Source organism: Sus scrofa, chromosome 11 (genome assembly GCF_054392235.1).
Source record: "Sus scrofa isolate SSC_HxYL_T2T_F1_AM1 chromosome 11, Sscrofa_HxYL_maternal_Yorkshire_Landrace_v2.0, whole genome shotgun sequence".
NCBI lineage: Eukaryota > Metazoa > Chordata > Mammalia > Artiodactyla > Suidae > Sus > Sus scrofa.
The window spans coordinates 5,209,582-5,494,523 of record NC_139393.1 but is presented as its reverse complement, the minus strand read 5'-3'; the positions used below and the strand labels follow the sequence as shown (position 1 = coordinate 5,494,523).

At 49.9% G+C, this 284,942-nt stretch overlaps 3 protein-coding genes, 2 long non-coding RNA genes and 2 other non-coding genes across 14 annotated transcripts; 2 read left to right on the top strand and 5 right to left on the bottom strand.

Moving 5' to 3' along the window:
- Positions 1–107,422: 107,422 nt before the first annotated feature.
- RASL11A (RAS like family 11 member A) lies at positions 107,423–109,848 on the bottom strand. Its single transcript, XM_003482868.5, has 4 exons — positions 109,674–109,848; positions 109,241–109,297; positions 109,062–109,141; positions 107,423–108,131 (listed from the first exon to the last, which is right to left on the bottom strand). The coding sequence occupies exons 1-4, from the start codon at positions 109,795–109,797 to the stop codon at positions 107,664–107,666; spliced, it is 729 nt and encodes a 242-aa protein (XP_003482916.2). The 5' UTR covers positions 109,798–109,848; the 3' UTR covers positions 107,423–107,663.
- Positions 109,849–120,137: 10,289 nt separating this feature from the next.
- On the bottom strand, positions 120,138–124,570 carry RPL21 (ribosomal protein L21). 3 transcript variants are annotated; one of them, NM_001444603.1, is made up of 6 exons: positions 124,304–124,570; positions 122,160–122,238; positions 121,950–122,011; positions 121,468–121,580; positions 120,383–120,533; positions 120,138–120,268 (listed from the first exon to the last, which is right to left on the bottom strand). In NM_001444603.1, exons 2-6 carry the CDS (start codon positions 122,224–122,226, stop codon positions 120,179–120,181), a joined length of 483 nt encoding a protein of 160 aa, NP_001431532.1. In that variant the 5' UTR covers positions 122,227–122,238; positions 124,304–124,570; the 3' UTR covers positions 120,138–120,178. The 3 variants fall into 3 exon arrangements, with proteins under 3 accessions (NP_001431532.1, XP_020921175.1, XP_003482913.1); XM_021065516.2 differs by having other exon boundaries at positions 120,142–120,268; positions 124,039–124,331; XM_003482865.5 differs by having other exon boundaries at positions 120,142–120,268; positions 124,177–124,331.
- Positions 121,294–121,421, bottom strand: LOC146398490 (small nucleolar RNA SNORA27). Its single transcript, XR_014820156.1, has one exon. It is a non-coding gene; the product is annotated as a small nucleolar RNA SNORA27 (small nucleolar RNA).
- On the bottom strand, positions 121,682–121,752 carry LOC146398489 (small nucleolar RNA SNORD102). The gene has a single exon (XR_014820152.1). It is a non-coding gene; the product is annotated as a small nucleolar RNA SNORD102 (small nucleolar RNA).
- Positions 124,571–124,628: 58 nt separating the features above from the next.
- Positions 124,629–161,291, top strand: LOC102162556 (uncharacterized). Of its 6 annotated transcripts, XR_014819034.1 has the most exons (5): positions 124,629–124,816; positions 124,924–125,097; positions 130,134–130,299; positions 136,480–136,648; positions 138,216–140,054. It is a non-coding gene; the product is annotated as an uncharacterized LOC102162556 (long non-coding RNA). The 6 variants fall into 6 exon arrangements; XR_014819031.1 differs by lacking the exons at positions 124,924–125,097; positions 136,480–136,648 and adding an exon at positions 160,854–161,291 and having other exon boundaries at positions 124,629–124,812; positions 138,216–138,351; XR_014819029.1 differs by lacking the exons at positions 124,924–125,097; positions 136,480–136,648 and adding an exon at positions 160,854–161,291 and having other exon boundaries at positions 138,216–138,351.
- Positions 160,931–165,754, bottom strand: LOC146398488 (uncharacterized). The gene is made up of 3 exons (XR_014819035.1): positions 165,646–165,754; positions 161,731–161,800; positions 160,931–161,039 (listed from the first exon to the last, which is right to left on the bottom strand). It is a non-coding gene; the product is annotated as an uncharacterized LOC146398488 (long non-coding RNA).
- Positions 165,755–166,175: 421 nt separating this feature from the next.
- Positions 166,176–242,880, top strand: USP12 (ubiquitin specific peptidase 12). Its single transcript, XM_021065513.2, has 9 exons — positions 166,176–166,470; positions 203,425–203,505; positions 215,775–215,988; positions 225,058–225,287; positions 227,194–227,270; positions 227,388–227,471; positions 234,209–234,406; positions 238,652–238,730; positions 239,745–242,880. The coding sequence occupies exons 1-9, from the start codon at positions 166,423–166,425 to the stop codon at positions 239,844–239,846; spliced, it is 1,113 nt and encodes a 370-aa protein (XP_020921172.1). The 5' UTR covers positions 166,176–166,422; the 3' UTR covers positions 239,847–242,880.
- Positions 242,881–284,942: the final 42,062 nt, after the last annotated feature.

Here is a 284,942-nt window from a genome sequence, read left to right as displayed (position 1 = left end):
CCATGAGGTTGCAGGTTCGATCCCTGGCCTTGCTCAGTGGGTTAAGGATCCGGCATTGCCGTGAGCTGTGGTGTAGGTCACAGACATGGCTCAGATCCCGCGTTGCTGTGGCTCTGGCATAGGCTGGTGGCTACAGCTCTGATTCGACCCCTAGCCTGGGAACCTCCATATACCGCCGGAGCAGCTCAAGAAAAGGCAAAAGGACAAAAAAAAAAAAAGAAAAAAGAAAGAAAGAAAGAAAGAAAGAAAAGAAAATATGCATAAAGCATCTTTGCCAACCGTGAAGCTCTACCCATCTGCAAACTGTTGCTGACAATAGGTTCTCGAATGTTGGCTCTGACAAAAAGTGAACGCATGGATGAGCACTCATGTCAGCCAAGGTCAGCCCAAGGTTGGCCAAGGAAGGATTAAGCAAGAGCGATTCCACCCCTCGGCCACATTCTCAATACAGCCTGTCTCCCCATCTCTCAGGGAGCCTCTGGGGCTGCTAATGATCTAACCAGTCAGGAAAGAGCCCCCCGGCGGCAGCTGCACCCTCGTCCTTGCTCCCGGCTGTCCTCTGTCAGCAGAGTCCTCGCCCTCTCAGACCTGTTCTTGGACCGCCCTCCACGACTTCCACTGGAACCAGCCTGGACAGGGCTGAGGCCCGGGACCATCCCCTTCTTGGTTGTCTGTTCACCACGCAGTTCCCGCCTGGCTTCTCTGATGAGCCCTCCTCTCGCTTCAGTCAGATCACTGCATTTTCCTGCAGCTGTAATTGCCCGGCCAGGGTACTGCCACGGGCCTGGGCTTAATCACTCCCAGCTACTTCAAATCCATCGGAGCCGGGAGCAGCCAGATTGCATCTAGTGAGCGAGGCCTAATTGCTCCCTGATGACCCACGGGATCAGGTGCTTGAGTGCGCACAGCTTCCATCCACAGCCTGCACGAGATGGTCGTGTCTGATAATTTCCAAAGCCAGCTTTTTTCACTGAGCCCCCGGCAGAGCTGAGCAACAGTCCTCGCCCCGGAGTCCTCTGTGGTTTGCCTTCGGGGTGGCAACCATCCACCTCCCTTCTCCCCCACTGCCTCCACCTCTGTCCAGTCGGCCCAGGTCTCACCTGACCTCCGGGTGCTTCCTGCAGCCAGGCTCGCCCTCTCCAGTCCTTTCTCCACCTTCGAAAACACCAGGGCTTTCCGTGGTGTCCCAGAGCCCTTCGAGTCAAGCCCTGCCTCTTGCTATGCCCCAGCCTGCCTCACTCCCCACTCCCGCTCGGTCCAAGCCCGCTGAGCACCCTCATCACTCCCGCTGCCCGTGTCCCACCCGCCATCTCCCACCCCTGCACACTCTTCTCTTGGGCTGTATCATGCTCTCCTCCTTGCTCCCTGCTGTCCCTCAAAACCAGCAAATCCCACTCGTCTGTCAGGGAGAAGCCTGGGGAAGTGCCTCCTAAGAGCTGGCCAGGTGGCCGCTCCAACCCCAAGTTCCCGGCCCCTCCCCTCAGAGCACCCAGCGGGCTTGGCAGAGATTCCCTGGCTCATCTTTCTTGGCAGCGACAGCTCTGCAGGGCAGGTCTGTGCCTCTGGTTCTCTTTGTGTCCCAGCACCTAGCACGGAGCTGGGCACACGGGAGGCACCAACAGAAACGTCTTGTCTGAGCCAGTGGCTTTCCTCACACTGCTAAGAGGCAGCAGGAACAACAGTGGACGTTTCTATGGCATTTCCCCTGCTCAAACGCTTACTGGTCAGGATAGCATTTCATGTAAACATTAATTTTTTCCTTGAACCAGTGACTGCTTTCTAGCATGGCCATGATTCTTCCCCTGCCCTCCCCTTCCCAGGGCTGCACCTGCAGCATATGGAGGTTTCCAGGCTAGGGGTGGAATCAGAGCTACAGCTGCCAGCCCACGCCACAGCCACAGCAATGCTGGATCCTTAACCCACTGAGCGAGGCCAGAGATCAAACCTGCATCCTCATGGGTACTCACTGGGTTCTGAACTTACTAAGCCACAATGGAAAATCCTTCATGATTCTTTTTTAAAAATGTCCTTGTGCCTCACAAGTTCCCTGTAGTCCATGAATTGGCTCTGAAATACTAGCCCCCTTTTCTTCCTAATAATTGTAAGTCAGTTGGGGCCAATTTCTTTTCTCTCTCTTTTTTTTTTTTTTTTTGTCTTTTTAGGGCTGCACCTGCAGCATATGGAGGTTCCCAGGCTACGGGTCTAATCAGAGCTACAGCTGCCAGCCTACACCATAGCCACAGCCACGCCAGATCTGAGGTGAATCTTAGAACTACACCACAGCTCACGGCAACGCCGGATCCTTAACCCACTGAGCGAGGCCAGGGATGGAACCTGCATCCTCATGGATGCTGGTCAGACTCATTTCCGCTGAACCACAAGGGGAACTCCCAAGGCCGATTTCTATATCTGCCTTTCATCTCCCTTAACCTTCCCCCTAAGACTGTGAGGCAGACCTTACTCTCCTGACTCACAGGTGAGGAGGCCTGAGGAGTCGTGTATAATGGACTGTGTGATGGCCACACGGCCGCCCACCCAAGCTTTCACAAATGCCACTGCTTCTCTGCCCAGGGCCACACACCTGTGACAGCCTCTCTTCTCCCTTTTCTGTCTTTCTTTGGGAATCACAGATTGGAAAAGGGAGATTCTGTAATGCAGCTGCTAAAAATGCCAAGCAGGGCCTGTTACACAGCCCTTTCTAGTAGCTGTGAAGTCACTGCGTGAATGGAGGAGGGGCGGGGGTGGGGGAGGTAGATGGACGGAGCCAGCCGGTGAGATGCACGTGCCTTCCCTGGAAGCCCTCAATCAGAAAGCCCCAACTGTTCAACACGGTATCTCCAGAGTTCCCTCGGGAGCAGAGAGATGCTGTGACATGGATGTCTTTTCACATCAGTCCCCCTAGAGAGGACAGGGACGCCTGGGCTCCAGCCCTTCCCCCCAGGGGGGCAGGTGGCTCCAGCCCTGAAGGTGCTCTCACACTATTGGGTCTTATTCCAAAACCCGTGTTCTGGGGCTCCCCGGCCTCCCTGTGGCTCTGATCAGCAGTGCAGAACAAAGGGAGATGATGAAAGCACTGGGGTGCCCCGGCCCAGTTTTTTCCTGCTGGTCCCCGGGGCCAGCTTCAGAAACAGCAACCATCTCTCTCCCCATCGAGGGTTGTGTGGAGAGAGGATGGGGAGGGAACAGGCCTCCTGGCTCCTGGGGATGTCGGGGGCCGTGTTCCAGAACTTGCAGAATGTATCCTAGAAAACCACTGTTCTGATGTCTGTGATGATACAAACCGGCCCCAGAATCTTAAGAGGACCTCTATCAATGTTCACTTACGTGTAGAGAAAACAGCCCGTCTCAAGTAAGAATTCTCCAGCAAGAGCATGTGAGCCGAGGCAGGCGGAGCGGCTGCCTCGCCCGTGTCGGCCTCTGCCCTGTAGGAACAGAGAAGACGTCTTCGTCTCTGTGCAGCCGGAGCGGAGTGAGATGGTTCTGTCCACGTTTCTCTTCCCCAGGGCTTCTGCCATGCTGTTGCCCCATGGACAGAAGGTCTGAGAAACTGGTTTTCACGGGATTTCCTCCACCAAAAGCAGGAAAGGTGGACACTCCGGTGCACACCCAAAGCTCTTCCTCTGTCACTGGTACAGCCCCCCTTCACAACGGGGGAGGGGGCCACGCCCAGAAAGGACCCACACACATCGCAGCACACGACTGCGTAGAGCCAGGTTAAGAATTCCTGCCCCAGAGGGTGAGTGGCACAAAGATTTCTCAAAAGTAACACTTAGGGCAGCTGAGACAAACTGGAGCCGGCACCTTGATTGCAATGTTACACCTTTGGGTTGGTTTCTGTGGTCACGATTCTGTCCTGGGGTTCGTGACTGTTCCCCGTGGGGCTGGTCTCCTGCTCAGTGGCTCCTCCAGCGTCCCCAGGGGTGCGCAGCCCCAGAGAGGTGGCACTGATCCCTCGAGGGAGTGCGTGCTCCCGTGGGGTGATGTGTGACAACCAACCTCGCTCACACACAAGTGGCTGACTTCCCGCCTCCCACACAGACGTAACATTCATGATGCCCGGTGACTGCAGAAAGCAACAAGGGCGTGGACCCGCCTGCTATGGGTTAAGGCTGGTTCTTTCAGGGATTTATGGGGGGGTCTCTGCATGGGATGCTGTGCCAGCACCCCATTCTGCTCCGGGTGGCACCCCAGAGCTTCCAAGCTAACACCTCGAGGTCGCTGGGGCCAGCGCTGTTTTAGCAGTTAAAAGTGTGAGAAAAGCACCATCGCCCCTTGCTTACAGCAAGGTTGGTGAAGAAAGATTTCATGTGTTTTCATCAGGACATCACACACACACTCTTTATGAAGCTTCTATTGAGCAATAAATGAAAGTATGTAAATCTGGGAGAAAATGAAAAAAGCTGCTTTGTCTTTCAGAGTTTTTTGGAGCAATAATCTTTTGTGGCTCGGATTCCCGTCGTAGCGCAGCGGAAACGAATCCCACTGGGAACCATGAGGTTTCGGGTTCGATCCCAGCCTCGATCAGTGGGTTAAGGATCCAGAGTTGCCATGACCTGTGGTGTGGGTCGCAGATGTGGCTCGGATGTGGCGTTGCTGTGGCTGTGCTGTAGGCTGGCAGCTGTAGCTCCAATTCAACCCCTAGCCTGGGAACCTCCATATGCTGCTGGTGCAGCCCTAAAAAGACAAAAGATAAAAAAAAAACTTTTGTTGCTGGTTGTATGTGCAAAAAAGTGCTGTTTGAAGAGTATACTTGTATTGAAATTTGTACTAAAATTGTACTAAAGGTGTTAAGCGCTATTGTTTTTATTTAAATTGCATGGGGGAGGGCAATAAATTATGAGTACAATTCCTGAGCAGCAGTCACCCAGCATTAGGCCCCACGCGGAAGGAGGTTCTAGCGGCTCAGGAAAGAAGCTGGTCCTTTACTTCAGGCTTGAAAGCTCGCACTGAGGTTTTCGGGTACCTGAGAGGAAGGCAGGTGTGAAGCCTCCGGGAGACCTGAGCCCCCGGGGGTTGTGGGGGGAAGAGCTGGTTTTATTGCTCCTCTCCCTGCTGGGAGAGTCTGGCTGGAAATGCAAATTTAAAAATTTTGAACTAGATTTTTAGGATCTTTATCGATTTAAAGGCCACCTCCCAGGTGTTTGACATTTCTGAGGCCTAGCACCAGCCTCGGGGCAGGTGCCAGCGCCCAGCACTCTCCCAGGGCGCACCCTGGGGCTCAGGGCCCCCACCTGTGGCCTGTGGCCTCAGCCAGGGGGGCAGGAGAGGCAGCCCCGCAACCTGCCTGTAGGGGTCCCCACCCTCTGTCCCCCACTAGTTCCACATGGAGCACTTCCTTCAGAAATCCCGCCCGCAAATCCTGTCTCAGGGTCTGCCCTGGCGAACCAAGATCATTTTATATGGTTTATCCCAAAAAACAATATGCCTCTGCCCCCCTCAGGCCCCACCCCCACGCCCCGGACTCGCTCCAATCGCTAGTTCTCCAGAAGCAACAATCTGACTTCATCTCAGCTTTTTTTTTTGGGGGGGGGGGTAGTTTCCTTTATGTCCCTGAATAGCATTTTCATAGTGGTGCTTCCTGATTTTTCAGTTTTAGGCATTTCCCTTTGTTTTTCCCTAGGGGATGTGAAGATTGAGGCAGACACACCCTTTCTCCACTCTCCTAGATGGTTCTGAATCGACGGCACTACTGGGTTCTCTCATATAGAATTTAACCCCATTCTACTGTGCAGCAGGGGCACCCAGTCACACACACACGTGTAGATTCTTTTTTCTCCCATTATCATGGCCCATCCTAAGTGACCAGACAGTTCCCAGTGCCGCACAGCAGGCTCTCACTGGAGAAAACGGACAGAACACTGTAAACCTGCTAGAATGGAAAAAATAAAACTCATTACGAGAAAAAAAAAGAATGTAACCACATTCCAGACGTCGTTCTAGGCATTTCACACGTGTTAATTCATTCACGACTCCCCCAGACCCTACGCAACGCCTCGGTTACGATCCTCGTTTTACAGATGAGGAAACTGAGTCAGCATGACTGGACGGCCCACACACGCAGCTGGTAAGCGGGTTATCAGGACTGGGTGCGGATTTGAACCTGGGCCGCCGGCCTCAGGACCTGCGCACTCCATCCTGCCGTGTGGCTGGGATTACGCCACAGCTTCGCTTAGACCAGCCTTCAGTGCTTCTCCTAATGGGATGATATCAGTGCTATCAATAGCTGAGCCAGTGGCAAACTCTCGTTTCTCTTTCGCTCTTGCTAAACTTTTGAATTTACTGAGTTTAAAAGCGGTCAGTGTTTCTGTTTACCTGGTCTTTTGTGTTTGGGTACTTACCCTAGCTGAACCCAACCCCCAGCGCCTGGCCGTCCCCATCTGCCAATATGCTCCGGCGCAGCAGGGGCCACAGAGGTCTACCTTCCTGGAGAAGTTTCTCCCGGAGCCCTTCTGACCTGTTCCAGTCTGGACAGGCTGCCCCCAGGCCTGCTGTGACTCTGCGGTCCTAAGCTCCCCAGAGAGCACAGTGCTGCTTCTTGGCGGGGCCCCTTTCCGCCACTGGGCTGGGAGCAGAGTGGACACTTGTCCTCTGGCACACACCATGTCCCGCATCCCTGGAGCCTTCTTTGAGCGACTTCTTAAGCGAGGCCCTCATCCGCTAAGGGTCTCCTCTGTTCATTTCTATTTTCTTTTTTGCTCTGTTTTTTTGTTTTGTTTTCTTTTTTGTCTTTTTGCCTTTTCTAGGGCTGCACCTGTGGCATGTGAAGGTTCCCAGGCTAGGGGTCCAATCAGAGCTGTAGCCGCCAGCCCATACCACAGCCACAGCAACACAGGATCCAAGCCGTGTCTGCAACCTACACCACAGCTCACGGCAACGCCGGATCCTTAACCCACTGAGCAAGGCCAGGGATCAAACCTGCAGCCTCATCGGATTCATTGACCACTGAGCCACGAGGGGAACTCCATCTTTTTGCTCTGTTTACTCTAAGATTTCTCCCAGCTTTATCTTTTAAACCTTTCTATGGAATTTAAAAAATACATACTTTGTACTATATTTTATGTTTTTATATTTTCTGCTATTACGTTTGATTTTTAAAAATTTGGTCTCTTTCTCTTTACATGTTTTTTGTTTTTTTGTGTTTTTTTGCTTTTTAGGGCCACACCCATGGCAATATAGAGATTCCCAGGATAGGGGTCGAATCCGAGCTACAGCCGCCAGCCTGCTCCACAGCCACAGCAACTTGGGAATCTGAGCCAAGCCTGCAGCCTACACCACAGCTCACGGCAACACCGGATCCTTAACCCACTGAGCAAGGCCAGGGATCGAACCTGCATGGTTTCTGGTTGGATTTGTTTCCAATGCGCCACGACGGGAGCTCCTGTTTGTTTTTTATTTATCAGTTTTCTATCTGTCTTTCATTGTATCCTATGCTCTGGCTCCTGCCCTTAGCATTCTCCTGAATCACTTGCCCGTGTTTATTATGGAAGGACAGTTGATTTATCAACACAGTGATTCACAATTTTGAAAGATTCTACTCCATTTATAGTTACTCTAAAGTGTTGGCTGTGTTCCTTAGGTGAACAGTACATGGTCACAGTCTGTTTTATATACAGGACTCTGTGCCTCTTAATCCCTCCCCGTCTGGTCCCTGCTCTTTTCCTCTCCCCACTGCTCACCACTAGTTTGTTCTCTGTATGTCTGCGAGTATTTCTTGTTACATTCACTAGTTTGTTGCACTTTTTAGATTCCACATATAAGTGATATCATATAGTACTTGCCCCACTAATTTCACTAAGCATAATATTCTCTAGGTCCATCCATGTTGCTCCGAATGGCAGTATTCATTCTTTTTTGTGGCCGAGTAGCCATCCATCGTGTATATACACCACATCTTTATCCACTCACCTGTTGATGGGCACTTGTGCTGCTTCCCTGTCTTGGCTACTGTAAATGACGCAGCTAAGAGCGGTAGGGGGCCACATATTTTTCAAAATAGTGTTCTTGGTTTCTTGGATACATGCCCAAGAGTGGAATTGCTGGATCCCTAATTATTGGAGAAGTGCAAGTCAAAATCATAGTGAGGTACTGCCTCCTACCTGTCAGAATGCCCAGCATCAAAAAATCCACAGATAATAGGAGCTCCCTTGTGGCTCAGCAGGTTGAGGATCTGGCATTGTCACTGTAGCCACCTGGGGTCAGAGTTGTGGCACAGATTCAATCCTCCTGGGAACTTCCATATGCCATAGACACAACCCAAAAAAATCAAACCAAGGACCAAGGAGTTCCCGTTGTGGTCACAGTAGAAGTGAATCCAACTAGGAACCTTGAGGCTGCGGGTTCAATCCCTGGTCTTGCTCAGTGGGTTAAGGATCTGGCGTTGCCAGGAGCTGTGGTGGAGGGTGCAGATGCAGCTCAGATCTGACGTTGCTGTGGCTCTGGCTTAGGCTGGCAGCTGTAGCTTCAATTAGAGCCCTATCTTGGGAACCTCCATATGCTGCGAGTGCAGCCCTAAAAAGTATAAAAAACAAAAACAAAAACACACCAAAAAAACAAAAAGCCTATAAACAACAAATGTTGGCGAGTAGAGAAGAGGGACCCTGCTGCACTGTTGGTGGGAATGTAAATTGAAGCAGCCACCACAGAAGGCAGTACAGAGGCTCCTTAAAGAACTGGCCCTCTAGTTTTAAGGATACCATCGCCCAGGGCTTGCAGCTGCTTCGCAAACATGCATTTGCCCTAGAGCTGATATTTCTTCCTAGAAGAAACCATGCAGAGCCACCTTGTGGTGGAAAAAAGACACACAGCTTTCAGCCTACAACTTGCATCAGATTTCATATGACGTCAGGTGGTGTTGGTGCGTCTGCACACCCTGGTACCCTCGAGTCCTCCCATACAGCTGGGCAGCATTTTTAAATGGTCGGCAAATGTTTACAGCAATCTACACTTGTCCTGCTAACACATTTACCACAGGTAATTAACTTAACTACCTGATAAAAATGTTATTGGCGCTGTAAGGCTCGCTGTTGTCTGAAGAGACTTGCACAGTTATTCTCACTGGGTCCTTGGTTATCTTTATAGACACATAATCAAATCCAGATTTGGTCATTAGTGTGTGATTTGATCAAAGTAAACAGCCACACCGGCTTATGAGGATCCCCGGAGATTTATCATTTGCCTCACTGATGTGGTTTGGATTTTTATACTGTGAAAAATAATAATTAGATGACTCTCCAAGGCTGTTTAAAGCCGTGCAGCCACACTCCCTGAGTCCAATTCGTCAGAGATGAGACAAGGTGTAGAGCATCCACTTGCAGGGGTCAGGGATTCCTGCTACTGGAAGCATCCGTCATTTCCTGGGAACCTTTCATCAGGGCAAACACCAGCACACGCTGTGGCCTCGAGACCCAGGGAGCAAACCCCCCGGGGCTGGGGGACAACTTTCAGAATGTTGCCTGAGCTCGGGCTGTCTGCTCCTCTAAGCCCCTGTGTCACCGGCGTCTACAGGACTGTCCTAAGCAGCTTGGCCAATCCACATCAGCTGGGACTGGAGACGCATCTGTGCTTTTCTGCACTAAACCCTCAGCCCTCAAATAAGCCAACACCTCAGAGGTATTCCCCTCTTCAACACTCATTATAAGAGAACTTTTTCTTTTCAGGGCTGAACCCAATGCATATGGAGGTTCCCAGGCTAGGGGTCGAATCAGAGCTTCAGCTGCCAGCCTACACCACAGCCACAGCAATGCCAGCTCCTTAACCCACCGACGAGGCCAGGGATCGAACCCGAGTCCTCACAGATACCAGTCGGGTTCATTACCGCTGAGCCAAGATGGGAACTGCCAAGAGACGTTTTCTTAAGCATGTGGTGACTGACGTGGATTAGCCCGCTGCGCAGAGCATGATGGTCCTGCAGACGCCTCCACTGACGCGGGCCCCTTCTCAGCAGCCGCCCCATGATGGGAGAGGAGGCCTCCTGGGCTGTATTTAGGAAAGCCAAGCCTCAGGACCACAGACCACGGCACCTGCAGAGCCTCAGGAAGGGGTGGACACTTCCAGGCACCCAGGAGCATCCCAAGCCTGGAGTGGGAGAGACTCTGTTACAGGCAGCCACGCTCTTGAAGTCAGCCAAGACAGAAGGCAGTTCAGATTTTTAAAACAAGCTGTTTCCCTGTGTTCTGAGGCTGACCTGGGCTGTGCTTCCTGCTCCTCTACGCTCATCCAGTCCCCACCCGGGCCAGCCTGATCTTTGCCCGGCAGACGTGGAGGCGTCTGCCCGGCCTCAGCCCTTGGCCCACGAGGGCCTCTGAGCCTGCTGACTTCCTTCTGAGGCCACCTGGCTGTGCACAGGGGTCAGCTCCTGCTCTGCTCGTCTCATCCTGCTGTCTCCTTGTATCTCAGGTAACAGCCACTTCCCCAGGGAGATGGTAGGTGGCACGGAGGCAGTGAGCAGCCAGGGTTACAGGGCTCACCTGCTGATTTAACAGGTGCTGTCCCCCACCCCCGCACCCCCCCCCCCCGACAAGCGGCTGCTAAGTGCCAGGCACTGCTCTAAGCACGGGGGACATCAATGAAATATATCACTTTCTAGATGTCGACTCCAAAGCTGGTCCAAGGTCACCCAGGAGCCAGGGGGCCAGAGACAAGAATAAAACAGTTTTCCACAATAGAAGGCAGACTCCTCAGGTTTCAATCTTTCTTTCTTTCTCTTTCTCTTTTGTCTTTTCAGGGCCACACCTGTGGCATATGGAGGTTCCCAGGCTAGGGGTCCAGTCGGAGCTACAGCTGCCAGCCTACACCACAGCCACAGCAATGTGGGATCCCTAACCCACTGAGCAAGGCCAGGGATGGAACCCGCGTCCTCATGGATGCTAGTCAGGTTCGCTAACGGCTGAGCCGCAAGGGGAACTCCCCCAGGTTCCAATTTCCTGGGCACCACATTCACAAGTGAAGTACCAGCTCCTAGGGTCCAAGGTCCTCCAGCCTCCAATCCAACGGCTCTCAAAAATACCAGGGAGGGGACTTGGTTAGGAGCGGGTCTTGGGCACGACAAGGCCGTTTCCGGGTGCCCGACAGCGCCTGGCAGGGCTCACCTGCCACAGCGGCGCAGAGGCGGCAGGAAATCAGGAAGGTCGTTTGCGCTGCGATTTCAATTACCCTTAGCAAACATGGTTCGCTTCACAGAGCAAACAGGATCACCCAGTCAACTCACGGGGCGAAAGAGAGAAATTTACCTGTCATTAATGTTTGACTACCTTTCTCAAAAAGTGCAACCTTTAACCCCCAAATCAACTCTCAACCGACGCTGAGGAGGTCTGCCTGCCGGGTCAGTTCCGGGTGCCGGGTCTGTCAGTGGGCCAGAGCTGTTTCGATCGGGAGAAATAAATAAACAGAAAGATAAGCTCTTGAAGGCACACCACGAAGCCGGCCCAGACTTTCCCAGGCAGAGATAACCGGCCACTCGGGCCTGATGCGGATGACCGCGGGCCGTCTGGCCAAGCGCCCCCTTGCCTGGGGCGCAGCTGGGCCTTCGCAGTGACCAGAGGCCGGGGAAGGCCTTCCGCCCGGAACAGAGTGTGGCCAGGTGCCCCCTGCAGACACGCTGCGACCGCCTTGGCCCCAGAGGCGCGGCGGTGCCCGGGAGAAGGTCCATGGAGAAAGGAGTTGGCAGAGCCGGCCCGGCTGAGCCAGGAGGACTCCAAGGCTGAGCCCCATCTGCAGGAGGGCGCGTTTAGTGTGAGAAGTCCAGGGTCCATAGAGCGTCCCAGACCCGGCCAGGAGGGGGCTTCTGAGACCCCCACACGGCCCACCTGTGCAGGAGACAAGCAGGGGAACGAGGCCAAGTGCAGACCCGCCTCTCCTTTCTCGTGTATGAATGACAGGAAGTCGCAGACACTCGTAGCTATAGATGACTCATGCCTAATTATTTGTGACCTAACCGTGAGTCATTAGCCCAATTTCACCAAGTAAAATTAGCGCAGGACTGGATAACTGGGGGCCCCCCCGCTCAGGCCGCCCCCACCCCACCCCCGGGGCCCCCGGTGGTCTGGCTGCAGGATGCTTGGGTCTGGAGGAGGCATACTTGTGATTTCTGCAGTTTGGGGGAGGAATACTCGAATATCTGTCTTGAGCTGGTCGTGCTTTGCAACTGCAGCTTCTCCTGCCTTTAGATTAGAGCTGACCCTGGCTTTAGCTTTGCTATGGTTCACTTGGGTGGCTGTGGGCTGTCCGAGGAGCCCTGCAGTGTGTAGGGGTGAGTTAGCATCTGCCTATACTTGTCCAGTCATTCCACCGACGCACTGAGGTTCAAACGTGAACCCACCACGCCTCCACTGCAAAGTAAAAAGTGTGCAGAATTCTGCCGAATGATCCATCTGAGGAGCTCTTTCTCTCTCTCTCCTGGAAACTGGTCGAAGTAGGCAGGCCATACAGGTTTTAGCTCGTCAAAGTGGGCTGCTGTCTAAAAGTTCCAGAAGCCTGGAATGGCTTCACACCAGTGTGCCGTGATAACGCAGCACATGTCGAGCACCGAGCTCTCAGAGGTTAAAATATGTGTGATGTACTTAAGCATCCATTTATTATAAATTTTACTGAGGCAGAAGGTGTGTGACACAATCTGCGAACTTCAAAAAAAATCCAATCCTCTTGATTGTCAGTTCCATCCAGCCAGTTGATTCGCACAGAACGCTTTCAGCTGATTCTCGTTGAAGTCTTGTTCCCGCGGCCAAACCGTGGTGCAAATGATGAACAAACGTGGTTCCCACAAGCTCGTCCATGTTCTCGCTTGAGAGCAACAGAAAAACAACAAAGACTAAATCCAAACTCCAGTTATCTATCAATGATGTGTGCGAATCCTTTGCTCGTCAGACAATTATTTTCATGTGCTGGAAGGAGAGGGGTTGGTGTTGCAGCTACTCACAACGTAACAGCGCCTCACGTAATGCGCGTGTTAAGTTTAATCTGCAGGGCTAACATTTCCTGTCACTTTCTCACGTCTAGACGATCCACAAACAATAAACCGAGCCCTTATTTATAATCAGGCCCTGACTGATTCGACAAGAAATCAAGCATGTAGGCAATTTCTATGGTGCACCCAGCCCCCCGAAGGCCGATGTCCACCCAGGGACATGACATCACTGGACATGGGGTTGGGAAGAGATGCCCGATAATGCACCCCATGTAGAGCCCCCTCAAGAACCCAAATAACCGCAAGAACAGAGATAACAGTCAACATGCAGTCAAAAAAAATAGTAAGTGACCATTTCTGAGTTTTACCACTTTCGTTTTTTACATGATTTATGATTAATGATGGCATGTCTAATAACTGACTTGGAAGGTTCCTGAAGATGCCCATACCAGCTGGCCTGGCACACCTTTGCGCACGTTCCAGTGCAGGAAGCTGTGATTTAGGAAAGGCTGTTCTTCTTCCAGACACAGTGTTTCCCATTCCATCCTCCCTCAGCTTATAATTTGGCCACGTCTATGCCTGGCCCGCCCCCGTTAGTGTCACCCCCCTTTAGCAAAGCCATGGGCCCTGGGCCCACCCCGGGACTAAGCTGAGGCTGCACAGCCTGTCTACAGGGCACCAAGAGACAGGTCTGCACTGGCGGCCCCAACAGAAGCACAGCCCCGCCATAAAGAGGAAATGCTAGAAGCAGTTTGAGAATTAGGAAGCCAGTGCCAGCCAGTGACAGAAAGCCGAGTGCAGCCAAAAAAAAATCTGCCCCGGGTTATACCTTGAGAAGCAAGGTGTTGGCTTTTAAAACTGTTCAACTTTCTTTTCCTTAAAAACTTAACCAAAAATGTTAACCGCAGGCAGATCATAAAACTCAAATTCCAATATCAAAGGGCACATCCCAGGATACGTATGTACGACATCTACGTCTTGCGATGTTTCATCAAGGAACTAAAAAAAAATATACCTTTTCACCCTGCAGTTGCATGAGTCCTTTTATTGGTCAAGTGTGGAAATTTTCAAGGTTTTCTTTTATTTAGAGTACATAATTTTTTTTTTTTTTTCTTTTTAGGGCTACATCCATGGCATATAGAAGTTCCCAGGCCAGGGGTTGAATCAGAGCTGCAGCTGCCAGTCTACCCCACAGCCACGGCAATGCAAAATCCAAACCACATCTGCAACCTACACCACAGCTCAGGGCCGTGCCAGATCCTTATCCTACTGAGCGAGGCTGGGGATTAAACCCACATCCTCACAGATACTAGTCAGATTCGTTTCCACTGATCCACAGCGGGATCTCTGGGGTATCTAATTCTTTTTCTTTTTTTTTTTTTGTCTTTTTGTCTTTTCTAGGGCCGGAGGTCCCCAGGCTAGAGGTCTAATTGGAGCTGTAGCTGTTGGCCTACACCAAAATCACAGCAACTCTGGATACGAGCCACATCTACAACCTACACCACAGCTCACAGCAACACCAGGTCCTTAACCCACTGAGCAAGGCCAGGGATCAAACCCGAAACCTCATGGTTCCTAGTCGATTCCTTAACCACCAAGCCATGATGGGAACTCCAGCAGTACCTAATTCTTAATGACAATAGGCCTTAACGTTTTTCAAAAAGGGCTCATTCATTTCAAAATACAACCAGACAAAAACATTTTCTCCATCTTCCACTCCCACTTCTTTTGCTGAAATGAGCTGGGGCCCTGCAGAGAAGGGACGGCCGTTTCCCTGCCCCGCTTCCATGCGGACACTTCCGGACCTGCTCCCAATCTCTGTTCCCACGTGCTCTTCCAGTGAGGAAGTCCCAGAGACTGAAACTATTCTCTTCTTAAAAGAACCCTCACCTGTCATCTTCTTGGGAAAACAAGAAAATCATTCATTTGGAAGCCATCCTGGAGCTTTGAACACTCAAGTCTGCTCCTTGCAAGAGACTAGAGGAAAGGTACAGTTAGATAAGTACCTTCTATTCATGGCAGCTCTAAGTAATGGCGTGAACAGAAAAACTGAACAATCCTCCTTGACCTCAGAAGCCTGGAAAAGCAGGCAGCCTCATGAGCTCCTTTCACGTAGTCAGGGGAAACGCCCACCCCGAGATGCCGCAATCTGGTTTCCAAGAGCAACTGGAGAGATAAGGATGCAGGCGGCACTGGGTGAAACACAACTGTCACCCACAGTTTGAACAACTTGAATGCTAACAGCGTTTACGTACATTCAAATGGACTCTTTTCTTTGTGCCCAGATGGCGTATTGACATCACTGCTTAAATGAAAGGTCGTTTGATGACAAATGCGCTTCTTTAGTTTTTGGAGGAGGGAGCATTTCTTGTTGGGCTTAAGTGATGAAGTTTAAATGCCCCCCCCCCCTTTTCTCTTAAATTGAGCTCTCAGCTCATCTCACGTTGTGAGGGTCAGGTTGCAGGAGTGATCCACAGAGTGCCTGGTTTTTGCAGCTTGCCTCACCTCCCGGGGCACCCAGACCACCCCGTCAGAGATCTGCTCCCTCCGTGCCTCCACCTGCACGCCTGTTTGATGGGTATCCTAACACACCAGGGCTTCCCCCCTGTCCTCGGGGGCCGGGGGGAGGATTCCTAGGCCCAGTAAGACAGGCTGTGTGCACACGCTTTATCTGGAACCTACTGCTGCTCCACCCTGTCTCCCATTTCCCCCAGCCCAGCCCAGCGGGCTGGGGTTCCACAACTAGTTGAGCTGGCCATCTGAACCACAGACTCTTTTGTGAGCTTATGCAGGTGTCCATGTTGGACCACAGTCAGAATATCTGTCTTTATTCATTTTGCTTTTTAGGGCCTCACCCACAGCATATGGCGGTTCCCAAGCTAGGGGTCCAATCAGAGCTACAGCTGCCAGCCTACACCACAGCCACAGCAACGCCAGATCCTTAACCCACTGAGCAAGGCCAGGGATCGAACCAGCAGCCTCATGGTTCCTAGACAGATTTGTTTCCACTGTGCCACCACGGGAACTCCCAGAGTATCTGTCTTTAAACACCAGAAGTCCAAGTTCCCTGATGAGGCTGGTGGACGGGGGTGGGGTGGGGGTGGTGAAGCTGCACCTCCTTCTCAGAACGAGGAATGAGGAACATTCTATAAGCAGCACCTGGGCCGGGAGCAGGGACTCGCCATGAGTCCCAGAAGATCATTCATTCACAAGAAATTGGTGACTGAACAATACTTAACCCAAAGCAGAAAACAATCCTTTGATATACGCCCAGAATAATTACAGACAAATAGCCAAAGTAATTGGAATAAAATTCTCATTGAAATATTTCCATTCATATTTGGGCCAGATTTCACTTCTGAAAATAAAATTGTATATTATGGGAAAGAAAAGCTTGAATAAAAACGTAGGGGAAAAACTTTTTTTTTTTTTTTTTTTTGGTCTTTTCTAGGGCCGCACCTGCAGCATATGGAGGTTCCCAGGCTAGGGGTCTAATTGGAGCTGTAGCCACCGGCCTACGCCAGAGCCAGAGCAACTCGGGATCTGAGCCACGCCTGCGACCTACGCCACAGCTGACGGCAATGCCGGATCCTTAACCCACTGAGTGAGGCCAGGGATCAGACCCACAACCTCATGGTTCCTAGTCAGACTCATTAACCACTGAGCCATGACGGGAACTTGGAAAAAACTTTAACAGAAACTGGAAATGTTGTTCCTTCTGCCCAATCCAGAAATCTGGGAAATTTAGATAAAACATACGTACAGGACCAGGAATGGAGAGCCCCGAGGACATTTGCGATAGGTTGTGATAAACAGGATTCTGATTTCTGGTCACCATTCTCAAAGACAGTGGCCCAGACTATAGGGACCACCATGCAACAAAAACGGACACTGAATGAATATTTAGTAAAGAAACATGTTTGGTGCTAACGATAACACCGAGTGTGAGTGCTTCGCACGTGTGGATCCGCACGGTACCGACGGGTCTGCACCAGCCCTGAGACCACGGGCCTAAGAGCCAAAGAAACATAACCCTTCACACCAGTGTGTTTACAACATGCAACCAGGGCTGTCGCATCTCTTCACATGTGAGCATGTGTCACATCTTGTGCCTTTAGAAAGCACAACCCCACAGCCCCCGCTGCAGCTCAGAGGTAACGAACCCGACGAGCGTCCACAATCCCTGGCCTCGCTCCATGGGTTAAGGATCCGGCGCTGCCACGAGCTGCGGTGTTGGTCGCAGACACAGCCTGGATGCGGCGCTGCTGTGGCTGTGGTGTAGGCCGGCAGCGGCAGCTCTGATTTGACCCCTAGCTTGGGAACTTCCACATGCTGCACCCACAGCCCTTAAAAAAAAAAAAAAAAAAACCTCATATATTTGAACTTTACCAAAAAACTGTAAGACACTGTGTTATTACAGTTTATAGAGAAATAAATTAGAATATGAACTTTTTTAAGTGTTGGATGAATATAAGAGAAATGACTTGCCTGGAGTTACACAATTCTGTGGTTGAGCTGAAAAGAGAGCTCAAGTGTCTAGGCACCCAGTTCACGGACCTGCCCACTCTGGCTTCTGCAGAACCGGGGAGAGGCCTCAAAAGCACTCTTCTGAGACCATGCAATTGGGGGGGGGGGGCTGAAAGAACTGTGGGTCTCTGACTCCCTTCTGACCACTCCTCATCCTTTGTCTGCTGTCCTGGGATTCTGAGATTTTATCTGAGGCAGCTCTTTGGCTTCGCCTAAGTCCTTGATAAGGGAACTTGATAAGGGAGGCCACAGACACGTGTTTCTGCAGGGAGATGACATTGATAACTGTAGGTGAAATGGAGAAGAATTGTATCTGACGATTGAGAATTATTTGCAAATGCTTGTGCATACACATACAGCATCAAGAAGGTGACAGGGGAGCTCCCGTTCTGGCTCAGCGGGTTAAGAACCCGACTAGGATCCATGAGGATGTGGGTTCCATCCCTGGCCTCGCTCCATAGGTTAAGTATCCAGCGTTGCTGTAGCTGTAGTGTATGCTGGCAGCTGCAGCTCTGATCTGATCCCTAGCCTGGGAACCTTCATATGCTGCGGGGGGTGCCCTAAAAAGCAAAGCAAAACAAAGGAATGGTGACAGGATACAGATGGCCAAAAGATGCTCAACATCACTAATTAGAGAAATGCAAATCGAAACAATGATACACCACCTCCCACCAATCAGAATGGCCATCACCGACAAGTTTACAAATAACAAATGCTGGAGAGGGTGTGGAGAAAGGGGTGCCCTCCTGCACTGCTGGTGGGAACATAAACTGGTACAACCACCATGGAGAACAGTTGGGAAGTTCCTTAAAAAACTAAAAATAGAGCTATCATATGATCCTGGAATCCCACTCCTGGGCATATATCCAGAGAAAACCATAATTCAAAAAATACCCCAATGTTCACTGAAAGTGTACCCCAATGTTCACTGCAGCACTATTGACAATAGCCAAGACATGGAAACAACCTAAATGTCCATCCATAGATGAATGGAGAAAGACGATGCGGTGTTTTTCTTCAATGGAATATTAGCCATAAAAAAGAATGAAATAATGCCATTTTCAGCAATACAGACTGACTTGGAAATTATCATACTAAGTGAAGTAAGTCAGACAGAGAAAGATAAATATCATATGATATCGCTTATATGTGGAATCTAAAAAAATTATGCAAATGAACTACTATACAAAACAGAAACAGACCCATAGACAAAGAAAACAAACCTATGTTTACCAAATGTGAAGAGGAGAGAGGTAAATTAGGAGTTTGGGATTAACATAAACACGCTGCTATACACAAAATAGATAATTAGCAAGGACCAACTGTATAGCACAGGGAACTATGCTCAGTATTTTGTAATAACCTATAAGGGAAAAGAATCTGAAAAAATTAGATGTATATGTATGTATAACTGAATCACTTTGCTGTACACCTGAAACACAATGTAAATCGACTACAGTTCAATTGAAACAAAGAAAGAAAGGATGGAGACAGGAGCAGCATGAAAAGAGAGAACAGGGAGGACGAGGCGCTCAGAGGATGAGACGCTTGGAGGGCAAGAAGGAGCAAGAGGAGGAGAGATGAAGAGACGCAAACATCACTCGCTGGTTTCCAGACACAGAAAGAGTGTAAGTCTGATAACGATTCTTTCATTAAAGATATTTATTCTAACACATTCCTTTATGGGGGGGTGGGAAGTTCTTGGCATGTTCACAGCATGACGAAGTTCTCAGACCAGGGACTGAACCTGAGCCACAGCAGCAACCAGAGCCGAAGCGGTGACACAACACTAGGTCCTTAACCCCTGAGCCACTAGGGAACTCCTATAATACATTCTATATATTTTTTTAATTTTACAAAATTATTGATTAAAGTATAGTTGATTTACCGTGTTGTGCCAATTTCTGCTGTACAGCAAAGCGACCCGGTCAGATATATAGATATATACACATACACACACGTTCCCTTTCTTATATTATCTTCCCATCGTGTTCTATCCCAAGAGACAGGATATAGTTTCCTGTGATCGACAGTAGGAGCTCACTGCTTTCCCATTCTGAATGTAACAGTTTGCATCCACCAACCCCTAACTCCCAGCCATCAAACTTTTTTGTTTGTTTGTTTGGTCTTTTGGTCTTTTTAGGGCCACACTCGCGGCATATGGAGGTTTCCAGGCTAGGGGTCCAGTTGGAGCTGTAGCCACTGGCCTACACCACAGCCACAGCCATGCGGGATCCAAGTCACACCTGCAACCTACACCACAGCTCACAGCAACGCCAGATCCTTAAGCAGTTGAGCAAGGCCAGGGATCGAACCTGCATTGTCATGCATGCGAGTCAGCTTGGCTAACCGCTGAGCCACGATGGGAACTCCTAAACATTTTTTAAATTATGGTAAAATACGAATAACATAATTTACCATCGTAATCATTTTAGTCTGTATAGATCAGTTGTGATGAGTATTTGCAGATTGTTATGCAAACTTCATCACTATTCACCCTCAGAACTCTTTTCATCCCGCAAAACTGAAACCTCATGGACATTAAACAAAAGCTCCCCGTCCCCATCCCGCACCTGCCCCTGGCAGCCTCAGTTCTGCTTTCCGTCTCTGTGGGTCTGACTCACTCTACACCCCTCGCGTAGGTGAAATCATACAATATTTGCTCCTTTGTGACTGACTTATCTCACTGATCAAAGTGTGCCCAGTGTCCATCCACGGTGCAGCCTGGGTCAGAATTCCCTTTGAAGGTTGAATAATAAATAGTCCATTGTACAGACCACATCTTATGTATCCGTGCATCTGTCGATGGACACTTGGGCTGCCTCCAGCTCTTGGCCACTAAGAACAAAGCTGCCATGAACACGGGTGTAGACAGCTGCTCAAGTTTCCAATCCTTCTGCGTAAACACACTCAGAAGTGCACTTGCTGGATCGTATGGTAATTTTGTATGCAAAAATGTTTTAGCTGTGGCTAAAAAATTACACACGACATAAAATGTATCATCTTAACAATTGTCTAAGTATATCCTTCAAAGGTTTTAATCCATTTTTTCCTTTTGGAGGAAACTGCTACACCGTTTCCCAAGGTCTCTAGTACACTTACTTTCATCCGCAGCACTTGAGATGATAAAAAGGAAGCTCTTACAAGAGTAGATTTAAATTCAATATATATTAACTAACAACAACAACAGCAATGACAAAACTAGTAATAACGATGCAACTTGGTGACAACTTACGGGGGACTTGCTATTGTGGCTGCCATGCCCTAAGGATGATGTTAAACCCTACAGGTCACTCTTGGCCTTCACCACGCCTGTGACTTCCCTGGAGAGACAGCGGGTGCAGAAGTGTGGGCAGAGGGGGGCTGGAGCAGGGGCAGGGTGGGCCCGAGCCTGTGGGAGGCCTCTCCTCTCAGCCCCTGGCACAGCCATGTCATGGTCATGGCCCCATCAGCCAGGGCATCACAAACCCTACAGATCCGGACTCATCACCCGCCAAAGAGCTGCCTGTTGAACGTTTACCAGCAAACCACTGAGGATGCCTCGCTGAGGTGAGAGCCCAGAAATGAACATTTTTAGATGGAGGGTGCCAAGAACATTCCCAGAGGAGAAGACACTGGGCCTCGCACTTCTGTGATATTTGTATTTGAAACATCTCCTCGTGGCTCTGCTCTCTTTGGTCGTTTTCCTGTCCATCAGGGATTTGTTTCTTGGCTCCAGGTTTTGAAGGAGAAACGGCAGTGGAGCAGGTCTCTAAGACACCCAGCATCCTCCACACATCTCTCTGAAATCAGGCCGGAAGCACACAGGAGCACCGTGATGATCTGATGTGAGTTCAACTCCCAACGGAGAGACTTGCTTTTGTCTTTTGTTTTGTTTTTTTTTCCTTTTTAAGGGCCACACCTGAGGCATAGGGAGGTTCCCAGGCTAGGGGTAGAATTGGAGCTGCAGCTGCTGGCCTACACCACAGCCATCGCAACGTAGGATCCGAGCCACATCTGTGATCTACACCACAGCTCACAGCAACTCTGGATCCTTAACCCAGTGAGAGAGACCAGGAATCAAACCTGCGTCCTCATGGATCCTAGTCAGATTCATTTCCACTGCACCACGAGAGGAACTCCAAGCAGACAGTCTTTAAAGAGAGAGGAGCACAGCGAGAATGGATAAAAATGCAGCACCACAGCCTGAAAAATTTTCCAATCCTGGACATTTTCCTGTTCAGCTTAACCTAAAGTATCAAAATCACAAAAACCCATCTTGATCTTCAGAGATTATCAGATTTATCAATTTGCATTGAAAGAAAAGAAGTATCGGGAGTTCCCTTCGTGGCGCAATGGTTAATGAATCCGACTAGGAACCATGAGGTTGCGGGTTCGGTCCCTGGCCTTGCTCAGTGGGTTAAGGATCCGGCGTTGCCATGAGCTGTGGTGTGGGTTGCAGACACAGCTCAGATCCCGCAGTACTGTGGCTGTAGTGTAGGCCAACGGCTACAGCTCCAATTAGACCCCTAACCTGGGAACCTCCATATGCCGCAGGTGCAGCCCAAGAAATGGCAAAAAGAAAAAAAAAAGAAGTTTTGGGGACACTATAGGAATAGGGAAGGAAGAGGTACAAACTATTTAGGTTTAAAATAAGCTACAAGAATATATTGCAGGAGTTCCTGTCGTGGCGCAGTGGTTAACGAATCTGACTAGGAACCATGAGGTTGCGGGTTCGGTCCCTGCCCTTGCTCAGTGGGTTAAGGATCCGGCGTTGCCGTGAGCTGTGGTGTAGGTTGCAGACGCGGCTCGGATCCCGAGTTGCTGTGGCTCTGGCGTAGGCTGGTGGCTACAGCTCTGATTCGACCCCTAGCCTGGGAACCTCCATATGCCGCGGGAGCGGCCCTAGAAATAGCAAAAAGACCAAAAAAAAAAAAAGAATTATATTGCACATGATGGAGGATAGTATGAAAAAAAGCATGTATATATATGTATGACTGGGTCACTTTGCTGCGCAGCGGAAGTTGGCATGACATGGTAAATCAACTGACGTTAATAAAAAAATAGAATACATTGTGCAACACGGGGAAGATAGCCAATATTTTACATACACTCCATAAATGGAGTATAACCTATAAAAATTGTGAATCACTATATTGTACACCTGTAATTTATGTAATACTCTACACCAACTGTATGCCAATAAAAAATAAAATTTAAAAAAAAGCTTCTTCCAAACCATGTGGCTGTAAAGATCAAATGAGTTGACTGTACAGCAAAAAGCTTTGTAAAGTACTATACAAAATCAGAAATACAGACTAAAATGTGTTTAAAAACTTTACACGAAAGTCCACGTTCTCTGTTCATTTCATCGTCTTTTTGTTATAAGGACATAAATTGCCTTTAAAACAATTACTGAGCCACTAAATATTTATGAAAGACATCTGTTGTCTAAACCAGACACTGTCGATTCTTGCATGTGCACGATCAGTCTTAAATACAAACGCAAAGAAATCCCAGTTCCGTCCGTCAGACAGAGGAGGAAGGTACGCTTTGTGCATATCCTCTGACAGAGGATTTCTAGCCAGCTGGAGCATCCGGTGAGATTACTAAAACTACCTATATTTGACTTTGGCACCTTTTTAAAAGTCAAAAGAGGCATTTCCAGGGAGCCGTAAAAAGTCATGACATATGCAGAACAATTGAAGCTCCTGGGCATCTGGGGAAGGAAACACATCTGTCTTCTGTCTATTCCTTCCCTAACTGTCTCCCTGAATCAACTTTTATGGGGGTGGGGGAGGTAGGAGGGTGTCATAAATATTCCCTTCCATTGGCATCCGGGGGTTCACAACACCCGTGATGACAAACACGAGATGCTGCTTTCAGGAGAGAGGTGCACTCGAGTAAGCAGAGATCTTTGTGACAGTGGCCTCCATGTGGGCCACAGGCCAGCTAATCACATTACCACGAGCGCCAAGAGGGGCCCACAGACAGTGAAATAAAAAGGAGGGGAAAAGCACGACTAATCTCGTTAAAAGGAAAGCTAAGAGGGACGCTGCTTTTCCAGAGCGGCTGCAAACGCCCCGTTTTCCCAGGGCCGGGTCACCTGTGTAGCCTGGGCACTGGGCTGGGTCAGGAGCTTTGTTCAGTCCCCAGAAGCTCACTGAACCCTTGCCTTCAGAGGGCTCTTCTTAAGAAAAAACAGACCTTACCCCCTCCCCACAAAAGCCTGCCGGAGACACTGCTTTCCTTCAACCTTCAATTCTCAGTTTACTCTTCCCCAGGGTGCCTGCGAGGACTACATCGTCCAAAGACTTGAACAAATAGTCCAGCTCTGCACGTCCTCTGCAACTTGAGGAAAGGAGAACTTCCATGAAATCAGAGGAAATCCACCAGATCACTAAATCTCAAAGTGTGGTCTACAGATCCGGGGGGGGGCGGGCTGAGCCCCTTTTTAAGGACATATCTGGGAAGGGCTGGGCTTTCTTCTATGCCTCACCCCAACCAAGAGATTACAACAGACAGAAGCAGACATGGGAACCTGGCTGAACTAGAAAGTAACACATTAAAGAGATTTGCAAAAAAGGAAAGCAATGATGCCCTTCTCACTGTTTTGTTGTTTCTTTAAATAAAATTATTTTTAATAAAGTATTTATGCTAACATGTAAAGGATTTATTACTGTTTTTATTTTTATTTTGCTTTTTAGGACCGCACCCGTGGCACATGGAGGTTCCCAGGCTAGGGGTCCAATGGGAGCTATGGTTGCCGGTCCACGCCAGGGCCACAGCCACATCAGATCTGAGCCTCGTCTGCCACCTACACCACAGCTCAGAGCAACGCCGGATCCTTAACTCACTGAGCGAGGCCAGGGATAGAACCTGAAACCTCATGGTTCCTAGTCAGATTCATTTCCGCTGCACCATGACAGGAACCCCTTATTACTGTTTTTAAGTGAATTAATAAAATGCTTGTTGAATTCCTGGGCCTTTGTTTCAAATACAGTAAATATGGATAGATATAACCCACACAAACAAAAACTCTGGGGCCTCAATAACTTGCAGGAATGTAAAGAGATCCTGAGATCAAAAAGTGTCAGAACTGCTGCTCTTGGAAGACAGGAAAATCCTTAACTGTAAACACTGCTCATTTCTCTAACCCTTCATTTGGAAGGCCGCAGGCTGACTTGTTTGGACAATAATATTGATTGTCCTCAAACTGTTCATGAAACCCTCTAAGGCCAAAGCCTTAATTAGCCTTTGATGGAAGACCCGTGGCGGACAAAGACTGCAGAACCGCAGACGGCCCCTGGGTCCAGGGACGTGGCAGAGACGCAAGATAGTCATTCACCCGAGATGAGTCGCTGGAGCTTCACCTGCGTGGTGCTGTGGATCAGCATCTGCTCCTTTTCCCTGCTGAGGGGTGTTTCACGGGGGGACGGGCTCCCATTGGTGCTCTCTTCACTTGCTGAAGGTCATCGAAGTTGGTGGCAATTTGGGGCTGTTACAAATAAACACGGGTGTACAGGTTTTTGTGTGAATGGCAAGTCTTTACTGCTCGGGGATAAATGTCCAGGAGTACAGTTGCTGGCTCGTGTGGTACATTTATGCTTAGTTTTTTGTGGTTGTTTTCCCCCCTTTTTTTAGGGCTGCAAGTTCCCAGACTAGGGGTTGAATCAGCTACAGCACAGGCCTAACCACAGCCACAGCCATGCAGGATACAAGCTGCGTCCATGACCTACACCCAGCTCACGGCAATGCCAGATGCTCCACCCACTGAGCAGGACCAGGGATGGAACCCACATCCTCACGGATACTAATCAGATTTGTTTCCACTGAGACATGACAGGCACTCCCTTTAATTTTTTTTTTTTTAAGTACCTGTCAGACTGTTTACAGAGTGGTGGTATAACTTTATATTCCCACCAGCAATGTATGTGTGATCCAGTTTCTCTGCAACTTCGTTGGCACCGGTGTTGGCACTGCTTCTTATTGTTGCCATCCTGGGAAATGCGGGGTGTGGTCTTGTAGTCTTAATTTTCGTTTCCCTAATGGCTAATAATGGGAACACATTTTCATGGGCTTACTTCCATCTGCATACCTTCTCCAGGAAGTGTCTTTTGCCCGTATTTTAATTGAATCGTGTGCTTTTTTGCTTTTTTTTCATGCTGAGGCTAGGAGTTCTCTATATATTCTACATAGTAGTCTTTTCTTGGATATTTGGTAAATATCTTCTCCTGGCCTGTAACTCGTCTTTTCATCTGCTTCACAGGGTCTTTCACTGAACAAAAGTTTTAAATTTTGAAGTCAAATTTATCACTTTGTCCTTTTATGGATCATGCTTTGGGTGTCAAGTTTAAGAACTTTTCCTAGTCCTAGATCCTGAAGATTTTCTCCCACGGTTTTTCTAAAAGTTTCAGTTTTACTTTTTTTTTTCTTTTTTTTTGGCCGCCCCACGGCATATGGAGTTCCTGGGCCAGGAATAAGATCTGAGCCGCAGTTCCAAACCAAGCCAAAGCTGCAGCAACACTGGATCCTCAACCCACTGTACGGGGCTGGGGATCAAACCTGCGTCCCCGCACTCCCAAGATGCCGCCAATCCCACTGCTCCACAGCGGGACCTCTTTCTATTTCATACCTGAGTCCATTATCCATTTCACTTTTGTTTAAGGCGTGCGAATCAGGTCAAGGTCTCTTTTTTTGGCCTGTGAATGTGTAATTGCTCCATATTTCAAAAAGACTATCCTTCCTCCATTAAATTATTTTTATGCCTTTATCAAAAATTAGTTATTTGGGAGTTCCCATCATGGCTCAGTGGAAATGAATCTCACTAGTATCCATGAGGATGCAGGTTCGATCCCTGGCCTCGCTCAGTGGGTTAAGGTGCATTGTGGTGAGCTGTGGTGTAGGTCGCAGAAGAACCTTGAATCTGGCATTGCTGTGGCGTGGGCCAACAGCTATAGCTCCGATTCGATCCCTAGCCTGGGAACTTCCATGTGCCCCTGGTGCAGCCCTAAAAAAAAAGAAAAGGAAAAAAAAATTAGTTGACTGTATTAGTATACATCCAATACACTGGGCTCCCTATTTTATTCCACTGATCGACAGACGTATCCCGCCACCGAGCTCACAGTCGTGATGATTTTAACTACGTAGTAAGTCTTAAAGTCAGGAAGACTGCAGTGGGTCACATTTTGAATATTTATCTACTTCGGCTGAGCAGTTAGTCCTCATTTATTATAAATGTATTAGATAAAGCATCTGCATTTTCTTGATACCTTGTCTATTATCATAATTTAAGTTTTTGATTGAAATTCACCCTCTTCTGCAGGTGCTGCCACTTTCTTTGTGCAGGTTAATTTCCTGCTCTGAATCACAGTTTCCTCACCTGTGACATGGGGGCAAAGAGTCCGCCCTTTGGAGTTTGGACCTGCTTTGCAGGAAGTAGCTGATGAGATTGCATGAGGATATACATGAAAGCGACGAGCACGGTACCAGGCGTGCAATAAAGATCAGGGGCTCCCTCCTTTCTCTTTGCTCAGAGTGATTCTGCTACTTACGGTGATAATATGTGGAATCGTCATTGCATTTCTGCAGGTGGCTCTCCCTTCTCAAACCCAGAGCCACCTGGAGCACTACATAGCGCTAACAATCCCTAATGTAGCTAATATGCATGTACTCCCTTAACCAACGTTAAAATCTAGAAAGGCATCCTATGCTAGTTTCTGACTGGCTGATAGCTATGATAATCTTTTCCTAGAAAGGGCTCTGCTGGCTGCTGACCACACGGCAAATCCTTAAGGCCTCCAGAGCCTGCACTTGCCGTAACAGTCAAGACACTTCTCGTTACTCAAAACCGTCTCCTCTTCCTTACCCTACACACACACAGAGTGGAAAAGAGGAGTGTGGAGTTCCCGTTGTGGCACAGTGGAAACCAATCCGACTAGGAACCCTGAGGTTGCAGGTTCGATCCCTGGCCTCAGTCAGTGGGTTAAGAATCTGGTGCTGCTGCAAGCTGTGGTACAGGCTTGGATTCCGTGTTGCTGTGGCTGTGGTGTAGGCCAGCAGCTACAGCTCTGATTGGACCCCTAGCCTGGGAACCTCCATATGCTGCAGGCACAGCCCTAAAAAAAAAAAGACCAAAAAAAAAGTATTCTAAATACCAAAAAAAAAAATAATATATATATATATATAGATATAGATATAGATATAGATATATATACATGGGGTTTGCTGGTTTTTAGACCTTCTCAATCTCCCCCTGTGAGCTACTATTTTGTCCATTTTATGTTTTCTCTTTACAAATTTCCCTTATGGACTCAAGATGTGCATTTCCGAACTGTTAATTCAGTAAAAAGCACTGCTGTTGACATATTTAGATGTTTTATCCCCTTATATATCTCTAGTTGTTTCTCCAACATTCTTTTTTTTTTCTTCTTAGGGCTGCACCCACAGCATGTGGAGGTTGCCAAGGCTAAGGGTCAAATTGGAGCTGCAGCTGCTGGCCTACAGCCACAGCAACGCCAGATCCAAGCCGTGTCTTCGACCCACACCACAGCTCAAAGCAAAGCCGGACCCTTAACCCACCGAGCGAGGCCAGGGATTGAATCCTTGGTCCTCATGGACCCCAGTCAGATTCGTTTCCACTGCGCCGCGACGGGAACGCCTCCAACATTCTTTCCCTAAGTGTGAGTGACACGGCTGAGCAATTTAGTGACATTACAATTATGCCCACAATGGCTGTTTTAGAAGTGATACATATATATATATATATATATATCAAATTATACATAAATAAAATAAAACATATCCTATTTCCCATGAATGTTTAAAAGCACTTAACTTTTTATTTTAACCTTTTACACTGAGAAAGGTAAAACATATCCAGCAAAGAGTATGTAAATACATGCTCAGTTTAAGAAGTCACTTTAGGTTGCAAACTCGCCAATCAGGCTGACAGAACATTCCAGACTCCAGACGTTTCTCTGTCCCTCTGACTTATTCCCGCTCCCCACCAGGATAACCACCGTCCTGCCTTTGACGATGGTCCGGTTCTCTGCAGTCGACCGAAGGGTTTAACATACTCCTATTTGTCACTGCTCCTATCGTGTAACATCTACGGACGCCTCCTTTTGCAACATCCTTTATAAACAAAACGCATGCGTTCTCGTTGGTCTTTTGGCCACACTCCTTTGCAGTGTTCCTCTGTGTTACTGAACGTAGCCACGTGTGATTCATCTTCACTGCCGTCTGATCATTCAGTCCGTCAACACTCAGCTCTGTGTTTATCCGCTAGCTGTTTCCAGGGCTGCCGTGAACAGTCTTGCTGCAGTTTGTGCTGGTGTCCAGGTGCACACGCATTTCTCTGAAGGACATTTCAGGAGCTCCGTTTCTGGGCTGCGGCATTTGAGTCCATCTTCATCTCAGTCCCTGCAGAACTGTTTTCTTCAAGGAGTTATTTCTACTGATGTTTAACAAGCAATATATGTAGACAGTACCGAATTGCAAGGGAATGAAGGAATGCTGGCTTCCCTCCTCCCTCACCCTGACACCCCAGCTTTTCTGTCTATATTTTGTCTCTTTCCCAATTTCCTAAGTCTTTATTTATTTATTTTGTGTGTGTGTGTGTGTGTTTTGTCTTTTTAGGGCCGTGCCTGCGGCATGCAGAAGTTCCCAGGCTGGGGCTCTAATTGGAGCTGTAGCTACAGGCTTACGCCACAGCCACAGCGACACAGGAGCCGAGCCACGTCTGCAACCTACACCACAACAGCAACGCCAGATTCTTAACCCACTGAGCCAGGCCAGGGATCGAAGTGCAACCTCATGGTTCCTAGTTGGATTCATTTCCACTGAGCCACGACAGGAACTCAAGTTTTATAAAAGACTACAGAAAGTGCTAACTTCCGGGAAGCAAGGAGCCCAATCTGCCTGTCCTCAGATAGGAAATCAACAGAGGAACTCAAACTGCAACACTGAGGGCTAGTTTTAAACCCTGAACAAAATTCCCCTTGTAAGTGCTGAAGGGTGGAAGGGGCAAAATGGGGAGTCTATAGTCGGTAACCTATAATACTGCTTTATTTCGAAAAACCACATTTCTTAAAAATAAAAGGAGTCCTGTAAAAGGGCCATTTGTGGTATCCTTCTGTACCGGCCTTTGGGAACACTTAAGAATGTCAAGAACGGCCTGAAGCGGACTCTGAACAACGTGCTAGGCTGCCAATTACCACAGAGAACTTTTAAACCCAACTTTTCGGGAACTCATCTGGTGTGTAAATCAGGGCACACCTACCTATATTGAACCCTGAAGTCCCAGAAAAGGATATAGTTCAGTTGCAGGTAAATGTTTAATAGAGAAAAAGATTAGCACATGCGCCTGGCCCTCAGCCAAGTCTGTCCTCGTAGCCACTGAAACTCCTGTCCCCACTTCCGTGCTCTGCAGTGCCCCTTCCGAGAGCAAATTTCCTGATGCAAAGCACTCACTCTCTGCTAACACTCTTCTTTTTAAAGTTTCATATTGCTCTACATTTCTTTTTTTAAATTTTCCTTTATTAATATTTTATAGTACTCTGTGTATAAATCTTTCACCTTTTTTGGTCAGTTTTATTTGGGGGGGTATGATTTTATTTTATTTATTTATTTATTTTTTTGTCTTTTTGCTATTTCTTGGGCCGCTTCCGCGGCATATGGAGGTTCCCAGGCTAGGGGTCGAATCAGAGCTGTAGCCACCAGCCTAGGCCAGAGCCACAGCAATGCCGGATCTGAGCTGCATCTACAACCTACACCACAGCTCACGGCAACGCTGGATCGTTAACCCACTAAGCAAGGGCAGGGACCGAACCCGCAACCTCATGGTTCCTAGTCAGATTCGTTAACCACTGCGCCACAACGGGAACTCCTACTCTACATTTCAAAAAACGTTTAGAACTTGAAACCCCTTTCTCTTTTTAAAACTTATTATGGGAAATTTCAAACATATATAAAAGTAAACAGACTAATAAAATGGACATCAAGGACCCTTCATCCAGCCTCAGTAATCATCAATTCTGATCATCTTGTTCCATCTATATCTCCTCCAGCCACCACCTAATTACGTGGAAGCAAATACAAATTATGATTTAATCTGTGACGCTTCCTTGTGTATCTCTAAAGGATAAGGACTCAAAAAAAAAAAAGACCCCTCAATACCGTTATCAGTTACCACACATTAACTATAAGCACTTAATTTTATCAAATATGTAATATGAGTATTGCCTTTGCTTTGATACATACCTTTATTAAAAATAATTTTTTGGAGTTCCCGTTGTGGCGCAGTGGTTAACGAATCTGACTAGGAACCATGAGGTTGCGGGTTCGATCCCTGCCCTTGCTCAGTGGGTTAATGATCCGGCGTTGCCGTGAGCTGTGGTGTAGGTTGCAGACGCGGCTCGGATCCCGCGTTGCTGTGGCTCTGGCGTAGGCCGGTGGCTACAGCTCCGATTCAACCCGTGGCCTGGGAACCTCCATATGCCGCGGGAGAAAAGGCAAAAAGACAAAAAAATAAAAAAAAATAAAAATAACTTTTTGTGTGAATGCAGATCTAAACAATGTCTATGTACTGCAATTGTGTGGATCCTCCTTAAAACTTTAAAAACATGGTTTGTGTACAAGCAAGAACTAGGAAAACCTCAAAAAGAGCAATGATGAAGAGAAGAGATAGTCTTACCACATATAAGAGTGTATCAAAAAGCTTCCAGGGAGCTCCCGTCGTGGCGCAGAGGTTAACAAATCTGACTAGGAACCATGAGGTGGCGGGTTCGGTCCCTGCGCTTGCTCAGTGGGTTAACGATCTGGCGTTGCCGTGAGCTGTGGTGTAGGTTGCAGACGCGACTCGGATCCCGCGTTGCTGTGGCTCTGGCGTAGGCTGGCAGCTGCGGCTCCGATTGGACCCCTAGCCTGGGAACCTCCATATGCCGAGGGAGCAGCCCAAGAAATAGCAAAAAAAAAAAAAAAAAAAAAAAAAGCTTCCATAATTAAAACAGTTTAATTCTGGCCCAAGAACAGACAGATGGACCAGAATAAAAGTCCAGATATTGACTCAACTGCACATGAAGATTTACTATACTACATTTTTTTAATTGAAGTATAGTTAATTTACAATATTGTGTTAGTTTCAGGTATATAGCACAGTGGTTTATATATACATATCTTTTTCAGATTCTCTTCCCTTATGGGTTATTACAAAATATCAAGTATCATTCCCTGTGCTCTACGGTGAGTCTTTGTTGGTTACCTATTTTATAGAGAATTTAGTATGCTATAAAGGAGACTGCTCAAAGCCATAAACCAGAAACGGGGAATGTGCCCTATGTTTCAAAATCAGAAGTCAGAACATGTTGATAAATGTGCTCATATAAAAGAACAACAACAATGAAATATTTTTTACATGGCATAGAGTCCTGGTACAAAGCAAGAAGACAAAAGACAAATTAGGAAAACTCTCGCACTCATATCACAGAGGGTTTAAAAGGCCGACAAACCAACCTACAGAGAAACAGAGGAGAAATCAGAACACGGTTCACGGACGAGCTGTAAGAGGCCCCCAGTTGGACAAAGTCCTCCACCTCATTCACGTGGAGAGGAGCCCGGAGTAAAATCACATGAGACACGGTGTCTCTGCAGACGGGCTGGCAGAAACGCCGCCGATGGACCAGATCCCGCGCCAGCAAGGCTGCGAGGAAACGCCGGCTACACATTTACGGGGGAGGGGACCTGGACAACGTCTCCCAGGGTGAGCTGTGCACTCACTCTTCACCCAGCAACTGTCCTTCTTTGAAGGGGTCGCCCCAAAGCACAGTGGCCAAAATAGGAAAAAATACCTGTACTACTTGCAATAACACAAATCTGAAAAGAACCCAAATGCCCACCAGGAGAGGACTGGTTGAATAAAGCACAGTCCTTGTAAGCTGTGCAGCCACACAGATGAACGAGGAAGGTCTCTAGGCACACGGTTTGCAGAAAGCAAGGCGGAGAAGAGCGCTTATGGTACAGAGACCATTGCTTGCCTAAGAAAAGAAGACACAGCCACTTCTAAAAGATTAATGTTATGGTGTGTAAATTATATCTCAATACAGCTCTTACGAAGATACACATAAGCCTTTTAAAACGGAAGAAGAGGAGTTCCCGTCGTGGCGCAGTGGTTAACGAATCCGACTAGGAACCATGAGGTTGCAGGTTCGATCCCTGCCCTTGCTCAGCGGGTTAACGATCCTGCGTTGCCGTGAGCTGTGGTGTAGGTTGCAGACGCGGCTCGGATCCCGCGTTGCTGTGGCTCTGGAGCAGGCCGGTGGCTACAGCTCCGATTGGACCCCTAGCCTGGGAACCTCCATATGCCACGGGAGCGGCCCAAGAAATAGCAACAACAGCAACAACAAAAAAAAGACAAAAAAAAAAAAAAAAAACGGAAGAAGAGCCGTCATTTTAAAAATGCGAACTAATAGAGGAAAGCGGTAGATAAGCTGAAGGGATAAAGGGAGACTTTGGTCACACACCATGTTCCTCGGAAGTTACTTTGGAGCCACTAAGTATTCCACGGGACGCTACGAAACAAAATGACACCAAGAAGCGATGCCTAAAACTGGAAACAAACGGACTGAAGCGCGTGCCACGCACACGGGAACTGCGCGAATGACCTAAAGCCCTCGGTGACGTGCCCGCTCAGGGGGTGTGCCCGGAGGACGGACAGAGCGGAAACCAGGCCGTGCGTGGCTTTCGGCGAGCAGGCTGTGGGTGGTCACATTGGGACGGCCCTTCTGAGACGCGTGTCTAGGTAATAACACTCGACGAATCGCATGAGTCATTGTGCCGGCGACTTTGTGAAGTCGTCACTGTGGCCAGAGGAGATACGCTGTAAGACTGACAACGCTAAGTCCCTGTAACCTTGGGCTCAAATCCATGTATCAAAAGATCACCTTAGAATTAACTGAATCTTCAACAAAAAACACATTCTCTAGCTCTGTCCAGGGAAAAGGTGCAGAAACAACAGCCCACCTGGTGGTAATGAGCGCTCCCCGGCATTCAGACTGTGGTCTCCATGGAGCACTGCCCACCAGGAACAATCAGGAACCTTTGCAGACATGGCCCCCACTAGGTTTGGGTCAGAAAACCTGCACCAGGAAGCTGGGAAACTGTCACAGGCTCCTCAGGCAGCAGCAAAGGACTCTGAGTCAACCTTGAGGGGGCTCTCATTCATCAAAGATAGGACAATTTACACATTTTATTTTTTAATTTATTTTTTAACTCAATGAATTTATTATTTTTTTATTATTTGATTAATTTTATTCATCAAAGATAGGACAATTTAAGCATTTTTAAAAAGGATGAAAAGGGCAGTGGGTTGAAAAACGTCAAATATGTTTAAGCCCCTGAGTTCACAGTAACACAAAAGTCCATCAAAGCAGGAACAACTCATTTGACTACCTTTGGATGACGTCAAGCAATGAAAACCGCATTCGGTTTTGATTGGCTAAATCAGCAGCAAGAACCAGGTACTTGAGCCCCTCTTTTCCTATTCGATCTGGACCTGAGGGTAACCAAAGAATTTTTTTCTTTTCTAGGGCCGCTCCCGCGGCACATGGAGATTCCCAGGCTAGGGGTCGAATTGGAGCTATAGCCACCGGCCTACGCCAGAGCCACAGCAACGAAGGATCCGAGCCACGTCTGAAACCTACACCACAGCTCACGGCAATGCTGGGTCCTTAACCCACTGAGCAAGGGCAGGGATTGAACCCACAGCCTCATGGTTCCTAGTCGGATTCATTAACCACTGCACCACGACAGGAACTCCCAACCAAAGAATTTATAAGGGAGTTTCACTTTACAGTATTCCAGCTAGGGGATGATGCAACTCCAAACAAATTAATAAATCTAGACAAGGATCAGTAACATTCCAAAAGAGAGAAAAACAGTATACCCTTGCTAATGGAAACCAACACCACACCTTAAAGCTGTCTTACATGCACACACACCCTAACCAAGCCCTGGATCCAGAATCAAGGGACAGGAGTTCCCGTTGTGGTGCAGCAGAAACGAATCTGACTAGGATCCATGAGGATGCGGGTTTGATCCTTGGCCTGCTTCAGGGGGTTAAGGATCCAGCATTGCCATGAGCTATGGTGTAGGTTGCAGACACGGCTCAGATCTGGTGTTGCTGTGGCTGTGGTGCAGGCTGGCAGCTGTGGCTCCGATTCGACCCCAGCCTGGGAACCTCCATATGCCACCAGTGCGGCCCTAAAAGGACAAAAAACAAAAACAAAAACCCCACAGAAATACAAGGGATAGAAGCAGATGTTCAAGAATTTGATCAGCAAATTTCAGCCTGTCGGAAACGCTAAGAGAAAACCCCGTTTCGGTGGTGGGGGTAGTGATGGGGGAACCTACAGATTAGAATGTACGCAAGGCATATATCCCAGGGCACAGACCTTGTGTCTCATATGGATCCCAATCAGAGAAGCAAACTGCTCAAGCAATGATTAGGCAATCAGAGAAGGGGGCCATCGTCTGGATACCCGAATGAAATTGAGAACATGATCATTCATTTTTTAGGCGTGATATTTTTGTGGTTAGTTTTTAGAGTCTTTTACATTTAGAAATACTTATTAGGAGTTCCCATTGTGGCTCAGTGGGTTACGAACCCAACTAGTATCCATGAGGAAGAGGGTTCAATCCCTGGCCCCGATCAATGGGTTAAGGATCTGGCATTGCTGCGGCTGTGGTGTAGGCCGGCAGCCATGGTTCCAATTTAATCCCTAGCCTGGGAATGTCCATATGCCGCAGGTACGGCCCTAAAAATACAAAAAAAAAAAAAAGAGAGAGAGACATAATTATTAAAATATTTACAGAGGATGAGCTATCTGGGATTTGCTTCAAAATAACCTGGCAGCGGGGGTAGTGTCAGAAAAGACACAAGCTTAGCCATGAGGAAGATGGGGGTGGGGGAATGGGGGTCATTACACTGTTCTCGAGTTTAGGAATATTCTGGAGTTCCTCAGTGGAGCTTCTATCCGCCCACCTACTCAAGACTTTCAGTGAAGAGTTCCTGTTGTGACTCATAGCTAACAAATCTGACTAGCATCCATGAGGACACGGGTTTGATTCCTGGCCCTGCACAGTGGGTTAAGGATCTGGCATTGCCATGAGCTGTGGAGTAGGTTGCAGACTTGGCTCGGATCCTACACTGCCTTGGCGGTGGTGTAGGCCAGCACCCATAGCTCCAATTCCACCCCTAGCCTAGGAACCTTGATATGCCGCAGGTGTGCCCCTAAAAAGACAAAAACAGGAGTTCCCGTCGTGGCGCAGTGGTTAACGAATCTGACTAGGAACCAGGAAGTTGTGGGTTTGATCCATGGCCTTGCTCAGTGGGTTCAGGATCCGGCGCTGCCGTGAGCTGTGCTGTAGGTCGCAGATCCGGCTTGGATCTGGTGTTGCTGTGGCTCTGGTGTAGGCCGGCAGCTACAGCTCCGATTCGACCCCTAGGCTGGGAACCTCCATATGCCGTGGGAGCGGCCCTAGGAAAGGCAAAATAAATAAATAAATAAAATTTTAAAACTAAAAAAAAATTTTAAATAAAATAATAAAAGTACTTCAAAATAAATAAATAAATAAATAAAATAAAAAGACGAAAACGAAAAAGACTTTCAATGACTCAAGCAAGGCAGCTGGTGGCACTGGTTCCTGGGGCGGGGAGGGGAGCATTTAGACAGAAGCACAGGGCGGTCTGCGCGTTCCCTCTGACGGCGGGAAGGAGGTCGCTGTGTTTGCACAGTGTGGCGGGTGGCACAGAGCCTGGCGCACACAGGCAGTACTCACTGACCGCAGGGATGACCAAGCCATGTTTGGAGTGGAGGGAGCAGGCGTAAGAAAACAGGAAACCCACCTAGCATCTTCCAAGCAGAAGATAACAGATCTTAAATACCTGGAGAGCAATCTCAGCTCAGCCCTGAGGTGCATCACTTAGATAGCAGAAGCAGATGAGGCAAAATAGGCCACAGTTGCCTTAAGAAGAGAAGCTGTCAAAAATTCAGTTTCGCTTTTATCTGCTAGAAACCGAGCTTTCTCCCTCTGCTCCCAGCTGTGCCTCCCACCCCACCCCAACCCTGTCCTCTCTCCTCTTCTCAACCCCTTCTCCCCACTCCCTGGCCAGCATCTGGGTCCTTCCCAGGCCCTGCGACCGTCCTGTGTTCAAAGGGCTTCCTGGCTGTCAGGGCACCAAGCAGCGCCCCTTCCCACAGCTCCTCCTGCACCTGGGCCAGCGGCTCAAGCTCACGTTTCACAAACTGGAAGGGCTGTCGTCTTTGCTCTGTTCCCTTTGGTTTTGTACCTATCTGTCTCCTAGAAGTTTCAAGAACCCAGCTGCCCTGCTCCAGCATCTCTGCAAACTTACCTTGGGCTGTAACAGATCTAGGAACCCCAATCACGTCCCCTTTTTTCTTTTCTGGGGGTTGCTGGTGTGACTGCAGCTGGGACATACATGTTACAAATTTTCAGTAAAGCAGATTCTGAAGAGCCACCGTGAGGAGCTTTAAGACGTGAAATGGAGCTGGAACGCTGCCCCCCAACTCCAGCCCCTGTCCAGCAGAGGCGGTGGAGGGCCAGGCAGAGGGACAGGGCTGGGAGGCCCCCACAGCGCACCCCCACCTCCCCAGATCTCCACGCACTGGTGGGTGCGCCCAGAGAGCTTACAGTTACTCTGAGGGGCTGAATTATGTCCCCCCCCAATGCACACCCTGAAGTCCTAACCTCTAGGACCTCCGAAGGAGACTGTACTTGGAGACAGGTCTCTAAAGGGGGGGTTAGGTTAACGTGAGGTTGTTAGGATGGGCCCTGGTCCCGTGAGATGGTGTCTCCATAAGAAGAGGTGATTAGGTCACAGACGGACACAGAGAAAAGGCAGCATGAGACACAGCGGGAAGATGGCCGTCCGCACGCCAAGGCCAGAGGCCTTCTGGGGACAGAACTTGCCAGCACCTTCATCTCAGCCATCCAGCCCCAGAACTGTGAGGAGGGAGAGGCCTGCGGTTCAGGCCTCCAGTCTGCAGTGCTTTGTTAGAGCCGCCCGAGCAGACTGACAGCTGCCGAATGCCCATGACTTAGAAGGTGATATGAGGGAAGCAGATGCATGTCCCTTAATTTAGACTAAAGTTTCTAAGTTTGCAGACTCCCAGCACCTGCCCACCTCTGGCCCCTCAGCGCTGTTTGCCCACCAGCACGTCCACAGCCTTGCTGGTTACTGCCCCACAGGGTGCTGTGCACTGGCCCCGCAACACACCTGCCACGTAGGGACTTGTTACAAAAGAGGGCGCTAAGGCACAGTGAGGCCACGTAACACCCCAAGGTCACAGCGCCAGGAAGTGGCTGAACCAAGATTTGAACTCGGCTATTTGTCCAGAGTTCATGCCGCTGAACTGTACTGCTGGCCATGGCTCCCCAGTGCCTCCCTCATCAGCCCCAAACTCCATGCCCAGCTTCCCAGTTTTGCCATTAGACGCTCCTCCCCCCAGACTGTCCTCTCCTGACTCCAGCCTGCCTGTCTCTCTCCTGTTCCTCCCACCCCCTACACCCCACCCCACCACCTCCCACCGGCCTGCCGCCCCACCCGCCCTCTCCTCCTGGGGCAGAGCTGAGCTCTCTCTCCCAAACCCGCCGTATTTCTATGCTGATGGCATCATTGAGCCCTGCAGTCCCCTTCCATGTTCAGTCCCTCTTGGTGTCCTGTGATGCTTAAGGCACAGTGGATGATGAGCTGACTCAGAGGACCCCAAGATGGGACCATAAAGAGGCCTTGAGTGCAGCAAGGGCTGGCCTGAGAGAGTCCCAGGCAAACTTAAAATGTTGTGAAGATTTTTTTTTTTTAACATCCACATACAGGTTGCATTCTAATCTGTAAAAAATTCATGTTTGCTTTAGTGTCAAACTTAGGTTTCTATTGTGTGCCAGAATGAAAAGAGAATGGAAACCTTGCAGTTCCCGTCGTGGCCCAGCAGAAACGAACCCGACTAGGATCCATGAGGATGCAGTTTCGATCCCTGGCCTTGCTCAGTGGGTTAAGGATCCAGCATTGCCATAAGCTGTGGCGTAGGTTGCAGATGTGGCTCAGATCTGCTGTTGTTGTGGCTGTGGTGTAGACTGGCAGCTATAGCTCTGATTTGACCCCTAGCCTGGGAACCTCCATATGCCACATGGAAAAAAAAAAAAAAAAAAGCATTGACTGAACCAGGCCCCTCCTTGGCTGGCTGGTTTCTGGGTCCCCAGCACCGGCACCCCACCAAGCACATATCCTGCCTGCCTGGGAAACAGAGGAGCTGCAGAGTGTGCAGGGGTCTGGCCTTGACTCCCCAGCTTCCCTGGCTGTGACAGGGACCACGCTCATCCTGGCCACCATAACCAGGTCCCCTGGCGGTCCGATGTCCTGCCTGCCTCTCAGTCGACGCTCACCACACATGGAACCTCTCCATTTCCCGCTCTCGTCTGGGCTCCTCTCTCAGGCCCCAGCACTGCGCGGCCAGGACCCCCCAGGGGACCCAAGAAATCACCGTGAAAACGTGGGAGAAAGTTGGCCAACTCGAGCACACAGGTACATCTCGAGCCGCTTCCAAACCTTCCCCGTTCTCTCCGGACCTGCTCATCCGACAGGCACCCCATTCCCTTCTCCATGGAGACCGCCAGCACCAGTGCAAATTTCCTCACCAAGAAGTGCTGCTGCCTCCGTTGTGGTCCTGCTACCTGGCCGGGGGCGGGGGATCAGGAAAGGAACGTGACCTACAGGGGAGAACGGTCTCTAAAATAATTTAGTGGCTCAAAAACGGGCACTTGGGAAACAAAAAGCTTTGCTTCTCATTCCATTCTTAACGGTTCCAGCCTAGTGTCAGCTGTTTGGAGGGAGTCAGTGTTCTCCCTGGCTGTTCCACCTCCAGCTTCTCTGTTACGCTTTTCCGGGCTCCGTGTCTTCATATCTGTGCAGTTCTGCAAATGGACACCTCACACATGTTTGACAAGAGAACTTACTGTTGAAATAACTCTTATTGAAAGTCATCCAATCTACCACCAATTACTTCCTTTTACTCTTGTTGGTACTTGGTTGCCACATTTTGACAGTTCTGAGACTTATTTTCTAAGAAAGCATCATTTCTCCAGATTTACTTAAGCAGGAACCATGTTCTCCCCACCCCCGCCCCCAAGCAAGGCAGAGCAGGGCTCTATTTCCCCCAGGTCCTTTGGGCCTGGGAGCTTATCCGCTCCTGGGATCTGTCCTGTGGCTAAGGATCAAGTCATCCGTTTGTCTCCCCATGGCCTGGCCAGGGCCCAGCACCCGGCACGTACCGCATGAATGAACAAAAGTCCTGAACCAGCTTTGCTCAGGATGTGTGGACACTTGAAACTGCATGTCCTTGGAGAAGGGCTGAGATGTTTCCTGGCAGACAGAGAGCTCACCTATTCGCTTTTGGTACTTCTGTTACCACAGTTTCTCATTTTCCAGAATTTTAGGGGTGATGCTAAATTTCGCTTCACTGGGAAGAAGGAAGGGATGGAGGGGTAGCGAAGTCATGCCCGGAGCGCCACCATCTCACACCAAGGGCGGTGGGGGCGGGGGCGGGGAGGGGATTATCACCCCTACTTTACAGGTGAGAAAACATGTTTGGACGTGTAGCCATTCGTCCAATTACTACGTCGAGAAGATGGTATTCAAACCCAACTGCCTAATCGCAAAGCCCACATCCTTCCAGGTCCTGTTTGCTCCCGCACAAAAAAGCCCTGGTTTTCAGGACCCAGGGCACACGATCCCCAGGGACTCGCCTCTGTTAAGATCCCCGGAGCGGGGAAGCTGACAGCCTTGCGCGGTCTTGGTGGTGGTGGCATCCTTGTCTCCGTCTGAGGACTCCCTCCATGTGGGCGTTGCATTGGGAGGACTGAGTTTAGCACCCCTTCCACAAATGGTGCCAGCCAAAGAGTCCCCACAAAATTCTAAAGGGAAAACCTGGCGCATCTTTCAGGTGCCTCTCATAACTCACTTCCTTATTAGTACGAATATGACTTCCATGTGGTTTTTTCTTTTTTTTTTTTTTTTTTTGTCTTTTTGCCTTTTTTGGCCACTCCCACAGCTTATGGAGGTTCCCAGCTGGCCTACGCCAGAGCCACAGCAACGTGGGACCCCTGTCCCGTCTGCAACCTACACCACAGCTCACGGCAATGCTGGATCCTTAACCCACTGAGCAAGGCCTGGGATCGAACCCACAACCTCAGGGTTCCTAGTCGGATTTGTGAACCACTGAGCCACGACGGGCACTCCCTATGTGGTTTTTTGTTTTTTTTTTTTTTCAAAAAAGCCTGGCAGCCTTTCCTTCCGGGCACAAACAACAAATGATGCCCCATGACATGAGCATGGTACCCTTTCCAAGAATTGCCTTGGCTTCAAGTGACCCTGCCATTCTCCAAAAGTATCCCATTACGCGGACTCCTGGGGAGAATCTGTTATTTACTTATTTATTTATTTACTTATTTTTGGCTTTTAAGGGCTGTACCTGCAGCATATGGAGGTTCCCAGGCTAGGGGTTGAATCGGAGCTGTGGCCGCCGGCCTACACCACAGCCACAGCAACAGATCCGAGCCGCGTCTGCAATCTACACCACAGCTCATGGCAACACTGGATCCTTAGCCCCCTGAGCAAGGCCAGGGATCGAACCCACAACCTCATGGTTCCTAGCTGGATTCGTTTCTGCTGCACCACAATGGGAACCCTAGAGAATCTGTCTTTTGAGAAGCAGGAGGACCTATGTGGATACAATGTCCTGGCGAGCCCCGCCGTGGTGCCCATTGAATTCAGGGATCCCGTGACCACAGGAACAGCTCAGGGCTGCTTCCCTGGACCGTCAGGTGTGACCAGCTCACCCCACCTTCTCCTACATCTGCATGGAGCGCTCCTGAGGAATGTCACTCCCTAGGGTGAAACCTGCCTCCTGACACCTTTCCAGGTGATAAGTCGGGCCTAAGAGGCATTTCTTCCAGAAACGACTGCCCTCCAACCCTCTCATTAGCGTAAGGCCCTGGAGTCCTTTATAAAGGAATTCGCAGAGGAGGGGGGAGGCTGACTGGGGTCTCCCAGCCGCCGGCGGCGCTGGCTCTCTGGATGTCACAAAGCCCAGGCCCCCTGCCCTCTTCTCTCCCCCAGCCGGCAACGTGGGACTGTCCCTGGGCCCCTGCAACAAGTAGGGGGACCCACAACCCTCCCCCCGTGTGGGCCTGCGATCTCTGGACCCGGGCTGGGCGGCACCCCGAGGAGGCCACTCGGAGCCCGGCCAGGCGCAGCTCCGCGGCCCCAGCGCGGCGTCCCTCCCTCGCCGCCGCCAGAGGCTTCAGTTTATGGCTCCCGCGCAAAGGCTCGCCGCTTGTTTAGACCCGCTCTAAACAAAGGCCCCGCTGATCACAGCCTGCGGCGGGTTTTATGGGGGGGGGGGTTGTCCCTTTTCGCTCGCTGTCTTCCTTCCTCCTCACCCCCACTGCCGGGTACCCGTCGTCTAAGAGGCCTGCCCGCCGCTGGCCCGCCCGGGTCTGGATCCCCTCAGGGGGGCTGCTCTGATAGGAGGTGGGGAGCAAACCGCAGACGGAGCATCCCAGCCCGAGCTCAGGCTTCAGCGGGTCTCCCCTCCCAGGGGTCAGGGGTCCCCCTGCTCAGCTCCTCGGCCCCCTGCACCCCCCTGCGCCCCCAGGGTTAGATAGGGCAGAAGAGCAGAGCCAGCTGGCAGGGCTGAGAACACAGAATGCCGTCCCTTCTTGGAGCCCTGAGAGCTCTGGCTCCCCCGGCTCAAGCAGCCCTGGGAGCAGGGACTCGGCCTGTGGCACAGACGTGGTCACCCTCCACGGCTCGGCAGCCAAAGGAATGAGAATGAGCCATGAGAGGATGCTGCAGAGCCTCAGCCAGGGGAGTCCTCCTTGCAGAGGTGTTCGTTCAAGGGATTCTCAGGAAAGCCTTTGAAGGAAGCGCTGGGGCTGGGAGCGTTTCCTGAACAGGCTGACTGGGAGAGAAGGAGGGCCCCTAAATCCTGCCCGGATCACACAAGCACACACAACAGAGCACGCGCCAGGGGACAGAGAGGGATCTTTCCCCATCAGTGGTGCCTGGCCACCCCCTCCCCAGGAGGACACTCCATACAGAACTGGACCTGACACTCAGCAGGCGTGTTTGACAAATAAATCAAAACACGATTCCATCCTCAGCTTCCAGGCTACAACGTAAAAGACATGAGAAGACAAGCAGCAGACGGTCACCCCGAGAGGACCCACTGAGGCCGGGGGGCAGTGGGAGCTTCTGCCCCCTCCTCCCTCCACTCCAGGGCTGCTCAGCCTTCCCACAACCTGTTGTCGGAAGACTGTGCCCCAATCCTCACACGTGCGCCTTCCCATTTCATTAAAAAAGTCAGCATTTCTATCGCGGTTCCTCCTTCAGTCTGCAGACCTACTGCTCATGCGATGCTCATGACGGCTCGAGGAGCGTTTTTACCTTGTCCTTTCAGGAGAGGGTCTGGGACACAGAAAAGTCAAGTGACTTTTACTCCACAAACTGATCCACTGACCCATGCGTAATCCAAATTAGAATACCAGCCACTTATTTTGTTTTAGAAATGGACAATCTGCTTCTAAAATTCATGGGGAGGAGTTCCCGTTGTGGCGCAGTGGTTAACGAATCCGACTGGGAACCATGAGGTTGCGGGTTCGGTCCCTGCCCTTGCTCAGTGGGTTAACGATCCGGCGTTGCCGTGGGCTGTGGTGTAGGTTGCAGACGCGGCTCGGATCCCGCGTTGCTGTGGCTCTGGCGTAGGCCGGTGGCTACGGCTCCGATTAGACCCCTAGCCTGGGAACCTCCATATGCCACGGGTTCGGCCCAAGAAATAGCAACAACAACAACAACAAAAAAGACAAAAAAAAAAAAAAATTCATGGGGAAATTATCAAGGCCCAAGGATAGCTAAGAACAAAATCAAAGTTTCTACAGTACCGGTTACCAAAACTTATTATAGATAATTAAGACGATGTGGTACTGATGCAAAGAAAGAAAAGCCACCAATGGAACAGAACAGAGTCCAGAAATAAATCCACACATACGCAGACACTGGATTTACATCAAAAGTTCCAGGGGGAGTTCTCGTCGTGGCGCAGTGGTTAATGAATCTGACTAGGAACCATGAGGTTGTGGGTTCGATCCCTGGCCTTGCTCAGTGGGTTAAGGATCTGGCGTTGCCGTGAGCTGTGGTGTAGGTCACAGACATGGCTCAGATCCCATGTTGCTGTGGCTGTGGTGTAGGCCGGCAGCTGTAGCTCCAGTTTGACCCCTAGCTTCAGAACCTCCATATGCCGCAGTTTCGGCCCTGAAAAGACAAAAGACAAAAAAAAAAAAAAAGTTCCAGGGGGTTGAGAGGATGAAGAGAAGCCCAGCATGCAGATGCATCAGATAAATGCACCACCACATGAGGACCCACTGCCTCACTGCCTCCTCATCCCCACCCCGGCCTATTTTTTCCTCTGAAAATCCATTTTAATTCAAAGGGGAAAATACGAATCGTACATACACATGTAATTTTTAAATTTTCATTTAATTTTTTAATTTTTTATTTTTTGCTTTTTGTAGGGCCGCACCTGCAGCATATGGAGGTTCCTAGGCTAGGGGTCGAATCAGAGCTGCAGCCTACACCACAGCCACAGCAACACCAGATCTGAGAGGCATCTGTGACCTACACCACAGCTCATGGCAACGCTGGATCCTTAACCCACTGAGCGAGGTCAGGGATCAAACCCAAAACCTCATGGTTCCTAGTCAGATTCGTTTCCACTGCGCCACAATGGGAACTCCAAACGTAATTGAGTATGTCTGACTCACAATGTGTCTTAGTTTCAGGTGTACAGCAAAGTGAATCAGTCATACATATAAATATAGCCATTCTTTTTTCCCATACAGGTTATTACACGCCATTGAGTAGATTTCCCTGTGCGGCACAGCAGATTCTCACTAATCAGCTATTTTATACGATAGTGTGTGTGTTACTCCCGCCCTCCCGATTCTTCCCTCCCCCCATGGTTTCATCCACAGCAATCACAAAACTGGTTTTTGAAATCTGTGAATTTCTGTTCATTTCTGTTTAATAAAAAAGTTCTTTTGTGTCTTTTTTTATTAGATCCCACGTACAGGGGATACCATATGAGACGTGTCTTGCTCTGACTGACTTCACTCAGTACGATCATCCCTAGCCTACCCCTGCTTTAGCAGGAAGATCTCAAGTCCCAGGGAGGGGAAACAGGAAGACAGAGTGGCTGAGGGATTTCATCTTGGAAAGGGAGGGCACACCAGCTGCTGAAAAAAAGTAGACTGGGGGAAGGTCAAACGAATTATTAGTTAAAAAAAAAAAAGTTCCAGTGCAGAGGGGGGCAGGGGATGGACTTCTCAATAATTGGTGTTAGGGCAACTGGTTTTACATATACATATAAATATGTATAAAACATACATAACACATCTTGGCCCCCACACCATACATCAGATCCAGATGGACTAAAAATTTCTAGACCGAAATAGGAAAATATCTTCCCGACTTTTAGCTGGGGACACTTTTGCTCAACAGGACACCAAAATCATCAACCATAAAGGAAATACACACGCCCAACTATAGGAATTAAGAACTTCATCAGGAGTTCCCGTCGTGGCGCAGTGGTTAACGAATCCGACTAGGAACCATGAGGTTGCGGGTTCGGTCCCTGCCCTTGCTCAGTGGGTTAACGATCCGGCGCTGCCGTGAGCTGTGGTGTAGGTTGCAGACACGGCTCGGATCCCGTGTTGCTGTGGCTCTCGCGTAGGCTGGTGGCTACAGCTCCGATTCGACCCCTAGCCTGGGAACCTCCATATGCCATGGGAGCGGCCCAAGAAATAGCAAAAAGACAAAAATAAATAAATAAATAAATAAAAAATAAAAATGGTTAAAATGTACATTTTGTCTTAGTATAGCCTACGATTTTTATAATGAAAGAAAAACTTTTATAGAGGTATATCAGGTAGTATTGTATATCTTCCTAGATTTTTGAAGTATTTATGGTATCGTCAGCTTTAAAAATTTTGTCATTTCTTTTCTTTCTTTTTCTTTTTTTTTGTCTTTTTGCCTTTTCTAGGGCTGCACCTGAGGCATCTGGAGGTTCCCAGGCTAGGGGTCGAATTGGAGCTGTAGCCACCGGCCTATGCCAGAGCCACAGCAACGCGGGATCTGAGCCGCGTCTGCGACCTACACCACAGCTCACGGCAACGCCGGATCCTTAACCCACTAAGCAAGGGCAGGGACCGAACCGGCAACCTCATGGTTCCTAGTCGGATTCCTTAACCACTGAGCCACGACGGGAACTCCTTCTTTTCTTATTCTAAAAAAATTCACTTCTCTATCTCATGGCTTTCAATGTCATTTATTATTTCCATGAAATTTAGTTTCCTTTTTTGAAAATGAGGCCAATCATGTGTAACTTATAACAGCACCAACACTGAGTGAGCGAATATATGATAGATATATGTAAGTAAAATACATAAAATAAAAAGCTTTCCAATAATTAGAGAAGCATGGTTTATGCCAAGTACTCCCTTTGCCATGACGAGGGGAAGGAGAGCTCTAAAATAAAAGCAAACGCAAGAGAAAGTTGTGTCAAACCTGACGGCGGAGGCCTCTGGTGATTTTTAAATTATCCAAATTTACCAGCAATGTAGTCTCGAGGTACTGCTTCCATGCAACCTTGATCACCCTTTTTTGAGGTTCCAGTGTAGCAGAAGCTCACAAAATTTGCCGAATGCCTCTGACCTACCCCACTGTGCTGAGCGTCGGGATACACAAATTAATCCCACACCTTCCCCTTAATCAAGGCGACAGACACAGAAAGAGTTTCAGTTCGGTGGGTTTGGGCTTGGAGGCCCGCTTTATTCAGCTGCTGCTCCCAAAGGCCTTCATGGCTGCACCACAGGCTGGGGGCGGGGACAGGAAGGGAAGGATAAGGAGGATGGGGGCCTCTCCAGGTGAAAGGAAGGGTCGGGAAAGAGAACCAGGCAGAAAAGAGGAGGGGAGGGAGCCCCCTGGTGGGGGAAGGGGGTAGGGGCTGTCTGGGCAGCCAAGGCTCATTGGTGGATACGGCATATCGCTACCTGGAAACAGCAGAGAGCTGATATTTCAGAGCTAGCCTTTATCTTAGAAAGCGTTGTTATTTCTTTCTCTTTCTTTAAACCTGTACATAGATATTTATAGCAGCTTTATTATTTTTACCATTTCTCTGGCCACTCCGCTAGGTATCAAACCCATGCCTCAGCAGGGCCCCGAGCTGCGGCAATAGTCCTTAACCCCCTGTACTACCGCAGGAACTCTGGAAAATATTGTTATTTCAAATACCACTCCCCTCTCATGGCCCGGCTTTAGCAGTTTACAGTTTGCAAAACCCTTCCCCACAAATCTAACTCTATTTTATTTCTGCTACTGTTTGTTCTGTACATCTCTGGGTGCATCAGTTATCTTTTGACAGAATAGCTTTTTTAAAAAAGCTTTTCAGTTTTGTTATTGGTGCCAAAATACTGCTGTTATTGATACCAAAATTTCTCCTATTCTGTGCTAGGTCAATGTAAGAACTAGACACAAAAGTGCTAAATATTGTTTTCTATTTTTCTTCAGTAAATCTGAGTTTTAAAAAATACTCATGTTTTCTTTTTACACAATTCTTTCCTCAATTCTTAACAGTACCTAAACATACACATGCAATTAAAGATGTATGCTCTGAACCTCTTTGGAGCAAACAGACCAATTTTCAAATTGTGGAAGGGCAAAAGTGTAAAGAGCTGGTGTCAATATCATTTCGTGATTCAACCCAAGTCAATAAATTCACTGTCACTTCAGCACAAGACATCTATCATTTCAATGAAAAAGGACACTGCTAAACAGACTTCTCTGATCTTGTGAAGGTGCTGCTGTCACACAACCAGGTGTCCTGGTGCAGGTCAGAGGTAGGTTAGATGTCCAGAGTCGATACAGCCTGGCACCGCTCTCTGCAGGTAGAGGGATGGCCAGGTCACTGAGGACCTGGGGAACCTGTTCATGATGCTGTTGGAAAGGTGCTGTGTGGTTACACAGTGCCCCCTGCTGGTCGTGACAGGAAAACAGAAAACCTGCAGCAAAATCAGGACAGGGCCCTGCTGCTTGCTGAGAAATAGAGGGTGTGGCTGGACAATTTCCCCTGTACCTTATGAGCATAATCGTACCTGGAAGGATTGGCTGTGTCTATAAATTCCTACTGACTGGGAGCCACCCAATAAAAAGGGAGGCTCATGCAGATGCTGACTCCACCAGAGTGGGGCTGGGCTGGGCGTCAGGGAGACACTAATTGTTGCCCAAGAGCCGGGCATGTGTTTGCTCACTGGGTCAAGAGCTGACTGAATCAGCAACGGCAGATAGCAACCAACCCTCTCTTCACCTTTGCCAGGAAATGGCCCTGCTAGGCACCAGAATGTCTAGGGCTGGGCTTGGACACAGGGGTGTGACAAGCCTACTGCTCACTGACAGATCCTCGTTGTCCAGCCTTTCCAAAGAAGAATCACCTGGGCTTTCCCAAAGCCCCCTCCCTTACCCAGACCCCACTGCCAGGTCAGGGCTCTGCAGGGCACTCCTCACGGTGGGCACGGCAGCTCACGGCCAGGCAAGGACGTGGCTGGCCTGACCGGGGAGAAGCCCGTGGGGTGCAGCTTGCGGCATAGCGGGCAATGAAGTCTGAGAAGGAGCTCGCCATCCTTGTGGGCCTTGTTCATGGAATAGCATTTTATTTTGCTGCTGATGGAAGTTAAGCAGCTGTAGGAGACTTTGCTTGTGGTTCACATGGCAAGACCCCTGGAAATTGACCCTGGAGGGCCCACAAAGACTCAATTCAGCACTAAAATTTAAATATCTGCCTAGTACTTTCAAGATGGAACAAATGAATGTGTAAGGAAACCACGTGCAAACTTCGAGGAGCCCCGTCGGGCATGAACAGAGGGACTGATGCTCACTTCCCCACGGGGCCAGCAAGGGTTAGCCCCACAGTGAGTGTCTCCAAAGAGAGACCTGAAGGGTCCCTGCAACGTGCGGTGGGATGGCAGACGCTCATCAGGGATAAGGCGACAGGAAGCAGACCTGAGCCGAAGCTCAGGACATCCAGCAGCCACGGTTCTTGGCTCCAAACAAACTCTGCTGTGAAGTGCTGACAAGCATTCCATGCTGCCCATTTCCTGCCTGGAAGGATCCTTTACACTGGAAATAACGCACCACTCCCAGCACCAAACCCTCACCACTGGGCACTCTCTTAGCCAGAGAAAGACAAATAAATGCTCACTTTCTATGTTGAGAATGTACCGTGTAGCGGATCCTGCTGGAAGCCCCTCTATCGTTAGCGGAAGTCATCCTCCCAACAGGATCCTCAGCCCCATGTTACAGGGGAGGAAACTGAGAGCAGAGAGGTTAAGCCACTTTCAGGGGGACAGGATGTAAATAAACCCAGGAGGCTTGCTGTATGGACTGCCTCAGAAACCACCAGCCAAGCTTCTGCCTGCTCAGAACGAGGGCACCTGGTGGAGTCAGGGCCCAGAGGCTGCCCCTCGCGGGTGTCTTGGGGTTGTTTACACTTTTGCACGAATGCTTTATTTCTTGGGGACTATTCTGGAATGCTGAGCCGAGGCTCCTCGCATGCCTGCTGCTCCCTCCAGCCGGAAGCTCCCAGGGCTTGTCCAGGGCGGCTGTCGGCCTGCTGACCACACCGTGCAAACAAGGGCAGCAGCTGCTCAGTGTCCACAGAAGCATGAGCGTGGTTTGCAGAGTAAACGAACTCTAATTTGGACAAATACCCAGGCGGCCCAGAGCCTGGGACAGGCAGGGCTGTGGAACAGGAGCGGCCGGGCTGCCCCGGCAGGACTCGCCGGCTAGCACCCACCGAGACATCAACCTCAGGCCCCCTTCCAGCTCACAGCGTTGCCGAGGGGAGGGAAAGGCCACCTGGGAGGGGGCGGGGTTTGCTCAGGTTTGTTATTTACACGCTTAGCAGCCCTGCAGGTGAGCACAGGCCCAAACCTCAGAAAAGCACGCAGGTAAGGAAACCACAGGATACGCCTGCTCTGAATAAAAATTGACTACAGAGAGAGAGAGAGAGAGAGAGAGAGAGAGCGCGCGCGCGCGGGCTGAAGGCACCTGGTCTTGCCCGTGCAACGCAAACGGTACTGCGCATGCCTTTCGCCTGGACACAGGTCAGCGGATCTAAGGGTGCGCCTCCTGGCGGCCAACCCTGTCCGTGTGTCCTGGACACGTCGCCCGGCCTTGCTGGACGTCCACCTCTTCCCCTGCACCATCAGCACCGCTTCCCAGCGCGGCTCCCGGCCGGACTGAGACGGTGCAGGGAGAAGACACGCGGTGAACGCTGGCGAGACAGCAGATTCGTCATGAATTTCGACAAGTATTCATTCGACAAACACTGCGCTGTGGCGCCCCACGAGCCCCGGGTGAGCGTGCTGGCTGCTAACACAGCTGCCCTCCTCCGAAGGGCACCACATCCCCCGGAAGTACCTGGAAGCTTACGCCAACTATAGGTACAAAAGCCTGGCCCCCGCTTCCACAGCGGGACGGCTTTGCGGTGCTGTTGACGTTCCAGAACTCTCCGGGGATCCGGCTGAGGCTACACTTCAGCGGAAGGCAGAGTCCTGCTCAGGCTCTCCCCCGCCTGCCGCCCCTCGCCCAGCACGCCCTCCATCCGTCGGGGGTGCTCTCAGACCTGGGCGTCTGCTCCGGCCAGGCCTGGGAGACACAGTGAGCAGCGGTCCCTGCTCCAGCAGGGTCTGTGCCCGGAGAGCGACCCGCAAAGGGCCAGTGAATTCGAGTAAGAAGTTCCACGGACTTAATGCCGGGGCGGGGAGGCGTAGAGGCTCACAGGATGGGCCGATGCAGGAAAAGGCTCTCACCAGGGAGAGGCCCCTGACCCAGGCGGCCCCGGGCGCAGGGAGTGCGGCCCAGAGAGGGAGCCCTTCAAGGCTCAGAGGGCAAGTGAGCTGGATGATTTGCAAGGGACTCTCTAGAGCCAGTGACCAAGGGGAGGGGTGACTGGCTCCAGAGTTACCCCTAATCCTTTCCTCCTGAGGACCGAGGCGACCCCTGGGCAGAATCTCTGTGGCAGCAGAGCCTGCACACGAGGCTGCCCTGGGAACGGTGCTGTCCGGACACGTTAGGTGCCCAGTGGTCACGCCATTATTCCTTCCCCGTGAAGGGCTGGGTCCGGGGTGAACCTGCACCCTCCCTCCACCCACAGCAGAAGGAACAGGGCTGCTGGGTGAGCTCACTTGCAGGAGGAGCCTGGAGCAGTCCGAGTCATAGAAACAGAGTAGAATGGTGGGTGCACCTGGGGCAAATGACGGCTCTGGAGAAGGTGGAGGTGACAGCTGCACTCAGGGCGAGTGTTCTCAGGGCCACGGAGCTGCACACTTTAAAGTGGTTCGGGGGCAAACTTCATGTGTTTTTCACCACAATTCTTAAAAAAGAGGAAGGAAGGCTATTGTCTAGATCTAAGGGCACAGAGTCATGTTATATCCCGTGGTCTAAGACTAAGAAGTTACCGGAGACATGATTTTAAAACATCAGTTAGTACCAGGAAGCAGATGACAAGATAACCAGGTCCCCAGCCCCGAGTGCACAGGCAGTGCTGACTGCCTGTCCTGGCACCAGCCTCCCGGCCAGGTCTCCCCAGAGCTTCACTCGGGGACCACATCTGCGCTGATGCGTCTCCCCTACGAAGCCCTTTCTGATGAGCTGTGTCTCTCTCCTCCTCGTCCACCTTTCCAGAATCACACGGAAAACCAGCAGAAAAATATGAGCAACCACTCCGAGCCTGAGCTCACAGAACGTCGATGTCGTGTGGGGGCCACACTGGCCGCAACCAGAATGGAAACAAGCCACCTGTGTCTTCCCACACCCTGGGGCTCCCGCAGGGCACCGTGGTCCTCCACAAGGGCAGGTGCCTCAGGGTGCAGCACGGCCCTGACCCCTAGGCAGGGCTCCGGGGGTGTGGGGGGAGGGAAGGAGGCCAGCAGAGGGGAGACGGGAGGCCACCCCGCACGTAACTCCTCCTTGTTCAGGTGGAGGGAAGTTCAGCCCAGAGGGACATGCTTTCATTCGGTTAGGTAAGCAGTGAGCCCCGCTGGGGTCCCTCATCCAAGACGGCTCCCACTGTTATCCTAAAACTTGACAGTCCAGACGCCATCTGAGGGCTGCTTAAGTCTAATTAACTCCCGCCTGGAAGAACCAAACTTTTGTGTTGCTCCTATTTGTTTCTTTGATACCTCGTGTTTGCCCAGGTAAAGTAAACTTTTTAAAGATACGAAGAGGGGTCAGAGGCCTTGCTTTTTACACAGTGCTAACTACAGGAGAGTGGCCATGTCTCCACGGGGTTCATTTGACTAAAAAATTGAGGTTTTATGATCAAATTATCCTCCAAAACTGCTTCCCTCCCATGCATTTGGCCCTTAGGAAAAAAGAAACAAAAAAATTATTGAGTCTTGCCAAACACTGGCTCTGTGTCATCCGCTTAAAACCTCATGGAAACCCAGAAGGGTCGTGTTTGCGTGGCTAAGGTGAGACAGCTGTGGCTCAGGGGCTTTAAAGAATTCGTCCAAACTCACCCCCCACCCCACCCGCTGCTGAATCGGGGCGAGTGGCAGACACTGAGGCAGCTGGGGGCCTGGTGTGTAGTGTTTGTTGAATGAATGAAGGAACACAAACCCATCTGTCTACAGCCTCCGTGTTCTTGCCCCCCCCCCACCGTATCTCCTGTCATTGTTTGGCAGGTGTCCCACAGACCTTAAGAGATTATCCTCAGCCCCAAACATTAGAGTGGCAGTGTCGTCACACTGGAGCTAAAAACACCAGAAAGAGGAAAAGAACACACAAAACAGGTTTAATTAGTCATTAAAGCGGATGGACTTGAGCCAGTTAATTTGTGTGGAAACATCACATTTGGGAACAATGAAGAGGCAGGAGAAGATGCACGTCTGCCCGCTGCCGGCCTGTCACTGCAGCTGGCCCGAGAAGGCGGTCAGGCCAGCAGAGCAGCACGGCCAGGGTGCTGACCAGAAGACCTTCCTGTGAAATCCCTCCCGTTTCCCACACACAAGACAGTCTGAGACAGAAAGCAGCCTAACAAAGATCTTGAAGGCTCCGACTGAGGCGCTGCTCCCTGCCTTCCCAGGAGGAGTGCCTTCGGAGCAGGGGCTCTGGGACGGCCAGAGCCTCCCGGGGAGGTTTACGGCAGCATCTTTCCAAGGACCAAGAAGTGATCAATCTGGAAGGGCTACCTGGAGTTCCCGGGCCCAGCCAGGTGTCCCTTTCATGTCTGCCCTTCCCCAGGAGTCAGCTGTCTGCATCCCTGGTCTAGGAAATCTTGCAAGTGACTCCAGCTAATGGAGCAATGGCAGCAAAACAGACAAGACCTGGTGACACAGGGGCTTGGCAATGATCAACTCCCCTGCTATAAGACTCTAAGTATGTTTTGAAAGCGGGGGGGGGAAGGGGGAGGGGGTGGTGAAATCAATACTTCACGCTTGTCCTGATTGGATGGGGGGTGTGCTGTCTTTCCCACCCTAGCTGTTGTCGAAGCTGTTTATTGAAGGGCTGTGCAAATACAGTCAGTCAGCTCCGGGGCCATTAATAATCTGACGGACAAAGCCGGCTCCCTGCCAATTGATTTTTGAATTTCTGAAAATGTCAAATTTCTTCGGACAGAGATGAAAGCCCCAGTGTGTGAGATCTTTGCCTCCACGGGCACTGATCCATGGATTCAGGAGGTGCACACAGTGGCAGTGCCACTAGCTTGCCCATCTGAATGAATCAGGGGGGCTACAGCGGCTCTGGAGCGAGAGGAGGCGCCACAAACTAATGCTCGTGAGGCAGGACTGAGGCAGCGGGTCCAGGGATGGACTAGCTAAGAAGCAAACCATGCACACTCCACACCGACACCTCCCTCCCCACGGCGCCGCCTCGCAAAGCCAGTAGACGGACACCCGGAGAAAAGTCACAGGGTCAGCTGTAGGGGCACACGCGAGACACGGCCAGGGCTGAGCACAGCCGCTGGGGCCAGAAAACACGGATTTACACAGCAGCCTATTGGGATATAACCTGGAGCAAGTTCATCTCTATGAGAGTCACTGGGAATTGAGGATTTCGTCAAACATTTCTTATTTCAGAAAAAGTATTTTCTCTGGGCCTTATCCCTTTAAGAACACCCAGTCTCTTAGTTTACAACATGATGGAAGATCAGATGAGAAAAAGAATGTCTATGTGTGTATGACTGGGTCCCTTTGCTGTACAGCAGAAATTGGCACATTGTAAACCAACTATAATTTTTTAAAAACTAGCTCTTAACAAAAGGACCTTCGCTTTGAAAACCAAGACTGATAGTGCTGTACGAAGGCGGCAGTTTAGACTTTTCCCTCTCAATAACTTTCATATTTTATACTTCTTGATTAGCTCAAAATGCTATTAAAAAAGCCAGGGCCACAGGGTGGGAAGCAGGGAAGGAGGGAAGCTGAGTGCTGGAGACCAGAGGGGCCGAGGAAACCCCTCGAGGGTGTCCATCACCTGCTCTGGCGGAAAGGTCCCGGTTTGGTCCAACTGAGCCCAAACCCACTGGCCCCAAACAGTTTATGGAAGTGCTGTCGATCAGCCCAAATCAGCACAGGCTTAACATATGCTGTAGTTTGAAAAACAACCAGGAAGGGATTCCCTAGGGAGCATTTCTTAGGTTGTGCGTAAAGAAGTAAGGATGCCGGGAGATGCTGGGAATGCTAACGAACCCCAGAAAGGAGGCTGAGAGGAGCCCCACTACTCAGCTGTCTCGCCTCTTTTCCCCCTTTCAGGGAAAGGATGAGCTCAAAGGAGCAAGGGTGGGATAAACACAGAAGAGACTGAAGCTGGGGTGGGGCCGAGAGCAAAGGGGCGTCTCTCACCCGGATGTGGCAGGCAGGACCCCCGTAAGGTCGGCTGATTCAGGGCCCAGCAGAAAGCCTGACAGGAGGGCGTGGGGGGTGTTTGGGGGACCTGGGAGAAGAAAACCCTCTTCCTGCGCTCTGCACACTGGAGTCTGGTCTCACTGTCGTTTATGTTTGACAAACCCTGAAGACACAGGCATTGGCAAAACATCTCATGTGACACAGGGTGATGGAACCCCGGGGCCCTGAGAGGCAGGAGGGCACAGGTGGAACTAAAGAGGGGAGAGCTTCAACAGTGTTATTTGCGAACCAGGAGACCTGCCGCCCCCTTGACCAAAGTTCTGGTTGGCGCCACCAGTTCACTGACTTCCTGCAGTGGGTTCCCACAGGGCAGGACCCCAGGCTGGGAGCAGGGACCACACCTGCTCCTCCACGGATCACCCAGGCCTGGCCCCAGGTACACATCTAATACATATTTGCCAAAAGAACCATGTCATTCATCATAACAAAACAACCCCTAGCAGCTTTGGTGCTGATCACCAACAGAGAAAGTGCAAAGAAAACAAATAACAAAAATAAGGGTAAAACATAACTAATAAGCTAACTAAACTAACTGAAAGGTGAACCCTCTTGGGAGCTTAGCAGACCACACACGTGCTAATTTCAGGCAGTAAACCAGGATACAAGTGACCTGGAAGAGGCCGCCACTCACCTTCTTGCTTTAGGACCAGCCTCTTCCCATTTCCCTCCCCCCACCCAGGTTTACCAGTTGGTCCCACTTCATGCCTTGTGGGACAGCGACACCTGCTGGCAGTCACGGTTAGCAGGCGCCAAAGCTCAGAAATTAAATGGCCTCTTTATTCTTTGAGGTTCTGCACACGGGAATGGTGTAAGCACAAGAGGGAGGCTCTTAATCACTGCCCTTCCACCCTCCTAGGGCACTTTTAGTCTCCTAAGCAGCAAAAATATCCTAAGAAGGGCCCACACCAAAATACCCTTCCTTGACTCACCCTGCACAGAGGGCACAGGAGCCAGGGCAGGCGTGCAAGCATGTGCACAGACACAAAACTCCATGCTAGAGACAGGATGGCTGAGATACGTGGAAAGACTTTTGCAAAGGGAGACCCAGCCACACTGGTACAGGCCGCTGGCTCAGTGAGTTGACAACGTCAGGGATCTCTTGGGAGACAGGCCAGTCCAAACATTCAGTGACCTCACTGCTTTCTGCACAATTAAAGAAGAGCATGCACAACTTTGTCATTCTTTTTTTTTTTTTTTTTTTTGCCTTTTCTCCTGCGGCATTTGGAGGTTCCCAGGCTAGGGGTGGAATCGGAGCTGCAGCCGCCAGCCTACTACAGCCACAGCAACCCAGGATCCGAGCCACATCTACCACAGCTCACAGCAACACTGGATCCTTAACCCAATGAGCGAGCCCAGGGATCGAACCTGCAACCTCATGGTTCCTAGTCGGATTCGCTAACCACTGAGCCACGACACGAACTCCAACTTTGTCATTCTTTTTTTTTTTTTTTTTTTTTTTTTGTCTTTTTAGGGCTGCACTAGTGGCACATGGAGATTCCCAGGCTAGGGGTCAAATCAGAGCTGTAGCTGCCGGCCTACGCCAGAGCCAGAGCAACTCGGGATCTGAGCCGCGTCTTCGACCTACACCACAGCTCATGGCAACGCAGGATCTTTAACCCACTGAACGAGGCCAGGGATCGAACCTGCGTCCTCATGGATGCTAGTAAGATTCGTTTCCCATGAGCCATGAGGGGAACTCCCAACTTTGTCATTCTTGAAAGACAAATTAGGATTCATTCATCAAACAGTCTGGAGGCTGACTACAGCCCAGGCACCATCTGCTGCCAGGAAAGCAGAGAACAAGACAAGGATGGCAGACATGAAATACGAACGACACTCGTGTTGTAGGTGGGAAAGAGACAGACAACAAATAAGGAGCAGACACTTCCTGGCATCGTAAGGGAGAGGACAAGTGATGATTTTGTCCTAGAGGGACAGTGTGAAGGCCCACCTTAGGTTGGTGGCATTTGGGTGGGGCTTGGAATGACACTGAGGAGCCAGCCAGGGAGGGGAAGGCCGTTCTCAGAGGGACCGGCAGGTGCACAGCCTGTGGCAGGATGCTGAGGGGGAGCAGTGGGCACAGGATGAGGCAGGAGATGTGCTGAGGGCAGAGGCCACCTGTGCAGGTGTCATCCTGGAAGGTGACTTTTTGTAATGGCTTACCTGAGGTATATGGAAGTTCCTGGGCCAGGGATGGATTTTGAACTGCAGATGCGACCTACTCCAATCCGCAGCAACACCAGATCCTTAACCCACAGTGCTGGCTGGGGATCAAACCTGTGCCTCCTAAGCAAACTGAGCTGCTGCAGTTGGATTTTTAACTGAGTACCGCACAGCGGGAACTCTGAAGGTGACTTTTTTGAGGGCCATGCCCAAGGCATGTGGAAGTTCCTCTGCCAGGGATCGAACCTGCACCACAGCAGCAACCCAAGCTGTAGCAGTGACACCACCAGATCCTTCACCCACTGTGCCATAGCGGAAACTCCTGGAAAGTGACTTTTTATCCTAGAGAAACGGGCACTTCTCAACAATCCAGGGGGCAGAGTGTCTTGGATTTATGTTACTGAAGTGGCATTTCCCCTCAGACAAGAACACTCTGCCCAAGACGGAAGTCTCACTGGGACAGGAGTGAGTATGACTTTCCCAGTGGCAAAGGCTGACTGCGGAGGAAGGACACCAGATATGGTGTTGGGTTTTGAAATCCTAAGCAGATTGTCTGTTGGAGACAGTGACAGTCTGGCTCCGGCAAGAGAGGTGATGGCATGGAGAGGTGCCACCAGGTGGGGCTGTGGCCTCAGAAGTGGGGCCTGGTTCAAACCTGCAGAAGCGGCACCCACCGGTCTTTCTGTCCCCAGAGGGAGGGAAGCTGCCAAACACCTGCCTCCCCCCACCTCCCGCCTGGGCCTTTCACGGAACATGAACTCCTTCGCATCCTCCTCTGTGTCCCCAGGTCTCCACCGCAGCAGCCAGTCCCTGGCCCGTGTCCCTGGCAGAGGAGGGGAAGGGTGGGAGCTCTAGTCCTACTTGGCCTCAGGGGAGGCTGGTCCCAGGGTCAGGCTTGGGCGCCACGTCCACGATGGAGAAGCAGTTCTCCACAGGGGTACCCAGGAGCCCGAGCGGGGTCCCCCGAGCCCTTGGCAAGGTCAGAGCTGTGCTGACCCCACAGCTCCGTGAGGAAGGCCTGTTATTGGCCCCGAGGCAGATAAGGAAGCGAGGCTCAAAGAGGTTAGATCAGTGGAGTCACATACTGAAAGCAGACACTCTGACTGCGGAGCCAGGAGGGGCCCTCCCTGAGACATCAAGCTGCCCCCACCCCGGTGTGTGGCAGGTGTGTGTGTGTCTCTCTCACACACACACACTCACACACGGCCTGGTAACTGCTGACCTACTCCCGGTCCCAATGGTGCACCGACACCGGCACCTTCCCTAGTTAAACTCCCCTAGTTACCGAGCCCTTAGTGATGGCAGGAACGCTGTGTTCACTTCTGTTCCCCCAGGTGTTAATTAGGTGCAACCTAGTTAATAAATTAATTTTATTAGTTAAACTTATTAAGTAAAGTCAAATTACCTTATTAAGAAAATTTTAAACTTTTTTTTTGGCCACACCCATGGCATGTGGAAGTTCCCAGGTCAGGGTTCAAATCTGAGTGGCAGCTACGACGTACACACAGCTGCGGCCACGCCACACCCTTAACCCGCTGCACCGGGGAGGAGAGCAAACCCGAGCCTTCACGGCAACCCGAGCCGCTGAGGAGACAGCACCGATCCCTAACCCACTGTACCACAGCAGGAACGCCAAATCTCACTTATGTTTAACTGTGGTAAAATACGCATAACATAAAGCTCACCGTTTAAACCAATTTTAAATGAACAGCTCAGTGGCATTAACAGCCACGTCCCGGAGTTCCCGTCGTGGCACAGTGGTTAACGAATCCGACTAGGAACCATGAGGTTGCGGGTTCAGTCCCTGCCCCTGCTCAGTGGGTTCACGATCTGGCGTTGCCGTGAGCTGTGGTGTAGGTTGCAGACTCGGCTCGGATCCCGCGTTGCTGTGGCTCTGGCGTAGGCCGGTGGCTACAGCTCTGATTCGACCCCTAGCCTGGGAACCTCCATATGCCGAGGGAGCGGCCCAAGAAATAGCAACAACAACAACAACAAAAGACAAAAAGACAAAAAAAAAAAAAAAGCCACGTCCCTACGTCACCATCACCACTATCCATCTCCCGAGTTCTTTTCCTCTTGCAAAACCAAACTCCGACGGCATTAAACACTGACTCCTCACCTCCACTTCCCCAGCACCTGGCAATCACCGTAATTTTTGTCTCAGATCTGACTACTCCGGGTGCCCCGTGTAAGTGGAATCACACGGTACTGGTCTTTCTGTGTCTGGCTTGTTTCCCTGGGCACCGTATCCTCAACATTCATCTGTGCTGCAGCCCGTATCAGAATTTCCTTTCTAAGGCTGAATAAAATTCCATTGTGTGAATGTAATGTTACATTTAAAATCTTAATTTTATCATAGAAATTTTCAAATATACATAAAGTCTTAAAAAGTAGTTTAATAAGCCCATATATATGCATCACTTAGTCTCAGTAATCATCAGCTTTCAAATCACATCTTTTTTTCTTCCCAGACGTACCTACTAGATAAATCTCTCCGAGTCCAAGTTGGATCAGATACAGTCCTAATACCTGTGCCACCCCCACAGTCCATCAATACATACCTTCATTCTGAATGGCAAGTAGACAAAGTCCTCAGATACGGTGTCTTTGGTTTTTTCCTTTTTTGGCCACCCTGTGGCACGGGGAGTTCCCAGGCCAGGGATTAGAGCCGAGCCGCAGTTCTGACCCACGGGTCCGGGATGGGAAAACTGAAGGGCAGAGCTGTAAAGCCAGGAAGTGGAAGAGGCAGGACCTGACCCCGGGCAGCCTGCCTTCAGAAGTCATGCTCGTGATTATCCTGACACTCTGCTTCTTAGTACACTTCAGGAAAGGTTTTGTAGAGCAGAACTGAGTGGAATTTAGATCTAAGAAGCACCAGAACAAGTTAAAAGAGGCAGGCAGCTTGGTGACATCATGGGAATGTCACCTAAAACACACCTGAGGGATGTTTAAGCCGAGGAAGGGGACGAAGATAATGGCACATGCGTTCATAAGAGGGATGAGACCCATCCTGTGGCTAAAGTGAGAGGAACAAGAAAGGCCTGGGAAACCACACAAAACAGAATTTGTCAGCAGTTAGAGAAGGATGGACGATAATCTCGAAGATCACTGCTCAGAGCCATTACGGAGGCGATTCCTGGGTTTGTGGGCAGGCTCACAGACACAGAAGACAAAGGGATGGTTACCAAAGGGGAAGGCGAGGGCAGAGGAGGCATGAATTAGAAGGGTGGGATCAACCGATACAAACCACGATACATAAGACAGACGAGTCACAAGCGTGTACAATACAGCACAGGGAACTCTATGCAACATCTTGGAATAACCTATAATGGAAAAATAACCTGAGGTGATGTCAGCTTTCAGACCCCTGAAACTGACACAATATTGTCAATCAATGTATTACTATATATTCTCCAATTCCAAAAAATAAAAATAAAAAGACACTGGGGTTTTGGTCCTAAGCCATGAAAGGGTTGGAGCAGGGAAGTAACCAGGTTTTCAGAAAAACAACCCCAAGGTGAATTTAGGATTGATCAGGGGACTGGACACCGGGGTGGCCAGAGGAGTGCTGAATTAGCCAACCGCACGTGACGGCTGCCCGCTGCCTTTGACGGAGCTGTCCCTGCCTGCCTGCCCGCCGCCCCCACCCGGCGACACTCCCTTCATCCTGAGGACCCCGCTGGAGGCGCTCCTCTCTGGGGAAGGCCAACCCCGCTCCCAGGCGCAGCAGCCCCACGCTCAACCCACAGAACTGAACTTCTGTAACAGGTCCATCTCCTTCCTAGACACTGAGCAGCTTGCAGACAGGGGCTGCCTTCTCCATGTTTTATCACCAGCATGTCAGCTCAGCATGACACCCGACAGGCTGTGAGCAGAAAATGAAGGATGAGGATGAACCAGAGGGGCTGGCTGAACAAGAGAACGAACGTCTCGGCGACAAGCCTGAGTAGTACCGTGATGCAGGACCTCAGGGAAAGGACAGGAGAGCGTGGACGGCACTCCTCCCCCGCCTGACATCCTCCCAGCCTCGCCAGAGCCCTCTTGGTGCGGCTGGTCTCACAGCAGGGACTGTCTGACCTGCCTGCAACTGCAGCGCCTGCGAGGGCCGCTCTCCCCCCAGGACCCAGAGCTGCAGAGGCACCTTGATTAAGCCGGCTCGTCTCTATTACTTCTGTGCCACCTGCCAGGGCCACAGGCCACCTGAGTTTTCTACCTCTGAACAAGTGATTTTTTTAGGAGACATATATAAACCACCTGTACCTTGTATCAACTCCGCTTCATATAAATCACCATTTAGACATTGTCATTTGTAAACTGTGTTACTGGCTTCTCACAAATCTGAATGTTCTCCATCAGTGAGTCCAGTCTGCATCTGCTGGTACCTATGCTTTGTCTAATGGATGCTCCTTGAGCCTTGGAAATTGCAGCTGACACCTGCAGCATTTCCTTCTCTGGGGAGAAGCAAACACCACAAGGAGGAAGCTCCAGACCTGGATGTGGCCTTAATGAGCACAAGCCCATGGCTGTTTCCCAGACTATCCAGCTTTGAAGCCTCCCTGTCTGGGAGAGGCCAGAGGGTGGAGTGGTTGAGCCTCGTATCCCAGCTCTGCTCCTCTTTCACTGTGTCACCTTGGGCAAGTCACTGAACCTCCCTGAGCCTGCGCACTGTCCTCTGTCGGATTAAGTCAGTGTCTCACCTGACAGAGACAGCATGTGCAAAGCACTCCAAGGGAGAGCTGTTCCAACTGCCTCTCCAACCCTGCCTCGGAATGCTTGGGCCTCAGCCAGGAGGAGGCTGTTCTGGATGCTGCAGAGTGAGGGCTGAACAGAACTACTATGTGTTATCAGATCTCCATCAACCCAGAACACAGTCCCTTAAGTAGGACACATGAGGTTTTCAGCAGACCTGCAAAGTGGCTTCTCTAGCAACTGTCAAGCATGAGTCACAGTGTCAGGGACTCTCCTGCAATAACCCCAGCCTTCCTCCACCCTCCTGCGGGAGCACGAGAGACCTCTCTGCAGCTGTCCTTAAAAGGTCTGGGTCTTGCCTCCCAAACCCCTATCTTCCCAGAGAGACATGTATCCTTCCAAACCCAGATGACCTGTTTTTGGGTTTCAGGCAGAACAACATGACGATGAGGCTGGATGTCAAGCAGCCATGCGGTGCCTGGGCCAAGGCAGCATCAGGAACATGCAAAACCCGAGGACTCAGTAAATATTTATTGAACTGATGGCCTGGCCCTTGACTCTAGCCCTCTCTGGAAAAATAACCATGAAGGCCCCAGTTGGCAAGTCAGCTTGTGTTTATCTTCTGTATATTTTTTAAGCTAGATGTGTTATGGTTTCCCTTGTGGTGGGTAATGCTCAGCAAACCAGTTACTTTGGACTTATTCCATGTGGCAGAACATCCTTCGTGGGTTTTTGCCTCTGACAATTCACCTCTTTTTACGGCCCTGCTACGGGACCCCTGAAGCAGCGTGCCCAGTACTGGCAGCATCCCTTCACTTCCCCACTCCCGCGCGGGCGGAGCCTGGCAGACCCCTTCCTTGGTGTGTGAGCAGACACCCTATCTTGCCTTCCTGGCTGCAAACTTCTCTCCTCTGACCAAGACTCTGCCCGTAGGACACAACCCCAGGGCAGCCAGATACATCCCACCATATGGCGGAGCCAGAGCTCCTTTCTCAGGACACGTCCTTGGACAGGTGTGGTGGCCTCCTGGGCCTGCTCAACTGATTTCCATAAGTCTCCCCAGTGCCAGGTCCCCTTTCAGGGCCTCAAGGTCACACAGGACTCAGGCAGATGTAGTGGCATCGAGAGAGTGTGTCGGGCAGGCACCAGCCTTGTGACCCGGCGCAAATAACCCAGCCGCTCAGCCACTTTTCCATCAGCAAAGTGAGATGATGAAGAAAAGCTGCCTGCTGGTGGTCCAGCTAATTAGAGCAAACTGTTGCTCCCGAGTTCCTCAGGCCGTGCCCACGAGACCTCGTCTTGGCATCCCCAAGGCCTGGGCTGCACAGGCCTTCTCTCTCCACCCAATTCTCTCCCAGTTGGCCCTGGCCGTGCCGGGCTGGACCCCCACATCCCCATGAGCTCCCCCTGCTGCCTTGGCCCACTTTGGTGGGATGGGAAGAGGAGACCTTTGGCGCTTGCCCCAAAGCCTGGAGAACCGCAACACGGACACCGTGGAAGAAACCAAACCCCCGATGCTGTGGAGGACACTGGTCCATCACCATGGCTGCTCCAGTTGCTGGCTCCCAGGGCACCTGCTGAGCCCCGTCCTGGTCGTAGAGGACACATCTCTCCACTCCCATTGGCCATTTATTTTTATTTATTTATTTATTTAGTCTTTTTGCCATTTCTTGGGCTGCTCCCAGGGCATATGGAGGTTCCCAGGCTAGGGGTCTAATTGGAGCTGTAGCCACCGGCCTACGCCAGAGCCACAGCTACGCAGGATCCAAGCCGCGTCTGCGACCTACACCACAGCTCACGGCAATGCTGGATCCTTAACCCACTGAGCAAGGGCAGGGATCGAACCCTCAACCTCATGGTTCCTAGTCGGATTTGTTAACTGCTGCGCCACAATGGGAACTCCCCATTGGCCATTTCTTTTTGTTTGTTTGTTTGTTTTTTTGTTTTGTCTTTTTGCTATTTCTCTGGGCCGCTCCCTCGGCATATGGAGGTTCCCAGGCTAGGGGTCCAATCGGAGCTATAGCCACCGGCCTGCGCCAGAGCCACAGCAACATGGGATCCAAGCCACGTCTGCAACCTACATCACAGCTCACGGCAATGCCGGATCGTTAACCCACGGAGCAAGGGCAGGGACCAAACCCGCAACCTCATGGTTCCTAGTCGGATTCGTTAACCACTGCGCCACGACGGGAGCTCCTCCATTGGCCATTTCTTTGTGCACTTTTCCACAGAGCTAAGTGCAGGGTGGGCAAAAAGATGGTAGGCGACAGGCCCCAGGGGGTCTTAGATGTCTTTTCCCGCACTGGCGGCATGTGGAAGTTCCCAGGCTAGGGGTTGAATCAGAGTTGTAGGTTGTAGCTGTCAGCCTACACCACAGCCAAGCAACGCAGGATCTGACCCAGGGATCAAACCCGCATCCTCATGCTTACTAGTCGGGTTCGTTAACCCATTGAGCCATGACGGGAACTCCCAACCAATGAGTCTTCTATACCTTCTATTTATTCACCCTTCATGCGGGGCCTACAGTGGTGAATAGAACAAAAGCCAAGCTGGCCTCCTGGGGAGCACAGGCTAGCAGGGCACAGGTGTAACCCACTGCAGTAAGTGTCGAGATGGGGAGCCTGGGGTGCTCTGCTTTACGTGCTGGGAACAGCATGGGTCCGGGAGGCTCGCCCAACTTGAGTAGCAGCTCTTTCCTTCAGGGAGCCCTCCACAAAGAGACTGCCTGCCAGGGTCCCCAGATCCTCAGGCAAGCCGGCGCCCTCCTCCTGGGCAGCCCTGCGTAGGCTCCCTCAGGAAGCCTGAGTCCACGCCAAGCACCCATTGTGGTGCCTGGCTCTGCGTGAATCAGCAAAGGGGAAAGCGGTTGCTAAATGGGCTTTTAGCCAAAGATCAGGGGTGGTATGATTAGACTGTAGTCATTTGCTCTCAAGGCACAGTCCGCTTAGGAAAGCCGGGGGCGGGAGACCCAGGCGCAGTGAACAGAGCCCCAGGACGGGGACCCAGGAGACAGGTGGGCACACGTCCCTTGCAGCGGTTTCCGTACAGGATTATGGCTCCCTCCTCGCCCACAGTAATTTCCTGCAGTTTTATTTTTCTGATAGAATAGCAAGAACTTGCCTTTCCTAGAGCAGCAAGTTTTTCTTTTTCTCTTCTCTCTCTGCTTTCTTGACCTCCAGCCCCCTCTCCTTCCTCTCCTCAGTGGAAAGTAAAGCAAATTAAATGGGATGAAAAAAGCCATCTACCAGCTCCCAGCAAAGGGAAATTTGCATCTCTTCAATTCCTCCTAATTATTCATTTCCTTCCTCTCTTCCCCATCTTGAAAATAATTGCGGCATGAGTAGTTTTTCCTGGATGAGAACTGGGAGTGGTGAGGCTGTGAGCAGTGACTGAGCTTTCTCTTCCAGAATCTTCAGTGTTGGGGAATTCTGACTGAGCGGTCCTCAGCGTGGCAGTGCCCTGGCAACGGCAGGAATGGCGGAGGCACCCGGCGAGGCTCCTTCGCAAGCCTGTCGCCATTCAGTGTCGTCTTTGTATTTAATGTTTATGACCCACTTACAGTACATGTGGAGTTAAAGTGGAGCTAAGAAAAGCCAGTCACAACAATGATCCCTCATATTTGTAGGTGGGGAAGTTAGATGACTTATCAAGTGGCAAAGCCAAGACTGGAAGCTGCTTCCCTCGAAGGCAGCTCCCGCATCTCCCTCCCACCTTTCACCAGTCCAGCCCCTCTGCCGAAAGGTGGGAGGGAGACGAGGGAGCTGGGAGAAAGAACCCAGTCTGGAGAATTCCAAAATGGGAGTGGCTGGCCTCTGAACCATCCCATCTGTCAGCAGTGGTTTCCTGCCTAGACCCCTGGGCCCCAGCTGCCCTCTGCACTGTTGTGCAGTCTGCTCAGAGCCCCAGCAATGCCTCTGCAATAGGAACTCAGAGCCAGCGCAGCCTCAGGCTTGGATGCTGAGCCAGGTGCCTTCTACCCTCCTGGGCTGGGCTCTCCCTTTGATTTGCATTCTATTAAATCCTCACCTGCCGAGTCTTTTTAGCCATCATAACCCCAAGAGATTGCTTCTCCTATTGGCTTTACTTTCCCAAAACGACACATTTGGAGAGAAGCGCAGAGTCGCAAGCTACCCCTCAGGTGTGAGCTGTAAGGATGGTCTCAGAGCCAGCTTCCCTCTGATGGCTGGAACTTTCATTACAAAAGAGACAGTTTCTTGGATTTGCTTGAGGTGAGGTGGGCACAGGACCGGGACGCATCTGAACTCTTAGGAGGGCCACTGCTTAATCGACCTAGGAAGCTGAGGGAGGCAGGTGGGCATGATGGACCTGCTCTCAACACCCACTCCCCCCTCCTTCTGGGACAGTGGAGGCGGGAGCAGGGCAGACTCCAGGCCCTAGACTCCTTGCAGGCCAGGTGGATGCGTCAGGGTAGAGGGACCACTGAGGGCCCTTGTGCTGACCTCTGAGTTCATGAGGCCTCTGCCGGTCACAAGGAGCAACCCTCATGACCCAGGGAAGCCCACGGATTCTATCCATGGACACTGTGCCCAGGAAGAGACAGGGATGGAATCACAGGAAGACGGCCCTCCACCTCTCCGGCTCTCATCTCTGCTCCCCCCTGCCCTCTGCTTCATTCCTCTCCCTTCCAGATCCACTTTCTGTTTCTGTCAGGCCCAATTCTAAACTCCTGTGAGAGCGGTTGGCTCAGATTTTGCTGTCTGCCCGCCCCCGGGCTAGTGGACTGTAGTGGGGAAGCCAGGGTGCATTATTAAAAACATGGTGGTCGTGGAGTTCCTGTCATGGCTCAGAGGAAATGAATCCAACTAGGAACCATGAGGTTGCAGGTTTGATCCATGTCCTTGCTCAGTGGGTTAAGGATCCGGTGTTGCTGTGAGCTGTGGTGTAGATCACAGACACGGCTTGGATGTGGCGTTGCTGTGACTGTGGCGTAGGCCAGCAGTTACAGCTCCAATTTCACACCTAGCCTGGGAACTTCCATATGCTGCAGGTGTGGCCCTAAAAAGCAAACAAAAATAATAAAATAAAATGAAGTAAAAACACGGTGGTCACCACGGATGGAAGGCTGGATGGAGTGGGGGTGGAGCAGTTCCTAAAAAGCAGGTAACAGGAAGACCACCCACCAGAACACAGTCCAGCAGAGGCAGGCTACAGAGCTGGGGGGCTTGGTTACTCAGCTTAGAGGTTGCTGCTGTGGGGCTATTTTGATGAGCTCAAGCCTGCTTGTACCCTGGGCATGTGATTCATAGAAGGTCTAGTCAACAGTCACACCCTCTAAGTCCACAGAGACAAGCTGTGAAGCAAACGAGTGCGGGCCCGGACTTCTCCCACACCCCCGCTCTCCCTGTTAGGGAGACACTGCTCGGAGCGGTGCCCTCTCAGTCCCTCCTTGCTTGGCGCTGCCTGGGGCACTCCTGGAAGGGGGGCCTCCCCTCTCAGTGACACAATCTAATGCTCCAAGTATGAGCAGAGTGCAGGGAGAGAGAGGGGGCCTGGGGTAAAGGGGGACAGCCTCACAGAGGAGAAAGTTTGAGCCAAACTGCGAAAGATGAGCCCAAAGAGAGCAGTACTGCAGAAAGCACTGAACCAGGCGTCAGGACGTCCGAGTTCTCATCCTGAGTCTGCAGCCCTGCTGGCCACTGCTAGCCAAGGCAAGAGGGAGCCCAGGGTGCAAACTCCAATGAGGTGGTCCTCCCAGGGTCATCAAAGTGGAAGCTGAGTGCTCCTCAAACCGTGGGCTTCGGGCCCCTCTGCCCCCAGCCCCAGCTGACTGTCACTCCACCTGCCTGGGCTGTCTGTTCACACAGAGGGCGCCAGACTGGATAGGTGAAGGAAGGTCCTCCTGCCCCAGACACGGCTGCAGAGGGGCAGTCTATGCCCACAGAGCGGACAGAACCTCCCCGGCAGCCGAAAGAAACCTAATGCCTTCCTTCACCCCACGCCCGCCCCGCCTTTCCTGCCTACCTGGGGCTTCCTGTGCCTCACTCCTCCACTTAGCTTGGGAAGCCGAGCTTATTTCATGGCCATTTTATAGCAAAGGAATTGGTTTCTAATAAGGCTTACATGGGAAATAAGCTTCTTTAAGTACCAGACTGAGCACCTCCACATTACAACTGAGGGAAAAGGAACCTGAAAAATCATTAAACTCTGTGCTGTGGGAAAGAAAGATGAACCACCAGAGAAAGGGCATCCAGTGACTCAGGCTGCAAAACTACCAGCCTGGCCCCTCTGACAAGTAGAAAGAGGAAGTAACTACTTGGAGCAATCTTGAGCAGCAGGGCGTTTCAAAGGCAGCTGGCTTCTGGCTCTGTGGAGCTGCAATCCTCGTATCTGACAACCCACTCAGATGTTCCCGCAAGTTCCCCGAGTTCGACTTGCTCTAAACGGACTGCATCACCGCTTCCAACCCACCCCTGCTACCCTGCCCACCACGGACCATCCAGTCTCCTAGCTGGAAACCTGGGAATCGCTGGATGTTCGAGACAATTCCCTCGCCCTCATCAGCACACCATCAGGCGCTGATGCCCTGGGGTCCAGCCGCCCAGGGCTTTATGATGCCGCCCTCACCTCGCCATTTTCCAGCCAGTACTTGGTTCAGACTTTGTCACTTCTTGCCTGGACCACAGAGTAGCCCGCTCATCACTGCCCTCTGCGATCCTGCTCCTTTTCAGACAAGCCTCTCTACTGCTGCTTGGGTTTCTCATGCTTTTTAAAATGTGACATGTATCACACTAGAGTCACCACCGCCCAGATGAAGACAGAACACCACTCCTTGACCCAGAGGGAACCACAACCCTGACCCTGAATGGGCTTTCCCATTTCCACGTACATTCCAGAATCAGATTCTAGGGCCCCACAGGGCGAATGCAGTTGGAGTCTTTATAGAGGCTGCTGCGACTCTAGATGAATTAGGGAGGCTTGACATCTTTAAACCATCGAGTCTTTGCTCTGTGTATACTGTTCACAGCTGATCCTCTGGGTCCTCTTTCATGCCCCATAAAGACCACAGAAGTCTTGTAAATAGCTGTTTTCCCAAACTTTCACATTCCTGTGTCATCTTCTGTTTGTTGCAATTGTATCAAAATGCAATTGCTTTTAGGTTGATCTTGGATCCAGAAACTCTTAATTTACCTGCAGAACCTAGACTGCTTTGTGAGCAGCATTGCCAAGTGTGTTTCTGTGGTTTTTTTGTTGTTGTTGTTCTTTTTAGGGCTGCACCTGTGCCATATGGAGGTTTCCAGGCCAGGGGTCAAATCGGAGCTGCAGCTGCTGACCTACACCACAGTCCCAGCAATGCCAGATCCAAGCCACATCTGTAAACTATGCTGTGGCTTATGGCTACACCGATCCTTAGCCCACTGAGCAAGGCAGGGATTGAACCTATATCCTCAGAGAGACAATGGTGGGTCCTCAACCTGCTGAGCTCAAACAACCCAAGAGCAAACACCCTCGAATCAGCGGGGCCCAGACACCTCCTGACCTGGTGACGGGGAGCCAGGCTCGGCAGGGGTTTTCTGAGCCCTTCTCTGCCTGCACTGAGCTGGGCCCTGCTCTCCAGGGTCTCCTTCCAGCCTGGAGGAAGCCAAAGCGTTATTTCTCTGCCAAGTTACAGAGATCTCGCCCCTGAGCACAGCAAGAGCCCGCCCCTCCTCTTCCCTCCCCACGAACCGTCCCTCGGGTCCCCTCTTACTGCAGCCTCAGCTCCCCGGCTCTGGTGAAGTGACTGCCGGGCACAGCTTCGGTCTGGACGACGCCAGGGGTCTCAGGCCCAGAGCGCTCGCAGGAGGGGCCAGGCCAGGCTCCACAGCATGTTTTCCTGAGGTCAAGTCTTTGCTGGGCTCCTGCCTCCCCTGCTGAATTTCTCCTCTCACTCTCCAGCCTCACTGGGAGTCATTCCTTCAAACACGACTTGTCCCTCTGTCTCTTCCATGCCCCTTTCTAGTGAGAATATGTGGCCCAGTCTGAGTCTTCACTGGACACTAGTGGGTAGAAATCTCCAGTTTGGTACAATTTAGCATCCAACTGTGAAAACAGGCTCCCATCCCCATGATTTAGAGCAGGAATTCAACCTGAGGGATGGAGGTGCCAGGATGACAAGGAGAGGGCAGTGGGGTGACCACAACTAGCAGCAGCAGGGAGCCCAAGCCCCACCCGTGGGGAGACTGTGGGGGGGTGTGAGAGAGAGAGAGAGAGAACGCACGGAATCATGCCCCCACACAAGCATGGCCCTTGTGTGTGGTTGCTGCATTTTTCTAGCCACACTGCAAATTCCAAATCTATGAATTTCCATTCATCTTTAAGCCCTATTACGTAGCTCTTCTCAGGTTGTGCCAGACACAAGTTTTCATCAGTTACCTGCTGAAGCCCTCTCCCAGCTTCCCTTCAGAGTTATGCTAAAATTCCAACCCCTTTCCACTAGAAAAAGCCCTGCATGGTCTGGGCTCAGCCCACACAGTCCCCTTATACCTACCAAAGGTCCCCTAAGCCCGCCAAGCTGGCTCCCACCACAGGGCCTTTATACTTGCTGTTCTCTCTGCAGAAACTGCTCTCCTAGCTGTCACATGGCTCTGCCCAAATGTCGCCTTCACTGCCTCTACAAAGAAGCCTTTCCTGACTGCCCCCTACTCTTCCAAGGCTGCCACTCTCTGTCCCCTGACCTGGCCTGGTTCTCATCACATTTTCATCACTCGAACCACCTGTAAATGGATAAAGAAGGGAACGTGCCCCAGGATGGGTGAAATGTGAGTGGTACCGGCAGTGGCCAGGCCTCTCAGCTCACTAAAGTGGGAAATGCAACCACTGAAGCTTTGTTCCTCAGCTTCAAAATGAGGACACGAACACTGCCAGCCGTGGGGAGGAGCCTGTAAACCAGACAGCATGGTGAAGCGCTGTGTGATGCCAGCTCTGAGGTGCGGGCATCAGGACAGGCCCTGCAACCCTCGTGCAGGAAGAGTGGACGGCATGCAAGGCTGAGGATGCAGGAGGGAGGAGGCAGAGAGGCTGGTCAGGGACGGCAGCACCAGGAGCGTGTGTGCTCAGGGCTGGGTGTAGGGAGGCTTCAGTGGGGCCGCTCTGGTCCTGGACAATGGGCCAGAGCGGGCTATAGTGTCATCCAGGCCTGTGGGCTGTGACAGAGGGCTGCCTGACCAGTCAGGGACAAAGGGGGACCTATGCGGAAATAGCCAGTGGCCTCAGTGAGGTCCCCTCCACAGGGGACCACAGAAAGTCCAGGGTCAGCCAAGAGGCAGAGGCATGAGGTCCACACAGCCCTCCCCACACGCAGTCCCAGAAGCTCTGAGCAGGGACCAAGGCTTACACGAGGCTCAGCCATTCAAAGCGGGGAAGGGCCTTCCCACGGATCGACGGCCTGGAAATGCTGTTTACTGACAGCCTCTTCAGCGCAGCGGGACCTGGCAGAGCAGCCACCATGCATGAAGAGCTAACTCTCCTCAGGCTGTACTTCCTTGACTTGTACATGCAACTGCCGGCACCCAATGTTTATGTGCGGGTCTTTGGCTGAAGGATGTCGACAAGCTCCATGACGGACGCACATGTTACAAGTTACTGTGTCTTCCTGGTACACTGACAATTTCACCAACAAATGATGGGCAAATAAGTAGTGTATTTCTTTATCTCTAGGAATGATTTTTGCCCTGAGGTCTACTTTGTCTGCTCCAACCTTGTTTTGGTACAGACTTACCTGGCGTGGCAGGCAGAATAATGACACCCTCCCCTCAAAGATGCCTGTGCCGAATCCCTGGAGCCCGTGAACGTGGCGCCTTACATGGAGTTGGGAACTTTGAAGGTTGCGATGAAGTGAGGGATCTTGAGATGGGAAATTACTCTGGATGATCTGGGTGGGCCCAGTGTATTCCCAATGGTCAGAACAAGAGGGATTTGGAGCAGAGGAAAAGGCAGCGTGGTGACGCAAGCGGAGGTCAGACTGATGCACCCTGAAGGTGAAGGAATGGGCCACAGGTCAAGGAATGCAGGTGTCCACTAAAAGCTGAAAAGGCAAGGAAACAAATTCTCCCTGCAAAGCCTCCAGAGGAACCAGTCCTGCTCACACCTTGACGGTAGCCCAAGAAAACTAATTTTTGACTTCTGACTTCTAGAACTGTAGGAAAATAGGTCTGTGTTGTCTTAAGCCTGACATTTGCAGAATTTTGTTAGAGCGGCAACAGGCAAACAACAGACTCCACATTCATCATATCTCTAATCTCAGACCTTCCATCTGAAAGCATCTTACTCCTGCCTGAAGTAAAGGACCAGAGTGGCCCCACTGAAGCCTCCCTACACCCAGCACTGAGCACGCAATGAATTTCTTCATTGAAGGTCTTTTGGTGATGACCTTTCTCAGGTTTTGTTTGGGAATTAGGAAGCTGGTTCCATGTACGTTCTCTGGAGACTTGCTTCCTGCCTTTGCCTTCCTCGGGCATGCGTCCCTGCTTTGCCTCCTCCCAGCCTCTTTGACGGCAGACACAGTATCAGCAAATGCCACGGGTGGACATCAGCGCTGCTCCCCAAACACCCTTTCCCCGCCCAGGCGCAGCACAGGCGGTGCATCGGAATTGTCTGCAGAGGGGGACGGTGTGATTAGCTCCAGCACTGAATGAAAAGCAGAAGGTCTCTGGTTCTCGTGGGCGGAGCACTTCACAGCTGGCGTGAACCCCCAGAGCTCTGTTTCCCTCTTAGCAGCTGGCAGCGTGCCAGGCGAAGCTGCCCTGCCAGCCTGGGTCCCTGAATGGCTCTAGTGAGTACAGCTCCTGGTCAATTTACAAAGAACCCGCTGGGGCTGCTGGTTGTCACAGCAAAACCTAGCCCATCCTGACTGATACAATGCTCCTGACTACATCATACGTTTGTTTCTCCTTCTGGATTCAATCGGACCCAAAACGCTAAGAAAATCAAAGGTAATTATGCCACAGATTAGATTCTCAAAATTCTAGACTACAGAATCTGAGTAACAGAGTAATAGCACTTTATGCTGCTATATGGTTTCAGAAAAGAGCTCATGAAAATTGACTTCCTGTCCAGAATGTCCTCTGGAGCTGGGCTGTCTCTGTTGCTTCTTTTGTAAAGCATTAGACAATTGCGTTAAACATGAAAACAACACTCAAAAGCTTTTGCTTATTTTGTAACCGATTTTCTGTATCCTTATTAGGATTTCATACAAATACTTTAATAATCTGTGTAGGTGATGGATTCCTTCATGGAATTTTATTAAAATCCATCTTTTCTTCTAAAGGAAAAATTTCTATTTAATAACACAAGTCAATGGAAAAATAAGATGTGACGATCCAAAATTCACTCCACAGGTCACTTTTAAAAACATGCATCAATTCCACAAAGAGATGTAATTATAGCTTACACATCCTCAGAAGTAATTCGACGCTACTGCCATTACTAATAATGCTACAACTGCCTACCCCCCAACCCACCGCCGTGGGCCACAACCAGCAATCTCAGTCATCCCTCACTTGGGTATGCTGGACTCAGGCAGAAGAAGGAGCCAGACTGCATGAGTCTCCGTCCTCTCTGCCCGCTCCAGAGAAAGAGCTGAGAGGCAGGAGGCCTAGGGAGGTCCGAAAAGGGTTGGTCCTCAGCAGAGGGCTTAGGTTCCAACAGCGTCAGAGGAACATGACCATGGCCTTTTTTTTGGGGGGGGGTGCACACACCTGCAGCATATGGAAATTCCTAGGCTAGGGGTCGAACTGGAGCTGCAGTTGCCAGCCTATACCATGGCCACGGCAACACAGGATCCGAGCAGCATTTGCAACCTACACCACAGCTCACAGCAACGCTGGATTGCTGACCCACTGAGAGAGGCCTGGGATCGAACCTGCAACCTCACGGATACTAATCAGATTCATTTCCACTGCACCACAATGGGAACTCCCCCGTGGCCTTTTCATGGGGTAGACAGTTTGGTGCCTCAGGTGCCAGCAGTGTGAGCTCAGGTGTCAGATATTCAGAGGAGTGCTGGCTCCTGGGTGAAGTGGGGAACCCCTACTCTGTCCAATGGAAGTTGAAAACGATGCAGCACCTCTCGTTGGGAGATGAGGACACTCACCAAACAACCCAATTCCTCTGTCTACACCACCATTCACTAAGCACCCACCACTTGCCAGATGGAAACCCAGTGCCCTACAATGTGCTAGCTCTTACCATCACTACAGCCCTTTGACACAGATGTAATTACTCCTATTTTACAGAGAGAAAAAAATGAGGTTCCAGGGAAATTGGGTTACTTGTCCAAGGTTAGGTGGCTTGCAAGTGGCAGAGCCAAGATTCAAACCCAGGTTATGCTCTTTCCTCTGTGTCACTAGATCCTAATATAACGTTAAATATGGAAAGAATTGGGCACCAAAGAAAATACAATTCACATAATGTTCTGACTGATCGAAATATGGATCAAACTATGTCTTCAAGTTGGACTTCCTTCCTCCAACCTTGACCCCAACAATGACGGTGGCCTCTGTTGCTGGTGGCCAAAGGGTGGCACTGCAGACACTGGAGAGCCTGGGTACTCACCAGAAGTCAAGGCTTGCATCAGCTTTGGAAAGACCTTATAAACATTTGAGAATGTGGATGGGGTGTGTGTTTTGGGAAGGTGTGGATTCCCAGATTTTGGACCAGAGTGAGCAGTGAATGGCCTTGACTACTTTTGGGCTTAAGGTCCCTCCCAATCCAGGAGTCAACCCAGAAAATCCAGGGCCAACCAAATGGCCTTGAATACTTTGAAATGAGGGAATGTACCCAAGACATAAGGAGAAGTCATCGGAACCCCTAAACTGACACATCTTCCTGGGTTTCAAAGACACTTGGGGCCACTAACACTCCACAATGCAACCTCCGAGTTCCATCAGAATCCAGGTGTGCAAGCCGAGGTTCGGTGACCTCCAAAAGCTAAGCCTGTGGACTTCTGTCAGATTCAACACCTCCCCTCCCCACAGAAACTATGCTCTAAGGGAGCATGGGCACGAGCTCCGGGCTCCTGTCAACCACAATCCGCTCTTTCTGCAGCGCCAGATCTCCCCATTTATGAGAACAAGAAACGGGGCCATGCACTGCTCATGTAGGGACAGTGTGAAGTTCCTGGGGAAAGAAGACTGGCCTCAATGTAGCAGGGTGATCTGTCATCATTTTCTGGGGGCTAATTACAAGCCTAAAACCAGAACTTCACCAATTTTGGAATCTCTTCAGAGGACAGAGACAGCTGAAAAGGCCGCTTTCAGTCTAACTTTGGGCAAATGGTTCAACATGCCATGACCTAGTTCCTCAGCTGTAAAAATAAGATCAAACAACTTGTCTGAAACTGGGCCACATAACATCGCGAAAGGTGGGTGCTGTGTAAGGCTGGGGCCACAGAATCATGGCATCTCAGAAGCCTGATGGGCTCGCCTGGAGCATCCTCTACCTTCAGACAAGCACATGTTTATGGAGTCTGCACAGATTAGGGGCTGTTCTCGTTTTACAGTCCTTCCAAGCAGAGGTCTGTGGTTTTCTCTCTTTTTTTTTTTTTGTCTTTTGTCTTTTTGTCTTTTGTTGTTGTTGTTGTTGTTGTTGTTGTTGCTATTTCTTGAGCCGCTCCCGCGGCATATGGAGGTTCCCAGGCTAGGGGTTGAATCGGAACTGTAGCCACCGGCCTACGCCAGAGCCACAGCAACGTGGCATCCGAGCCGCGTCTGCAACCTACACCACAGCTCACGGCAACGCCGGATCGTTAACCCACTGAGCAAGGGCAGGGACCGAACCCGCAACCTCATGGTTCCTAGTCGGATTCGTTAACCACTGCGCCATGACGGGAACTCCTGTGGTTTTCTGATAGTCAACAGACTGGTAAGAAATCCCTCCTCTTGTTGCCCTAATTTCCACAACCTGTACCCTGAATGGCCCCTGCCTCTCTCCTTGGCATCCCTCATACTGCTGTCCTGTTGTGGCCCCAGGTCAGGGCCATGCCTCAGAAGCAGCCAGCCAGCATCTCCTTTGGAAGAACATGGAAGGACAGGAGGAGGCAGCTCTGGCCATCAGGACCGACACAGGCTTAGAGGACGCCCAGAGGGTAGGAGTTACAAAAGGCCTCCATCTCATGGAGAGTGTGCAGGAGCTGGTCCAAGGCGAGGCTGGGAGAAGGACCTGAGACAAACACGTGCGGCTGTTTGGTAACTGTCCACGGCACACGTCTTCCCCGTCCCCTGGGCTCCACAGCAGGTGCCCCTTGGGGAAGCATCCTCCCACCCTTCCCTTGGGAGGGAGGTTCTGGTGCAAATATTGAGCAGCAATGTTTTGAGCACAGCATTTGTTTTATGGGAATATCTGCTGTCATCCTTATTTGTTTTGCTGGCCAAGATGCTTCCTGGCTCTTCATTCATTCTGCAAGGATTTATTGAGCAGCTACTGTGTGCTAAGTGGAGTTTCCTATCCCCAGAGAGGTGCTGTCCTGTTCCTGAGCCTGAGATCCTGCCGTCTCCTCGATGACTCTACTTCGAGGTTTTGCTCGCACACCAGCCTGCTGGCCAGGGTAAAACACCCCTCCCCAGACAGTCCCTGCTGTCTGCTGCCGGGACCTTCTAAATGTCTGTGTGCTATTCGGGGGAAGCCTCCCAGAGAGGCCATCCTGTGCCCTGGGAGGTGATGTCAGGAGGGTACCCGGTCGGGAGGTTCCAAAGGGGCGTTGCGTGGACACTGAACTACTTCTGGGCCAAGATCGCCCATTTCAAGGCCGGCCTGTTTCAGAACAGCCGTCACTGACAGGGAAAATCCCCTAGGCTGCTACTGAAGCCGCCACATGCTCACTCACACCCTCAACAGTATGTCACGGTTACCTCCAGACTTACTGAAACAACAAAGCTTGAGGAAGCCCCAATACCAGGAACATGAGTGAGGCCATCAGAGACCTTGGTAACAGGGCTGGACTCTCCAGCGTGGGACCAAGCCCTGGGTGTGGGTCACAACCACCTTGCTGTCACCCCAGCCCTTGGCATCATCCGGCAGAGATGGGATGAGATTAAAGAGACCGTCCGGGATGAACCAAGGCAGTGACATTCCAGAGGCAGGGGATTTCGAGGTCACCCACAGGCGCTCTGCCTCCCCATCTCCTCTCCCTCCTAACCACCTGCGACCTCGCGCCGCTGCCCAGCGTGTTTTCCGAAGACATTTTACATTTCTGTGGGCGCGCCTGAGAAGTGTTTAGGAAAAAATGACATGTAAAACATGTCTGAAATGAAGGTCTGGCATCACCTCTTCGTGCTCACGTCCACGTTTTTCCAGCGGAGTCTTTTTGCAGCCTGTGGCGCAGCCCTCTGTGTGAACGTGGAACTGGGCCAAGAAAGCATCACCCAGGCAGACGCTTCGGGAGCTCCTGGCTCCGTTAGGATTAGCATATGATGTATGTTGGGCATATTCCCAGACATATCTCCCGAAATTCCCTGCTACAATTATTTACTAGAAGAGAAAAACGTTCTGGGGAAATTGAGCTGCCTGACTGGGAATGCTGATTGTTTTTCTTTCTCTCATGTGTTTCCTAGGAAAAGGTCCATTACTAAACCCCAAGAAGCTATGTTTCTCAATAAGCACATTTAGTCTAAGAAGCCTGATAAACTACAGTATTAACGAGGACTAGCCGGGGGCCAGCAGAGGGCCAGGCTCGAGCATCAGAGAATTCCTCTCAGGCCCTCTTAAGCTCTCAGGACCTCATCTGCTGTTACCTCTAGGGTGACTCGGTATTTTCATTCAGCTCCAAACCAACACCTCCCTTCCACGCTGTGCTCCAGGCAGCTGGTGAAGTGGGGGCCAGGGCACGGTGTGATTTTTACTTGAGACGAAACGAACATCTAATTGAAGGCTTACACGTGTGCATTCTATCCTAGAAAATCTACCTGTGGGCTTCACTGCCAGCTGGGACTTCTCAGAAGCAGGTGACACTTCCCACAATAGCAGCGGCGATTTCGTGAAAGTGTTTCCTTATTTGCTTCCCTTCAACATCGCTTGCTGATGACACCACTGACAGGAGGAGAGATGAGCCTTCCAGGCCCCCATCTGATTAGTCACCCGAGTGATGTACGTGCATAACCAGCCTGGGCGTCAACGAAAGTAAGGAAGGGATCTGAGATGGAGGGAGGGCTGTCTGCTCAGCACTGCGCCCTCCTGGTTCAGTCTAACGAGCTGTGGTTAATTGTCTTCCTCCCACTCAAAAATTCGCACACTCATGTTCCTCTCACAGTTTCCACTAGAAACCATACTTATTTTCCAGAACAATATTTCTTTTTTTTTTCCCCTAAAGCATGAGCATTTAATTAAGTCAGAAGTGGTCCCAGGTTTAAAAACAAAGGTTTGTGATTTTCATAAGACATCAATGACTAAATCCTTCACTAAATCTGAATGAGATTCTGACTCCTAGTTTTAACTTTGCTTGTTTAACTGTTTCTGTTGTTGTGTTAATGCTCTAAGAGTTTTTATATCAATTAAAACAAAAGTAACCAGAAAAAGATGTCCGTATCAGGAGAGACTAAGTTAACCAGAGAATAACCCAGACCAAACAGCCAGGAACACTGAACAGCCATTAAAAACTGTAGCTGCAGGAATTCCCACCGTGGTTCAATGGGATCCATGGCATCTCTGCTGCACGAGGACGACAGTTCAATTCCCAGCCTAGCACAGTGGGGCACAGTGGGTTAAACGATCCAGCACTGTAGCTGCGGCACAGGTTGCATTTGTGGCTCAGATCTGATCCCTGACCTAGGAACTCCATGTGCTGTGGAGCTGCCAAAAAAGAAGAGGAGTTCCCATTGTGGCGCAGTGGTTATCGAATCCGACTAGGAACCATGAGGTTGCGGGTTCGGTCCCTGACCTTGCTTAGTGGGTTAACGATTCATCGATGCTGTGGCTCTGGCGTAGGCTGGTGGCTACAGCTTCAATTCAACCCCTAGACTGGGAATCTCCATATGCCGCGGGAGCGGCCCAAGAAATAGCAAAAAGACAATAAATAAATAAATAAGTAAGAAGGAAAAAAAAATGCAGCCATGAAAATTGTTAAAATTTTAGAAAAATTGGGAGTTCCCGTCATGGCTCAGTGGTTAACAAATCTGAGTAGGGGGAGTTCCCGTCGTGGCGCAGTGGTTAACGAATCCGACTAGGAACCATGAGGTTGCGGGTTCAATCCCTGCCCTTGCTCAGTGGGTTAAGGATCCGGCGTTGCCATGAGCTGTGGTGTAGGTCGCAGATGCGGCTCGGATCCCGCGTTGCTGTGGCTCTGGCATAGGCTGGTGTCACAGCTCCGATTAGACCCCTAGCCTGGGAACCTCCATATGCCGCAGAAGCGGCCCAACAAATGGCAAAAGACAAAAAAAAAAAAAAAAAAAAAAAACCACACAAATCGGAGTAGGAACCATGGAGTCGCGGGTTCTATCCCTGGCCTCGCTCAGTGGGTTAAGGATCGGGTGTTGCCGTGAGCTGTGGTGTAGGTCAAAGATGCAGCTCGGATCTAGCGTTGCTGTGGCTGTGATGTAGACAGACAGCTGTAGCTCTGATTAGACCCCTAGCCTGGGAACTTTCATATGCCACAGGTGTGACCCTCAAAAGACAAAAGACAAAAAAAAAAAAAAAAAAAAAAAAAAAATCCAATTACATAACCTGATCTCACTTTTGTAGAAATTGAGGTACGTATGTGTAATGGTGCTCAAAATGCATAGAAAGGAGCCTGGTGCCTGCACGGGGTGGGGGGTGGGGGGCACTTACAGTGGGGAGCACCCTGCTAGGGAGCTGGTGTGGGAGTGGGGGGTGAGGGCAGGTACATTGTCTTTGATTACGTCTATGTCACTGGCTCCATCGCGAGAGTGTATGACTTCCGTGGTATATGCATACGTGCACACACACATAACACATACGTGCATGAGTAAGTGTGCATGACCTTCAAAGAGAGCAGTAACTTTAATTTCACTTGCACAATGAGTAGCAATGTCACTCCTCTAGGCTGGAAAGTGTTCCTCTTCTTTAGCTGATGGATTTCGGGAGCCTCTGTCTTTACTGAAATGATTCCCAACCTTGAATGCACATTGGTATTACTTGATGCCCAAGCCACATCCTGGATGAGGTGAGTCAGGACCTCTTTGAGCGAGACTGGCTTCAGCATTTTTCAAGGCTTCCCAAAGCAATTTCAGCGCGTGATCAAAGTTGAGAACCCCTGGAATTCCCATCATGGTGAAATGGTTAACAAATCTGACTAGGAACCATGAGGTTGCGGGTTCGAGCCCTGCCCTTGCTCAGTGGGTTAAGGATCCGGCGTTGATGTGAGCTGTGGTGTAGATCACAGATTCAGCTCGGATCCTACATTGCTGTGGCTGTGGCGTAGGCCAGAGGCTACAGCTCCAATTAGAGCCCTATCCTGGGAACCTCCATATGCCTCAGGAGCAGCTCTAGAAAAGGCAAAAAGACAAAAAATAAAAATAAAAATAAATGAATAAAAAATAAAGTTGAGAACCCCTGTCTTACTGTGGAAGCCTCTCAAGGGTAGCATCTATGTCTGGTTTGACCTTTTGTCCTCAAAGCACCCAAGTAAGTGACTTATGTTGGTAGAACGAAGAGATCTGGACCCTCCGATATTCTCAGAGGGAAAAAAAATCGTACCAACCAAGAACTGAGTAACATGTTAGAACTGTCAAAAGCACACAGATTCACAGCATCCAACAGACAGCATCGCTCCAGCTGACACCTTCAAGGCCAGCTGCCCTCTTGAATACACATCTTTTTGTCACACACACAGGAAAGTGAAAGCCCTCAACCCACGTGCACTTACGATGTCAGCAAGAAGACTGTGATGAATGTCTAATGCTTCATGGACCAGAAGGCCACCTTTGAAGACCTTCTTCCTCCTCAAGACTGTGTCTCAAGGTCAACTAAACTGTTCCCAGACAGTTCCCCACATCGACAGGCTTTTCCTTGGCGCTTGTTAGCAAGTACTAATGCAACAAGAACTTTGACAATGTGATGTTCTTCAGATATACTTGGCTTTTTCCTTGTATGTGGTACAAGAAAAGGCTGCTTCTTTCCCTGGGACAGCTGGCTCTGGCGGCCTCATCTAAAACTTTGTAGCTTCAGCAGTATGCAACCTACACCACAGTTCATGGCAACACCAGATCCTTAACTCACTGAGCGAGGCCGTGGATCGAACCTGCATCCTCATGGAGACTAGTCAGATTCATTTCCTCTGAGCCACAACGGGAACTCCTGCATTAAACCACCTTTAACGCTTGTATTACACATCCGAAAATAAAATTAAATCAGAGTTTTATTTGTTTAGTATCTTACATTCAGTTACAGTTTGTTTTCTTTCCTTTTTCGATGCTCACATTTTCCCTAACTGCAGTTAAGAGTAAAGAAGTATTTACTCTGCCTTTTTAGGAGCAGCAGTTCCTCCCTGGTTCATGAAAGAATGGTCTTCTTTACCAAAGAACACTAGATAACAAAGACAGAAGTGGCAGAATTAGTAAATCATCATTTGGTTCACTCCCTATGAACTAAGTGATTGAGGCAAGAACCATCCATGAATCCTATAACCACTGGGTAAAGGCTGTGGGGAGAGAGAATATTTGGTCATTTCCAAAGTACCACCTCGACCCACCCCAAAAAAGAAACAAAGTACCACCCCATAGATGACTTGCAAACTTCAAGGGAACAATTCACCTTTACAAAGAAAAGCCCTTGGGGTCAAGGGCGCAACCCGGGGAGCAAACTTGGTGTCCCCAGTGACGGCACACCTGGCATTGAGCCTCCTGGTGTGATGCAACATGGAGTACTCGTGTCACCTCTGAAGTATGTTCCCCAGATCTGTTTATCTTGCATTTAATGAAGTCTTCAGTTCTAAGTGCAGCACACAGGAAATTCAATAGCTAGACAGACACGTGGGACATTCTACAAGACAAACTGACCTCGTCTCTTCGGAAAATCAATATGATAGTGGAAAGCAGATCAATGGTTGCCCAGGACCAGGAGCAGAGGGGGGATAATTGCAGAGGGGCATGAAAGAGCTTTTTGGGATAAGAGAAATCTGTATCTTGATTGGGGTGATGATGATATTGATGTAAGCACTGGTCAAAACATATGAACAGTACACTTGAAATGATTGCAGCTTATTAAATTTAAATTATATCTCAAATACAGTTGACTTTAAAAAATTTATCAGTGTCACACAAAAAAGTAAGAAACTGGTCCGTATTTAAATAGACTAAAGAGCCATTATAACCACATATAATGAGAGAAACAGTAAATCCAGGCTTGAAAAAAAAAAAAAAAAGAACAACCAAGAAAGACACTTGGGGAGTTCCCGTTGTGGCGCAGTGGTTAACGAATCCGACTAGGAACCATGAGGTTGCGGGTTCGGTCCCTGCCCTTGCTCAGTGGGTTAACGATCCGGCGTTGCCGTGAGCTGTGGTGTAGGTTGCAGACATGGCTCGGATCCCGCGTTGCTGTGGCTCTGGCGTAGGCCAGTGGCTACAGCTCTGATTCGACCCCTAGCCTGGGAACCTTCATATGCCGCAGGAGCGGCCCAAGAAATGGCAAAAAGACAAAAAAAAAAAAAAGGAAGACACTTGGAATAACCAGGAGAATTTAAACAAAGAGGGGAGACTAGATCGTATTGAAGACTTTTGAAAATTTCTTACGGTGATTTCTCACTAGTAGGACAATGTTATTGTTAGAAGATGATTGCTGAAATATGCTCTAACCTTCCTACTTGATAATTTTCTTTTCATAGCTCATAATCATTTCAAACCTGAACAGAATTGCTAATTTGCAATCTCTGGTACCCACTCATCCAAACTGCAGTCCCTTTATCTTCTGTATCTCAGTGAAAAATACTGACATAGGAGTTCCCGTCATGGCACAGCAGAAGCAAATCCGACTAGGAGCCATGAGGTTGTGGGTTCAATCTCTGGCCTCGCTCAGTGGGTTAAGGATCCAGTGATGCCATGAGCTGTGTAGGTCACAGACGCGGTTCAGACCTGGTGTTGCTGTGGCTGTGGTGTAGGCCAGCACCTGTAGCTCCGATTCGACCCCCTAGCCTGGGAACCTCCATATGCATCAGGTGCAGCCCTAAAAAGCAAAAAACAAACAAACAAACAAACAAACAAAACGGAAACAAAAAAAAAACGGAAACAAACAAACAAAAAGACACCGACATCAACCCAGTTGTTCAAGTCCTGGGCTGAGAGTCAGCCTTGATTCCTCCCTGTCGTGGACTGTATAGGCAATTAATAAACCACAACTCCCACCGCCCTAACTGTCAGAACCTATTTCCAGCCTGTCTACATCTTCATAGTCCACTCCACCCACTCTGGTTCGAGCCACCCTCTCCCCCCTCTTGAATAACTCTACTGGCCACCAAGTGACTTCCCTGCTTCCTCCTGCTTCTCTGTAACTCTCTAGAATGCAGTCTGCACACAGCAGCCAGAAGGATCCTTTTTTTTTTTTTTTTTTTTTTTTGCTTTTTTGGGCCACACCTGCGGCATATGGATGTTTCCAGGCTAGGGGTCGAGTTGGAGCTGCAGCCACCACCCTATACCAAAACCACAGGATTGTGGGATCTCAGCAGCGTCTGTGACCTACACCACAGCTCAAGACAATGCCAGATCCTTAACCCACTGATAGGGGCCAGGAATCAAATCCGCATCCTCATAGATACTAGTCAGATTCATAACCCGCTGAGCCACAATGGGAACACCCAGAAGGATTCTTTTTATTTATTTATTTATTTATTTATTATTATTACTTTGTCTTTTTTGCCATTTCTTGGGCCGCTCCCGCAGCATATGGAGGTTCCCAGGCTAGGGGTCGAATTGGAGCCATAGTTGCCGGCCTACACCACAGCCACAGCCACACGGGATCCGAGCCACATCTGCAAACTACACCACAGCTCACGGCCACGCCGGATCCCCAACCCACCGAGCAAGGCCAGGGATGGAACCCACAACCTCATGGTTCCTAGTTGGACCCGTTAACCGCTGAGCCAGGACAGGAACTCCCCAGAAGGACCTTTTTAAAGACAGATCTTGGAACTCGCCTGCTAGAGACTCTCCAATTGATCCTCACTGCACTCAAAATAAAATGCAAACATCCTCCAAGAGCCTTCCTGACATAGTTCTTGCACCTCTCTCAGCAGTGTACCGACCTGTCTACTCCTCAAACATCTTCAGCTTCTTCCTCCCTTAGGACCCTCGGAATGTTCTGCTTAAAGGTCTGTGCACAGCCACTAACCCTCGTCACTTTCACCTCAAATCACACGTCACTTCCTCATCAGGCCTCCACCCCTCTCCCCTCCTGAGGCCATCAGTCTGGGGTACTTCCACCTCCATGCAGTCCATGCTATGCCCACTTTCTGTGTAAAAGTTTTGCATCCTTTTCTGGTTTTTTCATTTTCAACCTTTCTTCTTTGAAAATATCAGAGCCTTGGAGTTGCCCTTGTGGCTCAGCAAGTTAAGAACCTGACATAGTCTCCACGAGAATTCAGGTTCAATCCCTGCCCTTACTCAGTTGGTTAATGATCCGGTGAGGCCAAAAGCTGCAGCTCTGATCTAACATTGCCGTGGCTGTGGTAGGCCAGCAGCTGCAGCTCCAATTTGACCCCTGACCTGGGAACTTCCATATACCTTGGGTGTGGCCCTAAAAAGACCAAAAAGTATCATTGTTTTTTAGGTACCTGTCCTTCTAGCGGCTTGGAAGATTTTCTCCAGCCTGCTGATGCTCTGCTGTTCTACTCTGCCATGTCCCTGTGAGGACATGTATTTATCTATTCTGCTTAAGACTTGGTTTGTCCCTTCAATCTAAATGCTCATCTTTTTATTTAAAATTGCTGTAACTGTGTCCTACATTCAAGAGTGCACAGTCTTTATATGGACAGATGTAAGAGTTGTAAAATACACACCTGGATCCATCAACCAACTTAGGAGAAAGAGCTTCACCAGTCTCTCAGAAGCTCTTGTGTGCTCTCCCCGCCTCCTCCCTCCAAGAGGTACCCAGACGCCTGGCTTTTATATCAATAAATCCCTCATTTTCCTTGAGGGGCCACCACAATTACATAAGTTTCTACAGAACATGTTGTTTAATTTTGCCTACTATTTTACTTTGTATTACTTGAATCTTCTAGGCACTCTGAACTTCATTGTTTCTTTGCTTTTGAGATACATTCTTGTTAATTCATGCAGCTATAGTTCATTTATTTTAAACTGATGTATAGAATCCCATTATATAAAGACACCAGGAAATAAACATTCATGGAGTGAATGGATACATGAATAAATAAATTCACCACCACATACAGCCCCACTGTGACAACTAAATTTTGCTCTGAACATTGATGTTTGAAGGAAGAAAATTTCTTAGGACACAAAAACCTTGATAATAAAAGGAAAAAGTGAGTTGGATAATAGTAAAAGAATTCTATTCATTAGCAGAGTAAAAATAGAACCTACATATTGGAGGAAGCATTTGTAATACATGCTCAACAAAGGACTTACATTCTGAATAGGAAAAAGCTCCTTCAAATTGATAAGGAAAAGAATATTTCGTAGAAATAATGGACAAGAGATTTGAACAGATTCTTGAGGAAAGAAGATATCCAAATGGTCAATAAACATCTGAAAAGTGCTCAACTTCATTAGCATCAAGGAAATGCAAACTATACAGCTACCAAAATAGATAAAAGGAAAAACACCAAATATTGTAAGAATATACAGCAACTCAAACTCCCACATACTTCTGGTAGGGGTGTAAATTTGCAAAACCATTTTGGAAAACTGAACATATATTTACACTATGATCCAGGAATTCTACTACTAGGTAGACACTCAACAAAGACGCATGCCTATTACACTCAATGCAATCTCAGTCAAAATGCCAGAAGGTTATTTTGCAGATATCAACAAATCAATTTTAAAGTTTATATGAAGTTTATATGAAGAAGGCAAAAGATCTAAAATAGCCAACACAGTATTTAAGGAGAACAACAAAATTAGAAGACTGACATTAACCAGCTTTCAGACTTACTATAGGAGTTCCCATCATGGCGCAGCAGAAACGAATCTGACTAGGAACCACAAGGTTGCAGGTTCGATCCTTGGCTCTGCTCAGTGGGTTAAGGATCTGGCGTTGCCATGGGCTGTGGTGCAGGTCACAGATGCGGCTCAGATCCTGTGTTGCTGTGGCTGTGGTGTAGGCCAGCAGCTGTAGCTCCGATTAGACCCCTAGCCTGGGAACCTCCATATGCCATGCGTGCAGCCCTAAAAAGAAGAAAAAAAAAAAAACCTACTATAAAGCTACTATAATCAAAATTGTGGGATATTGGTGAAAGGATAAGTAGACCAATGGAACAGAATGCAGAGCCCACAAATAGACCCATAAGAGCACAGTCAATTGACCTTTGAAAAAGAAGCAAAGGTAATTCAATGGAGGAAAGATAGTTTTTTTCAACAAATGGTGTTAGAACAACTGGACATTGTACAGAAAAAAGAAGAATCTAAACCCAGACCTTATACAGTTCACAAAAATTAACTCAAAATGGATCGTATACCTAAATGTAAAATGCAAAATTATGAAACTCATAGAAGATAGCATAACTGAAAGTCTTCTTTTTTTTTTTTTTTTTTTTTTTTTTTTTTTTGTCTTTTTAGGGCCGTACCCACGGCATGTGGAGGTTCCCAGGCTAGGGGTCAAACCAGAGCTGTAGCTGCTGGCCTACACCACAGCCACATAAATGTCAGATCCAAGCTGAGTCTGTGACCTACACCACAGCTCATGACAACGCCAGATCCTTAACCCACTGAGCGAGGCCAGAGATTGAACCTGTGTCCTTATGAATGCCAGTCAGATTCATTTCCGCTGAGCCACAACGGGAACTCCAGAGAGAGTCTTGAAGACCTTGGGTTTGGCAATGACTTAAGGTACAATACCAGAGGCACAATCCATGAAAGAAACAATCGGTAAACTGAACTTAGTTAAATGTAAAACTTCTGCTCTGTGAAAAACGTCAAGACCATAAGAAGATAAGCCATAAACTTGAAGAAAAGAACTGCACAACACCTATCTAATAAAGAATTAATATCCAGGAGTTCCTGTTGAGGCTCAGCTTAATTGAATCTGACTATTTCCATGAGGATGCAGTTCGATCCCTAGCCTTGCTAAGCGGGTTAAGAATCTGGCATTGCCGTGAGCTGTGATATAGGTCACAGACACGCCTCAATCTGGGGTTCCTGCGGCTGTGGTGTAGGTCAGCAGCTGTAGCTCAATTAGACCCCTAGCCCGGGAACCTCCATATGCCATGGGTTCAGCCCTAAAAGACAGAAAAACTTAATAGCCAAAGTATACAAAGAACTCTTAAAACTCAACAAAAAACCCTGAATTTAAAATGAGCAAAGAGGAGTTGCCATTACGGCTCAGCGAGTTACAAACCTGACTAGCATCCATGAGGACACAGGTTTGATCCCTGGCCTCAATCAGTGGGTTAAGGATCTGGTGTTGCCATGAGGTGTGGTGTAGGTCTCAGATATGGCTTGGATCTGGTGCGGCTGTAGTGTAGGCCAGCAGCTGCAGCTCTGATTCGACCCCTAGTGTGGGAACTTCCATATTGCCACAGGTACAGCAGCTAAAAAACAAACAAATGAAAAACAACTGTTTAAGTACTATGAGCCTGTAAAATTTCATTTGCTTATATCATCCACAATGAACAGTTTCCTTCACCCAAGACAGTCGTGGAAAATCACCTTAGTATTACCCTCACATAAACCTCCAGGCACCACAGAAGGCAGCTTTTTTTTGAGACAGAACTTCCTGCCCAGCCTGTGTTTAAGATGAACAATGAGTGATAAAAACAGCAACACAGAGTGATACGAAAGGAAATCATTTTGTTCAGGGAGATCTTGGGTTGGCGTGGCAGATCCGGCAGATCCGGCAGCTAGAACTACTGCTCTATGATTTTGCAATTCAGTTCTCATTCATTTCTACATTTCTTTCCGTTCTTTTTCTCTTCCTCTCCGCAGGATGTTTAAAAGCGTTCCAACAGCAACAAAAAGCCCTTTAAATAATTCAAGCGCAATGCCAGCTGGGGCTCTCTGAGACTCATCCCATTGTCACTGGTGTCTGTCCTTGTTCCCTCCGGAAAGACAAACATCCTTCAGGGACCAGGACCAGGCCGAGCAGTTTCCAAAGAGGTACATTCACATTCCTGCAGTCACCCAAGGAAGACAGCGCAGAGGGGGCTTTACCACCAAGGAACGGATGTGAGGTTTGAGCCTACCACTCACTTGCCTGGCATCTCCCTAAGCGTAAGCACTAACGACGAAGATAAAGGTCAGCTAACGCGGTGCCCATGCTCACTGGCCTCACGGGGTTCAGCAGGCACTGTGAACCAAGAGACAAGAGAGGAGCGTCCTTTCTGTCCAAAATCATTGTTTAAAACAAACAATTATAATCTTGAACTCAACCTGCCAATCAGCAATACTTTTGATATGTTGTTTAAAGTCCTTTACGACTTGGAGCTAACTAAAGTGAAAATCTCACAAATACTGTGATAATTTCCAGTTATGATCTGCATTTTCATAGCCTAGACCTGGTTTTCCCCTGATGAATGAATAGAACTCATCTTCCTATGTACAGATGGCCAACAAGCACATGACAAAATGCTCAACATCCCTAATTATTAGAGAAATGCAAATCAAAACTACTTATGAGATACCACCTCATAGCAGTCAGAATGGCCGTCATTAATAAGTTCACAAATAACAAATGCTGGAGGGGGTGTGGAGAACAGGGAGCCCTCCACCACTGTTGGTGGGAATGTACATTGCTACAACCACTCTGGAGAACAGCATGGAGGTCCCTTAGAAAACTATACATAGAACTACCACATGACCCAGCAATCCCACCCTTCGGCATATCCCCAGACCATACTTTCCTTGAAAAAGAGACATGCACCTGCCTGTTCACTGCAGCACTATTTACAATAGCCAAGACATGGAAACAACCTAAATGTCCATCAGACAGATGAATGGATTAAGAAGGTGTGGTACATGTACACAATGGAATACTACTCAGCCATAAAAAAGAACAAACTAAAGCCATTTGCAGCAACATGGATAGAACTAGAGACTTTCATACTAAGTAAGTCTGAAAGAGAAAGACAGGAGTTCCTGTCATGGCACAGTGGAAACAAATCTGACTAGGAACCATGAGGTTGCAGGTTCAATCCCTGGCCTTGCTCAGTGGGTTAAGGATCCGGCATTGTCGTAAGCGGTGGTGTAGGTCATAGACACAGCTCTAATCTGGCATTGCTATGGCTCTGGCATAGGCTGGCAGCTGTAGCTCTGATAAGACCCCTAGCCTGGGACTCTCCATATGCCATGGGTGTGGCCCTAAAAAGACAAAAGGCAAAAAAAAAAAAGAAAGAAAGAAAGAAAGAAAGAAAGAAAGAAAGAAAGAAAAAGACAGATACCATATGATTTCACTTATATCTGCAATCTAATATATGGCACAAATGAACCTTCCCACAGAAAAACTCATGGACATGGAGAACAGACTTGTGGCTGCCGAGGGGGAGGGGGAGGGAGTGGAAGGGACTGGGAATTGGGGGTTAATAGATGCAAACTAGTGCCTCTGGAATGGATAAGCAACGGGATCCTGTGTATAGCACTGGGAACTACGTCTGGCCACTTGTGATGGAGCAGGATGATGTGAGAAAAAAGAATGTGTACATGTATGTGCGACCAGGTCACCTTGCTGGGCAGCAGAAAACTGACAGAACCCTATAATGGAAAAAGAAAAAGAAAAAAGAAATAAAAAAAAAAAGAAATTTAAAAAAAAAGAACTCATCTTCCTGACTCACCTACAACCTCCCAGTGGCCAAAGCTTGCTCCAGCCCTAGTTAATATCCTGATTCAGTGATCACACTGCAGCCAAAATGCCTGGAAATGCATATATGATCTAAAAACACTTTTGTGGCCTCCCATTTCGTGTTCTTACAACAGCACCCTTACAAGCCCTGTAAGGAGACTGAAATGGATATTTGGTAGCCAACTAATACCATCTGCCCTATGAAGGATGCAAGAGAACAGATGCAGAGACACCCCACCGCCAAGTCTCTTGGCTTGGTGTCCCAGAAGCGTAAGCCCTTAAGGGCCTCTAGAGGATCCCATAGACAGACATAAATGTCAGAGTTGGAAGCATACGTATTGTATCTTTACAATGGGGAGAGGACTGAGGATGCACCAAAGATCTTTAGGAGAATCTGGGGTGTGGTGAGAATCAGGCTTTCTTTTTCTTCTTCTTTTCTGGCTGCACCTGCAGCTTATGGAAGTTCTCAGGCAGGGATGGAATCCAAACCACAGCTGTGACTTACGCCACAGCTGCGGCAACACAAGCTCCTCAGCCCACTTCGGGAACTCCTGAATCAGGCTTTCTTTCATCCCAGGATTAGAGGGAGAGTCTCTCCTGCTGGAAGAAGTGGGCGGCAGGGCTGCAGCCCTGCCTCAGGGAAGTGACTGCAGGCAGAGAAGAAACGCCCAGCAGGAAGCTCCAGAGGCCTGCAGGCAGCCCACGATGGTGGCCATCTCAGCAGTAACCAGCAAGGATAGGTAACTGGTGATCAGATGACCCCAGCCTGCAACTACCTTTTTCTTTTCACTTTTTCTTTTAGAGCCGCACCCATGGCACATGGAAGTTCTGAGGCGAGGGGTCAAATCGGAGTTACAGCTGCTGGCCTACACCACAGCCACAGCCACACCGGATCAGCCACATCTGCGACCTACAGCACAGCTCACGCCAACACTGGATCCTTAACCTACTGATCGAGGCCAGGGCTCAAACCTGTGTCCTCATGAATACTAACAGATTCGTTTCCGCTGAGCCACAACAGGAACTCCAAAACTCCCTTTTATCTTCCTGCCCCTGTGCAGCAAGACAACACAACACCTAGCACACAGCAAATATTCAGAAGGTATGTTCTGAATGGATGAAGAAAAACACTTTGCAACAGTGACTTTTTGTAACAGGTTGGCATTTCTACCAAATTACCTTAAACTTCTTTCCTGTCATCTGACACATAAACACAAAATAACTACTAATAAATACAAATTATCAGAGTTCCCTGCGTGGCTCAGCGGTTAATGAACCTGAATAGCATCCAGGAGGACACAGGTTTGATTTCTGGCCTCGCTCGGTCGGTTAAGGATCTGGTGTTGCCGTGAGTTGTGGTGTAGGTCACAGATGCGGCTCAGATCCCCTGTTGCTGTGGCTCTGGCACAGGCTAGTGGCTACAGCTCCGATTGGACCCCTAGCCTGGGAACCTCCATATGCCGTGGGTGGGGCCCTAAAAAGACAAGCAAAACGAAACAAAAAAAAAACTATCCCATTTATCAATTTCCTCTCTTCTCCTATGGTTTTCAAATCCTGGGCTGTGGCTGAAACCATTTCTAAGACGCTCTGGCCCTACCCTGGTAACAAACTGTATATTTAAGCAGATGTATAGTGGTTTTATTTTTATTTTTTTGGCCGCACGTGTGACATGAGGAGGCTCCCAGGCCAGGGATCCAACCCAAGCCACTGCAGTGACAATGTCAGATCCTTAACCTACTATTACAAGAGTACTCCTATAGTGGTTTTAAAACAAAGTGTTTTCCTCACACACAAAAGGGGACAAGACCTTAATTATCTGGGCGCTGGTTCCCAAGCCAAGGCATGGTCAGCAGCAAAGGGTGAGACAGAGAAGACACCCCTCCACCTGGCTGGGATTTCAGAGGTCCCCCACCCACCCCCATCTCCGCCACTGATGCGTAGTTACAGTGGTTTTCGCCCCATTAACTGGCTGCAGGACAGAGGCACCACCCACACCACGGGTTTGCTCTGACCCAGCGTCTCCAGGCATGACTCCCCTGCTCTTCCTCCCTGTCACAGCCTCGCTTGCTGCTCTGCCCTCCGGAGCTGTGCCGTCATTTCAAGCAATTAGCAGGACATCTGACGCACAGGAAGGTCAGGGCAGTGTTGTCAGACAGAAACCCCATCAGCACTGCCAGCGCACTCCCACTCATCAGGGAGGCCACACAGCCTGGCTTAAGGAACTAGGAGTGCTTGTGTTTTCTCCACTTCACACTGCACAGAAAACAGAGGTTTCTCCAAACCCAAATTCCTCACCACAGAGAAGTCAAGTGAAAAAGAGGCCTGAAACGTATTTTCCTAACTGGATGAGATCCAATCCAGCCAGTGTCTGCAGCTCACCTACTATGTGCTTTGCACCCTGTGCACTGAGCAGAGTGTTTCTTCTGTGTCTTATAATTCGTACTTGTTCAAGGCACCGAACAGTGGTTTTCCTGGAGCACCTGCTCTCCCCCTGGCAAGTCACCGGCCAGGTAGGTATTTCCATTTCTTCGTCTTGGCTCCAGTCCAATCATTTCTAACGGTTCCTGCAGGAATCCTTGGCTTCCCTGCCTGGGCAAGGGGTGACCTCCCCTACCACAACTCTTCTAGGTGCTGAAGCCTCTCACTTCTTCTCAAGCTCACACCTCCCAACGCTTCAGACCTTGGGGACCCCTTCAGCCCTGCTGGTGCTGGCTCCCCTCAAATGTCTGCTTCTGGTCTGTGGAGTGCTCTGGTTTCCACTGACTTAGCTGGTCCCTTGACTCATCACACTCTCACGTATTCTCACCTGCCCACTCCAACCATACTACCGCCCCCTACCTGTTTCATCTCCAACGTTGGCGTGTTTGGAGCATGAACTTGGGCCACTTTCCCCTCTCACGCCTGGTTTCTCACCCTACAGAGCCTCAGACCACTGTCCTATATCATCCTGGTACCAGCAGTGGTACGTCAGCCCGAAGCTGTATGAGGCAAGGAAAAGCAACAGGTAGAATATTTTGAAAAATAACACTGGCAGAGCCTCCGTAAGACTTTTCCCAGCGAGGAGCAAAACTGGTGCCAAATGAGAGCAGACTCTCTTGGAAGGGATTTACCAACCTTTATCAACGTCCTATCCTGCATGACTAAGCTCTATATGACAGCCAAGTGATAAAACTTCTGTCGGAACACACGTTATGGATATGAAGATGAGCAGGAGTCATTCAAGAGACAAGGTCAACAACAACAATAATGCAAATTTCTCCGATGCTCAGACATGCCAGATGCCTTGCTACACACGTCACGTGCCATCTCACTTCCTCCTCACAAAAAAAAAAAAAAAAAACTATGAACAGGGGATGGAGACGCTGGGTTCTTCCATCAAGGTTACATAATAAGGGGTGGTGAGGGAATTCTACCCTAGATTTGCCTAATGCCAGCAGGAGCTAGTTGCCAAGTAACTGGAACTAGCACAAGGCCCACAGAGCAGTGGGAACTTCCCTGGCTCAGTCTCACTCTGATCAACTCTGGGTTCCTATGGCCACATTCCTCCAAGTATGTTCTGGAGACTTCTGCAGAGGGAACAACTAGGGTGCTTATTAAAAAGCACATCAAATGAATAACAGTGTCTGGAACGGGGGCCCACAGATCCAAACTGAGAGTTTCTGAAGCTGCCAGTGGTGAAAACTTCAAATAGCTTTTCCTTCAGACCTCACTGAAAATATGGAGACAACTGCTTTCCTGATTCAGAGTAGTCAAACCAGCCCGATAACTGGCTGACAGCACAAGGCTCCCCATCTGCCGGAGTCCCTCTGCAGCTGACTATTGCCTGCCTACGCACCCCAGTTTGCATGACTGAAAAAGGACAAGTATTTCCCATCTCACTTCTCTGAAAGTGCGTTCTCTCTGCCTTCCCAGTGGGGTTCACGCGATGATAAGGCACCCCAGTCTGCTCCCACTGGCACTTGATGCAAACTGACAGGAGCGCGTATCAAAGGACTTGTACGTAATTACAGACTGAGAGCTGAGGAAAGAATCAATTCTAATCCTTTTCATCCTGGGACAAAAGGGAGAGAGAGGCTTTCAGAAAAGCCCCTCCCAGGTCAGCCTGCATAGGGTTCAGCTCATCAGCCTCCAGGGCAGGGTCTGTCCACTCCCTGCTGTTCCAGCGCCCGTGCTGGGCTGATGGCCTCCACGTGTCAGCCGCTTTTGCTGCCCTTGAACATGGATTCTGCTGGAATCCATAGCCTTCATTGCAACCAGACATTGCTCAGCAAGGAAGAGGCCTCAGCACTAATTACAATTCATTTTCAGCTACGTTAGTGGTATATTTTGTGTGACCCTTTCTCTGACATGTTCTGTTATTTTCCCAGTCTTCCTTTTTTTAATTTTATGGCCTCACCCACGGCATATCAAAGTTCCCAGGCCAGGGACTGAGTCTGAGCCACAGTTGCAACGTACACCACAGCTGCGGCAACGCTGGATCCTTTTAACTCACCGCGCCAGGCTGGGGAATCAAACTCGCACCTCCACGTGACTCAAGCTGCGGCAGTTGTATTTTTAACCCACTGTGCCAGGACAGGAACTCCCATTTTTAGCATCACTGAAATTATTCCTTTGTGAAACTAAAAAGCCAAACTTAAATTACTTGAGGCGCTCCTGCCATAGGTATTGATCTGAAGCTGAAGAAGCTGTTCTGCCCACTGGCCCTCTGTATCACTCTGCCATGTCACTTTGCACCAGAACAGTGACACCCTAACTCAAACCAGCTGGGAGCCCAGATACAATGTTTCATTTCATGTCCTTTATCGAATCCTAACCTGGGCCACTAAATGCCCTTTGGAAATCTAACGGGAAGATTGTCTACTGGGTCAAAGCCCTCGAGGGACTGAGTCAAGGATGACTATTCCTTCGTCACTTTAATTTGTTCAGAGGTTGTTTGAACATCGTTAACACTTGCACATTTTGGAAATGCTTTCCCTCCCAACAGAGTAAAAAGAAAAATCTGGGAGTTCCCGTCATGGCGAAGTGGAAACCAATCTGACTAGGAACCATGAGGTTGTGGGTTCGATCCCCAGCCTCACTCAGCAGGTTAAGGATCCGGCATTGCCGTGAGCTGTGGTGTAGGTGGCAGACTCGGCTTGGATGTGGCATTGCTGTGACTGTGGTGTAGGCCAGCAGCTACAGCTCCGACTGGACCCCTAGCCTGGGAACCTTCATAGGCTGTGGGTGTAACCCTAAAAAGACAAAAAAAAAAAAAAAAAGAATTAAGTGTGCTGGCAAAACAGCTGTTGCTGAAGCATCACCAAACGTTCACTGAGAGGTGCTGCTGTTGGCACACCCTCTGCCCTGGCACTCCAGCCATCCTCGACTTCCAGACCACCACACCCCTCTGGCTCCCCCTAGGCCTCTCACGTATCCCCTTGGCGCTGCCATGGGCTTCTCTTCTTCACCCACCCCTGATTCCATCCCTGGCTGTCCTCCCTCTGGCCCTCCCACTGCACCCCTCCTTTTGGACAAACACATTCACTCCCAAATCTCTCCCCAAGCTTCAAAGAGTGCATCCCAGGGCCCAGTATCTCAGCTCACATGCCCGCAGGCTTCTCAGCCTCAACCTGCACACCTCTGAATGCATCTAAAGCCAAGGGTAGACTCTGGAAGGCCTCACGGAGGAAGCTGTCTCTGTGGGAGGCTGTGCTGGTTTGGTTAATTAAGTAAGGCAGGAGCCTGTGTTGTGTTCACTGCAGTATCTCCAGCAGCTTAAACAGGATCAACAGCCCACGGGGAGGGCCCAGGAATGTCATTGTTACTGCTACTGAGGAGGGTGCATGGCTGGTGAGGACGCAGGCCTGGGGCTGTGCCCGTTTACACTCAAGCTGCTTCTCGTCCCCCAGGTCCCCGGCTGCACGGAGACCTGCCCCTGCGATGAGTGCCAGTCTGCATAGGGGACACCAGAGACCCACCCGACAGCTCCCGCGAGCTTGATAAAACCTCTCCAACACGGCGACGGTCCCTGACACGCACAAAGGAGCAGGCAGAACGCCAAGAGGCACGGGGCCCGTGTGAACCCTCCCGGAAAGCGGCCCGACCCACCGCCCTCATCCGCAGAGCCTCCCAGCAGCACCGGGGGATGCCCAGGCGGCCAGGGAGCGACAGGCAGCAGGAAGCTCGGGCCACTCCCTCTCACTAGCACCTGCCACGTGCCCGCTGTGCTGGGGACCCGAAACCATCCCACAGGGAGGGAACGAGAAACCCCAACCCCGGCGGGGGAGCCCTCGCTGCGCCCCCCAGGCCCCAGCGCTCACCCTCCAACCAGCGGAGAAGGAGGCAAACAGCCGGCGCATCTCCAACCAGACACCTCGGCGAGGGGCGGCTCCAGCTCGGCCGGGAGTTCGGGTCTGCCTCTCACCAGCCAGGCAAACCTGCCGGCTCCCTGTACCTCAGTCTCCTCATCTGTGCAATGGGGTGATGACAACAGGACCCGAGGTCGAGAGGTGTCAATGCCACCCGCAAAGCCGCTTAACAATTCCCGAGGAACGAAAATAGAATCTGGCTGATACAGTAAAGGCTGACCTTGGTTTTCCTGTGCTCTAGCCTCCCTGGCGCACAGACGCGGGTGCAGACACCTCGAAGCCAGCCTCCCAGACACAGCGCCACGAACCAGAGGGAGGACGCCTCAGCTCGAGGCCGTGTGCAGAAGCTCCGCCCACCACACTCAAGCCAAGATGGCGGCGGGCCGTGTGCAGAGAGGCTGCACCCGGCACTGCAATCTGGAGGGAAAGCCGCACAGCTGCGCCTGCGCCTTTGCCTGCGGGGCAAGAACCCCGCCCCTTCTCAGCTGAGTGAGCCTATAAAGCAGCCCCGCCTAGAGCGTGCGCCCCGCGGTGGGCTTGCCCGTCTGCTTGAGCAGTCGGAAGGCGAGGAGTTCCTTTGCTGCTGAACCAAACTCAGCCCTGTTCTGTCCACACAAGTAATGCGCGGCGGGAGGACCCCTGGGGCCCAACTTGAAAGGTTCAGTAATATTAATACACGTAAAGCATTACTTAGAACCATGCCTATTTCTATACAGCATATGATATGTATACAACATATGCAGGTATAAATATACTACATATAGTATACTATGACCATTGCATTATATCACCGAAGATGCCACCTTAACGCTGTGGATGGAATGGCTGTTGGCACAAAACTCTTTTGCTTTTTGGGGGATTTTTGTTTTTTTGGTCTTTTTTAGGGCTGAACCTACCGCATATGGAGGTTCCCAGGCTAGGGGTTGAATCCGAGCTGCAGCCACTGGCCAACCCACAGCCACACCAGACCCTAGCCACATCGGTGACCTACACCACAGCTCACAGCAACACAGGATCCTTAACCCACTGAGAGAAGCCAAGGATGGAACCTGCGTCCTCATGGATCCTAATCAGATTCGTTTCCACTGTGCCAGGATGGGAGCTCCGGCACAAAACTCTTAACATTTGCACGAGGCAGCGTGTGGCGTGGAGAGGGTGGAGGAGTGGTCATTACAACAGGGCTCTGGTCCACAGGTGCTAGCACACCCAAGTTATGTGGACAAAGCACGTGATCTTTCCGAGCCTCTTTTCTCCTAAAGGTGGATGATTGCTTCACTCACTGTAATTTGATGGCTGAGTTAGGGAACATCCTCGAAAATTGTGTGAAGTCCCCAGAAAGCTACACCAAAGCAAACGGCAATTACCAGTAGGAAACACCTTTGCTTCTGCCGATTGCCCTTGTGGGCAATGGATCGATGACCACCCCCCCCAGCCTTGCTCCTTCAGTCTTGAGGCTCCTGCTCCCCTTGTCCCCTGCTGGGGGTCAACATGGGGGGATAAAACAAGCTAGTCAAGACCATGGATGGCAGAAAGCATTCAACCAGCCAAGAAGGTAGGAGCTGGAAAGTGAAGCATGTATTGTTTTCAGCTGACTAAATCTCAATAAGCCCATATAAAAATGCATAAGGAAGACCTGTGACCATTATTAAACGCTTACGGCAAAAATCTTACAGCTTCTCTCTGTTTCAAAAAACAAACAATCCAGAGTTGCCTTCTGGCTCAGTGAGCTAAGGATCCGGCATTGTGGCTGTTGTGGCTCAGGTTCGATCCCTGGCCTGGACACTTTCTGCGTGCCACTGGACGTGGTCAAAACAAACAAACAAAAAATCCATTGGGCTGAATATGTCATCCTTCCCATAAGGAAGGAATATCACCACCATGTCCTCCTCAGCATTCTTTCGTTCATTCTTTCACCAAACAGTTGCTCTATGCTTGCTTTGGGTTGGGTGCTGGGTTAGGCACTTGGCATATGTCAGTGCCTAGGTAAACATCCTAGAGGGCAGACGGAGGGTAAGCAGTAAGCATCAGCGCTGGGTGAGTTACATACACAGCGTGTTATAAGGGACGATGCTGTGGAGGAAGTAAGGCAGGACCACCAGGTGGGGTAGGAGGCTTCTGCTGGTGAGGAGCCCGGTCAGGGTGGGCCTCACCCAGAAGGTGAGATTTAACCAGGCGGGGCGTTCAGGCCAAGAGAAGAGCTAAGGCAAAGGCCCTGAGGTGGGAGCCTGGGTGCCATGGGCCAGACGGGCCATGTGTGACATGGAGCTGCATGGTGGAGTGGGCAGTGGCAGGGAAGCCAGGCCCTCTGGATCAGTGATGGAATCAGTGACTCTGGGGGACTGTCCCCAGGACTGCCGAAAGCTGGTGCAGCTCCACAGGAGCTGGGACGTGGATGGACAAAGATGGAATTCTCTGCCACCTAGACGGAGACAGAACTTGAGTCTAGGACTCTAGCTAAGGGCAGGGCAGCTGCCACACCCAGGCGGGAGGTGGACTGTCCCATCGGACCCAAAGCACCTGAGGCAGTGCAGAAAGCCCCTCTGTTACTGCTTTTCAGTTGGCCACCCCAAATTTACCAGGCACCTACCTACCATGAGCCTCACCCTCCAGGAGATGCCAAGGGCATCACAGAGAAGCCTAGACATGGGGCCTGGTCTCCACCAGGGTACGAATTAGGGGTGTGTAACCCTTCGCAGCTAGTAGGCTGTTTTCACACGGCTGAGGGCCCCAGATTATGATCTCAAGGCCGGGGGAAGACGGAGGGACCGCCTGCCTGTCTTACTGAGCAGATCAGCCCGCATGCACCTCCCCAAGCTGGACCTAAGAGAAGAGGCATTCGTCTATGCAGGCTGCCCAGCAAAGCCCCACAGACTGGGTGGTTTCAAAGAGAATCTTAGTTCCCATGACTCTGGAGACCAGACGTCCAAGATGCAGGGGTCGGCAGGGCTGTTTCCCCCAGAGCCCTCACCCTTTGGCTTGTACCTGCCTTTTTCTCCCATGTCCCCACATGGGCGTCCCTCTGGGTGCGTCTCTATTCAAATGTCTTCTTCCGGTTAGGACACCAGTCAGATTGGATTCAGACCTGCTGTAATGACCTTGTTTAACTGAATCACCTCTTTAGAGACCCTGCCTCCAAAGAGCACCCCATTCTGCGGTCCTGGGGGTCAAGCCTTCCATATATGATTTGGAAGGGACATAATTCAGCCCCGAACAAAGGGTGTCATTTCTGGAGAACACCTGCCCCCGGTGTAAGTGCCCAGTGGAATTAAGCACAACCACAGAAACGCAGCGACAGTCACGGGCGTGACCAACTTCTCTGAGTCCCCCGAGCAGTTCCATGGCTGGGAAAGGGAGCTGGGGATGGAGGCAGAGGGTGGCTTGGCTCCAGTGACATGGACTGTTCCAGAAGGGCTTCCAAGGTCCAAGAAGCATGGCCAATCCCATGACCCTTAGACTCTTCAGGAAGAACTTATACAAACAATCTCTCCCCTTAATGCTTCCGTGTAAAGGAGTATTTACAAACATCAGACTCCTGGTTCCTGAGCACACTGCACCTGCAAGCGCACACCCTCGACTGGGTCAAAGCGAAGAGCCCGGGCCAAGGGACCTCTCGCAGCCCAACCTCCCAGTGCAGACAGAATAAGAAGATGTAAACTTCACATTAATTGAATCCAACCTCTGGCAACTACCAGCTGTCCTGTGGACCAGATGTCCCCCAGGCCCACTTGAGCTCTAATATCCTGTGACTCTAACCAGCGTCCCAAAGAGCATCAGAGGCAATGAACCCTTCATCCTCTCGTTCATCTACTCACTCACTTAACAGTATCGATCAAGCACCTGCCACACGATGGGTGCCCAGGGTGGAGGCGTGAGCAGGTCAGAGGGGACTCCATGGAGGAAGGGGCATTTGAGTTTGCACATGCAGATAGGCTAAGAGCTTGATGGGCAGAAGGAATTCCAGATGGAGGAACACACACGAATCTGACCAGGAAACAGAACACACAAACCAGGTTTAGAGTCTATGTGTAGATAAGGTCTCACAGGATCCAAGAGGATTCTGTTGGAGACCTGCGGGCTGCCCCTCTAGGCGGGCAGGTAAGACTGCCGCTGCCTGAGGGGAGGACCCCACCTCACCACCTGCCCCTTGCCTCTGACAAGCTCGAAGTCAACCTGCAGAGATCAAGGAGAAGGCAGAAGGGCTGGAGGAAGGCACAGCATCCTTCCTCCTGGGAAAGGATGAAGGAAGGAAGCAGTGGTGGCGACAGGCTGCCTTGGCTGAGGCAGCACACGTGTTCTTCCACTTGGAAGGTTGTGCTGCCCTGGGCCTGCCCATCATCCTAGGGGGCATTCGGATTTGCATGTCAGTGCGAGAAGTGATGTGACTGCCTGTTTTTGAGCATGTAAATCTGTCACCAGTTGAATGACTTTATTGTAACCATTCATGGGATGCGGGTGGCTCACACAGATACTGCTTTTCAAACCTGGGATGGCCTGGAGCTGAGAGAAGCCGACCCTGTGGCCTGTGATGGGCCTCTGAGACCCAGTGAGAGCCTATTGCAAGCCCCCCATAACCCCCCAAGTGCCCCTGATGCAGAACCACAGGTGAGCACCACAGGTGTAGCTTCCCAAAGCATGCGGGGGATTGGGGACAATGAGGAGAGGTGTCTATGGCGGCCAGACTGTCCCTTCCTGGGGAGTTGTGAGGACTGATGGGCTCTAACTGTGCCAAGTCGATGCAGCTGGACCATTCGAGCAACCAAGGCCTTTCTGTCCAAACCTGCCAGTCAGGTGCCCCCTTCTTGTTTATGAAGCCTGAGAATCAGATCACTCGGGGAGTCACTTGTGCCCTCGTGTGATTTAATAAAGATGCTACATTAGCAGACTCATCAGGGAGGAACACACAGCATTCTGTTTGGATAACGGTGCAGGTGTCTCCTGGTGTTTAAGGCCACCCTACTTTTGAGGGCAGCTCTTCTTACTAGAGATACTTCGTGTTCAGTAAGGACAGGGCTACAGGCTGTCACTCAAGGCTTTGATGGCTGCTAGCCCCACGTCTTGATACAGAACTCAAGGGAGTTCCCATCGTGGCTCAGTGGTTAATGAATTCGACTAGGAATCATGAGGACGTGGGTTCGATCCCTGGCCTCACTCAGTGAGTTAAGGATCTGACATTGCCGTGAGCTGTGGTGTAGGTTGCAGACACGGCTCAGAGCCTGCATCTGTGGCTGTGGTGTAGGCCAGCCGCTGTAGCTCCGATTCAACCCCTAGCCTAGAATCCTCCATATGCCACGTGTGTGGCCCTAAAAAGACAAAAAAAGACCAAAAAAACCCCACTAATCCAGAACTCAAGAATGGAATGCAGAGTTTTATTTCCTTCTGCTCTGCCAGGGCTGGCTGCCAGGTGTGCAGTGGGTAAGGCCCCAGTCTGGGTGCAGAGCGATTCCCCTTCTGTGTGGGCTCAGCCATTTCCTAACTCAGGGAACGAAGCACCACAACCAGGAGCTCACACAACAGACACACTGTCTCCCTGTCCGGAGGCTAGAGGGCAAGATCAGGTTGAAGGCTGGGCCAAACCGCCTCTGAAGATCCTGCAGAGCAGTCTGCTCCAGGCCTTCCTCCAGCTCTGGGTTCCCTGGCTGGCGGGCCCGCACCCAGTCTCTGCCTTCACCCTTGTGTGGTTTTCTCCCTGACTCTTCACCTCGCCTTCCCACCGTGCATGTCCGCCCATAACCGGATTTCCCTTCGTTGTTAAGACACAGTCGAGTTCCCGTCGTGGCGCAGTGGTTAATCAACCTGACTAGGAACCATGAGGTTGCGGGTTCCATCCCTGGCCTCGCTCAGTGGGTTAAGGATCCGGCATTGCCGTGAGCTGTGGTGTAGGTTGCAGAAGCGGCTCGGATTCTGAGTTGCTGTGGCTGTGGGGTAGGCCGGCGGCTGCAGCTCTGATTCGACCCCTGACCTGAGGATGAGGGCTCACCTTAATAACCTCATCTTAACTCCATCATCTCTGTAAGGCCCTTGTCTCCAAATAAAATTGCCTTCTGAGATAAGCGTCCACTATATCGTTTTTTGGACGAACACAATTCGACCCATGGCACGCTATTTCCTAACAGAATTTGGGGGTTCGCCTAATATCTTAGAGCCCCAGTGTCCCCCGTGTCAGATACATATTGGTTTCATTTTTAAGGGGCCCCAGGACACGCCTTGGCCCGGCCCTTGCTGCTGTCATCATTTACTGTGTCGTGGCCTTTGGCAATTGTTTCGCCGGCTGGGTCTCATCTGGAGTGAGCTTCACCTTATGTAGGTCTGGGAGCAGGCGAGGACCACCTACCACAGCAGATGCTGCAAATGCCAGATACTTACTTTCTCGGCCTCCTTTGAGCCTGCGGAGCCCGCAGTGCGCATTGTGAATTTCTGCTCCCGGCTTCTTCCCACTCAGCGGGAAACCTTTCACTCCCAGAGCCCCCCCGGGAGGGGGAGGTGACCTTCGCTACCCTTCCTCGTCCCCTTGGAGATGCTAACTGCCCTCCCGCCTCCAGGAGAAAAGAAAGCAGAGCGGCTGGGGCGGAGGCGGCTCTTCCTGCAGGTGCTGGTCGGCGACAGTGCAGCCAGTGGGAGGGCACCCCTGGGGTCCACGGGTGTCTGTAGTGCCCACCACCAAACCTCCCGCCCAGAGCCCCCAACCCAAGGTGGTTTTCAAAGCGGCGACTCAGGGAGGGAGCCCTCAGAGAAGGACAGCCCTGCCAGGCAGTGCTGATGAGCCCTGGGTCAGCGTCACCAGCCTCACCAGCCACAGCACCAAGCCCAAAGCAGGGGCACCTGGCTGCTCCTTGTGTGGCAACCTCCCCTTCCTCCATCAAGTCTGACTTCCCAGGAGGCCTCAGGTGAGTCCAGACTGGGACTTTGCAAGAAGCTCCAAATAGGAGACATCCAGCCACCGGACCTCTCCAGGAGCTCGTTAAAATGCAGATTCCGCCTCCAGGGCTCCAGTGCCTGGCAACAGAATCCCTGGGAGGCTCCCACAGATGTTGGCACCCCCCCAAAGGCCTGGGCAGGAATCCTTTCTTCTTCCTTAAGCCAGGCCTTCTAGTTTCCTGGCTTATGTGACCTTGGGCCATGGTGTGAACTCTCTGAGCCTCAATTTCTGCATCTGAAAGATGGGAGTGATGATAACTGTACCCAAAGGATTATTGAGAAAATCAAGGAATAAGCACATACTAAAGATCAATCATTCTTAGGCATTATTATTGAAGGAATAACTGCTCCTCTGCAAACCTTCTTTTTCCCAGATACGAAATGGGAAAAATCACATCTTTTGAAGCAATTGCTCATATCTTTTAGTGGACACAAGCAAGCACAAGAAGCTCTCTTTTTCCTAAGACATCTTCATTATGTAAAAATGTACCTTTAAAAAATAATGATCATGAGACAACACAACTATCTGGGTACCTTGTATATGCCAGGCCCTGCCAACAATTCTGCCTGATGGGTAGTATTATCTCCCTTTTTTTTTTTTTTTTTTTTAATTCCGTCCCTCGGTATACGGAGTTCCCTGGCCAGGGATCAGAGCCAAGCCAAGGTTGTGACCTACACAGCAGCTGCAGCAACACCAGGTAGTGCTGGGCAGGGGATTGAACCTATATCCTGGCACTGCAGAGGTTCTGCCAGTCTCTCTGCACCACAAAGTGAAATGGGAGTTCCCCATCATGGCACCATGGAAAAAAAATCCGACTAGGAACCATGAGGTTTCGGGTTTGATTCCTGATCTCACTCAGTGGCTTAATGATCTGGCTTTGCCATGAGCTGTGATGTAGGTCGCAGACGCGGCTCGGATCCCATGTTGCTGTGGCTGTGGCGAAGACTGGCGGCTACATCTCCGATTCAACCCCTAGCCTGGGAATCTCCATATGCCGTGGGTGTGGCCCTAGAAAAGACAAAAAAGACAAAAAAAAAAAAAGCTGTTGGAGTCCCACATTCATGCCTGAACAGTCATCTGGTCTTTTCTATTTGGTCTTTTGTTCACCGTCCCCTGCTAGTTCATCTATTTCTCCAAATGAATATTGATAGACTTTAGAACTTCCATTGTACCCTTCACCTCAACACCAGGCAAACAAGTCTATTTTCTTCTGTTACGATTGATTTCTTTTTCCATCAGTTACATTTGCTTTTCTTGAGTCACATGCGAAGCACAGAATGTTTGCAGAGGGAAGGTACAATTTGGCCATTTGGATCCTGTCCATTCCTCCAGAACCTCGCTGATAGGCGCATTAATTAAATCAGTCTGCAGTTTAAGGGCCGAATTAAAGCAGAGCCTTGAGCAGGAGGATGGGCGGTGGCGATGGAAAGAGAGGCAGGGTGAAGATGGACCAGAGGCGCTGCCATTCCTCCTCCGTCGTGAGGATAGAGGTGACCCCGCGCTGAGGAGGACCCTTGGCGTTGAGGCAAAACCGCTAGATGGAAACGTATAAATTGTCCTGTCCACAGCCGCCCAAGGGTTTGATGTTCTGCCTGATGTGTCGGCTCTGACCCCAGCGTTAGTATAACGATGCTCAGGGCTCCGATGACGCCGCCCACCCAGACAGAAGGGCCTGCCTCCGCACCCAGCTTCCTCTCCAGGGGCTCCCGCACTGCCCAGTCAAGCCCAAGGCCTCAGAGCCACTGCCCAACACAGAAATCCCACAACATCCGCCCCCAGCCGCCTCCTGACACCCCGTGGTCCCTCTCCTGCAACCTCAGGAACCTTCTGGATGCTCTCCAAGCACCTGGCCCTCGAGGGGTCCTGCTGCTGTCAGGAGAGCCAGGAGGGAGAGACTGCGGTCCCCCCAGATGGGGAGGCCAGGTCCTGTGCGGGGCTGGATGATCAGCCATGCGGCCTAAATGATCAGCCGCGATGCCGAAGGAGGAGAGCGGCCTGGGGCGCGCATTCTGCTGGGCTCTCCAGCTGCTGGAGCACAGAGGCTGCTCCTCCCTCGGGAACTGCCCCATGACTCATCTTCTGACCCTTCGAGTCCTTCTGGACCCTGGAGAGCTCAAGGGCACTTCCTGTCCGCAAGGCCACTCACTTGGATCAGCTGGCTCAGGGGCCGCCTTGGGAAACCTCCTGCGCTGTTCCATTGTGATTTACGTTTTTCCCATGGGATGTTTGAGCTCAGCTCTTGCTGCAGAGGAGCCCCGGCACAGGTGCAATTGGAGCACCCTGTGGGCTTGGCCAGGGTTAGGAGGGTCAGCTGTTCTGTCCACACTCGATGTTAAGATGGGCAGCAGGGAGCAGGAGCGGCTAATGATAAGAAGAACTCTTTTTGTTCCGAGGATATGCCAAGAGCAAGGATTAGGCGCATTTAAAAGATAACGGAGGAGTTCCCGCCCTGACTCAGTGTCTAACAAATCCGAGTAGGAACCATGAGGTTGCGGGTTCGATCCCTGGCCTCTATCAGTGGGTTGAGGATCCAGTGTTGCCGTAAGCTGTGGTGTAGGTCGCAGACGTGGCTCGGATCTGGCGTGGCTGTGGCTGTGGTGTAGGCTGGTGGCTACAGCTCTGATTAGACCCCTAGCCTGGGAACATCCATAGGCTGCAGATGTGACCTAGAAAAGACAAAAGGCAGAAAATAAATAAATAAATAAATAAAGGTAATGGAGGAGTTCCCAGGTGGCTCCTAGGGTTAGGGATCCAGTGCCATCACAGCAGTGCCTCAGGTGGTTGCTGTGGCTCAGTTTCAATCCCTGGGAACTTCCACATGCTCTGAGCACAGCCAAAAAAAAAAAAAAAGACAAACACAGAAAACTATTCAGAACAACGCCTGTCCTCTTTCTACAGAAGTGAATTGACATGTTTTTTTCATGTGTAACCTGCCACTATTGTCCTTGGCACCAAAAATCCTGTGGTCACTCATTTATTCATCAAATATTTACTGAAAACCTACTAGTCTGTGTGCAAGCCCTGGGCTGGAAGCTTGGAATACAAAGTCACAAAATGTTGTCACTGCCCTCACAGAGTGCTCCTTCCAACGGGGGTGACAAATAGCTTCCTGAAGAGGTTGGGTTATAACCCAAATGTTACAGGAATAGAGGAAGACTCAGAGAAGGCGCTGAAAGCACCACGTGACTCGGGACTTGAAAGATGCTTTGGTGGAGACCAGGACAAAACAGGAAGGCATGAAAGCGCTGGGAAGCGTGGGAAAGGCAGAGCTTGTTGGAATGGATGGAAGCAGAGGAGGAAGACGCTGGAGAAGTGGGTGAATGCTCCTGATTCCACGCCTCGTGTTTATATTTTATCCAGTACCTAAGGGGAAACTGCTGCGTTTTCTCTCTCTCTCTTTTTTTTTTTTTTTAACTTTTTAGGGCTGCACCTGTGGCATATGGAGGTTCCCAGGCGAGGAGTCAAATCGGAGCTACAACTGCTGGCTACAGCCACAGCCACACGGGATCCAAGCCACATCTGCAACCTACATCACAGCTCATGGCAATGCCAGATCCTTAACCCACTAGGCGAGGCCAGGAATTGAACTTGCAACTTCATAGTTCCTAAGCGGATTGTTTCCGCCGTGCCACCACAGGAACTCCTGCTGCGTTTTCTCAATGAAGGATCATGGTGGGTTTGGGTGAGGCGGTTCTGGGTGAACAAAGGGTCAGAGGCCACCTCTCTTGCCTCCCAGTCCAGCCAAGAGCTGTAAAAGGCCTGGACTAAGGCTGAGTGATGCTTTAGGGAGAAATTGCAGAGAGACAGGCATCCCACTGCTGAGGCTCAGGGAGACAGGGAGGGTGCACTTGCTGACAAGGGAAATTCTGGGAAAGAGGAGTTCCCATTGTGGTGCAGTGGAAAAGAATCCGACTAGGAACAGTGAGGTGGCTGGTTCGATCCCTGGCTTCACTCAGTGGGTTAAGGATCCGGTGTTGCCGAGAGCTGTGGTATAGGTCACAGATGTGGCTTGGATCTGGTTTGCTGTGGTTGTGGTGTAGGCCCACAGCTGTAGCTGACTTGACCCCCTAGCCTGGGAAACTCCATATGCAGCGGATGCGGCCCTGAAAAGCAAAGCAAAAAAGAAAAAGGAAAAAAAAAAAAAAGAAAAGAAATGCCAGAAAAGAGATTTGTTTGTTTGCTTTCTTTTCTGGCTGCTTCAAGGCATATGGAGTTCCCCGGGAGCGGGGGGGGGGGGAATCAGACAGAAACCACAGTTGTGACTTAAACCGCAGCTGCAGCAATGCTGGATCCTTAACCCACTGTGCCTGGCCTGGGATCAAAACTGCATCCCAGTGCTGCAGAGACATCGCTGATCCCGCAGGCCACAGTGGGAACTCCCGTTTTGTTTTGTTTTGTTTTTTGTCTTTTCCAGGGCTGCACCCACTGAGCCACAATGGGAACTCCTGTTCGTTTTTGGTTTTGGCCATGCCTGTGGCATGCAGTGGTCCCCGGGCCAGGGATGGAACCCTGGCCACAGCAGGGGCACCAAATCCTTTCATCACTAGGCCATCAGGGAACTCCGAGCTTGTTTTTTTAATATGGGTAGAGAGGATAAATTTCCATTTGCACCCATAAATAATGTTATTCATGTTATAATTTTTTGGCATCTGCGCACAATAAACCCCTTCCCTTGAAAATCACAGGGTGTCGACTTCATGCCTGGCAAAGTGCCCTCATTAAAGACATCCTGCAGTTATTCAAATTCCTTTCCTCCCCCACAGGCTCTCATCTCTCCCACAGCAGATTGCCTCTCCCCCCCAGCCCTCCCTGCCAAAGCCACCAATCACAGTTCAGACCAAGGGCAAGCTGGGAGCAGTTCTGGGCTCTAGTGCAAGTATGATTTCTATAAAAAGACATTTAAAAACAAGGAGCAATGTTGCCATTTGCCTTTAATGGAAAAGTGGCTAGCAGTTACAGTAAAAAAAAAAAAATGTTATTAAAAAAACTATCCAACTTCTAGGCGATCACTGAATTTTCAGAAATACACATACACTTGAAAACCAACAGTCTGTATAAAAATAAACTCTGAATGGGTGGTTAAAAAGGGCGACCCCCAGTCTTTGTAGCTGCATGAATGAGTCACCAAGAGGAGCCTTGTTCCTGGGATGTGAGTCTACCCCAGGGCAGAGGGGGCTTTGGCCTTGGAGGACAGAACCTGCTTGAAGCGCCTCTTCAGGTCCTGCATGTTGGGGGAGCGCGGCCGAGGGATGATGGAGGCTCTTCTCCTCTCCCCGGCGAGGCTGTGCAGCTTGCTCACTTCCTTGCAGAGATGCTGAAACACATCACAGACGTCTTCGTAGTTTTCACTGGTGGAAATTTCCAGGAAGAGGCTGCCCAGCTCGTTGGCCAGTTGGACACCATCACACGTCTGCACCTGCCGGGCGTGCAGAAGGTCCCCCTTGTTGCCCACGATGACGATGGGGGCCTTCGAGTCGGGATGGACCTTCCGGATGTACTGGTACAGGGGGCGGATGGACAGGTAGCTGTCATAGTCTGTGATGGAATAGACCAGCAGGAAGCCCTCTGCCCACTGCACGCACTTGGACAGCGAGTCCACTGCCTGGGTGAGGCCGTCTTGGACCTGAAAAGAGCACAGAGAGCTGGGATCAAGGAAGCCCTCGGTGGGAGAGACTAGAGAGAACATCAAAGCCGCTCTTGAAAGAATATTTGAAAAAGACATCACTAAATATAGTTGTCAGGTTCTCTCCAGCTTCTGCAGAAGGACGGACGCTTCGGAGATGGAAGGGCCAGTTCTCAGGCAAGCTCCCTGCCTGGATGGTTTTATTAGCTGTTACAATGCATTTCTTTTAACCCCTTTGCTTGGCAGGTAGTCTGTGATTAACCAAGGGGCTGATTGACTGAAGAATGACTTCAATGAGAACTTTCAACTCAGGATGGTGCAATTTTTAGGGAACCAATTCAGAATAAACAAAACTTTGAAAATAAGCCAAGATAAATATCTCTTCCCAAGCCCATAAAAATATTTTTAGCATGTCCTTCTTGAGAATGTTACAGAAACAAATTCCTCTTTTCTGTCCTTCCGCAAGCCCTAGAAGGGAGAGCAATTAGTAACTTGTTAATCAAGTTACATTCCTGACTGCTCACCAAGAGGTTATCCAATAGCAACTACTGCGGAGGAACAGCTAGAAACAGGAGCACTTGGGCTGCCCTTGCTAGGAGAGAAAACCCTCTCCCCAGGCCCGTCCCCATAGCTGTGTTCAGGGTTTGAGCTCTGACAGGTGGTGAGACCGGTGTAACCAGCGATGCCCCCGGCCAGGGCTGCAAAGAGAAATTAAGCATCACTTTCCGAGGTGGCGGACAAGTGGAGGCGGCCTCTAACCACCCACTCTCCCTCCCCGCCCCGCATTTCGGAGGGTTTCTAACACCGCAAGGACTGGCCCCACCTGGGGACAGCCGCCTCCTGCACCTACACGCACAACAGGCGTGTTTAGACACCTGGCTCAGGGGTTCAGGGGCAGCGGGAGAGGCATCTGCTCCGGGCTGTCCCTACCTGGATGCCCCCGGGAGTGTCCTGGATCTGCAAGGAGAGCTGGTCTCCCTCCACGCACACAAGCCGAGAGTACAACTTGCCTGGAGAAAGAGGGAGAGTTTGGTTTGTCAATTCTCACACGCTCATCGGGAAAAAGAAAATCAGAGCCAGCAGCCTCAATAGCACGAAATGAATCTAACCTGTATTCGGTTCGTAATCGCCAATGAATCTCTTGGTCAGGAAGCGCACGATCATTGCTGGAAAGATAGGAAAATCACCTCAAGGACTCGGACCAGAAGGTCGAACCCGGACGGTCTCGGGGAGATGAGGGCGTGCCAGGCCGCGGCTACTGCCCGCAGCCTCAGGCTCTGCAAAGCCACGGATGGGGCCATGGCTTCCCGCGGGTTTTGAGGTGGGTGCGCCATCTGCCGCACCAGCCCCCATTCTTCAACAGGTGCCCACCTGGCGAACGCCCCTAAGGGGAAGCTGCGGGGAAGCAGCGGGAGACCGGGAGGGTGGACGAAGGGAGGCCGGCACGGTCTCAGACACGTCCGGGTCCTCCCTGCGCCCTGACCTCCCCTCTGCCGGGAGCCCGGCTCTCCCCCAGTCCTGACTTGTCCCCGGGGCACTCACCGCTCTTGCCCACGCGGCCGGCGCCCAGCACGGCCAGTTTGATGTCCTTGGGCAGGAGGTAGTCCGAGGAGGACTCGGGGATGGGCGCGAGCAGAAAGTGCCCGGACATGGTGGGCGGCCGCATGGAGCGCACGGTCCGAGGCAGGGACACCTTTGTGCGGGGACCGCGGCGGCCCGGGCCGCTGTCCAGGCCGGCTCTTTTAAAGGGCTGGGCGCGCGGGGCGGGGCGGGGGACGTGGGAGCTGCCTCTGGCTCCTCCCCTTCCCGCAGCGGCGCGGAGGGGGCGGAGCCGCAGAGCTTAGGTACCGTCACCGCGGCGTGCGTATCGCCCAGCCGTTTGACGCGCTCTGCGGGCACCTGCGCGGCTCCAGCCCCCGGGCCCTAGAGATCCAGCCTCCACTGTGCCGCAGAGCCCTGGCGGCCCCCTCTGTCCCACAGAGGCGAGCCTGGATCACTAGACCAGTGGGAGAAACTGAGATCAGAATTATGAGCTGGGGGACGAAGCAAAGAGGAAAAAGGGCAGACAGCCGCCTTTTTTGCAATGATAGGAAGGATAAATTCCTGCCAAGTGTTAACCTTTTTATTTTGGAAAGCTGCTGCGGGGTGACATTATTAGCTAAAAGAGAGGAGTGGGAAAGAGCCCTGACTCCAGATTTGCGAAGACCCCCCCCTCCTTGGGGGCAGTAATTGCTTACAGCGCAGGCCCTGGCTGCTGGCGCTGGTTGACTGGACTCATTACTCAGCGCTCTCTAGGCATTCCATCCATCCACTGAGGGCGCTGGCCCTAGACTAATTCTCCATCAAATACAGTCCTATGACTTGAGTCGTGCATTTGCTTCATTATTCAAGCACCTACTTCAAGGTATAAAGTGGAGTTTAGGGTGGGCGTGGAGGTGCGAGGAAGAGGACACCAAAGTCAAATCCCGGCTGTCTTGGTGCCCACCGTGGCCGGGCAAAAACAATCTTGGGATTTTATCCTTGCTGGGCTGGAACGCTTTCATGCCTCTGGCCACCCCTGCTCTAGCCTCACAGGTCCAATTGCGGTACCGGCATTCCCATCCTTACTGGCCCCTCTCCATCCTGCTCGTATCAGCCTTCGCTGCTTGACAAACTGCACTAAACTGAATGCCTTAAAACAGCCCCTCACAGTTGCTCACAAGTCTGTGGGTCAGTGACGACCTCACCCAGGCCAGGCTTGGCTGATGTTGACACACTCATCCTTTCGTGTATCTGCAGAGAGCTGGCTGTGGTGAGCTGGGAATGGGAGGAGGGGGAGAGTGCAGGATGGTGGGTCAGAGGGAGTGCTGGCTAGTGGCTCCAGAACAGCTGTCCTGATACAGCTGACCAATAGTCAGCTGGCGGGGCCGGGGGTGGGGGGTGGGGGCGGGCAGTGTCTGAGTCACATGTTTCTCCAGAATCATGCAGGCTGAGCAGAGTCCCAAGAGCGTGAGTGGAAGTGTACCAGGCCTCCAGAGACCTAGGCTCCAGTGTGGACCCATCAGCCCTGCTGCATGGCTGGCCAAAGCAAGTCACAGGGCCAGCCCAAATTCAAGGGCTGGGGAAACGCCCTGCACTCCTTGGCGAACGGAGCTGCAAGGTCTCATAGGAAAGGCTGAGAGGCAGAGACGGGCAAGGAGAAGAGTCCACTTCTGCATCCACCACACTAACGAATGCGCCTCTGCCCACCCGGGAGCCCAGCGACTCCTCCAGCCCAGAGTCCCAGTCGGGCCACCGGAGGCCTGAACTCTAACCCCTCTCGCTTGCACAGGGATTGATGGCCAAGTTCCGTCACTCCTACTGCCTCCATTTCCGTCTCCCTCTCCAGCCCTCCTGCTCTCACTTCTCACTTGAAGAAACAGATGGGGACTGGTTTACTTGTCCCTCCCTCGGGGAAGCGCGCTCTCCTCACTGCAGCCACCCCACAGCAGTTACTCCCTCTCAGGGCCCTCTCGTCAGCAGCACTGATCCCAGCTGTCCTTATTTCCTGGTGGAGTATTTATTTGTCTGTCTCCCAGGAGGCAGGGGCTCTAGAGTTTGTCTTGGGTGCCCAGCTCACAGTGATACCTCAGCCTTTCGAGGTCCCTACTGAGAGTTCACACCGACTCAGTGATGGATGGTGTCTTCACTCTGTGAACTGGAGAAGACAGAAGTCACGTGCATAACCAGTATCTAACACCTTGACTTTATCAGCGGTCCAGCAGGAGTTCCTGTTGGGGCTCGGGGTTAAGGAATCTGACTAGGAACCATGAGGTTGCAGGTTCGATCCCTGGTCTTGCTCAGTGGGTTAAGGATCTGGCGTTGCCGTGAGCTGTGGTGTAGGCCGGTGGCTACAGCTCCAATTCGACCCCTAGCCTGGGAAACTCCCTATGCCGTGGGAGCAGCCCTAGAAAAAAAAGACCAAAAAAAAAAAAAAAAAAAAAAAAAAAAAAAAGTGGTCCAGGGGCTGCCCTGAGATGAACTGCTTGTTTCAGCTGCACTGCCCTTTGGCTGTTCCCAAGGCAGTGTCCCATTCAACTCCAGCTTGACTGGAAAGACCTGAAGCCCAGCATCTCCCTGGAGGCTACACGCGTTGCTACCCCTTAGAAACCAAGCAGTGGAAGAGGGGATCCCCCGCTGAGCAACAGTCGCTGGGATCCTCCACAAACACCCTTCACGTTCCTGAAGTAAAAACGCAGAACTTCAAGGGAAGAGAGCCCTTTCTTGGCTGAATCAGGAGCTTCTCTCTTCACCTCAGTCCCTTAGGATCATTTTAGGCTGCGGAGGCCTCATAAGGAAGATGCCCGAGATTGTCCCCTGCCGGGTGATGCTTATGTTGCATTTTGCACTTATACTGCCCTTTTGCTCAGACTGGATTCAATCGGGATCCATTGCATCACGCACGATGGAATCAACTGGATTCAATCGGGATCCATGCTAATCCATTCCTCTTGGAAAGTTCTTTGCATTTGCAAACATACAAGATCATCTATGACCTTTTAATGCAGACATTGTTACTCAACAGTGGAATTATAAATAGCCTTTTCTAAGTTGTTGCTGCTTGCATTCCATTTCATTTTGGGTTTGTGTCCAGAGTTACGTAAAATTGTGGTGCAAACAATATAACACAGGCATGCTGAAGTGGTTTTAAAAAGATAATAGAAATGTGTAGGCACAGATATGAATACACAAATCTGTGGGTGTTTAGAATGAGTCTGCAGGGTAGAATTTGGTAATGTGCAAATAGCATCAGGCTTGGCAAGCTATTAACTCTTCATTAGTTGAATAAACTTGATTTCTAGCCCTCAGTCGAAACTCTCCCAGGGGCTAATATCTTTTAGCACCATTTATCACCCCACATTAACCATCTCTGTCTATCCTCAATCCCTGAATACTGATGCTGAAGGCTCTGACTCTGCCTTCAGGTACTTTCGCCAGCCAAAAAAAAAAAAAAAAAATGTGCCTCTGTCCTCTACCTGCTCCCTACTTTATTTCAATTCAAAAGCCACAAATCACTGAAACTCTACTCTCTGCTTTAAGGGCTGGTACAGAACACGAAGAACAGCTATTAATCAAACATTTACTGAGAGGACAACATGTAAGACACTCTTGCCTGCTTTCACAAACATCCCCATTGTGAATTAAACGTTTATACATTGCTGTTGAGTTCACACAAAAAAATTTCTCAATTATCTTCCCTTTTGGGGGGCGGGGGCACCCACAGGGACAGCCTGTGGAAGTCCCCGGGTCGGGGATCAAACCAGAACTGCTGCAGTGACGCTGGATCCTTAACCTGCTGTGCCGCAAGAGAACTCCATCTTAATTCTTAATCCGTATCCTGTGTAATGGGTAAAAGTGTCCTTTTTTGGGGGCGAGGGGCTGTGCCTGCAGCATGCCGAAGTTCCTAAATCAGGAACCCAACTTTCACCACAGCCATGATCCCAAGCCACAGCAATAAAGGAAAAAAAAAAAAAGCCAGATCCTTAACCTGCAGTGCAACAAGAGAACTCCAAAAATTATCTTCTAAGTTGAGATCTGGACAAGTTTAGTCACTTATCCAAAAGCAAGCCCTCTGATTTCAAATCTTGGCACCAGAGTGTGGAGAGCAAGACAGAGAACACTGGTCCCATAAATGGAATGACAAGAGCAGGCTGGGGTGAGAACTCCGGTACAACTGCAACGAACTTAATCTGAACAGGATTATAGCTGGGTTCTCAATTCTGTTCCATTGATCTCTCATCTGTTCCTATATGAACACCACACTGTTCTGATAATCAGAAATTAACTATTTTAGTTCTGTTAAAAAAAAAAAAAGAAAAATACTATTGTAATTTTTATCAGGATTGCACAGAATCTGTAGATTATTTTGGGTAGTAGAGGCATTTTAACAGTATTTTCTTCCAGTCCATGAGCATGAACTATCTTCTCATTTGTGTCTTCAATTTCTGTGACCTACGTCTCAGTTCAATGTATGTCTTCTACCCCCTTCCATTTATTTCTAGTGGGTTTTTTTTTTTTTTTTTTTTTTTTTTTGCTTTTTGTCTTTAGGGCCACACCTGTGGCATATGGAGGTTCCTAAGCTAGGGGTCCAATAGGAGCTACATTTGCCAGCCTACACCACAGCCACAGCAACATAAGATCCGAGCCGCATCTGCAACCTACACCTGATAGCAATACCAGATCCTTAACCCACTGAGGGAGGCCAGGGATCAAACCCTCAACCTCATGGAGCCTGGTCAGATTTATTTCCTCTGCACCATGACAGGAACTCCTCTATTTCTAAATTTTTTTTTTTGCTGTTATTTCTTGGGCCGCTCCCGTGGCATATGGAGGTTCCCAGGCTAGGGGTCGAATCGGAGCTGTAGCCCCCAGCCTACGCCAGAGCCACAGCAATGCGGGATCCGAGCCGCGTCTGCAACCTACACCACAGCTCACGGCAACGCCGGATCGTTAACCCACTGAGCAAGGGCAGGGACCGAACCCGCAACCTCATGGTTCCTAGTCGGATTCGTTAACCACTGCGCCACGCCGGGAACTCCTCTAAATTTTTTTTAAATGAAATTTTAAGTGGGATTCTCTGAATTTTTTTTCTTTTTTACACTTTTTCTGGCCATACCTGCGGTGTATGGAGGTTCCCAGGATAGGGGTCGAATTGGAGCTGTAGCTGCTGGCCTACACCACAGCCACAGCAACACAGGATCCGAACCAAGTCTGTGATCTACACCATAGCTCAGGGCAACGTCGGATCCTTAAGCCACTGAGCAAGGCCAGGGATGGGATCTGCATCCTTATGGTTGCTAGTCAAGATCTGTTAACTGCTGAACCACAACAGGAACTCTCAATATTTCTTCTATAAAAACATAACTTCTCTACATAGGTTTTAAATCCTAAACCAATGAATACATTTTATTCTAAAAGTTTCTGATGGAGCTTTTGGGGCTTTCCATGTATAGCATCACGTCATCTGCAAATAGTTTTATTTCTTACTTTTCTATTTAAATACCTTTTCTGGAGTTCCCGTCGTGACGCAGTGGTTAACGAATCTGACTAGGAACCATGAGGTTGCGGGTTCGGACCCTGCCCTTGCTCAGTGGGTTGACGATCCGGTGTTGCTGTGAGTTGTGGTGTAGTTTGCAGATGCGGCTCGGATCCCTCATTGCTGTGGCTCTGGCATAGGCCTGTGGCTACAGCTCCGATTAGACCCCTAGCCTGGGAACCTCCATATGCCGCGGGAGCGGCCCTAGAAATGGCAAAAAGATAAAAAAAGTAATAATAAATAAAATAAATACCTTTTCTTTTTCCCAAACATGTATGGACAATTAATTTATGACAAAGGAACCAACAATATATAATGGAGAATGGACAGTCCTTTCAATAATTGGCACTGGGAAAGCCAAAACATGCAAAAGAATGAAACAAAAACAAATGGGACAATATCAAACTAAAAAACTTCCACATAGCAAAAGACGCCACCAAAATAAAAAAACACAAAAATAAACAACTGTGTCTATGAAGGTTACATGGCACATCACAGGGAATTACAGCCATCATTTTGTAGTAACTCTTAAACCTCCATATGCTGCAGGTGCGTCCCTAAAAAGAGAAAAAAAAAAAAAAATTGTGGGTAAGGATATGGAGAAAAGGGATTCCTTGTGCGCTTGTGGGCCTATAATTGATGCAGCCACTATGCAAACAGTATGGAGGTTCCTCAAAAAATTAATGTAACTACTGTCCGATCCAGGCACTCGACATCCATCAGGGGCCTCCATACATCGTGCTCCATCCATGTGCGAGTGCACAGAGCTTTCCAAATGAGTGAGACGTGGAACATCAAGGAAGACCGGGAAACCTTTCGGAATAGTTCCTTTATGGCAGTGTCGGCGGTAGCCGGATTTGCAGTGGGGGCCTGGGAAATTCAGCTACTAAAGAAATTAGGAAAGCACAGGAGAAGCCACTTGTTCAATCTGCTGACGCCCACAAGTCTGTAGGGGGAGGAAGTCAAGGAAACAAGAGACCGTGAATAATAATGGAAAACAAGAACCCTGTGAACATCCACTCTCCCTTTTACTCTATGGTGCCTCATTTTGCCTTGATTTAAACAGGACGTGCGGTTGTGCTGCTCCTCCTGCACTGCAACTTCCTCAGTGGTGCGTGACCTCCACCTCTTTCCTGGGCAGAGCCACTAATATCCCCTAACATAGAGAATCTGACTTTGGACTGGAAAGCGTACAACATTAACGGCCAGATGATACAGGACTTTGTAGGAATACAGAGGGACCTCGTATTTGGAGGTCAGAAAGGCCCCACAAAGACTACACTGGCGGTAAAAGGAAACCAGGACACTGTTTCAGAAGCTGCCAGAAGCCAAGCTCAATAATGCAACACTTTCTCCTACCAGATTAGCAAAGACCCAATTCTAATAAGCAATGCTGGGAGTGCCCAGACAAGCATTTTCACTCACTCATGGGATACAAACTGCTACCACCCTTTAGGAAAGCAATCAAAATGAACCAAGAATCTGAAAAACACCTTTTAAACTCAGTAATGTGTGTGTGAGAAATCTCATGTTTTATGCATATTCGCAGTATTGCCATTGGCTGATGTCTTACAAAACTGCTGCTCTACACACCAGATGGGAGAGTTCCCACTCTGGTCACCCGCCCTACTGACCAACTCCCCTGAGCCGGGCGCGTGCAGCCTCAGCAGCCCTCTTGAACCAAAGGTTATCCTGCTCGCCCATATCCTTTTGGCGGGTTGGGTCACAATTATACTTCATTTGATCAGTTAAACATGAATTTACAGACTCGACATTCGCTAAAGGATCTAGGAAGCACTTGGTCCAATTCCTAACTCATACATGATACCCGCATTTTACAGAAGCAACAGAAAGCAAGGATAACATGACTTGCTAGAGAATGAACAAAGAAATGTGTGAGAGGAGTTCCCGGCGTGGCGCAGTGGTTAACGAATCGGACTAGGAACCATGAGGTTTCGGGTTCGGTCCCTGCCCTTGCTCAGTGGGTTAACGATCCGGCGTTGCCGTGAGCTGTGGTGTAGGTTGCAGACGCGGCTCGGATCCTGCGTTGCTGTGGCTCTGGCGTAGGCTGGTGGCTACAGCTCCAATTGGACCCCTAGCCTGGGAACCTCCATACGCCGAGGGAGCGGCCCAAAGAAATAGCAAAAAGACAAAAAAAAAAAAAAAGAAAGAAAGAAATGTGTGAGAGCTCTTGATCTTTCCACATCGTGAGGGATTTAATAATCTAAATTACTCCTGAGCAAAATGGTTACTCCTCAAAATTCAGAAAATTCACAGAAAAATAAAACTGGACATAAAATAAAGATGCCTATACATTAAAAAAAAAAAAAAAAAAAAAAAAAGCATTGAGGAGTTCCCATCGTGGCGCAGTGGTTAGCAAATCGACCAAGAACCATGAGGTTGTGGGTTTGATCCCTGCCCTTGCCCAGTGGGTTAAGGATCCGGCGTTGCCGTGAGCTGTGGTGTAGGTTGCAGACGCGGCTCGGATCCTGTGTTGCTGTGGCTCTGGTGTAGGCCGGTGGCTACAGCTCCAATTGGACCCCTAGCCTGGGAACCTCCATATGCCACGGGAGCGGCCCGAGAAATAGCAAAAAAGACCCCCCCCCAAAAAAAAAGAAGCATTGAGAGGTTTTTATGTGCCTTGTATTTTATTATGTGTAAAATACAAGGCATAGCCCCTGATCTCAGGCCCAGGAAAGGACGCAAACACCCCTGTCTTGGAACAAAGATAGGAGCATTTTATTCCATCAACCCCAACTGCCAAGTTCTCCATGAGCAGATCATGAAGTGAAAGCTGGCAGCTACTGAGGATTTGCGACACCACATTTTACATGGATTCCTACGGAATCTGCATAACCACCCTTGGTGGGGGTGATAGTTAATTTACAACATAATAAGGGGACCAATAAGCCTTGAAGTTGCCATAGTAGTTTAAGGGAGAAATGGAGTGAGACTAAAGGGGCAAGAAAGGAAAGCAGAAATGGCTATGAAAGGTCTTTAGGAAATAGGATTATACAAACAGAAGTTCTCAGGCTAGGGGTTAAATTAGAGCTGCAGCTGCCACAGCTCACAGCCATCCTGGATCCTCAACCCACTGAGGATCGAACCTGTCTCCTCGTGGATACTAGTTGGGTTTGTTACTGCTGAGCCACGACGGGACTCCAGGAAACAGAATTCTTAAAACATGCAGTGACTGACCATAGTTTAAAATGACTTCAATTGGGTGCATTAAGTGGTGCCATCAACTTAGACTGAAAAACAGGATAGATAGGAATGCCAACTGCTGCAGGTCCTAAGGTTCTCATTTTCTGTGGTAGTAGCAAATAAAAGTGACTAATGCAGACTTAAACACAACCCTCTACCACTGGATGTGAATTTTTTTTAATAGCCACGCCTGTAACATATAGAAGTTCCCAGCCAGGGACTGAATCTGAGCTACAGCTGTGGCAATGCGAGGCCACTAATTTAAACTGCTCCTCCCAACGGCAACCAGAACAGCTGCAATAGGATTCTTAACCCAATGCTGTGAGTTTTTAAGGGCAATTAATAACCACCATTTATTGAGTTACGTTGGGATAGGAATTTACCAAGATTTAAAACCAGGTTTGCTGGATTCCAAAGCAGCTCTACTACTACTGAAGTTCACTAGATAAAACCGAAGGTTTTAAACTATTCACAGCCTTTACTAAAGTTATAAATAGGGGAATTCCCACTGTGGCTCAGCGGTAACGAATCTGACTAGTATCTATGAGGATTTGGATTCAATCCGCGGCCTTAGTGGGTTAAGGACCCAGCTTTACTGTGAGCTGTGGTGTATAAGTCGGCAGCTGCAGCTCAGATTCCACCATTAGCCTGGGAACTTCCATATGCCATAGGTGCAGCCCTAAAAAGCAAAGAAAAAAGGGTGGGGGGAAGGTGGCAACGACAGCAATACAGCACCAGTGACTAAGATGCCTGGGTTCAAATCCTTGTCCAACGCTTTGCACCTGTAACTGCTGGCAAGTTATTTGTGCTTTAGCTTCATTTTATGTAAAATGGGCAAAAGATACCTATTCAAAGTTTTGGTGACACCTGCGGCAGGGCTTGAACTGGAGCCATAGCAGTAGAGGCACCTGATCCTTAACCTGTTGTGTCACAGGGGAACCCCTCCAATCTTTTAAGTACATTAAGCAAAGTGCTTATAATGCCACAGAACATTAAATGCTGTTTAGCCTTTGAAATAGTTATTTTTTGAAATAGTTATTTTAAACACTTTTCTGAACACTACTGCAGGAAAGATACCAACAACTAAGAACCAGCACATAACTCACAAAGAAGCAGGAGGGTACTTTAAACAATGTTTTTTAAGTAACTGTTTCAGGGAGTTCCCTTCGTGGCGCAGTGGTTAATGAATCCGACTAGGAACCATGAGGTTGTGGGTTCGATCCCTGCCCTTGCTCAGTGGGTTAAGGATCTGGTGTTGCCGTGAGCTGTGGTGTAGGTTGCAGACACAGCTCGGACCCCGAGTTGCTGTGGCTGTGGTGTAGGCCGGAGGCTACAGCTCCGATTGGACCCCTAGCCTGGGAACCTCCATATGCCGTGGGAGCGGCCCAAGAAATGTCAAGAAGACAAAATAAATAAATAAATAAATAAATAAACTGTTTCAGTTTCTAATCTTTGAAACATAGCTATTTATGATGCAATTATGAGTAATCAACTTTCCTTGGGTTTAACTATAATACAATAGGTAATTCTTCAGACTATTTTCAAACTAGTACAAATGTTTTATAAACAAGTACCTGGCAGTACTTATCAAGGAGTCCGTTTTATATTGCTCAACAACCTCAAACTTTCAGAAAGAAAAAAAAAATTAAACTTGGAATAGTAAAGACACCACCCACTGAATTTGAACACAAAACCTGCTTTAAATATTTCTTTGGAGGAGGAGAAAACACTTCCATTCAATTAAGAGAAACGTTTTTACAATCTAAGTCTTTTATTTTCTTTACACTCATCATGCCATGAATTCATAAGGAATGGGTTCCAACAGTTCAGGCTCCTTTCCGTTGGTTCTCACGAAGTGAGCTTCTCTGGGTGGAGCAGGCTAGTGAAGAAAAAAGGGTGAGGGAATAATTATGTAGAGTACTGCAACTCAATTTCAAAGTGCTCCCAGAGCTAAGTACCTACTCAGTACCAAGAACCCCTGCCAGTCACTTACCTGGCGCTTCAGCTGAACCCAAGTCCCTTTCTCTTTGGCTTCCTTCTTTTTCTGATCGTTTTCCTTCACACGTTTCAGGAAGCTGTCTCGGCTCTTAGAGTGTTTGATATGCTCGATACGCACATTAATTCTCTTGGCAAGAATCTTGCCCCTGGAGAAAAGAAAAAAACTCTTAAATGTTTCTTCAAAACCACAGCTGAGGAGTTCCCGTCATGGCGCAGTGGTTAACGAATCTGACTAGAAACCATGAAGTTGTGGGTTCGATCCCTGCCCTTGCTCAGTGGGTTAACAATCCAGCGTTGCCGTGAGCTGTGGTGTAGGTCGCAGATGCGGCTCGGATCCTGCGTTGCTGTGGCTCTGGCATAGGCTGGCAGCTACAGCTGATTCGACCCCTAGCCTGGGAACCTCCATATGCCGCGAGAGCAGCCCAAGAAATGGCAAAAAAAGACAAAACAAAAAAAAAAAAACAAAAAAAAAAACAAAAAAAAAACCAAAAAAACAAAAAAACCACAGCTGAAATTCAGAAAATTCTTTTGGCAATTTCATTTACTAATTAAACCAGGAAACTTTTTACCCACAGACAGGAAAAACCAACAAGATGATAGCAAATTTATAATTATTTACTAACCCTTACTGTATGGGGCCTTGAGGCAACATCCCCATTAAAAATGGGGCCCTCTCTTTTTTGTCTTTTTGGGGCCACACCTGCGGCACATGGAAGTTCTCAGGTTAGGGGTGGAATTAGAGCTATAGCTGCTGGCCTACACCACATAGGCTCTCTTCTGATGAAGCACACCAAAGAACTCAAACTCTACTGCTCATAAAATTTACAGCTTATTAAACTTTGTATCCTCTGAAAACTACGGCTGTTAGTAACACATTCCACAAGACCCTGTAGTTAGTTTATCACAACTTGTTTCCTCTGACAGGTTACAAGACAAACACTCAGTTCGCTTGAGTTTTAAAAGGATTATTTTCTTTTCCCCATTTGAATGACCAATAAAGACACAAGTCCAATTGGCAAAGTGAAAAGGGGATGCGAGGGAAGACTAAGTAGCCACAAAGAATCCTACGACGTCACTTACTTAACCTGTTTGTTTACAACAATGCCAACAGCATGCTGGGTTACATTGTAGACTCTTCCAGTTTTGCCATGGTAACACTTGTGGGGCATTCCTTTTTGAACAGTGCCCATTCCCTGTTAAGAAAGGAGATAAATGTTATGCCAGCAATTTCCCCTTCCTTTTAAACCCAAAGAAAGACAGCCTAAGATTCCTTTGCTTTAAACGACAACTCCAGAGCTTTCAGAGCCGGTGAAATGTCATTTTCACTTTGCTTTAAGCAATCAAAAAGAGCATCATCATCAAGCTCCAGAGCGCCAGGACAGGCGCCGCACAAACTCTCACCACCCTTTCCCCTAGTTGTTCCCATTAGCTGTTAAGAACAACGAGAACATTCTTAGATTCAAAACAGCACTTTTAAAACTCAGGTTTCTGCAAGTAAAACTAAAGTAGCCACGCTACACTCTCAAACTCGTTTGAGTCATTTCCTCAATCTTATAATTTACCTTGATGTCTACAATATCACCTTTCTTGTAGATTCGCATGTATGTGGCCAAAGGAACGACTCCTGCGGAATAAACAAAAAACCTGATAGTCAATATTAAGACTGAAAAGCTAAAAATAAGAAGTAAATATATATATACGAACCACAACAAACAGCAAACAAAACACGAATGTATGCCATGCTTGCCCCCAAGGAGTGTGACTCTGCTCACCATGTTTTCTAAAAGGCCGAGAGAACATATAGCGGGTGCCCCTCCTCTTTCCCTTCGTGTTTGTCATTTTGGCGAATTACTGAAACCAGAAAACATAAAATAGTCAAATACAACTGCAAAGTTGTTACTTGCCCCTTAACCAAAAAAAACGTGTAATTACAAATGCATGCATTTCGGTAGAAACATCAGAATCAAGCCAGTATCTAAAAAGCCGGTTCAGCATGGTTCTTATAAAGGGTAAAAACAAAACAGAAACAAACTCAAGTTATTTTACCAAGTAAGCTTTCTGCCAAAACCACCTAAGTTCTATAACTTTAAAACTCCTAAAAAGCCGAACTGGATTTAAAAATCCAAACCAGTACTTTTCCTATTAGAATATAAAAACACAACAGGACTTGTGCCACACTAATCAGGAGAACCCAGCCTAGACTGCTAAGAGCACTGGGATTGCTAACTAGAAGATATACGTACTGTTCGGGGACATGACAATGACAAAACTCAGTCTTGCGTTTTAACACAACAGACTAAAGCCCCTTTCTTATCAACCTACAGGTTTCATTATACAACATCTATTAACTGTCAAAACTAGCTCACTTCATACATCTAGGTTTACAAGGAAACATAAGACAGGAGGACATACAGTAGGCTTTAAAATCACTGAACTCATTCTGACATAGGTTCTGCCCAGTATTTGCTGGGAGACCTACTCTTAAACTCTGACCCTCCCATGTGAAATAGGGTTAATGCTTTTACAACTAAGGTAATGTCTACAAAACACGGAGCAATTCCTAGCACTCGGAAAGGGATTATCACTAGTAAATAGTAGTCAAAGAACTCATCAATAGGCTTTCACAAGTTGAACCTTTCACTTTATTTCCCCAAAGGTCAGAAAATGGTTTTCATTGCTTCAAATCATCCAAGTGGAGAACATACCATTGCCAGCAACTACTCCTACCACAAGGCAAAATAAACCGAAGGCCAGCTTAGGTTTCTGAGAGTGTTCCAACATAAACCAGTCTCTTTTTACCTACCACCCCTTAACCGTAAAGAACAGTGACACCCAAGTACCTTTTTCAGGTTAACTTGTGTGGCAAGAAGACACACAAGAACGGTTCACCCAACCCATTCGAAGCAAACCATTGTTAAAACAAATGCAGCCTTCCTTTTAAAAGGCATTAAGCATCTATGCAGCACAAGTTCAGCTTTAATTCTCAACTCTGTATTAAGTTCATAAACAAGGAGACATGCTTGCAGGTCCACCTCACTATGTGGAGTCACAAAGTGGCACAATCCGTAATGGAAGTCACTTCTGACTCCAGAATCCACGCTCCTTCCACTAGACCCATTTTTTGAGCTAGAAATTGAACATGGTTGAATACACAAACGAACGCGTTTTTAAAAATAATACTTAACGTCCCAAGCAACGATGCTTTAAATTCTGTAATACTTCCAAAAATGGGACCCACTACGGAATGCAACCCGCAGTTTGCATAACCAGACTCAGATGTAGTGGTTATTCACGTTAGGTCTGACTCGGCTACTCATGAATCCCTCCTCCGCTCAACACTTGTCCAGGCGTTACGAAAACAGAACCCGCAGCACAGTTTACTCCCTTTGTCCAACTGTGATCCCAGCCCAGAATTAAAGCCGCGAGAAATCATTTCCTGCATCACCAACGAAAGGCCGGGACTTCCTTATGCCGATCGACGCAGTGGGCACCTGTGTGGTTCACCGACACACGACCCCCGACTTTCAGACACACGCAGGCCTCACCGGAGCTTCAGGCCGGCGGCTGACTTTAAACCCGCTCCCACTACCCTAAACTTCTACCCCACAGCATGACGCTGCAAGTTCCCAAACGGGGATTAGGACACCACACCGAAAACATTACAGAACCACGTGTCTCTCCCCGGTGCTTCGAGCGCATGTCCCCCGAGCAGGGCCGCGGCGTCGGAGCCCGGCCTTCGGCCCCGCGGCCCAGGCCCGAGCCCGCCGCGGACGGACATAGCTCCCCAACCTAAGCCAGCGGGCCCGAAGCGGACTGGACAGTCTCTCCAGAACCCCAACGCCCGGCCGCCGCGGCCGCCGCGCTGGCGCTCACGCCGGTGGCACGCCGGGCGCCGGGAGCCACGCGCGGGCCCTACCTGGAAGATGGCGGTGCCGGCCGAAAAGGAGGAGGCGGGGCCGCGCGCGCGCCTTACAAGGGCCTGCGGGCTGCCCGCGGCGCTGCCTGAGGGGACGCCGGCCCGCAGCCACTCTTTTCTGGGGGCGGGTAGCGTCCCCAGGAACCAGAAGAGCCTGTGAGAATGGTTTCCTTTCTTGAGAAAAAGAGGTGCTCGACCCACGCAAGCGGACACTTGGATCTTGCCAGACAGCCCGGAAAGGGGCCTTCAAGGGCGCCACCCGGGCGGCGACGCCCCGAGCGTGCTGACGTCAAGCCTGCGACAGACGCCACGCCGGAAGCGGGCGGGTGCTTGCTTTGTGGGGCCGCTGGGAGCGCTTGGTTATTTCCTCTGAGCGCTTAGCTGCCGCTTGTAGACTTGACTGCGTGGGCACAGAAGTCAAGTGGTGGTGGAGAGAGTGTATTATCCAATTTGTATGTCTTTCAGTCAGCTCTTTCCTCCACGCGTCTAAACATCCTCCGCACCTGCTGGTAGGTGCGTACATGTTAAGACCACCTTGAAGCAATTGGGCAAACTCTAGTAAAACCGAAATATCCAAAGAGCAAATTCCAGCATTCAGCTCCTAACTGTGTATTTTATAGGAACTTTGCTGTGTAGACAAGGGTGTCCATAGCCCCACTGTGAGTAGGAGCAAAAAATTGGAAACTTCCATCAATAAGAGCATAAACATGGGATATTCACAGGACGCAATATTATATGCCAGTAAGTCAAGACTGAACCTAGAAATGTGATGAAGCAGAAAGAGGGAGATTTATGTAGGTACAGTTTTTTTTTCTTTTTTCTATTTTTGCTTTTTAGGACCACACCTGGGGCATATGGAGGTTCCCAGGCTAGGGGTCTAATTGGAGCTACAGCTGGTGGCCAACGCCAGATCCGAGCGGCGTCTTCGACCTACACCATTGCTCACAGCAACGCCGGATCCATAACCCATTGAGCAAAGCCAGGGATCTAACCCTGCAACCTCATGGTTCCCAGTCAGATTCGTTTCTACTGTGCCATGGTGGGAATTCGCGTAGGTGCAATTTTAAAACATGTAAAACAATGTTATATATTGCTTTTGTTATACATGCATATGTAGTGAAACTAGTCCAGGAATAAAAGGAACTGAAAATCTAATTTAGAAGTGTGGTATTGTCTGATAGGGAGGAGACTATAAAGAAAGGGGTAGAAGGGAGGCTTTAACTTTCTTGACTATTTTTGAGCTGGGTATTGAATACCTGGCTGGGGGGGTGGTGATTAAATTAGGAGTTAAGCCTGGGAGACCACTCCAAAGAGGTGAGGGGGGGAGCAAGGATATATGAGTTTTTGTAACAAAGAGAGAGTATGAGGAACAAAAGATTTACAGAAAACCAGATTTGCAGAAAAAGTTTTACAGAAAACCAGTTTCTTTGGAAAGATGCAACGGTCTGGGCTTACAGGAATCACTCCTCTGATATGCACCAGCCCTGGGCCAGTATTTCTTTCTTGAGTTCCTTCAGGGCTAACTGGCCCAACTTTGGAGTGACTGACCTTGACATCTTTTGTTTTGTCCACTAGGTACAGCCCAGAAGGCAGTATTTCAGCCAGCTCTGAAATACTGCCGCCTGGAGGAAAGGGGAACTATCAAGATGTAAGTGATAAAGGGGGAGGGGGAGGTGCGTGCAGCCATGCACGAATATTACAAAGTTTGCTGCTGGTCTTGTGAAGGCTACTTCTTGTCACATGGGGCAGATGTCACCATGAAAGGTGTTAGTGTTTTTCTAGATATGAGGGGATGCAAGAAGTGGGCTCATAAAATGTCCTAAAAATATCTGTCTGGAGTTCCCAACGTGGCGCAGTGATTAACGAATCCGACTAGGAACCACGAGGTTGCAGGTTCGATCCCTGCCCTTGCTCAGTGGGTTGACAATACGGCGTTGCCTTGAGCTGTGGTGTGGGTTGCAGATGCGGCTCAGACCCAGCGTTGCTGTGGCTCTGGCATAGGCCGGGGGCTACAGCTCCGATTCAACCCCTAGCCTGGGAACCTCCATATGCCGCGAGAGTGGCCCAAGAAATGGCAAAAAGACCAAAAAAAAAAGAAAGAAAATGTATCTGAAGACCTGCTCTTCCAGTGTCCCCAGAGCACAGAGTACCTCCCTCCTGATCTCCACCCCGAGATCCGCCTGTCGGTGCCGTGGTTGGCAGGTGCAGTGGGTCATGTTTTACTCTGTGTGGAGGCTGATGACAAATCCCAAACTTCAGTCCACGTTAGAATGGTTCAGTTGTTACAGTTAGTGAACCAGTATTGCGTGTTTCCGTTAACTAAAGTCTATAATTCACATTTTTTCTTAACATCCTTTTTCCTTTCCAAAATCTAGCGTTGCCACAGCTGCGGCTTAGGCTCAGATCTGATCAGGGCCCAGGAACTACATATGCCACTGGGCGGCCAAAAAAGAAAGAAAACATTCCTGATGCTTCTTCCCAGTTAATCCCCCTCCGCCTCTAGAACCATCCACAATTCTGATTTCTATAACCATAGATTAGTTTTTGCCTATTCTTTTTTTTTTTTTTTTTTTTTTTTTTTTGGTCTTTTTGCCATTTCTTGGGCCACTCCCGCAGCATATGGAGGTTCCCAGGCTAGGGGTCGAATCGGAGCTGTAGCCACTGGCCTACGCCACAACCATAGCCATGCAGGATCCAAGTCACATCTGCAACCTACACCACAGCTCATGGCAACGCCGGATCCTTAACCCACTGAGCAAGGCCAGGGATTGAACCTGCAACCCCATGGTTCCTAGTCAGATTTGTTAACCACTGCGCCACGACGGGAACTCCTCTTTTTTTTTTTTTTTTTTTTTAAATTCAGCCACATCCCTGGCACATGAAATTCCCAAGGACCGGGGATTGAATCCAAACTGTAGTTGCAGCCTACACCACAGCTGAGGGCAACACTGGATCCTTAATCCATTGCACCCCAGTGGGAACTCCTAGATTTGCCTATTCTTTAATATAAATGGTACTGTACAGTATGTACTCTTTTATTTGGCTGTTTTTGTTCAGCTTAATGTTTTTGAGGTTCAGTCATGTTGTTACTTATACCAGTAGTTCCATTTATTTCTTGTTGCTAAGAAGTATTCCACTATATGCGTATACCACAGTTCACTTACACATTCTCCTCCTGATAGAAATTTGGGGGGTTTTGGGGACTTCCCGTCATGGCTCAGTGGTTAATGAATCTGATTAGGAACCACGAGGTTGTGGGTTCCATCCCTGGCCTTGCTCAGTGGGTTAAGGATCCGGCGATGCCGTGAGCTGTGGTGTAGGTCGCAGACGTGGCTCGGATCCCGCATTGCTGTGGCTGTGGCTGTGGCTGGCGGCTACAGCTCTGATAGACCCCTAGCCTGGGAACCTCCATATGCCCAGGGTGCATCCCTAGGAAAAAAAACAACAACAACAACAAAAAAAATTAAAAAAAAAAACATAATTTAACGGTACTATGAATAAAGCTGCCATAAATATTTTTGTGAATATATGTTCATCTCTCTGGGTAAATACTTAGAGCATTGCTTGATCATAAGATATGTCTGACTTCATAGAAAATTGCCAAACGGTTTTCCAGAGTAAACCCTATTTTATTTTATTTTTCTTGCTTTTCAGGGCTACACCTGCAGCATATGAAAGTTCCCAGGCTAGGGGGCAAATCAGATCTGCAGTTGCTGGCCTATGCCGCAGCCACAGCAATGCTAGATCTGAGCCACTTCTGCGACCTACACCACACCTTTTGGCAACGCTGGATCCTTAACCCACTGAGCAAGGTCAGGGATCAAACCTGCGTCCTCGTGGATACTAGTCAGGTGGTTACCCCTGAGCCACAGCAGGAACTCCCAATATATTTTTAAAAATTTATTTAACATTTTCCTCTGAAGATAGTAAGGCATTTATTTTTACGACAGGTTTTTAAAGTAGATTTGTATCACCAGCTCCATCTACAGATATGAAAACCAAAGTGGTTTCTTAAGTGTCTAACGGTCAGTTTATCTCGTTTGAGATCACTTTGCATTAAGTAAAAAGAATAAGAAAAGAATTGAAACATGGAAATAGGAAGTAAATTAAATGTAGAAAGTACGAAAACTCAAAATTCATTCAGTATTTATAAGGCCCTAGATTAAATCACATACTGCACTGAGGGATGAGACTGTAAACGTGAGTAAAACATGATCCTTGCCCTCCAGGCTCCACAAGGAGTCTGCAGAGGAAGAGGGTGCTACAGTGTGCTAAGGAGACGGGAAACGGGTGCTGGCTGTGAGCAGTGTGGGGGCTGCGCACCTGTATTAGAGGAAGGAGTGGGAGAGAAGAACCCCTGCATGAAAAAAGGAGTTGAGTTCCCCTTGTGGCTCAGCAGAAACGAATCTGACTAGTATCGAGAATGCAGGTTCGATCCCTGGCCTTGCTCAGTGTGTTAAGGATCCAGTGTTGCCGTGAGCTGTGGTGTAGGTCACAAATGCAGCTTGGATCCTGAGTTGCTGTGGCTCTGGTGTAGGCTGGCAGCTGCAGCTCCAATGGACCCCTAGCCTGGAAACCTCCATATGCTGTGAGTGCGGCCCTAAAAAGCAAAAAAAAAAAAGGTTGAACTTGATGAAACAGCAGCCATCCACCAGAGGATAAGTGGTAAGGATATTACAGGCAGACAGTAGGTTTTTTGGGTTTTGAACTTTTTTTTTTTTTTTAAGGGCCAAACCTGCAGCATATGGAGGTTCCCAGGCCAAGGGTTGAATCAGAGCTGCAAGAAAGTAGGTTTTGCTTATGTAAAGGCATTGTACATATGCAAAAACTTTAAACACTCAGAGAAATGAAAGTCTCTGTTTAAAACAACTTTAAAAACTCAACTTTAACAACTCAGAGGGGAGTTCCCATTGTGACTCAGTGGAAACAAACCCGACTAGTATCCATGAGGTTGTGGGTTTGATCCCTGGCCTCCCTCAGTGGGTTAAAGGATCCCGCATTGCCGTGGCTCTGGTGTAGGCTGGCAGCTGTAGCCCCGATTCAACCCCTAGTCTGGGAACCTTCATATGTCACACCTTTGGCCCTAAAAAGAAAAAAAAACTCAGAGAAATGGATAACGACTTTAAAAACTCGGACAAATGAAAGTTATCCAGTAGCTTTAAAACATAAGTTCAGCCCATGAGCAGGAATGTGATTTACTAAAAGGAAGCAAATTTGATCTTGCCTCAGACTTGAGTAAAATACTTATCAAAACCCATAACTTGGAGTTCCTGTCATGGCTCAGTGGAAATGAATCTGACTAGTATCCATGAGGACGCAGTTTCGATCCCTGGCCTCGCTTAGTGGGATAAGTTTCCGGCATTACCATGAACTGTGGTGTAGGTCGCAGATGCAGCTCGGATCTAGCGTGGCTGTGGCTGAGGTGTAGGCCAGCAGCTGTAGCTCTGATTTGACCCCTAGCCTGAGAAACTCTACATGCTGCCAGTGTGGCCCTAAAATGACAAAAAAAAAACAACAACAAAAAACCCCACGACTTTTGGTCATTAAAGTAAATTCAGGAGTTTCCACTGTGACTCTGGGATCGGTGGTGTTTTGGGAGCGCTGGGACGCAGGTTCGATCGAGCCCCACCCAGCACAGTGGGTTAGGCAGCCGAGGCTTAGGTCAAGACTAGCTCTGATCTCTGGCCGTGGAGCGCCATATGACATGGGGTGGCCAAAAATGAAAAAAAAGAAAAAAAAAACCTAAATTCACATCTCTGTTTCTGTTTTTGTACTTTACACTGCGGAAGAGTATTAACAGAGTATGTTTTGCTTTATTTTGGCTTTTCAGGTGACTTTGGCAGTTTATCTCCAGCAGGGCAAGTTTTCTAAGCTTGGAAAAAAGATGGATTTGCCCTCTTAGGTGTGGGGCTTTAGTTGGGAACTCACATAGGACATCAGTCAACTCTGTTGGATTTGCCCGTCGTCTGGATGGACTGGCAGGAAGACAAGTTCAGGTAAGAACCGATGAGGAGTTTCTAGTGTAGAAAGTATATAATGAAAATTCATGTCTCCAGGAAAATGTCACTGTAATGATAGCTAAAATAATGAGGCAGAAGTACGATGAATAATTGAAAAACATATTGTGAAGTATAATTATGCAAAATAATCTTTTTTACATTAAAATTTTCATTCGAAGTCCTCCTGTTGTGCTCAGCAGTAACAAACCCGACTAGTATTCTATGAGGATGTGGGTTTGTTTCCTGGCCTCGCTCAGTGGGTTATGGATCTGGTGTTGCTCTGAGCTCTGCTGTAGGTCACAGATGCGGCTCAGATCTGACGATGCTGTGGCTATGGTGTAGTCTGGCAGCTGCAGCTCCAATTCAACCCCTAGCCTGGGGACTTCAACTTAGATACTTGAAATCTGAACTGAAATCAAAAAGAATAAAATACTTTGGGAGTAAATTTAACCGAGGAAGTGAAAGACCTATATACTGAAAACTACAAGACATTAAAGAAAGAAATTGAAAAGGACACAAATAAATGGAAATATATTTCATGCTCATGGATTGGGATGGAATTAATATTGTTAAAATGTCCATACTATTCAAAACGATTTATAGAGTCAATTCAGTTCCTATCACAATTCCAATGGCAACTGTACAACTTTGCTGAATTGCCTGGAAGTGAAGTTCTTGGATTTTTAATTTATCTTGTAAGCTAGATTTGCTTCACTGTTATTTTGTCATGACTGTAGATTTCTAGTGGAACTGCGTATTAGTCCAGCAGGTCAGATTTGTGGGAAAATCAGATAGGTATGGAGCTAGGACTTGCTTATGCTTATTAAAATTGCTCTCGGAGAAACTTTAAAAAGAAATCCACAGAAGTTTCTCAAAACTGGTTGTTAAATGAAATAGGTAAGCAATTAGGCTTCTGTCCTCTGAGTAGCTTCAGAATTTTCTGCTGACTGGCACAGTGTCCTGTCTCTGCCTCTCTGCTGTCATTCAGGTACTTGGCTATAGTCTGATGGAATAAAGAAGAATCTGTGGTTGAAATATTTTGACTACAGGACTTGCTGACAAAAGACTAAAACCTTTTTAGCCATTAGAAAAATTACTCTGGCTACAGTTTCATATATGCCAGGAATTTTTGAAATAGACTTTTTTGGAAAACGGACAATAGCTTTAACCATTATAATGAACCACAATGACATCAAAATGCGTCTGCAAAATAACTGATACGAAATGCTTTTAGAAAGTTTTAGCACTGGAGTTTGTAGTTGAAGCATAAAATGTTATGCAAATAACCTTTTTCAGACCTTAGTTTAATGCTGCTAATTTTACAAAGCTTTCAAATTTTGCAAATTCCACTGCCAACTACTTTCTTCAAACTAGTTTTCAAGAATCTGTGATGCTTAAAACTTGGTTTTGCTAGTATCTGAAAACCGATTTATGTGCATGAAACTGGTAAGGTTCAATTTAAAGCATTTGCTAGAATTCTATTTAATTTTAGTTGATCTAGGAGAAGGTACTTGAAACCAGAGAGTAAAATAGACGGGGAACTTCTGAGGAGAGTGGTCTGATTTCTTTGGCGCAGTGCATTTCAGAAAATTTTAACCTAAGCTTCATAAAGGTTAGGATTTAGTCCTTATAGGTGTACTACTCTGTATTCCAGTGCTTAGCATATAGTGAATGCTTTAAAAATATTTGGAAACCGAGCTGGAAAAGATGGAAGTGGAAGGGAGCCACAGGGTGATCCAATTGGGTCATTGTTAATATGAGTAATTTTTTTTTTTAGTTTTTAGGGCCACGCCCAGGGCATATGGAAGTTCCCAGGTTAGGGGTCGAATCAGAGCTGCAGCTGCCAGTCTGCACCACAGCCACAGCAACACCAGATCCAGCTGCATCCCCAACTTACACAGCAGCCTGTGGCAACACCAGACCCTTAAGCCTTTGAGCAAGGCCAGGGATTGAACCCACATCCTCATGGATACTAGTCAGGTTCTTAACCAGCTGAGCCACAACAGGAACTCCTAATTCGAATAATTTTAATAGTATTAATGGAATTTAAAGAAAATGATGGGATTTTAAGAAAATGATCATTCACACTTGCAGAGTCTTAGAGTAACAGAATGAATTGGGATTTATGGCCACTTGAGATTGACAGTGGGTCCAACTTAGTCTGCTGCTCAGCTGACTGGTTTCCTCAGCAGTGCTCAGGGCATTCATTTATTCATTCATTCAGGGAGCAGACATTCATTGAGCATCTGCTCTGTGACCAGCACTGATCTAGTGCTGGAGGTATGTGGCAGTAAAACAGACAAAAATCCCTGTGCTCTTGAATTTACATTTAAGAGGTGAAAGACGTATAAGAAATAATACACTATTTCTATATGTTATAATATCCATATTATGACAGATGGAGATGAGTGCTGTGGAGAAAATACCAAACAGGAAAGGGGAAATGATGAAACATCACTAGTTAAAATAGGGTGTTCGGAGAAGACCTCACTGAGAAGAGCATTTGAGCAAAAGATCTGAAAAAGTGGAGGAAGCTATGCAGATGTCTGAGAGAAGAGCCTTTCAAGCAAAGACAACAGCAAGTGTGGACAAAGAGTGTCTGATGCATGAAAGCAGTGTTAGGTTTGGCGTGTTGGCAGTGGGCTGGGCCAAGGAGGAGGGGGAGCTGGTGTGGAATGCTGTGAAAGATAAGGGGGTTTTTAGGCATTGTATGTACTTTGACTTGAATTTTGGGTGGGGTAGGTGGGAAGGCATTAGAGAATTTTGAAGAGGAGTGACATAATCTGACTTATTTTTTGTAAAAGTTCACTCCGAGGTTAGTGTTAAGACTAAACAGAAGGTAAATGAAAGGAGAATTATAAAATTCAAAAATAATAGGTGGATTCCCTATCAGTAATGGATAGGACACTCGGACAGAAAATTAGAAGAAGATATCAACCAAAACAAAAAAAATGTGTATATCAACCAACTAGGCTTAACTGAAATCTATAGAATATTCAGACAATAGCAGAATAGACATATCAAGTTCACATGGAATATTCTTTGGGATAGACTAGATACTAGGCCATGAAACAAGTCTCAAAAAGTTCAAAATAATTGAAATACAAAGTATGTTCTCAAACCACAATGGAAACATAAGGAAAAATTTGGAGATCACAAATATGTGGAAATTAAATGATATGCTATAAATTACTAATGGATCAAAGAAGAAATCATAATGAAAATTTAAAAATACTTTGAGATGAATGAAAATGAAATATACCAAAATTTATGGGTTGCAATGAAAGCTGTACTTAGAGGAAAATTTCAGCTGTACATTCTTTTTTTAAATTGAGGTATAATTAACATATTAGTTTTAGGCGTACAACATAATGATTTGATATTTGTATATACTGCAAAATGACCATAATAGGTCTAGTTAATATTTTGGAATAAATTATCAAAAATACAAGACTACAGCATTATAAATTACAAAATATTGTTGAATGCAATTGAAGACCTAAATACATGGGAAAACATTCTCTGTCCATAGATTAAAAAGGACTTAATATTGTGTAGAGATGCCCCCCCCCCCCAAATTGTTCCACATATTCAGTGTAAACTCTATTAAAATCTCTGCTGGCTTTTTTGGGGGGGGTTAGAAATTGACAAGCTGGAATTCTCATGGAAATGCCAAGGATCCAGACAGCAATATTGAAAAAGAAGAATAAAGCTTGAGAAACTACACCTCCCCATTTCAGAACTTAATGCAAAGCTACAGTAATGTGTGATAGTGGCAAGAGGATAAACATAGATCAATAGGATAGAATTAAGAAGCCCACAAATAAACCCTTACATTTACGGTCAATTGATTTTTAGCAATGGTATCCAGAAAACCCAATGGGGAAGTAGGAGCCTTCAAAAATGGTTCTGGGACAATTGAAGATCCACTTAGGCAAAAAACTGAATTTAGATCTCAACCTCACACCACGCAGAAAAGTTCACTCAAAGTGGATCATAGACCTAAATGTAAGAGCTAAAACGGTAAATTTTAGAACAAAGCAAGGTCGCTTTTGGCAGTGATTACTTAGAAATAGCCCCAAAAGCACAGGGGTAAAAGAAAATATAATGAATTAGACTTAAAACTTTTGCATTTCAAAAAACACTTGCCAGGAAGTGAAAAAACCCACAGAATGGGAGAAATATTTGCAAATCATATGTATTCAGTAAGGGATTTACATTAAGAACATAAAACTCTAACGACTCACTAAAAATGACCCCATGTATTTTAAAAGGGCAGAGGATTTGAACTGATGTTTCTAAAAAGAAGATATACAACGGCTGATAAGCACATAAAAAGATGCTGACTATTACTAGTAATTAAGGAAGTGGAAGTCAGAACTACAGTGGGAGGGGTTCCCACTGCGGCACAGCTGGATTGGCGTCATCTCTGCAGCACCAGGACGCAGGTTCAATCCCCGGCCCAGCACAGTGGGTTAAAGGATCCAGCGCTGCTGCGTCTGTGGCTCGGGTCTGATCCCTGGCCCAGGAATTCCATCTGCCTCGGGGCAGTCGGAAAAGGATAAAAAAGAAAACACACACACAACACACACAGGCGCTACTGCTTTACACCTACTATAGTGGCTAACAGGGGCAATGAATGCATGTTCACACACAGAGTTTTCGCATTGAATATTCAGAGCACCCATAGTCGCTGTAGCTAAAAAGTCAAAGCAACTGAAATGTCCATCAACTGGTGAGTGGATAAACAAAATGTTATATAATCTGTATCAAAGACAGCTCGTTGACAATAAGAAATAAAATAACTGATACATGCCACATAAACATGTTCAAAGACGCTAGACACAAAAGAACACGTGTGATTCAATTCGTATAGACTCTCCTGTGGGGATGGGAAGTGGATTAGTGGCTGGGAGGAGAGTTGACAGCTGTTGGGCAGAGGGTTTAGTCTGAGGAGGAAGGAAACCATCTAGAATTAGATTGTGGGAATGCAGTAAATAAGGTTGAAATGGGTCAAGGTTACGACGTGTAAGTTACGTCTCGGTGAAGCTGTTTCAAACACTGGCTCTTGTCTGGGGAGGCCTCTGCCCTGAGTGACTGTGGTGACAGAATACTGAGGTCGCCGTGGAGACCAAATATTATGCTCGCATGATAATGGATTTCAGCATTGCCTTTTTTCCCCCCTCAGATATTTTAATGAATTCTTATGAAATGCATAGAAGAGATAAATAGAATTCTTTAGCAGGACCTGTGTTATTCACATTTCAACAGGAAAAAAAATATTTCCTCTTCTAGAATTTTGAGTGGGTGGCATTTTATTTTCGTGATCAAAGAACGGAGTCTATGGTTCTCATGTATAGAATTGAAGGATTTTACTCCTGAGGACAAGAGGGGGTGGTGGGACAGACTTCGACCTCGGGATCTAAAGACTGTCATGGGAGACGGTCAGCCTCGTGGATGACCAGAGGCAGATTCTTTGTCAACCTCCAGACTTTTTAGGCGGAACCTTAGGAATCTGCCTCTCTCAGGCTCCTGCCTCTCCAAGTACACGTGATAAGTGGCGTCCGTTCTGTACCCGGCGGCCAAAGCAGCGGCTGCCTCTAGGAGGACGGTGGAGCCAATGCAGGTTGCTGCCGGGGTGCTGAGTCCCATGGGACCTTCCTCTAGATGCGCTTCCTTCCTGGGACACGTGTCCTCCCACGTGTGTCTGGGACGGTGCGACAGATTTGCAGGCCTTCCTGTGGGAAACGTAGCTCCCCGCGCCAACATTTTTCCTCCTTTCTTTTTGACTTTTTATTTGGAAATAATTGTGGAAGCCGTAAAACAAGTACAAAGCGATCCGAGTGCCTTCACCGGGTCTCCCCCTGTGGCAGTAACTCATAGAGCTACAGTGGAAACCAGCCAGGTGACGGACGCCTTGTGCGGGGGTGGTGTCATGCCATTTTATCACCTGCAGAGGTTCCCAGACCACGACTGCGGTCAAGCCCCAGAGCCCTTCCAGCCCGGCAAAGTCTCCCTGCTGCCGCCGCCCCTTGTCCTCCCCACAGCCTCCACCCACCTTCCGTGGCAGCCACCAACCTGTCCTTCAGCCATAGAATCTACCGCCTCCAGGATGTTAAATAATCACACAGCCGATCAGCTTCTCTCTCTCTCTCTTTTTTTTAAACCACCCCGAAGCTTATGGAATTCATGGGCCCGGGATCTGATCCCAGCCGAAGTTGCGGCCTATGCTGTGGCTGCAGCAGCGACAAACCCTTAACGCGCTGTGCTGGGCCTGGGGTAGAACCTGCTTCCCAGAGCTGCAGAGACGCCACCGAGACCATTACGTCACAGCGGGAATTCCTAGGTCAGCTTCTTTTACTCAGATGATTCATCCAAGTTGTGTTTCTCAATAGTTCCTTTCTTCTTAATATTTAGTAGTATTTCATGGTATGGATGCCCCCAGGTGGTTTAATCATTCGCTTATTGAAAGACTGTTGTCTCTTTCCATTTGAGGGATATTTTATCAACGGGATCTTTTAATCAGGAAAGTTTTAGGAGTTCCCTGGTGGCTCAGGGGGTTAAGGATTTGGTTTTGTTACTGCTGTGGTTTAGGTTTGATCCCTGCCCTGAAACTTCTTCATGCTGTGGTACAGCCAAAAATAAATAAATAAATGACATGGTTTGTTTTGTTTTTTGTTTTTTGTTTTTTTTGTTGTTGTTTTTGTCTTTTTGGGGCCGCACCCAAGGCATATGGAGGTTCCCAGGCTAGGCGTCTAATCAGAGCTGTTGCTGGTGGCCTACGCCAGAGCCACAGCCACGCCAGATCCGAGCCGCATCTGCAACCTACACCACAGCTCAGGGCAACACTGGATCCTTAGCCCACTGAGCAAGGCCGGGAATCGAACCCTCAACCTCATGGTTCCCAGTCGGATTTGTTTCTGCTGTGCCACAATGGGAACCCCCCAAGAAGGAAAATTTTAAGCCAATGTGTTTGAAACCTAGGACACCAAAGTGAGAAACTACTACAAATGTTCGGAATAAAAAGTATACTTTGTCGTTATTGACTTTTGACAGGAAACCTTTGAATGCCAGCACCTCGTCCCCAGTGCCTTCCTCATGCACCCCTCTACGTCATCATTCTCCATGCAGACCAGAATCACAACACCTACAAAATTAGAGGGTACCTTCTTGCTAAAATCCTCTAGAGTAGGACATATGTATTCATTCATCTTTTACTGAACTATTTGTAATGTGCCTTTTGATACTGAAACCTCTTCCTGAGATGGGAACAAAGTCTGTGCCTTCAGGGAAATTACGCATTCTCCGGGGGAGACAGAGTCCTAACTAGTAATTAGAAGATTATTTAGCAATAATTTTCATCTGGGCCATGAAGCACCAGCTGAGGCTGTGAAAGCACCAACGGCACAATCCTTCCTCTGGGAGACCCACAAAGACTTCCCAGAGGAGATGGACTCACACAGCGGGAGCAGTAAGGGACCAGCATGGGGCAGAGGCGTTCAGCACGCCGTTTTTGGTCATTACTTGATAATCACATCCGTGCCCCTGAGAAGTATGCATTTTAGCAGGGGATACAAATTGTAAGTTATATTGACTCAATGATACATGGTCTAGGAAAAAGACCCACAAATTTCTGTGGTTCTCCGGGACATGTAGATTTTTTTTTCTAAACAATTTGCTATATAAGTAATACATGTTGACCTTTTCAGCTTTAGTAATGAACATATTTTGCTAGTTTATTAATGTCAAGACTTTACTGAGCACACGTGCAGACCGGGCACGCATGGGGGCTTCTAGATTCCTTGAAAACACAGAAGCTTTTCAAAGCCTTTATTCCTTGAGCTATGCCCTTCTTTCTTCCCAGGATTTTTGGTCTTTCTATTGCCTGACCTAATGGTTATCCTTTATTGCAGGTGGCAGCAGCTAATACATTTGCCTTTAAATGTTTTCGGTAAATGTCACCCAAGAAGTTGTGTGCAACCCTTAAAGAGATCCTTCAAGGAGCTACCATAGGGGTCGAGTGCAGAACCACAGTTCTCTGAGAATAAGGTCAGTATTGGGCCCTCTGGTACCAGTAACCTGCACCAGGAAACTGGGCTTCTGGCCTCAAGTCTGCAGTTGTGTTGGGGTGTGGGGGGGGAGGTAGCAAGGTAAGTTAAAATGCAACAGAGGAGTTCCCTCATGGCTCAGTGGGTCAAGGATCCCACTGCAGAGGCTTAGGTCACTGTGGGACTGTGAGTTCCATCCCTGGCCTGGCGCAGTGGGTTGAGGATCCATGGTTACCGCAGCTGGGACGTAGGTCACAGATGTGCCTTGGATTTGACCTCTGGCCCCTGGAACTTCTGCATGCCATGGCTGTGGCCAAAAAAAAGAAAAAATAAAGCCATAGAGCTCTTTTGCCAAAATTTAGCTTTTTTTTTTTTCCTTTGTTAAGCTTTCCACTTGTTACTGTTAGTTTTAAAAAGTAGATTTTAGGGTTCTGAACAAGGCCACCACGATCTTTGTTGCCGGGTCTTCACTGCTGTTGTGAGTTTGGGGTTCTCTGCTCTGCTGTTTGCACTGATTTCTGTCCAAGGCGGGGGAGTGGGTGACGTGGGTGTGATATTACTGGTCCCCATCAATAAGCAGCATCCAGTCCAGACCCCTTCAGGTTTGGCTGCGGGTCTTCAGAGTTGGAAGCTGCTAATCTGCCCCTTTCGTGGGACCACCTTGGAAGTAGGGGTGCAGCTTCCCACTCAGGTGCTAGCCCGACAAAAGGCTTTTCATCTGCCCCGAGTGCTCTCAGTTCTTTCGGAATAGGTAAATCCAGGACAGCCTGGCCCTGCGACACGTGGTGGTCCTCTTCGGCGTGTCCGACCCCCAAAGGCCAGCACTGGACGGGGGCCCTGGGATGGAGGTTTACGTGACCAGGGCAGAAAATCAGCAAAGTGTCCACTCTTCCTTTCACCTGGACTCTTTTGAAGACCCCTCCCTGTTGACATCCTGCAAACCCCGCTCACGCTTCCCCTGCCTCGGGCATTTGGTGAGAGAATCGGGGATGGCTTTCCACTCTCTCTCAGGCACAGAGGGTCAGATCAGTGCGGCCCGGGAGGCAGAGGTCGGCCAGCTAGCGTCTGTGCCAAGTGGGCGCCGCCAGGTGCAGAAATCCGTGTGAATTTGGTCTGCATCCAGCCTCTGCCACTGGCCACTCGCTGGGATTCTCCGCGACCTGCAGGGTGTCCGGCAGAGCCGGGCAGAGAGCCCCGAGGAGGTGGCTTTTCCTCTCTGCTGCTCGCGTCCCGGCTCCGCTTCCCCTCTCTCTGGCTGCCACTTTGGAGGATGGTAGTCACGGGCTGGATGGGTTGGGTGTCCGCATGGAGCCTGATGTTGTCCAGGGAGCTTCTCTATGCCTTTGGAGCTCGGATTCCGGGTTGCGAGCCTCCTCAGAGGAGGACTTGAAGTTGCCCTTGCCGAACCCAGGACACATGAACCTAAAATTTCAGAAGCTTCTGCACAAGTGCATAAGAAACATCCATAAGGACATTCACAGTAAGACTGAAACAGTACTTCTGCCTTTTCTGCGAGCATTAGCTAGATGCAAATTCTGCCTCTCTGGCTGAAGTCACCAAGAATTGTAGTTCTATGCATAAGTCAGGGAAGGGCTTAAGAACAAATAAAGAAGATTTTTGTGGAGCTACTCATTCCCTTTTTATTTTGGATAATTTTATCATCAGGCTGGCAAGTCACCTCTAATAAAATACAAACTGAAAATAGATTTTTTTCTTCCTTGTCTAGACTATTTAATTTTGTCCTCCTTTGCTGTTGTCTAGTTCCAAAAGGAGCAGCTTAGTGTGAAATTTGTGGGAAGGATGCTATTCGAAGTTAATGTTATTATTTAGTAACCCAGTGAAAATCCAGCCAAAAGAATGTCGATATTTCTAGAAGATGTAAAAACTACTTAGAAATGAAGAATTGGAGTTCCCATTGTGGCTCAGCCGTTAAGAACACGATGTTGCCTCTGTTAGGATGTGGGTTCAATCCCTGGCCTCACTTGGTGGGTTAGGGATCTGGAGTTCCTGCAAGCTGCAGCATAGGTTGTAGATGCAGCTTGGACCCAGTGTTGCTGTGGCTGTGGCCTCAGCTGCAGCTCCAATTCCATCCCTAGCCTCCTGGGAACATCCACATGCTGCCAGTGTGGCCCTAAAAAAAAAAAAAAGAAAAAGAAAAGAAAAGAAAAGAAATTTAAAAATAAAACAAATATGTATGATACATCAATTCCACTCCTGAGTGTTTATCCAAAGGATACAAAACACTAACTCAGAAAGATACATGTAGCTTCATGTTCATTATTTTTCATAGCCAAGACATGGAAGCAACCCAAAGAAATGGAAGAATGGCTAAAGAAAATGTGATCATACATACATGTAAATATTCAGTCATAAAAAAGAAATCCTGTTATTTGCAATAACACAGGTGAAACATCAGGGCATTATGTTAAGTGCAATAAGACAGAGGAAAAAAATACCATATGATATCACTCATGTGGAATCTAAAAAATAAAACAGCAAATTTATAGATACAGAGTACAAATGGTATTTACTCTCCTGGGGCGGCCTGGGGGTGGGCCGGGAGGGGGAGGGAAGGGGAGGAGTGGGCCCCGGTGAAGGTGGTCGTGACATCCTGGACGCCACGTGCATCACAGAGACTAGAGTTAATAATTCTGTGTCCTATATTTGAAAGTTGCTAAAAGAGTAGACCTTAAAAGTTCTCATGCACGAGGAGCCCCAAACGGCTGAGGATCAGACTCGGTTTCAACTTCCAACGGGATGGAAGTCTGTGTTCCCTGACAGAAATAGCCTTCCTAGGCTGCTAAGCCCAAGGTCACACAGGAAGCACGTCTTATTTGATGGTTGTTTGGTGTCGTGGTAAGAAGGGCCACTCCTGCCCCACCCTGTGGTTCCCAGACCACGGCAGTCTGGTTATGGCGCGGCTGCTGGTCTGTGGAACTGACTGCATCCAGCAGGAGAGCACCCCTCTGCAGGGACTGCCTCCCTGCTGGCTCCGTACCTGTGCCCTGCAGCCACTCTGTTAAGCAGTCTCTTTCTAAGGAGCGAAGCAGGTGATAACGCCAGTGACTCCCACTGGTAAATTACATCACCTCTGAAAATGCGTCTCCTTTGGGGAGGAGGTGTTGAGCGGCAACAGTGTGGTCGTAGATAAGGCATTCTGTAAGTTCGGGAGAGTTGGTGCGGGCAGAAGTCTGCGGGGGCCGCAGGGGGCGGGGGCGTGCAGGGAAGGCAAAGCCATCAGGGTAGCAAATATCTATGTCTCTGAGGCTGGTTCGGGCCGTTGTTGATGTCATCTTCTATCAGGTCTCTGGCTGATCCCTTGGGAAGCGGCGCTGATTCAGGGTCTCAGTGTGGATCCATTGCCAGCAGATTAGATCTCAGCCCCGCAGGGTTAAGGACCTGGCGTTGCCCTCAGCTGCGGTGTAGGTTGCAGACTCAGCTTAGATCCCGCGTTGCTCTGGTGTGACTGGGAACCCCTAGCCTGGGAACCTCCATATGCTGTGGGTGCAGCCCTAAAAAGCAAGAAATAAGATAAAATCCTAAATATTGTGTCTCCTACGTGGTACGTGGGGCAGGGTGCCACAGCTGTCCCTCACTTGTAGAAGGGGATATTCCAGCATGTCCCAGAGTACTGGGCCCCAGGACCATCACTGGTGTGGCAGCCCCTGGACTTTCCCGGGCTTTTCTCCCAGCTCACAGTGTGTTTATTCTACCAGTGCACTGGGCGCTGGCCACCTCCTGCTCCCTGAATCTAGTGAGCATGATGCCATCAGAGTAAGGACCAACTGGAAAATTCTCCTGCTCTCTACACGATTAGGACAAACAAGGTCCCGCCAGATAATGACAACAGGATGTGTCCCAGCCCTGAGGCAGGAAGTTAGGATAGAGTGCCGTCCTTGACATGTGAAAACAAACTACTTTTAATTTTTTTTTTTTCTTTTGCTGATAAAGAAGGGGGTGGTGAAAGCATTTTCCAGATCAGCAGGTGCATACTAGGTGTCAGGAACTGTTGCTTCTGGAGCAGCCAACCCACAGCAACCCTGCTGAGAGAAAGCCAGGGTAATAAATATGCCAAACACTCTCTAATCTCCTGCTGGTGCCTCCAATTAGCCAAGTCCAACTAAAAACCAATCCTATCGCTCAGCCTGTGGGACCCAAGGCAGAGAAAAGAAGGTGGAGGTTGGGTCAGAGATGCAAATGGAAAGAGTTACCATACTGGTGTGTGACAGTGCACAGCTGATAAATGGTGAATAATTGGGTCCTGCTCCAATGTTAAGAGAGGGTTCCTTTCTTAGGAAGAGAATTTAGGAGTCATGTTACTGGGCAGGAAGCTCTCTGGATCAATTAAAGTTCGGCTGCCAGGACAGGATGCACTTTCCGGCTATTGAATATACAGCGGAGTCAGAGCTCTTACACGCACACTAGTGAGCGCAGGATTTGAGGTTTTGAAAATTCTCCTGTCCTCTGCTGACTCACCACTGTTTCAACAATCTCCTTAATGATGCTGAGTTTTATCACAACCTAATTCTTCCCACTTTCAGCTCCAGTTGGGGCATATTCTTGCTTTTGGATATTATCAGGAAGTATGAGGTATTAAAAAGATATTGGTGCTGATGGCTAAACCTTGAGGGGATTATGCTAAGTGAAATAAAGCAGCCACAGAAAGCAAATTCTGCCCGATTCCAAGAACACGAAGGTGCTGAGAGTCATCAAACTCCGAGAGAAACAAAGTAGGATGGTGGTTGCCATGGGTTACGGGGAGGGGAAAATGGGGAGTTATTATTCAGCGGGTACAGAGTTTCAGGGTTTTTTGTTTTAGGGGGTTTTTTGGTTACACCTGCAGCATGCAGAAGTTCCTGGGCCAGGGACTGAACCCAAGCCACAGCAGTAAGAGCCAGATCCTTAACCCACTGCACCATCGGGGAACTCCCAGGGTTTCAGTTTTGAAAGATGAAAAGAGTTCTAGGGAAGGATGGAGGTAATAGTTGCATAGGAATATGAACGTACGTAACGCCACTGAACTGTGTGCTTAAAAATGGTTAAGAGGAGTTCCCGTTGTAGCTCAGCGGTTACAAACCTGTCTCGTATCCATGAGGATGTGAGTTCGATCCCTGGCCTTGCTCAGTGGGTTAAGGATCTGGGTTTGCCGTGAGCTGTGGTGTAGGTTGCAGATGCGACTTGGATCCTGCATCGCTGTAGCCGTGGTGTAGGCTGGCAGCTGCAGCTCGGATTCGACCCCGGCCTGGGAACTTCCATATGCCACAGGCGTGGCCCGAAAAAGACAAAAGCAAATACAACCCCATGGTTAAGATGTTAAATTTTATGTTATGCGTATTTTAGCACAACTTTTAAAATTGTAAAGAAAAGATATTGGCAGCTGCTGTAGCAAAGTATGCTTCACCCACGGAGACAACAGGTCAAAGTCCCAGCATTACCGCTTCCTAGCTGTGTGGCCTTGGCCAAGTTGCTTAACTTCTCAGGGCCTTGATTTCCTCCTTACTTCTAAATTGGCACTGATAATTCCTGTCCGTCTCAGCCATTGAGAGAATTAGGAGGTAATCAGCATCAGCGTTTCCAGCAGGAGCCCTTTGTAGATGCCGATTCCCTTCCGTCCTTTGAAACAAAAGCGCAGGAAAGAGGTGGTCTTAGGCCACAGGTGGGCAGTTCTCTGGGGAAGCTTGTTCGGGCCAGTCTATCCTGTGAGGCATAAGGATGTTTACAGGCCCTTTACGTGCTGCCCACTCTCACCCGCAGGGAGCACTCGTTTTCACATGCCCTTCCTTCAGGCTGGAATGCCTTTCCGCCCTCCTTTCTATCCCCTACACCCATCCTCTGGCCCCCACATCATACCTGGTCATCCTTCAGATCTCAGCTTGGGCAGCCTTTCCTCTGCAGGCCTTTCCTCACCCGAAAATCCGGTCGGGGCATCTTCCTGCAACACGTGCTCTGCTAACGCCCTGAGCTGTCTGTTCTACTCAAGAGTCTAAACCTCATGAGAAGAGAGGCTGTGTCTGTGTCTGTCTTCTTCTTGCCCAGAGCCCAGCAGATCCCAGTGGAATGGGAGAGGATATAGGAAAACAGTGGAAGGACACGGAGACCTTGAGAATAAGAAAGCTCCATCCACAGACAAGACACTATGGAGTATTTACAGACGATAGAAAGTGGGTGGAAAGTGGATTGCAGCAGAAGGAGACGTTAAGCCAGGCCACCATGGGTGTGATGGCTGTTCTTCCTGGCAGAGCTCTGGAGGGATTCCAGGACGTGGAGTCAGCAGGTTTGGAGAGGAGCGATGATGGGAAGGACCAGCCACAGAGCGGCCCGGTCGGTGCGCCCTCCCCCTCCAGTAGGTACTTGGAGCAGCACCGCTTGGCCAGCTGCCGCCCTGGGAGCCCTGGTGTCAAAGGCAAAGCTGTGCCTGAGGAGACCCCACGGTGAAGGTCTGGGGTCAAAGCTGATTGAGGCAGGGCGGGAGCTGAGACTTGGGACCCCCACCTGGAGTCCCAGGCACAGGTGTTCAAGATCCCAGGGATTCCAGTTTGTTCCGGCAATTCCCAGAAGCCTGCCGGTGGGGAGGACAGGCCCACTTACACAGACTTGTACCCACCCCCTATTCTGGTGGGGGTGGGGTTGGGGTGGGAGTAGGCTGAGAGAGCGGCCTTTGGGATAAATGGACCTACTGTTTGCAAAGGAGACACATCTAAGTTGCCTGTAAAAAATCAATATATCCCATCACTCCTAAGGCAAGCGACGTCAAGCAGAGATGGAAAGACATTTAGAAGCAACTACTGCTATGAAAGACCAGTCTGAATAAGTAAAACACATGGTTTCAGAGAGTGGGAGATGAGAAACAAAACTTAAAAAAGAACTGTCTAATCTGAGCTCCAAAAGATATACTATTTATCTATTGGAAAAAAGAATAGGGACAGATGGCCATGAAAAAAAGAGAACTCAGGAAATTCAAAATTCTCAAAAATTAAAAACATCATTGCTAAGCTGAAAAGTCAAAAGTGGAAGGTCTGAAGGAAGATCAAACAGTAATCCAGGGGTTATGGATGTGGAAACATTTTGGTTTGTCGTTGTTGTAGTTGTTGTCTTTTTAGGGCCGCACCTGCAGCATATGGAGCTTCCCAGGCTAGGGGTCTAATCGGAGCTGCAGCTGCCGGCCTGCACCACAGCCACAGCAACGCCAGATCCTTAACCCACTGAGTGAGGCCAGGGATCGGACCCTCAACCTCATGGTTCCTCGTCAGATTCGTTTGGGCTGTGCCATGTGGGGAGCTCCAGATGTGGAAACATGTGGAAACATGGAGCAAAGGGAGGGAAAGTGCAGAGACAAGGAGGATTCAGAGTCTATCACAGGAGTTTCAGGAGGAGAGAACAGTGAGTGGAAAGAAAATGTTTAAAGAAACAACTAATGATAATTTCCCTGAAGAAAAACTCAAGTGTTCAGATGGAAAAAATCGATTAGTATAGAAAACAATGATTTTTTTTTTTTTTTTTAACTTCAGGAAGTGTATTGGGGGAGTTCCCACCGTGGTGCAGCAGAAACGAATCCAACTAGTATCCAGGAGGTTGCGGTTTCGATTCCTGGCCTTGCTCAGCGGGTTAAGGATCTGGCGTTGCTGTGGCTGTGGTGTAGGCCGGCAGCTATAGCTCTGATTCAACACCTAGCCTAGGAACTTCCTTATGCTGCAAGTGAGGCTCTAAAAAGCAAACAAACAAACAAAAAATGTTAAGCACTCAGAGTTTACTGCTACATATTCCCTTTCTGAAAAAGAAAATGAATTGAGGATGTGCTCCTCCGGGACTGAGAAGGAATCTAAGAAAGAGGGGGCTGTGCGCCCAGGAAGCTGAAGCCGGGAGTCAGCCCAGATCACTGCAGAGAGCGCGGGGGTCACGTGTGTAACAGGCCTGGGAAGCTGTCGGTTCGCATGGAAAGAGGAAGTCAGAGGGCTCCCGGAAGATCGTCTTGAGGGAGAAAATAGATTTCATTACACGCACTGAATACTTAAGAATTTGGAAGTACTTAATGACAAAATGAAGATATTTGCATAACTACATATAAACATGCGTGTGCACCCACACACGCTCATGCACACACAAGGAAGCCAGAAACTGAGGAAAACAAATGCTGTACAAGGAAGTCATAGAACAAATAGAAAACTCAACTAAAATAGGATTTTGAGTGATATAGAGACTAGAAAATACTCTACTTGATCAGGCATAGGTGTCATGAGACAAAATGCTTTTCCTTTTCTAAGGGGTCAGTTACATTGCCTGTTTTTGTGGTGAACCGCTCTACGAGGCACTTCTTTTACCGTTACAGACGGAATGAAGATATAAGTGCAACAGCAAACTTGAACTTGAGCAGAGAGAGGGGAAGAGAGAGAAGTGGAAAGGGCTGCCCATCCTTTGCATCCCCCTTTCACCAAGGGCGGCCGCATCTTACCCAGCTCTGGGGAGCTGCAGGGCACCCCGGGGTCGGGGTGGGGCTTCCCCCTGTGGGCTGGGGTCTGGAGAAGGAGAGAGGAAAGAGGAGGAATGGGGTTTTGTGTCCCAGCCCAGGGCCTCGGCAGTGACCTTGGCTTTGGTCTTTAGTCTCAGGTGGGGCACTTTTTTGTCCCCATCACCATCACCACAGGGGGCCGGATTCTCAGTTACCCCTGCCTGTTTGGAACCACTGCCTGTTTGGAGACCCATGGCCCAGGTCCCATCAGCTCCTGCCTTTCCTCTTTTTTGTCCTCCTAAGTCATTGTCTTATTATCTTTTTTATTTTACTCTGTGTATGTTCTGTTGGGTATATTTTGTTTGGCATTGCTTAATGTTTTGCAGAGGATGAAATGCATCTTGCTGTACCCTTGACTGGAAAGCCACTGTGTTACAATTTATAATTTTTTTAATGATATCTTTTTTTTTTGCTTTTAGGACCATACCCTAAAAAGAGAGTGGCATTATGGAGCTTCCCAGGGTAGGGGTCTAATCGGAGCTACAGCTGCCGGCCTGCGCCACAGCCACACCAGATCTGAGCTGCCTCTGCGATGTACACACCACAGCTCAGGGCAACACCGGATCCTTAACTCACTGAGCGAGGCCAGGGATCAAACCTGCAACCTCATGGTTCCTAGTCGTATTCGTTTCTGCTGCGCCACTACAGGAACTCCTTTACCGGTATCTTAAAACACGGAAAATTCTTCCCTCTCTGTAGGATCTATTCTTCAATCTACTGAAAGTATGTAATTATTACTTCTTCCATACATGCAAACCTAGGACTTGTCTTTCAGATCAACACAGTACCCCGTCTCTGAACCCTGAAACGTCGTTATTCCGTGAGCGAAACGGGCTCGGGAAAGGAAACGCGTGAGGTGCAAGCGTTCACCGGCCCCCTACCTGTGCCCCGCCCCTCCGCCCCAGCCCCGCCTTGGGGGAGGAGCATATGCAAATACCCCCGCGTTCAGGGACGTCCGTGTGTGGCCTCCACCTGCGGTATTTAGCAGCCTTCCTGCCAGACCCTTGCTCCTTACAGGTCAACCTAGGTCACCTCTGCCTCTCCTCCCCTTGCCTTCAGTCTTAGTGGCGCTAACGACCGGCCCTCCTCCTTCCGCTCCTGCTCCCGTCTCTCCCGGGGGCAGAGTCCTTTGTGCCGCAGGAGACGACTATTTGTCAACCTTTAGCCGTTTCTTGCCCTGCCTGACTCACGCCCCTTCCTTAAAGTCTGCGCTAGGTCTTAGCGTTCGGAGCTGTCAGCCGTCTGGTGGCTTTTCTTTGAAATCCTCCCTGAGTCCTTTTGCTCTCTGAGCGTGGAGGTGGGAATGGGGTGGACACTCGCTGGCGAGCGTTTTCGGGAGCCTGGGAGCATAAACCTCTCCATAATTTAGGATTAAAACATAAAACGCCGTAAACTCCCAACAACTGCGGCCTAACAAATAAGGAAGCAAATGAACACCTTTGCGGGTTGCCCTCATTTCTCTTAAATAGTATTTTATTTCGTGCTCGGAGCAGTTGCTGGCTGCTAGGCTCTGCTGGGGAGCGCCCTTTGCCTCCCCCATGGCCGTTCTCCTGGGTTCGTACTCGGACCCGCAGTGATCCGCTGGCACCTGACCCCCCCGAAGAGAGGCTATTTTCTAAGCTTCCTCGGAGCTCAATGGGATTCTGAGACCAGTTCTGACCAATGGAGGGTTGATGGACGTGTTGGGTGCCCCTACTGACAGGTGTTTTTAAAGGGGGAAGGGCAAGCCCATTTCCCCGCCCCCTCCCCGCTCCTCCCCACTGCCTGGAACAGGAGATCAGAGCACCTCCAGGGCCATGAGGCCGCTCTCTGTGGAGGGAGGGCAGTACAACCAAAGGCCCCCGGACCCAGATCATGTGTCCACTGGAAAAGTCCTGGGCTGCCTACTTTCTGGGTTATTTTATCTGTGAGAGGAATTAATTTCTGTTTTCCTAAACTGCTGGTGTATGTGTGTGTGGAGGGGTTATTTAATCATTTCGTGCAGCTGAACCTGATTCAGTGGCCAGTGGAAGGTATTTATATGTTTTGTTTTGTTTTACTTGGAGGGAATGATACAGACCGAAACTATCCAGCTGACTGTGCTTTGCTCTCCCTTGCATGTGAATAGCTCACTCAAATGCTTACTGTATACCAGGTATTTTGCATGTCATGTCTTTCTTCAACCTGACATAAACCTATGATGCTGTTATTTTCGTTTTCAATCAGGGTACGTTGACACCCAGAAGTTAGAAAATCATTCTGGGAGTTCCCATTGTGGCTCAGTGGTAGTGAACCCAACTAGTATCCATGAGGATAAGGGTTTGATCCCTGGCCTTGATCCGTGGGTTAAGGATCTGGCATTGCCATGAGCTGTGGTATAGGCCAGCAGCTGCAGCTCCATTGCAACCCCTAGCCTGGGAACTTCCATATGCTGCAGGTGTGGCCCTAAAGAGAAAAAAAGAAAGAGAAAAAGAGAAAACCACGCAGAAGGTCACACAGTTGCTTCATAACAGATATGGGATTTTTTTTTTCTTTTTTCCTTTTTAGGGCCATACCTTCGGCATATGGAGGTTCCCAGGCTAGGGGTTGAATTGGCGCTACAGCTGCCGGCCTAAACCACAGCTCACAGCAATACCAGATCCTTAACCCGCTGAGCAAGGCCAGGGATTGAAAGCAACCTCATGGTTCCTAGTCAGATTCGTTTCTGTTGCGCCATGATGGGAACTCCCAGATGTGGGATTTGAATCCAGACAGCCTGGCCCCAGGGTTAGGGTAAGGGTAAGGGTTAGGGTTAGGGTTAGGGTTAGGGATAGGGTTAGGTATTCACGAGAGTGTTGATTCTGTTCCCCAAGAACCTACTGAAAAGCTGTTCATAAGAACTACCATTCATTGAGTCCCTGCTGCGTGCAGGCACTGTGCTGGGACAGAAAGCACATTCTGGAAAGCCTGGACTGAACTGGGTGCAGGGGAAGCAGAGCAGGCCAGGGAGCTAAGGGCTCAGATTGCGCTAAAGCCTTTTCCAGTTCAGACTGCCTTTCAGCAGTGCTGTGTAGCGCAATTTTCCTCTCTTTCCACTGATGTATTTTGAAATTGTGCTTGATGGATGAATTCTTTTTGGAAGCTCAGTAATCTGGGATTCTTTCTTGCTCTTTGATCTAAATTAGTCTCTTAAATTGCTTCATCTGGACTTTCCCTTTGTTTTATGTTAAGGACATTGACATCATAAAAATCTTATTATTCATCTTATGCTTATATTAATTCTGGAAAGTAGTTACTCTGAGGTACATCTTGTCTTACTGACTCACATCCAAGCTGATTATGAGACAAAAAAAATATGAACTATAATAAAAATACAGTAATTTATCAGCTAGTCACCTGGTGATACTATACATGACTTAAACCACAAATAGTCAAATAAAAGATTCTTTAGTGTCACTTTTACAAACTAACAGAGTATCGTTAAAATATCATCCTCGGAGGAAGTTCCCGGTGTGACCCGATGGGATCGGCAGCATCTTGGGAGCCCTGGGACTCGGGGTCAATCCCAGCCCAGCACAGTGGGTGAGGGATCCTGCATTGCTGCAGCTGTGGCTTCGTTTGCAGCTCTGTCTTGGATCTGATCTCTAGCCTGCGAGCTCCGGATGCCACGGGGCGGCCAAAACAAACAAACAAACAAAGATCATCATCCTTCCCTTTTAGACTAACGACCTTTAGAGACGTCAATACTCAGTATATCCAATAAAGTACTGATTGATGGGACATGAGAATAACCATTCTTCTTATTTAGTCTCCTTTATCTATCCCTTTTCTTTTTTGGCCACCCCCACAGCATAGGGAGGTTCTGGGGCCAGGGATGGATCTGCGCTGGAGCTGTGCAGCAAAGCGTCCCGGCCATACATGCACACATATCCACTCTCTCTCAGATTCTTTTCCCACAGAGACTATCACAGAATACTGGGTACAGTTCTCTGTGCTATGCAGCTTTTTTTTTTTTTCCGTGCTGATGCACTAAAATGACACAAATAACATCAGTTGCAAGATAGAAAAAAATTTTTCACAGGAAAATTGGTAATAGGGCTTTGAACTACCCCACTAGTTCTTGAATATGGAAGCAGTATAGTTTCTGTTGTACCAGGTAGTACCATAAAAAAGAAATGGTTAAGCATAAAAGCAATGTAAAAAGAGACAAACTCAGTAGTTAAAAATGTAACTAAATTCTGTATTGCAAAAATATGGCATTCAAAATGCAAACTACAAATGTGTAGAAATAAATCTTTTTAAATTTTACAATGATTTTTATTTTTTCCATTATAGCTGGTTTATGTAGAAATAAATCTTTAAGGCAAAAAAACAGAGAGCTCACAGAAATAATTAAAAAAAAACACCAACGGAAGCATAGGCAAAGACTACAGATACATAATTCATAAGAGATACAAAGAGCTAATAAACATAAACTACTCTCAGAAACAAAGAGATACTAACTAAAATGCACTGTGATTTTAAATATTTCATATTGGAAAATATTTTAAAATAATGCATCATTAAATAGAAGCGGTTGGAGTGGACATCCTTGCTTTGATCTGATCTTAGGAGGAAAGCATTGATCTGAAACCATTAATTATGGTGCTTGTTGTACATTTTTCAGAGGCTCTTGATCAGGTTGAGAAAGTTCCTTTCTACTCCTAAATTCCCTTTTGTTCTTTATTTTGACAACAATGCACAAGACTGGCAACAATGCAACAAGACAGACACATGATATTCTGCTGTGGGAATCTGCACATTCTCCCTAGAAATTAAGTTAGCAATATGTATCAAATAACTTTATGCCATATTTTATGTTGATACTTTTGTTTCTATGCACCAGACATAAGAAAGTAATCTGATATATGGCTAAAGATTTATTTACAAAAATATTCATTGGAATGTTATTCATAATAGTGACAAATTGAAGCTAGCATAAGGTCAATATGAGGAGAATGGTTGAGATAATTATGGCCAAACGTAAAAAAGAATAATATGCAACCATTGCATTTCAATTTACAGAAGCTTCTTAATGCTGTGGGAGAGTGCTTGTAACTGGGGGAAAGGTACAGTAAAGATCAGATCTGCTCCAGGAATTTGGTTTCAGCGTCCAGTTGATGAAGTGAAGGGATTAGAAGTGCCAGGGCTCGGAGATCCTGATCAGGACGTGATGAGGGGACCAGAGATTGAGTGAAGACTTGAAGTAGGGTCGCAAGACCATAGCTGTGGGTTCCGTGGGGGCGGGGCTAGAACACAATGTAAGGAAAGAGAAGCAGAGTCATCTGTGAGCAAAGGCAGAAGACAACGCTGCTTTGCTGGAAACCAGAACGTTCTCCTTGTGAGTCCCCGCAGGGTCAGCACCAGAGCCAAATCCAGGGCCCCAGGGCAAAGAAAATCTTGTTCAAATTGCAGAGAAAAAAAGACTGAAGGAAATACACCCAGATGTTAACAGTGGTTTTGTCTGAATGGTGGATCGTGGATGACTTCAATTTCTTTCTTTACACCTTTATGCCTTTTCAAAATTTTATAATCGCAGAAAAGATTTTTTTTTTTTTTTTCCTATATCTGCGGCATGTGGAAGTTCCTCAGGCTAGGACAATGCTGGGTCCTTAATCCACTGAGCCACCAGGGAACTCCTTTAAGAATTTCTGACTGTAGAAAATCAGCTTTTTTTTCTTTTATTAATGATTCTTATTTTTTCCCATTATAGCTGGTTTACAGTGTTCTGTCAATTTTCTACTGGAAAATCAGCTTTTTAATTCCCCATGCCAAGTTCAGAAACATACCACAATGGAACAAAATAACTAAAAGATGGCAAAATTTGGGGTACAGCCTCTTAATCTCCAGGCCAATTCCCAGTTACTTCACAGGTGAACTTTTCTCCCGAGCGTACTTGAGGCACTGTAGTCACCTGTGCTGAGTTGAAAAGTGTCACACATACGTTCCCTTAAATACTTGGTTCAGGTTGGCAGTCCGTGGGTGATTTTTTTAACGTAACTAATCTTTTTTTTTTTTTTTTTGACTCCACTTGGAGCATGGGGAAGTTCCAGGGCCAGGGATTGAACCTGCACCACAGCAGTGATCCCAGCTCCTGTAGTGACAATGCTGGATCCTTAACCCACTGAGCCACATAGGAGCTCCTTCAATAATTTTTTTTTTCTTTACAGAGCACCTGTGGCATATGGAAGTTCCCAGGCTAGGAATCAAATCAGAGCTACAGCTGCCAGCCTACACCACAGCCACAACGCAGGATCCGAGCCGCGTCTTCGACCTATACCACAGCTCACGGCAACGCCAGATCCTTAACCCACTGAGCAAGGCCAGGGATTGAACCAGAAACCTCATGGTTCCTAGTCAGATTCGTTAACCACTGCGCCATGACAGGAACTCCCCACAAGTATATACTTTTATCAAAACATGTTGTACACTTAAAATCTGTGCATTTTACTACATGTGAATTTTTTTGTGGAAAAACTAGGTGATGAGTAAATTAGTTACATTTTCCAATCCCCTCTACTTGTCTGTATGCTTGAAAGTTTTTATAAAAAAGGAAAGAAAAGAAATAGAAGAAAGACATACGCCCCAGTATTGGGAGCAGGACAATTATTTAAATTAGAGTGGTGGCAGGATGAAAGGGGAATGAACGGGGACCGATTGAGAGTGACAACTTTTAGGAGTTCTCTAGTGGCTAACTGGGTAAAGGACCTGGCATTGTCACTGCTATGGGGTGGGTTTGATCCTTGATCCAGGAACTTCTGCATACTGCAGACCTGTACCCCAAAAAAAAGCGATGCCTTTCAGGTTCAAACAGGTGATGGACCATTGGGTCCGGCCTCATGGGAACACTCCCAGGGGGTTGCCATCCTGCAGGCGGGCTGGGTTGTTTGGACCTAGGCGTTAGAAGAGATCACAAAATCACTCATTCGGTGTTTCCTGATGTAGTTCTCACTTTCTCCAACCAACTTCATTGCCGATATCGTGAAAATGCCTGCTTGATATTCTCGTCTGAAAGCAGCTAATCCGTCATCTCTTAAGGAAAAAACTAAGAAGAAATTGTCTTTAAGAATGTGCTTTTGGAGTTCCCTTCATGACTCAGTGGAAACGAATCTGACTAGGAGCCATGCAGTTGTGCATTCGATCCCTGGCCTTGCTCAGTGGGTTAAGGATCCAGCGTTGCCGTGAGCCGTGGTGTAGGTCAAAGATGTGGCTCGGATCTGCCGTGGCTGTGGCTGTGGTGTAGGCCAGAGACTACAGCTCCGATTTGACCCCTAGCCTGGGAACCTCCATATGCCACGGATGCAGCCCTAAAAAGCAACGACAACAACGAAAAAGAATGTGCTCTGGGTAGCTCCCCTTGTTGCTTAGCAGTAATGAACCTGACTAGTATCCATGAGGCTGTGAGTTCGATTCCTGGCCTCGCTCAGTGGATAAATGATCCAGCGTTGCCATGAGCTGTGGTGTAGGCTGGCAGCTGCAGCTCTGATTTAACCCCTAGCCTGGGAAATTCCATATGCAGCAGGTGCGGCCCTAAAAAAACCAAGTGCTTTGGTTATAGGATTGAGACGTTCTCAGGCCATTTAACAATAGTCCCAGAAAGAAAGGTATTGAGGCCTTTCCCGGGTGGAGCTAATCTGAAAGAGCTCTGGCGCCCTGCTTACCGTCCGCAGGGTGCCGACTTCTGCTGGAACGCTGTTCATGGAACAGACCGTATTGCCACTTTCGGGTTTGTTGATTAGTTTTTATTTTAATAATTTGAATGGTAACCATCTGCCTGTAGCTCTTTTTCTACAGATTTGATATTGTGATGACTCAACATGACTACCGGGGTGCTTGACGTTAGAGTTAGGGAGCAAGGAAGGCCAAGATGGACCGCGTACTGGGGCAAAGGTGACGAGGCTCTGACGTGATGTGTGCGCGCAGTTGCTCATCCCCGGCTTTACCAGAACATTCTGAATTACGTTAACACACTGTCCCAGAGGTGAGCTGATGGGATGGAAAGAAGACATCACCACAGGTGGCTCTGGCCTGGATGTGGGTCATCCGTCCCTGGTCCTACCCCAGATGGATGTGTCTGCCCAGCATCTGTTCCTTGCGTCTTTTTTATTTATTTATTTTTTATTATTATTTTGTCTTTTTTTTTTTTTTTTGTCTTTTTTCCATTTCTTGGGCCGCTTCTGCAGCATGTGGAGGTTCTCAGGCTAGGGGTCGAATCCGAGCTGTAGCTGCCTGCCTACGCCAGAGCCACAGCAACGCAGGATCTGAGCCGCGTCTGCAACCTACACCACAGCTTACGGCCACGCCGGATCCTTAACCCACTGAGCAAGGCCAGGGATCAAACCCGAGTCCTCATGGGTGCTAGTCAGGTTTGCTAACCGCTGAGCCACTAAGGCACTCCGCATCTTCTTTTTTAGAACTGAAATGTATTATCTTTTTATTCTGAAGATGGGACATCTGACCCAGGTCTTGGGGCTAAAATCAAGGTCTGGACAGGAGTGTATTTCTTCCTGGACACTCTGGGAAGGATCCATTTCCTGGCCTTTTCCAGCTTCGAGGGGCCACCCGCATTCCTTGGCTAGGGGCCCGCTTCTGCCATCCTAAAAGCCGGCATCCCGCCCCTCTCTGACCCGGCTTTGCTCATGGCATTGTGCCTCTTCCTTTCTGCTTGAATGCTTGTTTCGGCCAGAGTGGCCCTCATTCCTTCGACAGCCTGGTGCCTCCAGGGGAGCTCACCCCAGCCCAGCTCTGGGGGTGAAATTGCGCCCGTCCTCTGTTCAGAAACTAACTCATGCCCGTCCCCTCCACTTCAGGGTGAACTCCAGGAGAAAGTGGATGTTCATCTCTTGTGCCAAGAACCTGGAACACTTAAGAAAGTGTTCCGGGCACTTAATAAAGGAACTCATCTTCTCCATTCTCTCCAGCAAATGCAAGCTGACCCCTGCTTTATGTCAGGGACTTTCCTGAGAGCTGGGGCTGAGCAGGTATGTGAGGCCAAAGGAGTCCAGCAGGGCAGACAGACAATTCCCTAACAGTGCGCCTTGCTGGACACTGTCACACGCTTGCCCGGGAAGGCGGAGGGGTGTCCCCTGCAGGAGACGGGCAAGGCTCCCCGCCGCCCCCGGCCCCCGACCTCCAGCAGGTCATGGAGGATGGGCAGAAGTTGGCCAGGTGAAGAACGAGGGCAAACGCAGTGTGGCCCCATCACTTGTTGCCCAAAGCAGGACACTTTGGAGAATGAAAGGCAGGCTGTTATGAATAGCACAGAACCAGTGTAGACAGAGACTGCGCTGGGCAGGCCAGGCCATATGTCCCCCCCTGGGCAGAGGAGCAGCGTGGGCCAGGGCAGAGGGGGTGGAAGGCGGTGGGGAGAGGAGCCCTCTGCGCGTGGGAATGATGAGGGGGAGGGGCTGGGGGCCGAGTGAGGGGCCTGTTCTGGCAAAGAACTTCACCTTGGTCCTGCAGCACCGGGGGCCTGTGGGCTCAGCAGGAGAGCACCAGGACCAGGTTTGCATCTGGGGACAACGGCTCCGGCTGTCGTGGCGAGAAAGGCCTGCGTCGGGGTGAGGGCAGGTGGGCCAGAGACTTGAGGAGAGCCAGCGGAGGCTGGCGCAGTGGCTCATTAGGGGACCACGGCCCTGACCAGCAGGACGGGAGAGCGGCTTCGGAAGGAAAGACATACCCTGGGAGGTCCCGAGGCAGAACTGACGGGGGCCGGAGGAGGGAAGGCAGAAATGGATGGCGCTCAGCCTTCCAGCCTCAGGCTCTGGTGGCTCCTGCTCTCCTTGGCCGTAGGTGGCGACAAGCAGAGGATGACCTCAGCCGCTTGGCAGACCCAGAGTCGTCAGGGAGCAGAGACAGGAAGCGGAGTCTCGTGGGGCCAAGCGCCCAGCCTCGTGCGCCATCCAAAAGCCGAGTCACTCCATCCAGAGGGTCAGCACTGGTGGGAAAGAGGGAGTCCAGGTGACTCTTGGGGCCAGGGAAGCCCATGAAGGAGAAGCACTGAAAAGGGCAGGCCGGGGACCGGGGCCTGAGGCCCGGTTTCACGCTGACCCATTGATGTGCCTGGTGCATCTGTAGCCTCTGCGTCCTGGTGGCGACTCACAACAGAGCAGGGGCGCCTGGGCAGACGCGTGGGAGCTCTGGGAAGACATGCCTCGGGTGGAGCGTCAGCGGGCAGCAGAAGAGGCGGGCGTGTAGGCAAATCAGTGTGGCGACCGACCGAAGACATCTGTGCTCTGGGGACGGGAAGGCGAGGGAACTCAGCAGAGATGAACACACTGGGAGTTCCCTCTTGGAGCAGCAGAAACGAATCCAACTAGGAACCACGAGGTTGCGGGTTCGATCCCTGGCCTCGCTCAGGGGGTTAAGGATCTGGCATTGCTGTGGCCATGGCGTAGGCTGCAGATGTGGCTTGGATCCGGCGTTGCTGTGGCTGTGGTGTAGGCCGGCGGCTACAGCTCTGATTGACCCCAGCCTGGGAACCTCCATATGCTGCAGGTGTTATTGTGGCAAGATATACATAACATAAAATTTACCATTTTAACCCTTCTTAAGCATACAGTTCAATGACCTTAAGCACTGTTGTGCCACCATCACCGCCATCTGTACCCAAACCCTTTTCATCTTCGTCGACAGAGACTCCGTCCCCATCAAACACTAACTCTGCTTTCCCCCTCCTCCCAGCCCCCCGGCAACCACCATCCTACTTTTTGTCTCTATGAATTTGACTATTTTTAGGTCCTTCATGGGAGTGGAATTATACACTAGTTATCCTTTTGTGACTGGCTTAGGCTTATTTCTCTTAGCACAGTGTCCTCAAGGCTTATCCATACTGTAGCATGTGTCAGAAATGTGTTCCTTTTCCAGGAATTCATAATATTCCACTACATGTATTTGCCATAGTTTGTTTATCCATTCATCCATCGTGGACACTTGGGTTGATTCTACCTTTGGCTACTGTGGATTTCTTCTTCTTTGAAAAAGCAGCCATGCACTGTTCTGACTGAATTATCCTGTTGAGAAGAGACGAAAGATTCCAGCAGAACAGCCATGCACTTTTTATCTCATCCATCCTGGGGGTTGCCTGTGCTTCTGAGTCCTTGTGTGCAGTGTCTCCCTTAATCTTCCCAACGGCCTGGTGAAGTAGGGGTCTCCCCCTTTGTCTAATGAGGAAACCGGAGCTTAGAGGGTGAGAGCTTGTTCGGGATCACAAACTGGACATCCCATGGGGGAGGAGGGGAGGGATTCGGCCAAGCCTTTAGCCGCTAATTCTTCACTTGCAACCCGCTAGTGTTTCTAGCATTGCTAACGACCACAGACCTTTATAAAATGTGTTTTCTCTTATTTATTATTTTCATTGCCTATTTCCTATTTCTTAGTAATGACTGACAATGGAATCCTTAAATAAAAAACACCTTACTGCTTAGAGGCAGCAAAGATGAGGAAGCAGTGGCTCTGGGGACACTGTATGTTGTCAGGAGAAGCAGGCCCAGACTTGAGGCCTGGAAAGATGGGCTTGTGTTTCCTTCTTTTCTGAACGACCTATTAACAGACATTCTGGTTCACCTATCATTGTGTATCCTCAAGGTTTATGCCAGAAAGCAGCTATATCTGCTCTTGTGCATAATTGTTGTTAAAAAGAAAAAAAAAAAAAGTAAATTTTCAACCATGCTTGGTAGAATTGACCAGAGGGAACTGGGAAAGTCTGAAGCCAAAAAAAGAGAAAAGAAAGAAAAACCTATCAAACAACCCCAGCAAAGGTTAGGATGCAGAGGTGCCTGGGAGGAAGAGCACTCTTCTTGTGCTGGGAAAAGCCCAGGACTGTTCTGAGGACAAGTGTTGGTGGTCATGTGATCACTGCTTACATGATCACGTGAGGCACTGCGGTCCTTTCATCTCTTTTCTGTTTGGGCCTGGAGGATGGAGCTCCAGGGACATGAGAACAGAGATTTTTCTGGGTTCACTTCCTTTCTTCCCATCTCTCACTTCCTTCGCAACTTCTTCCTTTTGACAGAGCAGGAAAAGCACCCATAGCCAGCCCTTTGAGGCAGGCCAAAAAAGCTCGCCCTTCTGTAAAGAGACTGTTCTCTTTCTTAACTCTCTGAGTCTGAGCCAATGCAGGCAGAAAAGCCCAAAGAGAGTCCTAAGGAAGTATTGGAGTTCGAGTATGTGTTCTGTGTAGGCAGATTCAGACAAGAAGAACTAGGCTTGGACTAAGTTGCATTACCAAAAAAAAAAAAAAAAAAAAAAAAATTGTTGGAGTTCCTGTTGCGGCGCAGCTGAAACAAATGCAACTAGGAACCATGAGGTTGCGGGTTCTATACCAGGCCTCACTCAGTGGGTCAAGGATCAGGTGTTGCCGTGAGCTGTGATTGTAGTCCAGCAGCTGTAGCTCCGATTAGACCCCTAGCCTGGGAACTACCATATGCTGCGGGTGTGGTCCTAAAAAGAAAAAAAAAAAGAAAGAGAAAAAAAATTGTTTAGCTAGTGCCTAGTAATTTAAAAAATAGTTTCACATGAATATGTCTTTTAAGTTTTTAGAAAATTCAGTTCACTTAATTTTCAAAATAGTTATACGTTTGCACGGTTCCAAATGCAAAAGGATAAAAAGTATACAAGAAAAATTCTTTTTTCAACATTGTTGCCCAGGCTACCCATTCCCACTTCCTCAATCCAGGGAATCACCATGAACAGTTTCTTGTATGTTCAACAGGAGTTTCTATTTGCTAAATATATTTTGGAATTTTTCCTTTTGTTTAACATTGCAATTCTCGGTTGTTTTAATGGAGTCTTTTTTTAAAAAGAAGAAGTGGGAGCCATGCTCTTTCTCTCAAGTGATGACAGATCTTGTGCATCTCAGGAAACCCCCGGGGGGTACACCCTGGGGCCCCACACTAGTGCCTTACACGGGGCCATTCGGTCAAGTGGCAAGGAGGCCTGGTGGTGCCAAGATGCAAAAATGACAGTAAAATCACAAGTTATATTGAGCTCTTTCTCTCTTTCTTCCTCCCTCCCTCCCTCCTTCCTTCCTTTTTTTTTCCTCATTTTTGGGCAACCCTGAGGCATATGGCATTCCTGGCTAGGGATTAGATCCAAGCCGCAGTTGCGACCTAAGCCACAGCTGCGGCAATGATGGATCCTTAACCCACTGTGCTGGATCCTCGAACCTGCATCTCAGCGCTCCCAAGAGGCTGCTGATCCCCTTGCAGCACAGTGGGAACTCCAGCAAAATCACAAGTTAGAGCCAAACTTTTACAATACCAACTCCAGGCATATGGTTAAACTCATGTGGAAAAACCAGCCTGACATTTTTGAGAAACGGGTCATAGGGAAATGGCGGGACGAAGTGAGAAGCTGGTTCCATAGGGGAAAAAACCCTAGGGCACAAAAAAGAAAATCAGAGTTTTGACTGGGGAGGTTAGGTGTAGGTGCTTGAGGCTTTCTGGAGTCCAGAAAGTGAATTTTCTCCTCCTTCTCCACCTCCTTCCCCTCCCCGTACCTTTTCCTGTTCCCCCTCCTGTTTTCTGATGAATTTTCTCAGCAGAGCTGAGCAAATACTGAATGGGAAACTCCAGTCTGAAGAGAGTCAAGCGGCAGAGCATCTGTGAGCACTTTGGGAGACTTAAATTGTGTTGATTAGTTAACGTAAAACACCTCTATGGAGCAGAATTCTGTTTTTGTTTGTTTGGTCTTTTTGCCTTTTCTAGGGCTGCTCCTGTGGCATATGGAGGTTCCCAGGCTAGGGGTCTAATCAGAGCCGTAGCCACCGGCCTACGCCACAGCCACAGCCATGCTGGGTCCTTAACCCACGGAGCAAGGCCAGGGATCGAATTCGCAACCTCATGGTTCCTAGTCGGATTCGTTAACCACTGCGCCACGACGGGAACTCCAGAATTCTATTTTTATTTGCTCCGGAGGTGGACATACCTAAACTGTAGGTGTTCATCAGTTTCCGATCATTCACTATCATTTATTTATTGAGCATTTGCACTGCTTCCCAGGCCTGGGGGATAGAACTGCAGAGAGATGCGGTTCCAGTTCTCGGGAGCTCACGTGAGAGTGCGAGAGGTGAGGAGCTGGCGGCATCAGTGCGGGCCTCCTGGAGGAGGTGACCATGTGAAGGCGGAAGCGTGTCCCCGGGAGAAGGAACAGGAACAGGTGGTGTGCGGTGCGGAGGTGGCACGGAGCTTGATGGTGTGTGAGGAACAGGACGGAGTCAAGTGTTACTTAAAGCTCTAATTATGTTACCCTTGGAGATTTTCAGCTTTTCTCTTTGGATCAGGTGGCCCCCTCTCCAGCCGTGGCATTTTAGGATGACCTACAGGATAAACAATCCCTTCTCTGAGCCCATATAACACTGTGAATCATGCAATTGGTACTTATCTAACTTAAAGTGGTTTGTGTACAGTGGGAAAATAATAAAAAAAAAAAAAAAGTGATTTGTGTACACGTCTCCTCTCTCAACTTGGCGGCAAGCTTTGTGATGGAACAAGCTTCTTGTTCCTCAAGGGGCTCCCACAAGCCTTCCGGAGTCGGAGGCACTCAAGGGATAAGCACCGACTGAAAAAATGGGGTTTCGGTGCTCATCACTGGGGACTCGCAGGACGGGACCGGATCCTGTTTGCATCCAAGGCTGGCACTTTCTGGCTCTGTCTCTCTCTGCTCTCCCCTAGAATAAAGGGGTGCCTGCTGCTAGCCCTGGAAGAGGCGTCCCCATCTCAGTTAAGCTCAGCAACTCTTGCATCTTTTCTAAGCAGCCAGATGCTCCCCAGCCTCCTGGAGTCAGGCGCTGCTGGGTGAGGAGCGAAGCACACAAGAAAACATTCTGGTTTCCCTCTGTGCTCCCCAGAAGGCAAGGTGTGCTCCCCGGTTCCAGACCTGTTAGTCTGAGATTCTCTGGCCACCGCTCGGCCTCAGCAAATTCCAGGGCTGGGAATCCAGGCTGACACTACGGAGAACAAGAGGTTTTATTTAAGGTAGGCTGATTGTACCACTGATTCTACCCCCAACACCCTTGCCCGCGTCCCTCTGGGTCGGATTAACATTCCACACTCGTCTCCACAAATCCACAGCCCGCTCAGCTGCGCAGCCGTACACGTACCCCAGGCTCCCACCGGTCCAAGCCGCGAGGGCCTCAGCCCTCCCCTCCCCCAGAGTCTTCATCCTGCGAACCTGTCCTCAGCTCGTCCCTCCTGCCCGCAGCGTCTCAACCCCCTCGCAGTTGACAGCACTTAGCTCTTCATTTTTTCAGTCCATTTGCCGTAAAAATCATCTGTCTACCCCAACGGACTGTGTGATCCCTGAGGGCCCAGGTTTCTCTTGACCATCCGTAGATGATGGATAGACACTTGTTTTGATGAATGAACTCACTTTTCAGGTTTAATAGACTATAAAGGGGCTGTGTCTTTGGCCTCCTAGCTGAAAGCTTAGATTTAAATAAAGACAGGAGTTCGGGTCATGGCTCAGTGGTAATGAACCCGACTAGTATCCATGAGGATGCGGGTTCGATCCCTGGCCTCGCTCAGTGGGTTAAGGATCTGGCGTTGCCATGAGCTGTGACAGAGGTCCCAGACACAGCTAGGATCCTAGGGTTGCTGTGGCTGTGGTGTAGGCCGGCAGGTACAGCTCTGATTCCACCTCTAGCCTGGGAACTTCTGTATGCTGCAAGTGTGGCCCTAAAAAGACAAAAAGTAAAAAATTAAAAGGATAATGACAGCGTTGTAGATACATTAGCTGGATGCCATCCTGCCCAGCCAATCGGCCACATATCCCCAGGGCGTGTGATTTGACCTCACTGGTGATTTAGAAAGCAGACTTTCTACACCCAAAATATTGTAAAATGACGACACTTTAATGAGCGAAAACAAAAAAGTCAGCCTTGAAAAATAAGTCTCTGATTTGTCGATTCAAACCAACAAGAATATGACTGTTTTGATGGCCATCCCCTGGGACGGCTGGATGATATTAATTCATGGCACCGAGAAGTTTAGTTCATTCACCTGCCACTGGGCAGGGCAGCAAAGGCGAGAGACCATGGGTTTTCCAGTCAGAGGGTCTGGGCATGGCCCAGCCCTGCACTGGCTGGGCAGTGCTGCAGCGAATGTGGTGAAATGAGCACAGAACGATCCAGCTCCTAGGGCGCTGGAAGGTTACATAAGAAAACACATCTAAGGAGTTCCCACCAGGGCACAGTGGGTTAAGAACCTGGGGACTCCACAGTGGAGTTCCTGTCGTGGCTCAGTGGAAACAAATCTGACTAGGATCCTTGAGGACGCAGGTTTGAGCCCTGACCTCCCTCAGTGGGTTAAGAATCTGGCATTGTGGTGAGCTGTGGTGTTGGTCACAGACTTGGCTTGGATCCTGCACTGCTGTGGCTGTGGCACAGGCCGGCAGCCGCAGCTCCAATTGGACCCCTCGCCTGGAAACCTCCATATGTCGAGGGGGCAGCCCTCAAAAAAAAAAAAGGCAAAAAGACCCTGACTGCAGTGGCTAAGGTTGCTGTGGAGGAGCAGATTTAATCTCTGGCCAGCACAGTGGGTTAAAGGATCCGGTGTTGCCACAGCTCACAGCTGCCGCTCAGATTCTGTTTCTGGCCCGGGAGAATCCATATGCCTGAGTGCAGCCATAAAATAAAGTAAAATAAAATAAAAAAGAAAGAAAGAAAATGCATTTAAATCAGGTGACTGGCACATAGCAGAGGCTCTTTACATGTATGGAGGAAGGAAACCGGCACCCTGAGAGCTGTACTAGCCCATCCTGACTTTTAAAATGTTGACACCGAATGTCCATTCAGCGCTGTCCTGTCTGCGTTGCGTGCAAGCCGTCTTAGAAACTTGTCTCCGTGTTCTATCCTCATTGCACCCCTTTGGGGTAGGCATAGTCATTACCCTTCTTTTCCAGAGGAGGAAAGTAAGACAAAGAAATAGCTGTCTGAGTATATTTTGTAGCTAAAACCTGCACATGGGTCCCCAAAGAGTCAGTGCCTTTCAATCCCATTTTACTAGAATCAAAATGAAGCACTTTGACCTGAGCTGGTTAGCAGAAAGGATACAGATGTGGCCTCTGGAGCCAGGTTAAAATCATGTTTCCATTGCTTACGAGTTGTGCAACCTTGGGAAATTTACCTCGTGGCTCTGTTTCCTCATCTAGAAAATGGGGACGATAATGGCATCTCCTCTCCTGGGTTGTTATGGGGATTTGAGAAAATGCTTGGGGCATGGGGCTAAGTCCTCGATGAGCACTCCCTGTCCTTAGGGATGCCTCTCCAACCCCTCCCCTCACTTCTTCCCCCTCCATCATAGGCAAGAAATATACACAGCAACACGTGGTTAACTGGAGACTGGGAGAATAACGGAAAAGATGAAGTGGCCTGCAAGGAAGTGGACAGTACAGGATTGTGTACAATTATTCAAGTGAAACCATTTTAAACTCGGCCCTAGTTTGTTTACTTCCTTGGTCCCTAAATTTATCTGAGTATAATTTGTAGCTTATACACTCAGGAAGGCCCCAAAGAAGGCGGTTGTACACAAACTCATCTTTCCCTACGTACAATGAAGCTCTTTGTGAAGCTGATACCACTACGGGTTAAAAACGATTCTAACCCCAGATGATCCCTTTTAAGCTCTGGGGCAAAAGTATGACATTTCAGCTAAATCTTATCTTCAACTGCATTATATATGGCGGAAAAAAAAAAAAAAAAGAAAAGAAAGAAAAAACACCCCAGCACAGCACCTAGGACGTGGAAGCCTCTCTTTTTATGTTTGTGCCTTTCTAGTCAAACTTACGCAGGGAGGAGGAGGCACTGTGAGTTTTGCCGTTAGGCTCTGCAATGGTATCACCTGTGCCTTTCCGTGTGGCTATAACGCACTACTCCAGTCCAAGTCTAGGCAGCGAATAGGGAGGCCAGCCCTCCAGGTACCTGAATGCGTGGTGCTGGCACATTCTAGCACTGGCTTGCGTGTATCAGTGCATAGAGGGAGGGCCTGGCTATCAAGGAGGCAGGTGCCTAGAGAAGTGGGCCAGCTACGCTGGGACTTGGGTATATTCTATTTGCAATCGCCCCCTCCCCAAGCAAGCTTATAGTGGAAATCACTGTGGAAACAGCATTCATGTGCCAGAAATCTATTCTTCATCTAAATTTTGTTTGAATGTTTTGTTTTTTGAATGTCTTAAACCTGCAAGTTAAGGCATATCTGATTTTAGAGATCTGTCTGAATTTCTGCCCCAGTGAAACCGAGGAACCCCAAAAAGCCCCTCGCCACGAGTTCTCCAACAGTGAAAAATCACAAGCTTTCTAATATAATAATTGGTAAAGCTATGCTACTAACTTGAACTTCTTTCGCAAATAGGAATAAATAAAGCCTAGCTGTCTGGCACAAAGAACAGGGTGCAATGATGCATTTTATAAAAACGGCACATAGGAACTATCCCCCTGACTAACACCATCTCTCTTTCTCACAGGACATTGTTCTCAACTTGCGGGACTTCTCGTCTCTGGGAACATCATCAGCGCGGGGTTGACATCCTCCCTATTTTGCGACTCAACTTTTGGAACCAGTATATTTAGATACTATATTTATAACCATATTCTAAATTTATGGCCGACAAGCAGACAGGAAAAGCAGCTTTGCTCCCTTCCCCATAATTGACCTTTCTTAATTCAAAGAACTAAGCGTATATAGTTTCTTCTTTGCCGCTTTCATTTTTATGTAATGAACTTGTCTTCTGCTACATTTCGGTATTTTGACCTAGGTGATCCACCCAATGTGCGTAAAAAGAAACAAACCACCTTACATTTTAGATGTTTGGGACTCTGGATGACCTGGGCTATTTTGACCGTGTACGAGCACGTTTCCTCCCGCCGCACCCAGAATTTTGAGACCGCCCCTTCAGTTTTCTGTCTGGACAGGGCCCTCGGTAGAGGCTGCGGGGCAGCCCCTTGCACGACGGCCGCCGAGGGCCCTCATCGCCCCCGGCGCCCCTCTCCCCGCGCACCCGCTCTAGGACCCGGAGGACGCGGGCGGGAGGCAGGGCCCGCGCGAGCCCCTCCCCGGCCGCGCGCGGGGTGGAGCCGACGCCGGAGCTCCCCGACTCGCGCGCGCTCGGCGGCTGGAGAGGCTTCCTCGGGGAGTGGGCGGGGGCCGGAGGGGGAGTGGGCGGGGCGCGCGGCGGTGGGCGGGGCGCGCGGCGGTGGGCGGGGCGCGCCGCGGGGCCGCGCAGCTGCCGGGCAGGCCGGGCATTAGGGCCTCAGCGGAGCCCGCTCCCCAGCGCGCTGGGCGGGGTGTGCGGCGGGCGGCTTCGCGGGCAGGCGCGGGCCCCGAGGCAGCGGCTGCGCCCTGCGCCGGGGAGGAGCCGGGGGCGGGCGGGCGGCAGGCGGGGGCTAGGGCCCGCGGCGGGGAGTGCCGGCGGCGGCGGCGGCGGCGGCGACGGCAGCGGCGGCTGAGCAGGCTCGGTGCGTGCGTCGGCGGCGGCTCGGGGTCCGCCCGCGGGCTGCGGTGCGAGCGGGCGGCCAGGCTCTCCTCCTCCCCCGCCCGCCGCCGCTGTGATTGGGTGGAAGATGGCGCTGGGCGGATGGAAATCCTAATGACAGTCTCCAAATTCGCCTCCATCTGTACCATGGTAGGTGCGGCGGGGGGGCGGCGGGCGGCCCGGGACCCCGCCGGCGGCCCTGGTCCCCGCCCCTCGCCGCCCGCGGGGCCTAGCGCGGAGCCGCAGCCGGGCGGGGGCGGCGCGGGCCGGGCGGGGGCGGTTGGACGGCCGGACGCGAGCGGAGCGGCCCCGGGGGACGGCGGCGCGCGGGTGGCCGGCGGGGTGGGCGCCGGTCGTCGGCGCCTGGGGCTCGGCCCCCGGTCCCCGCGGCGCCGGGGCGGAGCGGCGAGGCACCCGGGCTGTGGGCGCGCGAGCGGGGCCGCGGGCCCGGCCGGGGTCGGAGGGGAAGGACGCGAGGAGCGCCCGCCTTTCCGTCCGGCGGGGCCGGGCCGGGCCGGGCCGGGCCGGGCCGGGCGGGGAGGGTCCCCGGCGGGCGTGGGGGCTGCGGCAGGAAGGCAGGGTCTCCTCCCCGGCCCGGAGGGGACGGAAGTCGGGCGCAGGTTTCCTCTCCGCGCCGCGGGCGAGGCCGAGCCCCCCGCCGGTGCCGAGGGGAAGGGGGTGTGTGTGAAGGTGGAAACTTTAAATAAGTGCTGGTGAAATTCCCCCCCCTTTTCTACCCTTCCTGAGAGGAACGAGCTCCCATTTGCAACCCTGAGCCCAGGTGGCGGTCTTGTCGTGGGGAATCCACGTAAACCTTGGAAACGGCTTCAGCATTCCTGTCATTTGTTTACTTTAATGCCCCAGACGCATCCGTGTGTGGCTGGAAGTATTTCTTTGCAGGAGCTGACGGCGAGGGTTGCTGTGTGTGTTTCACCGGAGCTCTGAAATCCACTTTAAGGGGAAAGTGCTAATGCCTGTTGAAAAGTCCCGAGTTAAGCAAAACCTGGGTGCGTTTCAATCCGGTGCTCGGTGCTCGAGCAGAAGGACCAGCTTTCCACACGGTGGGGCAGATTGGTTTCATTAGCTCCTTAGGACTTAGATCTAGCGCTCTTAATTATGAGTCATCACAGAAAAGTTATCCTTTGCAACGCGGGCCCAGTGATTATGTTATCAAAGACTTCTGATATCTTTCCTTCTTTTTTACGTCTTACCAACCCTTTTCAACGCTTATAGCAGGTTCCCCAAACAATCTTCCGTTTAAAATTAGGGGTGGGACCTTGCACATACCTTTAAGAAGTGCTGAATGGTGAATCAGATAGGAGAGAGGCTTTAGAAGCAGATTCTATACAGCACGCCGAGGAACCGTATAAAAAATGGCTGAAATCAGGTGGGATTAAAGTCTACAGTATTAAATCACACTGAAGGATGAATCATTGAAGAACCCGTTTCCTCAAACGGATGTTTGTTTTTCTCTCACAAGTCACATTTTAGGAAAGCCTTGATATTAAAGGGACGATGTTAGAGGGATTTCGGGGGGTCATGTACATTAATTATTTTTAGGTAGGCCAATTATTATCTTATTCTGCTTCAAAAAGAATGTGATAATTACATCTTGGAAAGCGATAATGTTGCCGGATTGCTGAGCTGCACAGATTGTCAGGTCATGGTTCACTGTCAAAGTCTAGTTTCTGGAGTGATGTGTTACCCTTTGCTGCCTGTTCATCCCCGTTTAGCACCTGCCAAGTGCTAGAGGGTATGCAGAGCGCTGGGGAGACAGCAGTGGTCCAGCCAGTCTCTGCTTTCCTGGTGTTGACATCCTAGTTAAGGAAGACAAACTGTATTCACATAACCATATTAATATATACTCTAATCAGATTCAGAAAATGAGGCGCAGAGGGATTTGCCACGTCAAATACGGAGTAAGTGGGATTATGATCTCAAGAATTGTAGACTCCAAAACTCTTTCTAGGGCTTTCGCTCGGGGTGCGTTAGTTGCATGTGGTGTGTGGGTATTGTTGGCAGATACAGAAACATCGGTGCCCAGCCAAATGAGATTGCTCCAGAAGTAGTGTTCAGATTGGGTGTGTCTGTGTTCTCACTAGAAGAAATTCTGATGCGCTCCCAAGATAGTGTTGAACATCTCAAAGTAACCTGCAGTTTATTCTTCAAGAGAACCGCCGTCTGTCGTCTGAGAATGACAAGATTGATAATCAAGAAAAGCAGAGATACTTACCTCTGCGCTTGTACAGATGTCTGGCAAGTTCATGGCTGTCTCTCGAGCGGGTAGCCTTGAAGCATCAGAGGCCTGTCCGTCCGTCCCCCCCCCTCCCCGTCTAATTTCACAGCCTTTCTGTAATCTCAGCAGCGCTTACCACACTTGCTGTGTTGTACATTTTTCTCTTATCTCCTTATTAGGTTGCGGAGGCCCTAAGTGGAAGGTCTCTCGTTTATTTCTGCGGTTTGGTGGAGCACTAACTCCTGTGTGCAGGACAGCGTTCCTGGGTCCTTGGTTTCTGCTCCCCGATGTCTGGGGGAAGTGAGCTTGGGCTTGTGTGTGGGGCGGTGGAGAGAAGAGGGGCTGGACCTGAAGAGAATGATCTTTCAGAGAATCGGCAGCTGTGAACACATTTGTAATGAGTTGACATTTTGTTCTATAAATAATAAAGTTGACGTAAATCTTTCATGTGTCCACATAAGGCCCCTGGGCGAATCAGCAGCCCTTTAATTGGGCTAAGTGACTGTGAACAGGGAAGCTCTTCAGGTGCCTCTTGTGGTCTGCCACCGGCTCTGCTGATTTGGGAACCTTAGTTTGTTTCTCTAAAGTGTTAACAGCTCCACCCGAGTGAGTGTGGTTAAGTTTAGACGGCAGTGGATGGATTTGCAGGGTACTTCTAGAAGTGGCTCTTGTTATTTGTCCATGAAATAATTTCAGTATCCCAAGGTGCTTGTTTTGCCACTGCAGTAGCTTCAGATTTCAGGGCCTAGAGTAGCTTCCAAATGTTTAATATTATACTTCATAGTTGTGAAATAGTGGGGAAAGCAACCGAATACGTGTAGTGGGGCCTATGCTTTGAAATCACAGTGGAAGTTGTAGAGCCGCTTGGAAAGTGACCGTGACCCTAGATGGCACAGCGGGGTGGGAGGGCCGTCCTTTCTCCCTGCTGGGTTGTGGGAGTCCCAGCTGGGAAGAGGGTGTTGGGGGGGCTCACACTCTGGGTAAGGAAGAAGTCGTTACAGGGGAGCTTAAGCCCTGGCCTGGCTCTTTGCCCGCCTTTAGCCCCTGGGAGTCAGCTCCGTCCCCCAGGACATGGTGGCAGCGAGGTCAAGGCCACAAGTCAGCTGCTCCGTGGGTCCGACAGGTTTGTTTCTGAAAAGCCTGTGTCTAGCACAGGGGCTGGAGGTGGTGACTTGAACTGTACTTACTGCAGACAAGTCCCAGGTGAGACTGACGGTCTTTTCTTACTATTTGAGTCTCCCCGGGGTCACCGACGAAGGGTCAGCTGTCTGTATGGTTGGTGCAGCTTATCTCTCCAGAAAGAGGCCGAGAGGAAACCCTCCAAGCCCCTGCCTTGTTCGTGGGGGTGGGGGTAGTGTCTTCATAGAGTCGGAGGGTTATACTGAGTAATAACTTTCTCTGTTCCTTCTCAAGAAGTGATGTGGATGTAATTCTTCTTTTAAAAACATGCGTTTTTATTTTGCCTTCATTCTTTTTTTAAAAATATGTGTCTTTATTTTGCCTTCTAGGGCTGCATTCACGGCACATGGAGCTTCCCAGGTGAGGGGTCCAATCCGAGCCGCAGCTGCCGGCCTCCACCACAGCAACGTGGGATCTGAGCCATCTGAGTCGAGTCTGTGACTACACCACAGCTCACAGCAATGCCAGATCCGTAACCCACTGAGCGAGGCCAGGGATGGAACCCCCATCTTGGGATGCTAGTCAGTCAGGTTTGCTAACCACTGAGCCACGACGGGAACTCCCATTTTTCTTTTCTTTTTTTCCTTTTTCTTTTTACAGCCACACCTTTGGCATATGGAAGTTCCCAGGCTAGGGGTGGAATTGCAACTGCAGCTGCCAGCCTACGCTGCAGCCACAGCCACGCCAGATCTGGAGATCTACATTGGCAATGTATGCTGCAGCTTGTGGCATTGCTGGACCCTTAACCCACTGAGCGAGGCCAGGGATCCAACCCACATCCTCATGGGCACTATGTTGGGTTCCTAATTGGCTGAGCTACAACGGGAACTCTTAATTTTGCTGTTTTTAATGTTAGTTTAGGAGGGATGAAAACTTCAAAAATAAACATTTTAAATCAACTATAATAAAAAAAAGCACCACAAATCATTCTGATGAGAAAACTTAAAAAATAAGTCTTCTATCATAAATGGTTAAATAACGATAAGTACTGTTTAAACTTGTGTTTGAAAACCTCAGTGGAGAGAATGTTTAGAATAAGCTTTACATAAGCCTGCTGATCTTTTGAATTTGGCTAAAATACATATTGGACATTAAAAATTACACACTCTCATTATAGGAAATTTGGAAAAGATTTCTTTTTTCCTTTTTAGGGCCATACCTGCAGCATATGGAAGTTTCCAGGCTAGGGGTTGAATCTGAGCTGCAGCTGCTGGCTGTGCCACAGCCACAGCCACGCCAGGTCCAAGCCGCACCTGCAGCCTGTACCCCAGCCTGCAGCAGCACCTGATGCTTAACCCACAACCTACGGAGCAAAGCCAGGGATCGAACGAGCATCCTCATGGATGCTCATGGGGTTTGTTACCCCTGAGCAACAACGGGACCTCCTGGAAAGTAGTCTATAAAAAAGAGTCTGGAAACTATTAAGGAAGCAAAAAATAATGTGCTCTGCTTCCCAGAGCTTTTGACATTTCACGTTTTAGTTTCCCGTGAATCGTTGATACCGCAAATAAAGGTGAGACCTTTGGGATTTGAAACCTCTTTTATAAATTTTTTTATTATTTATTTATGTATTTATTTTTAGGGCTGCACCCACAACACATGGAGGTTCCCAGGCTGGGGTCAATCAGAGCTGTAGCTGCCGGCCTACACCACAGTCACAGCAACGCCAGATCTGAGCCATGTCTGTGACCTGCACCACAGCTCACGGCAATGCTGGATCCTTAACCCACTGAGTGAGGCCAGGGACCGAACCCGCCACCTCATGGTTCCTAGCCGGATTCATTTCTGCCGCACCACAATGGGAACTCCTGGATTTGAAACGTTTAATGTGCTTTAAAAGTATGGTTTTAAATACTGTATTCAATTATGAGAAACATGTGTGAAGACTCCGGTCTCATTTATATCGGTTGGCTTTGCTTTCCCTCTTGGGGGTTTTCTCCTTCCACCTCTGGCTCATCTTTTGATGATAGCTCTCAAGGCGGGTTAGTTAGCCTCCCACGATCCATGTGGCCAGTTCAGCCAGACTTTGTCCCAGCATAGCTGGTTGTCTGTCTTTTTTGTTGTTGTTGTCTTTTTGCCTTTTCTGGGGCCGCTCCCTCAGCATATGGAGGTTCCCAGACTAGGGGTCTAAGTGGAGCTGTAGCCACCAGCCTACGCCACAGCCACAGCAATGCGGGATCTGAGCTGAGTCTGCGACCTACACCACAGCTCACGGCAATGCCGGATCCTTAACCCACTGAGCCAGGCCAGGGATCGAACCCACAACCTCAGCGTTCCTAGTCGGATTCGTTAACCACTTAGCCATGACGGGAACTCCTCTGGTTGTCTTTCTTGGTTCCTGTCTTAGTGGGGCTTCTGATCAGGCCCCCGGACGCTGAGTCCACTTCCATTCTGTTGTGTGGTTCTTTCTTCCTGCCTTTCAGGCCAGTGTGTCACCGAAGCTCTCCTGAAATGTTTTCTGTCTCCGGAAAGATTATTTAAGCATTCGTTTACCTAGCATTAATTATTTTCCAGAAACCTTCATTTTTTTAGATTTAAGTAATCTAGTTGTGTTTTGATTTCTCTTTCAGGAGCTCAGTTCCAGAAGCTTAATATAGTATTTTATAATGTGTCCTACCTCATGGTATATTCAAAAGAGCAGTTGGACCAGAAGGAAATCTCTAGTCCAGATTTTGACATTTAGATCGGTGCATATGGGAAAGTCTCTTAAACCTTTCTGAGTTTTTCTTGTCTGTAAAATAAAGGGATTGGACTAGACACTAATACATATTCCTTCTGTGTTTGTTTCCTTGTAGATCTAAAACTCAGTATTCTCTGATCCTTGGAGAATTTATAAATAATTACTGATATCATCATTTTGGGACCGCTAATCATGTTTAATTTTTTTTGGCCGCACCCGTGGCATACAGAAGTTCCCAGGCTAGGGATTGGATCTGAGCTGTAGCTGTGAACTCTGCTGCAGCTGCAGCAGTGCCGGATCCTTTAACCCACAGTGCTGGCCCAGGGATCGAACCTGCACCCCTGTAACAATCTGAGCCACTGCAGTCAGGTTCTTGACCCATTGCACCACAGCAGGAACTCCCTAATTAAATTTTTTCTTTTATCTTTTTGACTTCCTTCACCCATTTCTCTCCACCCCCTGCCCCACCTCTGCTGCCTCTGGCAGCTACCAGTCTGTCCCCTGCAACTATGAGCCTATGTTTTTTTTTTTTTTTTTTAAGATTCTACAATTAAGTGAGGTAATACGGTATTGGTCTTTTTCTGACTCTTTCACTTAGCAGAGTGCCCTTGAGGTCTATCCATGTTGTCAAAAATGGCATTTATTGTTCTTCTTTACGGCTGAGCAGTATTCCATTGTGTATGTACATACCACATCTTAATCCAGTCATTTGTCGATGGACGTTTAGGTTGTTTCCATATCTTGACTATTGTAAATAATGCTGTAATGAACACAGGAACGCATTTATTTATCTTTTCGAATTAGTATTTTAATTTTATTCAGTAAATATCCAAAGAGGCGTTGCTGGATCATATTATAGTGCTATTTTTAGTTTTTTGAGGACTCTCCATGCTGTTTTCCGCAGTGGCCACACCAGCATGGCACAGGGGTTCCCTTTTCTCTGCATCCTCGCCAACACTTGTTTTCTCTTGTCTTTTTGGCACAGTCTCATAGGTGTGGACTGATACCTTAGGGTGGTTTTGGCTTGCATCTCCCTGATGACGAGTGATGTAGAGTATGTTTTCATGTGCCTGTTGGCCATTGGCAGGTCTTCTTCTGAAAGATGTCTGTTCAGATCTTCTCCGTTTTAAATTTTTTTTTTTCTTCTACCAGATCCTATGGGTTTGTGTGTGTGTGTGTATTTGGATATTAGTCCTTTATCACTAGGTTACATCTAATCATATTTTAAGAGGTACAGGAGCATGGATTTAGATATAGTTAAACATGAATTGTACTTGGTTTCCTAGGTTTTCCAGTGTCATAGGATTGTGGAAAATTATGGTCCAAAGTAGACAGATTTCTTCCTTCAAAAGCATTTAGTGACGGTTAGTGCTGTCACCATTTTATTCACAGACAGGCTGACCCACATAGCTATGTACTTATTTTTGACATTTTTTTTTCTTTTCCAATATTATTTCAAAAGAAGATGTGTATTGGTGTCCTTTTTTTGAGATTCCACTTTTATTTCTGTGGGTGTGAGTGTGACCTTGGACACGTGACTTCCCTGTGCCGCGGTTTTCTTATCTGCACAGCGGGGGTGAAATCAGAACCCATTTGTAGGGTCGTGGAGTGGTACTGTCACTCGGTAGCATTGGTGGTTCCGATCACCCTGGTCAAGTGATTTGCTCCCGTCTGGGCACGGAGCAGGACTCGTGGCACTGCTCCTTAGCGTCCGCTCAGCAAGTGCTAGCAACCAAAATGGAAAATTTAAAAAAAAAGGGCGGTTATTTTAGTTCATTTTCATCACGAGAAGCGACTTAGTAATGGCATATGCCTCTGTGAAAGCACACATTTATTTTGAAGTGAAGTAGGTTAGATTATAAGATTACATGCTAAGAAGGTAGCTGGTCTTTTCCCCCCTGTTTTGAATAGTTTGTAGAAAGAGATTTTATTTGTTTCGAAGTTCCTGTCGTGGCTCGGTGGTTAACGAATCCGACTAGGAACCATGAGGTTGCGGGTTCGGTTCCTGGCCTTGCTCAGTGGGTTAAGGATCCGGCGTTGCCGTGAGCTGTGGTGTAGGTTGCAGACGTGGCTCAGATCCCGCGTTGCTGTGGCTGTGGTATAGGCTGGCAACTGTAGCTCCGATTGGACCCCTAGCCTGGGAACCTCCATATGCCGCAGGAGCAGCCCCAGAAATGGCAAAAAGACAACAACAACAAAAAAAGATTGTATTGTCTGGGAAGAAAACTTCTGTGCAGACATGTTTTGAAGCTTAGGGAAGGCGGGAATGCCGCTTCGAGAGGGAAAGTCGTCTTTTTCATACGGAAAGACGCGCACAGCTTCCTGTGGTCGTGAGGCTGCAGCGCGGCTTTCCTGGCGGTCCCCCGGCTCCCCGGCTCCCCGGGGCCGTGGTCCCGCCCTCGGCCCCAGGTGCAGGTGCCCAGCCTGCTGTTAGAAGAGGATTGCTTATATGTCTGTAAAGTACCGTAAGGTGTTGGAAGAAAAAGCTAAATGCTGGGAATCGCGAGGCCTTACGGGTTGCTGAGTTAAACATGCAGACACCCAGTGCTGTTGAAAGGACCTGTACATGAGACTTAGGCGTTGGGGACCTGATGCCCAGAATTTGTGTTAGGAGGACTTTGGGGAGTTCCTGTCAAGGCTCAGCGAAACGAGTCTGACTAGGATCCACGAGGACACGGGTTCAATCCCTGGCCTCGCTCAGTGGGTTAAGGATCTAGCATTGCTGTGAGCTGTGGTGTAGGTCGCAGACACGGTTCGGATCCTGTGTTGCTGTGCCTGTGGTGTAGGCCGGGGGCTACAGCTCCCGTTCAGCCCCTAGCCTGGGACCCTCCATATGCTGCAGGTGCGGCCCTAAACAGAAAAAAGGAGATTGGGAGAGACAGTTAGTGTACATAGTTTGGGAAGAAAAACCCGGAAGTTTCTTTGTTTTCACAGAAGTACTCGGTCAAGAATTTTGTGGCCCTGTGAGGCGCGGTGGTGAATGTGGAAGGCGGGGAAGGTGGTCGTGTGAGGTGCTGTGGGTCTTCCCCGTCCCGGGCGGTCACTGCTTTCTGCTTTGCTGCTGCTGCTGCAGAAGAAAGAACACGAGCCCTTTCGCAGAAGCGCGTGGTGAGCGCCGAGCGATGGAGGAGCGTGCTTGGCCTCGCCGCCCGTCTGAAGCTGCGAGCCAGTAAAAATGTGTTTCCAACTACACAAGGAGTGGGTGTTTTTCTGTGGTAACTGACAGGTGTTCCTATTGAAATGCTTCGTAGGTGCGGGACCCACCATGCCTTTTCTGCCTGCGAGTGGTGATTTAGTCACGGTGTCTTGTGAGGGAGTGAGGATGTTGTCGCCTCTGATTAGATTTCGGTGACCTGAGGAAGCCTTCTGTCTGGTGGTGAATGAGTGTAGTAAGTGCGTTTCCTGGAAGGGGTGGGTGTATCCTTTTTAAGGTAATAGGATGTGTTCTTTTTGTAAAGGCCTTTTCTTTCTGAGCCCTCTGAGGAAGTATTCTTGGACCCTGTGCGCTGTCGGGGGGCACGTGGGCCCTGAGAAGGCAGAGATGGCCAGGACACGCTCTGGTCTCGAGGGGCTTCCCAGTCAGTGTGTGCAGTGGGTTACCGTCCTGCAGGGAAAGGAACCCTCTTGGCCCCGGGCAGCCAGGAGGTGTCGGGATGGACCAGAGACCTCGGCCGGTCGCGTCCAGGCGAGGATGGGCTTGTCTGTGTGTTCTTAGCATTGTCTGTGTGTGCCATGGCGAGAAAAAGGCCGGCGTGGAGGGTGGACATAGAAAACATTAACAAGCAATGGGGAGCAGGTGGAAGAGAAGTGGGCATTTTCTCCCTGGGAGAGAGAGAGCCTCACGGAAGAGCTCCGTGAACCGAGGTCATTCACTGTGTGGACAGGAAGCGGGGAGTCCAGAGGTGAGCAGAGGCCAGCCTGTGGGATAAGGTGCTCCTCTGAGGCGCTGGACGTGGTTGGGGGAAGGGGTCTTGGGGGGAGGAAGGGCCAGAGAGTTTCCCAACTCTCGCCTCTCACTCAAGTGTCATCAAGTATTTAGCCCGAGAAAGTGGGTCCAGAAGAAAGTTGAGATACAGAAACAGTGGAGTCGATAAAAAGTATGTTGGTAAATTTTGTTACGTTGATTGTTAAAAAGTTGTATTGAAAAAAGATGACAATATGGGGTGGGGTAGAAGGGACTATTTAAGTGGTCATTAAAACCTATTAAGTAGTTTTTCCCCCCAAAAACCCAGTATTAGAAAATTTAAGGTTGTATGTGAATGTTAAAAATTAAGTCTAGGAGTTCTCAATGTGGCACAGTGGGAGCACGGGTGCCTCTGCAGCACCAGGATGCGGGTTCAATCCCCAGCCCGGCACAGTGGGTTAAAGGATCCCGCTTTGACGCAGCTGCGGTATAGGTCAAGGCCGCAGCCCAGATCTCATCCCTGGCCTGGGAACTCCATATGCACTGGGCAGCTAAAAAAAGTAGGAAAAAAAAAAAAATTAAGGCTAAATAGTTAACGACACAAGAAATGAATTTTCTTGCTTCTAAACCAGCAAGAAGACATAAACTTCTATCACTCAAGCTCTGAGGGCAGGAAAATGGGCAGAAAGAAGATTTTTAAAAAGATCAATTTATTTATCTAATTTATTAATTAAAATAAATCTAAATGGATTAAATTTATCTGTATTATATTGAAGGAACTATCAGATTTCATAAAAAGCGAAATATGGCTTATCAGCAAACCCGCCTGAGACAAAAGCACAGTGTGTAACAGCACACCCCTGTTGTCACCTCTGAGAACTTAATAGATGAACAGCTTTTCAGATGTTTCAGAATGATTTAGTCCTTTTCTCTCTCTCTCTTTTTTTGAATCTCCGTCTTTCTCATCTCCGTCATCTTTAAGATCCTTGTGGAGCTAGAGACACTCAGGAAATGTTAGGCCCACCTTCACAGCCTGGAGAAACAAGCACCAGGGCAGCCCCCCGCCTTGGGCTGGGGCTGGGGTTCAAATCCCCGACTCCCGAGTGCATGATGATAGCTGCCAGCCAGTATGTTGCAGCCTTCATGGTTGAGACTAAGTTGCTTTGCCTTCCTTATTAAAGAAGAATTGGGAATTCTTTTTGTCCCCAGTTTGTAAGCTCTGTGTGTGTGTAGCTTTGAGTCCCACTTCACTTACTGCTTATCTGCGTTTGGATGGACCTGATGGCAGTCGTGAAATGGAAGAGTAATTGCCTGGTTAGATCAAATGAGGGGATGTATGTGGAGTGAGGTGATTCACCGAGCGTCCTTTGCGCAGTAAACGTAAATTCAGATCATCACTCGGTTGTTACTGCTTAGACTCCGTGTCCTCACAGTGAGGCCTCGGCTCAGTCCGAAGCCACGGCGTCTGGCAGGGGCACCAGGGCTCTCAGGTTCCCCTGGACAAAGTGCGAGTCATTTCAGAGTTGAAAATGGGGATTTTTCGGGACCCCGGTCTGGAGTGCTCATGTAATTGATGAAGCCAAGTTTCCCATTACTCTTTTTTTTTTTTTTTTTAAGTCTTTTTAACCTGTTAGAAATTTCTGGTTCATAGCGCTTTTCTTTTTCTAAGAAGTCATCGCTGGGCTTGGTGCTCTTACTGACTTGCAGTTCTTTGCCACATTTTTGCTGAGAGAGAGCAGTTCACCTCAGACGTTAGCAAACTTCCTGTCATTTCCTTCTAGTAACTTGTTTAAGGTCTAAAATTACAGTGACTAAATTGTGATAATTTCTGAGTCTTGGTCTACCTGTGTTTTTCAGGGATCCCTGAAAAGAGAACTTTTGAAATTCTTTCAAATTAGATCCTAATCCCATCTGGGCACAAATAAAATAAGCAGTCGAGTAAGTCCTGGGGGCAAGGGAGACGAAAACAAAAGCCTTGTGTTCTATGGAATGGCAAATATGTTTATAATGTGAGATCCCGTAGACAAAAACATGGATTCTGCTTTGGTGCTTAGTTCAAAAAGCTGTGCCCGGTACCTTGGAAGAAGTTAGCTTTTTCTCCAGAATGTGGTCCCGTGGTTTTCTGTTTTCCCCGATGCTGGGGGGATTTCCTGGTGGTGCACCTGCCTCGTGACACTGCTCCTGGGCAGGATGACCGGCAGTGCCTGGGGTGGCCATTGGCACTTCACAGTTGGCAGGAGGAAGATGTGTCTTCAGTAGTAGAGGAAGGAGGTACTTGTTTCTGCAGAACAAGATTGAATGTTGAGAACGTTTCAGCCTTTGGCCTTGGGTGGGGAAGCTTTGATTCCTTTAGCAGCAGGTGTGGAATGGAAACAGGTGTTTTCGATGTTCATTATTTGTTGGACTGAGCGGTGATTTCCTGACTGATGGCATCAGGGTTTTTTTTTTTTTTAGGTTTTTTTTTAATAGTTATTTCCCCAATACAATTTTTTTTCCTACTGTACAGCATGGTGACCCAGTTACACATACATGTACACATTCTATTTTCACACATGATCATGCTCCATCGTAAGTGACTAGACACAGTTCCCAGTGCTACACAGCAGGGGCATCAGGGTTTTTTTAAAGGTGAACATAGGTTGGGACAGTTTTGAAATGGCAAAGGCTCAAAATTGGATACAGTTGATCAAAAACAAAACCTACAATACTGTGCTTGGATTCTGCAAGGCAAATTTATTATTTTTGTTGTCATTATTTGCATGTGTTTCTTTAAAAAGACAGTTCACTTTTTTTTTTTTTTTTTTAATTGGTCTTCTTAGAGCCGCACCTATGCCACATGGAGGTTCCCAGGCTAGGGGTCGAATCGGAGCTGCAGCTGCCGGGCTACACCACAGTCGCGGCAACACAGGATCCCTAACCTCCCGAGCGACAGGGATCAAACCCACGTCCTCATGGATGCTAATCAAATTTGTTTCCACTGAGCCGCAACAACGGGTACTCCTAAAAAAAACCAGTTCACTTAAAAAAAAAAAAGTTTCTCGAGTGTTGTAGTTTCATTTGTTTTTACTGCAGATTTTATTTTATTATTTTTTGTCTTTTTGTCTTTTCTAGGGCTGCACCCGTGGCCTATGGAGGTTCCTAGGCTAGGGGTCCAATCAGAGCTAGATCTGCTGGCCTACCCCACAGCCACAGCAACACAGGATCCCAGCCACGTCTTCGACCTACACCACAGCTCACGGCAACACTGGATCCTTAACCTGCTGAGCGAGGCCAGGGATGGAACCCGCAACCTCATGGTTCCTAGTCGGATTCGTTAACCACTGCGCCACCACAGGAACTCCTACTGCATATTTCAGATTCCAAGAGGTTTCGTCTCCCTCACAGGGAGCCTGGCTTACAGACAGGAGTGCCCCCCCCCCCCCCCCCCCCCGGCTGCAGCAGACACCTGGATGGTGCCCGCGTGGGACAGCTGCTGCAAGGCCCCTCCCACAGCCCTCCCACGTCCCTGTGGGAGTCCAGCCTCCTTGTGCCCGCGCTGGCACACCTGCACCCATGTCTTCTCGTTTGGAAACAGAGATTGCCCCTTTTTAACCGAAAAAATAGAAGATGATGCTGTCACCTTTTTTGTCTCTGTGGGTTTGTCTCTGGGCGCTGCCCTTGGTTCCTGCCCCCTCCCTTGGTTGCAGGGCTTCTCTCCAGATGTCACCGTCTTTCCCTTTCACGCCTGGAGCTGTGCTGTGGTGGTCGTGCCTCTTCAGCGTGTTCCCTGAATGGTGACTGGCCATCTTAGCAGACTTGGTGAGATAGGAGGTGACTTCTGTAATTCTCAGCTTCCTGGGAGCATGTGTTGAGATGTGGCTCTTAGTGGCCTGGTGCTGTGTGCTTTTCAGATGGACTTAGTAAAATGATGGATGATATTCTCAAGTGGGTTATTAACAAGAGGTGAGGTATTTGGGTCCGTTTTTGGTTGACAGAGGCTGAGTGTCATGTGGGGCCGTGACAGGGGGAAGGCTGGGCTGAGTAGGTGTGGCCCAGGTGAGAAATGAAATTTTGTGTGTGTGTGTTTTTAGGGCCGCACCTGAGGCATATGGAGGTTCCTAGGTTAGGGGTCAGATTGGAGCTAAAGCCACTGGCCTACACCACAGCCACAGCAACACCAGATCCAAGCCATGTCTGTGACCTGCACCACAGCTCATGGCAACGCCAGAGCCTTACCCCACTGAGCGAGGCCAGGAGTGGAATCTGTGTCCTCCTGGGTGCTAGTCAGATTCATTTCTGCTGAGCCACAAGGGGAACTCTGAGAAATGACATTTAATGTAAAACCTCCAGGATGGAATTCCTGGTAGACACGATATGGTTGGTAAGTGTTATGTTTTCCTTTGGCCATTTTTGCAAACAAACTGGTTAATACTGACGCTGAAATAAAACGACGTGGTCACTTTGAGAAATGAGGTGGTTGATGTGCCTTTGCAGTTTGTAAATAATGAATTGTTTTGAATTAGGAAAATTAGGATCTTAAAAGTGAAGTAAACTTAGGTTTAGCTTTGTGGATTGTTACAGAATACTATGACATTTAATTTCCTTGGAAACAGTAGTTTCTTTTATTTCTTCATTTTTAAAAAGTTAAAAAAAACCCCATTTGTTATTTTAAAAAGTACAGAATTGTGTGAAGGAGCAAAATCCATCTCCTGCAAAGAGGAGGGGGCAGCCTCCTCCAAGAGCAAAATCCATCTCCTGCAAAGGGGAGGGGGCAGCCTCCTCCAAGAACTCACTTCTTGTCAGAGTGTGTGGGGGTGCGGGTGGGTGGACGCGGCCCGGGCACAGGCAGACACTCGCTGTTGTCTGTGTTTGGTCATCACCCTGCCCCCAGCGGACTGTGCAGATTTGTTTGCAACTTGCTCTTTTCACTTAATGCGGGATGGACATTTTTCTTTGTCATTAAGTTGCTTCCTTCTGGGTCACAGCTGTGCTCTTTTCAATTCTCCGTCGTTGTCATCAGTGCCGCGTCGTGTTGGAAAGGCCGGGTTTTACGGTACTGTTGGCACTTTTCATTTTCTTTACCATCAGTTGTCTTAGTTTCCCCAAACTGTGTGGTTTGAGATAAAGGAGGTTTACGGTCTCACACCTCTGGGGGCAGGGTCCACCAGCAGGGGGTGGGCGGGGGCGGTGCCTGGGGAGGGCCGAGAGGGCCGCTCTCTGGCTCTCTCCTGGCGCCGGGGTCCCCAGGCAGTTTTTGGGGTGCGGCTGCATCCCTCCAGGCTTCGCCCTCATCTTCTCCTGCCGTCTTGCCCTCTGTTCCTGCGTCTTGCCATTGCCGTCCCTCTGGGCAGGTCCGCATCGAACTGGGTTAGGACCCGCCCTAATGACCTTCAACTCCATTGCCCTTGTAAAGACCCTCTTTCCCAGCAAGGTCCCCGTTCTGAGGTGCTGGGGGCAAGGCCTGCTGATGTCTCTGCTGGGAGCCACGGCTCATCCCGCACACCAGTGGGCGGTGGGGTCCGTTTTTACGGTCAGCATCAGTGAATGTTTGTCAAGTAGGGTTATGCACGGACGCTCGAGTTGCATTTAAGTTCCAGTTTTTGTCCTTAAAGGGCTTGAATGAATGAAAGATCAATAATGAAAATAAAATACTACATTGGAGTTTGCATTGTGGCTCAGTGGGTTAAGAACCCGACTAGTGTCCATGAGGATTTGGGTTTGATTCCTGGCCTTGCTCAATGGGTTAAGGATCTGGTGTTGCCATGAGCTGTGGTGTCGGCCAGCAGCTGCAGCTCTGATTTGACCGCCAGCCTGGGAACTTCCACATGCTGAAAGTGTGGCCCTAAAAAGCAGGGGGGAAAGAAAAGCCTACATGAGACAACATTCACTTAATGCAAAAGAAAGCAATAAAGGGGGAACAGGAATAGAGGGGAAAAAAGACAGGAGTCAGGGGAAATTTTCTAAAATTAGGGAGTTCCCGTTGTGGTGCAGTGGAAGCAAATCTAAGTAGTATCCGTGAGGATGCGGGTTTGATCCCTGGCCGCGCTCAGTGGGTCAGGGATCCGGCATTGCCGTGAGCTGTGCTGTAGGTTGCAGACTCTGCTTGGATCCCTCTCGTGGCTGTGGTGTGGTGGGCACCTGTAGCTCTGATTGGACCCCTAGCCTGGCAACCTCCATATGCCATGGGTGGGTACAGCCCTAAAAAGCAAAAATAAATAAATAAAATACAAATCAAATTAAAAATACATGCATATTATACATATATATATGTGTATATTCTCTGTATATTTTGGCTCTAGGTTTTACCATATAATCTTCGCTGGCCAGCATCAGCTTTAGCTTTATACTAGCTTCATTCCAGGGCTGTGCAGGAGCGTTGCTCCTCTGGCGGCCCGTTCCCTTTTCCCCTTGTGTGACATTAGTCTTATATGTACTGCATCTGTCACTGTTACAAGGACAGCACCGGTTGCTCCAGTTAGTGCTTGGCCATCTCTGTTTGCTAAGCCCATTGCAGCTTTGCTGCCACCCCTTGGGTGCCGTTATGGGGAAATGTGTGATCTGTGCGTCACAGTTACGGAGAGTGTGTGCCCGGTGATGTTTTACATGCAGGCGTCTTAGTTTATGCAGTTGCTTTTAAATCAGCGAAGAGAAGAAAGAAACCGTGTGTTTATGGTGTGTCCTTTGTAGTGAGACGGTAACCGTCACGAGTCCTGTTTTTTCGCTCCTGTGGGCTGGACTTGCTGTCTGAGGTCACTTGCGTTCAGCCTGAACAACCTCCTTTAGTATTTCTTGTGAGTCAGGGCTGCTAGCAAGAGATGGTTGGGGTTATTTTATTTTTCTGATCTGGGAAAGTCTGTGTTTTATGTTTAGTTTGAAAGCGTTGCCAGATTGAGTGTTCTTGGTTGACAGTTTTTTTAATTTTAGTGGTTTCTCATTTTCTCTATTGACAACAAAAGTTTGGCTTGTGGGTTTGCAGAGTTTGGGTGTTAAAGGACTGTATGACAAGTAGCCCTTTAGAGTGACAAGTAAATAGTACAGGGGAGCGCCCGCTGAGATCACGGCCTTTCGCGGTGATGCGCACACGCTCAGAGAACTTCTGAACGTGGTAATTTAGATTCAAGCTACGTGGGAACTGGTTTATGTTATTATTAATTTGGCCTTCCTTCGGAAAAGTTGCCCAACTGGAATGACAAGCGTCGAAGGAAAGTGGGTGTGCAGGAGGCCGTCAACTAACAGATTCATTTCCTAGGGTCTTTTTTCCCAAGTCGGTTGACGGGCGCTCAGCGTGCATTTTGCGAGTGGCAGTGTGTGAGTTCAGCTCCGCAGCCAGGCCGGCCCGTGGCTTGTAGCACGGGGGTTGCTCTGGTTCAGCAGAGTCAGGGCGTGTGGTTCACTTACGGGGGCTACTCCTGCCACATGGGGAGGGGAGGGCCAGGAATTTCATGTCCTCTGCCACCCGCATTCTTCATTCTTCGGGGAGGAGACTCACTGGGGGGTATCTCACCCTGGATAGCTACTCGAGGAGAAGGTGGCATTTAGGAGGGAGGCGTGACGAAAAGGGGGAGCTCTGTGTTTGCCACAGACCTGCGCTCAAGGTTCCCCCGGCCAGCTATTAGTGGGCCTGTTGCCTTGAGCCCTGGGGTTATTTTGTGTATAAAAAGGGCCGGAAAGGGTGTGCGTAACCGTTGCGCAGTGCTTGCTGCGCGCCCGACCTTATTCTAAGCCCTTTGCACGTGCTCACTCAGTGAGGCGGAAACTCTGGGTGTCTCTTAGAATGAGACCAGCACGGCCCTGCTGGCCTGCAGAGTTGTCCCAGGGTCACAGACACAGGGAGCTGGGGGAGCTGGACTCCCCTCCTGAGGGCCGGCTCCAGTCTTCCTTCCGAACTGTCACATTCACCTGCTTGTCCAAAACACTGCTCTCAGCTCCCAGGAGGGTGAATAAGAGAGCATGTCAGGGTCCGCTTCAGCAACTGTTAGTTCCTTTCCTCAACTCCAGGCGTCTGCGTCTGCGAGGAACCCTGCAGTTTGGTGGCCGGCTGGCTGCCGAAGCACCGTCAGGAGTTCCCCGTGTCAGCAAAACCAGGTGTTAATAACACAGCACCGCTCCTGATTTGTCTGCACATTACCTTGCTCCTGCAGGGGCACATCCCCCAGTCACGATGTAGGCAGTTTCGGGGCGATGGAAAGGGGGAGGGCCAGACACCGGGAAGGATCTGACCCGCACGGAAGTGAACCGCTGGGAGCTAGGGGCCTTGTCTTTGCAGTTTTGCTTTGCTTTTTCGGACCGCACCTGAGGCATCTGGAAATGCCCTGGCTAGGGTGGAATGAGAGCTGCTGCTGCCAGCCTGTGCCACAGCCACAGCAATGTGGGACCCCAGCCTCATCTGCCACCGCAGCTCACGGCAACGCCAGATAACCTGATCCACTGGTTGAGGCCAGGGATGGCACTGCATCCTCGAGGATGCTAGTCAGGTTGGCAACCTGCTGAGCCACAGTGAAACGCTGTAGTTTTGAATTATGCTTATTACCTCTTTCCTAATTCGGGTTCCAGTGAAAAAAAAGGTCAACCTTTAGATTAAAAGTTACACACTTGAGGAAGAAATTGTGTTCTAAGGAATGACTGAGTAGGGAGCAGACTCTGATGGGTCATCTGAAAATCAGGGTGGGCGTCCGCCCGGCAGCCCTGCTCACTCACAAAGAGCCGTAGCAGCTTTCTAATACTGTCTGCTATTTAGAATGTATTCCATTTGCTCACTTTGCTTAAAGATGTCTTATGTGGTCTTTTGCTTTTTTTTTTGTTTGTTTTTTTTTTTTTTTTGAATGACAGTCTGATCACAGGTCATGCTTTTACATTTGCTGTTCTGTCTGTATAGTCTTTTTGTTCTTTTGTCATTTTTGGCCGCCCTGCAGCATATGAAGCTCCTGGGCCAGGGATCAGATCAGAGGCAGTCTTGACCTAGGCTGCAGCTGTGGCAACGCCAGATCCCTAACCCAGTGTGTCAGGCCGGGGATTGAACCCATGTCCCGGTGGCTTCGAAGACACCACCGATACCTATCGCGTTGCGCCAAGCGGGAGCTCCTGTGTTGGTAGTCTTTTAAGTCTAGAACAGTCTCTGACACTGACTTTTTGAACAGACGAGACAGGTGGTTTCATATAGTGACCCTCACATTTCTTTAATTTGCTCCTCTATCCCTTCTATTTCCTATAGAGAGTAGATCCTAGGGCCTGATTAGACTGCGGTGAGACATTTTTGACAAGCGTCATTTGTAAGTGGTGTCATGGACCTTGTGTGGCATGCCACGTGGAAGGTGATGGCACTTGTGTCACTGGGAGTGACGCCGAGTTTGATTCCTCAGCGTGGAAACTTGTCACTCCCTTCCCTCTGCAGTTGCCGAGTGATTGGAGGACTGGGCTCTGCCTGCGTCCTGTTCCCCGTTCCCCCACTGACGACTAGGGCGCCTCCACTCCTCGGGGTTTTACCAAGTGGTGTTTTTCTGATCGTGTTACTCCTTCCCTGTTGACTAGCAGGCATTTTTCTATAAAGAATTTTCTCTCCTTCGCTGGAGTTGAGGTGTAGTTCTTCCTAGAGAGGCAGAGAAAGTGCCTTCAGTGCTGGGTTTTAGAACGAGGTGTCAGTACGACGCTGCGCCGCCGTGCTTCTGATGAGTCTTTCTCCCTCTTGTCGCTCTTTTCCTCCTTTTGAGGATCGTGATGGAGTCTTACCTGAAGGTTTTATCATCAGGTACAGTTGATGTGATAATCACAGTCATTGTTTTGTTTTGTTTTGTTTTTGTTTTTTTTGGCTGTGCCCACAGCATGCAGAAGTTCCCTGGCCAGGTAGGGACTGAACCCAGGCCACAGCAGTGACAGCGCCAGCTCCTTAACCTGTTAAGCCACCAGGGAACTCCTTAAATATTGTGCTTTGTGCTGCATGCTGCACTTGTTTGCGAAAGAAATCATCACCCTGGGAAAAGTCCTGCCAAATGTTAACAGTAATGAAGAGAGGTATGTGTGCGTTCCGAGCAAACTGTAAAGAATAAGGTGTCAGTTGGTGAGCTGGTGAACAAGCCTGCGAGCAATGCCCAGGCCTCTCCAAGCACCGCTCTGCCATCCCGGCGCCCTTGGCATTTTCTCTTGGCTGGAGCAAGTCACAGGCCCCGCCCACACGTGAGGGGCGGGCTTGAATCGGGCGCAGCGCGGGATGGGTTCGCGGTGGCTTCTCAGACAGGGACCGTCTCACTGAGGCCGATTCTCGCCTGGTCTGGAACATGTTCCTTGTGATGTCCCCGGGACGCCACTTTCTGAACTGCTGCGGTGGTTGGTTTCACTTACTCGGCGGTTCATCATGTTTTGCATTTTGTTTTAACCAAGCCTAGACTTTTTCCTTACAGAAAAGTGAGCACAGAAGGTAGACGAGTAGTATGGTGGCACCGTGGCCACCCCCCCCCCACCCCCGGCGGCCGCAGTCACAGCATCTCTGGACCTGCCTGGCTTCTGGGCTCCCACCCACTTTAAACTCCCAGGTTAGTTGGAGGCCAATCCCAGCTCTCATCGTATGATGCAGATATTGTGGCTCGCGGTTCTCCTTTTTCAGGCTGGGTGTTCCCTGAGGATCTGGACCATCCAGTCCACAGCTCACTTTGTCCTAGGGGCCCTCGTAGGTGGCCCGCCACAGGCACACCTAAGTGTCCTTGCAGGATCCCATGGCGGCCGGGTGCTCGCCCGCTCTTCATGGTTGCTCTTTGCGGTGACCCGGGCTGGGAGCAGGCCTCCGGTGACATCGCCCCTCCCTAGCCCAGGCCTCTAGCTGGAAGAATTCTAGGTGGAATCTGCTGGAATGCTAGAAGGAGGCAGCCCTGTGGAAACAAAGCTCCTGCGTTCCGGGTGGGGCATCTCCCCAGCTCAGCATGAAGGCAGCATGTGTCCCTGGCCCCCTCCCCGGCTTGCTCCCCGCAGCACTGTTGCTCTGCGTCTGTGTCCTGCCTAGAAGACAGCAGAGGTCTGATCATTTGTATGTTTCCTAGACCTTAATACTTAGTGTTTGTATATGTAAATGTTTAGGGATTAGCTGGTATAATAAAGGGTTACTTTTTTTTTTTTTTTGGCATATGAACGTTCCCAGGCTAGGGGTCGAACTGGAGCTGTAGCTGCCGCCTACACCACAGCCACAGCCACGCGGGGTCCGAGCCGCGCCTGTGACCTGCACCACAGGTCCTGTGCCTCCCTATGTTTAATTTATAAATGTTGTCACACATAGAGATTTGAGGTGAAAAATGTGAATGTTTTCACGTTCTCGCTACGACATAATGGTCTTCACGTCGAGGTTGTTCGCGGGTGTCGTTTACGTCAGCATTTCCTTCTTGCTTCTGTGACCCCGGCGGTTCGGAGAGCACATCGTCTCTCCTTTGGTTCAAGTGCGTCCCTCCGCACAGCACCTTTTCGCCCTGCAGATGCTTGGCTGGGCAGCATTTCTTATTTTATACTATTGACCATTGGTTTTTGTTGGCTTGTTTGCTGATATCCCCACGTCATAAATCACTGATTTCCGACCTATTCTTTTCTTTGTGAAAGTGATTTTAAAGCCTCATTTGTTGTAACAGCCTTCATGCACACTACTGAGATCAAATCTCTGGCCTGATTAACACATGGGTTCCAGTTCCTTCGTTCTCTCAAGGAATTAGAAGGATCATTTCTTGGGGTGGTTTCGGTCGCAGGCTTCCTCGGGTGACTATTGTTTTGAGTGAAGGGGTTGCGAGAGTGCCGTTGGTGGTGGGAGAGCCTCCAGGGGACCTGCAGAGAGAGGTAGTCCCTCTTCGGAGACTCTGAGTGTGCCGTGTTCCCGGGCAGGTGTGTGCGTCCTTGCCCTGGACTCACGGGACTCTAATTGCCCCTCCTCTCGGATGGAAAGGATGGCCTGTTCTCTGCTTTCCTGGGGCAGTTTCAGAATGTAACAGAAGAGGAGTTCTCATTGTGGTTCATTGGGTAAAGAACCTGACATAGTATCTGTGAGGACACAGGTTCGATCCCGGGCCTGGCTCGGTGGGTCAGGGATCTGGTGGTGTTGTGAGCTGTGGTGTAGGTCAAAGTCCCGGCTCCAGTTCAGCCCCTAGCATGGGAAGTTCCATATGCCATGGGTGTGGCCCTAAAAAGACCAAAAAAAAAAAAGTATAACAGAAGCTGGGTCTAGATGGCAAGCCGCATGTGCTAAAGAAATTTTAGAAATTGAATTGCTTTTGATCAAAACACTTCCCTGGGAGTTCCGACTGTGCCTCAGCAGTTAATGAACCTGACCAGGATCCACAACCATGGCGGTCCGATCCCTGGCCTTGCTCAGTGGGTTAAGGATCCGGTGTTGCCACGAGTGGTGCTGTAGGTCGCAGACATGACTTGGATCTGGCGTTGCTGTGGCTCCGGTGTAGGCTGGCAGCTGCAGCTCAGATTCAACCCCTAGCGTGGGAACCTCCGTATGCCTTGGGTGCGGCCCTGAAAAGCAAAAACAAAACAAAACAAAAAACTTGCCCGTTTGTTGTCTCTCGCCAGGTTCTGTCCTGTGGATCCTTAGTAACTCTGTAAAGGGAACTTCCTTACTCCCTTTGATCTGACTGGAGACGCAGTTCAGTCATAATGTGTGGCTCATAAAATGTTTGTGTAAGGACAGAATTTGAAATTTTTTTCTGAAACACATAATCTGTAAATTTCTTTTTATGTTTCTATATGAATACTTAAGAAGACATTGGAAATTATTGCAGGGAACAGTGGTCTGAGTGAAACTGCCCTGGCACAGGCTGGGTCAGTGATGAGGCTGATTTAACACTGGAGGTTCTCCTTGCATCACTGTAGATGTTTATTCACAAAGCTTTTCATATGATTTAGACAACATTTGCATTCTGGAGAGAGGAGACCACTTGAAGTCGTGTTATACTCGTGAAAATAAAAACTCTTGTTTTACAAGAAATCTGTCATAAAGGACTCTGCGGCCCGGCCGAGCACGTGGAGAGCCGCTTCTCCAGCCATGTCTGTGGCAGTGACAGCTGTGTCTGCGTGCGTGCGGTGAGTGCTGTTGTGCTGAGTTTATTAAACTACCGCAGAGCTAGAGGGTCAACGGTGCTGCCCGTGGCCCAGGCCCTTTTGGGGAACCCCAGAGGATTAAAAAGGCCAGGGCAACAGACCCGAGTCTTCCCCGGCGAGCCCCTCGGAAGCGTGGATTTGGGATCTGCAGTTCCTGGTTGGGGCGTGGCCGCGACGCGTCACCATGGCGATGGCCGAGCTCAGTGCGTTTGGAAGAGCGGCTAGCTGCTGGGCCCGTCTCTCTTCCTGGTCACAGCCGCGGGGCCGGCCTGCCAGGTTTCACCCTGAGGGGTGTAACACCTGGTCACCTTTTCCCTGGGGGCTGAGAGGCCGGTAGAGCCGAGGGTGGGGCCCTCGGCCGCATCCCTGCCCCTGTGGACCTGCCTCCCTGCGCCCTGGAACTTGGAGCCGGCTCCTGGGGACACACGCGCAGGATTCCCAGCCGGGGCCCCGATCGCCTTTCATTCACCAGCACTTCCAGACACTTCAAGAAACTCCGGAGCTGGCAAGGCAGCGGGAAACTTGGCAGCTGCCGGTTGACTGACCGAGGGCCGTGGTTCTGGTCCTCCGCCGCCTCCTTTTCCTCCGCGGCTTTCCTGAACCGCTTTTTGTTGGAGTGGCGATATTTTCTTCGGTTTTGGGGGCACGTAACTGACCTTTTCTCACGGGGCAGTTAGCAGCATCCCTCCCTGTCTCCCTCAGAGTCAAGCTGCTTCGAGAGCGTTCTCCGCCTCCAGGCTGCTCTGTTAGTGCCTGCTTGGAGTGGAACGTGGCAGGTGTGGTTATAATGACAGAAGCTAGTGGCGGTGGCACCTGAGTGGGTAAACAAGTCCTGGCCTGTGGGGAAGGAGAGGAGGGCGGACGGGGAAATGGGGTTTATGGCGGGAACTTGCATAGGGTTTGAAATTGCTCAATCTAGGGGCAGATGTAGATACAGAGGGATGGGGGCTCTGACCCAGGGTCCGGCCCGGAACTGGGAGTGAGAGTTCGGAGGTGCCGTGGGAGCGGCGGGTAGGAGTGTGCCCGGTTCTCATCTTGCAGAGCAGATTTCAAGGCTCTTGGTGAGATATGTTACTTACAGTTGTGATAATAATCCCTAAAACCCAAAGCACTCAGTTGGCGGCTGGGTCTCTGGGGAAAGGAACAGGAGCCAGGGAGTGGCAGGTGACACTTCGGTTTGCTTTCTATCCTCTGCACTCTGTGTTGTTTTCAAAAGCGTGTGGGCATGCCGTGCTTATTCAGTCAAGTTTTACACAAGGCACACAGAAGGATTTGCTGCTTGTTCTTGTATTTATTACAAGTCTCCAGGGGGAGCTAACCTCAGACTTTGGGAGAGATTAAAGGTCTGTGTGTTTTCCTTCTACTTACACAGTGGCTTGAAAAACAAAGCACAAAATGCTATAAAACTGGGTTATGATGATCATTGTCCAGTTATAAGTGTAATAAATTCATTGACTACTTCGCTGCCTTCTCTTGGAATTTTCTCTTGTATCAGTCAGTTTGGTAAAATGATCACTCAGGAAAATTTAAGTGGCTGATGCTTCTAGTACCTTCACCCAGTGGCGTTTCACTCTCACTGGGTCTCCACACCCGTAAGCCTGGCCGAGTGGATGGTTCCCGGTGGTGGAAGGTGGGCCAACTGAGGCTGGGACAGTGACTTGTCTGTGGCTGTGAAGTGGGGCCAGGCTCGGGCTCAAACTCTGTCCGCATCCCAGGTCCCTGCTCTTCTCCTTGCTTGTTCCCGATGCCTGGAGTGCCTCCCTCCTTTGTCACGTCACTCAAACTCAGGTGACAGGCTCATTACCCCCTGCCTCCTGAAAACTGTGTTCCAGTTGTATTTAAAATACGTACGTCTATGGAGTTCTCATTCTGGCTCAGCAGGTTATGAGCCTGTCTAGTATGCATGAGGATGTGGGTTCAATCCCCAGCCTAGCTCAGTGGGTTAAAGAATCTGGATTTGCCACAAGAAGCAGTGTGGGTTGCCGATGCGGCTTGGATCTGGGGTTGCTGTGGCTGTGGTGTAGACTGGCAGCTGCAAGTCTGACTCAGCCTCTAGCCCCAGAACTTCCATATACTGCAGGTACAGCCCTAAGTAAAGTAAAATAAATGGGCTCAAAAATACGTACATCTGCAAAAAAAAAAAAAAAAGTACATCTGTGTTTATTTTGAAGGAGGAATTTTAACTGCAGTTTTCAAGAAGGGCCACTCACAAACACTGGGTGTCATTCAGCTTCCTGCTGTTCCAGCCGCTGGCCACCTACTCCTTACCCCAGATCTGGTCACAGACATGGGTGCCCCCCAGCATTTTTCTGGTGTCTTTGTTTTGCACCGTTGTAGCTTGCTGAATCAAAGCAGTGGCATGCCGGTGTTGTTTGCTTCAAGGATTATCATATCTTTTAGGGTTTGTGATACTGAATAAGCAACATCTGGCCCTCGCTGATTCCTGCAGCTATGTATTTTACCCGAGAATTGATGGATTTCAGCCAGTGACTGGCTTTCCAGAAAAAACGATGGTGGGGAAGGAAGCACATTTATTAACTCCTAAAATCCCAGTGAGACATCCTTGACCTTGGATCACGCGGTCTTTTTCTTTGTTTAAATTGTGGGTTTTATCTATATATAATTGGCTCTTTTAACTGATTTTAAGTGTAGATTTCAGCACCATTAATTACATTCGCCATGTTAGGCAGCTGTCACCACTAATTCCAAAACTTTCTCATCACCCGAACCAGCAGCTCTGTAGCCCTCCAGTAATAACACCCTCTTCTCCCTGTCTGCAGACTTTGCTTGAGAGTCTGCTTTCTGTCTTCTGTCAGTTTCCCTGTCGTGTGGACATTGCACATAAGTGGAATTGTACACTACTTGTCCTCTTGCGTCTGGCTGCTTTCACTTAGCGTGATGTTTTCAGAGCTCACCCATGTTGCGGCGTGAATCACATGAATCACTGCTTTCCATTTCCGTTATGTCTTTCCACACTTGTTCATTCATCTCCCTTTTTTTAATAATGATTTTTATTTTTTTCCATTATAGCTGGTTTACAGTGTTCTGTCAATTTTCTGCTATTCAGCAAGGTGACCCAGTCGCACATACATGTACAGGTTCTTTTTTCTCACATTGTCATGCCCCATTGTGAGTGACTAGATATAGTTTCCAGTGCTATACAGCAGGATCTCATTGCTTATCCATTCCAGAGGCAATAGTTTGCATCTATTAACCCCAAATTCCCAGTCCATCCCACTCCCTCTCCCTCCCCCTTGGCAACCACAAGTCTGTTGTCCAAGTCTGTGATTTTCTTTTCTGTGGAAAGGTTCATTTGTGCCATATATTATATTCCAGATATAAGTGATATCGTATGGTATTTGTCTTTCTGACTTACTTCATTCACTATGAGAGACTCTGGTTCCATCCATGTTGCTGCAGATGGCGTTAGTTTGTTCTTTTTTAGGGCTGAGTAGTATTCCGTTGTGTATCTATACCACATCTTCCTAATCCAGTCATCTGTCTATGGACATTTAGGTTGTTTCCATGTCTTGGCTATTGTGAACAGTGCTGCAGTGAACATGTGGGTCCCTGTGTCTTTTTCAAGGAAAGTTTTGTCTGGGTATGTGCCCAAGAGTGGGGTTTCTGGGTCATATGGAAGTTCTATGTATAGTTTTCTAAGGTACCTCCATACTGTTCTCCATAGTGGTTGTTGGTTCATTTTTTAATGGATATTTGGAGTTTTTTCCATTTTGTGGCTACTAGGACTAAAGGTGTGAACATAGACATATAATCGTCTGATTTCTTCTTTTCAAATCCTTTGCATATGTACCTGGGATTGAAGTTGTTGAGCCGTATGGTAAGGCCATGCTTAAGGTTTTGAGGGCCTTCCAGATTACCTCACAACCTCACCATGCTTGTTATTTTCCATCCACCCCCCCACCCCCGTTTCTGGCCATCCTGATGGAGGTGAAGTGGTACCTAGGGATTTTGATTGCCATTTTCCTAATGAGTGGTGATACTGAGCATCTTGAAATGTACTTATTTTGCCACTGGTATATCTTTGGAGAAATGTCAATTCAAGTCACCTCTCCATTTTTTAATTGGGCTGTTTTTTTGTTCTTGAGTTGTAGACGTTCTTTTTTTTCTTGCTTTTTTTTCTTTTTTGGACTCCCTGTGGCATACGGAGTTCCTGGACCGGGGATCAGATCTGAGCCACAGTTGCAACCTGTGCCGCAGCTGCAGCAATACCAGATCCTTTAATCCACTGTGCCGGGCTGGGGATCGAACCTGCTGCACAGACAGCCCTGATCCCATTGTGCCACAGCAGGAACTCCTGTAGAAGTTCCTTATTCTGGCTGTTTATCCCACCTGGCCATGGTCAGTAATCCTTTTAATATGTTGCTGTTATGGTTTGCTTGTGTTTTTTGAGGTTTTTGCATTTATATTCATAAGGAATATTGGTCTGTAGATAGTCTGGCTTGAGCGTTAGGATAATGCTGGTTTCATAAAACGAGTTAGTGTTCAGGTTTTTGGGCAGTTTTACAACCCCTGGTTGTGAGTGTTGTGACCGAGTTGATGCTGATGGGTTTTTCAGCTGGGTGGTTCCGGGGGAGGGACCGACCCCTGGAACTTGCTGCTCATCCTTCCTGTGGCGTCTTTCCGCCTCGGGGATGTTTGGGACGTGACTCCACGTGGTGCTGACGGCCGTCAGTCAGTTCCTCTCTGTATCTGACACAACTGTTTAAGTTTGACGACGGTTTTGATTACAGTTAGTCCCTAGAATCAGGAATCAGGAATCTGTTGTCATAGCAACAGAATCATGACGTCAGTCATGTCCGGAGGTTTGGCTTCGCTTCACCCCAGCCGTGCCTCGTAGCTGCAGGGTGATTTTCTTCCCTCGGGTGTGAGGGACTTTCACGTAGTTCACTTACTGTAACCCAGGACTTGGGGAAGATAGAGGTGTTGATGTTTTTGTAAGCGGAAAAGCATCGAGCGCATGTTTTCTGATCAGGCACCACCGCGATCCGTCATCCAGATCAAGTGTCTAAAGGAGTCCAGGGGAGTTCCCGTCGTGGCGCAGTGGTTAACGAATCCGACTAGGAACCATGACGTTGCGGGTTCGGTCCCTGCCCTTGCTCAGTGGGTTAAGGATCTGACATTGCCATGAGCTGTGGTGTAGGTTGCAGACGTGGCTCGGATCCCGCGTTGCTGTGGCTCTGGTGTAGGCCAGTGGCTACAGCTTCGATTAGACCCCTAGCCTGGGAACCTCCATATGCTGCGGAGCGGCCCAAAGAAATAGCAAAAAGACAAAAAAAATAAAAAATAAAAAAAAAAAATAAAGGAGTCCAGGGCTCCGTTTTTTTTTAAATAGAACTGAGACATTACTTGGTAACAAGGAATGTAAAAATGCCAAGAATGTGGTAGAAAGGGCTTGAAATGACCAACCGTTTCTTGCAATTTGGCTAAGCAGGTGCATCTCTGTGCTGAAAAGCAGGCAGAGATGCTGCGAGAACCAAGTCTCGCCCTTCTTTTGGTTGTAAGTACGGTGCCAGTGGTGGAGGTCGGCTGTGGTTGTGTTTTGGGGTCTTTTTGGCTGCACCTGTGGATGTGGAAGTTCCCAGGCCAGTGCCACAGCAGCGACCATGCTGACGCCTTCACCCCTGGGCCACCAGGGAACTCTCATGGTTGTGTTTTAAATGTTTAACCACCCGTGAAAGTATTTTGTGAATTGTTTGGATAAAGGTTTGTATTGGTAGAAGAGGGGGGTTTGTAAAATTCCTTGTGCCCCCTCAAATCGTTTTGTTAAGTATGTTGCTCCTGCTTGAGGATTTTCTTTTTGATGCTGTTACTAAGGTTACTGTGAAGGTTTTCCAGAGTAATTCTTGCTAAGCCCAGCATCACTGCTGTTACAATGACAGAGGTAAATTAATGAGATTTTTTTCAGTAATTCATTGTCTCCTGGTCACACACAGGTCAAAAGCATGGGCTTTTTGGTTATTGGCTCCAGGTGAGTGCAACAGTTTTCCAGTGATTTAAAGTGAATCTGTGTCGTCTTTTATTTGTTTCATGTAAATATTCTGTATAAGTAACACATATTTAGCCATAAATTAGATAACCAAACTTTTCACTGGAGATATTAGATCAAATAATTTGAAGGTTGTAGTATTTAGCACCTGTCCGATAGGACCATTGAGTTTCTAGTGGGTATCTGAATTTCATGCCTGTTGTTTTTGGTTTGGTCATTTGTCATTGATTTACAGCAATGATGCAGATATGTAGCTCTTTTCTAGCTTCTGTTTCTTGCGTGGTATGTTTGTGTATGTGTCACTGTTGGGTGAAAAGGATTACATAAGTGCCGACCTCTGAGTAAGTTTAAATTTTTAGCGTTTGGCCAGTGATTAGTCATAGAATTGAGTTTCCCCGAATTACTCTGATGAGGAGTTTTCCGTGTTTAATATGCGCTTCCGTGTTGCCTGTTGATGAAAGGAGAAAGTAAGCTACTTTAATTTCTTCTGGGAAGAATTCTTTTGTAATTTGGCAAAACAGAAGAATCCCTCTGTTGAAAGGCATGCAGAGATGCTGTGAAAACCAAATCTTGCCCTTTTTTGGGGGGTTGTAGGTAAGGTGCAACCAAAGCTTGAAAACTTGAAAAACCTGGCCGAAGTCCTCCTGCCTGGTGGGTTGAGGATTTGGGGGGGTGGTCAGCAGGGAGGAGGTGGGCGCGCTGACCTGTACACACCTCCCATCGAAAAGAAATTGGTGGCTTTCAGAAGAGCTGTGTCATCACGGGCAAGGCCCTTCAGGCCCGTGGTGGCCCGAGCTGGCCTTTGATTCCCCCCAGAGGCAGCATCCTGCCTCCCCGCGCTGCTGACCCCGCTCCCTCTGTGGGGTGCCCGGCTTGGGCCTGGGCCAGCTGAGAACCCTTTGTACTTTGTGCCGAGCTAAACCTCCACTGTGAGGGCCTCCGTTTCTGAGGATGGCTGCACGTCACGGGGACCCCAGACGCTTCCTGTGTTACTGTGGGGTGGCACTTTGTGGAGGGGTTCGCCTGGGGCGGGAGGAGGAGGGGCCCAAGGAGCTGCATCCTGGCAGCCTTTGCTCCAGCCGGCCCTCTGCGCGTCCTCTGGGCGTCTAGAAACAGGCCCCCATGGGGCTGCTCTTTGCCCAGGGTTGGAGATTTGGGGAAGTGGGAGCGCAGAGGCGGGCACATCTGCCCTAAATCCCCACCTTGAACGTGGTTGTGTGTTGCTGCTAGACGCACGGGTTTTGATTTTCTGCAGGTGCCGCAAGTCTGGGCTCCCGGCCGGGCTGTGAGGGGAGTGGGCGGTGGGGCCCTGCCGAGTGGCCCGTGTGAGAGCCCCGGGCCCTCCTGTGCCTCCAGGCTCTCGCTTCACCGCCCGAAAATCCCTCTGATGGCGGAGCCACGGCTTGGCTCTGTTGGTTCCATCTGTTTGTGGCGCCTTTCCAAATTCTCCGGCTCTCAGGTCCTCCCGCAGCGCAAACGTGCTGTCACACAGCAGTTGGGTAGCTGTTCTCGCCTTTGTCATCTTAGATTTATCTTTTACTAATTTTCTGCCTGTGTGTCATGAAAAGCTCATTTTGATTCAGTGTACTTGGATTGGCCGTTTTTCTTTACCCTTTCTTATGTTTATCAAAACATTTTTGATTTCAGCCCATAGGGAGAAAGAGGTTCGGCAGACCTATATAAGCATCATTTACTCTTGGTAGGGAGAGGTATAAAATCCCATCTGTTTTATTGAACCAGAAAACGGTGGGGGGAGTTCCCTGGTAGCTCAGGGGGGTAAGGATCCCACCTTGTCACTGCTGTGGCGTGGTTTGCTGCTGTGGCATGGGTTCGAATCCTGGCTTGGGAACTTTTGTATGCCTCAGGCACAGCCACCCCCCCCCCCCCAAAAAAAAAGGAGCAGGAGAAGGTTGTGATCCACTGGATTGATCTCACCTCCACTCACGAGTGTGACAGTTTAAAAGCCAAGTTCTCCAGCGTTTCTGCCCAGGCACTTCCTGAAGGGCGTCTTTGGCGGCAGGAGCCTGTTTGATGATGCCCGCAGCTCCGGGTATGGAAATGGCTCGTGCTTTCGCAAGCATGTGTGTTGTCTTTGATCTGGTTTCCAGGGGTGCGGGGGCCGTTGGCCTTCGTTTCTGCTCCGGTTTCTTGTTTGGGAGCTGGAGGCTGGTCTCTCCCGTGGTCTTGCTCGGGGGCCTCCCTGACTGCTCACAGTCGCGCTTCGGCGCGGCCACATCCTCACGGCGGCTCTTCCTGCGCCTCCAGAACTTTTCTTGGGTCCTGCTTTGATCTTCAGGAAGCCTTTCCTGCCGCCTTTGGCAGCTCTACTCTGGCTTCCGACCTGGTCTGACCCTTTTCAGTATTAAACTTGGAACGATGAGTGCTGGCTTCTAAGATATGACTGGAAACGCAGAAGTGGGGGAAAATATTACATTTTCTCATATTTGTATTAAACACAAACTAGTTTAAAGAAGGGAAAGCGACCCTCCGTATCCGTGGGTTCCAAGTCCAAGGACTGAAGGTATTTGGGGGAAAAAATCCCGAAACGTTCCAAAAAGCACGGCTTGAAGTGGCTGCATGCTGGCAACTGTTTGCGCAGCACTTGCTCTGCATTCGGTGCCGTAAGTAACTAGACCTGAGCCGAAGTGCGCGGGGGCTGTGTGGGCAGCTCGCTGGGGGTGCCCGACCGGGTGCTGGAAGGACCTGAGCGTCCTCGGGGTTCTGTCCGCGCCCATCCCGGAACCCCTTCCCACACACCCTCTGGCACGTCGGCGTTCTTGCTCAGGACACTTTCTGCATGAGATGTTCATTCTTCAGCATTTTCACCTTTTTTTATTTCTTGCTGAAATGTATTCAGTTCACTGTTTTCTTCAGCGGTATATACTGAACATAATTAGCTTTTCAAAATAGTTAGCTTTTTCTTTTTAAGATCCCCAGTCTAGCTTTAGACCGTGGAGGCAATTTCCTTAATTTACTCTCCCGAAAACAGTCCCGGGTGTCAGTTTGCTGTTGTGTAATTGCTTCTTTCTCATGAGGGCAGACCACGGGGCAGTCGGATGTGTGCTTTCCGGGTCGACTGTGTACACGTGGTTTAACCAGGAGCAGTCGTCCCCCAAGTGGTTTTCTTTTTCCTTGTTTGCAGATGGTATCTTCACAACACGGGCACCCGTATCAATAAATGAAAGGTATCCTTGCACTTCGAGCTGCCTCTTCGTTCTCTTGGCTGGTTCTTCTCGGCATGAAAGAGCAGCAGTTGGTTCCCCAGCGTTGCAGGGACCGCGAGAGGCAGGTTGAGGAGGCCTTGGCTCCTCCGCGGGACTCTTTCTGCAGAGGTGCTGCTCCGCTTTCATCCAGAACTTGGTTAACGTCGGCCCTGGCACAGCCGGGGCGGCTGTTCATCCTTCCCGTTTCTGGAAGACTGGAAGAGCCAGTAGCGTCGCACCCTGCGGGGAACGTGGGGGTGGGAGGTGCTGAGGTGTCAAGAACACGGTGTAAGCTGACGGAGAAAGGGCGCTCTCGGAGCTCCACAGTGGAGCCAGTCTGCCTGCGTTTTCTCCTGTGAAACAGTGCTCCCTATTTCTAAAAAAATTTAGTTTCAATTAGTAGCATTATATAGCATTATATAAAGTGTATCAGCAATATTAACCTTATTTCTCAAGCAAACATTGAGTTCCCCCCCGCCGATGATTTATTTAAGACTCTTGGGTTTTTTTTTTTTTTTTCCTGAGCAGTTTTAGTTTTACGGCAAAATTGAGGGGAAGTACAGGTGTGTGTTCCCCCCCCCCGCCCCGCCCCTCCCCACCTCCCTGTTGTCAGCACCCCCAGATGGCACAGTTGCCACAGCTGAGGAAGCTGCGTTGACACATCATAGTGCCCTCGAGTCCGGAGTTTTCAGGTCCCTCTTGGTGGGCATCCTGTAGGTTTGGACACGGGTAACGACATGTCCTTTGTTCTGTTTACTGACTCCATAGTTACCATTGAGTTTTTTACTTTCAATTGTAATATTTAGAAGTTTTGCTTGGTTCTTTAAAAAAGTCTGGTTAGGCTTTAAGTTCTCATCTTTGTTCTTATAATCAAGTCTTTGTTATTTCTTGGCACGTGTTAAGCGTTTGTTTTGTAGCGTATCTGAAATACTTATGGTATTTAATATCTTGAGTCTCATCCTGCTGTTTGTGCTTCTGGCTTTTATTCATAGTCCTTTGCTTCCCTGTTGTTGTATATGTGTGATTTTTGATTGTGACCTCAAATCTCTTGACGTTTTATTTGGGCGGATTCATTATGGGGTAGATTGAATTTGTCTTCTGGAGTGAATTTATAATTCTGGTTTGTGGGGGGTGAGGGCACTGTCAACTCGGGGTCTCTTTGAATTTCATATTCTCTTGTTTGTTTGTTTGTTTTAGGGCTACACCCATGGCATAGCACCCCGGCATGTGGACGTTCCCAGGCTACGGGCCAAATCAGAGCTACAGCTGCAAGCCAACACCACAGCCACAGTAATGCCAGATCCGAGCCACGTCTGTGACCCACACCACAGTTCACAGCCGTGCCGGATCCTTAACCCACTGAGCGAGGCCATGGATCGAACTTGCATCCTCATGGATCCTAGTTTGGTTCATTACCATTAAGCCATGATGGGAACTCCCTGAATTACATTTTCTACCTGAGTTTTGTTTGTTTGTTTGTAAGATCATAGAGCATGTGTGAATTTGGGTCACAAACCTTCATGGGGACCAACTTGGGGTTATGACTCTTGGGAAGGTATTTGTCATCTCTCCTCCGTGCCAAAGACAAGTCAGGCAGGTTTCTTTGCTGTGTCTTGTTGCCCCTTACTGAAGACATAGCCCTCCTGGGACCCTGTTGTGCTGGGGTCTTCTTAGGCCTTCCTGTCTTGGGTGGGCCCTCAGCCTCAGCACCAGTGTCCGTGCTTTGCTGCATCCGGCCGTCAGAGGAGGCATAAGGGTCACGGTGCTGGCAGGTGCCCTCCAGGTAAAGTCTGTCTGTGGTGCTTGCTCATCTCCCAGAGTTCTCCTATCACTACTTTCTTGGTTTCTGCAGATTCCTTCTTTTCTTTTTTTTTTTTTTTTTGTCTTTTTGCCATTTCTTGGGCCACTCCCTCGGCATATGGAGGTTTCCAGGCTAGGGGTCTAATTGGAGCTGGAGCCACCGGCCTACGCCAGAGTCACAGCAATGCAGGATCCGAGCCGCGTCTGCAACCTACACCACAGCTCACGGCAACGCCGGATCGTTAACCCACTGAGCAAGGCCAGGGACCGAACCCGCAACCTCATGGTTCCCAGTCGGATTCGTTAACCACTGCGCCACGATGGGAACTCTAGATTCCTTATTTTCTCAGCAGCTCAGTTATTTGTTACTTTTTCAAATAAAACGTTTACTCACCTTGTGGCTCCTTTCATCAGGAGGGTCATGAATTCGTAGAACTAGGTACTGAGCCTGAACTAATGGTATCTAGGTTACAAATAGGGAGGCAGAACAGCCAGAAAGTCTTCTTCCTTCTGTGCTTGTTGTGTTCTCAGACAAAACAAATGAACCTGGTGCCCATGAAAGCTTTAGAGCAGACATGCTTGCCCGAGAACGCCAGCATTTCTTCGCTTTATCCGGTACAGCACTGTTGCTTGCAGTTGGGTCCTGTTTCCCACGTGCGGGGCTGCAAAGCTGTCCGGAGCCGTCCCTCCTCTAGGCTCAGCTTCATCTTGGGGTGCCTGGTTGACTGTTGCTTGACATGATAGGGTTTGTCAGCCTTCAGCAAAATCCTCAGGGGTGATGTTGGAGAGCCCTTCTGTGAACGTCCTCGGAGTCGAGTGGCGAATTTTCGGCTTGGTGGCGGTTTTCCCCCACGGTACATCTAACTGTAGTGTTGAGTCCGCTTTTAAGTAAAAAACCGCTCATCGGCGACAGATGGCCGAGCCTGCCCCTCGCCTTCGCAGTCGGGACTGGGCCGGAGGCGGACTCCCGCCTACCCCTCCTCCCAGCCCCCACTCCGGGTCGTGGTTCTGCCTGTTGTCTGGCTTTGGGGGTGGGGTGGGGGCGGCTAATAGGAGTAGCTTTTTCCCCTGCGAACCTTGGAATTGAGGCGGAGGGAGGGAAGAGAAGCGTGTCGTGGACACCAGCTTGTGGACAAGGCTCTGCCAGGTGCTTTGGCAGAGGCTTCAGCTCTGCCAGTTCGTAGCCACCCCATAAAGGGTTGGTGCCGTTTTCCTTCCAGGTTTAGGGGCCTGAGGCCCGGGCGGGGAAGGGCCTTCTGTCAGCACCTGCAAGGGTGACGGAGGACACGTGGGCCATCGGGGAGGTCAGGGCCCACGGTGCGTGGATGCGATTGGGGTCGCCCGGGAGAGTGTTCGCCTGGTGTGCTCTCTTGCTTCATCCTGGGGGCCAGGAAGGCTCCCCCAGGTGTGTGTACTGGCATTTTGTTCCAAGCAGGTAGGTGTGAGAGGCCGGACTTGGGATAATAGTGCTTTTTCGTTCCTTTTTTGTGGGGAAGGGTTGTGCTCTGTGAATACAGCGCTGTCAGTCTACACTCTTGCATCTGGCCTGGTGCTGATTTTCCGCGCGTGCTAGGACATCTCGGGCCAGGACCCCTGAGCTGGAGGGTGTGCGGAGTGGGGCTTGCAGCCTTCCACCAAGACGGTGTCTTCAACGGATCGCACAGTTGCTGTGATCATTGAGTTTGGTGTTAAAAAACCGTTGGTGGATCGCTAAATCGAGAGGTAAATAGCATATGTAAACTAGTGATTGCATCACGGTCTTTATGTGAAAGTAAAGACGTGGCAGGGATAGACCTGATAGGACCCTAGTGGTAATTCTTAGATTGAGAAGAATAAGGGCAGTGGCGTGCTCCGTGCAAGTGCTGGGCGGCTGGCGGATGTTAGAGGAAATATTTTGCTGGAACCTGCCTGCTGGTGCACCCAGCCCCTTGCATCAGTGTTTATTTTCGGGCCTGGCTCGTCAGGAAGTTGGGAGGTCTGGTCCACTAGGGTCCGGGCTTCCCAGGCCCAGGAACGGCAGGGCGGGCTCCTGGGCATCGCGGGTGATGCTGACCACGGCCGTGCCCTCGGGAGGTGGTGTGTGTGTCGTCCCGTGTGCAGCTCTGCAAGGCGGCCGTCAGCTATTTTGTGAGTAGAATGAGTTAAGTCTACCTGGTGGTATGTGTTCTTGGGGATTTTCACTAAGCTTAGGCAGCATTACCGTGTTTTCGGAGTTGCTTTTACTTGCCTTCGTCCTGCGTCCATCGCTGGCATGTGGTGGGGGGAACCCCCCCAACCCGGATGCACAGAACGGAGGTGGTCGTGTTCCCGACGCTGTGACCCACAGTTACCGTCTGAGCAAGGCCCTTTTTTGTCGGGCTTCGTTTTGTTTTTTCCTTCTGCTCCTTCACCTCGATTGCCCGTCCCGGCCGCCTTCCCGCCCCGGCTCAGCTGCGCTCCGTGTGGGGTCTTCGGCCCCTTTGCCATGCCGCCCTTGGGTACAGGTGTGGTGGCCGCCTGGGTAAATCGCCTGCTTGCTTTATCTAATACTGTGTTTTTGAGAAATAGCCATGTTTTTGTATGTAAATCTGGTTCATTTGTTGTGACTCACCTGGGTTGCTGTCAGCCGTGAGGTCATCCGTGCTGTTTCAGTCAGTGCTCTTGTCGCCTGGAGTCCTCTGTGAGAAACGCTCAGGTGTATACCTCTGAGGAGGTGTCAGGTCACTGACTAGATGGGCCTTTAATTTCACAGAATTTTAGCTCTCCGAGATGGCTTCTATGAGGTTATGTTGCTGTTAGGCTGCAGGACACAGCAGGCGTTTCATGCATTGCTTAGAAAAAAGAACAAGGTATGAATATATAATTCCTTGATCCAGCCTTTGGCTCCGTGAGAACATTCCTGCAAGCTGGTTTTTAGTCATATTGTAAAAGCCTTTATTCGTCACTGTCATCCTTTATCGTATTTCCATAATGTCAGGTACAAGGATTTCTCTGTAATGTGTATATAATTATGACAGCATCATGAAAATGCCGTAAATACTAAGATTTCTGTGTTTCACTTTACAGGGCGCCAATGCCTCGGCATTAGAGAAAGAGATTGGTCCAGAACAGTTTCCTGTCAACGAGCACTATTTTGGGTTAGTCAATGTAAGTATCCATCGACACTTAGCCGTCAAAGTGATGCTTGGAAGTAGTTTTAAGAATGATGAATGCGGTTCGCAGTTGATTCAAGGAAAATGGTTCGTTTGTGTCAGTAGGCTTAATGCCACGAAACCTGACTTGGAATTTCAGCATCGTCTCTAATAGAGAAACAAAGTGACCTGATGTCTTCAGAATTTTGGCACATTATCTAACTTGTCAGCCTGATTTTTCCTATTTTGTGTCAGACTTTTCTCGTAACCAGAATTTCATTTGGCCGAAAAGCAGTGATCCCCCGGTTCTTTGAGAATTAGTTACATGTCTGAATGTATCTGGTCCAGATGTGCAGATATAAAGATGGTTTGTAAATACCTCCTGCATCTGTGAGTCTTTGTCAGTTTGCCTCTGGCCCTGTCCCCGTGGTATCCATTTAAGAGTGTATAATATAAGAAAAAAACATAGCCCCATCCTCGTCGATGTGATTCTTGTAATTACAATTATTAAAACTTCAAAAGAACTCTCTCGAGAATTTTTTTTTTTTTTTTTTTTTTTGTCTTTTTGCTATTTCCTTGGGCCGCTCCCGCGGCATATGGAGGTTCCCAGGCTAGGGGTTGAATCGGAGCTGTAGCCACTGGCCTACGCCAGAGCCACAGCAACGCGGGATCCGAGCCACGTCTGCGACCTGCACCACAGCTCACGGCAACGCCGGATCGTTAACCCACTGAGCAAGGGCAGGGACCAAACCCGCAACCTCATGGTTCCTAGTCGGGTTTGTTAACCACTGCGCCACGACGGGAACTCCTCTCGAGAATTTTTAACTCTTTCCTGAATTATCAAATCTTTGTTACATAGTTGTCAGCGTTTGTTTACGCTGTTGTCCTGTACTGTTAGGTGGATCCATGCGAGAGTTTTAAAATAAATATGTACCGATGATCACACAGGCAAGTAAGTTATGTTGAACAAATCGGCGTGTCCCTGAGAGCTGGTGTGTAACTGACGTGCAGATAAGAGTTCCCGTGCGATTGGACGAGGGCGGGTCGTGCTGTGTGTGTGCTTGTCGGGGACGCGTCCCTGTCTGCACTGGGCGGGAGCTGATCACACGCGCTCAGCGGTACCCTCTCCTCTGTCCTTCCCTCCCCGAGGGACGCTGCTCTTCAGTCCTCTGGCTTTTTTCTTTCTTTTTTGGGCCTCACCCACGGCATATGGAGGTTCCCAGGCTAGGGGTCGAATCGGAGCTACAGCTGCCGGCCTACACCCCAGCCACAGCAACCTGGCTATTTTTTTCTGGAATTTGCCCTTACAGTCTAAAGAAAGTGCTTATACTCCTATTAAAAAAAACTCCACCGACTTCCTGTTTTGGTAGATAAGAGACTTGGCCCGTTTTGGTAGATAAGAGACTTGGTCCGTCCCTGTCCAGCCTCACTTTCCCTCCTTCTCGGTACGGCTTCAGTTTTCATTTATTCTTCCCAAGTTTTCAACAGAACTAAAAAAAAAAAAAAAAGTCCCCCATGTCAGTTTCCCCCGAGCCCTGCCGTCAGGTCGGTGCGCCGCCCCTTCCCTGCGAAGGCGCGTGTCACGGCCCCCTGCTCGCCGCCCTCTCTCTTGCTGCCCGTCCTGTGCCTCGGGCGGCCTGTGCCCGGGCGGCCAGCCGGCTCTCTTCCATCACCTTCTCTTCTCGCGTCTCCTTCCCTCCATCCCGTCTTCTCACTTTCTTCCTCCCTCGCTGGTGGAACACGCCCTTGAGCACCGGGTTTAGAAAGTGTGCGTGCGAGATAAACGTTGAGGTCTTGTTTCTTTAAGAATGTTCTGGCCATTGTAAGAGCTGGACATCCACCCGTCCGAGGCCCCAGCCTGCCTTCAGGACGCGTGAGGGCTCGTCCTCCGTCACTTTCCCTTCAGGACGCGTGAGGGCTCGTCCTCCGTCACTTTCCCTTCAGGACGCGTGAGGGCTCGTCCTCTCGCTTTCTGGCTGCCGTCGGTGCGGGGCTGACGCCTTTCGGATGCTTGATCTCGGGTACTCGGCTTTTCCCCCGTTTAAAACCTTGAGAGGCCTTCAGGGTGTTTTCTATCCACAGTGTTCCTTTCTTTGTCTTTTTAGGGCCACACCTGTGGCACATGGAGGTTCCCAGGCTAAGGGTGGAATTGAAGCTACACAGCTGCTGGCCTGTACCACAGCCACAAGCGTGCAGGATCCGAGCCGCATCTGCGATCTTCACTGCGATCTTCACTGCGATCTTCACTGCAACACCAGTTCCTTAACCCACTGAGTGAGGCCAGGGATTGAACCCGCATCCTCCTGGATACTAGTCGGGTTTGTTCCCTCTGAGCCACAACGGGAACTCCATATCCACAGTGTTCTGGAACCTTTGCATGGATCTTGGCACCCCCACCCCGTCATTGTGTTGGGTGTTGATGGACCCATTCAGACCGATGATCTTTTATTTCCCTTATTTCTACAACATTTCTCATACTATTATTGGGATAGTTTTCTTCCGGTCAATGTAGTTTCTCTGTTCTGTTTTTTCAATATGGTTAGTTGCATATTAAAACATATTGAAACACTTAGACTGATTATTTTTCCTCCCATTGTTGATCATCTGCTGTACTCTACATTTTAAACTGTATTTTCCACTTTGTCCAGCTCATTGCACTTTGTGTTTCTTAGAATGTTACTTTTTTTTTTTTATCTTGTTTAATGGAGGCAATATTTTATGCTATTTTTCTCAGGGTATTTGATTGTTTCTGAGACCTTCAAGTTTCTTTTTCTTTTGGCTGCACCTGTGGCATGCAGAAGTTCTAGCCAGGGATCACACCTGTGCCACAGCAGTGACAATGATCCTTAACCCACTGAGCCACCAGGAAACTCCTCTGTTTTAAACTTTACTGTCTCTACTATCTGAAGCTTTCCTCAAGTTTTATTCACCTGTAACAGTGAAATCTCAAAGGAGGATTGGGGCTTTGCGCGTCTTGGGGGGGTGCTCTCCTTTTGCCCTAGAGTGACCCCTGGCCAGTGCCTTCCTCCTGCAGCCCCACCCCATTCAGTAGCTAGAGCCACTTCTCTGGGCTGTTTATTTTCTGCGGGGAGGAGCCCTCCTGCGCCAGTCGAGGGTGGCTTCATTCTGTGTTTATTTAGTCTTGCTTCCTGTGTGGTGCCTCACTGCTGTCCTGAAGTCTCAGACCTGGAGTGTCCTAGTCATTTTCTGTGGACACTAAACCTGCAGCTGAAAGAAAGCGTAAATTGGAGTTGCCGTCGTGGCTCAGCGGTTAGTGAACCCCACTAGCATCCATGAGGACTCAGGTTCAATCCCTGGCCTTGCTCAGTGGGTTAAGGATCAGGTGTTGCCGAGAGCTGTGGTATAGGTGGCAGACACGGCTCGGGTCTGGTGTGGCTGTGGCTGTGGTGTAGGCTGGTGGCTGTGGCTCTGATCTGACCCCTAGCCTGGGAACCTCCGTATGCCGAGGGTGCAGCCTTAAAAAGACAAAAAAAAAAAAAAAAAAAAAGAAAGGAAGCCTAAGTGCCCGGGATTGAAATGATTCTCATAAGGCCGCACACCCAGACTTATGTTCTCAGATGTCCCTCGCAGCCCACGGAAAAAGTCCCTGACCCTGTAGCCGCGAGTCTATTGTTTCCATTTGTCTCTAGAGGCCTTTGGGCTTCTATTTCCTGTAAGTTCGCTGATAACTGTAGTCAGCGGTGGTTTTCTGTGGCCTTTTGAGTTTTTGCCTAATCTCTTGTATTACCATCATTTTATTGGGGTTTCACAGGGAAGAGAGTTAAAGGAGTATATTTAATCTCCTTTATCGAGAAGTCTGGCCTCCACTTGTGACATCTGAAATGTTTGTGCTCACAGACAGTTGTCTAGTGGAAAAAAGCCTCGTTTCAGTGCTGGGGGTGGCAGAACCCCCGTTTCTTCCATCTCTTCGGTGTCACCAGTATTTGGTTCAGATTCCAAAGCTGCTTTGTGTCTGGAACTGAGGTAAGGGGTGCCCGTCGTTCGGATCCCAGAAGAACCCGTTTTCTTGAGGACAGACAGCAGGGTCGTGTACATGGACGGCTGTCTGGCCTTGACCTTCTCCAGCAGAAACATCTCAGTCTCCATTTGGCACCTAACTTGTGTGCACATGGCCTCAGAACAAGTCAACAACATCCTAGATAAAATCGTAGGAGTTCTATCATATTTTTTCTGCTGTTGTTTTTAATTAAAAATAACATCAGTGTCCACATAGCAGTGTTGATGGTGTTCAAAAATAAAGTTTCTAAGAAGGTATCATTTTTATTACTCCGTAGGCATCAATTTAAATGCAGAAGCTAGAATTTATGTTTCTCCCTAAAGCTGAGGAACTGAGATCCAGTAAAACCAAGGAAAACAGAACTTTCCGCTGTAGGTGCTTTCTCGGTGCCTGGTCATCCTGATCAAGAATGGAGATCTGTGAGGTGGCCAGGACGCCGGCTGTGAGACCGAGGAGCGCCTGGAATTGCACTCAGCGATGAGTTGGTGGTCAGAGTGGCTGCAGCAGAGCTAGTGCAGGGATGACCTGTCTCTGGGACCTGGGCGCTCGGGCTGCTTGGCAGCTGTGTTCTGTACCTTTAACTGTCTTCCCTTGCGTCCTGTTTTCAGCTCTTAAATTATCTTCACGCTGCTCTCTCATTTCCTTCCCCCTTTTTTATTTGTGGAGTTATCACACTCTTTATAAAGTCTCTTAAACATTAAGGTTGGAGCCTTGAGGGGTTGGGGAGGGTGGCTTCATTAATGCAGAGATGAGCGTTTTAACGTTTCCGCCCATCTCTGCCTGCCTGCCTTGTAGTTAGTGTTTTAGGCAGCATGGGGTGTAGATGCTCTAAGAACTCGGTGGTTCATCTTTCCTGACCCTCGGAGCCTGTTAAAGTGAGGCACCCGGTTTCTTCTCATCAGCCTGTTCTTAGCTAGGTGTCCAGGTTCATTTTCACTGCTCTTCACAAAAGGCTGATACTGAAAAGAGTTCCTATTAGATTTGCTCGATTTGTTCCCTTTTTGTGACCAGTAAGTGGTAGAATCACCCAGTAGCACTTGCTTTTGGGAAGTAGTGCATGTACTTGGGCAGATAGCACGAGACTTCTTTTTTCATGGAGAGAAGGAAAATAGACACAGTTTAAGGTAACCTTAGCAGAAATTCAGTGAAGTGCTTACGCTTCACTTGGTTGGTTCATAACAGCCTGTTTTCCACTATTTTCAGTTGTAGCTATTTTTATCTTGGAAGAGTATTTTCACAAATGATAGCTTTTATGGCAGTTTATTCTTAATGGTAAATACCGATGTTATTTTAAATTAAAAACAACAGCAGAAAAAAATACTATAGGACTCAAATGACTTTACCTAGGATGATGTTTTACTTGTTCTGGGGCCATCTGCAAAGAAGTTAGATGCAAAATGGAGAGGCTGAAATGTTTACTCTTAATGAGAAAATAACTAACATGCCATTATAACTGGCGTCTTTCGTGGAGCAGGTGGTGCCTGTTGCCTTAACTCTTGGGGATTCTGGTGCTGATGACGAAGTCGGGGAGGAGGAGCCCTGCTGTGAGGCGGGTCCAAGCCCTCTTGAGGCACAGGAGCCTTGGGCAGCTTTCTCCTGCTCTGAAATACCCCACTTAGCTACCTGTCCGCTGTTTACACTGTTAGCGGGATGCTTTGAAAACAGATTGCCCTAATCTGATAGGCCAGACTGCCTTTTTCCTTTCTTTCTTTCTTTTTTTTTTTTTTTTTTCCTTTCTGCCTTTTTTTAGGGCTGCTCCTGCGGCATATGGAGGTTCCCAGGCTAGGGATTTAATTGGAGCTGTAGCCACCGGCCTGCGCCATGGCCACAAGCAACGCGGGATCCGAGCCATGTCTGCAACCCACACCATAGCCCATGGCAACACCGGATCCTTAACCCACTGAGCAAAGCCAGGGATCGAACCTGCAACCTCGTGGATTCGTTAACCACTGAGCCAGGGATCGAACCTGCAACCTCGTGGTTCCTAGTCGGATTCGTTAACCACTGAGCCTCGATGGGAATTCCTGCCTTTTTCCTTTCTCTCTCACAGCTCCTGAGTACTTACCGCGCAAAGGTGATAGCAGGGGCTGACTTGAACTAGTGCCATCTCTTTCTGACTTTTATGCAGTCTCTCCATTGTTAATAGCCTTTTTTCATCATTTTATTGTGTGATTTTATATGAATTTTCTGACACACTAGGCCCTCAAACACAGGTAGGTTGAGCTTCATAAATCTCTTTGTGAGGCTAGACCGTCTCATCAAAGGCCTTTTAGCCTGAATTGCTGGTAAGTCATTAGTTGGAACTCTGGATTCAGGGAACGGAGGAAGGAGCGACGTAAAAATGAATGTTTCTTTCCATTTGTAGGTTATAAAGTTGATTAGGCAGATGTCTCTGGCCAGATTGGATCAAGTGCCCAGGGCCGTAGCAGGGCCTGCAGGAGGCCTTGTGGCCGCCCCCTCGCAGGAGGAGGGACAGGCCGTGGGGTGAGGCTCTAGGACTGAAGATGGCCCACTAGCCCTTGGTTCAGGTCTCCTGGCGGCAGGGAGCCCAGTGGGCAGAGGCAGGTGGTGTCATGTTATGTGAAACAGGGCCATTGAGCGAGACATGGTGGCCGGGGGGGTGCCCAGAGGGGGCTGTTCCACAGGACAGGTGCCATTGCCAGCCAGCATGGGGACAGTGGCGCATTTAAACATTTTAAAACATGGTGCTCTTGACATAATGGTGTTAAAACCAGAGTCTCCAAATGAAATATGTAAACTGATTCATTGGGAGGAAAAAATTAGCATTTTTCATGTTTATTTTTATCTAATTCTTAATAAATTGATGACACTGGCGCCCACACTCTGTCTGTGGGAGGTGGTTCTCTTTTACCCACAGTTGTTCCTCTTACTCTCTGTGCTGTTGTGTTCTCTTACGACTGAAGTGTAGATTCAGAAACTGTGATTTCATTTCAGCTAATCTAATTCTTCAAAAGGGACGAGTGGCTCAAATAATTGCATAGGGGAGTTACCTTTGTGGCTCAGTGGTAATGAACCTGACTAATATCCATGAGGACACAGGTTCGATCCCTGGCCTTGCTTAGTGGGTTAAGGATCTGGCATTGCCATGAGCTGTGGTGTAGGTGGCAGATGTGACTTGATTCTGGCGTTGCTATGGCTGTGGTGTAGCCTGCAGATGCAGCTCGGATCTCGTGTTGCTGTGGCTGTGGTGTAGGCTGACAGCTGTAGCTCATTCGACCCCTAGCCTGGTAACCTCCATATGCCGTGGGAGCGGCCCAAAGAAATAGCAAAAAAGACAAGAAAAACCCCCAAAAAACTGTAGTGGTGAGGTACTTTGAACTATGCTGAGTTCTCCATGCAGATTATTCATTTAGTTCTTTACGGCGTCTTAGAGGCGGGTGCTGTTGCAAACCTCCTTTACCGGGGAGGAGACTGATGAACGGTGGCTTGGTAACTTCCCAGGGTCAGATAGCAGATTGCACTTGAACCTGCGTAGTTTCAGATCCTCTGTGCTTAGTTGCCATGCTTTGCTGCTAGAAAGACAGGCAATTACTTAAGTGAATTGAGACAAACTTGGCAGATGACATTGAAAATTTAATACCATCTTGTAGGACGTAAAGGCTGTCGAGGAGACGCTTCTCCCCTTGGGCCCACGTGTGTATCTCTGTGAAGGTACCCTTTCAGCTCTGAGAGCCATGGAAACTAGATATCCAAATAATTGAACTGTCAAATCACTGCATTCAAATCTATAACCCACAGTTGACAAAAAACAAAACAAAACCCAGTCTCATTGCTCTCATGCAACGTTAATAATTCACGTGTTCATCTTACTTACATTTGTACATTTTTAAATTTTTTTGGCTGTGCTCATGGCATAGGAAATTCCCAGGCCAGGGATGGAACCTGTGCCACAGCAGCAACCCAGCAGTGGCAATGTTAGATCCTTACCCTTCTCTGCCGCAAGAGAACTCCACATTCGTTTTGTGTGTGTGTGTGTGTGTGTGTGTGTGTGTGTATGTTTTGCTTTTTAGGGGTGCACATGCAGGGTATGGAAGTCCCCAGCCCAGGGGCTGAATTGGAGCAATGGCTGCCGGCCTACACTGCAGCCACAGCAGTGCCAGATCTGAGTTGTGTCTGTGGCCTACAGCACAGCTCATGGCAACATCAGATCCTTAACACACTGAGCGAGGTCAGAGGTTGAACCCGCATCCTCATGGATGCTAGTCAGTTCTGCTACATCTCAGCTACAACAGGAGCTCCACATTTGTTATATTTTTAACATACATAATGTAGTACATCTATTATTTCTAAACACATATGTGTATATTAGGGATATGTGCTGAAAATCTTTTTTTTTCTTCTTTTTTTCTTTTTAAGTCTGCACCTGTGGCATATGGAACTTTCTGGGCTGGGGGTTGAATTGGAGCTGCAGCTGCTGCCCTATGCCACCACCACAGCAACAGCAGTGCCACATCTGACTCAGATCCGAGCTGCACCTGTGACCTACGCTGCAGCTGGCAGCAATTCCGGATCCTTAACCCACTGAGTGAGGCCAAGGATTGAACCTGCATCCTCACAGACCTTATGTCAGGTTCTTAACCCACTGAGCCACAAGGGGAACTCCAAAAATGATCTTACTGATGGGGGGGAAATTTTTTTTTTAATACTTGGAGAAGAAGACATTAGAGAAAGCCAGGGATAGGTCATTGTATTCAGTCAACAGTTGAGTTCCCTGGTGGCCTAGTGGTTAAGGATCCAGCATGGTCACTGCTGTGGCTCAGGTTCCATCTCTGGCCTGGGAACTTTTGCACGCTATGGACATAACCAAAAAGAAAAAAAAAAAAAAGAAAAATCAATGGTCATACCTTAAGGATGGCAGCTTTTAGTATTTGTTTCCTCCGAGTTTAAACCTGGTCATATCTTTGATCTTTAGAACGAGCTGAAAAAAACACAGGGTAGGTTTTAACCCCCCAGCAATGTATTTTTTAGAAACTGAGCATTTCAGAGACACGAACGTGGAGGAAATCATCCCGGTCTTTTGCCGGAAAACTCTGTCTTTGGAGGATGCGTGTTTCGGGTTTAGGAACCTCGGTGAAAGTTTCCATTAACAGTCAGGGAACTAGAAGGAAAAGCGCCCAAGTTACGAAGAAGATTGAGGGTTAGCTTATTCCGGAGAAACAGTCGTTTCAACTCTTCATTTTTCCCTGCTGGGATTGAGGCAGGCGAGTGAAGAGCACATAACAGAAGGCTCAGAATCCGCGGCCGGGCGGCCTGTGCGCCCCGTCCGGGTCCGGAGGTGAGCGGGGGGTGGGGGGCTGGCCCCGGCCTCGGACCGCGGGTTGCTGCTCCCCGGGCTTGTCCTTCACAGGTCAGGGGTCGTGATCATAAGTGCTTTTAATAAGCCGTGAGATGCTGTCTTGTGTTTTCCTCCACCGACTCCATGGAAGTTGCCAGACTTTCCTGGTGTTGATTCTATAATAAAACGTCCAGATTACGGGCATTGTATCTTGGTTTGCAAAGCCGTGGTTTGTTGGTCATGACGAGTGCAGTTACTCGTGCTGTTCAGACTGAAGAACCGGAGAGTCTTCTGCAGCTGTGCTTAGTCCCTGGACAGGCTTCGGGGCTGAAGTGTGTCACTGTTACGTGTATGCTCGATGATAGCCATGCCCCATCAGTGTGTACCTGTTCGAGCATTTCTCCGGAAAGCTTTTAAAGCGTCTGTCTTTATGAAGTCAGCTCTCGGCTGCAGCTAGCACTGTCAGCATAGATGCCGTAAATCTTCACCGCCTCTCACGTCCTACTCGTTTTTCCTTCTTTCTTTCCTTCCTCCCTTCCTTCCTTCCTTCCTTCCTTTCTGGCTGCCCTGCAGCATATGGAGTTGGCAGGCTAGGGATCAGATCTGAGCCATCGCTGCACCCTAAACTGCAGCTGCAGCAACACCGGAGCCTTAACTCACTGTAGCGGGCCAGGGATGGAACCTGCGTTCCAGCGCTGCCCAGACACCACTGATCCCATTGCACTACAGCGGGAACTCCCCTGTTCCTTTTTTGGGGTATTCTTCTTCTGTTCCCTGAGTATCTCATAAATTAGTAGCTAGGTCTGGACACTTAAAGTTTAGTGATTTTGTTTTGTTTTTTAAGACAAGAAAACTTTTTAGGAATTGCTACATGCTTCTTGGAGCATCACATCGTGAGATGTGAAAGTTTGGTTCATTTTCAATGTGTGCCCTGGGGGCTCAGCTCTGCCCCCCCCCCCTTAACTTAATGCTTTTAGTATCCGTTGATAGTTGTTGCCTAACCCACTGCTTCCAACTCTTTCGTCTGAGTTTATTAGCAGGAGTTATTCTCTAAACAAGAACTTCAGTGCCCCTGAAATATGGTTTCTGTAGGAAGGGCAGGGTAAAGCTTTGATGCTTTCCTTTTTTATATATTTACACCTCCGCTTGGAGACTCATAGGCTGTGAATTTTTGCATAGTCGATGTTCTTATCCGTTGCAGTGATTCTCTTTGGTAAAAGTTGGCTCTCAAAACCACACAAAAAGATCTTCCAGGCTAACGCTGTTCGTTGCACAGTGTCTGCATACCTCGTGCAGCCGCATCTGTAAGTTGTCCGAGTTCTTTTTGTGGAAAAAAGGTTTTTAGAGGCCACAGCCTGTGTGTGTGGGAAACTTATTGCTCTGGAGGCCTTTTCAGTGGACAGGACTTGAGAACTTGTGCACGTGTGCAAACACACTTTAAGATTTACAGAAAGGTGTGCCTTTAGTGTTTTTCTTTTTTTTGTCTTTCGTCTTTTTGAATTGGAGCTACAGCTACCAGCCTACACCACAGCCAGAGCAATGCAGGATCCTTAACCCACTGAGTGAGGCCAGGAATCAAACCTGCGTCCTCATGGTTACTAGTTGGATTCATTTCGGCTGAGCCACAACAGGAACTCCTCTCTGTGGCCTTCTAGGGTTAATGTTTACGGATCCTGTCCCTGGCAGGACTGTGAGAACCGTCCTCATTCCTTTTTTTTCACAATTTCCAGGCGCTCCCCACAGCTTCAGTGACTGACTTTTAGGTGTTTTATTAGTTGGCATTGGGAGCCAGTGTCCGTTGATGGTAAGGGAAAATGAAGGCAGAACATATTTATCAGTTATGTGCTGTTTTCTTTGTAAGGCAGGAGTGTTTCCTCCTGTTATTAAAGAGCAGGGAGTTGAGGCTCCGTGAGTGGTATGGACCTTCTCCAGGTCACATGGCCAGTAAGACAGAGGTCGTGGTTCAGGACTGAGCTCAGGAGCTGAGTCCACGTCTTTCCCGTAGATCAAGAGTAGTCTGACCTGCCATTTCAGCGCGTCCCTGGTGGATATGCTTTGGCACTGGTGGTTTTTCAGTTCATGTTTCAGAGGGTCTTGTTTTTCCTTGTCTCTCCTTTTTGTTCATTTTTTGGATGCCACTGAGGAACCTGACAGTAAACCTCACTTATGTGGGAAAGAATTTTTTTGAGAGTTAGATTTATTTTTATTTATTTATTTACTTTTAGGGTCTCACCCATGGCGTATGGAAGATCCCAGGCTAGGGGTTTCATCGGAGCTACAGCTGCCGGCCTACACCACAGTCAGAGCCACACCAGATCCAAGCTTCCTCTGCAACCTACACCACAGCTCACAGCAACACCGGATCCTTAACCCACTGAGTGAGGTCAGGGATCGAACCCACATCCTCATGGATACTAGTTGGGTTCGTTACTGTTTAGCCACAACAGGAACTCTGAGAGTTATATTTTAAAATATATAGTATATCAAGTGCTTTGTATATAATTCATATTAACTATGGGAATTGAAAAAGAAAAATTCTCCAGAATCCTAAAGCTTACCTATTCTCACGGTTTAAACTGTATGGTTTTTTGTGTGTTTCCTTTTCTCTCTCTTTTTCCCCTTTCTCTTTTGGAAGTTCCTGGACCAGATCCCAGCTGCAGCTGCGCCTACACCACAGCTGCAGCAACACTGGATCCTCATCCCACTACACCACGGCAGGAACGCCCCAAACTGCCGGGTTCCTTGAATCTGTTTTCGTTAAGGCCAAACTTACTGCATGTGTTTGCTTCCATTGTAACCGCAAGACCGGAAGCGGATGCCAGGAGCGTCGGCTGAATGTCGCAGCGGCCGAGGCAGTTTCAGTTCACGGGGATCATGAGGCCCCCTGCTCTTCTCTCCGCCACCCACGTGCGCATTTGTTCTCGGGACTGCGCGTTCCCCCTTTTCACAAACCGTGTCTTTTTCACCCCAGTTCGGGAACACCTGCTACTGCAACTCCGTCCTCCAAGCACTTTATTTCTGCCGTCCGTTCCGGGAGAAAGTTCTCGCCTACAAGAGCCAGCCCCGGAAGAAGGAGAGCCTCCTCACGTGCCTGGCCGACCTCTTCCACAGCATCGCCACGCAGAAGAAGAAGGTTGGGGTCATCCCACCCAAGAAGTTCATAACGCGGTTACGGAAGGAGAATGGTAATGGGCTGCGGGCCGCGTCGCTCGCGGGCCGGGAGCCGGGCGGGGATGCGGGAGCCTTCCCGTGTCGGAGGAGGTGCCGCTTCGGGGAGGGCTGAGCGCTGTTCCGAGATCTGGGTCTGTGTGCCAGCAAGCGAGGAAGCCTGGCATCGCGTTTGGCCTGCGAGGCTTCTCCTCTCGAGAAAAGTTTGGTTTGGGGCCCAATTATTGTACATTTGTGGCTTTCATCTCGCTTTCGTGTGTGCTACCTCATGTGATCCTGACAGTAACCGGATCCGGGGAGCATGTTACTGCCCCGTTTTGGCATGAAAAAAACAGGTGCTAAGGGACTCGCCAGGAGTCACACCCCAGGGACGAGAAAAAGCCAACAGTAAATTAAACTGAACGTCCCGGCCTAGGGTAGGCGGTTTTACCCCGTCCTCCTCCCTTTGAAAGTAGTTACTGGCGTTCCCGTCGAGGCGCAGTGGTTAACGAATCCGACATGAGGTTGCAGGTTCACTCCCTGGCCTCCCTCAGTGGGTTAAGGATCTGGCGTTGCCATGAGCTGTGGTGTAGGTCACAGACGCGGCTCGGATCCCGTGTGGCTGTGGTGTAGGCCGGCACCTATGGCTCCAATTCGACCCCTAGCCTGGGAACCTCCAGATGCCTCAGGTGCGGCCCTAGAAAAGGCAAAAAGACCAAAAAAATTAAAAAATAAAAGTAAATAAATTTAAACAGTTACTGATTACACCCCACTTCCCTTTTCTCTTAAGATGCTTTCCTTCCGTTTCCACGGCCGGCCCGCACCTTAGACATGGGCTCCCTCCCTTCACGTGCATCACTGGTGCTCAGAGACGGTGGCGAGCTCGGCTCCGTCCTGGTCCTGAGGGCGGAGCACAGCCGTCCACTGGGCTCTGCTGCCTGAGTTCAGAGGGGTCTAGGGGACGCGTAGGGTTCTGGGTTCCGTTCTGTTGGATGTAGGCATTTCCACCCCTGTAGAAATAAAGTCGGGTGGTGGTTTAGTTTGTTAGCTGTCAGCTACAGGGATCCCAGTGCTTGGCCGTTTCTGCTGCACAACAGAGCGAGCCAGCTGGACGCGGACACCCTGACTCACTCTGTTGTGCAGCAGAAGTGGTCACAACATTTAAATCAACTGTGCTTCAATAAAACTTGAAAAAATGAAAAAAATGCGGTGGTGTCTGCGGACATATGACTTGAGACGTCTTTAAGGTTGGTTGTTAAACACACCAGTGGGGCGTCCTGCCCTCGGCTCTGCTGACCTGTTCATCGTCACATGATTAAGCGGGGGTCGTATTTAACTTCCTGAAGCGCACAAAGACGCTGCAACGGTGGGGCCGTAGATGATTATTCTTGAATCTGATACCCGTGTTAAAGATTTTCTTCACTTTTTCTATATAAAAATATAGAGCAGTTGATTAACTGCTCACAAAACACACATCTCTGTTGTGTTTCCCTGATTAAAACTAAACACTGATGTAAACTACGGGCCTGCATAGTATCTTCTGTTTTAAAAGAGCCAAGTACAACTCGGTTAGAATGTGGACTGAGTGATTCACGTCTTTTTGCCCGTATTAGTAAGAAACTTAAAAATGTTTGTTCTGGCAGAAAGTTTGTGTAAGTTAACCCTTGAACGGCGTGGTCTGACTCGCGTGGGCCCGGCGCCTGGGGTCTGCTCGTTAGTAGATCCCGCAGAACTCCGCCCTCTGCACTGGCTCACAAGCACAGACGCGGGACCGGGACCAGGGACCTCGGGTACAGGGGATTGGGTCTCTGTGGCGAGTCCTTGCTCCTTGTTCAAGGGTCAGCTGTACACGGTAACCGAACATGCTGTCCTTTCGGGGCGATGAGTGTTTCAGAAAACGTTCCACGTCAGAAACATGAAACGTAGAATGTGAGTACCCACTGTTTCCCTTTCCATGTAACAGGACGTTTTTCTTGACCTTGTTGAATAGTGGATTGTACGTGTTCTCTCTTAGTTAGAGCCGCTGTGGTCAAAATCCCGGACACGAGGTGGCTTAAACCATAGAGGACTTATTCCTCCCGGTCTAGAGGGTGGCCAGTCCCAGGTTAAGGCACCAGCAGGGTCATTGCACACGGCCACCCTCCTGCTGGGTCCTCTCGGCGACGACAGGGAGAAGCAGGCTTTCTCGTGGCTCTTGTCATCTGATCACTGTTCTCAGCCCACAGGACTCAATGACCTCCCAGAGGCCCCATCTCTAGACAACATCGCCTTGGGGACTAGGGTTTCAGCCTGTGGATTTGGGGGGCAGGTGCATGCCGTCCATGGCGTTATCTTTAAGTGAGCAATACGTTTTTTTTTTTTTTTTTTTTGGCCTGTTTTTTAGGGCCACGTCCACGGCATATGGAGATTCCTAGGCCAGGGGTCGAATTGGAGCTGCAGCTGCCGGCCTACCCCACGGCCACAGCAACGAAGGATCCGAGCCCACATCTTCTACCTACACCACAGCTCATGGGAGCCCTGGATCCTCAACCCTCTGAGCGAGGCCAGGGATCGAACCTGCATCCTTATGGATACTAGTCGGGTTCGTTAACCACTGAGCCATGATAGGAACTCCGCAATACGTTTTTAATTCATGTTGATGCTCTAGCTGAACACAGAGTTCAGGTTACTGCTTTTGAAAGTTCTTTGTGGTTCAATATCTGCAGTTTTACACGTTAGCTTATCAAACCTGGGATATCTGTACAATGTTTATTTTATTAATTTAATTTTTTAACTTTTTTTTAATAGTGCTGCACCTCTAGCATACGGAAGTTCCCAGGATAGGGGTCATATCGGAACTACAGCTGCGAACCTACGCCACAGCCACAGCGCTGTGGGATCTGAGCTGCATCTGTGACCTACACCACAGCTCACAGCAACACCCGATCCTTAATCCACTGATCGAGGCCAGGGATCAAACCTGCATCCTGATGGGTACTAGTCAGCCTCGTTACTATTAAGTCATAGTGGGAATTTGCTGTTTATTATATTTGTTTTTAGGGCCGCACCCATGGCATATGGAGGTTCCCAGGCTAGGGGTCTAATCAGAGCTGTAGCCACCAGCCTACACCACAGTCACGCCGGCTCTGAGCCTTAGCTGTGACTTACACCACAGCTCACAGCAGCACTGAATCCTTAACCCACTGAGTGAGGCCAGAGATTGAACAACCCGAAACCTCGTGGTTCCTAGTTGGATTCGTTTTTGCTACACCACAATGGGAACTCCCTGTTTCTTATTTTTTAATAGCTCAGTATTTTGTATATTTTTTTTTGTGTTTAGGCAGAGTCTGTTGATACACAGTAGACTTCTTAATTACTTTCTGAAAGAAATCGATTCCAGAATGAATATTCCAAACCCATCTTTTCATAAGCTTTGTTTCATTTTTCTATACTTCAGAAACAATATTTAATAGAAAAGCATGTTTATTACTTGATGTTGCTGGCTTTTGTTGTGTTTTGATTTTTGGCTTTTGGGTTTTTGTCCCCCCCCCCCCCCCAGTAATTAAGGGAGAGCATACAAATCAAAGAAGATTTAATAAGTTATCCATTGCATAACTCTCCTGAGATTTTACTGGCTGGTTTACTTTAAATCTGAATATTAAGTTTGTTGCCTGTATGAGTAGCTTTCGCTGTTCGATGGTGCGTCTTAGATCAGTCTCCTTCCGGCTCATGTTGAAAACCTCACATTCTGTACTCTGAGTGGACATTAGCTCTACTGTTTTAACCACTCTAGCTTTATATTATTAATCATTTTGATAAATATCCCTTGGAAAAGAATCGATTTTACTTTCAATTATGGATTTTTATTTTTAAAATGTTGTTACCTAATCGTGGCAGCAGCTGCTACAGCGCCGTGCTCACACGCAGTTGCTAACACATGCTCCACACGTGTGCTGTCTTTGCTGACCGGCAGTGTCGGCACGGCATTAGTGACTTTGCGTGTCATCCCTGCGGTGTGTGCCAGGCGCTGTGCAGGACCTGGGGACAGTGCAGTAGGACAAACCTGTGCCTTCAGAGGGCTGACAGACAGGCAGTTACATGAAATACTGTCAGTGCTATGAGAAGAGTAAGCAGGACAGGCTGGTTGAGAATGAGGGAGCTGATGAGTGAGGGGAAAGAGAAACCCGAGGTAAGAAGCAAGGTGTTTGAAGAGCCGAGGCAAAATGCTTCCAGGCAGGTAGAGCAGAAATTGCAGTTGCCCTGGGTGTTTCGAGAACAGTGAGAAGACGACCGTGGCCGGAGCGGCGTGCGATGAAGACCAAGTTGGCGAGAAAGCAGGGCCGGGCCGGCACCTCGGGGGTCCTTCTGAAAGCCGTTGAGGGGCTCCAGGAGGGCTCTGATCTGCGGCGGAGGGTCCACTGGCCGCGGGGGCCTGGCGGGGGGAAGGGGCGCCCGTGGGCAGCGCGAGCAGAGGCCGGGGCCTGGCCGGGAGGCCCCTGCAGAGGTGCTGTCGACCGTGACCGCCTGCCCGCGGCTCTCCCGCGTGGAAGACTCACACGCGGGTTGGGGACCTAACTCCACGGCCAGCGTGGCCCAGCGAGAGGCCTGGCGGGCAGACCCGCGGGCTCTCAGCAGTGCGCGGTGTGCAGCTCTTTGGGGCCGTGTTTGCTCTTCGCTTGTCGTCTGAGCTGTTTGCACCCCTGCTGTCTGCTGGCCCGTTCATTCATTCACCCCTTCAAGAGACGGCAGCACGTCTGCTGCGAGGCGGGCACCGATCTGAGTGCCGGGGCTCGGCCGGGACCGCCCTGCCCCTCGGGAGGCTGCACGGGCGTGGTGTGCAGAGAGACGGGCACAGAACCGAAGAGCATCCTGGCGATGGGTCTTCCTCGGGTGAGGAAGTACTGGTTGTTCACAGGTAACAGCTCTGAAATAGATCCTAGGAAACAGCTTGTCATATTCATCCATCCTTTTCCCCCCAAAGAGCGTGTAAGATATTTTGTATAATGAAAAGCTGTAGCTATTTCTGAATTATGAAGAAAACTTAACTTTTAGGCGGTGATTTCACTTTTTCTCTTTTTTTTGGTCAGTAATCTTGCAGCCGTGTCAGGACTTTGATAGCTCATATATGTCTTATTGGTGTAATGAAATTGCCTCTCCCACTAACTAGACTGTCAGTTGCTTGGGGTCGGGAGCCATTTGTTTTTTTCCTCACCTTTGTCTTCCCAGCACTTAATCTAGTTCCTGGCACGTGGTAGGTGCTTGCTAAACATTTGTCGAAGGAGTGAATTTGTTTGATTTGCCAAAGCAAGTTTTTTTTTTTTTTTTTCTTTAGACTTTTTGTCTTTTTAGGGCCGCACCTATGGCATATGGAGGTCCCCAGGCTAGGGGTCGAATCGGAGCTGTCGTCACCGGCCTGTGTCAGAGCCGCAGCAACGAGGGATCTGAGCCAGGTCTGCAACCTACACCACAGCTCATAGCAACACCGGATCCCTAACCTGCTGAGCAAGGCCAGGGATGGAACCTGCGTCCTCATGGATGCTAGTCGGGTTCATTAACCTCTGAGCCACGATGGGAACTCCTTGCCAAAGCAGGTTCAAAGTCCGCCTTTCCCATTATGCTTAGCAGAGAAGAGAGCAACCCAGGGAAAAAGCAAGAGTTTAGAAATTAAATATAACATACAGGGATTGTTGTGTGGCCATTTAGTTGGTGTAATTTCAACGTTTATGTGTTCTTAGTGGGTGTTTAAAACTTGTAGTGGCTGCTCTTAGCTTAGGCTCTGCAGGATTCTGGCATATGAGGTATACTATGTTTATAGAAACTAGACTATTTTAAATGTCATCGCAAAATGGCATATTCTCTGATCCACTTCACATCTCATTTCCAGAGCATTCAAATCATTTGAGGTATTTCTGTGACTATGAAGTCATTGTTCTGTGTTAAAACAACATCCAAATAAAGATGTCACAGCTTTAAAAAAAAAATTTGCATATTTCTGCTTTACCAAAAAAGTATTTATTTTGGAAACATGTCCATATGCCAAAACAATTTTTTAGGAGGGAGAAGGGAGTTTAGGTTATTAAGCCGCCACGTAGGGATCCACCGTGACTTATTTAACCCTCACCTTAACCAGGCCCTTAGCAGCCTTCATAAAAGCTTGTTTTGGGGAGTTCCCGTCGTGGCTCAGTGGTTAACGAATCGGACTAGGAACCATGAGGTTGCGGGTTCGATCCCTGGCCTCGCTCAGTGGGTTGAGGATCCGGCGTTGCTGTGAGCTGTGGTGTAGGTTGCAGACGCGGCTCGGATCCCGAGTTGCTGTGGCTCTGGCGTAGGCCGGCGGCTACAGCTCCGATTGGACCCCTAGCCTGGGAACCTCTGTATGCCGTGGGAGTGGCCCAAGAAATGGCAAAAAGACAAAAAACAAACAAACAAGCAAGCTTGTTTCAGGTACACCGTCATTATCCCTCTTTCTAGAATTTCCATGTTTTCCCCAATTTGTTTCCTCTTGGCTCAAGACCCCCAGTCAGCTCCAGCAAAATCTCCTTCCAGTCCACCTCCTGAGCTGGGTGGGTCTGGATTTGTGTCCTGGTTTGGGGGGGGCGGTAAGTGAGAGATGAGGGCTCTTTATTTTTAGGGGTTCGCGTTCATTGATAGAAGCTGCCGGGTCATGGAGCAGGTTAGCGCAGAACTCAGGGTGAGTGGAGAGACCATGAACCAGGCCGTCCACGGGTGGGGTGCTGGCAGGTGACGGCAGAAAGGTGCGGTTGAGGTCCGGATGGCCAGGACTGGGAGCTTTCTCCCTTGAGGGTGGGTTTTCTGTACCAGAAAAGGGACGGTGCGTTACAGGTGGCAGCAGGGAGCAGGGAGATGCTGAAGGTGACTCGCTGGGGGGTCGAGAGCAGAAGGCAGCTCCCAGAAGGAATGGCAGACCGGCCGGGGAGGGAAACAGGTGCAGCAGGCGAATGAGAGGAGTGGGGATGGAAGACACGGTCAAAGGTGTTGGCCTCCGTGAGCTCAACCTCGGCTTCGCCGGTCCGGTGGTGGCCCCGTGTGAGGGTTCCCAGGGGGCTTGGCTTGCTCTCAGACAGTGGGGGCCAGGAGGTCCTGCAGAGGCTCGGCCGCCTCGCCCTGTGGGTGGCGGTGGGATCGGATCCACTGTCCCTCGCGGGCAAAGCCAGTGGACGCACAGGATTTCCAGGTCCAGTTCCGCTAGGTTAGGGCGGCGTGAGCTCTGCAGTGACTCTCAGGGCTTTTACTGTTCTTAAAAGTATAACATGGGGGGGTCGTTTAGGGCTCATCACCCCCCCGGGACAGACTTAGAGCAGAGGAGTGAGGGGGGCCCCAGTGTGTTCTCAGGGTCCCCGGGTTTTGCAGCCCGGTGCCTCTGACGCCCGCGTGGTCGGGGCTGCGGCCAGTCTTGCTCCAGCAGCTGCACCTTGAGTGGGATGCTTTTTAAAGTCTTTTTGCCACCAAGATTTAAGTCATTTCTTTTAATATTCCTGAAAATGACTGTTTTCACTTGTTTCCATTTGGTCTTTTAACAACCTTGCAGTGGAAGACGGGGTTTCATCTCACAGACGGAGGCGAAGGCGTTTTTGGTTACCCTGGGGTTGGATGTTTTTCATGTGTCTTATTTAACCTTTTGAATTTTGTTACTGTAAATTGTTGATTTCAAGTGCTTTCCTATTTTGTATTTTCTTTTTAATAAACTTTTTATAGGTTGAAGGTGTTAATTTTCAGATTTCACTGTTTAAACCTTTTTAAATGATTTCTAATGCATAGAACTTAGGCATATCTATAGCCTTTCTAAAATACAATTTTTAAATTCGTTTTATCTTAGGAAGGCTTTCCCTAAATTTCCTTTTTTTTTTTTTTTTTTTTTTTGGTCTTTTTGTCTTTTTGCCATTTCTTGGGTCGCTCCCGAGGCATATGGAGTTTCCCAGGCTAGGGATCTAATCAGAGCTGTAGGTGCCAGCCTACGCCACAGCAAGATCTGAGCCAGATCCTTAACCCACTGAGCAAGGCCAGGGATTGAACCCGCAACCTCATGGTTCCTAGTTGGATTCGTTAACCACTAAGCCACAACGGGAACTCTTTTTTTTTGGTCTTTTTGACCTAAATTTTCTTAATTTCTGTTCAACCATTTTAAAAAGGTAAACTTTCTGGAACTTGTTAAGTGTGCTTGGGGGCTCAAAGATAAAGCTTCCCGACTGGGTGGTTGTCTCAGTGCATTTTACTGACTGACCTCGGTCCCCTTGTGAGGCTGGGAGGCCATGCTGCTTGTGTGCGGCTGGGTGGGTCCAGTGGCCTGGCTTGAGCCCCGGCCCTGCCGCTTCTTGGCAGCGTGACTTCACTGCCCTGGTCCCGCTTCCTCGCTGTGACATCACGGTCATAGGGGCATCACCCGGCGCGAGGAAGACGGGGTGAGGCCCTGCCTCCCAAGCCCATCCTCTTGCGACTCGGGCCGATGCTTACTGTCCTGGGGCCAGGGCACTTGCTCCTTAGTGGAATTACAGGGAGCCCTCCGCGGCGTCAAGTCTTGCCTTTGGAAGACGCCTTCGCGATCACCCGGAGTAGGGAGATAGTTCACAGTGCCTTTAGTCCGCGGGCCTGACTGCACGGCAGTCACCTGCAGCGGTTTTGAAAAGCGCAGGTTCCAGGCCTGGTCTCTGACCGACTCAGTCACAGGGTGTGCTGGGCTGTGTCCTGGGATGTGTGTCCCCGAACTGATGATGTCACCGCTTCCGCTGCTGTTCGTCTGCATGCGGCTTGGCACTGCCAGGACGTTGTCCAGCTTCTACTTTAAAACTTGCCATGTTGTATATATTTGGGCATAATAGATTCGATGAGCTATTAAAAGCAGTTTCTTATCTCCTCGGTACATTCTGTATGAAGACGGGTTTTGCTTTTTCTCAGTGATCAATTGCTTTTTTAAGATTCTCATCGATTTTAATTTTATTTTCCCCCAGTTCTGTCATAATTTGTATGTGTGAAAGATACCTATTTCTCGTACATCACTAGCCCATTCCAAACACCTGTCCTTAGTTCTGATAGAATACTAAGTGGTTTCAATTTGGTTTTTAATGAAGGTACTGATTCTGAAAGAATTCTCTCTATATTCTAATTTTTAGAGCTTTTTGACAACTACATGCAGCAAGATGCCCATGAATTCTTAAATTACCTGCTAAATACGATTGCTGATATTTTACAAGAAGAGCGAAAGCAGGAAAAACAGAATGGCCGTTTGCCTAACGGTAATATTGACACTGAAAATAACCACAGCACACCAGACCCAACGTGGGTTCATGAGATTTTTCAGGGAACATTGACTAATGAAACCAGATGTCTTACTTGCGAAACCGTAAGTATATCATCAAGTTTTGTTGAGAACACATCTGATCCGTTGTGTTGGAGGGTCTCGGAGGAGGCGTGGGAGGGTGGAACTTGATTGTTGTCCGAGTGCAAAGCTGTGCCCGTCAGCTGGACGGCGTCTCCTGCACGTTAACGTGCCAACATGAGGTGGCAGAAGGGAACCTGCTGCAGGTTGAATTATTTGAGTTTGCTTCAGCGCAGGAGGCCATAGAGCCCTGTTCTGGAAGTTACAGCCTTAGTTAAGCTCACGAGGAACCTGCAGATCAGGGAGGGCTACTCCCTTGATGTTCCTTTGCCTGCAGTGACCTTATTTGTGGTTGGAATGAGCCCTGGAGCACGCTCCGTCCGGTCATGGAGTTTCTCGAGATGAGCGGGAAGTCCGGCTCTTGGAAGCAGTTTCCATGCAGCATCTCCTGTTCAATTCTGAGCTCTTCCCCCTTGAGGAATGAAAGCTCACACTCGTAGTTGGCGCCACCGTCCAGCTGAGCCAGTCATGTCCCCTGTGGACCGTCCCCGCTTCGGCACAGGGTCGGGTTTGAGGCTTTAGAGGGATGGAGTGAGGGTTAGGTGGGTGTGAGCACAGAGCGCCTCGGCCGCCCTTGCCCCTCGCTAGCGGGTGGGTGCAGGGCCTGCTGGGGCCTGTCACGTCCCCCCTCCCAGCCCGTCGCCAGGAATTAAGGCTACGAGCTGCTGCTTCTCCCGCTGCGTTGGGGAAGGCCCACTCCTGCTCCGTTTCTGCCTGTGCTGACGGTTCCCCAGCCCCAACCTCTGCACCAGCGTTAGCCCCAGGCTGTAGGGGGCTGGTGTTAGGAAGGAGCTGTCCAGCAACAACCAGATGTGTTGAGAAAAGTCACTGCTGCCCCACTTGGATGACCTTGGAGGACACAGCCTCACTGTGAGAAACACAGGCCCTGACCGTCACCCCTCTCGAGCCTGCATGCGCAGCCCGGCCTGTCCTGGCTTTGGCCCCCATCCTGCACCGTCAGGTCACCTCACTTTCCTACAGCCCGGGGGCCGCTTCCTTAAGCACCTGTTCTCTTTCCTCCCTCTGAGTGGTCTCTCTTCCCCTTCGTTGTCACTGAATCTTGGGGGCCCCAGGTGGTTCTCTTAGTGTCGCAGTACCTCGTATACACAGCCTTCTGTTGGCTCGTATTTGCTTAAGTATATATAACATACAGCCACCAGCTGATGACCCCCGGCTGGTAGCAGGGGTCCAGGATTGAGGCAGGGAGGCGTTGGCTTGCTGGGTGCAGAGGCGTGGGTGGGACACGCTGGCGACTGACTCAGCCTTGCGTGGAGTCAGCGAGGGAGGCAGCCAGGAAGGGGACGCACAGGGTTCCGGCCTGCTCCAGTGCAAACCAGTAAGTGGTAACTTTATTTTTCATGAGATGATGTCGTCGTAATCCAGAACAACACGTAATTTAATGTGTAATTCAGGATGTTGTTACACTTTCAGGGGAGGGATGAAAGAAGTCCATAAAGTGAAGATTGTAGTTTGGTGTTTGGGGCTAAATTTTTTTCTTAAACGATAAAACAATACAGATATCATGTCCTTTGCCAAACATTCTCGTTCAGTCTTGGCCTGTGTTTTTGAGGAACGAGCGTGTGTGGTGCCCTTTGTTTTCTGCGTGACAGTATTACCAGGTTAGGGAGGTGACGGGAGCCCGTCACGCAGCCTGTGCAGTGGGGCAAGTCCGGCCAGGCGCCCTTTGCTGGTTTTCCTCCGCGGATAATGAGAGAGTCCTGGCTAAGTCCCATCAGGTCGTTTTCTTCTGAACTCCGGGAAACAGAATTCCTTATATAAATACTACTGCTGATAGAATGCATGTAATTCTATCATTTTGGAACAGTTGACTGATATTAAAGAAATCAAAGGTAATTCCCGATTTTTACAGATAAGCAGCAAAGATGAAGATTTTTTAGACCTTTCTGTTGACGTGGAACAAAACACATCAATTACTCACTGCTTACGGTAGGTGTCGAGTTATTTATTTTGACATTTGATGACTATCTTTGGTTCAGAATATTTTTCCATGAATACGTAATTTTCTGATAGAGACAGAATTAATTAATTTTGAATTTTACACAGGGGTTTTAGCAACACGGAAACTCTATGCAGTGAATACAAATATTACTGTGAAGAATGTCGCAGCAAACAGGAAGCACACAAACGGTAATTGCATGTTTTTGAAATTTATGGTGATTGTTTGGCAGTGGGTGCTGTGAGCTGGCTTTTCTAGCTGAAAGTGATGAAGTGGCAATTGACAGTGAGTCAACAGTCTCAATTTTATCACCGACAGTTGAGACTCATTAGGTAATTACTAGATAAACAGTATTCGACTCGGTAGGTACCCTTGGGTGATTTTCTGCATTTAGTGATTGTTTAACAATCATAAACCGATACAGTTAAACTGTGTTGCTTTGAAGCTTTCCTGATGCGGTGAATGTTTTCTGGGTGCCGAAGGATGAGGGAGAAAACACTTTCCTCACTCCCACCCCAGTTTCCACCATTCCTACATAGGAGTTTGTAGTTTCTCTCTCTTTTTTTTTTTTTTTTTTTTTTTTGCTTTTTAGGGCCCCTCCCACGGCGTATGGAGAGTCCCAGGCTAGGGGTCTAATCGGAGCCGTAGCTGCCAGCCTACACCAGAGCCACAGCAATGCCAGATCTGAGTTTCGTCTGTGACCTACACCACAGGTCACGGCAACGTCAGATCCTTGATGCACTGAGCGAGGTCAGGGATCGAACCCGAAACGACATGGTTCCTAGTCGGGTTCATTTCTGCTGTGCCACGACGGGAACTCCTGTAGTTTCTCTTTGTATATTGTTATAAAGACTGTATTTTGGCATCAGGGAATCCATCCTGATTATTTTGCTTGTTACTTTGAAACAACCTCAAACTCAGACAAGTTGTGTGAACAATACCAGGAGTGCTCTTCTACCCTAAGCCACAAGAGAATGCGTCTGGAGGTGATGTCACATGATCCTGGACACGTGGGTAGCCCTGTCCTGGGTACCAATCCATCCCCTTCAGGAGAGTAACCCTGACCCGTGGCCTTCCTCGGAGGCCTTACTTGAGTATCACCACAGGTCCCAACAGTGTCCTTAGAGAAAAAAGGATCCCGTCAGAATCACACGTTTGCCCTTGGTACTCAGGGCCCTTCAGCCTTTCCCCACGTGGAACAGTTCCTCCGTCTTTTCTTGACGTTCGTTATCTCAACCCTTGAAAAATCACGGATTCGTTATTTCATGGGATGTCCTTCTCTGGATTTTTCTCATTTACCGTATGATACGGTTCGGGTTACGTATTTTGGGCAGGAACCCCGCAGAAGTGGTGGTGTGTTCTGCTCGTTGTGTTCTCTTGGAAGGCGCGTGATTTGGGTGTCACGTGTTGGGAGCAGGTCTCGCCCTCTTGTCACTGATGAGCTGTCTTTTCACAGGGGAGTCTCTCCTTCCCGCGCGGAGCCAGGCCTCGCGCTGGCAGCGGGGACAGAGGGGCCGCCTCCCGGCTCTTCGCTGTGCGCCTCTGCTGTCCCCAGCTGTCACTTTACATATTTTGTGTGCAGCTGTGTAGCGATGGTAAATATGTCCCCATTTCTCATCAGACGTTCCGCTTCCTCCGTCTCGGGGAGGCCTCGGTTCCTGTCCTCGGGCCCTGGTGTCTTACGTCCTTGTGGTTTTCACCTTCAGACTCTCCTGCCTGGGCCGGCGCGAGCCCATCGAGCAGGCCTGTCCCTGGCCGCGGCCCTGTTGTAGACATTTGTCGTCCCGCCTCTGACGGTAGAAATTGGCTCCTGTTATCCTCATAGGTTTACTGATTTGGTCGGTGCCCCGGAGGGAGCCAAGCTTGTCCCCGCCCCACCCCCTCCAGTTCTCTCGCCTGCAGACGTGACCTTCGCTCTGCTTGGGGTCCCCTCCCTCCCTGCACAGATGTGACCCTGTGTGCTCTCATCTCGTGGCTGAGCTGGTGCGTTGGGGAGGGAAGGGGAAGGACTAGACAGCTAAGGAATGAGGCTTGTGGTGTCAGTCCGGACATAGGTGTGTGTGCGAGGAAGGGAGGCGCTTTGGGTCATGGACACAGGTAATGAACACGGTTTTCCTCCGTGTTCCCTTCCTTGGGTGCGGGTGGCTGGAGCCCCTCACGGTACGTTTGACGGGGCACAGGGCCACTGCGTTAGAGTAATCCTGAAAGTGGCATAGGAAGCACCTGAGACGGTGGGTCACAGAATGCACGTGGCAGGAGGAAGGCAGCACCCGGACGGCGCTGACCGCAGGAAGGGAGGGAAGGCTGGCCTCCACGCCTGGGACAAGTAGCTGCGCCTGAGGAATTAGGACTTGTCTGCACAGTCACCCTCTTTGTGTGAAGGCATCCATGAGATTTTCACGTTATTTGATGTTAGCTTTGGAATTCCTGGTGTGGCTCAGTGGGTTACAAACCTGACTCATATCCATGAGGATGCAGGTTCGATCCCTGGCCTCGATCAGTAGGTTAAGGCTCCAGCATTGCTGTGAGCTCTGGTGTAGGTTGCAGCTGCTGCTCAGATCTGTTCCCTGGCCTGGGAACTCTTTAGGCCAAGGGGCGGACAACAACAACAAAAAAAAAGGTTATAATCTGGATGAAGCACAGAAAAAACACACAATCCCAGTAGATGCACAAAAAAAGCACTTGACAAAATTTAATGCTTTCACTTTTTTTTTCATTATTAAAAAAAAAAACCCTCAACAAACTAGGAATAAAAGGAAACTACCTCAACATAATGAAGGCCATGTTTGAAAAGCCCACAGCCAACATGCTACTCGGTGGTGAAATTCCTCTAAGATAAGAAACAAAGCAAGGATGCCCATTCACTGCCTTTATTCAAATAGTACGGAAAATCCTCGCCAGAGCAATTAGGCAAGAAAAAGAAATAAAGGTACCCCAACTGGAAAGTCAGATCATCTCTGTTCACAGATGTCATAATCTTATATATAGAGACCCCCGAGGGTTGTAAGTCCACTTACAATACCATCAAAAAGAATAAAACACTTAGGGAGTCCCTTGGTGGTGGTTAAGGATCTGGTGGTGTTACTGCTGTGGCACTGGTTTGATCCCTGGCCTGGGAATTTCCACATGCCTCAGGGGTGGCCAAAAAAAAACAGAATAAAACATTTATAAATTTTAACCAAGGAGATGAGAGGCTTGTTCACTAAAAACTATAAAATATTATTGAAAGACCTTTTTAAAAATAGATACAAATAAATGGAAACATATTCTGTATTCATGTATCAGAAGATTTAATTTTTTTTTTTTCCTCCTGTCTTTTTGCCTTTTCTCGGGCCGCTCCCACGGCATATGGAGGTTCCCAGGCTAGGGGGTCTGATCGGAGCTGTAGCCACTGGCCTACGCCAGAGCCACAGCAACGCTGGATCCGAGCCGCGTCTGCAACCTACACCACAGCTCACGGCAATGCCGGATCGTTAACCCACTGAGCAAGGGCGGGGACCGAACCTGCAACCTCATGGTTCCTAGTCGGATTCGTTAACCACTGCGCCACGATGGGAACCCCAGAAGATTTAATGTTGTTAAAGTGGCCGTGCTACCCAAAGCCACCGGCAGGGTTGCAATCCCGATCAGCATCTCAATGGCACTTTTGTTTTCATTCTATTTATTTATTTTTTGTTACTCAAATGAACTGATCACATCTGTAGTTGTATAATGATCATCACAATCCAGTTTCACAGGACTTCCATCCCATAACCCAAGCACATCCCCCCACCTCCCAAACTATCTCCTCCAGAGACCATAAGCTTTTCAATGTCTGCGAGTCAGCATCTGTTCTCAATGGCGCTTTTTGAAGAAATTTAAAAAAAAAGAAGTTTTAAATTCATACAGGGAAGCTTTAAAGACTGACCATCCAAAACAACCCCGAGAAAGAAAAACAAAGCTGGGACCTCACACTTCCTGCCTTCAAAACTTTACCAAGCTGTCAGAGTCAAAACAAATGGTGCCGACGGAAAGACACACAGGCCACTGGAACAGGAGAGATGGCCCCGAAGTAACCTTCAGGTGTTTGGTCAGATGACCTTGAACAAACGGTGGTGGGGTCACTGGGTATCTGCCTGCCCCAGATGGACGCTGGGCCCTAAGCTCAGACCAGGTACAGAATTAAACTCAGAGTGGATTCAAGACCTAAACCAAGACCCGAAGCTATAAAGCTCTTAGAAGAAAAGCTTCATGACGTTGAATTTGGCAGTGGGCTCTTGAATGTGACTCCAAAGGTGCAAGTAGCAAGAGCGAAGACAGAAATGGGACCAGAGCAAACCTTAAAACTTAAGTGCAGCAAAGGAAGCGATGGAATGAAAAGGCATGTGTGGGAGAGAATATTTGCAAACCAGCTCTCTGGTAAGGCTTTAATATCCAGAGTGTAAAAAGCACTCAGGCACCTCAACAGAAAACCCCATCACCAGGCTGAGAAATGGGCAGAGGACTGGTGTAAACATTCCTCCCAGAAGACCCAGAGACGGCCAGTGAGCATATGGAAAGGTACTGATACCACTAATTTTCAGGGAAATGCACCGCAAAACCACTGTCACGCGGTTAGGACGGCCCCTTTCAAAGGAACAGAACAGAACTCCGTGTGGGCGAGGGTGTGGAGCAGGAGCCCCGGGAGGGCACTGCTGGTGGGAGGGGCGCTGGGGCAGCGCCGGAGGGGCCCCAGGACGTTGAGAAGAGAACCGCCCTGCAAGGACTTAGAAGTCAGTGTACAGGAGAGAAACAGCACGTCTGATTCAGACTCTCAACCAAAGAGGAAAGAATGTTCTCTGTCCGCGTGTTTGTCTGTTGCAGAGAGCGTCGCGTCCGAAGCCCACTTCTGTAGAGGCAGCGACGGAGGTCCAGCGCCCCCTCAGGTCGCCTCTGCGCTGAGTTTGAGGGAGGAGGACCAGGGCCCTGTCAGCCTCCAGTGTGTCGGTGGCATTGGCCTTGGCAGCAGGCAGTCAGCTGCCCTTTGCTTTGCTCTGCGGCACCGTCTCCCGCGTGAACTCGACTCCGCCTGTGTGTGTGTGTTGTTTCTTCCAGAAAATTGTCGTCTTTAAAGTGTTCAGGCTTGGCCTTGACTCTGTCGGGTTTCCTGGGGGTGGCTGGCAGCTCCTCCCCTGGAGCTGCCCCTGCCCTGAGGCTCCGCCCGTGTTTATCAGCCAGCGTCTGGTCTGCCCGGGAGTTCTCCGGCCCCGGGGACCTCTCTCTCCTCCGCTCCTGAGGGATTTCTAAGAGCAGGTTTTTCCTAAGCACCAGGCGGCATCCGTCTCCTCTTCCTAGTCCTAACTCACTGCATCTCATACACTGACAGGTAGGGTCTGCACCCCACAGCACATGTTCAAAGGATGCTTTGCTTTTGTTGTTTTGAAAGAATTTGTTTTAGCAACTCTACATGAGTTTAATTGACATCTATATATATTTATATCTTTTTTACTTTCCGTTAAGTATTTCCCATGCGTGCATTTAAAAACTTTTATCAGCGTTGTATAGAGTTTTATCATATTTTCTTGTATTTGTATTGCAGTGTATTCGAGCATTTCCTGTTGCTGACTAGCTCGGATTCTCAGTTTTTCACAACATACAATAACTCTGATGAAATTACAGAGGCGAAGGCCATAAAGACTCTTCATATTGTTAGACTGCTTTCCAGGAATGATTAAATGTTTACATTTATTTTCACTAATGTTTTGCAGAGGCCACGTTAGCAGAACAATAGCTATTTCTTGAATAACAAGCTGTCTCACCACATTTAAGATGTGTAGAATGCAGGTTTAGGGTAATGCTATAAAATGATTTTTTTTTTCACCTTATCAGAGGCAATGGCTTAGTAAATGTCATTTTTTCATTATGAAACGTGTTTTGCTTCGCTGAACACAGACAGAATTGAGGTCTGCAGTGTCTGTGAGTGCCTGCCTTGTGCCGGGTGTGCTGCTAGATAGCAGGGAAGTGGAATGAAAGCGTTTGTGTGCCCGGAGTCCAGACCCCCACAGGGGACAGAGACCCATAATCACCACAAGGTTTTATGTAGTGTGATAAACTCTACAGGCCCCAAGTGACTCTGGAAAGTGCTGACGGGGGATTGAGGGGAGCAGTTATCCGTGCAGCAGATAAAGCCTTCGGGCTGGGTGTTAGAAGAGCAGACCCTTGCGGGGTGACGGCGGAGAGCGGAGGCATTTCGGGGAGACGGCGTGGGGTCCTGAGCGTTGTCGAGGGCGGGAACGGAGCCCTGTGCTTTGCGGGTGAAGACTTCACTCCTGCGGTTCCAGATTGTTTGATCACCTTTCCGGGGCGCAGGCAGTGGGCCCTGCTCATGGGGAGCCGCGCCCCGCCCGAGGTGCCCGAGTCGCTGCTTTCTGGCCAAGACCTTCAGAGAATGGTCGTCCACGCGTTCCTCTCCTGCTCTTCTCAGTCTGCAGCCGAAGCGTGTGGATGAAGGGAGCAAAAGGAGTTCATTCTGCCCTCACCTCCTCAGCTGGGAGCAGCTCTAAGAAAGTGGGGCTTCCTCCCCCAGGCGGAGGCATCGTGCACATCCCTGATCGTAGGGGCCTACATTTGAGAAATACATCGTTCTTTTAAAACAAATGATTACAGCTGATGTACCGTGTTCCGTCAATTTCTGCTGTACAGCACCGTGCAGAAACACAGATTTTTCAGTGAAATCTCACACCACGTGCTGCGTCAGAACCTGGGGCTTGATGATGATGGGGGCAGGGGCGGCGTCTTAGGACGTTGAGGACGTTGCTGACAGCAGCGTAATGCGGGACCGTGGGCGGCGCTGGGCTGTTAAAACTGACCGTCAGCTGTTCGTGGAATCACAAGGTTGGATCATTCTCTTACGGACACGGACACGGTGAATATCGTTGATGACCTTTTGTTTTCATGTTTCTTTTAATAGGATGAAAGTTAAAAAGCTGCCCATGATTCTGGCTCTACATCTGAAAAGGTTTAAGTATATGGATCAACTTCATCGATACACAAAACTTTCTTACCGGGTAGTTTTTCCTTTGGAACTTCGTCTGTTTAACACTTCAGGAGACGCAACCAATCCTGACAGAATGTACGACCTCGTGGCCGTCGTGGTTCACTGTGGGAGGTAAGGTCCCCGACCGCGCCCCGCCCGAGGTGCCCGAGGTGCCCGTGGTGGGCAGTGCACCTCGAGGCAAAAAGATGTTGCTTAAGAGCTTTTCCAAAGCACTTTCTGAGATTAACTGGCTCTGTTCACCTGTTGATGAAAAACGCCTAAAAAAGGCTTTGGAGATAATCGGCAAAGGTAAGTTTTCTGATTGTAAAAGCCACGTGTTGATTTCCTGTCAACCAGCTTAGTGTATTATCTCATCTATAGATCTTACTTTATAAAATAGCTCTGAGTTCCCCTCGTGCCACAGTGGAAAGGAATCCTACTAGGAACCATGAGGTTGTGGTTCGATCCCTGGCCTCGCTCAGTGGGTTAAGGATCCGGCATTGCCGTGAGCTGTGGTGTAGGTCAGAGATGCGCCTCGGATCCTGAGTTGCTGTGGCTGTGGTGTAGGCCAGCGGCCGTGGCTCCGGTTAGACCCCTAACTTGGGAAGCTCCATATGCCACAGGTGCGGCCCTAAAAAGACAAAAGACAAATAAATAGTGAAATAAAATAGCTCAAAACATTCTCAGACCATAAGAGCATCTCCTAACATTTGGATTCGGAACGTACCGTCTTCGTCGACTGTTGGGCATTTCCTGGAGTGGCTGGAAGGCAGCGCGCTCCTCCTTTCCCTCTGGTTCGGGGAAAGCAGTGCTGACAGCACGGTTTAGCAAATGGGCACGGGCCTCGTTCTCACTAGCTGCCCCTCCCTGCCGGCCCTGGGCTCAGATGGCGTGGGACGGCTGGGAGGGTCTCCGCCTCAGTCCCTTGGCCGCATCCACGGACGTGGGCCTCTCCCGCCTCTCTCCTCGGCAGCAGTCCTTCTGTCCCACCTTTGGCGCCTTCTCTTTCTAAAGCACGAGGGGTGACCCCTGAACGGAGGACAGCATTATCCGAACGTACGGAGCCTGGGGTGGTGATGGGACCGGAGGCTTGAGAGGCAGAGCAGCTGGGTTTCAGTTCGGTTTTTGCCGTTTACAGCTGGCGTGACTCTGTACAGCACTGCCTGCCCGTCAGCTTTCTCTTCTGTACAATGAAATAATATTTACCCCACCACGTTGTTAGGATTAAAAGGAAAGTGTAAATTACTTAGCTCATCTCCTGTTTTAATGATAATAGATTAATAAAGGGTTACCCTTTCACGTCCTAACTTTGCAGTTCTCTAGCCTCTTCAGATTGACCATTTTCCTTAAGTCGTGCTGCATCTTGGAGAAGTGCTCTGCCCATAGGATCCCAAACTCTGAGATTCCTGACCCCAGCCAGGGCCCTGTCCTCCTGCTCCCGCTGCGAGTGCCCCTGCCTTCCCGGCTCTGGAAGTCCTCCTTGCTGCCCTTCTCTTGGGCTTCAGGCTGCTGTGCCTCTGCTCACTTCACAACTGGATGCATGTTCTGGCTGCAAGTTACTGCTTTGTATTGTCTTAGATTTGTTAGTTTGCCTGAGACCGGGCCCTTCCTAAAACAAGAACTAATTTGTTTACAGAAGACTAGCGCTCTTTTAAAATCTTTTCTCGGGAATTCCCGTCGTGGCTCAGTGGTTAACGAATCCGACTAGGAACCATGAGGTTGCGGGTTCAATCCCTTGCCTTGCTCAGCGGGTTAAGGATTCGGCATTGCCATGACCTGTGGTGTAGGCCGCAGATGCGGCTTGGATCCCATGTTGCTGTGTCTGTGGTGTAGGCCAGCAGCTACAGCTCTGATTTGACCCCTATCCTGGGAACTTCAATATGCCGCAGGAGCAGCCCAAGAAATGGCAAAAAGACCAAAAAAAAAAAAAAAAATCTTTTCTTGGGAGGTCCCATCTTGGCGCAGTGGAAACAAATCCGACTAGGAACCATGAGGGTGCGGGTTCAATCCCTGGCCTCGCTCAGTGGGTTAGGGATCTGGCGTTGCCATGAGCTGTGGCGTAGGTCGAAGACACGGCTCGGATCTGGCGTTGCTGTGGCTGTGGTGTAGGCCAGTGGCTACAGCTCCGATTGGACCCCTAGCCTGGGAACCTCCATATACTGCAGGTGTGGCCCTGAAAAGACAAAAGAAAAATAAAAAATCTTTTCTCCTTTTTTATTTTCCCGATGTACTCGTAGGTGTGTTTCACGTGAGAATTTTAGAGGGCTTGCCTTTGCACCTTTGCCCATGGGGAGGGTCCTTTGCAGTGAGCCTGTGCCGGCGCAGCCAGCTCCCTCCCGACCCGCGTGCCTGAGACGCGGTAGATTCCCAGCAAACTGGCTCCGTACTTGACTGTTAACCTTCACGCCCCGCTCGGACCCAGCTCCACACGCACCTGCCCTGCCCTCCCCTCCCTGGATGTGGTCCTTACTCGTCCCTGCCCTGGGGCCTGGCTTTCGCCACCTCTCTTCCCCAACTTGGGGGTTTGGGAGCAGTGTTCTGCTGTACTCTGTCCTGCTACAGCCAGCAGCAGTTCCTGCACACATCAGGCACCTCGGGCATCCGTACAGGCCGGACCGAGCACGTTTCATCTTCCCCAGAGCAGGAAGGAAACGGCTCTCGTAGGTGTCCGTTCTTGAGCCTGTTATTAAGGCTAAACTGGTCTCAGTTGTGGTGTGAACCTCTGTCCGCTGTCTTCGGCCTGAAGCTCTGGGCCAGAGGAGGAGCTGCCCGACCTTCGCAGTCTTAGACCTGCCTGTCCTCAGCCCAGCTCCCTTCCCTTTTGGGCGGGTTCTCTGCCTTTCGGTGATTTTTCTCTCTTGCACCCCTTTAAAACAAGTGTATTTTCTTTCTTACCCTCTCACTATAAAACACAAAACTTTTTAGATGAATTCTGTAGAAACAGAAACTTTTAGCATTAAAAGACTTATTTTACCATTAAAAGTTGTTTTTAAATTTTGAGATATTTTCCTCCATAACGAAAAAGTCCTCTGTGTCATTTTGTTGCCTAGGATGTTTATCTTAACTGTGGGATCTAAGATCTGAGTAGGAAACTTGGAAGTGGCTTATTCTAACACCTGAGGTTGCTACTTTTAACGTAATACTCACCATAAAGAGTAATTTGTGTTGAAAATTATTTCAAATAATATAATACAATAATTGTACTAGAATTATAATTTAATGACATATGTAAGCTTTTAGGATGAGTCCTCCTCAACCTGGGAGAGGTTAATATCTTTGACGTGTTCTTTACAAAGAATTTATTTTATTTATTTTATTTTATTACTTTATTTTATTTTTTGTCTTTTCTAGGGCCGCACCCGTGGCACATGGAAGTTCCCAGGCTAGGGGTCGAACCAGAGCTGCAGCTGCCGGCCTCCACCACAGCCACAGCTTCATTTCCACTGCACCACAATGGGAACGCCACAAAGAATTTATTTTGAAAGAAATAATCCCACCTTTATTTTTAATACCTTCCTGGATTTCTATATTCCAGATTTGTTTAAAATGAGATGCAGAGGCAATTATCATAATTACGGTGGGGCTAAGAGTTAAATACTTAAAAAGATAGCTCTGCTAATACTAAAGAAATTGCCGTTTTCTTTCTTGCTTGCTTGCTTGCTTTTTAGGGCCTAACCCACAGCATATGGAGGTTCCCAGGCTAGGGGTCGAATTGGAGCTGCAGCTGTCAGCCTACACCACCGCCGCAGCAACTCGAGATCCCCAACCCACTGAGGCTGGGGATTGAACCTGCATCTCCATGGATACTAGTCGAGTTTGTCTCCACTGGGCCACAACAGGAACTCCAAGAATGTCATTTTCTTAAGGACGTTGATCAAGTTTGAACTTGATTTCAGAACATGGATACGGTATATTTTTTCAAGCATATCACATGGATTCTTTCCTGGAGGAAACTATTGCCAAGGGAGTAAGGCTCGAAAATATGCATTGTTGTGTATTCAGTTCAGCATGTTCTGGCTGTGATTGCCTCTCTTATCCCCTCCATCCCCCAAATGCTGCAAAATTTTATTAAAATTTTTCATAGAAGCAAATTTGAAATTAACTTAAAACATAATTTAAAAAGGTAACAAAGAATTTTAATAGTACACCTTTATACAAGTGGACTAACTGGTTATATGTCTCAGAGAACTAATTACTTGCTTTTAAAATTGAATGCCAGTTCAAATCAGTGCAGCCTGATCTTTGGGGGGAAGGATAGGTAAGGAGTATTTTTATCTGTTTGAGTTGCTCTGCTTTATAGAACATGAAATTTGGGGCACGGAGGGATGATATTAATAAACGTCGAATAAAATTAACTTCTCTTTCTCTCTGTTTTAGTGGTCCCAATCGAGGCCATTATATTGCAATAGTTAAGAGTCACGATTTTTGGTTGTTGTTTGATGACGACATTGTAGAAGTAAGTCGTTTCCGAATTTCGTGTTTTTCTTCAAAATCGTGTATATATTTTGCTCTTCATGTTTGTCTCCCAGCTTCTTATTTGTATATACGGGTGGTGAATGTCAGACAAATACCGAGTTCAGATCGTGGTCTGACTCCTACTTCTTACTCCCTAATAGCCAGTTCCAGTGCTGGCATAGTTGGCGAACCTTTAAAATGTTCAGGATCAAAGACAAGGGAAATCTTTTAACAGCAGAGGTAGTTTTTTTTTTTTTTTTTAGAAAAACTTAAACTATTAAAAAAGAATTTTTGAGGCGGGTTCCCGTCGTGGCTCAGCAGAAATGAATCTGACTAGGATCCATGAAGACGCAGGTTCGATCCCCGGCCTCACTCAGTAGGTTAAGGATCCGGCATTGCCATGAGCTGTGGTGTAGGTCGCAGAGGCAGCTTGGATCTGGTGTGGCTGTGGCTGTGGAGTAGGCCGGCAGCTACAGCTCCGATTGAACCCCTAGCCTGGGAACCTCCATATGCTGCAGGTGCGGCCCTAGAAAGACAGAATGTATAAATCATTTCTGAGCTGTAACCTACATACAGTAGAGAATGCAAATCTTAAGCAACAATTTAAATTTTTACACGTGAATGCATACACATATGTATACACACACACACACACACACACACACACACACCCCACACAGCTGCCATCCAGATGACAAAACAGTGTATTTTCTGGAGTGCCCATCATGGCTCAGTGGGTTAAGGATCCAGAGTCAGCTGTGGTGTAGGTCGCAGATGCTGCTCGGATCCCGCATTGCTATGGCTGTGGCGTAGACCAACGGCTGCAGCTCTGATTCCACCCCGAGCCTGAGAACCTCCATATGCCACATAGGGTGTGGCCCTAAAAAGACAAAAAAAAAAAAAAAAAAAAATCATAAGAGGAAAGGCCTTATTCTAAGAAATGTTGAGGATTTTGCTCGGTTTAAGCAGTTCAGAGAACTCATTCTTGTCCTAATGTTTATGCTTTGCCTCGAAGAAAATAGATGCACAAGCTATTGAAGAATTCTACGGGTTGACATCCGATATCTCCAAGAACTCGGAGTCTGGCTACATCCTTTTCTACCAGTCTCGGGACTGAGGGAAGCGTCACAGAGACTTTCTGCCTCATGTCTTCTCTGGTCGTTTGGGCAAGGATCAAGCACGGATGTTCCCAAGGCGAGAGAAGCAAACGCAGGGAGCTCTGGGGGCAGTGGCGCCCTTTGCACACAGTAAAGCGAAGACCGTGGATGGACATGCTCTTCCCGTCCTGGCGGTCGCTGGGTTTGCTCAGGTATCACGCTGTCTGCGCAGCTGCACACAAAGCGAGAGCAGAGGTACCAGCTCCTCTTGTCCAGCAGCCTTCCAGTAATTGACACGCATCTTCTCCTCCTCCGTGGCACCCGTCGTGGTTGAACTCCTCGGGGGTGCAGTAGAAAGCATAGGAGTCCGTGTGAGGTTGGCCGGAGGCCGCGGGCCCAGCATTGAGCACACCGCATCCGCCTGGCTGGGTCGAACCCCTTGAGAAGGAATCCTGGGTGGTCTTTCCAAGCGTAAACCAGAAACACTTTTGGGCCCAACATTTGCAGTCGCCTTCCTGATGTAAAGAAACTAACAGATGCTAGAATCCAGTGTCAGGAAGACAAATATGTTTGCTTCTCTGAAGAAGCTTTTAATCATATACAGTATATGTATATCTAGGGAACAACTGGTCAAAAGCGGCTTTTTGTTTCCCCAAGGGGAAAGACTGGCTTTGTAATTATACTTGGTTTCCTTATTTATTTTCCTTAAAACTGGTAGAGTCCAAGTGTTGTATGAAGTGCCCATGATTCTGCCAGTGACTTGGAGCATATTTTTATTAGTTTTCGTCGGTTTAACTAATCCTTTTGTTTGTTCCTATTTTTAAGGTGAATTTTAAACTATTCTAAATCGTAAGTTACCTTAAGACCCATTGCAGTGAGAGGAGGTAGATACTCTTTTTTTTCAGGAGGAACTGATATCTCGGCTACACATTCGTCCTCGTTGTAAAGTCAGTCATCTGATTCAGCTTTACTTTCAGGAAAATAAAGGACTGTCAGAATCTCGGTGTGGTTGTGGCAGGATGGACGAGAGCGCGGGCAGTGGTGGCGTGCGGGTCCGAGAATCCCTGAGCGCTCGGCGTCGGGTCGGGGCCGCGTCTGCGAAGTCCCCGTCCCCGTCCCCGTCCCTGTCCTAGCAGTTCCGTCGCTTCCGGGGGTCGGTCATCCCGCAGGAAGTGATCCCTCCCGGCCCAGCGCCCGAGGAGCGGGGCATCGGGCGAGGACCACACCCGGGAGCCCGCGCCCGCGAGTCCCCGCTCCCCTTCCGCCTTGACGGATCTCCCTGGAAGAGCGTCCCGCAAGTGGACTTGGTGTTTGTAAAAGACGTGACTCCCTCGGGCGTTTTCGGAAGTGACGCAGGCCATGTGGGATGTCTGTAAACGCTGCAGCTGACGCTTCTCACGCCTCAGCAAGTTGTCTGCCAGTGGCCAGGTGTAGCTGGCAGAAAATGGAATAGGTATTCAAGGTGATAGCAATCCGGTCTTAGATGCTCCTTAGCCAAGTCCTTTCAGGCAGTAATCTTTTTTTTTAATTGCTGTCATTTTCTAAACTTCTTTGACTAATGCTGTTGAATCTGAACAACAAACAACAAAAAAAGAATGTGTTGTCTGCTGCTATTATTAGCATTTATTTTCAGTATCTTTCAGCTCAGGAAATGACTTCCCCTCTTCGTTCCGTGAATAGATCTTTAACAGGGTCACTTAGCTCCTGGGCGGTGGAAACAGGTGTGCTGGGAGAGGACGAGGATCTCTTTGGACAGCTTTTGCCTTTGAAGGCCGTCTCCAGAGCCTTCCCCTGGCTGCGGTGGTTTTGTACAGACGACAGGGCCTGCCTCACCTGCCAGCATCGCACAGACGACCACCACAGGCACATGGGCAGGGTCGTAGCTGTGGAGGTGGATTCATTTTTGTATTTTGAGGGCTTCCACCAAATTGTCTTGGGAGTGAAAGCTGTATTTCTGCAGCTTTCCGTACGGGGAGAACGTGAAGCGGGACCAGTGTGAACTGTGTTGGGCCAGAGCATGTGTGAGAAAGGGCGATGAAGTCATTTGCATAAAGGTACAGCCTTTGGGATGGAATGTGTTTGTTTTTACATTTTTGCCTTTTTAAAAAAAACGCAGTACATTAAAGCCAAGGTTAACTTTCCTGTTGAAGCAAGTTCTGGCATTTTTCTTGAGGTCCACGGCGGCCACACACCCCGCACATCTTCACGCTCTTAGGTAGGACGGCTTGCCGGGGGTGGGGGGGCTCTGGGACGATGGCTCTCAGCGACCTTGGGCTCTACGTGCAGCTGCATCCACGTACATTGTTTCCAAGCTTATCAGAAACTCAGTACACTTTAAAGACATCTCGGGTTGGGGTTGGGGGGCAGCGCAGATGGGAGAGGAGAAGTGACCCGTACGGAAAGCTTCGCGAGGCTGTGTCGATGGGCTGCGGCTGAAATGAGGGCGAGTCTCCGTCGTAAATGGTGGCTGAGCGCCCTCTCACTATATATGTGTTTGTTGGGATGGCTGTCCCGTATTTTGTATATTGGAGTAAAAAGTTCTATAAATTATCGTAACTGAAAGTAAATATTCTAAATTAAGTCTCACTTCTAAGTCGCATGGCTTCTGTCTTGGCACTCTTCCCTTGAGAAGCTTGCTCAAGACGGGAGCCATGCAACTGGGCAGAGGGGAGTGTGTAATATATGGGTCCCTGTGCCTCTCACCCTCCGTGTGGGGTGTTTTCTTTCCTTGATGGCAGGAGAATGACCTCCCTTCCATTACATATTACTCTTGATCCTTTCTTTAGAAATACTTCTCATTAAAGATCTCTCGTGAGGTATTTACCTGGGAGCCCTCAGGTCCTGGCTCTTCAGTGAATTTAGCTGTGTGACCTTGGGCAGGTCACCTAACCTCTCTGTGCTTCACTCTCCCTATCTTGTAAAATGGGAGTGATACCTACCTCACAGGGTTGTTGTGGGGATTAATTAGATATAATGTCTGTAAAGCATCTAAGGTTCTTGAAGAAGGCGCTAGAGAAATATAAAATAATATCTATTAAAGTTGGTTTATTTGTGCTTGTGGGTTTTTGTGTGTTTCTTTCCTTTTTTTCTAAAAGGCCTTTGCGAGCTCGAAGTTTATACTTGGGAAATAGGCTGACTGGCTTTGCTCCACTTGTCGCTTGTGTTGCCCGAAGAGGATGTCCCACAGCACATCCCATTCCACGTGTGCCCGCGTTTCATCAGCACGGACCTGGCATTTATTTGTCTTTATGTAGTGGCAGGGTCTTTCCAAAAATCCCAAGTTTCAAAATTTAACTTTTGTTTTTTTAGGGCCGCACCCGTGGCACATGGAGGCTCCCAGGCTAGGGGTCGAATCGGAGCTGTAGCCACCGGCCTACGCCAGAGCCACGGCAACGAGGGATCCGAGCTGCATCTGCAACCTACACCACAGCTCATGGCAACGCCGGATCCTTAACCCATTGAGCAAGGCCAGGGATTGAACCCGCAACCTAGTCCGATTCATTAACCACTGAGCCATGACGGGAACTCCTAGAAGCATAGACTCTTTTTTGTGTGTGTGTGTGTGTGTCTTTTTGCCTTTTTTCTAAGTCTGCTCCCGAGGCATATGGAGGTTCCCAGGCTAGGGGCCTAGTTGGAACTCTAGCCATTGGCCTACGCCAGAGCCACAGCAACGTGGTATCCAAGCGGCGTCTTCGACCTACCCCACAGCTCACAGCAATGCCAGATCCTTAACCCACTGAGCAAGGCCAGGGATCGAACCCGCAACCTCATGGTTCCTAGTCCGATTCGTTAACTACTGAGCCATGACAGGAATTCCATAGAATCATGGACTCTTAGAGGGCGAGATACCTCAACAGTCACTGTTCCTGGCACACACACACACACACACATCCCCACCCACACCCCCACCCACCCCGTCACACACCTCCCTTCCAGGGTGGTAATTCGTCCTGTAAATCAGTGCATGAATGTGAGAGTTTGAAGCCTGTCCCGCTGTTAGGTGATGGGAGTCGCTGTTTGTTTAATCCTCACCATTCTTGGGGAGCACAGCCTGGAAGCATCTCGTGTATTCATGTCTCTTAGGTCTGTTCTCAGAGTCGGCCCGGCGATGGGAGCCGGGCCGCCGTGGGGACCTAAGGGTGCCTTCGCTTTTCTGAACGTCTGTATCGTATTGCACTTTGAGTCAAGGGAACGGTCCATAGTTAAGAGAGTTTCTCGTGCACTGCTGACTGCCCCTGGACTGCCCCTGCCCTGCCCCGGTTCCCTAATCGGCCCGGGCCTGCGTGTGACTTAAACAGCCCCCCCCTTCTTTACTGATAGGTTTTCTGGGATAACCTTTTTGAAAACTCTCCAGAGCCGCTGAAGTAGCCCAGCATGTTTGAGTTGAACCTGTGATCGGCCCTGTACTCAGCATTTTACCTTTTTAAAAGACATTCCTCTTGGGCGTCCCCACTGTGGCACAGTTGGTTAAGGACCCCGTGTGGCCACAGCTGTGGTGTAGGTGGAAGCTGCAGCTGGGATTCAACCCCTGGCCTGGGAACATCTATATGCCACAGGTGCAGCCGAAATAAAAGTAAAAAGATGTCCCTCTTCTCGTGTGTCTGTGAGGTAATGATACCCTCACCTTACAAAAGAAGGAACTAAGGCCTCCAGAGGTTAAGGGAGTTTCCCAAAGTCACTCAGCTGGAAGGTGGTAGAGCCCAGTGTCACTGAGCTGCAGCTTCATTGCCAAGCTCTTAACCCCTTTATTTCCGTGAGGAAGATTCTAAGTCACTTTCCGGAATTCTCCCTCCAGCTGCCACTGTTCGTCATATCCCACTTACCACAACCCACCTTTTTTGTGTGTTCCTTTGGCTGCACCCACGGCGTGTGGGAATTCCTGGGTCAGGGGTGGAACCCGCACCACAGCAGGGCCGACACGGCATCCTTAACTCACAGCACCGCAAGGGAACTCCTATAATCCACCGTAATAAAGGGGCGCATTCTTAAGTGATCTGCCCGCTCAGGAAACTGATGCAGGACTTAGTGGAAACTTCAAACCTTGTAATCGTCCTCAAATAAGCAGAACGCTTCGAAGATCAAGAAACTAGTCTTCCTCTGCCGATGAGCCACTGCCAAGTCTGCATAATTAGAGTTACCAGGGGCGCTTTTCACCTGTTTGGATTCCCGAGATCCATCCTGGAGGATTCTGACTCGCTGGAGGCGAGAGGTCTAGGTCTCAAGGCTCCCAGGCGGTTCTCCTCATCCAGGCTTGGGCCTGTGTTAGGACTCCTCTCAAGTTGCGAGCACGTTTCTAGAAGGTCCCTGCCGATCTGGAGTTGACCTGATGCGAGCGTTGTCAGAAACCTCTTTAAGGGATGGCTGTGGGACACCTGAGAGGGGTGAAAAGTTTGTCTTCGTGTCCAGCACTCGAAGGCATGCCAGCTGGAGGGTGTTGGGCTTCTAGGCTTGAGTTGGGTCGGAGTGGTGGGCAGGGCCGGGACGCCGTATTTCTGTGTGTCGAGCAGTGAGAGAAGCTCGGAGGTGGAGCATCAAGCTGATGCACTTGACCCTTGGCAGGTGGGGTGTCTAGACGCGCCTGGAGGTTGTGTCCGAGCAGCAAGCTTCTTCCCCAGATGAGGCAGCGAGGACAGAGGGCGGCAGGAAGCCAGGGCGCACTCTTAGCTCCACAGCAGCGCCCTGTGTCTTTTTAAATGGCTGGGCGTAGAGTCTGTCATTTACTACAGGAATGATTCGATTCCGGTGGCCGTTAGGATGGCAGGCAGGCCACCCCCTGTCCCTGACTTGAAAGGGGGGAGCCTCAGGGTTTCTGGTGGCAGCAGCTGAGTCTATATCACCCTCAGGCTGAGCAGCCAGGACGGCCTTGGGTGGTTGCATCCTGTGTGAGAAACGCTCCGCCATCTCTCAAGTTCCCTTCCTTGGGTGGAGAGTCTGGCCCTTTAGCTTTGGGAACCTCTGAATGATGGCCAACTTGATAGAAGACGTTAAAAAGTGAGAATTTCCCGACTAGCATCCGTGAAGATGCGGGTTCGATCCCTGGCCTCGCTCAGCAGGGTAAGGATCTGGCGAGGCTGTGGCTGTGGTGCAGGCCGGCAGCTTCGGCTCTGATTCGCCCTCTAGCCTGGGAACTTTACACTGAAGGCGCGGCCCTAAAAAGCCAAAAAAAAAAAAAGGAGGTGAATTCTCTGATGGCCTAGTGGTTAAGGATCCAGGGTTGATCAGGGCTGTGGCTCGGATTTGATCCCCGGCCCTCGAGCTTCTCCATGCTGCAAGCGTGACCAAAAGATAAACTTTTTCAAAAAGTGACAGGATGACTGCTCACCTTGTGTGATTGTGTAGCCCTCGTGTGGTCGTATGACCCTCACCCAGTAGCTCTCAGAAGGTGCGTGTTGGGTCATTGACAAGACGGCAGAGGAGGGGTTGTGATGTGACTGGACACACAAGACACACACACACACACGAGGGGTTGTGATGTGACTGGACACACAAGACACACACACGAGGGGTTGTGATGTGACTGGACACACAAGACACACACACACACACACACACACACACACACACCCCGTGGGGCCGAGGGGTTGTGATGTGACTGGACACACAAGACACACACACACACACACACACCCGTGGGGCCGAGGGGTTGTGATGTGACTGGACACACAAGACACACACACACACACACACACACACACACACACACACACACACACACACACACACACACCCCGTGGGGCCCTAAAAAGGACAAGACGGTAATAGCATCCTGTCCCCACGCTTCAGCGTGATAAACACAGGAAGTGTTTGTGTTGTTTGTATCCTGTTTACTGAAACCTGTGATGGCTGCTAGCTTTTCCCTTCGGGAAGCAACCCTTTTCCAAATGGTGTTTATTTTAGGATGCAAAAATATATGTTTTCTTGACTGGACCTTTACTGGCTAGTTTTTAATGACCTGCCAGAGTGTTGTCCTTATTTTAAGGAAAAATAAAAAGTGAGAGCATGAGGAGGAAGTACACTTATCAGATTGCCTGTCAGTGGGTTAGAGTATTGGATGGAATAGTGGAAGCTTTAGGAAATATAACTTCAGGTAAGCATCTTACCTGTTTTCCCAGCATTGCGTGTATTCATCATTCCAGAAGCCCTCTCAGTTGTTGCACTCTGCTCCACAGATGTATTTTTTAGATTCTTAGCATGAACACAAAGATGGGCTATGTCGTATCTGGACTTCTATGCGTTATACACATTCTCAATTTTACTATAAAGCCATCGGTGAGAACTGACTTGAAATTAGGTTAATTTGCTGAATGTGAAGTCGTAAACTGAGATAAGGCTTATGACCCTGTGCCAAAGCAGTCAGACAGGGGCAGGGAGCTCTGTACTCGGAGAAGGAACTCCTGGCCTGTGGTGTAGAGGGGGCTTCAGAGGAGGGGGAGTGGGTGTGATGGGGCTTCGGGACGGCGGGACTCGGCCATGGGCTGGCGGGGGTGGAGGGCCAGCACGTCGGGAGGATCCCTGGGTTTCTGGAGCTTGCACAGCCTGGGAGACAGAAGCCTCTGCTGAGCCCGCAGGGGGAGGACTGGGCCGGGGGTTTGCGGGGGGCGGGGGGTGGTGGTGTCAGGTGTCATACTGCGCGGCATGCACACACCACCAAGCAGAACAAGCCTTTGCTCTTAATAAACTCACCTTGCCTGGCAGTTTGGGGGTGTGGGGTGTCTGCTGTGATGGCCGGGGAGCTCACACTCTCAGGTCTATATACACTCTGTCCCCTGTGCCACAGGGCAAAGCTCTCACATTAGGACCTGAGATTAGGTGCAAAGTTGCAACAGCTGTTGTACTGCGGTCTTTGTTTCTGGTGAGCCCCCAGACCGTGTTAGAAAGTCCGCAGTGGTTTTGTGGCGTCTAATAACTGAGGACAGACTGATCAGGTGGGTGGCCTCCTGTTGAAGGATGCTGGGTGTCTTCTAGAAGTTTTTCCTAGAAATGCATCGTACCTATCACTGGCTCCGGCATAAAAACATTTCCTTTCTTCTATGGAAAAATGATATATGTGAAGGCCCCTAGAGAGGCTTTAGGACAAGAAAAAAAATGCCCTTGATGGGGAACTTGAAAATTTTTCAAAATTTCGTTAAGTGAATTTACTGCTGGGCAGATTGAAGCCTGGTCCAGGGAATCGGGTGCACCTGCCCCAGAGCCCAGGCGCCGCTCTGTTAGATGCAGGCGCCTTGGTCCCATCGGAGGGCGGCCGTCTCCAGGGCAGCCTTGCAGCCCCCCGGGGGTGCGATGGTTCACTGCCATCAAAGGTGCTGCCTGTCTTTCCAGGGGAAACTCTTTTGTCAGATACTTGGTGACGTGTTTCTCTGACACGCGTCTCTTGCGGGCTTTCCCAGCCCCCGTCTAGACCAGAACTGGTGATCACTTGGTGGCCGTGATGCTCTCTGCCTTCTCCTTTGTGTACCGAGCGGATCAGACACACTTGAAGTGGACGGCGAGCCAGCCCCTCAGAGGCTCAGCACCTGGAGCCAGTTCCCTAGCCCCTAATCTCAGCTTCTGCATTTATAGAATGGCAAAAGTGGAGTTTCCATCGTGATACAGCGGAAACAAATCCGACTAGGAACCATGAGGTTGTGGGTTCGATCCCTGGCCTCGCTCAGTGGGTTGAGGATCCAGCATTGCCATGAGCTATGGTGTAGTTTGCAGATGCGGCTCGGATCCCGCGTTGCTGTGGCCGTGGCGCAGGCCAGCGGCTACAGCTCTTATTCGACCCCTAGCCTGGGAACCTCCATAAGCTGCAGGTGCGGCCCTAAAAAAGACAAAAAGACAAAAATAATAACATGGCAAAAGTAATGCTATCTTGTAGGGATGTCATGAAACTGAATTGAGATACACGTGAGATGCGGCTGGTGGAGTTCAGGGCGACAGTCCCCGAAAGTGCTGGCTAGAAACTTCAGCAGAAACCCAGCACTAATTTCTTGGGTATTTAGTGAATAGGTGTTACGTGAGAAGCATCACTTCATGTGGCAGGGGATAAAATGATGGCCCGGCCACCATTTCTGTTCTCACGGAACTTACCATGTAGCAAATAAGCTCATATTTGAAGAGGAAAGACAAAATGTGAGTAAAACGTTCTTTGGGTTCCGAAGGAGTTGTCAGAAGGTGTTAGAAGGCGCCTATGGAGTCCCCATTGTAGCTCAGCGGGTTAAGAACCCCACTAGAATCCACAAGGACACTGGTTCCATCCCTGGCCTCGCTCAGTGGGTTAAGGATCCCGCGTTGCCGTGAGCTGTGGTGTAGGCAGGCAGCTGTAGCTCCGATTCGACCCTTAGCCTGGGAACCTCCATGTGCCATGGATGCAGCCCTAAAAAGCAAAAAAAAAAAAAAGAACCCTAACATGGTTTAGGGTGCATCCCAGCCTTTGGGCTGCGCAAACACCTGGGCTTCACTCAGGACCTCACCTGTGACGGAGCCACCACTGCGGATGCTGCCCAAGGGTCCAGAGGGGAGGGTTACTCGCTCAAGTGTTCAGTCAGTGCCCCCAGGGGGCACTATTTATTCAGCCCACCTTATTGAGCGCCCCCTGCATGCCAGTTTCCAAGAACACAAAGATGAGTGAAGCTGTGCAGGTCTGAAGGAAGCAGACAGATCGGTGCTGAACTGCAGTGCTACGGAGGGCGGAGAGCCAGGATGGGTGGCAGCAGCGGAAGAGCCTCTCAGCCTGCTGGGCAGGGAAGTCTCCCAGCAGAAACGCCTCTCGAGCTGTCAAGGAGAAAGGAGGGTTGCGTCGATGAAGGAAAGGCGGGGGACTGGGGAGGGGGGTTCCAGGCTGAAGAAAGCTCTACCTGGGGAGGAACGGGAGACAGAGAGAGCATCACTGCCGGGGAGATACAGGTGGAGGGTGGCCAGAGCAGGGGCGAGGAAGGTGGGACTCTAAGTCCAGGAGCCTTGAGTTCGGGTAAGGAGTTTGGGTTTTGCTCAAATGGGGACAGGGAGCCTTGGGAGGATTTTAAGTCAAGGCCTGATTTCTCCGCGTAAGGGCTGTGAAGATGCTTCTTGTAGGTTCCTCCTGCCTGGGAGAGGACCTGAGGGAAGGCTGGGGTCGCTCAGCCGAGAAGGCTTGAGAGCCCGGCCAAGGCCATGGCTTTGGGGAGGGGGTGGGGGGCTGGGGCGCACGACCCTGAGACGGAATCCTTCGGCCATGACCGAGGACTTGGCTGCTGGGCCTCGGGGTCTCTTGGGAGCCACCTGCGCCCTGCTCTTCGCACTCCTGCAGGGCGGGGGCAGGGTGTGGCTGCAGCCACCTGGGCCTTCAGTCGTCCTCCGACTTCAGTGACACCTCCACCTCTGGCCCAGGTGCCTTGAGCTCCCGGCCCTGCATCCAGCTGTGTTCTGGGCAGCTCCACCCAGCTGGGACGCAGACACCTCAAACTCACTTCCCGCACCCCCGTCCTGCCCTCACCCGGTGCGTTCGGAGCCTGGGGACGGCCTCTGGGCCACCCCAGGTTCAGCAGGCCCCAGGGAGGAAGCGCCCTCCCTCGGGACCACCTGCCGCTCCTGCCTCCGGGCCTCGGTCAGCCTGCCTCCACCTGGTGCCTCCTAACGAACCTCTCGGCCTCCAGCCTTGGCCTCCGTGCGTCCCTTCTCCGCGGTGAAATTTGAGGGCTCGGGCTCGGTGCACCCAGTTGTGGGTTGAACGGGAGAGACTGGCTTGCTGGTGCACAGCGAGGTCCCACGGCCGGTTCACGGGGGCTGCTCGACACAAGGTGCTTTCCTGCTGCGCCTTGAACGTGGCTATGTCCTGAGTGCCAAAGTTTGCATATTCATTAGGCAGGGATTTTTTAAATGGCTTGACATTTTTTTACATCCGTTTCCTGTGTGTATCACAGAATGTCTTGTAGAAGGAGTGAAGGAGGAAATCAGCCCACTAGCTTGTTGTCCCAGTGTCATTTCTTCACTGGGTAAAACCTCTTGGCCCTACTGGTTGGAAGAAATGCCATCCCTCAGGTACTGAAATCCCACTTGAACTTGGAGCTCTTTGGGGCCTGTCTGCAGCTCCCACACCTGCCATCTACTCCTGCTCCCAGGTCTGTGCTGTGTGACACTGGGTCCTCCAGTCTTAGCAGCACCTCACCAAAAAATAATGCAGGAGTTCCTATTGTGGCTCAGCGGGTTAAGAACCTGACTAGTATCCACAAGGACGCTGGTTCCATCCCTGGCCTCGCTCAGCGGGTTAAGGATCCAGCATTGCTGTGAGCTGTGGTGTCGGTTGCAGACGAGGCTTGGATCTGGTGTGGCTGTGGCTGTGGTGTAGGCTGGCAGCTCTAGCTCCAATTAGACCCCTAGCCTGGGAACCTCCATATGCCGCGGGTGTGGCCCTAGAAAGAAAAAATAATCCAGACAAGCATACAGGACTGTCCAGTGTTTTCCTCGTCTGACTATTTAAATACGTTTCAGAAAGTACATGGGCCCTGATTTTTTTTCCTTGAACACTACCGGCGTCCTGCAGAACACAGGCGGTCCCTCGGCTCTGTTTGGGAAATTCCAAACTTGTACATCTTGCTTCAGAAAGGACCAGCAGGCCTGGGCTTGACCCTGGAGGAGGGCAGGGGCCCATGCCAGGCGTGGTGGTGCGGAAAGCCTCCCGGCGTCCCGTCTCGTGTCATCCCCATCTCAACCCTTTGGAGCAGGTGTCCTGCCCTCTGCATCCCTCAGAGGCCAAGGGACTGTGTTCTGACCCAAGTCCAGCAGGTGCAAGCAGAGGGCGAAGGGCTGGGGTGGAAGGATGCTTCTCCCCACATCCTGTCCTCAGCCTCGCGGACCCCAGTAACTGATGGCGGGGGCTGTTTCAGGGGCACTTCTGAGCAGGCTCAGGCCTGGTGCTTCACAGGCAGGCCAGGGCTCGACCTCCCTTCGCTCTGCCCGTTACCTCCCTCCGCGAGTGCAGGAAATCGGGGAGCCCCCTCGTCCAGCGGGTTCTCATTCCCAGCTGCTAACAAAGCGGGGAGGCTGGGATCTGACCCAGGGGAACCAGGCCCTGCAGCCCATACAGAGGACCTGCCACCCCCACACCCCCCGGGGGGCAGCTTTTCTGCCCCACCCCTGGCACAGGCCTCGGCCTCTGCCCTCATCCCAAGCCTCCTTCAAGGCCCGTCTGCTCCTTGAAGCCCCACTGACTCCTCACCCACATGTCACAGCTGCTCTGGGCAGTTGTGTCCCCGGTTCCCCTGGCCAGCAGATGTCAACCTCCTGGAGGGCGGACAGTCCCCAAGCACAGGCTCCGCCCCTGCAGGACGGAGCATCACTGCATGTATCAAGCTGACTGTCCAGGACCCTTCCCACGGGGACAGCTGAGCAGAGGCCGGAGCCCACCGTTCTGGACAGTCGGGGGGCCCTCTGTTGGGGTTCTCCCCGGCAGGGGGACAGAAAGGAGAGTATGGAGCTCAGAGGCAGACAGAACTCGTCAGGAAACTGGTTCCGTCACTCAAGAGCTCCGGGCCCTCCCTTTGCGTCGTGCCGATTATGAGGCGACTCTGCCAGGCAGGCCCCCCGCCAAAGTGCCGGGGCGCCACCTCCGCCCTCTGCTCCCTCATCTGCTCAGCAAATAGTGACGCACCTCCCGAGGAGGCACTGTGCTGAATGTCGCATTTACCCTGGTTTCCCCGGAATTCGATCTCAGGGCTCGGGGCGGGGGCCGGGCGGGGGCAGGGCGGGGTGGCTCCAGGTTCAAGTGCACCACCAGGAAGAGAGCATCCTCCTTGCGAAGCCAAGTAAAACGTCCCATCAGCACCATCCATCTGTGTTGGTAGGAGGGTCCTTCCTGCACCTACACCGTGGATGTCCGTGTCCCCCAGTGACCCCCAGCACCCCCTGCACTGTTAACGCCCTTGACCCTGACCGCTGAAGCCTGATGGGCCAGTTTATGAAAGGATATGTGCTTCATGAGCCAGGTCCGGGGAGATGGGCGTTCCAGGCAGGGCAGCATGGACACAAGTCAGCCCAGCTCTTTGGTTTCCTAGCAATTGTTCTGATCCGCTGATGACTCCGAAACGGCTGTCAGCCTGGCCGTGTGGCGGCCTTTCCCATGAGTGTTTGGAGCGAACCCCGTGGCCCCTTTATCCCCCAGGACTCTTCATTCTGGTATTTTCTGCACCTGCTGCCGCTCTTCCGTGCGAGAGTCTTCTCGGGCTGGGACCTGCCCTGAGGCTCCAACATCAGGGTGAGACCAGCTTCACGGGGGAATGATTACTTCCCCGAGGGTTAAAATAAACAGAGACGTTGGGTTATCACATAACCAATAATGCTGGCCCCTTGATGAAAAATACAAATACAATTTCGCTCAAAATTAACCTCTAGGACATTGCCTTGTGGCGCAGCAAGTTAAAGGATCTGGCTTTGCTGCGGCCCTGGTACGGTCACAGCGGCGGCACGGGTTCGATGCCTGGCCCAGGAACTTCCGCATGCTGCAGGGGCAGCCAAAAGAAATATTACCCTCTAGCTTGATGTCTCTGGAGGAACGATCCACTGAGCTTGGATTTTCGATGGGTGGAATTTTGGGCAAAAGCATTACTAATCTAAATATTCAGATATGATTCCTACAATCATTAAAGGCTGAGAGGCAGCGTTCCCGTGGTTCAGTGGGTAATGAACCCGATTAGTATCTATGAGGACATGGGTTCAATCCCTGGCCTTGCTCAGTGGGTTAAGGATCCGGCGTTGCCATGAGCTGTGGTGTAGGTAGCAGACATGGCTTGGATCTGGCATTGCTGTGGCTGTGGTGTAGGCTGGCAGCTGCAGCTCCGATTAGACCCCTCGCCTGGGAACCTCCATATGCCTTGGGAAACGGCCCTAGAAATGCCAAAGAATAAAAAAATAAAAGACAGAAGAGATTAATTTATTTAGAATTTAGGGGACCACCAGAGAAGTGAGAATGACCCTCCAGTCATTCTGGCAAGAGGCTGAGACCCAGTTTCCTACCCAGTGCTACACGACACCTGCACCTGTTGAAACCCAGCATCCGCCATGGCTCTGATACTGAGGTTCCTTCTCATGAATGATAGTTCCTTGGCCAAGAGGGGCAGCAGGACAGTCCTTGCTTAGGCTGCGTTTGGATCTTTGCTGCCTTTAGCTCCCCTCATTTTGCTTTTCCTCCTTCTCTCCTGTGGAGCCCAGACGGGTCTCCATCAGAATGGCCCCGCACTCGTGGCAAGGGTTGAATTCTACAGGAGGCCTATTTTCTGCCCTCCTCTGAGGCCTCACTGGAGCGAACTCGCTGGCAGGTGCAGGGACGCTGGCTGGCATCTCTCCAGCTCACCTTTGTGGGGAGCCGAGTTTGTTCCTAAACCAGTTATGCTCACGGTCCATAGAGCCATACTTAAATTTGATTACACACCTTGTCAACCCATTAAATATTATGAAATGCAGTTCCCCTTGTGGCGCAGCAGAAATGAATCCAACTGGGAACCATGAGGTTGTGGGTTCGATCCTTGGCCTTGATCTGTGGGTTAAGGATCTGGCATAGCCATGAGCTGTGGTGTAGGTGCAGATGCGGCTCGGATCCAGTGTTGCTGTGGCTGTGGTGTACGCCAGCAGCTGTAGCTCCCATTGGATCCCTAGCCTGGGAACCTCCATATGTCTCGAGTGCGGCCCTAAAAGGAGAAAAAGACAGAATAAATAAATATTATGAAGCAAATATAATAGGTGTAAAGAGAGAGATGCTTGTTTGAAAACTAAGTTGAATGATTCAGAAAGATTCAATAAAGGTAAGTTGGCTAAGATTTGCTTTAAATTAAGTGTAGGAGAGACTGGGGAAAAATAATTTTAAAATTACTTTTTAAATAATAAAAAAAGGAGGATTCTGTACTGAAATTGTTTTCCAACAGTCAAAGCCTCCTGCCTCTTTATTTATTTATTATTATTATTTTTTGTCCCCACCCATGGCATGCAGAAGTCCCCAGGCCAGAAACCAAACCCGAGCCACAGCAGTGAGAACACTGGATCCTTAACCAGTAGAGCACCAGGGAACTCCCTCCTGCCTCTTTAAAGAAATAAAAAAATTGAAGTTGTATGTAACACACTGTACATGTGATTTATGCCAAAAAGGAAACAGCACGAATTCCCCAGTGAGGGAGTTCCTGCTGTGGCACAGAGGGTTCATGATCTGGCTTATCTCTGTGGGGGTGCCAGTTGGATCCCAGGCCCAGCGCAGTGGGTTAGGGATCCAGCGTTGCTTCGGCTGTGGTGTAGATTGCAGCTCCGGCTTGGATTCAACCCTGGCCTGGCAACTTCCATATGCTGTGGGTGTGGTGGAAAAAGAGAAAAAAAGAAAAGGAGAAAAGAAAAAAAATCCCCACAATGAGGGCATCGTGGTCAAAGAAAAGGCTTTGGTCCTGCGTCAAAATATTGGCAAATAGTTGACCATATGTGTGTTTTAAGGTAAAATAAAATGTTTAAAATAGTTATATATATTTTTAAATCACTGATTCAGCCATTTAACACATTTTTCTTTTTTCCTTTTTGTCTTTTTAGGGCCGCTGCCGTGGCATACGGAGGTTCCCAGGCTAGGGGTCTAATCGGAGCCGTAGCCGCCCGTCTACACCACAGCCACAGCAACATGGGATCTGAGCTGCATCTGCGACCTATACCACAGCTCACGGCAATGCCAGATCCTTAACCCACTGAGCGAGGCCAGGGATGGAGCCTGAATCCCCACGATTCCTAGTCAGATTCGTTTCCCCTGCACAAGGGGAGCTCCTAACATACTCGTTGAGTGCCTACTATGTGTCAGTGTTCTCTCCGTTCTGGGAACTCAGGCGTGATTAAGACCCACAAGGCCCTGTGCCCAGAACCAACACGCTAGTGCAGGAGACGGCAGCAAACTGAGTCAGCTGCTGCCCGTGGTGTATATCCCGCCAGGCACCTCTGCCAACCTGCAGGCAAGCAGACCTGGTGATGGGCAAAGAGCCAGAGGCAGGAAAGGCCTCTGTCAGGAGAAGTTGGAGCAGCGATGGAGTCATTCGGGGAGCTACGTGGATGTTGGAGGGAAGGCTGGGGGCACAGGGACCCCAGGGGCAAGACCCCCAGCCGCGCCTGGGCGGGGTCTTCAAGGAACCTGAAGGTTGGAAGGTGAGCACTTAGGGCTGTGGTGAGACACGGGCAGGGCCAGGTCACCTTGGAAGATGACTTAGGGCCTTTTCCAGAAAACAAGAGAGACCACTCCTTTTTTTTGGCTGCACGGGGGACACGTGGCAATTCCCCAGCCAGGGATCGAACCCGAGCCACAGCAGTGACAATGTCAGATCCTTAATCTGCTGAGCCACCAGGGAACTCCTGATTTCTATTTCTAAAAGGCCGCTCTGCTGCTGCATGGAGAACTGAGACAGCAGAGCAGGGGTGGAAGCAAAAAGTCATGCATGGGATGGTCAGGGCAGAGCAGAGATGCCGGGCAGGGAGGAGGGCTGCGGGGAGGACAGGATGCCCAGGGCCGCAGGGGTGAGAGGAGCAGGTGGAAGCAGAGGGAGTGACCCTACAAGAGGCCTGATGGACGCAGGAGGGAGGGGGAGGAGCGCAGGGAGGGAACAGGGGTGCGGGGTGGGTGCATCCCGGGGTCGTGGGGGAGCGGGAGCGCCCTGGGTGGGGGTGGGGGGGATGCTGCGGACGTTCTTTGAGTTCATTAGAGCGACGACAGGTTCCTGTCCGTGGAGAAGGCAGGACCTGGTTCCCTGACGAGGACGACAAGACGACGCCGCCTCCTCTTCCTCCGCCTCCGCAGCCGGTGGGGCGCCCGCTCACCCGCTCTTGCCCATTTTTGGCGGCGCCGCCGCGGGGATGCTGCTGGGCTGGGTTCCCACTGCGGAGGGAAAATAAGCCCGAGGCTTGCATTTCTCAGGCTTTAGGCAGCCGCTCTGTGGTTGCAAAGCTCTTGGAAAATGTCTGTTTATGGGAATCTATTTTTATACAGGTGTCAGCCACCTATAAAAAGGTTCTGGGAAGCCTCAGGACCCAGCCGGGTCCCCGGCACAGACGGGACATCCTCCTCGGGTCACCCTTGGGGACCAGATACTTCTCCCGAGGGAAGGAAGGAGAAGGTTCGGAGGTTTTAGGCCAATAACTTGGGCTTAATTTTCGGCCATTTCTGCCTCCACCTCTGGGTACCGGCCTTTGGGGAGAGACCATGCCAAAGGGCTGGAGATCCTAAATCTTTGAATTTTGCTCCTCCTGGCCCTTGAGATGAGCCCAAGACGGGGAGGTGAAGGCAGATAGGTGCTTTTTACAACAACAAAGCCCATGTGGATCCTAACACGGGTTGTGATCTCTGTGCAGAATTCCTCTCTCCTGGGCTGGAGCCAGGTCGGGGCCCAGAACCAAAGCAGGCTGTGTGGCCCAGCCCAGACTTTCCTGGTAGGAAATAGGCGTTCCTGTCGAGGAAGGGCCTGCACACCCCCCAGAGGCCAGAGTCCCAAGCGGTCACCCCACGATGTGCACCAGGCTGCCTGCCTCCTGGGTGGCCTGTGGGAGAAGGGGCTGAGGCTGGAAGCAGGAGCAGAGACTGAAGGGGGCAGAGAGGGGAGGGCGGAGCTTCCCCCGGCAGGACAGAAAGTTGAAAAGCATTGCTTGGAATTCCCGAAGTGGTGCAGCGGAAACGAATCTGACTAGGAACCATGAGGCTGAGGGTTTGATCCCTGGCCTCGCTCAGTGGGTTAAGACTCCAGCATTGCCATGAGCTGTGGTGTAGGTTACAGATTCGGCTCGGATCTGGCGTTGCTGTGGCTCTGGCGTAGGCTGGTAGCTACAGCTCCAATTGGACCCCAAGCCTGGGAACCTTCATATGCTGCAGGTGCGGGCCTAAAAAGGACAAAAGATTAAAAAAATAAAAGCACTGCTTTTACTGGTAAATAACAACCGACATACATAAAGTTGCATAAAAGTATATGATCAGTTTAATATCTGCAGCCTAGGAGCCCCCTGGGCTCATGTCCCTGGTCACTCCCCTGACCCCTCAAAGTGACCATCAACCTGCCTGTGTGATAACCATCCCTTTACTGTGTTTAATAGTCTGATAACTCTTAGGTGTATCTTTTTTTTTTTTTGCTTTTTAGGGCTGCACCCATGGCATATGGAGATTCCCAGGCTAGGGGCCAAGTTGGAGTTGTAGCCGCTGGCCTACACCACAGCCACAGCAATGCGGGATCTGAGCCGAGTTTTCGACCTACACCACAGCTCACCGAAACGCTGGATCCTTAACCCACTGAGCAAGGCCAGGGATTGAACCCGCAACCTCATGGTTCTTAGTCAGATTCGTTTCTGCTGTGCCACGATGGAAACTCCTAGCCTTGTAGATTTGTCTGTCATTTTAGGGTTTTTTTGTTTTTTGTTTTTGCTTTTGCTTTAGATATATCATGGCTCAGCAGTAACGGCCCTGACTAGTATCCATGAGGAAGTGAGTTTGATCCCTGGCTTCGATCAGTGGCTTAAGGATCTGGTGTTGCCATGGCTGTGGTGTAAGCTGGCAGCTGCAGCTCTGATTTGACCCCTAGCCTAGGAGTTTCCTTATGCTGCAAGTGAGGCCAAAAAAAAGGAATCTGTGTTATTAGATACATAAAATTGTTATATCTTCTTGGTCAATTGATCATATTCAAAACAATTTTGATTTTTTTTTCTCTTTTTTGAGGGCTGCACCTGCGGCACATGGAGGTTCCCAGGCGAGGGGTCCAATTGGAACTGTATCCGCCAGCCTATGCCAGAGCTACAGCAACGCCAGATCTGAACCGCGTCTGCAGCCTACACCACAGCTCACGTCAATGCCAGATCCTTAACCCACTGAGCGAGGCCAGGGATTGAACCCACAACCCCACAACCCCATGGTCCCTAGTCCGATTCATTAACCACGGGAATTCCAAAACAACTTTGATTTAAATGCACGAATGTTTCAAAGGGAGTTCCTGCTGCCGCGCAATGGGATTGGGGGCATCTTGGGAGCGCACGGAGGCAGGTTCTGTCCCTGGCCCAGCGCAGCGGGTTAAGGATCCAGCATTGCCACTGCTGCAGCTTAGGTTGTGACCGTGGCTCAGGTTTGATCCCTGGCCCAGGAACTCCATATGCTGTGGGGCAGCCAAAACAAGAAAAAAAAAAAAAAACAGAGAATGTTGAGAAGAGCGTTGTGCTCTGCCAACAACACAGATCAGCAGCCCCAGGAGGGAGGCCGCCAGATGCTATCATGTTACTACCACCAAGTGCCCTCATCACCTCTGCTGATGCTTTTTGCCTTCAGGTCTGCTGGGTACTTCTAACCTTGTGGCCTCCGGAATCCCGGGAGACAGAGTCGGAGGGAGAGGGCGCAGGTGCTAAGAGTGAACCTTACAGGGAGAGGGAGTCAGATTCCCACCCCTGCCCACCAGCTGCGGGGCCCTCGGGCTCGGGGAAACAGGGCCCCCAGTTCACTCCCTCTTGGGGACTGGAAGGGGGCGGGAGGTGGAGCAGAGCCTTGAGGACAGCACTGACCGTGGAACACCTGCCGGAGGAGGCGGGGGTGGGGTGGGGTGGCGGCAGTGGTCCAGGGCCCATGAGGGTGCGGTCCTTCCTCCCAGCTCCGGAGGGTGCCCCGGCCTCTCCGAGGGTGGACAGTCCGTGGGGTCATGACAGCGGCCTCCGCTCCTCACCGACATGTGTTCCTGGAAGGTCAGGGAGTGTCTGGGCTTCACAGATTTTTTGCCAGAATTAGGGAAATTAGGGGAGGTGCCCAGCTCCAAGATTTGGTTTTAAGGCTCTTGTTTCCGTGCTCAGTAGTTATTGTCAGTAGTTTCAGAGGAGATCTGAAATGCGAAGGCCTTTGTGATGCTGGAGTGACTGCATCACTCCAGGCTGTCTCTGCTCTGGGGGCCTCGGGAGCCAGGACTGAGGGGGGCCGCTATCCCTGGACGTGAACAGCAGCCTGCACCCCTTCACTCGAGAGGCGGGATGGACTCTGGAATTTGGACCCAGGGGCAGGACAGAAATGGAGCTGGCCCAGCCCAAAATGTCACAGGCAGCACCAGGGCTGAGGCAGGCTTCTGACTCACCTTCTTGCTAATCTCTGCCTCCTGTTGCCTTAAAGCCGGTCAGTAGAAAGACCACTTGTGTATGTGTACTTGGCCAGTGGGAAGCTTCCAGATCTGCCCAGCTTTCCAGCTGGCCAAGCAACGTCCTATCTGAGGGCTCCAGTCCCCAGGCCAGAAGCCCTTGGTCCCACAGTCGACCATGCTCCCCGTAGGTCATCAGCCACCTCTGTCTTACTCTTATTGACTAAGTTCCAGGGGTTTTAATCTTCTTAAATCTGATGTGGAGCCTAAACCCCTAAATACACTGTTTGAGTCAGGCCCTCTGTGCTTTGGCCCCAACAGCCAGGATCCTGTTCAGAAGACCAAATTTGGGGAAAAAAAAATTAACCACAGGACTATAGACATGATTTCTTTTTCTGTTTAAATTTTTTATTATAGTTGATTTACAATGTGTCTTTTTTTTTTCCTTTTTCTTTCTTTTTTGTCTTTTTAGGTCTGCACCCGCGGCACATGGAGGTTCCCAGGCTAGGGGTCCAATTGGAGCTGCAGGTGCCGGCCTACGCTGCAGCCACAGCAACCCTGGGTCCGAGATTTATCTGTGACCTCTGATGAAGCTTGCAGCAATGCCAGATCGTTAACCCACTGAGCAAGGCCAGGGATCAAACCGCATCCTCGCAAACACTATGTCAGGTTCTTAACCCACTGAGCCACAACGGGAACTCCTAGGCATGATTTCAAAACAACATCTCCACCCAAGGACCTAAATGCCCTGTGGCTGTGCCTGCTGTGTCATTCCCCCCCCGCCCCCCCGCTCTGTCTCTCGGTGTCACTGAGTGGTGTGCAAGCCTGCATGCCGCTTTTGTGCAGTGAGCACTTATTTGGCAGGTCAGCAGTTCACTCCAGGCCTTATTCTCCATCTTGAATTTATAGACGAGGTGCCTTAGCTCCTGAGGGGCTGTAAGACCCCACCCTGCTGTGGCTCTTTTGTGGACGAGCCAGGACCCGTCTGCAGGGACCTGTATGGTGGGGGCAGCTGTGGGAAGGCCTGTCCAGGCCTGAGGGCTGCTGGTGTGACAGCAGGAGAGTGTTTAGACAGACGCTTATAAAACGAGAAAAGAGCAGAAAAACAGGTTGTGAGAGGCCATGAGCCAAGTAGTTAGGACGTTTCATCTCCTGTCTGTGTGTTTTTCCCAGGGATCTAGAACTAGTTTCTCCTCCACGTGGGTCATGTGGGTGCCAGGGAGCCAGAGAGGAGATGCCAGCCCCTGCCTCCAGGATTGTCATCCTGTGGCACTGCTCTGGGTTGGGCTGTGACACTTCCTTCTCTTTTTTTTTTTTTGCTTTTTAGGGTTGCACCTGTGGCATGTGGAAGTTCCCAGGCTGGGTGGAATCAGAGCTACACTACAGCCAGAGCAACGTGGGATCTGAGCCGAGCCTGCCACCTACACCACTAAGGCCAAAACAAACATTAGTAAAGATTTCTGGAACCACAAAAGACCCATAATTGCTAAAGCAATCCTGAGGAACAAAAACCAAGCAGGAGGCATCACTCTCCCAGACTTTAGACAGTATTACAAAGCCACAGTCATCAAGACAGTGTGGTACCGGTACCAAAACAGACAAAGAGACCAATGGAACAGAACAGAGAACCCAGGTATATAAATCCAGACACCTACGGTCAGTTAATCTTCGACAAAGGACACAAGACTATAAAATGGGAAAAAGACAGTCTTTTCAGCAAGCGGTGCTGGGAAACCTGGACAGCTGCATGCACATCAGTGAAACTGGAACACACCCTCACACCAGCACAAAAATAAACTCAAAATGGCTTAAAGACACCATCAAACTCCTGGAAGAGAACACAGGCAAAACATTCTCTGACATCAGCCTTACAATCAGGGACCAAAGGGGGTCAGGGAGGGGAGGGGGCTTCCTGGACGCAGGCAAACAATGGGTCCTTTTTTGGGTCCCCAGAGTGCTGGCCTCCCTGGCCTCCTGGTACCGCAGATGGAGCCTGTTCTGCCCGCTCCTAACGGGCAGGGCCGGCCCCGTTTCTTTAAAAGGCCAAGAAGGAACTGTGTCAGGCTTCATGGCCACCCAGTCTGTCACAACAGCCCCCCTCTGTTGTCACGTGAACGCAGACATCATGGATACCTAAGCAGGTGCACGTGGCAGAGTTCCCCCACCCTGGACTTAGTGTGGGCCACAGGCAGACTTGACCCAGGAGTGAGCTGACTCCTGCTGTGCGGGGCCGTCTCCTGGTGAAGACACTGTCCTTGCGGCAGGTGCTTTGGTGACAACAAGCACAGTCACATCCACAGCTGCCACTTGCTGTGTCGTGGATTTGGGACAGGCTCTGGGAGAAGAGCTCGATATCTCGTTTAATCTTCGCAGTCACCCAATGACCATCAGCATTTTACAGATTACGAAACAGATTTCAGAGGTTAACTTGCCCAAGGTCACCCATCCAGCCTGCCTTTCAGCTCAGCACCTGGCTGTTTGTGGGGGCAGCCAGCCCCTCACTCTGCAGCTCCTTTTAAAGAGATGTTTTTGTTTCTTTGTTTTTTGTCTTTTCTAGGGCCACGCCTGCGGCATATGGAGGTTCCCAGGCCAGGGGTTTAATCGGAGCTGCAGCCGCCAGCCTCCACCAGAGCCACAGCAACTCGGGATCCGAGCCACATCTTCCACCTACACCATGGCTCACGGCAGTGCTGGATCCTTAACCCACTGAGAGAGGTCAGGGATCGAACCCGCAACCTCATGGTTCCTAGTCGGATTCGTTAACCACTGTGCCATAACGGGGAATCCTAAGGAGGTTTTTTTTTTTTTTTTTTTTTTTTTGTTTTGTCTTTTGTCTTTTTTGTTGTTGTTTTGTTGTTGTTGTTGTTGCTATTTCTTGGGCCGTTCCCGCGGCATGTGGAGGTTCCCAGGCTAGGGGTCCAATCGGAGCTATAGCCACCGGCCTACGCCAGAGCCACAGCAACGCGGGATCCGAGCCGCGTCTGCAACCTACACCACAGCTCATGGCAACGCCGGATCGTTAACCCACTGAGCAAGGGCAGGGACCGAACCCACAACCCCATGGTTCCTAGTCGGATTCGTTAACCACTGCGCCACGACGGGAACTCCAGGAGGTTGTTTTTTAAATTAAAAGAATACACTCAGTTACTTATTAGACTGTGAAGTTGACTTTTCTGTATCTTTGTTTACTTACCTGAGAAACAGACCAGTAGTGCTTACCTTAGGGAGGTTATGAAGTTAACATGAATTATTATCTTTGAAGGGCTTGGAATGGTAACTGCCGCACAATAAGTGCTCAAGAGGAAGTTGCTATGGCTGTTGTTATTATTTTACGACACTTGGAAAATGCAGATTATAAAGAAAATAAGGACCACTTCTAATGCCACCATCCAGAGGCAACCACTGTTTACATTTTGATATTTCTTTCTAGTATATATTTTTTAGTTAATAAGTATATCTATAGATTAAATTTTATATTATTTATCATTATAGATCACATGTTAATTATAGAGCACACAGATTTTAAAATAGCACCAAGAGAGGGGAAAAAAAAAAAGGAGCTCCAGTGGTGGATCAGCGGAAACGAATCTGACTAGTATCCGTGAGGACTCGGGTTCAATCCCAGGCCTTGCTCAGAGGGTTAAGGATCCGGTGTTGCCGTGAGTTGTGGTGTAGGTCGAAGACATGGCTCAGATCCTGCATTGCTCTGGCTGTGGTGTAGGCTGGCAGCTGCTGCTCTGATTCGACCCCTAGCCTGGGAACCTCCATATGCCGCGGTGTGGCCCTAAAAAGCAAAAATAAATGAATAAATAAATAAATAAATAAATAAATACATACATCAGCAAGGAAACCATTCTCCTATATTTGATTGATTTATTGATGTGTGAATATGTGTGAAGGTAATACAATTTTACTTTTTGATCTTTGACCTAATACTGTATCATAAAATTTTTCCCTGCTATAAAAATTCTCGAAGGATCTTTTTAAAAACATTGCATGGAGAGTTCCCTGGTGGCCTAGTGGCTAAGGATCCAGCATTGTCACTGCTGTGGCACCCATTCGATGCATGACCTGGGAACTGCCGCAGACTCGGTCAAAGCCCCCCCAAACAAACCAACCCTCCAAACCACTGCACAATCTTTAAATGTGTGGCCGCACCGCATAGGACTGTCATCGGTTCTTCACCACTGGGTGGCCCCCATCTGCCTTCTGAACCTCTTCAGGGGGGTCTCCCTAGCCCCTTCTGGAGCTCTCAGGGATTCTGTGGTGACCCCCCGGTGAGCTTGGATTCCGCAGGTCAGGTGGCTCTGGGAGTTCTGGGAGTGGAGGGGCAGCGTTGCCATGGAGATGGGGAAAGGCATCCCGCATCAGGTGCCCTGGGGCAGCGTCCTGTGCAGGTGGCCTGGGGCGAGGGGATTCACGCTCACTTCTTGCTCCCTCACTCTGACCTGGGATATGAGAATCAGTTCCTTAACGACCCCCTCCCCCCTGCTTCCTTCCAGTTTTCCCAGTGCAGGGCTGGCTGCCAGGCTGGGAGGGGTGGTGTAGCTGGCTTTCTCTGGAGTCCTTGTCTCCACATTACGGAAGCCAGCACTCGGTGGGGGTCTGCTCCCCTCAGTGTGTCTCTGCCTCACACACTGTACTTGACACTCTCCCTACATGGTGCCTCTCTTTCTCTTGGGCCCTGTCCCTCTCTGGGCCACCCCTCCAGCTCCTTGCTCTCATGACCGTCCTGGGGGGTCTGGACACACTGGTCCCAGCTGCAGGTCTTCCCCTTCCTCGAATGGGCAGAGTTAGAAACTGGCCTAACTCGAGGTACAGCTTGGAAGGCTGGTAGGGAGGCTGGGTCAGCAGGGGAGGCTCCCAGCGGACAAAGAGCTCCACAGCCTGGCGCTGTCCTCAGAGCTGCAAAGCAGACGCTGAGGGCGGCCACTTCTGGGATGCCTGGTTCCGCTGGGTGCTGGGTGTGTGTCTGGAACAGGGGCTTCCGTGTGTGCCTCCACACCCATGAGCCAGCATTTCCAGAATGCTTGGTCTTATATTCTGGGTGAATGGTTTTCTTTTATTTTTCTTTTATTTTCTTTTATTTTATTTTATTTTTTTGTCTTTTTGCCATTTCTAGGGCCGCTCCCTCGGCATATGGAGGTTCCCAGGCTAGGGGTCGAATCGGAGCTGTAGCCTCCGGCCTACGCCAGAGCCACAGCAACGAGGGATCCGAGCCGCGTCTGCAACCTACACCACAGCTCACGGCAACGCCGGATCCTTAACCCACTGAGCAAGGGCAGGGACGGAACCCGCAACCTCATGGTTCCTAGTCGGATTCGTTAACCACTGCGCCACGACAGGAACTCCGGGTGAATGGTTTTGATCTGGAAGCTCACATCCTAGCATTCTCAGTTGTTAACCTTATTGTTTTAATTAAAAAAAAATTTGTGGGTCTTTTTGCCATTTCTAGGGCTGCTCTCGCGGCACATGAGGTTCCCAGGCTAGGGGTCGAATCAGAGTGGTAGCTGCCAGCCTACACCAGAACCAGGCAACGCCAGATGCCAGCCGCATCTGCAACTTACAGCACAGCTCACGGCAATGCCGGATCCTTAACCCACTGAGCGAGGCCAGGGATTGAACTTGCAACCTCATGGTTCCTAGTCAGATTCGTTAACCACTGAGCCACAACGGGAACTCCTCGAATGTTAACTTTAGGGCTGACATTGAATATGACTTGAGAAGTCTCCCCTGATGTAAAAGAATGTGATCCAGACACGACTAATGCCATCTTCAGTATCTCTTACGTGTGCCCCGTCCATACCAAGGAGCATTTTTCAAGCTCCCATCAGCACCTTGGGATTACGCATAGTATGTTGAGAGAGGTGGACGAGAGCACACACGCACACCCCTGGATCACGTTCCAGCCACCGCCAAGAGGGGCAGCCTCTCCTCCTGGCTCCTCCTCCTCTTCCTCATGTTCGCCTTTTCTATTTTTTTAAAGTGTTTTAAACATCTATTTTTTTCTAGTTGATGAAACCTATATTCAGGAGTCTTGTACGTGTTTATGAAATAAACGATTTATTGATCAAAATCAATAAATAATGTACCGAAGAGAGCGTGGTGTTCAGAAGAAAGGACGTCTCTGATTAAGTTTTCACCTAGAATTGGTCTTGTCGGAACGGCTCGCGAGTTTGTTCCAAAGCAACTGATACTGAGGCACAACCTGCGCGCATCACGACGGCGGCTTTTGCCCGCGAGTTTCAAACTGCCTCTCACTGCACTGAATGGGGTAGAAATTCTCAAGGCGCACACGTGCACACGCACGCACAGCACGCACACAGTCGTGTGCAGCGCGCGCCTGCCCATGTGTACAGAACGTGCACACGTGCTCGGCGCGAGCAGGCGCATGCGCACGCGCGTCCGCAGGCTCCGCGGCTTCCGGCGAGCTCAGGTCCCTGCAGCCGTGGCCGCGCAGGGCTGCGCTTTGCTCTGCGTTTGCACCTGGGAGCTTTTCTACATTGAATTGAAAAAGAAGAACGAAACATTCAGCGCCGCACACGCGTCTAAGGCTCCGGGTTGACAGTTCTAGCGAGGGCGTGCGGGAAAGACACTGTGTGCGTGTGTGAAGACTTTTCATGGAAATCGCCGAATCCTGCAGAAGCCACCCGGCTCCGTGCAGTCCTGGCGGGCTCCGTGGAGTCAAGCCTTGCGGTTTCCAAAGCACTGAGCGCCTGTGAGAAAAGCGAGAAGGTCAAGAGCACATGTCCAGCAGTGATTCCCAAGTTAATTGTAGGCGTCTATAAGATTGGATTCGATTTTCGATTTCCATGAAACAGGAATTTACCATACTCCCTTGCTGCTGCAAGGACCCACCTCTCCCAGGCTGAACAGCAGGCCTCAGGAGAAAAGGCCAGAAGATTGCTTTGCTTTGATATTCAGTGTCAACGGGCCCCACCTGCCCCCGTGGGTGTCACAGTTTCCACAGGGACATGCAGGCTGCCACCTCGCCCAGCCCCCTCCACCAGCCAGCTTCCGGTCATCCTCAAGGTAAGGTGCCATCTTCATTGTCATATTTGGGGGTTTATTGACCAGTCTGTCGTGTTGAAACTGCTGTCGTTTTTATTAGGCTCCTGTTTTGTGAACATGTCCCTGGTGGCGTTTAGAGTTGTTCCTTGGCCCCATGTACTCCCCTAGGCCCCGTGCTGTTTGTGGAGTGGTGTTGCGTCCAGTGGCGATTCTTAGGAACACACACGTCACGTCAGAGCACAAGGGGCTGTATTTGGAGGTGCTTTGTCAGCTGCAGTCCTTATCGAGGCGTCGTGATCTTGATGCGTGGAGCGGGGGGGACTCGTGGACTGTGGGGGAGGGCGGGGCAGGGGGGCTGAACCTGCGTTCATATTCGGAGGAGAAGCCTGGCGTTTCTTATGAATGGCCTTTTTAGTGCACAGTTGTTTAAACACACGCCCATGTTCCTACTGCTTTAAATGTTGACACTTACCTACCTGGAGCTTCTAACGCCAGAGAGCCCTGGGCCTGGCAGGCAGAAAAGACGTCGGGGCAGAAGCACTCAGAAGTATGATAGGGAGGTGGGACCTGCTGGTCCCACCAACCCGAGGCAATTCGAGAAAATGCCCCCAGGGAGGTCCATGGGCAGATAGGCGTCAGCTGGAAGGTATCCTGGGGAAGAGGGGCTGAGAGCACTGAGGGGGCTGCAGGAGGTGCGAGTTTCAAGCAGGAGCCTGGGCGTGAGGAGGAGGATCCCCAGGCATCAGCCTCTGACACCAGCAACTCCCTGGGGGCTCTCCACGTTCGGCTCTGTCGGTGATGCTTCGCCGACGTCTCCAGCTGTCCGTCAGCAGTTGAGAGCCACACAGCCGCTTGCTGTCCTTGGTCCATCCAGCAGAAAGAGTGCACAATGCCCTCATCAAAGCCACCAAATCCACGACTGGAGGGAGCAAAGGGCGTGACTTAGTTGTGTAAGGTGACACCAGGCTCAGAGAGGCTGTGTGCGGGCAGGGGGACAGAAAGAGCCCAGAGGGAGGATGGCCTCTTGGCACCCTGACGTCTGCCTGGGTTTATCCTGGGGGAGGCTGACTGCAGAGGCTGGGAAGGGGTTCCCCTTGAACACAGCGCACCCCCAGGAGCCTGTGCCCTGCAGGTCCTGGCCGGCTCAGCGGGGGGAATGGGTAGGAATCCAGGGAATAGTCCCCCAGCGGCTCAGTCCCACTCCCCCATGTTCTGTAGGGTCTGACCTCACCCCTGGCTTTGCGTCCTGCTCAGGGCGGAGGCTGAGTCCCCTGGATGTTGGATGGGAGGTGATGGGAGGAGGCAGCACCCCTCCTCCACGGGACCCTGCCCCCTCCCCACTGGAAACGCTTCCTTCCCACCCACCACCTCCCAGCCGCCCTCTGTTGGAGACTGTCGGGGGCGCCTCTGAGCCCTGATACCGCTGATGGTCCAGCATCTCTAGAATATGTGGGTCCTTGTCAGCTGTGGTCCCCAGCCAGGCCTCGCCTAAAACCCCAAGGTGATGGCAAATGTCTGGTTAGAGTCCCACACGCAAGGCTCTCCTGTGAACCACGGCTCTGTTCCATGGGCCCCTTTGAGTGTCCTGCCCACAGCCACCGAGTTTCTGTTACTAAGACCCTGTTGCATGTGTCTCAGCCTCTAGAAATGTAGCCTGTCTGTGACCAGGGGGTAGATTCTGAGGTCAAAAAAGCAGCAGAGAAACCCTAAATTTCGTTCAGTTTTATTATCTGTAGTAACTTTGGTGTAGTCATTTTGAAACTGGTGTGCACGGGAGGAAGAAATAAATTGGGGAATTTGTTGATGTAACGTGTCAAGATTTTCAAGGTGAGAGAATAGACGTACGAATATAAAATTCAAGTTAAGAAAATGTCTGGCTTTAATTTTGAATTGGCGATGTTGATACTAATTGGTGATTTTAAAAAAAGTAGTTTCTGGCTCTGGCCACTGAAAGGCTTGAAAATAATGATGTAACAGTAACAGTGGACACACTTAGGGTCCAGACTTTGGTGTCTTCGTATTGGGTTGAAACCCGTGAAATTGCCACTTTTGTATAATTAAGTCAGATACTAATCCTCATGAAAGGAATCAGGGTTTTGGGAGAAATGTGTGTTCTGGATCTGGGCAGAGCCTGATGTGTCATGTGTCATGTACCCAGCGGTAAGGAAGCTGTCACCGATTAATGGGGTTGTGTCAAAACATACGGGAGCCAGCCAGTATTCTCGTGGCCAAGTTTGGGACAATTTGAGCAAAAGGGAAAAGACAAGACCAAGACTGATGACAAGTAAGTAAATGTTAGAGTTCCCGTTGTGGCTCAGGGGGTTAAGAACCCAACTAATATCCATGAGGATGCGGGTTCGATCCCTGGCCTTGCTCAGTGGGTTAAGAATCTGGCGTTGCCATGAGCTGTGGTGTAGGTTGCAGATGTGGCTCAGATCCCGCGTTGCTGTGGCTGTGGTGTAGGCAGGTGGCTACAGCTCCAATTGGACCCCTAGTCTGGGAACTTCCATATGCTGCAGGTACGGCCTTAAAAAGAAAAAAAAGTAAATAATTTATTAATGTTTGAATTAAATAATCCATGGCTACATTGTTTTATGGAGAAAGAGAGAGGAAATCATTTACCTGGGTTATGACAGCCACACAGGTATCTTTCTCTTGAACACTTGTATTAGAGGGAAAGAATTAAGCGTTTATCTTACCTTTGGAGGAGAAGGTGCATGTCATTCCTAAGTGATGAGAAGTCCGTTACAGAAGGATGTCAGCTAATATATGTGGGTAGAGTGATTGAATTAGAAATTACTGTTTTGCAGACCTTAGTGGAATAATTGATTCAGGCGGTAAATGGATTCTCTAAATCAGATTCAGCACCCTCCCCCCCGCCGCCTGATTTTTTGTATCTCACGAGCTAAGAATGCTTTCAGTAGTTTACGATAGTTGAAAAAGTCCAAGAGAGACAAATGATGTGCACATAAATGCAGATTTCAGTGTCCATAAGTACAGTTTTATGGAACACAGCCCCACTCATTCATACGCGTTCCTGGGGCTGCATTGGTGCTGCAGTGACAGACTGTCACTGGGGTAGAGACGGCATCGCCCGCAAAGCCTGCATTGCTTCGTGTCTGGAACTTAACAAAAATGCTCTGCTGACGGGGCCTGGGGAGGAGAAGATTTGCGTGGTGCCACGTTCCGCTCTATCCACCCTTGTCTAACTGCAGACAGGAGAGGGTGCCTTGAAAGGGAAGGGTCTGGCAGCCGCCACCTTAGCACGTTCTCAAAGCTTCGCATCACAAATAAAGAGACAGCCTGATGTTACTGACGTGCTGCCGTGAGGCAGCGGGCGGTCCATGCCTTGCCTTGGACGTGTTCCCCCCCGAACGTGTTTCCCTTGAAGATGTTAGGGTAGGTTTATGGAGGTAGAGGTGACAGACGACAGGTGGCACGTGCTGCAGCCTCTGCGGTTGGATGCCTTCTGATGTCCGTGTGCTGGGAAGCCATTGCTCCGCGCCCTCTCCCGCTCCCCGGGCCTCTGCCTCATTGGCGATGAGCTTTCTGTCGCGCTAGGTTAGTGTACATTTTATGGAGTTTTAAATAAAGGGTATCATACAGTGTGTCCCCTTGTGTTTTGGTCCTCTTGAATTTTGCAACGATTTTCTACTTCTCCTTTATTTACTTTACTGTAGTTGATTTCTGTGTCGTGCCAATTTCTGCTGTACCAGCAGAGTGACCCAGTCCTGCGTGTGTAGACACTCTGTTTCTCATATTCTATGTGTTCCAGCAAAGGGACGAGATATAGGTCCCTGTGTTTATCAGCAGGATGACATTGCTTATCCATTCAAAGTGCAATAGTTTGCTTCTAGAGTAACCCCAAATTCCCCCTCCCTCCCCCTCCCCCCTCCCCCTCCCTCTCAGCGACCCGCAAGGCTGTTCTCCTTGCCTGCGAGTCCGTGTCTGTTCTGCAGGCAGGTTCATTTGTGCCGTAATCTAGGTTCCACATTTGAGTGACATCACATGGTGTTTGTCTTTCTCTTTCTGACTTCCTTCACTTAGGAAGAGACTGGTTGTGTCCACGTTGCTACAGATGGCGTTCATGGGTTCTTTTTTATGGCTGAGTGCGTTAAACTATTTTCTGCTTCTCGGTTGAGATGCGAAGTCATTTCTTTGCCTCTGCCCAGCCTGCCGCGCGTGAATGCAGTTCTGGAGCCTGGCTGCTGGGGGGTGGCGGTCTGGCAGGCTTGGTGCCTGCTGAGCTCCCCCTGCCTGGGAGACGGTGGTGGTCTTGCTGTGTCCTTACTTGGTGGAGAGAGAGGGGGGAACGGGGGTCCCACCGGCTTTGCAGAAGGGCGAGGCTTTACTGTCTCATTCAGCCTTCACCACCCCTCACAGGCCCTGTCTCCACGCAGAGGTTAGGGCTTCCACATGGGCGTTTGGGGGACGGGGACCCAGATACTCAGGCCCTATAGTCATTGACATTGTAGTTATTTCCTGTTAATTATTTCACATAGTTTCCTTTACGTCTTTGAACATGTTCAGAATTGCCAGGTTGAAACTTTGTTTACTAAATGCGGCATCTGGCTCTACTCAGAGCCGGGTCGTGTATGGACTGCATTTCACCCCAAGGACAGGCTGCATTTTGCTGTTTCTCAACCAAACCAAACATTTTCTCTGGCCTGAGGATTGCTGTTGTTGTTTTAGCAACTGCCCGGGTAGAGTGCTCCTGGTGGTGACCCTGCTGGCTTACGGTGCTGAAATGTGCCTTAGAACAGATGTCACAGGAGTGCTGTCGTGGCTCAGCTGTTAGCAAACGCGACGAGCATCCATGAGGACGTGGGTTTGATCCCTGGCCTCGCTCAGTGGGTTAAGGAGCTGGCATAGCTGTGGCTGTGGTGTAGGCTGGCAGCTATAGCTCTGATTCGACCCCTAGCCTGGGAACCTCCATATGCCTCGAATTTGGCCCTAAAAAAAGACAAAAAGACCAAGAAAACCTCAAAACCAAACAAAAATGTCACGGTGCCTGTTCAGCGCCCCTCGCAAGGTGACCTGGTCTCAGAGGGTCCCCTGTGCATCTCCTGTGGCCTCGGAGCAGTTCTCTCCCTGCTACGTGTGCCCAGGCCTTGAGGCGCGAGGGTGTGGCCGGGGGGCGGGGAAGAAGGGGGAACTCAGGGCCTGTCAGTTTTCCTGGGTTGTCATCTCTCCACTCGTGCTTCCTGCTGGTCCTTGTTATTGTCACTCGTTTACTGTGGCGTTTTCTCATCACAGCAGCTGTAAGGCTGGCAGTTACCCCCGCCCCCCGCCCCCGGGTCTTCTGGAGAGAAGAGAACACACCTGGGCCCCTTCCTCAGTGGGGTGCTCAGACCCCCTCCCAGGCCACTCCAGCCAGGTCACCAGCCCCCTCCCCTGGGGGCTTGTCCCCGTCTTTCCTTTAGCTTCTGACCTCCGATCACTTTCCTCTCCGGGCCGGCCTCTAGCTCTGGCTCAGCCTCAGCCTCTCGGTGGGGGCCCGCTTTCTGGTTACCAACCCCCCCCCAGAAAGCCTGCAAGTGGGTTCTGAGGAGCCGATCCCTCGTGCTGGAGCCCAGGACGGCACGTGCCACGTGGAAGGTGTTCGCTGAGAACATCCTTCTTGAGCTGCTCCCTGTGACTTGGTTGCCTCCTCCTTTTCAGGCCACTGCTTCCGAGGGTCCTTCTCCGAAGCAGCGTGAGCAGCGTGAGCCGGAAGCATTGCGTTACGGTTCTGTCTTCAGCGGCCGCTTTTCTCATTTCCGGGGAACCTTATGCGTACAGATAACTTCAGCTAAGGTCTTGGTGACTCCTGATTTTGTGTTTTGTCCCACCTGCATTTCTTCCTTGAATCCAAGACTGTCATGCAATCATGCCTGGGGAGTTCCTGTTGTGGCTCAGCAATAATGGACCCCACTGCCATCCATGAAGATGTGGGTTCGATCCCTGGCTTCGCTCAGTGGGTTAAGGATCCGGCATTGCTGTGGCTGTGGGTGTAGGCCGGCAGCTGCAGCTCTGAGTCTACCCCTAGCCTTTGAAATTCTGTGTGCTGTGGGTGGGCCCTAAAAACAACAACAACAACAACAACAACAACAACAACCGCAGGGGCTGGGCTGGGCAGGATGTCTCACAAATGACCTAAATCCAGTGTCATGGCAACCCAGGCAACGGGTATTTCCCCGAGCCGGTGGCACTTCTCAGCCTCCCTGACTGCACGAGCCAGCTCCTTGTGGGGAACCTCTCTCTTTGTCTCTCAATAAACAGATAGCTGTGTGTGTGCAGTTGCGTAGCTGTGCATATTCTGGGGAGCGTTTTCCTCCTGAGCAGCGTCTCTGATTCTGCCGTGGGAGGCTGGGCATCAGCTTTGATTCCAGGCACCTAGGATGAGGTGAGCTGTGCTGGGGAAGCAGGATAGAAGGACAGAAGGCCTGACCCTCGGGGGCATTTCTGGGCCACCAGACCCACCGTGCCATGGAACAGCCTGGTCCAGGCAGCTCCTGGGAGTGTGGTCCTTGCTCCCAAACGTGTGGTCCACAGCCCACGTGGGTTGTGTGTCCATCCTAGCGGCCATTACGTTGTCCTTAGGCCCCCCGTTTCTAAGGAGCATGGGCAGAACCCCCGGCTCCAGCCAGGTCTTGTCATCTGAACAGTTTAATCATTTAAAAGTCAGCGTCTTGGAGTTCCTGTTGTGGCGCAGTGGTTAATGAATCCGACTAGGAACCATGAGGTTGCAGGTTCGACCCCTGGCCTCCCTTGATCAGTGGGTTAAGGACCCGGCGTTGCCATGAGCTGTGGTGTAGGCCGCAGATTTGGCTTGGATCCTGTGTTACTGTGGCTATGGTGTAGGCCAGTGGCTACAGCTCCAATTAGACCCCTAGCCTGGGAACCTCCATATGCCGCGGGAGCGGCCCTAAAAAAGGCAAAAAAAGACCAAAAAAAAAAAAGTCAGCATCTTCATTTTAATGAGAGCCCTGGGTGGTTTTGTGTGCCTGGCCGGAGGGACTTTGGGTGCTGTTGTTTTTGCCCCTGAGCGCATCCTGATATTACGGATGTCACCTCATTCCAATCTCCACACTCAAGTCTGGGAATGTGTGGCTTCTGTGGTTTTCCGACCACACAGGACCCCCCCCCCCGCCCCCCCGCCCCGCTTGTTCCTTGGGAGAGTCTGCTCTCTGTCCCTCGCTCCCGCCTTTCCACGTGGCTGATGTGTCGCAGCTAAGGCATCACCTCCTCTGCAAAGCCCACCTGCCTCCCCCTGGAAGATTCCTGAGCACTCCCTGCAGGGCTCAGGGTGTCCTGCTTTATTTGCATCTTATTTGACTCAATAGAAGCCGGGCGCCTCGAGGAAAATCTGTCCTCTGTCCCTGAATCCTGTCCCCTGTCGGCTTGGGCTGGCAGCTGAAGAAGAGCTTCTGAAAGGCTGAATGAAAAGTGCTTTGCCGGCCCGCTCCTAGCGCAGGTCCTACGCCACCCAGGTTCTGGGGCCCAGGGCGCCCCGGGAGCGGGAGGCCGGTGGCCTTAGGGGAGGAGTGCCTGCTGGCCCCGCAGCCGTCTGCCCGCCGTCCCGCCCGCGTGCCCTCCAGAGAGCAGCTGCCAGCCCTTCCCGCCCCTCCCCTTTCCCGGGAACAATGTCACAAGGCAGGCGACAGCTGAGGAAGCCGCGATGGGGCAGAGGAGAGCCCGCAAACATGAGCTGGAGCCGGTCGCGCTCCCGCCCGCCCCTTGGCCCTGGACCGGTCTGTGGAGGCCACCAAGCCGCTCAGGCTCCGGCTGTCGCTTTGAGAGCAGAGTGGAGTGGTAATAAAAACCCAGGGAGGACGGAGCTGCGACGCCCTCTGCTCGTTCACTGGGTGCAGGTGTGCTTCCTGGTGCATCATTATGAAAAATGGCTAGAAACGTGGTCTTTCTCTCTGCTACATGCAGCGCCCTCTGTTTCTGCACCCCAAGGCCTTCTGCTGAAGCAGCCTGGCTTTAATCCTGGATGAGCCTCAGGTCGCTGCGGGGGGGCAGGACTCCCGGGGGAGCCGGGGGACACGGGAGGGATGTCCAGGAGGGGCCGGGGAAGCCGACGGGAGGTTGTGCTGCTGATTCCCGGCTGAGGAGGGGCCCTGGCCTGTTGGCGGGGCTCCTGTGTATCTGCCGTGTCAGGGGTGCTTGGGAGCCCAGCTCCCGAGCGGGTGCCTGCAGGCTGATGTCTAGATGTGCCACTTGGTCTGATAGTGAGGACTGAGTGTCTGTTCCCAGAGGGGCCCACAGGGACCATCCTTTGGGCAGCAGTGGACTTGGCAAAGCCACGATTCATCCATTTGCTCTGCTTGTCTGCGGGTGAACCCTCAGGAGTCGGGGCTGGAGGACCTCTTTCTTCCTTCAAGTGCGCCCTGCCCAGCAGGGGAGACAGATGGACAATCCGATGCGGAAAGTGCTGAGATAGAGGCAACCACGGGGAGGGAGCGGTCAAAGGTGTCCCAGAGAAGGGACACTTGGGCCGCTTCTTGGAAGGACAAGGCTGGCGAGGAGGAGACTGACAGTGCTGGCTGCAGAACCCATGACCCTGCACAGATGGGGACCAAGGCTCAGGGAGGCTGCCCAGCTGACCTTAGGTCACAGGGAACCTCCAGAGCCCTGTGCTGTGACTGGTGCCCGACAGAAGAACCTGCTCTGCTGCTTTTCCTATGAAACACAGGTGCTCCACGACCTCTGACGCAAGCGCTACCTCTTTAATGAAACAAGAAACATTTGTCTGCCCAAAACAGGGGCAAACAAGGCCATATCCTCCTTTCAAGAAAGCCCTGAGTGGAGTTCCCATCGTGGCTCAGCAGTCAATGAACCCAACTAGCATCCATGAGGACACGGGTTCAATCCCTGGCCTCGCTCAGCGGGTTAAGGATCCGGTGTTGCCGTGAGCTGTGGTGTAGGTTGCAGACACGGCTCAGATCCTGCGTTGCTGTGGCTGTGGTGTAGGCCGGCAGCTGCAGCTCTGATTCAACCCCTAGCCTGGGAATCTCCATATGCCGCAGGTGCAGCCCTAAAAGGACAAGAAAAGAAAAGAAAAAGAAAAAAGAAAGAAAGCCCTGAGTCCGTAAGAGCTGGAGATAAAGATCATTCTGTCTAAAGGTGACTGTGGGAAGGGACAAACGAGCACGCTGGGGGTGACACACACACACAACTCTCTAGGAAGCAGGTGAGTGAGAAGCACCTGCCAAAGGGCACAGGGACCTCCACTCAGCACTCTGTGCTAAGCTGCCTGGGAAAGGATCCGAGGAAGATGGACGTATGTACACGCACGACTCGCTCAGCTGCACACGGAAACTAACACGCCTTTCCACATCAATTACGCTCCGATACAATTTCTAAAAAGGAAAAAGTAAAGGCCCCATGGGCAGGGGGTCCGCCGGGCACGGGAGACTGCAAGGAGCGGCTCAACCCAGGAGATGGTTTGCGTACGCTGGCATTTGTTTGTTCATCAGGAAACACAGACGGAGGGGCTAACACCCAGGCTCGTGCCCACCGACGTCCCGCCCTCCTGGGAAGGCAGCAAATACAAAAATGCAGGCCCCCAAATGCCTCCCTTGGAGACGGATCTGCGTTTCACACCAGCCTCAATCTGCTTCTGTTTGCTGAGCTGCTTTCAGAAAGCACACGAGAAACAGAAAAAGACCAAAGAACAAAATCTCAGGGAACTCGGGCCCAGTTAGAGCAGCGTCTGCCAGGTGCGCTCCTGCTGCGTTCAGTCCCCTGGCTCAGGCTGCAGACCCGCTGCCAAGCGCCAAACCCTTTCTCCCACCCGGGCTGGGCCTGATGGGCCCGCAGCCGGCCCCTCCGCCCGGCCGCCCAGGCCTCAGACAAGGAAGGCGCCGCCGCCGACAGTTCAAAGCAAGGTTTACGCGCACAGCCCTTCTCCACGTCGCCTCGTCACAGGCTCCAGCGAAGCCCCCATCTCCGAGACAGCCTGCGACTGGATAGCGAGAGGAAACACATCTCCGGGTTCTGATCCCGAAGGGCGGGTTTGGGTCTGTGCTTACTTTCAAGGCGAAGCCCAGGAATCCGGGCGGCGTCCGCGCCGCGGGCAGGGCTGACGCTCCCAGGGCCCCTTCTCTGGGCTGATGGCTGTTACATTCCGGACGGTGCCGGGACAGAAGGGGAACAGGGTCGTGCTGTCGCCTCCGGGAAAACACTGTCCTAGGTGTGAGTTAACGGATAGATTATCTGACACAACAGTCTGTAATTCCAGACAACGAAGCCACTTTCAAAAGACCTTCCAACTGCAGCTTTCCTCTCCACGCGGACGCGTTTTCCGGCTTCCCGAAGCCCATGTCTTGCCCATCCTCCATGTGCGAGGGACCCACGCTCCTGGGCAGGCGACACGAGCCTTCCCTGCACGAGCCCGACCCGAGAAGAGGCTGGAAAACAGAGCAGGGAAGGGCTCCTTCCGAAAGAGCAGCCCTGAAACACTGATGAAAACGGGCACCTCGTGTTGCTCCAAATTTAGGGGGAAAGGTTATGTCCAGACCCTGCAGTAACCTCTACGTTTCATCAGACACCTCCAAATATTACCCATGCGGGGAGTTCCTGTCATGGCGCAGTGGTTAAGGAATCTGGCTGGGAACCACGAGGTTGTGGGTTCGATCCCTGGCCTTGCTCAGTGGGTTGAGGATCCAGCGTTGCTGTGGTGTAGGTCGCAGATGTGGCTCGGATCCCGCATTGCTGTGGCTGTGGTGTAGGCCGGCGGCTTCAGCTCCGATTAGACCCCTAGCCTGGGAACCTCCATATGCCACAGGAGTGGCCCAAGAAAAGGCAAAAAGACAAAAAAAAAAAAAAAAAAAAGATAAAACTCATGAGTCAGGTATACTGATGTATCAGTAGACTTAGAGATACAAATTGTATTCATAAGACACAAAAAGTGTTTATAAATCACTAGAACACTTTGAGGACACGGGAAGACCACAGGTGCACAACAAGATGTGGAGACGGAGATTTACTGAATTGTTAGTAAAACACCCAGACACACGGAGAGACACACACAAAGTCCACACCCCACACCCTCGCCACACCACTTCCAAGATATTTCATCTGTATTCCAGCCACAGCACACAGCGTCTCACACTCCGTCACAGCTCTGAATGGTGGCGAGATAACTCCACTAACCTTTGGAGGCTTTAGAGAATTCTGGAAGTGGAGGGAGTCTCAACTCCAAGAAGCGGAGGGCAGCCCTGGTTCTGTTCTTCTGCTACTTACACAGCAGCTTCCATCCAAAAGGACCCCATATGTGGTTCATCTCCTCATCCAGCACGTGTGGATCACGAACTTGGACTCCAAGAGGAGCAATGAGCAACAGAGGATGAACCAAGCCAGGCCTCTGGACCCTGACCGTTCTGTCCTTGGGGAGATGACCAGCCACCTTCCTGTGTTCTCTGACACGAATGACCAAGAAATGTTCTAAACTGAAAAAGCTATTTGTAGACTGTCACATAGCATGGGTTCATTTCTGCACAAAGTTTCTATGTGTTAATACATACGTATGTGTGTGTTGAGAGCAAACTCTAGAAATACTGCCAAAATGTAATTCATGGTTATTGCTGTCATTGAGGCAGACTTAGGATACTTTACATTTCTATTTTACTTGGCTATCTAACTTCATGATTATCAGCATGCATTAGTTCTGAAATCAGAAATTTTTTTTGCTTTTTAGGGCCCCACCCGCAGCATATGGAGATTCCCAGGCTAGGGGTCTAAGTGGAGCTACAGCTGCCGGCCTGCACCAGAGCCATGGCAATGCCAGATCCAAGCCTCGTCTGCGACCCAGACCACAGCTCATGCCAACGCTGGATCCTAATCCACTGAGTGAGGCCAGGGATTGAACCCACAACCTCATGGTTCCTAGTCAGATTTGCTTCCACTGCACCATAACGGGAACTCCAGAAAAAATAATTTTTTTAATTCTAAAGAAGAGATACGCAAAATAAGTTTAAACCTATAATTTTTACATTTGATCAGATAAGGTTTTATTCATGGCAGAATGAGTGACTAAAAATAATACTGTCTTACCCCAAAGAAGTACATTGAGGCCCTACTTATTTCCTCATATCCTCATTTTTTATGCCCCAAAGAATAGATGCCAGTTAATGAGATCCTGATTTTTAAAGACGCTCATCATTCTTTATCCCTGACATGAAGGCATTGAGCAAATGAAACGGAGTTAAATAAATTCAGTGTGGAAAGTGACAAACCTGATCAGCGTTTACAGCAGGACTTTCAGGAACTGTGAGGTTCACTGTTGGACCCCACCTCATTTTCCTCTTCTTTTTTCAAATATTGCGTGACTAGTTACATTCTACTATGTCAGTGAATGACAAATCGTAAGCATTTCCTCATATTGCTAAAAATTCTTCAGAAACAGACTCCAGTAGCAGTGCAGTGAACAACTGTAACAGCTGTATAACAGGCAACCATGTCTTGGTCACTGTGGCCACCAGTCTGCCATGGGCCTCTCGGGTCTTTCATTCACTACTACAATCACTATTTATTCATCGGTTCATTCTTTTACCAATTCAACGAATACCTTTTGCACACTTGCTCAACACCAGGCACTGTGCTAAGCATGGGGGATACAGCAACCAACAAGGCAGACACATCTCCCCAGATGATGGATTTTACGGTCTGGGTGCAGGACAAGCAGCAACCAGCCAGATGCCCGTACTGTCCCTCACAGTGCTGACCACTTCTGACATGGAGACTGACGACAGGTAATCATTGGGAACCTGACCACTATGGGCTGAACTGTGTCCCCCACCTCAAAATGTCTATACTGAAGTCCTAACCTCCAGAACAGCAGACTGGAAATGGACTTTGGAAACAGGATGTAATAACTGCAGGTGTAATTAGTTAAGAGGAGCTCATTAGGGTGGGGCCCTAATCCAGCACGGCTGCTGTGCTTATCAAGGGGGAAATTTGGACACAGAGACACACACACACACAAGGAGAAAGCCACATGAACATGAAGACAGCGTCTGCACACCAACCTGTAAGATGCTCCCTCACGGCCTCAGAAGGAAACAGCCCAGTTGCTACCTTGATTTCTGGCCTCCAGAAATTGAGACAACACATTTTTCCTATTTAAGCCACCCAGGCTGTGGTACTGTGTTACAGCAGCCATAGAAGGAGGCTCCTGTGAGGAAGTGACATTAAGCCCTGACCTGACTGATGAGGAGGACTTACCAGGGGAAGAGAGGAGGGGAGGACTGTGTGATGGAGTGAAGACTAGGAGATAAGTGATGCAGGGCCTTATAGGCATGAAGGATGCTGAGACTTATTCTCTGGTCAGTGAGCACCGGTACCCACAAATCTATTGGGTGTGGCCAAAAAAGAAAGAAAAGGAAACGAGGTCACATCTGTGGGTTCCAGAGGTGAGGAGAAGGGGCGGGGGGAGTGGACAAAGGTGATCAAAATGTACAAACATCCAGTTATAAGATGAATAAGATTAGGGATGTCTGGTGTAAGCTGGCAGCTACAGCCCCCATACGACCCCTAGCCTGGGAACCTCCATATGCCACAGGTGCAGCCCAAAAAAGGCAAAAAAAAAAAAAAAAGATTAGGGATGTAACATACAACATGACAATAATAATTACTACTGCTGCATGTTACACACGAAAGTTGATAAGAGTACAAATCCTAAGAGTTCTCACTGCAAGGGAGAAAATTCTTCTCCATTTGTTTAATGTTCTACTTATGAGGTGATGGACTGTGGGCTCTGGGCCAGCATTCGCCTTCTCCAGGAACCAGCTGACCCTGGGGACGGTGGCCCCTCTCTGGTCAGCAAGGATGCAGCGGTCAAACATAAAGCACAGGAACTAGAGAATGGGATTCCCTCAGCCTGGAGGTGCTTCCGCGGGGCACCAGAGTCGAGGTTGCAGAGACAGGAGGTAGAGCCTAAGGGCTGGGAGGCGGCCGGATGGGGAGTGCTTGTTTACGGTGTGATGGCTGGTGCGGGGCATCTGCCTGCCTGGGTCGGCGGGGCCCAGGTGTCTGGTTAAGCAGTATTTCTGGGGGTGTCTGCGAGGCCGGGGTTCTGTGTCTCTGGGGAGCCCCCACTGGCACAAATGGATGTAGGGGGTCCCTTCTGCGCGACGGGGAGAGGTCTGGAGGTGGATGGAGGCCTCATGGGGGCATGAATGCGTGCGAATGCCACTCGACTGTGTGCCCCCGAATAATTGAAATGGTGGCTTTTGATATGTGTATTTTCCTGCCATAAAAAAATTGGGAAAAAGACGCTCTGGGATGTGCTCTCGGTCTCACGACTAGTTAACGCTGGGGTTCAGGTTGAAAGTTGGATCCTTCAGATTCCGGAGTTCTGGCCAAACGCCGCACACTGGCTCTGTCTTTGTGGCTGGGGCTGATCACGGGCTGCTCTGTGGGTATTTGGCCCACGTCGAGGTGGCTGTTCGTGGTCCAGCGCCCCGAGAACCTGGGGAAGCAACCCCCCGTATGTGTGGGGAGAGGCCATGGGGATGGCACTCACCGGTGGGCATGGGCCCCTCTGATGTCACCACTGCCTCTCCGACCAAGGCCTCTCCCTCAGGCCACCTTCTGTGGGCAGAGCCTGGAGGCCCCCGCAGTCCCAGCCCCTCTGTTAGCTCAGCGCTGCCTCTGCCCCTGCTGCAGAGCCCCTGAGAAAGAAGTCAGGCTCTGGGGGGGAAAGTGAAGCAAACGAGACAGAGCAGACCCCTTACTCTGCCTGGAAAATTGCACGTCTAATGAGAACAAAGGATGCCAGTAGACCAGACCCAGAGTTCCGGCAAGACGGGCTCTTTCTGTCCCTGGTCACACCCTCGCTTTTCAAGGGACAGGGTGCAGGGAGCTTATTCACAACAGCCGCTCACGTTTAAGGAACGGTGCCGGGGGCCGGGCTCTCCTCATCGTCGCGGGGGCTGCCCCCCGTAGCCTGCTCGCCTTCCTTGGTTCAGCTCGCCTTGGCATCTGTGATGGACCCCAGAACCCCTTCAGTGAATTACCTTTATATTCTTTTTTTGGCTTAAGCCAGTTCAAGTGGGTTTTTGTTACCCTCAAACGAGGGTTATACCCATTTTCCAGATGATGAAACTGACGCTCAGGGGAGTTTAGTGATGTGCCCAGAGCCAGCACGTGGTGGCGGCAGCCTTCATCCCCAGGTGGTTGGCCACCGAAGGCTGTCTCCGCACGCTGCCTTCCCGGGCTGTGGTCCCAGGTGGCCGGAGATGGGCAGACCTCGCCCTCTGGTCTACCTGGAAGGAGAGCAGCGGGCTGGGCAGGGCTTAGCTTAGGTGGCAGCACATCAGGCCTGCAGTAGGAGGTGCAGGGGCACCCAGGGAGAGGCCCAGCTTGAGGAAGCATCTTGGACAGAGGTCCTGGGTGCTCAGAGCCCTGGGGTCAGCCTGTCCTCGGCTCCTGGGGGAGGCTCTCGTTGTACACTGAATGCCCCAAGTGCTGGCATCGTCTTGGTTGGATGTAGAGCTTTGAAAGCAGGAGGGCTGTATCAATCGCTATCTTATTGTGAAAACTGTCAGCTTGAAGCCCGTGGGTGGATTTTGATCTCTCGGCCTCCTGTTCCCTGTCGCCCCGAACCCCGCACGCACATGCATCTGGTGGGCAGAGCGTTCCTGCTGAGGACAAATGACCCAGAAGCTTTGTCCAGGCACGTGGGTTCCTCTTCGAAACACAGAGGTCTCTATTTGGGTTGTTTGCCCGCTCGGTCCCTAGTGTGGGGACCACCGGTGGTGCCCGTGGTGGCCAGGGGAGCCCCTCGTGAGGGCCATGCTGGGCAGCCCTGACCTGGGGAGCTTCTCCGCGACTGAAGGGTGCCTCTCTGTTTAGAGGACATTGTGCCCTGCTGGCGGAAGGCTGCCTTGTCCGTTTTCCCCAGAGACACCAGACCTGTCTCTCGATGCAGGTAGAGGGCTTTTCTTTTTAGGGCCGCACCTGCGGCATATGGAGGTTCCCAAGCTAGGGGCCGAATTGGAGCTACAGCTGCTGGCCTGCACCACAGCCACCGCAACGCAGGATCCGAGCTGGGTCTGTGACCTACACCACAGCTTGCAGCAAAGCCACTGAGTGAGGCCAGGAATCGAACCCACGTCCTCACAGAGACATCCAGTACTTAACCCACTGAGCCACGGTGGGAACTGCCAGAAGGCCTTCTTTATGGATGTGGCTTTTCTTATGGTTGTGGCTTTTCTTACGGATGTGGCCTTTCTTACGGATGTGGCCTTCCTTATGGTTGTGGCCTTGCTTACGGATGCGGATGCGGCTTTCAGAGAATTTGTTGGGGTTGCCCGAGCATCGCCACCTGCCTTCTCACCTGGGCTGCTGACCCGAGGCAGAGGCCACTGGAGAAAGGAAACCGGGTTTTGCGGTGAGGCAGGTTGGCACCCCCGCCTTCCTGTCTCCCGCCTCAGTGATTAGGGATGGAGCTGGCACCACCTGGAGCCTTCTCAGTCTCCTGGGCTGGCACCGACTGCCACCCACACGCCAGCTGGTGTTCTGAGATCGGCCCATCCCGGCTGTTCTGAAAACACAGGGACTTAAAGATACCTTACAGAAAAGTAGATAAATGCTGAAAAAAATCAGTACCCAAGGCTACTTATTTAAGTATATTCTTTTTTTTTTTAATTTAAGTATATTATTAGGAACATAAAGGCTAGTGGGTCATTGGCTTAGCACCCGGGCACCGTGGACCGTGGCCATGGCCCTCCCTGATGCTCGCATCCTTTGATACAGGCCCTGAGCTCGGGCAGACAGCTCAGCTGCTTGGGAGGCTGATACGCCGTCAGTGCCCTGCTGCTCTCTGCTCAGGATGAACCTCATGAATTTGAAAACTCATGAACCCCTGAGTCTGAACAGAACCTGCAGATTGAGTGGTCTTAGCAGAGAACCCCTTGTCAGTCTGTCGCTTAAGCAGGGAATTGAGGGGTTTTGAGCCCTGATCCTCCTCGTGGGCTTGAGCAGCCCAGCTGCCGATGCCTTTTAAAAGGGTCCACTTATTCGTTCCTTCAGCAGGTGTTTGTCTGGCCCTGTGCTGGGTCCCGTGGAGGGCACTGCGGGTGGCAGGGGCGGCCCCGCCCTCCATGGAGAAAAGTGGGCATGTCTCTGCGGGCGAGTCCGGGTGGCCTGGCAGGCGCACCTGCATGGGACGCAGGGCTTCTGGGAGGGCTCTGGAGGAGCGGCGTCCAGGGTCAGACGTGGTGAGTGGCTGGGGACCAGTGACAGCGGGAGAGGGGCTGCAGGTGGAGGGTGTCCTGTGCAAATACCCGGCGGTCAGGAGAAGCCAGCTCCCACCTCGGGCTGGTGGAGGGCTGACCAGATGCCCAGGTGGCATGGCTCCTGTGGGTACCTGTGCTGGCAGGTCACACTGTCCCTGTCATCCACCCAAGAACACAGGGGTCCAGGGAAAGCTCAGGGTGCAGCTGGTCGTCCGTCCCACTCAGGGAGCCTCGAGGCAGAGGGCTCTGGGGCCACCTCGGTCGTCAGCCCTCTCCGGCAGGGTCCCCACGTCATAGGGTCACTTGTGCTCAGAGGTCCACCCCGTCTGTCCACAGTTCATGAGTGAAGACCCTGTGGCCATGGCGAAGGACTTGCCCGGTGACCTGGACATGTCTAGTGGCCAAGGGGCTGTGTCCGGGGCCCAGCCAAGTCTCTCGACTCAGCAGCTTGGCTGCGTCCAGGTTTCTTGCCCAAAGCCTCCGAACTTGGGCCAGATGGCCTCTTCTGAGAGCACGAATGGTTGTGACAGGTTCCTCCTTAAACCCTCCTAAGGTTCCCTTTGCATGGAGGATAAAATGCAAGCCCGTCATCAGAGCCTCCGGCCTGGACTGCTTCCTGTGGAGCCGGGCTGGCTTGCTCTCTGCCTTGCATCCGCCCTGGCCACCTGCTGCACCCCTGGGCCTTTGCACTTGTTGATCCACGGCCTGGCTCTGCTCCCCTGGTCTTCCCGGCCTGGCCTTTCCTCGTCCTTAGACCTGGCCTCCGTGGTGGCTACTCGGAGCACCTGCTGGGTGTCCCACCATCTGGAGTCCAGCTCCACACCGGGCT

Bases quoted from the DNA above. Each gene is read 5' to 3' on its own strand.
- RASL11A (XM_003482868.5), bottom strand. From the start codon at position 109,797: ATGCGGCCGCCCACCATGTCCGGGCACTTTCTGCTCGCGCCCATCCCC. The intron at 109,298-109,673 runs GTGAGTGCCCCG...CTATCTTTCCAG, and splicing joins CGGCCGCGTGGGCAAGAGCG to CAATGATCGTGCGCTTCCTG. The intron at 108,132-109,061 runs GTAGGGACAGCC...TGCTCTTTTCAG, and splicing joins ACACTCCCGGGGGCATCCAG to GTCCAAGACGGCCTCACCCA.
- RPL21 (NM_001444603.1), bottom strand. From the start codon at position 122,226: ATGACAAACACGAAGGGAAAGAGGAGGGGCACCCGCTATATGTTCTCT. The intron at 122,012-122,159 runs GTGAGCAGAGTC...TTTATTCCGCAG, and splicing joins TCGGCCTTTTAGAAAACATG to GAGTCGTTCCTTTGGCCACA. The intron at 121,581-121,949 runs GTAAATTATAAG...CTTTCTTAACAG, and splicing joins GTGATATTGTAGACATCAAG to GGAATGGGCACTGTTCAAAA.
- USP12 (XM_021065513.2), top strand. From the start codon at position 166,423: ATGGAAATCCTAATGACAGTCTCCAAATTCGCCTCCATCTGTACCATG. The intron at 227,472-234,208 runs GTAATTGCATGT...TTCTTTTAATAG, and splicing joins AAACAGGAAGCACACAAACG to GATGAAAGTTAAAAAGCTGC. The intron at 234,407-238,651 runs GTAAGGTCCCCG...TCTCTGTTTTAG, and splicing joins GTCGTGGTTCACTGTGGGAG to TGGTCCCAATCGAGGCCATT.